This window comes from Ammospiza nelsoni, chromosome 15 (genome assembly GCF_027579445.1).
Source record: "Ammospiza nelsoni isolate bAmmNel1 chromosome 15, bAmmNel1.pri, whole genome shotgun sequence".
Taxonomy (NCBI): Eukaryota; Metazoa; Chordata; class Aves; order Passeriformes; family Passerellidae; genus Ammospiza; species Ammospiza nelsoni.
In genome coordinates this window covers 6942972-7231193 of record NC_080647.1, presented here as the reverse complement: position 1 = coordinate 7231193, position 288222 = coordinate 6942972, and the positions used below count along the sequence as shown (strand labels likewise).

Genomic DNA, 288222 nt, shown 5'->3' with positions numbered 1-288222 from the left:
GAGCAGGGGTTACCTCCTGCTAAAAGTGTACCAGCATCTGTGTACCAGCATCTGCAGGTGAAAAGACGTCCAAGGGAGTGAGCTCAGTCCTGTGAAGGGAATAAAAGAGGAAAAACAAGCCTCAGGAAGGCTCTAGGTTAGCATGGGTCAGAATGAGGTGGAGTTGGTGCTACAACCTCCCCAGGGGACTCCCAACACAAGGATGCTCTGGAAAGGTGGAAAAGCACATCAGGAAATCCTGTGCAAGGGGAGACCCTGACCCACCCCACACCTGTTTGGGGTCACTGCTCTGGTCAGGGACAGCATTGCTGTGTCCCAGCCCTCCTCCATCCTCACTGCTGCAGCTGCAGTGCAGCATCTCCAGGGCCTCACACTGGGCAAGACTGGGAGCTGCCTCCCTGACTGCAAGATTGATGTTGCATGACTTAAGCACAAATTAAGTGTGGAGCACAAAAACCATATGCAGAACCAGCATTTGTGGCCCTGGCTTTGGGCTGGCCTTGGTTGAAATTCAGCAGATCGACAGCATCAGATTGTGTTGGTGTCTGAGACAGAAGCCCCCTGGCATTTTTAGATGACTTTGTGATAGTTATCTTCCCTTTCTACTATTTGCTTTACGCTTGGAAAAAAAAAGTTCTCAGGAGTCCTTTGAACATTAAAATTTATGCCATGCATGCTACTTTCTTCAAATATTGTAAAATATTCCAAGTGCAAGAACCTTGGCACAGTGCCCAGGATCCTGTCTTTTTGGATGAAAGTTTCAGATAACTGACACTTCCAATTACTGTTTCTCCCTGAAGAGGTCATCTCTGCATTGGCTCCAGAGCAGAGCAGTGGAGGTTCCAGAGGTGCCAAATTTCACAAAAGGTTAAAAATCCTGCACGGGTACTAATTAAAGGCAACGCATTCTGTGTCTGACCTAGTTCTGCCTTGCTTTCAGGAGGCTTTACCTGAGTATCTTTCAAACCACTTAAAAATTAAAATGGTTAATAATGCATCAGAGCCAAACGTTACCCAGGGGCTGGCTACATGGGGAGCTCAGTTTGGCATCATTTGTGGGGGTAGGGAGCTCTACAGCCCAATTCCCTGCTTTTACCCCCACCCTGCACATTTTATACTACTTACTGATGTCCCAACCCTTTTCTGGATGATTTCTGTAAATTTTCAGCATCACACTGGCCAAATCAGGAGGTAGAATTGGGCTGAACAGCTCATCTGCTCCCCGATGCATCCATCTGCACAGCCAGGGTCTCCTGCACACTCAGCTTCCCTCTGTGCATCCCTACAGCATCTGTATCACTCTCTCCCCTCCCAAGGTTTAATTTCCTAGGATAAACAGCAGGGCACTGCCGAGCTGAGGAACGCCAGCTTAGAAATTTCCCTTTCTGTTCCTGCACCTCGCGTTGACATTTATCCGGGAAAGTTTCATTTTACCATGTTTTTTACTCGGCTGCCACTTAGTGGCAACGCAAAGTCATAGCTCGGGCAAAGCCACAGCCTGCAAATCCAGGTGGAATTCCAGTGACTCTTCCCAGGGCTGTGGGAATTGCTTGCTCAGTCATTCACTTTTCACCCAACACCCTTTCCACAGGTTATGAGTAATGTGCCAAAATCCCATCCCACTGGAAAAGCATTGAAAATATCACAGCCATCACAGTGGTAGTCCACCTCGCAGTGCTTTAACTCATAAAAGAAGCTTGGTGGTGTCCAGCAGGACCAGGCCAGGCTGGAGGTGCTCACATCTCCATCCCCAGCGAGGCAGACACAGCTCTGCAGGTCTCAGGGTACCCCGAGAAGGAACTGCCTTCTGGGGGGAAATAAACTGCAGGTTCCTGCTGGAAAACTCAACTTGTGCAAAGCAAAGGGAGCTCTTTCACAAACCCCAGCCCTGTGCACATGGGGATTCCCTGCCAGAGGTGAGGACGTGTCCAAGCTCCCTCTTGCCTGCACTGTTGTGGCTGCTCCTCCGGAGCAAAACAGCTGCATTTTCCAGTTTCTGCTGAAATGTCAACATTTCCTATGGAAACAGTGAAAATAAATCATGGCTTTGTGACTTTACAGGGGGCAATAACAGCAACAGGCAATTACCACCCCAGGGCAGAATCTTAAAAAGCCAAGTGAGACTTGCAAAAGAGGAAACTTGCATGTTTTCTGTAGGGGCTCTGTGCTCAAAGTCTGGCATACCTAAGACACACCAACTTTCATTTCCATAAGTTTCATTTCTCTCTCCATAATTGCACTGGAGATATCAAAAAGAACTATTTTTTTTGTATTCTCCGTGGAGGTGAAAGAGAAGGAGCTGAAATTACAGTGTATTGGAGCCTTCACATTGCAAATGCTTGAAGTTTCTCTTTTTTCTTCTCTTTTATAACCTGCATTGATTACTGTCAAGACAAATTTCTTGCTGTGAAATAGAGGTAAGTCCTTGTAACCAGACCCTGAACTCAAAGTGACAGTCACGTTTTCTAATTAAAAAAAAAAAAAAAAAGAAAGAAAAAAAGCCAAGTTGAAATAAAAGGTAATATTCAAACTTCACCTAAGCCCTCAATTTCACCTCTCACTCTAATCACAGTTGCTGCAGAGGTACAGATTGCAAAGTCACCTGAAGGACTCTCCTGCACCTGGAACATCTCCTGTGCAGTAACCCAGCACAGCCCTGGCAGCAGGATAGGCTGGCACTGGCTCCTGCCTTTCCCTCTCACATCCAGCAGACAAAGGAGACCTCAGCTCCATCTCCTTGCAGTACCTGAACTCCTTTGGCTCCCTTGTCACACCAGGATCAGGCTGTAGCTCTGCTTTGCCCTGCATAGCTTAAAATGCCATCCTGGGGAGAGCAGGAGAAGCCCTCCCTGCCCATGCACAGAGATGTTCTGGACTTTTAGGTCTTGCTCTCTGCATGATGAGGGGCTCCTCATGCTGCCCACAGGACCATGGCAGCACCCCACAGCAAGGTCAGAAATAGGTTGGAAAAATTATTTTAAAAAAACATTTCTTGTGCTGTGGATTTCTTTGTTATGCATTTTAATGGCACTTCAGATTAATTCAGCTGTTGACAGCAGTTGGCATCCCATCTGAGTAGCTCGAGCTGCCCTGGCATCACCAGGAAATGTTTCCTTTTCATACCTCTGCACTTTAGGCTGCGCTGCAGGAATCCAGATTTTCAGAGCCAGAGCCTGCCTAGGCACTTAGATCCCTTTTCATCCACTTTATCAATTGGCTCCTTGAGGAAACATTTTGCCACAGTTGAGGATGACTGAAGGCTCGGGAGGACATGCCAAGACACAGCCAGGAGTGCACTGCCATGGGCAAACACAATGGGACCCTGAGCATTGGGTCCCATTTTTTCGTTTCGCTGTTTTCGTTTCTGCTTGAGGGAAATGGCACTGAAGGTGCAGGAGATGCTCACTGTGAGCCATGGGAGCAGCTGTGCTGCTGCTGCTGCCATGGTCAGCTCCTCCTGTCCCTGCCCAGGAGGCAGCATTTTGCCCAGAGCACCTGGAACAGCCCCATTTCATCCTGCACTCACTGCTCCCAGCCATGCCACCAGGCTGCCTGCAGCTCCAACTGCAGCCAAGCTGGCCCTGGAGTGCAATTCCTCCCTGCCTTGTGAAATAACAGCACAGATCAACATCTAGCAGGGCAATCTGCTGATAAACAATGCACAAAAAAAACCCTGCCTATTCACAGCCTCCATGACTTTGCTGGACTAATTTCCAACATATTTTACCCTCTTTGAACCTTGGGGTGTCTTGCCTGGTGCAGCTGGACACAGCCTCACAGCCAGCTATACCTAAGAGGAAGCAGGGAAAATAACAGTTTTTCTAACAATTACATAGAGTTTACCTGGACTAGGAAGAGCCCTCTGACAGGCAGCTGCAGATACAGGTAATACTGAGTTTCCTCCTTAGCATGGAAGAGAGTATAATAACATGGAATCAAGAAATATAAACACAGAGTAAAACCAAATCACCTAAATGGGGCAAAACACCAGAAAATTGTCTGATGGGGCTACTGCATTTAAGACAGAACTTACTGGGAAGGGGGTGCTCTTGATCTAAAGATATTTTGCATTTTTGGGAAGATATTTCAAAACACCCCTGGCCCTGGGGATTTTTCCTTGCCTGGGCACTGAGGGGCAGAACCACTGGGAATGCACTTGCAATGCCTGTTTCATGCTCCCAATGCTTGTTCAAAGTTCAAGGCACTCTGTAGGCTGGAGAGATTCCCCTGGCCAGCACCCCAGAGCAGCCGGCTCGGCAGGACAGCACTTTTCCCTTTGAGATAATATATGAGGGAAAATGGGATAACTGCATTTTTGTCAAAAGAGCAGCGTTAAAATTCTGCCATGCTAGCCTTGCCTTGCCCAGGGCAAGGAATTTTTTTGACAGGTGAATAAAATATCATTAGTTTCTCCACTGTCATCAATCATCAAAGTGAAGGCTGGGCGAGTAACCTCTGCAGACAGTCCTGGGGCTGCATGAGCCCCTGGTTTCTAAAGAAGCAGAGAGGGGCCAAGCCAGGAGGCTCCCTTTATATCTAAATGCATGGCAGGCAGGCAGCTAAAACCTCTCCCCAACTTTGACGTTTTTCCCCTCAGTGTTAGAAGCTGACAACAGCATAGAAATGGAGATTTCACGTTGTCACTCCAGCCTTGCCCAGCTATTTGTGGCCAGGTAGCCCAAGCTGGGCTGGATATTGTGTCCAGACATTGCTGAGAGCACAGCATAAGTTAAGGAGAGAGAATGACAAATCTGAGGCTTTTGTCTAAAGGTCACACACTTGAAGCTTCTTTCGCATTTGTGCGAGTTAATTTACTTCTTAAAAAAAAAGAAAAATCTTCACAACAAAGAAAAATGAACAGAAATCTGTCCCTGAGACTGCCATGGCCGTGAACTTCCAAAGCTATTGTGATTTCAATAGAAGAATAGGAGACATTGCCATCGAAAATGCCATTGATATTGTAACAGATCATTGCCTAAATAGACCATAACAGCCCCCATTTCAATGGTTACTGAGAAACGCGTTAACCCCTTCCCGTCTGAGCGCCGGCACAATCTCTGCGTGACACATCAAAGGGGACACACCAGATAGGCTGAATTTCACACCCTTTTTCTGCCCCTGTCAGCTCCTCTGAGCTTCCCTGTCCCTTTCCTTTTCCACACCGTATCGGAGCCAGCCGCGAGGGAAAATCCTTTTAAGCACAGGCAGAAAACCTGGGGTTAGTGCATTGTCTCATCCCCCGGCCCCACTCCCCAAACCACCCAGGAGAAGGCAAAGCTGTCCCCACAGGGCTGGGGCTCAGGGGCAGTTAAATGCCAACAATTTACAAAAAAAAGATAAATATATTATATATATATATGCATACATACATATATATATATACATGCACATATTAATATCTATGTAAATATGTATCTATATAGATCTACGCATACATATATATATCTATATATATATATACACATATACAGATTTCTATATATCTATCTTTATCTTTTAATTCCCAGTAGACTAAGACCCAAAACCTTCCACATCTGAGAGGGCTTTCAAGGAAAAATTAAAACCAAAAGCAAATAAAACCAAAAAATAACCAAACAACCCCCCACCACCAAAAAAATCCAAACCAACCAGCTAACAACAAAAACCCAATAGTACTTTTTTTTTAAACTTCAATTCTTCTCTTCCAGACCCAGGGAGGCCATTGCAGTAGATGCTTGTTAAGCTCCTGATTGAGATTATTCCTTTACCTTGTTCTTAAGCTCTTTGCCACGTTCTACCACTGGAACCTCCTGAAATATTAGGCTAAACATCTTTCAAAATGTGTCATGCCTCACTCAGCTTGACTTACAGATCCTGGGGAGAAAAAGAATAGAAGTAGGTTTCTTTTGAATAAAAGACTATTTTCATAATGCTCCACATTAATTAAATTCAACAATTTAATTATTTTCTAATTTAATCTGGGGCCATATTTGCCATTGCTTAGCACAGGTCACATGCCAGGCTAACCAGTGCTGGCTTGCAGAGCATCCTCCTGCCTTTCCTGTGCCACACTGCTCTGGGTTTGTGACATTCCCTCATTACTTCTCAGGCACTTACATATAAGTGTTACATACATGTGCATGGATAAATATAAATACAAAATGCAAAACTCCCTAAATTTCTTTTTATTCAGTCATTCATCTTGAGTTTCTCCAGGCCGATTTTTTTTTCTACCAAACACTACCCTGTTATACTCTAGCTGTTCATTGAGTCACTGACTTTAAAAGTTCTTTGCTACAGTCCTGCATTCTCCTCTACAGAGGAACATAGTCCAGAGGCACAAGTGCTCCACATTTCCATGGGGCATGGAAATCAGGTACCAAGATCTGTTTCCCTGCCGGAAGCCACAGCCATGGCTCCAGGTCTCTGCTCAGGAATTTGCCACCCAAAAGCACCATGGAGACACCTCAGACACAGGGACCTTTCCTGGAGCTGCCACCAGACATCTTTGAACTGATAATTGCAAAAGGCAATGACATTTTTTGGTGAGTTCTGCAGGCAGTGGAGGTCCTGGGGAGGACACTGACTGAGGATTCATTAATTCTGATGAAAGGACCAAGGGTTCTTTAATCCCACACCTCTCCCTCAGGGTCTCCGGGGAGCTCCTCAGGATGTGGAGCCTCTGGCAAGACCCTGAGCACGTTCCCCAAAGGGTCTGCAATGGGATCAGAGCTCTCTGCAGCCACAGGCAGCTGGGCTAGCAACTTCTTAGGGAGGTGCCATGGGGTGGTGAGGATGCTCTCAGTGCCTGATAAGGCAAATGCAGGGCAGGGGAGGGAAGGGTGCTCTGGGTGCCTGGCATGGCTGAGCGCAGCCCCCATGATTCATAAGGTCTGAGCAAGGTCAACAGGACACCAACCAGGACATCATTTCTCTCTTACTTCTGGGGAGAGGTGGCTGCATGTTCATTTCAATGCCATTATTCATGATCTTTAATTACTTTTACTTTTTCATAAGATTCAAAGGCAACAAGCCATCTTGCAAACAAAAAGGCAACAGATTCAGAGAGCTGCCACAAAATGACTTCTATAACCCCCTGTCCTGTTTCATGGAGGCCTTGGGAGAACCCAGCACAATGAGAAGTAAAGCTGCACTTTGCAGGGCTTCAGTGGCAATTTCCTCCCCATATGTTTCTCAAGACACTCTGTTAATTTAGGTTGCCTATAATGAATTCTGTCATTATTCCAAACATCCATTCTCATGACCTAGTCTTATAGCATATCACCACCAAGTATCTTTTTTTGGCTATACAATCTCCCTGGGGAACTGAAAATTGTCTCCGTCTGCAGCACAACTATGCTGGGGAGCAGCCTGGAAAACAGATCCGAGATTATTCCTTTCTGTGTCAGTCATTTAAGCCTCTTTGTGTTAAAGTTGACATTTGTCTCGATGCTGTCTCAATAGGCCCTGCTGGCTGGGTTTCATTCAGTGCTCTGAGCCGGGGGGAGAACTTGCCTCTTGTTTTACTTTCAGGCCATTATTGTGCCAAAGCGTGAAGGGAGGGAGCTGAATAACCACAAACAGGTGAGGCAGGGAGAGGCTTTCTGTCTCTGCTCTCAGCTTGCAAGAGCTGAGCTCTTTGGATGCCTTTCAAAGCCAGGAGCAGCCAAAAGCAATAATCCCCACCATGGGAGCAGGCAGGAAGGAAGGGTATCTGGTGTTGGCCAGGGCTGTCCCAGCGCAGGGGAAGCGCATTCCCACGCGGTGACATCGCCCTCAGCAGCCTCAACGGGGCCAGAAACGCAGGATTTGAACCATCTCCAAGCTCCACACCCGCCCTGCTGCAGCAGAGTGGGGCAGCAAGGAAGCTTTTTAAAGCCTGTGCATGTGAAACAGCTGCTGAGAGTAAGGGGTCTCTTCCTCAGCCACTGCTGCCTCTGCCTGCCCCTGTCAGCAATCTGTAGGTGCCACATGTAGGGATTTTGGCAAACCACAGCCATTTTATTTCCCTTCTACCCCCTACCTTTTGCTTTCATTAAGTCAGCTTTGCAAAAAGAGCTGTTATTCCTGCCTGACCTTCACATGGCTGCAGGGCTGGCAGTAGGTGGGTGCCAACAGGAAGAGCAGGGACGATCCTCCAGGCAGGGATGGATGTGGAGCTTTTGCCACTCCTGATGGCAAAAGGAAACAAAATCCTTTTTTGCCTGGTCCTCCCTTCACCGTTAAGTGCTGCCATATTCATATTTTCAGCACCAAGCCAGGGGGTGGCATTTTCCCGAAGCATCCCAAAAGTGCCCTCTCCAAACCATAACCAGAGCCTCTCAGAAGTCCCAAGGACCAGACAAAGCATGTGCATGTTCTTGGGGGCAAACAGGATCAACTGTTATTGATTCCATATTGTTCCCTGCTATTCCACCCACCTTGGGCTCCCAGTGACAGCTCCAGGAGGAAGGTCTGGCCCATCCAGCCCCCCAGGACATGGCAAAGCACACAGCAAAGCATCCCCCCTTTGGGGAACAGCACCCAGGCACCTGTAGGAGCCCTCCAGCAATATCTGCATCCCTGCCCCAGACACTCCCTGGCTCTATCTCAGCCCACGCGCTCCCTCCAGGCTCCACATCCTGGGGAAATGTAAGATGTTACGCCAGCAAGGCCCTGTAAAGGGAGAAAGGAAACAAGGGTGCCTTGTTTGGTAGCACCAGGCTTTAACTCCTGCAATTGTGTGAGTTAATCAGAGGCATTACATGCGTGTCCTTGTGCGACTTCAGATGTCTCACCCCAAAAGCTCCAGTAACAAGGGATTAGGGGAGAGGCTGGGGAAGTCAAAAACTCTTCACTGGAAGTTAGTTTCAAGATGTTTACAGCCTGCTCCTGAAAAGAGGCTGCATTGTCTGTGCTTTACCTCATGAGCCCAAGGCTGTGGGTGCTCAGGATATGCTCTGCCCTGCTCTCACCAAACAGCCCTGCAAAGATGAGAGCAGCTGGCAGAAATGTGGCACCCCAGCTGAACCCCTGCCAGACTGAGGACACAGCACCTCTACACGTCATGCTCCCTCATGGTAAGAGTCCTGCTTTAATTCAGACACTTGCACAGGCAGGCAGGATCCCTCAGCAGCAGCACTCAGAACACCCAGTGTGATGGAAACAAGCCCATTCCCCTTGAAATATCCAGGGGCCACAGTCCTGATGAGGGGCACTGGAGGGCCTGTCCCCATCTAGGCTCAAAGGCATGCACTGGCCCATGCCCCCCAAAATCCAAGTATTGCATGAAGCAGAATGAACATTCAGGGTTTCAGTGAAAAGGTAAATAACATTTGCAAAAAAGGGAAGAAAATATCCACAAAAGCCACTCACATCATGGTGATCCAACTCCCTGTAGGAACTGTTTGGGCAGATAACCCAAGCAGCTCAGCACTGCTGCTGTTGAGTAAGAAACACCACAGACCCACCAGAAGCCTGGTTGGCACAGCACTTCTGCTCTACCTTGCATTCTCCCTTTTTATACACTGCTCGGATACAGCCAGACCAGATTGGTCAATTAGTCAATACATTTCACCTGATTGGCTAATTAACTAAACGCCTTTCTTATAAACAATCTTTGAGAAAAACAAGAAAATAGAGTGTAGGAAAACAACACCTGCAGGTTGTTTATAATAATAAGTGATCAAACTTATCTATTTTCTCACTCTCTGACCAGGCTGTCACATCCACACAGCACCTGTGCTGGCCCATGCTGGCCCAGAGTCTTCACTGCTCACAGATGCAGATGCCAAGCCCTTGAGGATCCTCATTCAGCTCTTTCTCAGCCCCTCTTGCTTTGTCCATTCAGAGGTCTCTGGGACAGAGCACTCCTGGCACCCCAAGCCCTGGCACTCTCTGCTCTGTGCATCTGTTGTATTTGTGGGCTGCCCCATGAAGGCAGGAATGATGCATCTGACTCCATGTTCTCAGAAGGCTAATTTATTATTTTATGATACTATAACATATTAAAGAATACTAAACTAAACTATAGTAAAGAATACAGAAAGGATACTTACAGAAGGCTAAAAAGATGAAAACTTGTGACTCTCTCCAGACTCCTGACACAGCTTGGCACTGATTGGCCAAAGACTCAAAACAACTCACACCAGAATTGAATGAAACAATCACCTGTGGGTAAACAATCTCCAAACAGATTCCACATGAGCACAACAAAGGAGAAGCAAATGAGATAATTATTGTTTCCATTTTTCTCTGAGGCTTCTTAGTTTCCCAGGAGAAAAATCCTGGGCGAGGGGATTTTTCCAGAGAATGTGAATGTGACATGCATCCACCCCATGAGAGGGCTCAGCAGAACACCAGCACCTCCAGCCAGGACCACCTTGTCACAAATGCCTGTGCTGGAAACAGCAATTTCTCCTCTCAGGACCCAATTTGGAGCAATGCAGGAGAGGAAGGGTTTCCCAGCCAACATTAGCTGGCAGAGCTGGTTTGTAATCAGGCAGGACAGATGGGAACACACAATGCCTTGAACCCAATCAAGAAAACATCCCAGGAATGCCTGTTAATGTGAACCTTTGGAGGGGTAAAGTGGTCATTCAAATCAGAGCAGGATGATTGATTCCAACCTAAGAGAAATGCACAAATCAAACTGATTCCTATCCAGGGGAAAAAAATAGGTTTGATCTGAGGTAAGGCTTGACAGAAAATTAATTCAAATTTCTTTTGTCTTCCAAGATAAAATAATATAAATATAAAATAAATATAAAATAAAATAATATAAAATATAATATAAATATAAATCTGAATGCATAGGCACTGGGGAAAGCTGTGTTAGCAAGTTGCTTTTATGTATTTTACAAAACTAACAGAGGAGTTACACTCAAAATGCCATGGGCTTTGCTTTCCCCATAGGAAGCATCCTTTGCTTCCCAGCTTTCCCAGTCAACCTCATTTATCCCTCAGTGTGTCACTGTGGCAGTAAATAAGCATCATCTCTTTGAAGGAGCTTGGGCAGCAGCTCCAGTTTGGGCTCAAACCCTCCTCTTCTTGAAATTTCCCTCCAATACAGAATTATAATCTCATGTGTCAGAATGAATTTTGGTTCATAAAACAGGCATGCAACACATCTAGAAGAAAAATTGCACCTGTCAAATGCCCTGCCCCATGAAATAAACCTGTGCAATTTCACTTTTCACCTAGTAAATACCCAAGCACTCTCCAGAGCAGTCTATTCCAGTATTCAAATCTGTTTCCATTAATATTAGAAGCTAGGAAGGTTTGGGAGAAAAGGAAGGAATTGATTAAAAGCAGATGGTATTCATTATCTTGCTAATCACAATCCTACAAGGATTTTTACAAAGAAAAAAGAGAAAGAAAAAGCAACATCAAGAAAAGGTCATGCTAGTACTTTTCAAATAAAACTTTAGAAAAATAACACTTCCAAGGATTTACTCCCCTCTCATGAGAAAATCAGCTTGTTTCATATCACAGCTCAGGCACGCTGGGAAAATGTCTTTGTGATACAGTCATCATTCTCACATTTTGTGCTGGGACTGCAAACTTTTGCTGAATGTCTGAGAAAAAAACCTGTTGAAAGGACCATTACCACGTGCACCATCCCACAGCCTCCGGTGGCACTGCTGAACTTCCCAGCCTGTTCTTTCTGGTCCCCAAAGGGAAGTCACAAATAAGCAAAGAAAGCAAACAACACAAAATAGAACTAAAAGGAACAGGCAGTTTATTAGCCAGAACCAGTGCAGTGGGAAAACCCAAGGATGGATTCTGTTTGAGCTGACTGGCTGGAGTTCACTCAGAACAATTTTCTTAGGAGGATTTTCGCTCTTGGTATCTGATCCTGCTCCAAAAAAAGTCAGTGGAGATGTAGTTATTAACAACCCACAGCTCTGCAAGAGCGTGAGATGCCTACATCAAAAGTCTTGGCTCTTTTTCACTTTATAAAATCTCAAAATTCGGATGGGTCACACTCAGCCTTGCTTTGGGACAGCAGAGCAGGATGCCAGTCAGCAGGAGGAGGTGGGAATTCCAATATCCAAAATCCCAGTGGTATTTCCAGCTGCAGGAGTATGACTGTTAGCTTGTTCACCACCACACTCTCCTCTGGCTTTTCAAAACCCACCAACCTGTCACAAAAACCACCCAGAAAGTGTCTTAAGCCAGCCCTGGAATGCTCCTGCTCACCTCTGGGTACCCAGGGCAGGGGAATCTGCTCTCCACAAGGCATCTTGGGGCGGGTTCAGCAAAGACAGGAAAAATCCAGTCATGATGTGCTCAGCCTCCTGGAATGAGAGGCACTGGGAAACCACCAGCAGTTGTCACTGACAATAGACTTTATTCTTTTCCTATAATACTCTTTTTAAAATAGGAAGTGGTTTCACAACACACAGCCAAAATATTCCACAAGTACACATGGTGCTACACAAGCCAGAAGAGCTATGCACTGGTGAGATTTTGTGGTCTTCAGGCTGAGATTCCTAAGCAGCTATTTATATGATAATTTATTTTTTAAACCACAATGACTCAAGGCCGCCCTGAATGGCAGCAGATTCATTGTTAACAGTCTTTCTGTGCCATCTCACAAGGTACTAAATAGCTCAGAGACAACTGAATCCCAAATATGCCCCAACACCACCCTGTTCCTGTCTGGGAATGTACAGAACATCCATGATGATGGACTTGACCTGAGGTTTTCCTCCAGCTATCTCCAGCTTCTCCTGCTCTCATTTATTTACCCTCAAGTCAGTCCCTTTGCAAGGCAGGGGCTTTGCCTGCAACACATCCCATTTTCAAGACAAGGTGAAAATGTGTGAAATGGAAAGAGGGAAAGATAGATGTAGGTCTGTTTGCAGGCACCCATACAAGAAAAACAAGGAGACCTGTGAACAGTTAAACTTAGGAAACCCAGTTTAGTGCAGCTTTCCCCTGTGGGTTTTCTGAAAACAACTGTAGTCTCATGCTACAGCCTTCTCAGCCAAGGGTCCAGCTTGAGCCCTTCTCCACCATTCTACTGCTTATTTTTATAAAATTTAGAAAAGCTTGATCTCTTTGGGATAACAACCCACATGTCAAGCAGGGCTGGAATCAGGCAGTTGAGCTAAAAGTGTTCCCTTTTTTATCCAAGCACTGTTTTCTTATGAAAACACCAAGTCCCTTCCTTAGACACATGAGGAAGCATCACACTGCACCTTCATGGAGTTATGGCTGATCTCTGGATCCTGTGTGCCTGCAGAGCTGCTGTGTCTACCACTGGCAGAGTGCAGAAGTCTGTCCTTGCTGCAGTGAAGGGCACCAGGGGCTGGGCACCATGCAGGTGTTTGGCCCTCATTGGGAACTGGGGGCTTTGGAGACACCCACACCTTTCCAGACCTGTGACTCACTGCTCACATCAAGGCCCAGTTGTATTTGATGTTAATAAAATGCAGCATTGCATTAAATGCCCATTTTTTCAGGCCTAAGCTCTGAGCACTCCCACCGGAATTAAACCCAGAGCACATCTGGGGCAGCATGAGAATCACTGAGAAGAAATTACACAACAGCCTCTGCTCCAGGAGCTTGGCAATATCAGAGCTGCCTTTTCCAACATCCCTGTGTTCCAAGAATCTGGTCCCCAGATCAGAGGGTTAAACTCTGCACCAGGGCATTGCAGGTGAGAGCTCAGCATTCCCCAAGCTTCACTTTGCCCTTATCCTGCCTGCCAGCCCAATAACCAACCCCACGGTATTGGCAAGAGGGAAGCTGGAAAGCATGTACTTCTGGTTAGCAGTGACTAAATAAAAATATCCCAGATAAAAGAGAGAAGCCCTGCACCAACACTGACACTCTGAAGGATAAACAGCAGCCCTGGAGCCCTCGGGGGCTCTGAGTTTTCTGGTTAAATAAACGGCTCCACCCTGAGAGCAGAGCGGTGCACGGTGACCGCCCGGCGCTGAGCTCAGCCTGACACCCCGCCAGGAGAGACCACCACACCCAGGAGAGGCAAAACCCTGCAGGAAACATGATTCTCCTGCACTCCAGTTTTTGTTTTAATAATTTGATTCTGTTTCCATTTAGCTTCCCTGCCCTGCCAGCAGCGCTGCGGGGTCAATCTTCTGTTTGCCCAAAGCCACCAGCCAAAAGTTCCTCCTTCTCTTCTTCTCTCCTTCCTCCATATCTATGGATTTATTTAAAGAAAGGGGGAAAAACTTACAGCACAAGACATCTTTCATTTTAACTTCATAGTCAGCATCACACAGAGCTATTTTGGAAAAGCACAAGGAAATACCTTGCTCCTCATACTGTTGCCACTGGACCCCACTTTTCCTCGCCCCAGCTGAACATCATGAGCTGTCAGAGTCACACAAAGTGTCATAATCCTTTGTGGATTATGATTTATGGAGCCAAAAAAGGACCTGGGTATGGCAAAACATCACAGCCATGGTCCCAGTCTGGGCTTTCAGGCCAGGGACCAGTGCCCAAGCTCAGCAAGCTCCTTGATGGTCCCAGCTGCACACCTTCCAATGCGTTGGTATTTCTCCCTCATCCAATACTTTTGGCTGGATTTGGACTACAACATTTTGGTTAGAACTAAATATGGCAAAATTTCAGCCCCAGGGTCAGCTTCTCAAAGCAAAGCACACATGCCAGGTGGTCACAGAGGGAGAAGGGACATCTATTCATCACCCACAGCAAGGACTGTGGCAAAATCTAGCCAAAGAGGCTTTCCTGGGCTGGAAAGGAAAAAATGCTGGGTTTTGGCACCAGCCAAAAATAAGTACTCAACATATTCCTTGCAATACTATAAAAATTTTTCTTCTATCTTTTGTAAACATGGTGATTTTGGGGCATGGGGAAGGTTTGCTGGTCAAGGTCCTTGGGAATCCACCCTCATTGCTCCTGCACATGTGGCACAACAAAACCACATTATCTGCACCCAGGAGAGCATCTCTGAGCCTGGAGTGCACAGAGCACAGGAACAGCCCTGGGAACTTCCAGCAGCTCCCTGGGCCTTGGGAGAGCAGCTTCACAGGAAAGGCTCCAGCTGAGCACACAAGATTTTCCTTAAGACAAAATGCCTTTCTTTTTTTTTTTCCCTCCTTCCTCGCTGAGTTGATGGGAAACTGCAAAACTAGAAATATCCCCTATGGAAAAGTCTGCAAGAACTCAAAATGAGTGAAACAGCTGCATTCTTTAAAAGTCACTGGAGTGGAATTTGATGGAAGGCAAGGTCTACACCACAGTGTTTTCTAATGCCTTTAAGAATTTGGTGGCAGAGATCTAATTTTCTGTTAAGTTCCACAAGGAGGTTATGAACAAAATCCTTTGAGATAAAACTGTTCAGTACCATATACTTGAGTTTTTGTTTGGTTTTCTTTTTTCTTCCTAGATAATCAAACCTTCACCTAGATTCTGAACCGCAGAGGTTTAGCTGTAATTCTAAGATAGAGCTCACATACTGAGACAGATCATGTCTTGAGCATATTCTGAAAACACACTTTTAGGTATTAAGTCTTATGAAAGCACTAACATCAACCCCCAAATTCAGATAGAGCTGGCTCTCACAACAGAGTTAATCACACTGATATAGGTGAAAAATCACAAAAAAGGAAAACCTTCTGCAGCATATGGCTTCAGGAACCTCTGCCAGTTTGCAAGCTGGACTTGCAGGTTTGCTCATCACTGGGATAATTTAGGCATTATTACTTCATTTCGGGAGATTGCTTTTAGAAATGAATAGTTTGTGATCAGACCTCTTTTCTCTTTAATTCTAGTGCCAGAAGGGCACAGACCTGCTCAGATCCCATTCAGAAACCCTGCCTGTAGGGGTGGGAGCAAGGGAGGGGGATGTGGTTTAGTAGCAAATGGACACTACCCCTCCATACAAAATCATATCCATAGCAAAGCAGTTTTTATCCTCTGAGAATGATGCAGTTTCATACCCTTACAGAACAGCAGAAATGCAATGGATCACTAAAAATCAGCACAAATAACCCTGTGCTACCAGAACAGTGGTTCTGACTGGGAAAGACCTTACTGGGAATTGCCTGAGTTAAACAGGAGCTCAGGGTCAGACCTTTGGGAAGAGTTCCTAACCTGCTTTTCCAAGTGAAGTCACGTGTGGTCCTGCCAGCTCCAAGGCAAGTCTTGGCCAGGGATTTTCTCAGGCCACTGATGATGAGTAAAGTGCAATGAAAATCCAGCCTGGCAGAGTGAGGGCCAGCTGAACACTCAGGCAATTTTCAGTTATAAATATGAGAATCTCCCTTGTTATTTACCTGGCAGATGAACTCCACTTGGAGGGTCTGCAATAATCAGAATGTTTGGAGACTGGCATTCCCAGTCATGCATGTGCATAACCAGCTTCTTTAATAAAGCTGAAGAATGACACGCTCTCCTACTCTCCTTCCATAACTTATGCTTAGAATAGTCTCTAGGATTGTGTCCATGCACATTCCTCCTAATTCATCCCACTAAGAAGGACATTACAGATGCTGCTGGTTTATTTTCATTGTGTTAAAGATACAGGCTGCCCTGCTGGAGGCCTGGGTTTTGCACAGGGAACACAACTGCTTTGAGATCACATAAATCTAATGAGATTTCTTCCCTATGTGAGCAGTAAAAACACACATTTCCTGTCCACCTCACAGTCACTGGTACAGATGTTCTCTCAATATGTCCCATCACATAGGCCTGCAGGAGTACCAAAAAGTGAGTTGCATTTCAGGTTAGTTTAAAAAGTTGACAACAATAAATTTATATATGATGGCAGAATTTTTGGCAGTGTTTGCCTAAAAGAGAAACAAAACTTAAATTCAGCTCAGTTTTATAATATGAACCACCAAGTTTTTGCTCAGCATCCCAAGCAGGAGATCTGGCACACGAGGGTGGCTCATGTTGACAAGAGAATGGCCACAATCCATCAGAAATGTCAACACGTGGCACTGGTGGGGCCCTCGGCACAGGGCAGTAAATCAGGGGGTTAATGGGAGCACAGAGCCCTGCAGCAGCACCTCCAGCTCACAGCTAGCTCAGTTCTCTGGTTTACCTCTGAGGGGGTAAAAGATAGAGAAGAGACTTGCCAAAGCTCCTACAAAATACCTCATACAAAGCAAGGCATGAAACCAAGAAGTGCTGAGTGACAGTCCTGAGATGGCCCAAACAACACACTGAGGCCAAGTCCTCCTTCCGGGAGGCTCAGCTGAGCACAAATGCTTCATTTTCCAAGAGCAGCTCCACTCCAAGCCTTGCATCTCCAGGCAGCAAAGGCAGCCAGGTCCCTCTCCATGGAAACTTGAATGCCCAAAGTGCTGTGAGCAGCTCTCCCCACAAACAAACTCTGAGTTACATGCATAGAGGAGTGTTCTGAAGGGGAAGTGTTGCATCATGGAGTCTCCCACATCACTGGTTTTTAGCAGGTTCCAGGAGGAACCAGGGGCTGATTTACCCTGAACATTTTTCAGGAGCATTTTCTGCACTGATGACGTGGCTGAGCAGCACGGAAAGTCACAGGGATACTTTGAGATGCTAACACAACACAAATAACACTCCTGCTGATCATTAGATCTGTTGGCAGCCGCACACCAGTGCCCTGAAGGACACCCCAGGCAGCTGAGGGGAACTCTGAATGAAAAACAAGCTGTCAGCCTGCCCGAGGACACAAGATGGAGATGGCAGACGTTTCTAGGGGAGCGTGTTCCTCGCTGGCTGCCATCTAGGAAAGCAGGAACTCTGTTGTGCTTGAATGCTGCTCAGGATTCAGCTTTCAAGAGAAACTGCAAGGCAGGGTAGCAAACAATGCCACATTTGTCCTGGTGCAGCCTTGGGGCTGGCACTGGCAGGGCAGGAGGTGCTCCCAGTCCTGGAGCACACGAGGGGCACCGAGCAGCCCTGGCTGCCTGTTCCCACACTGCTCAGCATTCCAGAGTGCACAGATGCCCTGGAGAACCTGCCCTGGGGTGGGCTTCCTGCTTTCAGGGACATGACTCTGCTGCAGAGCCAACACAGGCACTCTTTCTTGATTTTATTGACTTGCTTTGCTCTCTGCAAATGGGTGCTGGGCTATAAAAAAGCCAGCGATATACCTTTGGCCTTTAGAAAGCAGCTCAGAGTTCAAGGAGCAAGTGACAGTTTGGGAAGGCTCTCTGGATTACAATTCTTCCATTTTTGGCATGCTTTCATATTTTTCAGGCATTCAGTGCCAGCTGCTGCAGACAAGGAACCAGGTCACAGCCCCTCAGGTGCACAGCTCTGTTCAGGCTCAGTGTTACTGATCCCAGCCCAGCATGCACAGCCAGGGGAGAAATGGGGACAGGCAGGACAGGGGCAAGGCTCTCTCTGGAGACCACAAAAGAGAATAAACAGCCTGAACAGGGAATCAAGAGGCACTGCTGAACCCTTGATGTCCCTGGTGTTCAGGTTTCTCGTTCTGGCCTGGCCTTTCTCACACTTGTGCCCCTCATTTGTAGCAGTTGTTGGCAGCTGCAAAGTCCATATTTTGCTGTGTGCTCAGCCCCTGCCTAAAGCAGGGTCCCAGGATGGACCTTGGGTGCCCAGGATGGGCACAAGGTGGGCATCAGCCCTGCCTGCAGGGGCAGCAGCTCTGCCCAGGCACCAGGGCTGCCCGTGCCAGGCACGCAGCTCTGCCCTGCTGTCCCTGCTGCACAGAACCTCAGGAGTAAAACATCACAAAGGATCCCCCAGCGGGAGCCAGAGTCCCTGTAGCCAAGTTGGCAATGCCATCTAGTGCATGCAGGCAGAAACAGCACAGAGCCACAGGTGGGCAGGTGTGCACGGCCCAGATGTGCAGCCAGATGTGCCCAGGGCACCCCAGCCCTGCACAGTGCCTGCCCCAGAAAGAGCTTGGCTTGTCCACATATCCCACTTCTCTGGAGAGGGAGGGAGGGGAAATCCTCCCCTTTCCCCAAAGGCTTTCAGCTGAATTTTTCCAGCTCCACGAGCCTGTGGTCATTACTGCCAATACAGCTTCACATTTTGGCTCTCTGGCGTCACTCAAATGTAAAACATCTCCCACACAAACATTTTTTTTGAGCAAGGCAAACACTCTCTCAGTAACTAGAACCATTTCTCTCAAACATGAACAAAGGGTGAGGTTTCTTCAGACAAAGGAGCTGAAGGTTTCCTTTTAATGAGAGCATTCTCTGACGCAGACCAAAATCTGTGGCATTCTCTCTTTTTTTTTCCTGAGTGCCTACTTTTAAAAAAAATTATATCAGGCTGATCATAATCTTATTCTTGTGCAACTTTTCTGTAATTTCACCAGTGATTTAAAACTTTTTTTTTAAGGGGGAATAATTTGGCTTTTAAAAATATTTTTAACCAAAATCCGATACGTCTTTCACTAAAAATGTGTGACCTCTACAAGGAAAATATTTCAACAACTATTGAAAACAGATACTTTGTTAAGAAAATGATGAGTTATGGACTTTGTGTTTTGTTTGAAAATGAGTCCATTTCTAGCTCTGTAAGATACAGCTCATTCTCCAACTGTTATTTTAAGTTGTTCTTCAATCCAATTAAAAGGAAAGAAAGTTTTTCTCAAAGCTTTCTGTATTTTCCATACCTTTAACAAAACATTCAGGAAGATTCTGTTCCTCATTACAAACCCTTTGCCTTCTGAGTGCTTTACACATTTAATAGGCATAAAAAGTCAGAGGAGGTGGTGGGAGCCGGGAAATGGGTCTACCTGGGCTTAATTTAGAAATAGAATTTAATATATAGACCAGGTCCAACCCACTCGCTGCCGCTGGGTGCAAGAGCCAAGACTGGCTCTCACAGTGCTGTGGGGGTAAAGCAGAGGGGATATTCCAGTGCGTACCAGTGTGCTCCAGGGGTTAAATCCAGCCTGGCCATGCAGGGACATGAGGAGCCCCAGCGCAGCTGGAGCTGAAGCTGCTGGGGCTGGATGGAGCAGGAGCCGAGCAGGCCCAGCCCGACTGTGCTGGAGGCAGCAGAGCCACTCTGCAGGCTTGGAGCTAACTCAGAGCCTAAATAGGAACTGGAAGGATAAAAGCTTGTGGGATCAGGCCTTAAACCAACAGCTCCCGACTCAGCACAGCCTCGGAGAGTATCTAAAATAACCAGCGTCGTTACGGGCCCACATGTAAAAATAAATGGAAATCAATAATGTTAATAGGCATTAATTCATGCTAATAGAATCACTGCTCCAAAAGCAGAGTTAATAAGCCCAGTTAGACCACTACCACTGGCTACATATTAAAAAGATCCAAAATATTTAAATATCGACCACATTCCTTTGAAATTAATAGTATTTCCTTCGGATTACGCATTGATCTTGGCTGAGCCATGCTTGACATCTGGAGCAGTTAAAATAGCAACCTGAACAGCCACAGTCTGCCACTAATTTTTAAAAGTAAAAAAACCCCAGTTTTAACTTTTGTGCTCTCATTAAAACCACTCTGCTGTCTCAGTGCAGGGCCCAGCAGAGGAGAGCCATGGATGCCCTGAGCAGGGATGAGCTGAGGCACTGCCAGTGCTGCAGGTCTGTACCACCACAGCCACAGGGCTCCTTACACAGACCCTGGAAATCCCTTCTTCCTGGAGGGAAGGGGCTTTGCACAGAGCCTGGATTCTCACTCTCATGGCAGAGACATCATTTCACTGCTCACTGTCACAGCAGTCTGGGTTCATCACAGCCAGGGCTGTTCTGTGCTCAGCTCCAAGCCATGCTCCTGGGATCTGCAGCCCCAACACAACCTTCACCCCTGGTGGGCTGGAGGGGTTTTGGTGTTGGTGGGCTTTTTTCTCCCTTTAATGTTCTTGAAAGCCAAGGGAGGAAGCCATTGCTTTCACTATTCATTGAGATAGGATAAATATACAGGTTTGGTCATGGTTTTACTCATGTTTTCCAGGCATCTCACAACTGTATGGGTTAAACAACTCCTCACAGCTGGGATTCCTGCTTCTTTAATGCTCCATGTGTGAGCAGCAAGGGCAGGACACAAGGAAGGGAGCAAACCACCCTATGCAGTGCAATTGTAATGGGGGAAGTTTCTCCCTTCCAGAGGCTTCAAATTTATCTTGGATTCCTGTGAACACTTGGAGGATGCAGTTCAAAACCCACATACAAACCTGGCTCCTCTGACTGGCTGCCATCTGCATCTCTCTCCCATCCAGGCTCCATAAAACCGGCTCTGCTCCCACCCTGCAGCAGGATTAAAACACTCTGTGAAAACCCAATGGGGTGGGCATGGCTCTGTTGGGAGCGTGACCAGCAAACACCTCTGCAATGCTGGATTATAAAGGTGGCCAAAAATCTGAGACCCCCACTGTCTTTTGATAGAGAAACCCAGCACAGGAATGTGGGCCTAAAGACGCTGCTGCCAGCCCCTCTCAGGGAAGGAGCAGCTCATACAACACCAGGAGATGCACATAATGCACTTTAAATAACCACAGAGTGAAACAAAGGACAGGAAACAAGGACATGGCAGTGAAACAGCTCAGGTGCTGCCCACAGCGCTCCTGTCTCCCTCTCATTTCCAACCAGCACCTCCCAGGCCAGTCCCACAACTCTGGGAGCTCCTGGATGAGGCCCATGCTGTGCCTGCACCAACATGATGGAGCACACCTTCATGGAGTGGAATTTTTACAGTTTTTAATCACCAGCCTGCAGTTAAACCTGCCCTCCCTCAGTGGCAGGACATCCTTGCATGGGGAAGGAGGGCAGCTCTGCCCAGCCCCATCCCTCTGGTCAGCACAAGGCTTTGAGAGCTTCTCCTGGCTGCTCCTATCTGTGCAAAGAACAGCCCCATCTTCTCCCAGGAACAAAGGACAAGCTGAGGTATCTCTGCATGTACATTAGCCCTTCCCCTAGGAAGCCAAATGTCAGAATTACTTAGCATGGAGCACACTTAATTTATTTGGCTAATTATTTTCAGCTAGCCAGGCTCCAGAAGCCCCCTGTCAAAGACAAGAGCCTCTTTGTACCACTGACTCTCTTGGCCCCTGGCTTGCTGAGAACCCTCACTCACCCACTAAACACTGACCCCCAACTCTTCCTGCTCAAAACTGAAAATCCCACCACTGTTCTGTAGCACAAATTCCTCTTCAATACTCAAGTGGTTTTGAATGCACAACCATCCAAAGAATTTAACAATGCATAAAGAGTGATCATGGGTTTGGGTTTTTTCACCCAAATTTGTATTGGTTTTTTTTATGACAAAGAAGGTTGTGACACACCAGTCAAAGTCTCCACTTGCCCCAAAACATGAAAGGCCCTGGAGCCACTCAGAAGTCACTACTTTGTCTCATTTTGAGAGGCATTTTACCTGAAGCACCCTCCTGGAACACTGCATGGCCTATGTTAGTACACAGGAAATTCAGAGCAAACAACAAAGTCACTTAGGACTGTCCAAGTGAGAGCCACTTACTCTCTTACTCCACTATCCATTGATAAGGGCGCCCAGCTCCTCACCTGCAAATAAGGCAGGGTGGCTGCTCACCCAAAGGTGTGAAGACACATTCCTTGAGAGCTGCCTCCAGAGCCCTGCCACACAGGAAATTATATACAAACACACTCTGTTACGAAGACACAAACAAAGGCAGCCATAAAAAAAACCAAACCAAACCAAAACAACAACAACAAAAAACAAACAAACAAAAAAAAAAAAAAAAAGAAAGAAAAATCTTGGTTTAATCAGAATTGTCTTTCTGCTGCAGGACTCCAGTGGCTATGTGACCTTGCTTTCATTAAAGAGTCCCTGGAAATGCAGATGCACCTCCTGTAAACGTCAGTGAAATTCCTCTTGAGGACTTAACTGTCCTCAGATCTGCATCTTGCCCAAGACAGCGTGTGTGGCAGTGGCATGGGGGAAGTGGCTGAACATGTACAACAATTAGCTTTAAAAATGTACCATTCCGGCTATTGTTTCAGTGGCCTGTCCCTGGGGATCCTCAGCATTGCTGTGTTATTGGTGATGCTAAATGGGGTTTTCAAAAAAGCTGGTCTGAAGGCTTGTGAATGCCAAAACAGCATTTCAACCCATTAAACTTCACAGACGAAACAATTTCTTCTAAAAATAATCATCAGTTCTTCCCACCAGAAAAAATTAAAGTCTGGCCAATTCCTACTGTGCCAAGTTTTCAGGCAGGCCTGATTTTTATGGCTGAGCTTATTAAGCTCTGAAGAAAAGCAGGTTAATAATGGAAACAACCAACAGAGCCAAGTTATAGGTGAAGAGAAGCCACCCTACACAACTGGGCTGCAGGAACTGCTGGCAAACGCATTCCACCTTGCTAATCCTGAATTTTCCTGCTCAGACTAAAAGATGTCTTAGCTCCTGCTAGCATCCTTGCCATTATGTGGATGCAAATCCAGTCACGAGGCAATTACCAGCCCAGCCAAGGGCCAGCCATTGTGGGGCTAACAATAGCTTGTCAGAGGAGAAACAAATACCTTCAAACTTCTCCAAGATTTTAAGTCTCATTAGTATAAATCAGTAACCCAATTAATGAGGGGTTTAGCATATTGATTTGCATGGGATTACACAAATTAATGGTGCCCATAGAGGGAGACAGTGTGGCAGGACAGCTCTGTAGGGAATTGTACTGGTGCAATACATGAATGAGGGGCACAGGCACCCCAGATTTTGTGATGGGGCTGAAGCTGTTCCCCACTCAGCTCCTGTGAAACCATCAGGGAAACAGACATTACCTGGCTGTTGAAATTAATTATAGACTCATTAAGACTGGGAAAGACCTCTAAGAATATTAATCCAACCCTTAACCTAGGAATGCCAGTTCAACCACTAAACCATATCAAAAAGTGGAGCAGATTTGTTGATGCAGGTAAGAGCTGGTTTTAAATTCAAAACTTCTGTTTTAGCAGTTGCAGCAATCTCTGGCTGGTGATGGGTGGAGATGGCTTGCAAAGGAGACCACCAAGGTCCATGGGTGGGATGCATTCCCACTCTGCTCCTGCTGGGACACAGGGAATGCACAAAAGGAACCACCACAAAGAGCAAAGGGCAGCAAGGAACCACGGGGCCAAATTGCAGTGAGCAAGCTAAAAGACAAAAGGATCTCCTTTTGGTCAAGGCAGAGCAGATCCAGGGAGGAAAAACATCTCCAGCAGTTACCCACCCAACAGCACAGGGATAGTAACAGAGGAAGGCAACACCACACCATCAGCATCCCCCAAAACAGTCTGGGTTCAGCAAAAGCCTCTTGGCCACAGCTGCTGCTCCTCCTGCACCCAGCTGGGTGCTCAGCTGTGCCAGGCTGTCCAGCCCCTGGGATCAGGAAGGGACAGTTCTCCCAGAGCAGAGGGACAAAGGGACTGGCCGTGCCCAGGATGCCTCCCCTTCCTCCAGGGCTGGCTCCCCTCCTTGCTCCAACAGTTATAAAAGGGCTCTCAATCCATGTAATCCATTAGATACAAATTACAGCAATTTGAGCACACTTAACCTAGCATTACAGCAAGCCCATAAAGAGCCGTGTCTTCCCAGGCAATTTACACTGCTACAAGCAATCAAATAAACCACAGCAGAGGATTAAGCAACAAGAAAAGCAAACCAAACCCAGAAAATCTGATTCCTGAAACAGCATTATCAAGAAATTACTAGGGTTAGTTTACACTCAGGTGGTCTAAAACCACCACTTTTGCATCATCTCTAACCAACCTGAGCCTTCCAACTATCTTAAACGATTAAATCCCAGCAATTTGAGAGATGCCAAGAAGCACAGAACACTTCACCATTTGGGATCAGGATTGCAGTGTTTCTGCATCAATTTTCACCCCATTCTACACATTTTACATTTATTTTTAAATTACCACCAGTCCCAGAGAACATTCTGAGGAAGAGAAGCAGCAGAGGTCAGGCAATACTCCTACTATAGCCTGGCCACAGCTGCAGTGCTGGCTTATGAACCACTGCAGGCAGGTGTCCCCTGGCCATCACATCTGGCAGAGACACTGCAGTTATCCCAGTTGAGCTTACATAGAAAAAGAAAGCCATCAGCATTAAAAAAACCCCAAAAGCACAAGTTTTCCTCCAATAAACATATGGATTTATCCAGGCTCTGATATCCTGCAGCAGCAATGCCCACCAGCTTACACACACCCCCCAGTCTTTGGCTCTCAGGGTCTCCAGGATGCTCCAGGCTTGTCTGCACTGGCCAGACCTGGGTGTCTGCCCCTCCAGGCTGTGGGGATGTGTCAGTGGCATGGGCTCCCCCAGGGACAGGAGAAAATGCTGTGGTTTTGTGCTGGCAAGTGAGGGGCACAAGAAGCAGCTGCTGATCTGGTTACGTGGGCTGCACACAGGAGGGAGGAGAGTGACATTGTGACAAAGGTGACAAACAGGGCTGGCAACTACTGTAGGACACATGGTAAGTAAAAGCATCCAAACAGATAGAAGGGATTTTTATGTGCCATGCTCTGAGGTTCCCAACACCAGATGCTACGATGAGGAAGGAGCCAGGACCAAACCAGAGGGCTGGCCTGGTCCAGCCAGACATCACAGCAATTACAGGATGGTGATGGGAACAATAGCACCATCTGTCCAAGAAATGACCACTGTTCTGAGAGGTTGCACTCTCCAGAATGAATACCTCACCTTGCCTGTGAGGACAAACCCAGCTTGGCTCAGCCAGGAGAAGAGCAGGACCGTGCCCTGGAGGGTGGAGACTCCTCTTGTTGCTCTGGCCATTTGTCCTGACTTGGGGGGCACCAACACAACACAAAATGAGAAACTCTGATCACAGTCCCATTACATGCTCTCCTTTTCCCCCCCTCCATGTGTCACCTGTGAAGCCATTTCAGGACAGGCACTGAGCTGTTAAAACAGCTCCTATTAAGAGCTGGATCTTTTCATTCCAGTGCTTTGGGAGATGGCACCTCCCACGCTGCCAAGGACACCACCTTTCTGCTTCATTTTGCATTTGAAGTGCACTTCCCGGCTCCATTAACTTTAATAATTAATTCTATACATGGAAATTTTTCTTTAAATCATGCTCATAATGGCACTGATTATATATGGAAAAAAAAAAAAAATCTGCAAGAGGGGAGCACATGCCTTCCCTGAAGTGAGCAGCATGTCTCATCCCTACCCGTATGGTTTAGTTTACAGGCTCATGTCAGAGAGCCAACTTCACACACAAACACAAAATAAAAGCAGGAACACAACTTTTGATCATCCTACATTGATGTTTACTCGTTTCCTGCAGCCCCAGGTGACAAATCTGTCCTTTATATACTGGAAGTCTCTTGTGCTATTAACAAAATCAACTGGACACTTAAAACTGATAGGAGGTCTCTGCATTGGTGGCTTGTACCAAACTAAGGAATAATAATTAGTGAGCAATTAGTTGTAAAATGATAAATATACATTCAGAAGTGTTTTTGTTTTCTGAGCAGAAATGCTCAAAACCAGGAGAATTTACAAGCAACTTTCTTACATATGAACACTTAGGCCAAGAAGGGAGATGCTGGAGCAGGCAGCAGCTCCGAACATAAGGGCTTTTGTTCCACCAATCTCAGAGCTCTGGAGAAGTTTTATTTTTTTTTTTTTTTCTTCATTTAACTCTGCTGGCCTGCCAGCTGGGTATGAGCCAGAAGGGTTATCCAGTCAGACCCTACTGCGATATATTTACAATGGTAGTGCATCTAAGGTTTGTTTATTTCAGGATTAAAATTCAAATGGCTAGAACCATTTAAATAATTAAAGGGCAATCAGAAAATGCCATGAAACCAAACAAATCAGGAAAAGTCATGGAAACCATCAGCAATATTTAATTCAGAAATTCTCTTTGTTAGGGAACTTTGCTGAAAGAAAACAGCTGGATGTAGTTCAACCCTCTAAATTAAAAACAATCTAACAAGGTCTATAGGGATAACTCTTTCAGCTACATATTGGAGACCAGATTCACTTCTACCAAGTAAAAGCAATAGCACTCAAAGCTAGAAAGGAAATTCCTCAGAACTGAGGTAGTTTCTAAGTATCAGCACATTTTCCAATTCCTCGCAAGGCAACTTAGCTATTTACAATCCATTTTTTCCCACACATAAATTTATAATTTTTTCAATTTTATGGTTCCATGATTTATTTTCTAAAGAAAAATAATCTAACCAGCATATCCCTAACTCTACTAACATCATGTTTTAATAAATAACTGGCTACTTCTAGTAAAATTAAGCCTCCAGGATTATTTATACCAGCCAAGAATACTTTGTCTTTATAGCTTTGCAGAAATTTGGTGTGAAAATAAAGTTGAGTATAATGCTGACCCTGAGCTAACAAGTAATTAATGCTTCAATATAAAAATAGAAAATTATCCTTTATGACACAAAGGTGGAATAGAGCAAACCTTTTCTCTCAGAATTGCTTTCCTGCCCAGATCCAGGCATCCAGCCAGACCTAAAGGCTATCCAAAGCAGGAAGAGACGTGCAGAATAACTTTTGAGTCTATCCAAAGACGTTGCTTTTGCTAAACTCTTTTAAAAATTATTTCATCTCTTTTCTTAAAAATATACATTTCTTTTATTCGTGAGTTGCTGTTCACCACAACATTGTTCCAACTCCAACAGCACAAGGAGAGAGAGGAAGGTGTCTCAGGTAGTGCTGAAAAGCCAGAGGTGCTGGGCATCAGATCCCAGGAGACCAAACACACCCAAAATGAGGCATCTTCAGCCCTGCCAGCTCCTGCCTCCATGTACCTGCAACAGTGCCTGCTCCTTCTCTTTTGCCCCCATGACAGAGGAAACAGAACTCTTGCAAAAACAAACCCAACGCCTCCCCACCTGCCCTCCCACACAGGATTCCTTGGAACCAGAACTGAGAGCGTTAAACAATCAATCCAGCATTCAGCTAACAAACGTGCAGACAAGACACATGTTGGCATTTGGAGCTGTGAGACCACAAGCTGTTTCCAACTGAACAAGTTTAATGCCTCATTCCCTCGGGGATGCACGTTGGGAACTGACCCACAGGAGTTACAGCTGATTGCAAGGATCCCGGGGAGCAAAGGACAGCTCTTCTCAGCGTCTGCAGAATGGGAATTCTCTGTAGTCCCTTCCAATTGAACCAAACCTCCTGCAAAGCAAGCACAACCTGCTCCTGGCATGGATGCCCTAAGCAAACGGGGCCCTTGGCACGATGACCAGTTCTGCCTTCACCTTCCGTTTTACCGCATAATAAAGACAAATGACTTCCACTTCTCTCCAGATAAGGCAACTAACATAATGTGGATAAATGGGAAGTTAACTACATGAAACATTTTCTGCTTGTTGGGCAATTATTTTTTCCTCATAAGATAACATGATAAATAAAACCTGCTTCTGTACAGATATTTCTCATTTCAGAAACACATACTTGTTACAGGCCAAGAGAAGACCCTGGGGTTTTTGTTTTCGTAAGAAATACAGTAAAAGAAAAAAAAAAAGTGATAAAGACACAAATGCAGAGCTAACTACAGGCTTGTATATACATTTTTGTTATCCACCTCTAACATGGATTCTTGGTGAACAGGATAGACTGGTACTTCCCATTCCTGTTATTCCCAGGATAGCAAGGGAAAAAAAAATAAATCAGTATCTTAAAACCAGTGGCAACATAGTAAAAACTGTACACTGTTGTCCATTAACTTAAAAAGCAAAGTCTCTAGATGGTATAAAAGTGAAAGCAGGTGCCTTCTACCTTTGATAATAAAAGTCTTTTCCCCTCCCCCTGTGCTGCACAATTATCTCCATTGTCTTTGCATGGCCAAGAACAAAAGGCTAAGGAGCAAGGCTGCTTGTGATAGACCACTTCTGGTGGCAGCAGCAGAAGTGTTCACGGTCTTGTCGCTCTTGTTGGAGCTGCCGGTGACCTCGGTGGCGTTGAACTCGAACTCGGGGGAGCACTGCTGGAGCTCGCAGCCGCTGCCGCTCTCCTCGCCGCTGCTCTCCTCACCTGGGGAAACAAACACACCTGCTGAGCTCTTCTGCTGTGCTGCTGTGCTGCCTGCACAAGGCAGCAGGGGCAAAAGGAAAGTGTGGCAGTTCTGGTGTTCATGAGAGGTAAGTGTGGGTCGCCTGGTTAATGTGATTTTTGTGTGCAGTCATCTAGGCTGGGCAATGGGTGCAGCCTAGAAAGTCAATCACATCCTGGGCTGCACCCAAAGCACTGTGAGCAGCAGGTCAAGGAGGGGATTCACCCCCTTTACTCCACTCATGAGATCCCACATGGAGTTCTGCATCCAGCTCTGGGAACTCCAGCATAGAAAGGGTCTTCCAGAGGAAGACACAGAAATACTTAGAGGCTGGAACACCTTTTCTATGAGGACAGACTTAGAGGGCTGGGATTGTTGCATTAAGACAAGGGGTAATGGTTTTAAACTAAAATAAAGTAGATTTAGATTTGATATAAGGAAGAAATGCTTTTGTGATGAGGGTGGTGAAATGCTGTGGCACAGGCTGCTCAGAGAGGTGGTAGGTTCCCCATCTCTGGAAAGACTCAAGGTCAGGCTGTGGTTGGATGGGGCTCTGAGCAGCCTGATGTAGTAGATGATGTCCCAGCTCATTGCAGGGTGATGCAGTGATGACCTTTAAAGGCCCTTTCTAACCCAAACCACTCTATGGCATTGTGGGAGTACCCCTCCTCACACAGCCTGTCAGTGAGTCCAGTTTCCACCCTCCTCACTAACACGCTTACCCACAGCTGAAGCTTAACCAGCTACCCGTGCTAGCATGAAATCCAATTAAAAGGGAAGGAAGAAAGCAAAAGGCAAACGAGAGCAAACATACTTATGTCAATGAAGTCGACGTCGTTGCCGCTGTAGGCATTCTTCAGCTTGTTGGTCATCACCCGCAGGGCCATGATCTGCCGGCGAATCACCATGTCTGGCTTGGTAATGTCCACCTCAACCTCTGGGTTATTCACCTGACTTGCTAAACCATTTCCAGTCACTGCAAAGTCGTACCTGAAAAGAAAAGAAACCATTCCTGTTGATACCAGAGGTGCAGCATGGCAAGGTCCCGATGACACCATGGGAACTCTGCAGTGCCACCCCCGCTTTCAGTCGGGGTGACATTCTGAGCCCAACAGCATCCTTGCACATGCTACACTTCACACAGCCCTTCTTGCCCCATCTCCCCTCCCTGCAATCTCGGCAGCATGTGGAATGAAGCACTGTTTTCATTTACACTGTGCCACATGGGCAGGGGAATGACAATTTTCTCCCCAACTTGAAAAGGAAAGGAAGATCTGGGATTTATATTAATAATGGCTTTCAACAGCATAAATCAGCTCCCTGCAGGCTGCAGAGCAATACAAGGTGCTGAGATGCCTTGATGCCAGTGAGATGACACTTTTGGGAACACAACCTTAAAGACCATAGTTATCCCACGGAAACCTAGAGTAACTGTTGGAGGTAAGAGTGTCATTCTGACTTTAAGTAATGGACCTTAACCATCAAGCTCGGATATTAAATGTGTACTTTTCACCATGCAGACATGAGATGCAATTTCCCTAATAACCCCAGCAGGAGAAACATCTGTGATGCTGAAGATTAGATCCTGCAGCCCCATTCATCAGAGAAGGGGAGAGCCAAGATGCTCAGGTCCAGAAGGTGTACATGCTCAGGTCTGAACACTTGTACAAACTCCTGGTTTAAAAGAGAGACTGAGCAACAAAACCCAACAGAATGCATTTCCTGACACAGGTATTTGGAGTCTCATCTTATACAGCAGGGATAGGACATTGCCCTTTCCTCCAATTCCCTGACTTGCTAGAAAGATCAGTTCAACAGAAGAAAACATTACTTAGTTGTGATGTTTTCTCTCTCACAAGAGAGAGAAAAGCCTTTAGCACAGTCTACTGATCCTGGACACCAGGATGTTATCATACTCTGAAAAGCATGCTCAAACCCTGTCCTACGTATGGGAGTGACAATGACAATGATAAGTGGTGGTGACAGTTTTGTTATTATTTGTCATCAATATTATATGTTTCAAAGAAGTCTGAGATCAAAGTGTGGAAGACTACCAAACTTCTGCCTTATTGGAGTCAAGGAGAAAATAGTAAAGCAAATTATCTTGCTCAACCCACACAGGATATCCAGCCTGCCCCGTCTCCTTGCCAAGTCCTGCCAAATCTCCATCTCCCCTCAATACTGGTGCCCCTGCACACACTGGGGATATCTGCTATGAAAAGCCCATAGAGGCTGCTGATAAACAAGATTTCAGGAGGCAGAACCACTTCTTGTCACATACACCCAAAACATTGCCCTAGCAAAGTATGGCAGAGTTTTAGGCACACACAAAACAGTGCAAAAGTTATGAGGCCTGGCTTAGTGCTGTGTCCCAAAACTATCAAGGGCAGAACCTGCTTTTACTTAGAAAAACTGCTGGAAAACCCCAGACAACTGCTTTTTTGCCTTTTTTTTAATGGAACATCTTGGATTGTGCTTATTTCCTCAGTAAGCAAACAGAAAAAAAAGAAGAAACTTTTATTTCCAAAATAAAAATTAAACAGTTACATAAACCATATGACAAAAAAACGCTGGCTTACTCATGTGTTGGCAATTTCTTCCTTACAAGCAAAAAAAAAAAAAAAAGAGCTTTGTAACTCTTTTTTCCATAGAAAGTGTGAATGAAACCACTGGCCCCCTTGTGCCACTGACCTCAGCAGTGGAGAAGGTCTCCACCCTCCATCACCCCTGCCCTTGCTCAACAAAGAAACCAGTTCCTGGTGCAAACACCAACTGGGGGCACTGGGGCAACAGCACAGTCAGACAACACAGCACCTCTGCTCTGTGGCTGGGATACAGATTTTGTACAGATCTCCCCAGTTCCATGAACAACTAGTAAGGGGCTTCAGTCCAAGGAGAGATGATCTATTTGGGTATCCACACTCTCCTCTAAAAGAAACCCCCATGTAGAGCTTGTAACTTTGGTGCTACATTCCAACTTTCCCATCTACAAAAACAAAAGGGATAATGGCAGCAGCCTGTCTTGGGCAAGCTGGGATCCCTCCTGTAGGAGAAAAGGGCTCAGGGAGAGGGATCAGGACACAGGGAAAGTCTGGGGTGAGAGGGAAAGGGTTAACCAGGGGCGGCAGCATCACCAAACCTGCTCTTGGCGCTTCCATTCCAGCATTCATTCTCATTGACAGTGCCTACAGACATCTCTTCATCATTGCAAATGTTGCCAGGGAGAGATGACCAAAATTTTTTGGCTTGTTTCAGCTTCTCTTTCACATCAGTAACCTATTAAATAAAATAAAAAAAGGAACACAAGACATAATCCAGAATACCAAACGCTCAGTAAAAGTGAAGTTGAGAAGGTTTTTTTCATCACAACAGACATGTACAGGCCAGATCTTCAGGCTGTGAGTTTTGATGGTTGATTTACTTTTTTAATACAAAATTAAACACTGCTCCTCAAACACATATTATTCATAAGCCAAGCTTTTAACACAGGCACTTCTCTGACATAGAAGCGCTGAGGTAATTAATGTCTAGAGCTATGGGCAGATTACACCCCTCAGAGAGTTTTAAGACAGCCAAGGAATATTAAGAAAGCCTATCAATTAAAAATGGTGAATTACACACTGCAGTACCCGAGAATGGAGCCCCTGTGTGGCACCAGCAGGAGCAGGCACTCACCAGTCGGTCCAGGCTCGTGCCAGCAGCGGTTGTGGGTCGCTCCTCGGGGTTGTAGGGTCGGAAACGAGCAGTGAAACCACCTTCAGAGACAGAGCGAGCAGTCCGGCCTTGGGCAAGTGTCTTTGGCTGGCCACATCCCTGGAAAACCTGTGTGAGAGAAGGAAAGGATTTTATGAACTAAGAGGTCACAAGAGCCTCCCTTTCCCAGGCTCTAAAGCAGCCCCCGCCCAAAATAACACATTAGCTTTATATACACTTGAAAAGGCATCCAAGAAAAAACATATTGACAAGAATAGGGAAATAAAACACATTAAATAAAAAAAATTCCAAGTGTCCTCTTGGCCCATTTACCTTCTGAGACACCTGCATGCTGTTCTCCTGCATGTTCATGATCGCATCTGAAATTTTCACATCAATGGGGTCCATGACAGACTCAATGTTGAAAGGGCCCTCCAGCCTCTCTGCTACCAGCAGCATCGAATCTAACACAGAGAGAGAAAACCAAAGGTTTGTAATGGAGGAGGATCTACCACACAGACAGAAAAACAAAGGTTTTTAATGGAGGAGCTTCAAGAATAAGAGTTAAGAAGGGTAACAGCTGGAGCACATGAACACTGACCACTGCAGTGTCACCTCTGACCAGCGCACATATCCAGGAAACATTCTGCTCAGTTCCCAGAGCCTACACCTTCACCAGGCTCTGAGAGGCTGCCAGCACCAAACCACAGGCTCATGAACATCAAAAGCCATCACAGCCTGCCAACAGCAGCCTATAATCAGCTCCTCCCATCAGAACAAGCATTACTAACACTCTCCTCTCCATGCTGGTTTATTAAAGGTTGCCTTGTGTCATTTGTTTTTCAAGACTTCTTTCAAAGCCATCAGCTTCCTCATGCTGGTCTTGAGCACAAGGCACCAACATGCAAGGGTCCAAGATAATCCTTGATACCATCTTTCCCTTTTGGAGAGCTACAGGCTTTTTCCTGCCTGGGGAAGTCAAGGGATTGCAACTCCTAGCACTACATGGACAATTTGCACAAGGGAGGGAGTCTGTGTGAGCAGGGTGAATGCTGTGCACTCATGATGTATTTGGCACATCTCTAAGCAAGGGGAGATGGAAAGTCTCTGAGCCAACACCAGGTCACTCCTCCTGTGCCGACCTGCACGTCCTCATCAAATGCATCATTAAACACAGCAGTTACTGGACCCTCCACTACTTCCTCTGGGAAATTATTACAGCCATTAAGGCTTTCCCCCTGCACTGCATTTAAGCCCTCTCTCTGGTTCTCCCCTTCAAGGTGTCTCCAGGAGTACACCTGGCACTGAGCTCTTGTCTCTTTTCACCCATCACAACCTTAATTTACTGTTAGCTTTCACTGCAGTCCCTCAAACCCAAAACATTTTCTGGTCTCTTCTCCTGCATCACTTCACGATGCTCTGCCACAAACTCATCTTTTTCCAGTTGCATTAATTCCTCAATTTTTCCTAGCCTGAGTGACAAGGACAGAACAGCCCCTCTGGCCCCAAGGAGCTCCTCCCTGCTCCTAAGATATGCCTGGTTCCTTCCATTAATGAGAAATGGGCGTTCCACACTCAGTCTATTCATCTTGCTCATGACATTCATCCTCCTCCTCAGTGCAGAAGGTACTTTGCACTAACAGAAAACTTCTGTGGGCTCTGGCTATCTGTTAAATCCCTATAAAGAAACTCTACATACTAAACAATTTATTAATAGCTCTGCCTGACTGCCCAAGTCATGTTAAATAAATTACCTTAAAAAAAGATGAAAAATATAAAACAAAGCTATTTGAGTATGTAAAGTTATTATCATTATTATTACAAACTACAACAAAACACAACAATTATAATAATAATAATCCAACACGAGAACACGCAATATGAATTGCAGATGACTTCCTAGCCTGTAAATCCACTTTTTAAAGAAAACACAATATTCCAAAGATTTACTGGGTGTTAGTTAAAGGACTATCATTCAATTAAGCCCCTCTCACTCACACAGCTCCACCAAGGTGTGGGTGTTTAGGGAGTGAGCTCTAGAGGAGCTGGTGGCCCCAGGAAAGGCCCTCACTCTGCAGGCACACACCACCAGCATCAGTGACAGAGCTCTTGCAGGGCATGCCTGGAATTTCACCATCAGGGACTACAAACAGGTCTGAACAAAATGCATTAAAAAAAAAAGAAAGAAAAAAAAAAGAAAATAAAAAGGAAAAAAAAAAGGAAAAAAGAAGGAGACGGTAATAACAAATGAAACAAAGAGTCTTAGACTGTATTGTGGTGGGTTCCAATAAAGTGATGCTTCAAATCTCTGAGTAATGACTGCTAGCATGAATATACCATTGTGCCGGAGGAGAGAAAAATGCTTTTGATGTGCTACCAAATGGAGACTTTTGTAAACAAGTGGAGCACAACTTAAATGTGTTCATCATTGTCAAAGCTTTTGGGGTTTTTCACGCGCCTAAAGAACATCCCAGTGCAGTGTGCAGGAAGCCGCTCATTTCAAATAAAAATATTATGAGTAGACAGATAATAAAACCCACAAAATGCATAGTTTAAAAAAAAAAAAGAAGAAAAAGAAAAATCATTCCATTTTGTAACTACTTAATTCTCTGAGTGGCCAGGAAAGGCCACAGATCAATAAAGTGTTTGTGAAAGACTGAAAGGAAACATAAACCCCAATTCTTCTGGCTGTTTGGCATCTTTGTAAACTTTGAGCCGGGCAGGCCATCCACAAGACCATGGGAATGTAGAGCGAATTGGGCCCTTTGTTAGCAGGGGTGCCATGGCGTTCCATGTATCACAGCCCAGGAATGCAGCCTCTGCTTTGACTGCCCAGAGAGAAAATGCATTCGGCCTCCAGCAGAGCTGCCAAAGCTGGCGAGAAAAGATAAGGAAAGGAGTAATTGGAGTTGGGATTGATACTGGCAAGGAACACTAAACGAAATAAACTTTCATTAGAAAGGGGTGGGGAGGAGCAAGGGCTGAGAGTGGGGGGGCTCTGCCTCATCCACAGTTTTGATTTTGGAGGCATCCTGCAAACTTTTACCTCCCAGCAGGAGCGGGCTGGTGTCCCCAGAGCAGTGGTGGCCAGCAGTGGTTCCCTGTGCAGCCCCCAGTGACGTTGCCAAGGCTGGCTGCGGTTCAGGGCACCGCCAGCACCGCTGCCCGCAGGAGGGGAGCTCCTGCCCCAGCCCCAGGAGCCAACCTTCCGAGCAACCCAGCTCGCAGAAAAAGATTCTCCATTATGGGGAGCAGACAGGGGTTGATTACAAATAACAATTATTTGCCCCAGCTCTCGTGCAAAGTAAATGATATTTATAAGCCACGGTGAGATGGCTCAGCTTTGCTTCACCAAAATCCCCAACTCTGGCAGAGAGAAAAATGTATCCCAGCCGTGTATTACAAACACACAGCACGAAAAAGATTGTCTCTCCTCCCTGTGATGGGAAGATAGAAGTGGATTTAGGTGAAAAAAAAAACCAACCAAGACACACCATCTAGCACCATCCCTTAAAGACCCTTTTCCTCTTGCATACATTTGTCCTTGCTACTGGCATTGAGACAATCCCTGGCAACAAAGCACCTCGCTCTCATGAAGGAAAGCAATTCTTTCTCATTGTGCCACCAATAATCAGAAACCCACATCTTCAGCCTCACTGTCTGACTTGAAGAACAAAAGGCAGTTTTCAGTCTTAACCCCAAGATCTGATTTAAAAGGGGAAGGAAGGAGGGGGAAGACCTTGACCATTCATTAACAACAATCTTTTTTTTTTAGCAGGGTGGGGGAAAAATTCTTTGCACACAAAGTAGTACTCCAGATATGTATATGGAGCCTGAATTCGACATCTTTGAGCAGAGTAAACCTTTGTGGAGAAAAAAAAAATCATGAAAAGGCACTGGAGATTAACACTGTTCATTCAGGAAGGCTCCAACCCCCCAACAGCCTGTTTGAAACAAAGTATACCCCTGTCTAATTGGTGTACAATTGTGTCAGGAATAGAGGGAGAAATAATTTAGATAGTTAAAGGGGAGAAAAGAGTACAATTCGGTCATTATTTCATACTCCTCAGCTTTAAATGGTACTTTGGAGAAATAAGGAATTACAAAGTCTTCTTGTCTCAAAAAACCTACAAACTTTACATCCCAGCTTTACATAATTGACTTACTTATAGACCCACTTGCACACACAAATGAGCATTTCACATTCATATAGACTTGCAGCACTTGCTACAAGTTCTCTGATTTAACTATTTTTAAATTGATAGGTTCAAAATCTGCTTTTGACTCGTAATAAATCATTACCATAACCTGACACTTAAACCCACAAGGCAAAATCTCATTGAGACCATGGAGGTGGGATTTGGGGATTTTGTGACATGGTTTGGGGGAAATTTTTTTGGGTGTTATTTCTTTAATTACTTAAACCTTTAACCACACACAGAAGATATTTGTGGCATATGCCCTGCCCTAAACATCAGATATATTTAATTTAATTGTCTCAAGTGGCAAACTGAGAGAGAAACCAAAGTCTGGAACATAACCAACACCTGCTCATTTATTAACTTGTCTAAAGAAAGTACAGCTTAAGTTTTCTGTATCTGTACTCCACTGCAACCATCAACGAAGAATGCAGGAATCAAGCAAATACTGCCAATAAATGTAACAAAGCTTAACACCACACTTAAGTAATGAGTGGGCAAGAAGCCCTTTGGGGAGGAAGCACTGCAAGAAGCAAGCTTTGCTTCCAACCTGGAATCACATGTATTTATTTTGTCTTGTTTAATAATCTTAATTATTGTATGCAGTCCCTGATCAGTCTCGTGTGACAGGGCTCGCCGGCTTCCCCCGAGGCTCGTTTTTAGCTGCATACCACCTACAGCAATTAGCTGCTTGTGCTTTTGTCTGTTTTCTGGCATTATGCCCTTCCCTTTCATGGGATTCTTCTTTTCTGCTTGGACTAGATGTTTGCAAGTCTCCTGGCTTTGAGCTATTTCAGCAACAATTGTAGTTGAAATACTTAATATTCTCATGAGAAAGACGGCTGAGAGGACTGGGGGGCTGGGGTGTCAGCCTCCCAGAGAATGACTTGGAAACCCAACTTAGTGTCACATTTAGCTCCCTATATGGAATACACACACACAAAAATGCCCTCTGAAAATAACCCTGCACACATTCAGTTGACATGGGCAGCAAAGTGAAAATCCAGTGCACAAAACAGAGGAAAACAAGTTCTAAGACATAAATAAGACATAAATGGAGCCTGAAATGTCAGCTAGCAGCAATTTCCTTTTTTTTTTTTTTTTTTTAATCTTGCAACTTAGTGAAATATTTTCTTTCTAACTTTCTTTTTTTTCCATGAGTGGAATGGAAGAGCACCATAGCCCTTTCAGTAGCAGCAGATACTTTACATGTGCACTTCATCACACATTAACTAGAGGGAAGCGACTGCTCCCAAAGGATGCTCAATCACAGATAAATCAAACCTCCTAGAAAAGCAGCACAAATGAAAACATTTAACATTATCTATTGCCTGTGCCCCAAAATGTGATGCACTGCCAATTCTGACAAGCCTTGACCCAAGGTAGAATTTAACATTTCAGTCTAAATTTTATGTATTGAATGATAGATACTGTGTGTAAGCACAGAAGAGAAATAACAAACAGGATGAAGAGGATGGCAAAAGCACTAGCACAGTTTCATACAAGACCTGCTGACATTGCAAAAGGATGGTGGCCAAGCACCAAATGAGCTGTTTAAAAACAGATTCAGACATGTCCCATTCAATTTTTTAGTGTAAAATCCCGGCCTACAGCTTTTCCCAAAGCTCTTCATGGCTGGCAAGGAGACTCCCAGGCTGCTGAAGGAGAAAACTGACTTCAGGAAGGCCAGCTGTATGGTGACAACAAGGTGTAAGTAGCATAGAAAAACCAGCTTGCACACACATGCTTGATCCAGCAAGAAAAAACATTCTGAGCCTACAAGCCCACGCCACTTCCATCCTCCTAAAGCTTGCTGCAACAAAAGTCACTGGCACGACATTCTCATTTATTTGGAGGTTAATGTGAATGGCAAAAGTTGTGCTGTGCTCAGAAGTCTGGAAGGAAAAGATACTCATCACAGATATCTGAAAAACCTACAGCTCAGCACAGCCACTCACAATGCTATTCAGGTGAGAGACACACTACCAGTGCAGTTTTAACCCATACTGCCTTACCCATAAAGATATTCCACTCGGCATCCAAGTCCCCTTGGTTGGCCAAGCAGCCTCTCATGACATTGAAGCAGTAGTTGTAGCAGGGCTTCACTGACACCAGGCCCCGGCAGTGTGGGCAGTACATCATTTTCAGCAGCGCCCGCGTTCCCTGCGGCGTGGGGTTCACCTTTACCAGAGAAAAAAGATAAAAGAACAAGAAAATTAGGCCTCAGTCACTAAAGCAAAAAAACCCCACACATTTACCCCAAGGTGCATGGGACAGAGCTGCGCAGAAGAGATGCAGTGGGGTCAGGCATCATTGTCTGGTCCCTGCGTATGTGCTCCAGATGAAGGGGTCCGGGTCACCTCCTCGGGTGTATCTGTCACTCCAGGGGACACAGACAGCCCCCATCTCTGCAAAACATTATTTGCACCATGTAGGACACCCTGTAGGATGTGGGACCCCTCCCAGGGCTGCAAGAACAGGCACTCCAAGGGGATAGGCAGCACTCTGGCTCAGGGAAGGCAGCAAAATGCACCCAAGTCAAAAGATGTCACACAAAGCTGCACTCTCTGAGCCCTGCTGCAAATACATGCTGAAGATGATGATGCTGGGATTTTTCAGGAAAAAGTGGGATGTCAAGATGGGATGTCTGACATGATCCCTGCACCAAACCCACCAGGAGCATGCCCTCCTCCTCAGCGGGGCTGTGGCTCTTCCTGGACAATCGCCCAGCAGGGCTCTGCAGCACAGAGACCAGCTCCTTTATATCACATTCAAGTCCCTCAACACAGCATTTACATGACAGATACCAGGTTCATTTACACTCAGCACTCATCACGCTCACTAACACCATTCCCCACACCCCAAGGAGGTGGCAGCTACAACCCTGCAGCTGAGGACAAGCTGGAAGGACCCTCAAAGCCTCGGTGCAGCTGCTGGGCGTGCGAGTGGAGCTGTCTGCAGCAGGCACGTCACCCCTGAGCCCTCAGCAGGGCTGTTTTCCAAAGTGACTCATGATCATTCATGTTTGATTCACCCTCTGGCCCAGCTTCAAAACATTCATTGAAACCATCTCCATCCAGCCAGTCCAAGGAGCATTAGCTCCATCCCAACCACATGGTGGGTCCATCTAAAGTGTTGAACAGAGAAGCTCCCTCAAGAGCAAGTTTAAGTGTTAACTAGCCACAGATGAAAATAGAAAATTAAGATGGAATCAGAGATTCCCTGACAAAGCAGAAGTGGTGTCTGATGTTTTAAACAATGTACCTGAGACTCCTTGTAAGGCATTTAGGGAAGTGCTCTAAAGAGGCTGTGATCCAAGACTGTGCTGGAGGAGACACAACACCCCTGAGAAAAAGCACAGTCCCTCAACACAAACAGCTGGAGATGTGGATGGCCTTCAGGTGCTGGAGGTCTGGAAACTAACTTCACAGCAGAGGACAATAGGACAAAGTGGAGATGAATGCACATGAGGAAGATCTGGTACCACACATATGCTGAGGACCTTACTATTGCCCACCTCAGTGCGAGGACTATGGAGAAACTAAACCTAATCTTCTGGTGCAAAACCTTGTTGACAGCCCATGAAACTAGGAGGCAACAGATTTTAACAAAAACAAACCAGAAAAAAAAAAAAGCATTACATAATGAAGCTAGCTTTGTTAGTAACATCAGCAAAATTTTAAACCCTCTTTTCTTATGGAAAGAGATTACAGATAAAGATCTGCTGTGCTTCTGACAACTCAAACCCATGGTTTCTCTTCAGCAGGCAAGTGAACTGGTTAGAGACAGAAGGACAGTTTTCTGCAGTTGGTGTAGCTCAGCACTGGATTTTGGCTGGCCAGCAATGTTCATCAGACAGCACTGCACCCTTCTTTTGTCCACAAAGAGCCTGGATGGCTGAGGAAAAGGAGAACCCATATAGAAAGCTGTTTGTGGTGGCTGTGGAATCTGATTCAGATGCTCCAGAGCATATACACATTCTTTATTTTATACATATATATATCTATATATATATTTGGAAGGCACAGTGGGAGCAGGAGCCCCAGCAGAAGGCTCCCTATTGGGACAGCATGGCTTTAAAGGAGAGCTGGATCAAATACTAAGAGCTTAAGCAACAGAAACCAGCTAAATCAGATGATTTATAGTTGGAAAACTGGAAACAGACAAATGTAAAGGTATCATCTGCTATCCAGATGGTGCAGTCCTTGCACAACAAAAAAGTGGCAGGGGGAACTAAATAACATCTCGCACCCAGAGACAAGAGCTCTGAAGGACGCTCAAGTTTAGTAGTTTAGTTGTTTCTCTGATAAAAATCCCTTCCTGTGTTACTTAGCAGGGAGTGACAGGACCTCCATGATAAGTCCAGAGGCTTATCAGTTGATCCTGGCCATTCTAGCATTGCTATCCCTCAAAGGAGTGCTCTGCATCCTCCTTGGGAAGAAAAATTAGGAAAATGTTGACAGCACGAGCCAGGTGCTAGAGCAGTTTGAACTGGAATGAGGAGCAGGAGGATGCTCCAACCCTATTGTGGAAAGCTGCAGCTTTATGGAAGGGATTGCATGGCAGCATGCTGCACAAAGCCCCCCACAGAGCCATGACCCAGGAGGCCCCTTCCCAACTTAGGTTCCCACCTCATCCCACATGCTGTGCAGCCCCACAGCATCCCCCCTTTGATATTCCATAGGGGTTGATCTTTATGAATCCCAGCAGATGCAGGGGAAACTGAAGCTGCTTTCCTGCATTCCACAGCAGGCAATATGCATTGGTCACTTGGATCAGGTCCTTTGAGCAAAGATACAGGAAGATTTTAAAGCAAGCGAGGTTTCGCTTCCTTCCCCGCATAGGTTTGAGTCCTGCACGGAGCTGAGCAGAGCGTGATCACAAAGGGGTGATGGAAAAGACAAACCCCAGCCTGCACAGACTGCCAAACTGAGCCCTGCCAGTAATGGATGTAACCCACAGGGAAGCTGTTAGTGTGCAATACAGTTGCAGGCAAAGAGGAAGACAATGGGCAAATTCATCAGTCTAGAATTGGTGTTTTATCATGTCAAAAAGCAACAGGAAGGCACAATCAGAGATCACTCACAGAGAGAGTTGTGGGGAAGCCTATGAGCAATTGCACCTCCTTACAACAGTGATAAATGCTTAACTGCTTGAGTATCACTGCAAGAGAACCTTAACCCCTGGCACGGGGCCTGTACCCAGTGCAGACCAGCTCTGGCTCTGTCAGGGGGGTGTGCCATATGTTGCACTGGCAATTCTTCACAAGCTTTTAATGTTGGCCCTGCCACGCCAGGTGCAAGCTCTTAAAACGCCATTGTATGTAACAGTAAACCCAGATATGCTTTGTTCTGTGCTTGTGTTTATCTTGGAAAGCAACTCAAGTTCATTCAAACTGTACTCTAGAATGACCCTCAAAACCAAGTAATCTCCTTTCTAATAAAGCAGAGTACCAAAGAAAGCTTTATTTGCTGGAGGGGATTTACTCTGGTAGATTTGAGCCCAGGTAGTAGTAGCTGCAGTGCACATACCCTGTAAAAGCTTCTGATAGAAGTAAATGCACTCCGGTCCCTTCCCTTTTATCTTGTAAAATTTATTTCCTTTCCATGGCGTTGCACACCAGTGCAGCAATCCATCACCCTGCGGTTTCATCATGTAAATTACAATTTGTCCATATCTATACGCTTTGTCAAACGTGAAGATTAAAAGCTGCTAACAGATGTGTTTTGGCACTAATCTTCCTATCAAACTTGCTCCTTAAAAATACAGATATGCACACAATTCACAAAAATTAAGTGAAAAGCAAACAACTCAGAGCTTAATGCAAACATTTCATATCACATTTGTTGGGGTAACGTCCCAACTTACATTGACTGGTAAAGGTAAAATCATGTTCCTGTAAAAATGACATGCTCTTGGCATAATAAAATCTGTTTTTTCTTGGTACCTTGTCATACCCGTCCCAGTTCAGAGTTTCACATGAGGGAAACTGTTACACCCTTAGCCTTTTCCAACTTGCTGGCAATTGCAGCTGCATGCATTCCTCTGGTAGAAACATCACCACTAAAGTACACACCTAAGGAGTGCAATGCCTTATTCACAGGCTACCACAAAACCACCAAAACTCAAGATAAACTGATCTGTGCAAGCAGATAAAGTTCAGAGAAGCAACCAGATTCTTTTTCAACTCCTTCCCAAGGCAAAGAATAGCTGAAGAAGGATGACAGAACTCCAACCATGGACAGTCCTGCAGGGAGCTCCCACAGCTGTCAGACAGCCAGGGCTACATTAATTCTCTCATTCTACCCTCAAGTTAACATTAAGAATGTTAATAATAACATTTAAAATCCTGTCAGCTTTAATAACTATTTATAATAACATTGATAACTCAGGCTTTCTTATTTTCCACATTTGCACAACAACAGTTGCCATGCCAGCAGCACAGCTGCCAGAAAACAAAAATCCAAAAATTTGAAAATAAATGTGATGAAATTACTTTTGTTTCATACCGTGTTTATTTGCCAAAAGAAAAAAAAAAAAAGAAAAAATGACAGCAATACTGGCTAAAAGACTGAAATAGTAACTTCCCAGTGACATGGAAAGATGATTTCAAAAGCATACTCTGAAGCTGCCTGCGAGATGCTCTAAGGTGAGCAGTCATCAAGTGAGTTGTCATCAATTTTGAGACCAACACAAGCCTACTTGCATCATTTTTTCCTTCTCTCAGTGTTGTGCAAGAACCCACAAGAACATCATCTTGGCACACACTGGTCCTGACGTTCAGCTCACTGTGAAGCAGAACATCACTTGGGAGGCTTCTGCTTTGCTTCCCCACCCCAAATATTCCAATGAAAGTGTTTTGGAATTAACTACACATTTAACCAATTTTGCTGGCCTGGTGTTAGAACATTAATAATTTAGACAGCATCTGGTTCAACCACAGATTAAGGCCCCTGAGGTCTTGCATAAGGGAATACATTTAGGAGTAATCTTGGGAACTGCATGACTCTGTGTCTCAACACTTGCTACCCATGGCAGCGTCTGCTGCAGCGTTATCTCGTGTGAGGAGAAGTTCAAGAGTACATTTCTGCTCAGTTCCCTGCTCACAGTGTGCTCCCCCCACTCCACAAGTGACAGTGCCAAGAGGAAAAGCAGAGCTCCTGAGAGCCACAGCACCAGGCACTCGAGCTGCTGTTTAACATCCACATGCTTGTCCTCCCCAGCAGCAGCCCCAGCCCATGAGGGGCATGGGGGACCTCAGGGTGCCAGCCAGGTGGATGCCTCTCCCTCTGAACACTTACAGAGGCTCTGCATCTCCTGTTAATGGTGCCCTTGGGACCAAAGGGCCTTTACATCAAGCTTGTTCTCTGCAGGAACAAGCCTCTCCCTGCCTGGATCATGAGGAGTGTTCCGCTTGCTTTAATAACTACAGCAGCAGGGATATTTATCCCAGCATCTACAACCAAAACCATCTCTAATTATCCTTCACATTGTTTTCAAAAATAGCAGCAGAACCACAGTGCAGGGCAAAGAAAGAAAAAGCGAAATCCATGCCAGTGGACTGGAGTACTCCTGCATGACACCATCTACTCCAAATCCAGAGTCCTACCCAGGCACTCCCAGCCCTAAATCTGAGCTGACTGCTGCTCCAGCATGCTTTGAAGGCCTAGCACAGGCCCTCAGATGGCTGGAACTGAGGCAGATGCAGTCACATTCTTGGCAGGTCTTCTCAGGGTCATCTTTGATGTGGAGAAGTGCTTGGTATTGTTTTTTGCATTGATGCTTGCCCCTGGTATGTGGAAGGAAATGTCCTTGTGCAGGGCAGCCCCTTGGTGTGGCCTCAGAGCTTGCAACCTGCTGCCAGGAGAGCACTGCCCCTCTGGAGGTCCCTCTGCTACACAATAAAGGGCTCCTTAGCTCCTCTGGCTGTTTCTTAGTTACCCACACAGCAGAAGTGCTGCCCTCCTGTCCCTTCCCCATGCATGCAAGCAGCATATTCCATTTCTGTCACTTCCCTGGCAAGGCTGGCTCTTGCCTAAGCAAGATATTGCAGCCCTCGGATATAGGAACATGAAATTCCTTCTGAAAGAGGATTACAGCCACATTCCCCTAAAGTCAAACCAAGGGCAAAAACTGCACAGAGGGAAGTCGGATCTCTGACTAAACTTTTAGATCCTCCAATGGTATTTACTAGGGGTACAACTTTTACCAAAACCAGATCTTGGTGCCCTGCTATTTGTGATGACACAGGCCTTAATTCTTATCTATTCATTGTTTGATTATTTTCATCACTGCTTCTCCTAAGCCAATGGCTGGTCCACATTCACCACCCATGCCAAAAATTACACAAGCCATAGTTCAATTTGCTCATGCAGACCAGCAGGTCAACCAACAGCCCAACTCGTGTTCCACAGGGGCCTCGTTCAAGATAAGGGTAAAAAGCCACTGGACTCCCACTCCAGCTCTGGAGTACCTGTGGGAAGGCAATCACCTGTCCCCCTCGGCAATTCTCTTCATTATCAGTTTGAAGAAAATTCCCTCCTTGGCTGCTACCATTACCCTTCATTAGGGCAGAAATGCCAATACAAAGAAAGCTGACCTCCTCCACCCACTGGGACATCTCCAGCAGCCTCCTCCTGGTTGCTAATGTCACCAGAGGAGGAAGTAGGTGCAATCCTCATATGAAACTGCATTATTTCATATGGCTCATAACTGTGCTTCGAAGCTAAACACGGTATCTTGCATAGAACATTCAAGGTGCTGCCTTTCCCAGGGCTCACAAGGATAGGCTGGAAGACCCTGCCCAGCAGCCCAGATGCTTTGGTGGCAGTTTTATCTCACGTGGCTTTCAGCACACAAATGCTTGGTTGAGGAGGTGATTTGAGAGCCTCCTGAGCTCCCAGAAGTTCTGCCTCCAATTACAGGACACAGGAGGGAAAAGTAGTAAAAGAATGCCAAAACAACAGTTTATCAGAATAAATTTCCTGGGGAGCTCCAGAAAACTCTCACCACCACTGCAAGCGCAGAATGTCACATCCACACATTCTGCAGAGAAATGGTGACACAGAGGGGTTCAGTGCTGGATGTCTGCATGCTTCAGCCTTTGTGTGCCTCTGCTGCTGACCTCCAGCCAGACCTGCCCTCCCAGCTCCTCCTGACCCTACAAAATGCTCTCAGGGAGCCTAGCCCTTGATTCCACGTCTTCCCTCCAAACAAGGACCCTCACCCCACACCTGTAGCTGACCTGTACCCTACAAGCCCCAGAGCACTTCACCCTCAAAGGTGTCATGACCCTCGACCAGGCTGTGGGTTTAATGACACGAAATTATGGGAACATCTCAGCAGCCTGAGAAGTGCCCAGTTGCAGGTTCTCATCCTTTTTCAGTCACTCATGGCTCGGCCTTGTATTTGCTCCTTTTCTCCAGCCCTGGCCAGGGCAGGAAATGTCACTGCTGGCAGCAATTTAACCTGGCTGACTTCAGTGCTTGCCCAGGGTGAGTAGCAGGAGGGTGATCAGGGGACAGGCAGATTTCCATCTCCCAAAGGCAGGGGCAGGGAGGTCAGGGAGAAAGCACCCAGCACCAGCACAGGACAGAGGGAAGCACTGGAGGCCCCCAGCCCCTTGCAGCCAACCTCAGAGGCAGGGCACATCTCTAACAGGCAGAAACAGCACCCTGTACCAATCTGCTGTTCACAACAGATCTAGAAAATATTGTACTTTTTGGGTCCAAAGAAGGGAATTTGAGCGGTGAACACTTGAGCAGCAAAACTGTGGGGTTTAAACAGTTTGAAAAAAGTCTGTGCTTTCTCTCTCTTGTGTATTTCAGTGCACTGGTACAGGTTTTGATCCATTCAAGGCTGAATTTAAAGTTCTTTTCTAGCATTCTGGCTCAGAAATCAAGCATACTTGCAGCTTTTCAATATTCTTTCTTCTTTTACCCCTTTATTCCCAAACTCACACAAGAACAATATCCTTCTAAATGCAACTCCCTAGTGAAGATGTAAAAATATCTGTGATCATTAAAAAGCCATCAAGTCCAATGCACTGCAGAGTGCTCTTTGCTGTCCTGATAGAATCCCAGGAAAGTACACAGCTGGGCCTTGCAGTAGTTTGTATTTCTCCTGAAGATTTTCAATTAAACATTTTTAACCTACTTGTCACAAAGCACATTAGAAGTAAAAGTAATTTGCATTCCTTTTTTCATGAAGACGAATGAAGATTTATCCCCCAAGTTAATCCGTGGTATAAGCAGTCATTCCACTACAACTCCTGAGTAAAAATAATAAGGAAGAAAAGTCAATGGAGTCATTACATAAAGCTGAGCAAAGCCAGGCTAATCTATATGTAATGTGGAAAGCCCCAAAACACAACCACAGAGCAGCAGGCATAAAAACATCAGCTTTTAAACTCACATCTAGGATTTCCCATTGTGTCTTGCAGAAACACCATGTTAGATTCCCACTGAACGAGATTAAAACACTACAGGAAATATTATTATTCCTTCTACTGCTAAAGATAGGTATTCAAGAGCAGGGACTTTTGTTACTGCTTGGAAAAGTCAATCTGTGGCAGGATTTCCAGTGCAACTTGTGAAATTGAAATGGAAAGTAGAGCAACTGTGATTGTCCACAGCACATGAGCTATGCTTGCAGCTGCGTGGGACTCTGGGTAGCTTTGCACACTCAAGCAATTAATTCTAGGGTTGAAGGCAACTCTACACTCAAGGATCTTCAAAAGGGAAAGAGAAATCACAATGCCACCTCGGGTTCACAACTGATTCGTAACAGATGCAGGGACCGCAGCCCTTGTGGTTCCGTGTCAAGTCTGGAGACGTTTTGATGAATTCTGAGCAGATGGAGCATAAACACAATCCCTCACCCATGCACGTTTACTGCCCATCAGTAATTGCACTGTACAGGGGCTTAATGGCCAGACCTCCCACCCAAATATTTCATCCACAGTCTACAGCAGTGAAAACCCCATGCCCCGACCACAAGAGCTGCCACACAGCCACAAAACAAGGGCCAACAAATCTGAAACCCCAACCAAGAGTCAGTAGCCTTGGCCAGTGGACTGGCACAGAGACTTCATCTGCCACCACCCCTCCCTCCCACCAGGACAGCATCCCTGAGCCTGAAAGGTTTTGTGATCTCCTAAGAGTGACCCCATGTGTCACACACAGAGCTCCACACATCCAGCCTCAACCAGCAGCACATCAGTCTACCTTAAGAGCAATCTCTGCTAGGTGGGTATCAAGGTGTCCAAGAACCTATACCAGTCACTGCTAACTTGCAACTCACTCCTGGAGTCTGGGTATTTTATTTTAGTTAAGCAATTTCTTCCTTGCTAATATTCTCTGCCCTTTCATACATGTTTTGGCCTATTGCCAGCTGTTTGCCTCATTTCTCTTCAAGGAAAATTAACATGGAAGCCAACTTCTTTTTTCCCCTATCCTCACAGACAGTATTTTAATATTATCCCCATAAGTCAAAGAAATTTGAATGATTATCTCATTTAAGGATGCTGTTTGTGCTGCCTACAGAACTGCATTCTGCTTCTAATAGTATCTGAACAGCTATTCTTTTTTGTTTTTTCTGGCACTTGGGGTGATTCAAACTCCTACCCGCTCTTTCAGCCTCACATTTTATTACTCCATAACCAGGTAGAGAGAAAGTAAATGTCTCTCTGCCCAATTAAATGATTACAATAAATCTTCCACAGCCCACAGGAAATGAGCTGAGTTTGTTAAAAGGAAATCACTAATATTTGTTATCTTACATAATCACTTCAAGGGGATTATTGACTGTTCCCTATACGATACAATCCAGACGAAAATTAAAGACAAATCTCATGTCAAAAAAGCAGTCACCCCACTTAAACAACTCCAAAGTGATTTATATGAAGAGGGAGGTAAACATTTAAGTAACCAATACATCACAGCTCTTTTATTCCCCCAAAAAGTGACTTTACAGAAAAAGTCTGAAGTCTAACTTGTGCTGCATGTGTGGCACCAAGTACAAGTGGCTTCTGCCCTGTGCAGATGACTCAAGCTTACTGTTGTCACAAAAGTGCTGTTTGCTCATGTGAACTGCCTCTCCCCATGTCCTGGAGCGAGGAGAAAATCATCAGCTGCTCCATAACAGATGCCTGTAGCATCTCTGACTCACTGTAATTTAAAGGCAATATTAAGAACAACATATGACCATTACACAAGCAAACATGGTTATTTCCACTGCAGAAGGCATTTAATTTCCTGCTGTTGGTGTTCCCTAGACAGGACGAAAGCATCCACCTGGGGAACAGGGCTGTGGTGCCCTCAGAACGTGACTCTACCACTCAACAGAGATGGAGCTGGGTCCATCCCATGCTCAGCTACCACCACCACCTTTAAGTAGAGGACAACAGGGAGAGATGCTGCCCATCATGGCTCCAAGGGACATGGGTGTAGCAGTTTGTTTAGGGGGGGGGTCTCTGGGGGGCCTCCTAAGCTGTATGTTCCCTGGTAGCAGCAGGCAGGCAAGGAGACTCCACATGGCTTCTGAGGGTGCTGATTAGATGAGGGTTTATTGGGGGTCCCACCCCCGGGGGCAGCATGGTTTCTGAGGGAGAAAGGGGAAGGGAAAGGGAGGGGGAGAGAGGGAGCCTAGGGAGAAAAAGGGCCAAGAGAAAACTCTGTGGTCTCCCCCCACAGCTTAACAGGGAGATTCAAAGTGGGTGCAGAATAAGACTTGGGCCTATGGGACTACAGATCCATGATACTTCAGGGGAGGATCACAGGCTTGGAATAAACTCGAGGGATAAGACAAAGCATACCATTTAACTAAAATGCAACACCACACACGGGGACAAACACTCAGGGCACAGAGCTCACCACGGACACTTTGCTGACGACGTCCCTGGCGACGGCCAGGCCCTGGGCGAAGGTGCGGGCGGCCACGAAGGCACGCGTCACCTGCAGCTTCAGCTTCCTGGGCACGTCCCCGAAGGGCTTCAGCTGCTCCGTGTACTTGCTGACACACTCCAGGTACTCGTCCGTGAAGTGGTACTGGGGGTTCACCAGGCGGAACATGCGCTCCAGCAGGCGCGCCCAGAACTCGTTGAGCATCTCCTCCAGGTTGACGTTGCCGCCCACGTAGTAGCGCTTGAGCTCCACGAAGAGGTCCTTGAAGAGCTCCGAGTTCTGCATGTACAGCCGGCCGTACGTCCGCACAAACATGTCGTTCAGGGACTTCTCTGCGTTCTCCAGCAGCTCTTTGAAGAACTCTAGGAAAGAGGGAGAGGGGATATGGTAAACATGGGCAGAGAAAACCCCATGCGCTGACCACAAGAGCTGCCACACAGCCACAAAACAAGGGCCACCAAATCTGAAACCTCACCAAGAGTCAGCAGGCTTGGCCAGTTGCCTGGCACAGAGGCATCACACTCCATCTGCCACCACCCCTCCCTCCCATCAGCATCCCTGAGCCTGAAAGGTTTTGTGATCTCCTAAGAGTGACCCCATGTGTCACACACAGAGCTCCACACACCCAGCCTCAACTAGCAGCACATCAGTCTACCTTAAGAGTCATCTCTGTTATCTCTATCATCAAGGTGTCCAAGGACCTGCACCTGTTGTGTGTTCACACACTCCTACAACTGCTGCTTAACTGGACGATTAGCACAACGAGACCATCATCAAACTGAAATGGAAAATTAAAGGACTCTCCCAGAAATTTGTCATGTCTACACCTCAAAACCATGTCTATATCTCAAAATTTTTGATTACTCTTCATAAGCCAATCCCCAAAAGTCTCAATAGACTGAAAGACTTTTATGAGTGAAATATCTCCTACTAATATCTCCTACAAGAAGTGAAATATCTCCTGATACAGATATGAATATCATGATTAAGAGTCAGCAAAAAAGACAAAAATATTGCAAAAGTTTCTGATGTTTCCATTTAGGCATCTTAAAAGATGTAATTTCAAAGAACAACATATTGGAAAGAATAAGGTGGTTTTGTGAAACAGATGTTTTGCACAAATGAGTCCTTCTTTCTAGTTCTTGACAATTCATTTTCCAAGATAATTATAAACCAGATTAAAAAAATTTAAAAAAAATTAAAAACAAATTTTAAAAATCTACCTGCAGGTTCTTTCTTCTATCCTGCAAGTTCATCATCTCTCAGGGCAAGGCCTGACCACTTACCCAGTTGGCCCTGATCACAGAAGGGGCTTCAGATATTTGTGGCAGTGAGAAAACCCCCATAAATATACCAGAATTTGCTTAAAATCTGAGGGCTAAATACTTAGCACAATACCAAGAGATTTTTCCAATGACGAAGGACAGATAGGGTCTGTGATCTTTATCATTTTCTAAAAGCAAATCTCCACTTTGGTTCACTCTCTGGGATCCCTGGACAGCCCAGAGTGGCTGCTGCCATGTCCTGGCAGTGCCACATGTGTCCCCAACACTGATAACAGGTTGACCCGATGCTGATACCACTGCAGAAGCAGTTTAAAGAACACATCCTCCAAGAATTCATCACCACAACCTTGACACGTGGGCCTAAGGACAAACTACCCTGTCTCAAAGCCTTTGCCCTGGAGATTTGGCATACATGAGATAATAAAATACAATAAAATACAATAAAATATTTTTTTTAAATTTACATAAAATAAAAATTAAAATATAAAAAATAAAAAATAAAATAAAATAAAATAAAATAAAATAAAATAAAATAAAATAAAATAAAATAAAATAAATAAAATAAAATAAAATAAAGGGGAGGGGTCCAGCAGGCCAAAAGCATTTGGGCCATTTTGGAAGAAAACTCCCTGCTCTATGGCTTTGGGGGCAGCTGAGAGCAAGGTGGGTGCCACAGGACCAAGCCTCCCATGCCTGTTTGCTCCAGCCCCACAGGGAGCACCAGCACCCTGGGGAGCAGGAGCAGCAGGGTGAGGAAGCAGATTGTTTTATGCATGCCACCAGCAATTGAGGATTCTGACCTCTGCTCTTCTGTGACTCATATTCAATAAACAAACCATGCCTCTGTGGTTTTCTAAATCCTCAAAGGAGCAATGCTTAGAGCTAGAAGTTGTTATAAGGGGGAAGGGGGGAATATTTTGGCCCAGTGTGAATTTAAACCTTGTTAAAAGACATTATAAGTATGCTGAAGTTCAGATTTTCGTCTTCAAAGTGCTCCAGTACAAACAAAGCCTAACACAGAAAACATTTTCTGGAAAAACTGAAACATTCCATGAGTTCCTGATGAACAAAGTCATGGGGTTCAATGCCTGACATGGCTGTATATAATGCAGCCTCTTAGGAGCACAAGAGAAATGATCCAGGGAAGAGGAGATTGATTTCAAACACCCAACACGTCCTCTGTCCAATATCAGCAGGAACCTCCACTTTCGTTCCCATGACTGGCATTTCCTCTCCAGGAAGATTTTTTTCTGTTGAGTTTATACTATAGAGATTAGCTTGGTGTATATTAATTTCTAATTCACTTAATCATTTTGAAGGCTCACTTCCTTCCTTGGCTCAGACCTTTTAGTAACACCAAATAAGTTGTTTATTTAAATACTTCTGTACCAGGCACAAAACCTGATAGATGCATCAGCAAACTCTTCAAAAATAATTAGATTTTTAAAATTATATTGATGGCAAATCTACCAGATAGCTCCAATCATCAGTCTAAAGAACGCAAAGCAATGTTTTAAGCCAAGAAAGTTATCTTAAGTAATACATCCATATTACCATAACCAATTTATTCTCCTGACCAAACTAATTTTATTGGTTACACTCCAAAGTGGAAGTTGAATAAACTGTAGCCAGGCTTTAGAGCTCTTCATCTCTTAGCAATTTTTCATGTGGGCTAGAACCAGGTATGTTCATTTAATATCACAAAGAAAACTCTGCAATCTAATTAGCAGCAAATACCTGCACACCTGCAGCCTTCCAGCCAGCAGCTTTTCCCTGCCCAAAAGGAAGGTAAATAAAGGAAACAAAAACTTCTCACCACAACCAGGCACTTCCAAAATCCCAACACAGCACTGCTGAAGGAGGCAGCATGCATGCACAGCGCTGCTGTCTCTGGCTCAAGCTTCAACCACCATTTTCATGGACGGAAAACTCCCCTTCTCAAGTGCCACTTCCCAGAGAAGAAGGGAAGGAGGGCAGAGGAGTTGTGTCTGCAGCCTGGAGCCAGCACATGCCTGTATCCCTGAACGTGCCAGACAGGATGCCCTGGTGACCAGTGCCTGTGGCATGGCCACTGGGTGCCACTGCTGGCACCTCCAGGCTCCTGGGTGGAGGTGGGGTTGGATGGAGGGCAGGGGTGATGTCAAGCATGGCACTGGGGATGAAGGGACACTCAACACAGCAAGCAGGGATGTGCATGGCATCTTCCTCCAAGCAATGCACAGCTCTCGCAACCTGGTCAGCAGGTTACAAGTTTTATTATTATTATTATTATTATTATTATTATTATTATTATTATTATTATTATATAAATAGATAATTATATCTATAGATATAATTAAACTATATCTATAGATGTATTTTAGTGTAGCTATTGGCACACTGTAAATCTGCATCCCCACTTTCTATCTCCACATCAAGAAATCAGCTTGGGCGCCACAAGGAACATTCATCTTTTCTCTGTGCAAACTATGGGCATAGATGCCTGCAAGGAAAAGAAAAAAGGCTGAAAGTCCTTTTTATGAGTTAAATGCTAATCTGACTAGTAACTCGCTATATCTAATTAGATACTAATTCTCCCCTTCACAGAAATGAGCTGATTAGCAAACACCAACATAACCCAGCATTAACCTTGCCAGCACAAGAAGAAAAATGGCAGGTTCCTCTCTTACGTCTCAGCTGTTTGCTGGGTAAAATAAATGACCACCTTTCATTTGTATTAGAAGTTGACTTGTTCTCAAACAAAGCAAACACACAAAGGCCTCGGTTGCTTATTTTACAGCACTGTAAAAGCACGTTTTACAGCTGTGTTGCAAGCAATCTGTACTCATTAAATTATCACTCTGACAGGCTTCCTGTGAAAAGCTGTCAAATGCAAACATTTTTCACAGACGACAAATCATACTTTGCCAGTGCTCCCTCAGCCCCTGCTATCTGGAGGGATGGCAGGCTCTCTCTTCCCTCCAGTTATCTTGTTTAAACTCCCTGGACAAGGGCTGGCCCCTCTTGTCGACAAACAGGCACACACAGGGTTGGGAAGGGTTTCACAAACTGACCTGCCAGAGCAGCACGTGGCTCCAAGGTCCCCTGGCTGTCCTGACTGAGAGCAGAGCCTGCAGAGAGGGCTGGCTGGCACAGAGAGGATGAACAAAGGCAAGGATGTGGGATAAGATGGCACAGCCAGCTCTGGTCCAGCCTGACCAGGGAGCAAGGCAAGGCTTCAACACACCTCAGCCAAGTCCTGCTGATGCAAAGTCACCTTCTCACTCAAGGGGATGCTCAGGAGGACGAGCTCCAGGCTGAGGGAACCAGCACTGTGGGACCAGAGCCACAAAACCTTTCTTAATGTCAAGAAACAATTTTAAAATTTGTCTGTATTGCAAAATGAATCCTGTGCATGCTACAGGCTTTGATGCTCAAAGGAAGATCACATTTCCAATGCAATTAACTTCAAGAGGTAGAAGAGGCAGTAATCTGCACTCAGGCAATCTACAACTCCGGGTTCTGTTTATTCTTTTAACATTTTTTCAATTTCAGAGTAGAATTTCAATGCCCACTACTTGGGGAAAGCCTAGAGATGTCAGGAAATTGTAAGAAAGTCAGGATGTGATATATGTGCCACCTCTCCAATAAAAATCCTGGGGGAAAAAGTGTCTGCTTTGGAACAAATCCTTCTTTAAAAGAGCACATTGAGAAACATAACCATAGTTACTTGGCAATTTCCTTTTTTTCAGAAAATAAGATGTATTACCTCTCTGCAGCTTGAGGGCAGACCAGCCCTGCCAGTAACCCAGTGCAGGAGAGCACTGCATCTCCCCAAGGTGCTTCCACATGACATCAGATTCCACTGCCAGAGTAATTCAAAACAATCTTTCTTCCAAATTGCAGATACATGAGCTAATAGAAGAAACACACTCCACCCACTGTGAGACAGAATAAATCCCACCTCCAGACAACACATCTACTTCTTTTGACTTTCAGACCCAATATATTTTTGATCTTGGATTCATAGGTGTCACCTGAAAATATTTCTTGTTTGTTTTGGTTTTTTTAAAAGTAAGAAGGGATGCAGTGTTTTCCTATTCCTTGTGCTAACATTTTCAGATATTTCAAGAGTGGGATTTTCATACAAGAGGGCTTTTGCTGAGGAGAGTCCAGTGCTGCAGGGCACAGTCCTACCTAAATCAAAGGCAGCTCCTGGAAATGAGATGAACACATCAAAGGGGCACATTCCCCTTCACCCACAGACAGGTTTGGCACTTCCGTACATGCACTGGCAACAAAGGAAACAGCAGAAAAACTGCCTGGTCTGAGCTGCCCCCTGCCACCACCTGCCCTGTGTCAGGACCCCAGCCCTGGTGTCCCCAGGGCTGAATCCAGAGCAGACCACAGCCAGAGTGCAAAGCTGTGCTTTCAATTTCTTTATCTTCAGGAGCAAAACACATTTATTTCAGGGAATTCTTTCACTCAGAGAGGCACAGTGCTCCTCAGCACCACACTTACTGCTCTTGTAGCCACTGCAAAGAGTCAAATCATCAGTGACCCAGGGCTCAGCACCTAAAACCCCCACGTTTTACAGAACAAAGGAAACCTTAACTCCAGTGCAAAAAAAGGTCAAGTCTTATCCAAGAGTTCAGCAAGGCTGCTGAGCACACGTGTTTGCTACATACATCCTTCTGTTTGCCATGTTCAGGTGTGCTGGGGCCCTTCCAAAGGACACCAGGGCTGCCTTTCTGCTCCCAAAAGCCACCAGACCATTTCCCAAGCACCAGTTTCCCTTAGTTAAGAGCTGAGTTTTCAATTGGCCTTGTTCTGTTTGAGGTTTGCAAATCAACTACACAAACAGATCCCAGGTAGATGTGCAATTACTCAACCGCCTTAAAAAACAAATAAAACCAGGTTCAAGCACGCATGTGGAACATGCTGAATTTTTATGGGCACAATTAATTAGTTTCAGATAATTTGCCACCCAGCATTTTGAGCATACTCTTAATATATTGTCCAGATTATGATTAATTAAGGACCGTCTGTCTTACCAAAACCTTTAATTTGCTTGTCTGTATAGACAATTAAGCTTTCTAGTGTGTACAAGAGAACACTGCCACAAAGAGATTAATTATATTTTCTCCTTAAAAGGTTTACTCATAAAATGTCCACAACAGCAAGATGGATTCCCAGACAAATGCTCCTGCCCAAGCCACAGCCCCACGGGCTATGCTGTGAACAGGCTGGCTCTGTCCCTGGGTTTTCCAGAGGTGCAGATGCAAACTCCACCCTGCAGCTGCTCCTACTGTCCAAAGCAAAAGTGAATCCAGACATATAAAAGGAATTTGGGAGAAAAGAGACAAATGTTTCTCAGCTCTCTTCACCTGGAGGCTGAAGCCGTCCACAGCCATGCCACCTAGTCCAAAGGGAGAAAAGCAATTAATTTTTTTCTGAATGTGCTTCATTATTTTTAATATGCCTTCACTTCCTTTATTGCATATACAGCATTTGTAATTTCCACCAGGGAAAAACAAATCCTGGCTTAACAACCTTTTTCCGGAAGTGTTGAGAAACCGATGAACACATAGTGTTAACACATTTATTGAATATGAACTCAGAAGGGCAGGGCAGATCCACAAGCTGTTTATCTGTCCTGTTTTCAAACATGTGTTAGCACTTATTGACATGGGAAGAACTCTTTCATAGGGGTTGAAGAAGTACAGGCTTAAATCTTGCCAGTGTCACAGCAACAGCCACAATATGTGAGTGCTGCAGAGCTGGGAGGAACAACATCTCTTTGCTTGATTAGTGAAAGTCAAGACAACATAAACAACTAGGTCACAGTCTCATAGGTTAAAAAAACTCAAAACCACCGAAAAACAAGATATCTAGAAGCTCTGGTTTCTAGAGCACTGTGGGGCTAGTGGAGCCCAGAAAAGCAGAGCAGAAGACAACACAGAGCACTGGGTAGCACCATCACACTGACACTGAGCTTACTGGAGATTAAGGAGCAATGAAGGAGGAGGACAATGTGGAGATGGCTGTCTGTGATCCAAGAAACAAACAGCAGCACATTGCATCCTGCTGTACATACCAGTCATCCCATGAACTAGGAAAACGGTGAGAAATGCCCTTGGGTCCCTTCTTAGCCCATCCTGCTCTGTCACATCCATGCAGGATGAGCCCAGCCTTTGTAGCCTCCTCGTTCCTGGTTTCAGGGACTGTCACTGCTCACACATCCCATTTTTGCTCAGCTATGCTGAGTTTTCTCCCCGTGCTTGCACGTTGCCTCCTCCCCAAGCAGCAGGTCCATCATTCCCAGCACTTACATTCCCCTCCTTTCAACAACTCTTTCTCAAGGCACCTCCCTGCAGCTGTTTCTTCTTTCTCTATTATTTGCTCTTCCCTCTACTCCCCCCACGCCTAATTTTCACTGCACCCATTCCTCAATCTCTTCAGCCACACCTGTGATGTCTCAGGTGCTTCAGCCTTCGCCCCACATCCATTTGGTACCAATACACCAAGTTCCCAGCCCAAACTCCACCTGCAGGTGAGCTCCTTCAGGCTGCCTCCCACACACTCCCAACGCAAAGGAACTTTCTGGGACACTCACTAAGGTATTTCACAGGTACAGGCTTTCCCAAGCCTCCCTTCTTACTGCTGTCAGAGCGTGAGGAGGGCCTGCACTACTGAACACTGGGGATGTCTTTCTTGTTCCCATTACCTCAGTTACCCTCATCTCATTACACTTGCACAGAGAGCTCTTCCAGCTGGGGCTGCCTCTTATTTGTTCAGGCAGCATCTGAGTGGCTGGACACTAAGACATTACAGTACATTAAACACTAATAAAACAGCCCTGCACCAGTGGGATATGATAACCAAGCCAAACCACCACCACCAAAATGGGTATCCAGGCCAGCAGCTACCAGGGCTATGCACATAGGCTTGGTGGCTCCTTTGTGCAGGAAGGAGGAAGAGAGAGTTAATTTTAAACAGACAAACAATAGCTCATTGACTGGTTGACAGCAATTAGTAACCAGAGAGCACCAGGCACATTTCCTGTAGCCATGTACAAAGCCTGCTGCCTGCATCTTTGCTTTTGGGAAAAAAAGCCAAAAGGATAAGAGCAGTTTACTTGTGACCTCAAGATCAGAACTGATTTGACTTGAGATCATATAAGAGTGTTTCATTGCCCCCAAGCTCGTATACTATATCCTTTTGCCTCTTGCTGAAATTTTTGCTTAGTTGCAAGATCTAGGATTTTTTTTTTCCTCTCCTAACCAAGAGGGCAGGAACCCCCTTCACTTCACCCCATGAGATTTCCTACTTCTGTGGCAACTTGAACTTGACCTTAAGATCTCTCCAATCCTCCCAAAAGAGAGGTCTGGTTCTCAGCACTGTCAGACAAGCACCACCCTTCTCAATGAACAAGACTAAAAATCACAGTGATGTATGTACCTCCTTAAAAACCTCCAGATGGAGAGGAGCCAGTTGAACAAAAACAAAATAAACAAACTTCCATCCAAGGCACAGACAGCAGACAATTTGTTTCATTGCTATTGCACTGAGTGGGAAAGCGCAAACAAAAAGCCCACAAGTGGGATTTTCTAAAGGAAGTGTGTTGGTTGCTCCCTCCAGCTTCTCCTCAGTGACTCCCTCTCTATCCTTGGGAAGCAGCAATCTGAAACCAAGTCCAAAGGATTGCCTCTCCACAACAGCTTCTTTGAGGTAAATCTTCCCAGCATTTTCTGCCCTGGTTGGTGTGAGGTTTGGTGGGAAGGGCAGAACAAGGCTGCACCTTCACCTCACTGTGAATGAGTGCAAAAACCAAACCACAATATCATCTGTGCCTTAATGATGCCGTGGCCATCAGTGCACTCACCCGAAGGTGGGCGGCACTGGGAGGGCTCTTCCCCCCACACAGGTTTGTTCGGAAGCTCAAACTCCATGCAGCTGTGGCACAGCAGAGGGCCAGCACCCAGTGCTCCGGCTGTGCCAACACACCTGGAGTTGCCTCCTGCAGATATGAACGTGCTGCAGCCAGCAGTGACCCCATGGGCCTGGCAGCCACAGACATGGGGGGACCCTGCCAAAGGAGCAGGACAAAGGCCCAGGTCTCTGCTCTCACAGGCAGTTTCCAGTAAAAGAGTTAATGCGAGATGAAGGTCCCCAAAGGGCAGTTATTTTGGTAAGGCAGAGCACCCCGATGGTCTGCCAAATTCTAACTATAGGAGCAGCAGGCTGGGCACCTGTGGGGCTCATCTTTCACTGTTTGCCTCCACACTGCCTGAAGCAGCAGAAAGGAGACCACCAAAAGCTTTCTCTTGTCCCCTCTGTGTCCTTCCAAGTTATTAATACATCCCAGTCATGCATCCCACTGCACCAGCACACCTCCCTGATAACTCCTGGAGATAACAAACTGGAAGCAAAGGGTTATCTGAACAACAAAAACTAAATTCTGAAATTAATTACAGGCTTTTCCCTCCAGTTTCAGCAGAGCTTGGAAGCTATTTGGCCAATGTTCTTCCGACCAGACTCTTGGATTCAGCCACATGCCAGTTATTGGAGGAAATTCATGTACCCAGGAGTAACACAGGGCTCACACTTTGGTCAGGGGCACTCTAGAATGTTTCAAAGATACTCATCATGATCACACTTTGTACCTGTAGCTACCCTTCCCAATACAAACAGGAGCCCACAAACAGGAATCCCTCTGCCCTCTCCCTCTACAGCAGAGGGGTCGTGTGCACCATGGACTTGGGGACCCCTGGCCAGCTCTTTCTTCTTGGATTTGGTTTCTTTCCACTTATTGTCCCTAAAGCGTTTCCTTTTACATTTCTGTATTTGTTTTATCTTAAATGCTAATGGAAAATCCAGAGATCAGATCAGAAATTGAACTCTTGGCATTTAATCATTTCCCAGGTGCTGCCGTGGGCTGTACCATTTGACACAACTCCTTCTGTCATCTGGGCATTGGGAACTGCAAACCTACTGCCAGCCCAGCCCAGAGACAGACCCCTCACACACTTCCCCAGAAGTTTGCTGCCTTGCTTAAGTCTGGAATGCACAAAAGAAAAGGGACACACATTGGTTTAAGTGCGACACCAAAAGTGCTTGTGAAATACAGGGGCAGGAGAAACAAGGAGCTTGTGGGACTCAGCAGCCCCTCTATTTTTTGCCCCCAGAAAAGGGCTTAGCACAACAGTTACATCTTCCAAGAGATTCAGGACATGTCTTTAAAAAGTGAAAAGTAAGAACGTCTTATCTAGGAAGCAGCGGAACAGCGGAAACACTGCAGAAGAGTTATGGGCTATGTCCTGTCCTGGCTCCAATTCCTCAAAACAGCTGAGCAGCTTCCCCAAAGCAATGTTGGCTAGCACAGACCCTGGCATGGAAAACGTCAGCCTCAAAGGGCAAAAGAGGTGAAAGTTCGAATTTAATACATGGAACTGAGCATTTATGCAGTCTTAATGTCACCATTAATTCCAATAATGTTATTAATCCCCAGGAGAGTGAAGGGGAGGGCAGTAAGTTGTGAAGATAAGAAGACAAGGCACAAGAGATTTTATTTAAAAAAATAAGGAGGGGGTGTTTAAATCCCTGACTGCTATAGCTGATTCTATGGCAGAGTTACAGCTTTCCCATTAATGTCATTGTCACAGAGGGAGACACTTACATGGCCAAAAAATTTTACCCACTAATTTCTTAGCGAAGCTCATAAACATATGCAAGATTAACCAGCAAATCTTCACCTCTAAAATAATTTAGCAATGGTGAATCCAACAACTCACAAAGTATTTTTTATTTTAACAAAAAAGCATTTCCCCTGCTGCTGAAAATACATCTCTTACTGCAATGCTGGCATCAGGCTGGTGGTTTAAATTACAACAGGAGAGACCTCCAGGGGCATACATACCTGTACTGTAAGCAAATATTTAGACAGGATATGTAAGATATGGGACTCCTGAGCTCACAAGTTCTCCCAGTGCCTGCAAACCAAATACACACAGGAGGATCTGATGCTGTCACTTTATGCACTGGGAGCTGAAATGACTCCTGGTCAGCCCTTTGGGGGTGGATAATCAGCAGATTGTTCCATGCTCCTGATTAAAGAGCAGATAATCCATTTCTGAACGGCTTTGGTGTCAGATCAGAGCAATTCTGGCAACAGTTCCAACAGCACACAGTGCTCCAGCAACAGCTGAAGCAAACACTCCAGAAGCCACAGGGCATCCCAGCCTCCATCCAAAGGATGTGCCGCCACTTGGACTGTCCTTCTGCAGCAGCAACTGCTGCAAAGGTCAAGCACATAACGGAGGCAGGGCAGGTTTGCCTCTCCTCCCAGACCTGAATGTCAGGGCTGGGAGATCAGCAGCCAGAGAACCCACAACAAAGATTTCCAAAGGGCTGGAGGACACGGTTTGCTGTCTGGGCTGCACCCTGGAGTGGCCAATGGCAGTCTGGGGATGTGTCACCCTCAAGAGAAGTGTCCAGTCCACTTGAAGTGAATTTGGTCTCTAATAACTCACCCTGCCTACTCAGTCACTCTTCACAGCTGTAGCACAGAGGATTTCATGTAAACTAAGGAAGGTGTACAGCTCATTTTTGCCAGTTTTATTTCCATTTGAATGGATTTCCCTACAAATGATAAAGAAGCCCTGAAGAGCTGCAAATAGTAAAATCAGAGCTTGGGTCCATGCAGAAGAGCAGCTCTGGAAGGGATGATGTCCTTTTCCAGTCTCATCCCTAAGGATCAGGACAAATATACAGGTCTTGATTGCCTCTCCTCCCTGTAGTTTGGGTACATTAGATCAAAAAGTGTGGGATAAATCATGCTGGGCAAGAGGAACTCAAATGTGCAAGACACAACCGACCACAGCTGATCTGATGACCAAGCACCAAGACCGAAGGAAGGAAAAGCCATCCAACAAGCAGCCAAACATTCAACAGCAGGCTCTTAAACAAAACACAGCAGTCTAGGGCATGGAACTCCAACATTTTTACATGAGCCTGAGGATCTCAGTGAGGAGACTCCTCAACCTGCTCCAGCAACCAGGATGAAGGTGTGCCTTCAGCCTCCAGGTGACTGGGCTGGAGGGAGAGAGGCAGTCATGATTAAAAGCCTCCCAAGAGGTAAATGATGGAGGGTGGTAATCAGTTCATCTCTACTTCCACCCCAGGTAAGATTAAAAAAAATCCCTAAATCAGCTTTGTCTGCAGCAAATGAAGATTTAGTTCTGATATTAGCACTCAAAGACAGAGTCATTAGGCTTTGGGACAGGCCGAGGAGGTTGCCAATTCTCCTTCATTAGTTTCAGATGAGGCAGAGACACACCCTTGAGGGACAGGCCAGGCACACTAAACCCAGCTTTCAGGAACAGCTGAACAACACCATCCCCTTCCAGACCTGCCAGTCAAGGACTTCCCAGGCTGAAGTGAGAGTGAGACCAGCACAGAATATGCTCTGAGGGACTGACAGGAGAACCACAGAGCAGACAAAAAAGCTTGTGCAGGCTCCCTTCCAAAGTTCAACTATTTTGAAGACTTGTGCTCTGACAATCATCCATCTCAGCTTGGCTTAATGTCCCCCTGCAGCCATCCCTCCCCCCCCCACAGAGGGGCAGATGCACCTCTCAGGATGTCTGCTCCAGTCAGGGATGCTAATGCAGTGACCTGTGCATGCTCTTTGTTCCCAATGCAGCATTTCAAAAAGCCTCGTCGTTCATTTAAGGTGAAGCAGATGCTGCTCCTCTGGTCTCTTTGAACAGGCTTATCTATGGGCTGGATTTCATTAAGTGTCTTGTTCTGCATTTAATAAGCTTGCAAGTCTAGACACTTTGGTTCTCCCTCTATCACCCCTTTGGTGTACCAGCAGGTAGAGACAACAGAGGTTAAGAGGGAAATATTTAGCCAGCAGATTTAGATGCTATCAAGATGATTGCATAATTCTACTTTGACTCACTGCAATTTCATACCCGGGGATTTTTTTTCTCTCACCCTAGTGCCAACCCTTTTGAAAGCAAGAGGCTGCTACCTGCTGTAGTAGTGCAGAGGAGGTTGCTATGAGGTTCAAGGCACAGACTTTGGGATATTCATAGAAAACTCACATTGAAGCAATGACCAAACAAGGGAACAAATGTCTAGAGGAGCTGCATAGGGGAACTGTCCTTTACCACAGAGTGTGATGGTGATGTAGAAGCAGAACAATGTGAGCAACCCAGTCCACTTGAGTTGTCAGATACTTCCATAGGCAGCTGGCTGTCACCTCACTCCCTCAGCCAACAAGGACAACCCAAGCAGCAGCCTGACATCCTGCTCCCCCTCTCCAGATGCCCAGGCAATGGGGCTGCACTGTAGGAGAGGGCTCCTTTGTAGGAGCACTGAGGCACCTACAAAGCCCCACAGGAACAAACCAAGAGCTCAGAAGCAAACCAAGAAATGCCCTGGGACCTCAGCCAAGTGCTGTGCCCAGTGTCCAGGCATTGACTTTGGCTGTTTGCAGAGGTGCTCTCAAAGGAAAAGCACCTGGCTACAAGGTGGGCAGTGGTGGCTGTGCTACCTCCAAAGGGAGCTTCTTCCTGCAGCTCCCATGAGCCAGGCATGCCTATGGGGAGCCAGTCTGACAGGACACATGTGAACCCAAGGGCAATACCAAGACCAGTCATTTGCTTATCTGTCAGCAGTTAGCATCACTGCAGCGATGGGAACTCAGCCGAGACTTGTTCATTATGGTTCTGACCCCACATCACACTTGAACCCTGGGCCTCCACACAAAACCACTGTGTTTATCTGCTGCTCTGCTTAGCCCCAAAGGCTAAAAGTGACATGGATACAAATCCTGTGGGCTCACAATGTGCTGGGAAAGAGCAGCATTGTTGTGGATCGGGGCTGCAAGACATGCACGTTACAATTACGCGCGCTCAGGGACGTACCAACAAAACCAACTGCAATCTTACATTAGAGCAAAATGGCTTTTCAAAAGATTAATCAGAAAGAAAGATCTCTCTCTTTGGGAAACAAGCAGCCATAATCAGCAAATACTTCTCTCTCACAGGATTGCAAAACAAGGCAAGCTCTGCCCTCTGAGCAGAGTCATGAACTTTCCCAGCAAAGGGGGAGACAGAGCAGAAAAACTGCACAGAAACAACAGGATGGAGATTTTTCACATTTTTATCCCAAGGAGAGCAAGTCCAAGGTCTCTGCACTTACCATCAAACTTCTTGTACCGGGAACTAAACATGTTTTGTAGGTGATTGCTAAGCTCTACGACGGCGTTTCTGAAGTCGTGTTTACTCTGCTGACTGTACTTCTCCTCCATTTCTTGGGAGCAGCATGTGTAGCCTTGAGAGCAGACTTTCAAGTGGTCACCTGAAAAGCAGAGAAGAAAATATCCCAAGTTAAAAGGACTCTCTGTGCCAGAGAAAAGAGGTCTCATGAGGCAGGGTGTGTGAAGATTTGCAGCACCATTTACTTCATAGGAGATTCCTCTGCTGCGAGCACGGGGCCAAGCACATAAAAACCTGATTACTTAGAGAAACTTTATAGCAACACTTGTAAAAACCTTGCTTTTCTGAGAGAACATTAAAAAGTGTCCTCTTACTTATTCAGCTAATAAACAGAATAAAGAAATACTCATTCTGTACAGTATAATTTGAGGAATCAGAAAATTGACCTGTATATGGATATATTGTGTGTGGTAACTTGCATGAAGTTTTTGCTGAGTATTTTAAATACTTCCACAGTTCATTCAGTTAGTACACAACATCAGTGGCAATGGCCCTTTTTGTCCAGACAAGTGCTTTTTTCTTCACCCCTCCCCAGTCAAATTATCAGAGGAGAAGCAGTCTCTCTCAGAAGCACAGTTGTCACTGACACTAAATTATACTTGCTTTATGCAATGGCTCATGGAAATGCTTCATCTTTCCTGGCTCCTAATTCTGCAGTTTTCTGTCATCATCCTGGAGGAAATAGGGGGTTTGTTTTTGGAGACTTCAAACAGATTTTTTTTTCCTTAAGATAATTCTTTCCTAAGAGTCATCTGGTCATCACTCATCTGGCTGACTTGGTCAGAGGGATCCTCACCAAGTGTTTCAGTATCTGCAACAGCTCCATTTCAAAATCTCTCAGACAATCTGGACATAGGGTCTGGACCCATGTAATTTGCTTTTTGGTGCCTTGCAGCAGGGTGGGATGAAGCTGTCCCCTTCCAGCACCACCCATAAAATCTCATTATCAACTTTTGTGGGCCAAGATAAACCCTTGGCACAGCAGTCCTCAGCTCCAGCCCTCTGACAGGCCCCACAACACTGCACCAACACAAAGCAGGTGGGCTGATGCTGAAATGGTTCAAACTTGGGCAAATTGTGCAAATCTTTGTCAACACAGAAGATAGGATCAAAACAAGCAGTCAGGATGAGAAACTCATGTTTCCAAGTAAGATTTTAAAAGCCACAGCCAACATGTGCTGCTGCCTTCTCTCCCATTTCACACCCTGCTGCCAGACCTTATCCTTCATTCTGAGCAAACAGATGGAGAAGGGAAAGCTCTTCCCTGCCTGCTCCCACCCTGGGAGTCACCAAGGACCTCCAACCACCGTGGAGGTTGTCAGAGCTGCAAAGGACTTGTCAGCCCCCATGCAGAAAATAACATCTTCCTGACAGGCAGTGCACCACACATTTACGGAAGAGCCACCCATCCTACCTGCCAGAGCATCAAAACTGGGTTTAGAGAAACAAAAGCAGGTTTTGGACAGTTCAGAGCCTGCCCATGGTTCACACAACAGGCTGATGCTCTGCCTGCCTTTTGCAAGATTTCTCAACAATGCCTTTTGCCCAGGCAGTGAACCTTTGTGCATGACTTCCCAGCCAGAAAGGTCAGTGTCTCTCCTTACAGACACTTCAAGGCCATCTTAAAAAGCGACACAAATATTTTTATCTCTCTCTATATATATACAGTTCCTAAGAACCTCTCCTCCTAAAATCTATTTCCCTATTGCACTACAGGGTTTGTTTGTTTTTTGTGGCATTTCAGGTAGACCTTGACCAGCAGATAATTCTGACACAGCTAATTTATTGCACAAGACTATCCACTGCTCTTCAATTACGGAAAGCTCAAAATCTGCTATGGGAAGCAGTGCTGCTCAAGCACAGCTTTCGGAAAACACAGGAAAATGCCACTGACTCCTTACAGATCTATCTTTTTTCCCCAGACTATTCTGTCTCAGAGAAGTACCTCCAGCAGCTCCAAGAGAGGCATCTCCAGGTAGCTTCATAAGTCATTTAAAACAGAGGAAGGGGTGCACCCAGATTTTCAGATCCTGCCCACTAAATCCATTCTAGAACATGCCTGGGAACTCCTCTCTGAGCCCACCTTACCAGCAAGCATCAAAATAAGAAAGTGCCCAAGCACCACTGCTTTATTTCATCTTGAATCTCTGCTCCAATTCCAATACAGGACTAAGGACTCTGACACAACATAAACCATGAATAGCAGCAAAGCTAATTCAGACCTACTGATAGTGGGATTTCTTTCCCTAGTCATACTTCACGGACACTTCTGAAGCTGTCCACAGATGCCCTGTGATCCCTAACACAGTGGTTTTAACAACTTCTCCAATTTATTTATTATTAAAAAAGGCCCAGTATTTCACAAATACAGGTATTAATTTCAAATCTATTAACATTATTGAAGTACAGTTACCATCTAACCTAATGTTACAAAGCAAAATAATTTCCTCTAATCCCCTTTGTCCCAGATTTGACAGTGTCTCCCCAGGACACACGTGCAAAGCCAAGCAAGAGCACTACTGACAGTAAATCAAGCTTGCACAGATCCCATTTGGTTGATCATTAAGAAATAATGCTCCAAAATGTAACTCAGACATTCAAAAATGAATGACCAAGCAATCTAATTATGGAAGATATTTCTCAGTCATGTCAGCACTATGTGGTCTTGGCTCATGATCAAGAATTAGCTCTGTCTGGAGCTGAAGAGCTCTGGCTACTCAGTGGTAATCATAGGAGGATGCACTCTGCTACCCAGCATTTAAAACCAGAAAGTTTAGGTCTGTGGGCTGCTTTTCTTGCAGTTTTCTTATGCCACAGTGGGAGATGCCCCTGGAAAGTCACTGGGGGCCCCAGTTTTCCCACACAGAGGTTTGTCCTTAGCACAACCGCATCCCTAAAGAACACATCCAAACAACACTGGCACACAGTGTGTGAGAAATCTCATGTCTGGCCTTTTAAATCTGCTAGCAGAGCTGATCCATTCAGGATCCATCCACGGGACTCATCCCATGCAGACAGACCCTGATACAAGACATCACCAAACAGCTTTCAAACACCACAGTGCTACAGCCAGGGGAATGGAAGGGATGAAGGCTGGAGAGCTCCATGTGAGCACAGACCAGTTATGAACACATAAACACCAACCTGGAGCCAAGATCAAAGCCAACACCCTTTGTCAATCTGGCAGTGAACTCCTCTAAGGAAAATGAGTGAAAAGTATGTGTATTTAGGCATGCTTAGCAGAGATCTCATGTTTATGTATATTATGTAGAGAACGCCCATGGTGTGCACTCACTGTCAAGGACACATTCAGCAATAATTATTTCCCAAGTTAAAACTCATCAAATAATGCCCATACAAGGCAACTCTTCATCTACTGTTGAGTGTAAAAACCTCGGCAGCGTTTGTAATTAATCACCATGTGAGCACAGCAAAAACATAACTCTGCCACAGGCTCCTTTCAAGTTAGGTTTTTATTGAATTGTTTGGCAGGGTGTGCAATCACCACATCAGGGGCTGCATGGCAAAAAGAGCTCAAGTAGCAGACTGAGTCCAAATATCTACTGCATATGCACACCATCACCACAGCTTGACATGGATTTGCAGCAGATCTTTCTCATGGCCTGTTGCAGCAAGACTTATCCTTATTTTTCCTTATGATACATATGAGCAGAGAGAGAGAAATGAGGGACTAACAATTATGGAAGATACTTGCTCCTTGGCTGGTTAACAGCACACCTCTGGGGAATGGAGGTCGTTGTTTAAAGACAAATGTGATGGTACATGACATTACCATCTGTACATCCAAGCAAATGCACTCAGAAATGTAATCTTGCAAACTTATGATATAAGCCATTACAGAAACACTGCATTTAGCAGACTCCAGGCACACAGAGTTTCTTCCAAATCAAGTAACTATTTGCAATGTGTTGAAAAACAAGTTTTCATCAAATGAGTAAGTAAGCAGTGCAAACTCAGGGGCTACATGATATTTATAAGCAGCTCTCTTTACCAAACAATTTTTGAGACCTTTTCAAAATGCTGTTTCTGGGTGTCTAGCATGCTTTCCCAGCCTGCTTCTCCTCACCTCAACCAAGTTCATACTTAAGCTAACTGCAAAACTAGCTAAAGTTTCAGGAGCAGTTTACTGGGAGGTGAGGAGTGGATATTTCTTTAAAAGGCTCCCCATACAGCCCAGCCCCTCACTGGAGCTCAGCAAACAAGCCAGAGGTGGTTTATGGTCTGAGACGTTACTGCTGGACTTTGCTCCCATGTGAGAAATCAGGCTGGGGTAAGGTTGGGTGGTGAAGGAGCAGGAGGCAAACACTGCTGAGGAGCTGAGAGCTGGGCCAGCATTTCAGCCTTGTGCTCTGCCCCTCCCCTCTAGCACACATGGGCCTGTGTCATCTTTAAAGGAGTTTTATGACTTCCTCTGAACCAGCTACCAAAGGAATCCCGGACTGTAATGCCGGACCCTAATCCAATTTCACACTAGACTTGCCTTCTAATTATCACAGAATATTAGGCCTCCACCCATCAGATATAATTGACATGCTACCGAGGCTTTACAAAACCCCCAACAAAGATGACAAGAAACACTAGCATCACCCCTGAGCACAGCTCCACTGCTCCAGCCACATACTAGCAAGGGGCAAGAAGAAGAAAGAAAAGCATGAGCTTGTGATTGACTCTGGTGGAGTCATTGAGACAGACACAGCTACTGAACTGTCCACTCAATCCAATCACCTTCAACTTACCCAAAATACCAAAAATGCCCAGCTTTCCTGGCTACAAAATGATCTGGGGATGCTCAGCACCTCTGGGAATGCACCATGAACTCCTGTCCATCTTCACTGGCACTGCCATAATCCCTACAGGATACCAGCACAGCCCCAGCATAATCGCTGCTCACACTGTTGTTAGATACCTGCTAATGAAGAGCACCATCAAAATACAGTCTTGGCATTTAAATATTTCCAAGTGAAATTACACTCAGCTGTGTGTTTCTCCTTGGTGCTGTGCAGCATTCACATTCTCTGGAAAAATCTCTTTGCCCAGGATTTTTCTCCTGGGAAGCTGAGAAGCCTCAGAGAAAAGGAAAACAATTATTATCTCATTTGCTTCTCCTGTTTTGCTCATGTGGAATCTGTTTAGAGATTGTTTACCCACAGGTGATTGTTTCATTGGATTCTGGTGTGAGTTGTTTTGATTCTTTAGCCAATTAGGGCCAAGCTGTGTTGAGACTCTGAAAAGAGTAACGAATTTTCATTATTATCTTTTTAGCATTGAGGAAGTATTCTGTATTCTTTAGTATAGTATAGTATAGTGTTCTTTAATATAATATAGTATCATAAAATAAAAAATTAGCCTTGTGAGAACATGAAGTCAGATGCATCATTCCTGCCTTCATTGGAACTCCAGCAAATACAATAGAGCAGAGCTCGGGCTCATTTTGCTCCCTCCTTGAGTGGGACCCCTGGGCTCAGTGGGTGCTTTGGTGTGGGTGGCTGGTGGCATGCAGGGCACCAGGAGGAAGGAGATAAGGAGCTGGTGCTCTGTGGTGGCATGCAGGGCACCAGGAGGAAGGAGATAAGGAGCTGGTGCTCTGTGGTGGCATGCAGGGCACCAGGAGGAAGGAGATAAGGAGTTGGTGCTCTGTGGTGGCATGCAGGGCACCAGGAGGAAGGAGATAAGGAGTTGGTGCTCTGCTCCAAAGTCCAGGCTGCCTGTGTTGTAGGGGAGAGGTCCCTGCCATTGGCAGCTGTGTGGGACAAGGAACTCCCATGGCTTTTGCTACCAAAGCAAGGGGAGTAAAAGCAGTCCTCCTGTTCATGCCACTTTGGACTTTTGGGTGGCCCTGGCTGGTCCTGGCTCTTTGCTGAGCCCCTGCATCCAGCTTACTCTTCTCCCTGCCCAAAACTACTCAAGGCAGGGTGAAGGAGCATGTCCTTACAAGTGGAAAACATCGCTCTGCTGCTTCCCAGATACTTGTGTATTTATTCATACACTGCCCTTTAATATAGCTGTTTGCAGTTGGTCTTGTGTTTTTGTTTGGGTTTGTTTGTTTCTTTCTTGTTTTCTTTTTCCCCCTTCTCTTCTGTGTAAAGTTGGGCTCAGAATTGCAGCAGGTTCCACAGTGCCTATTTTTGGATCCTGCAATAGGGAATTAATCTCTCTGGAAGTTAATTAACATGTCTCTTGTGTTCCAATTTATAGATTATGTTATTGTTTGTATAAAGCCTGGGATATTTTTTTTAAATTTTATTTTAAGTCGAAAACAGGAAATTGTGGCTGAATTCCACGAGCTTTGTTTCTTATTTGAGGAATTAAAAACATCTTTAGGTTTTGGGGTTTTTCAAAAAAACTTTTGGTTGGGTCACAGCTGCCAGTTCACATGCCTTTAGTGCTCTTACTGCTGAGGAACTCATGGAAATGGAAGCTCTGCTTTGTGTCCTGGTTTTGCTTGTGCAAGCAGGAAAGATTCACTTCTGTTGAGCCCTGAATAGCTGATAACATTGGAAAGGGCGATGGATGGATGGATGGATGGATGGATGGATGGATGGATGGATGGATGGATGGATGGATGGATGGATGGATGTTCAGCCACACAGCCACAGTCCCAGTGCCTTGGGACAGTGCTGCTTGCCTTGAAATGTGCCACCAGCAGCTCTTGGCAGAGGAGATCTGTCTCACCAAGTGCCTCCACAAAACCATGGATGTCTTACATCCCTCTGAGTTGCTTTTGTAATTTTTAGGGGTATTTTTCCACATAAAAGATGATCCTCAGAATCACCAGGGTCATCCACTGTCAGATCTGGGACTTGCCAGTGGGCTGGCACAAACAGGTGAGCCTGGGTGCATCTCACAAGAGCCTACTGTGTGGCTCTGAAATGTCGTTTTGTGCACTGACACTGGAATCAGCTGTGTTTGAAAAGGAAAAAATGACTGGAAAAGTGGTTGCCAGTGGCATATTCCTGCTTTTTTCCTGCCTGCCCACGTGTGGTGCCACCCAGCACTGGTGTGAACATCCCTGGAGGTGCTTGGTGGAGGGTCTGGGGCATGCAGAGGGAGAGGGGCCAAAAGTAGAGGGAGAAAATGTTTAGAAGGAAAACGATTCCAATTTAAATGACATTGCTTGTGATGGAATCAGTTTTGGTAAGAGGCTGGTTTTTTTGGGGTTTTTTTTGCAAATACCTGAAAGCTTCAGGGGAAAAATAAATACAAACAAGCAGGTTTTTGGCTTTGTTTTGCCTTCTTGGTGGGGGATTTGAGAAAAAAAAAGTCTCACAAGGAAAGTGACTGTCTCCCAGCCAGATCTCTTCTATTTGCTATTCCTTGTGCCTCAGACTTCAGTAATTCTGTGTACTTGCTGTTCCAAATAGATTCTCTTCTCCTCCACCCCTCTTCCCCCCTCTAATTGCATGACATTATACTTGGTGAGGTTTTTTGGATTACCCCAGTATAATCTGCTGACCAATCTCTGTTGAATTTTGAAGTCTGCTGGCTGTATGCAACTTCTTTTTCCTGTGACTTTTACCCTTAGGAAAAGCTAAGAGTTACTGACTGCAGGTATTGGGCTTTTTACATGTTCTTTGGCAACTGCTAAAGGGGCTCAGTCATCCTCAAGGTGGGTTGATCTATTATCTGTATCCAATCTCCCCACCACAGAAGTGAGAAAGAAAGAACAATAATTTTCACCATACCTTGTCCCTCATATAACACCACTCACTTAGTGTGTGTAGGCAGATATGTTATGAGAACTATTTCATGCCTAAAGAATTTAGTGATAATAAAGAGAATTTGCATTTCCTAAGTTCTCTCTCAGAGATACCATGGAGGGTTTCTTGGTATTGTTTTTTTTAATTAAGTAACAACTCTTGGTTTCCATTGAAGGTTTCTGTCTTAGCTAGAGCCAGGGAGAATCCTCCAGTTAGCCAGAGTTATTTCCTTTTCAGATTTGCTTAAATAATAAGTTTAATTATGTAATATTTTAATATTCTTTTTCTCCCCCTCGCCTTATTTTATATTCAGGTCTTTGTGTGGTTTCTCTCCCTTTTGATGTTTGCAGAAATGTATTATCTTCATCTGTCTGGTTAGTGTTTGGTATGCCACTAATTGACTCAATATCCTGTTTGTTGGAATGAAAGCAGGCTCTATCATGGCATATTTTTCCAGGGTGTAAAACCTTGCAGTATTGGGCCACCCTGTCGGGTAGGAAATTGTTGGCTGTGCTGTGGAAACGAAGCAGTGATGGTATTTTTCCTCAGGTGAGCTGGGTTTTAGCTTCTAATGAACTCTTTAAACCTCACTGAAGGCAAGATCCTGCATCCTCCTTGCTCAGACATCACCTGCAAAGGGCAGAGTCCCCAGCCCAGGGATGCTGTAGAGTTTTTGGGTTTGGTCCTTGGGGTCTTCCAGCTGAACCTCTCCCATGGCCCCAGCCTCAATTTGAGAGCTGGGCAGGAGGGGATCTCAGTTGACCAATGATGCTTCTCTGGGCTGCTGTGGAGAGCAGAGACAGATCTTTGTCCTTTGTCTGGGGCTGAAGAGCTGGGTTAGGAGTGTGGGAACGGCTCTCCTGGTCTATCCCTGCCCAGGAGGGATGTTCCAAAATCACTCTGGTTGACCTCAGCAGACACCATTTACCCAGGCTTGGTCTTTCAGGGACTGCCTCTGTCATCAGGTCCAGGATGAGCTTTGCAGTGGTTATTTGGACTTGGGTGGGTGGATGCAAGAGCCCTCTTTGTGTCCTAAGTTGCTCTTTCCAGTAGAAAATTAAGTTTCTTAATGTGCATTTGGCTTAATGTACACACATGGATATAAATCTCTCTTGTTCTCTGCACTCCCTGACCCTCTTGGCAGTAAATTTGGGAACCCAAAGCTGTCAACAAAGCAAAATGGAAAAATAGAAGCCAGACAGACCTCGGTTGTATACGATATTTTAAGTAACTGTAGGTACGCGCTATGGAAATAATTAGGATTATTTGTTGTGTTGAAGGGAGGTATGTCACTGAGGTATTGTGTGCACTGCCATTCCTGTGCCTGCAAGATGGATTAGCAGCTGAGTTAACAGATGCAGTAAAGCTCAACTGAAAATAGTTCACTGTTGTTAAGCGTAGGTGAAAGGGCTTTGGTTTGGGTATCAAAGAGTGTATTTTGACTGCTTGACAAGTTTGTAAAAAAAAAAATCATTTCACTATTATAAGCTGTCTCTGTGAGTCTGGGGAATTTTTTTGTGCCATTAGAGTAATCAGCAAAAAACTGAAATGCACATTGATTAATAACCTAAGTAGAAGTGCAGGGGAAACAAGTGGCTTTAACATTTAAAAGGCAAATAAACCATTGATATAAAACGGTTGCTAATTGGGTGGGATGTTAAATATGGTGCATGCTGGCACATGGTGCTAAACTGTGGTACTTCCATAACCTACCAGTCAGATTTGGGAGCTGACTACATGAAGACATCTCCTTGCCTAAAAAGTCCTGTGTGGTTGGGTAAAAGGTTCAGGTGGGGATGAGAATCCATGATGGTGGAATCCGGGACCAAGATCTCCTGTGACTCTGAAAGGGATGGAGCCCCATGCCTGAATGGAGAGTGGTGCTGGCTGTTGACCTTCATGGTGAGGAGCTGAGTTAGGGAACATGGGGTGTGCTCACTCTTTTGGTGCTTTTCAGGTGTGAGATCCCAGCAGAGTTACTAATGCTCTGAGGAGGGAACAAAGGAAAGCTGACCCTGGTTACATGAGCCTTTAGAATGGGAAATAATTCACAATGGAAAATGGGGTATGTTATTTTGTATCTGGTGACAGATGTGGGGAGGCTGCTGCACAGAGTGCTCCTCCTGGAAGTGTGTAATTGAATCAAGGATTTGGGATGGTTCTAACACCATGCACTCAGGAGCACTGGGGGAAGTACAGCCCCAGATGCACCAGCCTGGTTTGCCCTGCTCTGATCAGAGGGTGCCAGCAGCTCTGCATCATTTTCAGGATGTGAGCACAGGATTCTAACTCTGCTGCCCGTGGTGGATGTGTCACCATTGTTAGCAGGATCTCAATGCTGTTTTATATCCCTTCCTTCCTGGCACGCGACCATCTCCACAGGAGTATTCTCCCCAGTAAAATAAACACAAGGCCGACAGCAGCACAGCTTTAAAGCAAGCAGAGAACACTGACCACCCAGTGAAAAAGGAGAGCTCTGATAAGAGGCATCAAATAAAAATTCAAGTTTGCTGCTTCTGCCAGGAAGAAGGCATATCTTGAAGCAGCATGTGTGTGTGACAGCCGAGGAGGAGGTGGCAGGGCTGCTTTGAGGGTAGCAGTGTACCCCAGAGACAGATATTTTTTCTCCCTTTGGAGGGAAAACCTATTTTCTCCATTTGCAAGAGTATTGCCTACTTGGGGCTTTTGGAGTCAGGACTTAGGGCTTGTAGTAACTGGAAGCATAAACAAAAAGATGACAAGGTTTAAGGGTTCAGGTGTGGCAAAGTCCAGCTGTAATCTAACAGTTGGGAAATCAGGCACCTCCCCTGTCTCTGCACACCCCCAGCGTCACCAAAGGCACCTCTGTACAGGACAGAACACTGAACTTTGGACTCCTTCAATCAGGAACAGTTAAAACCCCAGGCAGAATGAGTTTGCTTGGGCAACTTGTCCAACCACACCTGCTGAGAATCACAGGCCCCTGGTGCCCCCAGACCCCACTCTGATCCCCTCCCTTGGCACAAGGCAGATAAACAGGGGTTTGCCCAGAGGGTCCTGCAGCATTGAAGGGCATCATCTCTCCATCCTCTGGCTGGGACACATGCAAACTTCACTTTCTTCCAGGCAGGGACAGATCTTCCCTAAAGCACAGAAATACAATGTGAATAACTCCTTTTGGTCTGGCTGCCCTCTAGTACCACTTGATGATGGACGGTTGGCTCCAGACAGCATTTCACACGCTGTGGCTTGCTCAGGACCAAGCCTGAGGGCTTTTGCTTCTTAAATCCCCCCTTATTCAAGCTCGGAGATACCCGTGGCCTTTCTGCAAGACCGGATAACCAGCCTGACCTAGGAGGGGAGGCAGGGTCCTCTAAACACCTTCAACAGCATTCAAAACAAACCCATAGCACACAGAGTCCTTCAGCAGTAGCGTCCTGCCAGCCCCCGGGGGACACTTGGGGGACATCAGCTCCTTGCACAGAGCAAGAGCTGAGCAAAGCCTGCAAAAACAGCGAGGATGCTTCTCACCAACTGCAGAAATACTTTCTCCAACAGCCTTGAAATCTTTAAGGGCAAACTCAACTTTTGTATTTTGCAATTCCTCCACGCAGCAACTTAAACCAACCACAACCCTACCTGAGCCCTCGTAACTCCCAGCCTTCCCCCTCACAGAACAGAGCCGCTCCCCGCACGGCCACATCCTGCCGCCCCTCGCAGGACAATTAGCCTTAATCCTCGTTAGTTCTGTACGTTTCCTTTAAATCCTGTTACCGCATTCCTCCGTGCACTGGAGCGCGGCCCGGGCGGCCTCCCCCGGCCTCCTCCGCGGCGGTGCCGGTGACCCCGCGGTGCCTCCCGGCTCCTGACCCGCCGGGGCTCGGCGGCTCCCGAGGGCCGCTCCGCTCCGGACTAATCTATCTTCGCTGATTAGTTCTTAATCAGGAAGGCAGACGTGAACAAAGGGTGCGGATGAAAAGAGAAGCGGGCATGGAGGGGGTTTAAATAGGAGAAAAAACCAAAGATTTTCTTCAAGGAAAGGTTCCCCTTTGCTGCTTTAGGAAGCAGCTCTGAAAACCCGGTCCAAAAGCGGCGTTTGAAGTCGAGCTACTTTCATATTTATAACGTTTGAGTCACTCCAGAAAAGCTATGCCAAAGCAGACCGAGTTGGACTACTACAGTCATTTATTTTGGAAGTTTATCCAAGCCTTGGTTAAAGATAAGAAATGTGCCTGGATGTGGAAGAACATCAGAGCCAGGCTACCAGAGCAGCGGGGAGCTTCCACCCCTTTTGATAGCACCAAGGCACGAGATGGTATCAGTACAACCCAAAATGTACTTATTCCTTCCTGGAGAGGCAGGGGAAGGCCTGGCAAGTTCTTGTTTGTCCTTGGAAGGCATTCCTGCCATGCTAATGTTATGCAAAGATCCAGCTTAGAAATCTCAGGCACAATCAAGGCATTTAGACCTGACTCATTAATGGCCAACAGTTAATAGGCTGGAGCTGTAATTCCTCTGTCTGGGGACTTGAGGGTGTTTAAGCCAAATCCATTATATATATATATATATATATATATATATATATATATATATATATATATATATATATATATATATATATGTATTACAGCTACACTGTTGATCTGTTACTGAAGATAGGACGCACCTCTCTGTCCAAAACACTCTGAAAAACAAAAGTAAACCCAGACTTTTCCAGGTCTTTATTGCTTTCCGAAGCCACTAAGTGCATCAGTCTTCCTAAATCTGGGAAATCAGCAGCATATCTTACCACTAAGTGCCCAAGCAAAATTCTCCATGAAGCATAAGTTCAACAGAATGTAATTACCTCAAAAGCAGCACCTGAATGTCACAATTACAAATCAGTCTTTGGAGCTTGCAACCCTCCTTTCAATTCAAAGTTTAAGGCAACACCAACAGACCAAAAACCAGGGTCTTGTGAAAAACTGATCTGCAAACACATGGTCAACATATTGCCAAATTGGAGAGACACCTCAAAAGAGTGACAACGCGAACTTTTGGGACTTCAAATAAACAAATTTGAACTAATCAATCTGGAAAGTCTGTTTTCTATTTGTGGCTTTGGGTTTGCTGTTTCATGTTTCTTTCTTTGTCTTAGCTGTTTGTTTGCTTTCAATTACACAGGCCCCCCCTTATCCTAACCTCTGAATCTCCCTGTGCCGTGCCAGCCGGGAGGCAAGCAGCAAGGCACCGTGGAATATCAAATCCTGGAATATCAAATGCGAGCTAGAGGATGAGCCAGAAGAGGCTCCTTCTTCAAAGGCTGGTGGTTTTGCTCTCAAATCAGCTTTTTTTGGTGCATCCCCTCCACATAAAGGTATGGCACCAGTAGTTTGGCGACTGTTCCTCTGCAGTATTTGCTGTTTCACAGGTCATCAGGAGGTAGCGAGCAAAGCTTACCAGATGTGGCTTTTATCACCTCAAGTGGATCTATTTTCTTTATGGGAACCCTGGTTTCTAAGGTTTTATCAGATCACTGCGATTAGAAAAGCCTCACTTACACGCTCAAAAGCTCCTATAAAACCTGTAGTTCAAGGTTTATTTGGTCTAGGTGGTTTTCAACTTGGAGGAATGACTTGCAGACACAAGTAATTTGTCCTATAAGCTTTGACTGACCAGTTGCAAAGTACGCTCAAACTGCGCCTGCCTCCTGAGCAAAATTCCATCAACTCACTGACCAAAAGATGTTCTTTTAAGAATATTTTCAAAAAAGAGGGAAAAGAAGGGGGGAAAAGGGCTTGCATTAAAAAGGAAGTTTCAATTACTTTGTGAAATCAAGCAGAAAAATTAAGATCCAAGCAAACTTTATTAGCTCTGACAAGCAAATGCCGATGCCTTTGTTTCCTATGTGTGCAAAAGTTTTACTAAGGAGGGGTGTGTGTGGTTTTGGGTTTGATTTTGCTTCTTTTTAAGCCACAGAAATATGCCTTTTTTTTTTTTTTTTTTTTTTTTACATGCTTTGCTACAACTGGGTTTCCTAAGTACATTCGAACGAGGGAACTGGCACAGAGCTATCACAAAGCAGCTGATCCTTCTCCACACATCCACCAACATTTCCATGTGTCAATAGTCCTTCATGGCCACATTTATCTATGTAAAAACCCATATTAATAAGCCCTTCTCCTGCAGGCAGAGCATGCCAAGGAGAGTAACAGTGCAGATAATATAAGAACTTAGAGCAGGTTAAGAGACTCCAGAAAGAAAATACACAAAAGGCCAGATTTTTCGAATTAATTTTGCATCCACACATTTTTCAAGGCAGTTTGGCTCCTATTAAGTATTTCATATTCAGTTTGTAGGCTGCAGTCTGGGGGCGACCAGAGGGGTCTGTGGGAGCACAGCAGGACTCTGAAGGCTGCAATATGGGGAGCTGTGGTCCCCTGAAAACCAAGTTTTGGGCTTATAAAGTTTGAGAGAGCTGCGCTGCCTACTGCCCCACTCAGGCCCTGCACTGCTCCTGCTGAACAAACCATCTCCTCTGCCAAACCCCCCCTGGCTCCCAGGCCCAGAGGCAGGGTGGGCTGCAAGTTGGTGGAGCAGTTATTTCCACCGCCTCGAGGACCAGAAAGTCTCATTTGCTTAGAAAATAAAACTCAGTCCAAGAGCAGGTCCTGGGCAGACATAAATGAGACTTCAGTTCTAAGTGGAAAGTTTTCCACAAGACTTTTTCATAGCAACACGGAGACTGTTTTGGCACCAGAGGGAAGGCAGAGCTGCTCCACAATTCCAGCTCCCTGGTTTCTCCCCAGTTTAGCTCAGCACAGGATGACCTTCTCAGCCCAGACATGGGCAATGTCCCTTCCACAATGAGCAGTTTGGGGCCAAATATTCCAGCTGAGCAGCTCCACTGCAGAGCAGCTTTCCAGGAGTCTGGAATAAGCACTGCCATCACCCCAGAAATGCCTCTCCAGAGCATCAGAGACACAACTCAATTCTGAGGAACCCTGGCTACATCTCAGAACACAGCTGCACACTATGCACACCCAGAAAAGCAGCAAGCTTCTGGAATGCTGCATTTTCCAGCCTTGCCCACAAAGCCACACAAAGGCCTTTCTTGCTTCATCAGTGACCCCAGGGATTGCTGTCAACCCCTTGATCCAGCCTGCCTTCCTGGGAAGAAAGGTGATGCTGCTCTGCCCCAGGTCTTCACTCTGCTGCTCATGACTGTACGAACAGCTGGACCAGAAAGAGCCACCAACTAAAGGGGTTTCAGAAATAATTAGCTGGCATCAATCTGATGCAAAGCAGGGTTGGGAAAACAAGCTCAGATGAAGGGCTCTGGGAGGGATAGCCAGCAGAACTTGATCTTGCAGCAGCTCTTGCACTGCAGATGCAGGACCAAGGCACAGATCTGTGCCTCCCAGCTCATCCCTTCCCTCAGTCAGAGCTCCCAGGGGCCAACTGGGACATGCAGTAGGCTCTCTGTGGCTATCAGACTATCTTGGCTTGCCAGGCCATCAGAAGAAAGGCATGGGAAATTAATAAGCAATCTGTGAATCTCATATTGCATTGGCCAAAAAAAAAAAAATTTAAAAAAAATCATACACTGCTGCCTAGAGCAGGACACCACAATTTAATAGGACTTTCCAATTTAAAGGTTAAAAACCTCACACCACGTGTTACTGCAGAAGGCAGGAAAGAACACGTAGCTCAAAGGGGATGCCAGCACTGAAAACGAGGAGGTGGGTCAGGTTTAAATCTAAACAGGCCCACCACACATCCATCCTAGGGCCACTGTTTATAATCAGAGAAAGGCAACTTTATACACAAAGATCACACACTAGTGGTTCCTGGCTGTTCCCAGGGAAAAAAAAGCTGCTTTTCAGCTGAACTTTCCAAGAACTGTTCATGTCAATAAGACAAACCTCCAGAAATGCACATGGTCAAGGCTAAAGCAACACATGGAGAAAGGCAAATAAGCAGCACAACAGGGGGCAGGGGACATCCAGTGCCAAAAACCAAAGGTGCAACTTGCCCAGGACCTTTGGAACTCCCTAAAACTGGGCCACCAGACAGACAGAGGGTGTCAGTGAAAATCCTTCCTCCAGCTGGAGGCACAGCTCCAGATTCAATCCCCCTGAAGGAAAAAAGAAAGGGATGGTGCCTGGAGAGGCAAGAGGCACCAACCCAAGCACAGGGCAGGACATTCGCCCAGAGATCCCAATAGTGGGGTCACTGCCTCCTCCCCAGGGAGCAGCAGCACTGGGACAGGAGCACAGCCTGTGCCCCAGTGATGTCCAGAACCATCTCCTGCATCTCCCACCTCCCTATTTATCTCCCCTCGGACAAAACACCTCAGAGCTAAGACCACAGCACGGTTTGTAAATGAGATTTTCTAACCTGCAAAACGTGCTTTTAAGCCCTTGACTGCTGCTCCACCAAGTGTTACTTTTCCAAGAGCCAGGTATCCGTTGCAGAAGCCACCCAGCTCACACAAGCACTGCACTGTGTTCTGCTGGCACAACACGACCTACGTCCAAAAACCCATCCCGCTGCTGAAACAGACTCCCAATGTATTCCCGGGCTGGAGGCAGCAGCCTGCCAGTGTTTGTGGAAAAGGCGAGGCTCAGCAGTTTAACCCACCCCGGCGAGGCGGCAAGGGGGGAGGAAGAGAGGGGAGAAAGGATTAAGATAAGGATATCACAAAATTAGGAATTCCTCCTTCTCCCCCTCTCCACAATGCCCTATCTTGCCTGCTCTCCTTGGGGCAGCTGTGAACACCAGCCTTATCTGCCACAGCTTCATACGGGCACTCCTCCTCCTCACCACAGCACACAGAAATCCCAACATCCCTGCAACAATTCCCAAGCCAATTTCTGTGCTGCCACCTTTGTTTGAGCAAATCCCTCCCAGGAGGGACAGCAGCATCTCAAATGACAACAGGAGAATGCAGGAGGCCACTTCAACCTTTGAAAATTAAAGCTTTTTGAACTCCCTACCCTCCTCCCAAACACATTTCACAGTGTAAACATGTGCCTTCTCATTGCTGCTCCACATGAGACATGGCACAGAGTCACATTTTCTTAGGTAATTTGGAAGAATCAAGTCTGGGGGACAGCTCAGCCCTGGTGTTGCACAGACTGTTCACCTGCAGACCCCAGCTTTGATCTCCTCTCTTGAACAGCAGCTTTGGTGGGATGGGAAAACACACTGAGCTGACAGCACCCAATTGCACCAGGGGACAATTGCACTGAGGTTTTGCTGGCAGGCAGTGAAGGGGTTTCTTCTGTCTCCTTAAGCACAGCCCTGAGCAAGCTGGGGGGAGCAGGGAGTGCAAACAGGACCTTTGCCATCCACCTCCCAGGTGGGACCATTGACAGCCACCAGCAGGAAGGTAAACAGCCCTGGCTCTGGGAGCCCCAGGGAGGGATGGCTGATTAGAAGGATGGGATGGATTTACCAGTTGTGTTAGTTTTTACCCTTTTCTGAATCAGGAAGAGGAGCTCCCCTCCCTCCCCACAGCCACTGCTGTGCCCTGGCTCCCTCCATGAGCAGAAATACTCTGAAATAAAGTTTGCAGCTAAAAAAAGCCTGGAGGAGCCATGGGCAGCCCCTGCAATGGGGAGGCTCTGAGCAACCCGCCAGCTACACGGGGAGATCCTGGCAGGGCTGAGACAAGGCTTTGGAATGAGGATTGGCGGCAAATCTGTGGCAAATCCACGTGGGCTGGGTGTCTCCAGTGGGTGACACTGTGCTGTGACCAGAGCAGCTTCCTGGGGATGCACCCAGACCAAGCAGCACCAGCCAGGGGCCTGCAGCAAAGCTCTGCTGGCCATGCTCGTTCAAAGCCATGTGCCTGGGGCTCAGCCAAGGAGATAAATGCAGGGAGCACAAAGGACACAGAGGGCAGAAAACCAGGAGCCAGAAACTGTCCCATGAGAGACCAAGTGCTGGCCACCACTCCGTCAGTGTTTCTGTCCAAAAGCCAAGACTTACTTTTCTTTCTAAATACTACCCCTCCTGCTTAAAATAGAAAATAAAAAACAATAAAAATAAAGTTCCCTGTCCTCACACCACCAAAGGAAGAGGCAGGAATGGGAAAAGTGTAGCCCTCCAGCCTGGACACCCTTGGACAAAAGTCCAAGCTAACACTTAAGCCTTGAAGCTTCACTTGAGCCCCCCGTAAGAAGAAGATTTCCAAGGCTGCCACAGGCTCAGGGACAGCTCCCCTCCTGCTCCTGTGCTATTTTCAAACAATGACATTTCTTCCAAAACAAAGTGTTTTGCAATCCTTGAGCAATTCTTTCCTTTTCCAATAAAAAGTGAAATTCTCTTCATTCTCAGCCAGTTGGGACTCTCAACCACAGGCACTGCCACCAGCTCCAAATCCATCCACCCTGCAGATGGCTACGTCAGAACTCCAGCCCAGGCTCCTGCACTGCACTGGCTCCAGGCAGGTCTTGCTGCACCACTGCTCACAGAATACTGGGAGAGGTTAAATTTTAACTTGGAACTCCTTCCCTGAACTGCCTGACTTGTCTTCTGAACCTCCCTCCTGTAATTGAGGGATTTCACTTAATCTATTTAACTTCCAAGTGTGCTCCTTCTGCCATAACTTGTTTCCCCAAAAAGAAATTGCTTAATGTCTTGCAATATTAATATATATATATATATAACTGAAAATCCATGGAGTTGAATATGACCTATTTCTCATAGCAATATAAGTATTTCCAGGTCCTAGCAAAGGCACAGTAAAAAGTAGCTCTACAGCAAAATGAGACTGAAGCCAATAAAGAGATTTGCTTTGAAAGAAATTAATATGAATCAAATCCAAGGCAGCAGATTTCATGGCACAATCTGCCTATGTTAACTGCCCAGTAGTCTCCCAAACTGCCTGTCCAAAGGCAACACACAGTAAAATTTACATTCTGTGGTCACTCAGACAGACATCTGGTGCAAAGGCTTGCACTTTAAAATAAAAACCCATTGAAAGCTCTTCTTAAAGAGCTTTGCAGCTTAAAAACAACACCTAGGAACTATGTGGGACTGAGCAATTTAATCCCAAAAGAAACATGGGCAGTACCAGTGCTCATCCCTGGACCCAGCTGGGAGAACACAAGGGGTTAAACATGTGGTGGGCTCTTGCAGCAGGAGCATGAAGGGCCTATTTAAAAAGAAGAACCAGAAATAAGGAATTCTGCCAGTTTTTACCCCTGATAAATCCACATTCCAGTCTGTCAGCTATCTTGTTATCCCCAGAGCTGCTGAAGTGTCTTTGGCTGTAACTATGCATGACTCCAGCTTTGAGTAATGGAAATAAAGTATGTGCATTGCGACTGCAGCGTTCCTTCCCCAACCCCAGAAAAAGAAAGGCAGAGCAGGAGGAGATCCTAGAGAAGCTCAGGAATTTTGTGCAGAGAAGTTGGAAAGCTGTTCACACCCTACATCAGCTGCCCACTGCACCAAACCCGCCTGGGGAGAGATGCCTACAACTTGTAGAGGAGATGCCAAGTTTTAGCCTAACACAGCAGCTCTTACTGTCTGCAATAACAAACAAATACTCTTCCAGATTCACAAGTCCAGTTTAGCTGGCAATTCATAGTCAGTAAACATTTGGAAGCAGTATTGCAAAATTAAACAAAGCTATCATTTACAGGAAACCCTGCCTCGAGTACAAATTATAGAGTTGTTAAGTTTATCTGGGAATGCCTTGCCCCTGAGTGCTGTATAATTATTCCTAAATCTTTCAGGAAAGAATGCAAATATTTTGAAGCCGTAATTCATTGACAAGGAGGAAGTCTCATTTAACCTTTTGTGCATATTTTGATACCTAGAAATTAACCCTTACTTCCCACAACTATTTTCCAGGATCCTACTGAGCCAGTTGGGCAGCAAGTGGACCCACAGCCCTTGTTTTGGCCAGGCTGGACAGGAGCACCAGGCTCACCCGGCATCCTTGCCCGCTCCCAAACTGCCTCTACAGCAGCTTCAGGGCTGGTTTGGAGCAGCCCTGTGCCAGCCAGGCTGCTCCACTCACAGAGCCTTCCCCAGAAGGAAGGCTGCTGAAAAGACTGGCTGTTCTTACAGGAGTTACAGCAGGGAGAGGTATAAAGGAGCCTTTAGTAATGCAGAGGGCTGAGTTATGTGGAGTTTTCACCAGCAAGGCGCCTGCACCACGATCCCCTTGGTGGGCTGGATTCACCAGGGCTGAGCCTCATCTCTTCCAGCCTCCTCTACCCACCAAGCCACAGCTCCTCAACCAGCCCCAATTAACTCATGTTGATTAGCAGAAGCCACATGGCCAAAAGCAGTCACACCTTTCCCTGTCCCCATAAAAGTGTTTTGTTTTGGAAAGAAGAAGGAGGCAAACTCATCCTCTGCTCAGGACCCTCCAGCATCCAGACCCTAATCTACCAGTGGCAACAAACTGAGATATATATCTAAAGAAACAGTCACTTACAGCCAAAGAGGAGAGGACATGCATCCCCCAGGACATCTGCAGCGTCATACACACAGAGCCCACACTCCCCATGCACCCCTGGGTGAGCACCCAGTGCTCCATGGGGACCCATTCTGCTCCAGCCCAATGCTGTGCCAGGCTCAGCCACATCTTCCAGCTCTGAGACCCTCCTGCACCCACTACTGTGTTACAAAGGAAAAAAACCCACCCAACCAAACAACAGCCAGCCTTACCTTTCCAAAGGCAGCACTCACGCTATTGTGTTTTCCTCCGAGTGACATTATTAATTCAGAAGAGCTCAGCAGTGGGTGTTATCCCCTGGTACTCACAGCAGCTCCTGGGCACAACAGCTGGGCTGGAGCACCCATTTCCCAGCTGGGCGCTGCAGGAGGCAGGAACCTGCAGCTGGGGGCATCGCCACTGTTCTCAGTTACTCAGACATGGAATGCTAACAAGGTTAGGCTGCAGCAGTGACAGACCAACATCCATGATGCACATCCACTGTCACAGATCAGGGCTTCTGACATGGTGGAACTGGGAGACAAAAAGACCTGGCTTCTTCCTCTGGGTGGAAGCAGGTCACTGAATTCCCTCCCTTGCAAGCAGGTAAGCCCAAGAGTTTTCAGAACGAAGATGAGAGAACCTCACGCAAAATGGATTTAAACCCAACTCTGTTAAGATGCCGGGATGCTCCAAACCACTGTGATGATGCTCCAAACCACCACCTGGGTCCCAGCAGTACAAAACGTCTTCAGCTCCTCTCCTTTCCCGTGAGCAGCTGTGAGCTTTCTTCCATGCCTGGAGCCGGGGAAGGGAGGCCAGGCAGGTACAGAGCCCTTGCACTCCCTCCTCATCCCACTGCCATGCTCGGGGAGCATGTAAAACCAAACCAGCGAGCATTGCACTGGAAGAAAGCAATCTCATTATGAGAGCTAATGAAAGCGAACCACAATTATTATGTAAACAGCGCTGAATCATTAGCAGACGCTATTAAAGCCATTTTTCCCCCCACCGAGAAGAAAAGCATATTGCCCTATGGCACCCTCAGTTCTGTCTCTAAACTGAGCCAAAACTCAGGGGGAAGCCTGTTTGTTTTCCTCCAGTCCAAACTAAACCAGCAGCACCACTCTGACCCCTGATCTGCACGCCGGGTGTTTGCCAGCTGCTCCCAGTGCCTCTGCCCAGGCAAAGGGGCACTGCTGCCTCTCTGCCTTGGCTCACCAGGCATCCTGTGCTCCCCCAGGACTGCTGGCCACCACACTTTAGAAACCCCAAGGTTGGCAGGTACACAAAAAAAAAAAAAAAAAATCCAGCCCACACTATTCAGAGCAAAGGCAAAGCCTGCCTGGGTGCCCATAGCTGGCAAGGGATTGATTTTCCATCAGGCTTGTAACTGTGCCCGTTCCTTTGATCACATAAATGCTCTGTCCCTCCCATGGGAATGGGCCAAGGAGAGTCAAGGATGGTGCAGGAGGTTATTTATCCCCCTTACTCCATGGCTCTCCTTATCACTAATTTCTTTCCAATAGCAGCACTCACCACAACTGGGTGAAGCTGCTTGCCCTTTAATCTTCCATGGGGCAAAGTTACCTTTAAAACAAACAAACAACCCAGCTCCCTTACACAGAGGACACTGCCAGCCAGTTGGCTATAAAGACACTCAAACAAGATCCTCATGTTTGTAGGAGAAGTAAAAAACTGCATTTCAGCCCAGTAAAAATCCTGTCTCCATCTTTATATTCCAAGAATGCTGAATCAAAACAGGCTCAAGTCTTTAAAAAGAGGAGAGTACAAAGAAGCAAAAAGTTTGTATTAAAACCCATGTAATCTTTTTTAAACACCATTATTAGAACCTGTAGTACCAGCCAAGAGTGATTTATCACCCCGTCATCACAGCCTGCAACACAGAGCTTTTTATACCAAACTGTCAATGCTACAAAGCTAAAGCCCCAGCTCATAATTTCTTAAATCTGGTCCTGTGCTGCCAGCAAATCCCCTAAACCCTGGGATTTGGGGGTCCAGGGCACTGCTGCTCCTCCATCAGTGCCATGCAGAGCGATGTGACCCAACTCAGAGCATCCAGCACAGGTTCTGCACTGTGCTCCCGAGCAGGAGGATGTTGTAAGTCAGTGTAGGTAAACAAATTACCCAGGGCTATTTCAGCTTCTTTCAAAAGGAAAGTCAACGGGCCATAAAGGCTTTAACTGCATTTTCCGATGGACCTTGAGGTGCCTGGTTTTCACAAGGCAAGCGGTCAGAGCTCTCTGAAAACCAGACACCCTGACATTTGGGGTTTTCCTGTGAAGTTGTTACTCTAACACACCCCAAATCACCAGTAATTTCTAGAATAGCAATACAAACCACAAGAGGTTAAACTGACTGCACATTACTTAAACTAACCTAAGGGTGACCCCTGGAAAGGAACAGCTATTGGATGTTGTGGTTCTGTAGAAACTCAATTACCAAAGCCAATTTCCTATGAGCATTTTTAAAAAAGGAAAAAGAAGGGGAAAAAAAAGGCAGCAACAATGCTGACAATGTGTAAGGGCCACATATTTTCACCTCCTGAAAGCTGCAGCCTCGCCTGTATAAGAACTGCTCCTATTCCCACAAAAATGTTCAAACATATTTTAAACATTTCATCATTGTTTGCTCCCATCTGAATTTGCTTAAAATCCAGACAATTCTCAGCTTCTAAATTGGAAACATTAAGAGAAATACTCCTTTAAAATCCTTTGCTCAGGGTAGCCCCTCTCCACCATCCACATACCTTTCCAAAACCAAAGCTTGCAGAGAGAGAAGTGCCTCACAGGGAACTCCCACAAATCCAAGGCCATCAGCCACTGGCTGTGTAAGCCACAGAAAATATGAGTAGAAAGACAGGAAACTAACAGATTTTATTTCTCTGCTTAGAAGATGGACAACAAAAAAAGTATTTCTAAGAATGTTTTCTGGGAGGTGGGGAATCTGGCAATGCTTTACATTGGGAAAGAGGTTACTATAGTTCTAATTTCACATTAAAATCAACACTGAGTAGCCCTTAATTGAAATTGATCCCACCAGGTGGTATCCCCACACACACTTCTTGAGCACCATCTCCATCCTTTCAAGCACTTTGCCAGTGAGGTGATGCACTGCTGCGCTTGAGGAACATCACCCCATCCCACCTCCCTCCTCTGCCAGGACCCACAGACACATGAGAGGTGACAGACAGCAAGGCACAAACTAGCAGGGAAGGTGATTGTGCCAACCATGGCCATTTTCAAACAGAAAACACCAGCCTAAGGAAACTACTACAGCTACTACATCCACACGGGGCAAGCCTGCCAACAGCCCACACGGCTGCCACCAGCTCTGCACACAAAGCCTCCAGCACTTTCTCACCAGGTTCCCTCTTCCCAACATGCTATTTTTATCTGAGCACCTTTCCCGGACCAGAAGGATGTAAACAAGAAGAAAATTCTCTGGCACAAACATGGTGCTTTGGCCACAGCCTCTGCAGACTGCACGGGCAAAGAAAAACACAAAAATCTCTCCCAGAAAAGCAAAATAGTTTCATGAAACACTTCTTCAACAAACCAGGAAGCAGGTAAGATGGGCTACAACAAAGCAGTAATCGCTTTTAATTTAAAAACTTGGCAATTAAAAAAAAGAATATACACAGCAGCTTTCTTCCTGAGATGCACCAACCCCAGTGAAGAGCACAAACTGCACCTTTCAGGGCACCAGAGGGGTTTGCCATGGGGCATCCTGGAGCACACAAGGTAATTTAGGGAACAAGAGGGAAACTTACTGGGTCCTCACATTGCTTAGCAATGGGAGAAGGAAGTTATCTTCATAATCTCAAAAGAAAGAGAAAGCAGGAGGAATGTGAGGAATGCAAGGAGGTTATTGCCTGGGAGACTGGGACTGGCAGCTCATTCTCAGCCTGGCCGCCGGCGAGGAGGCACATCCTGACCTCTGTGGCTAGCAAGAATGTCCATCCCCCACAAAAAAAAAAAAAAAAAAAAAAAAAAAAAAAAAAAAAAAAAAAAAGGCAGAACAAAAGCAAGTAGTAAAGAATTTTGCAGAAGACTGAATAATCCTGATGCTCTATCCTGGCGCTGCCCAAACCTGCGGGAGATGTCAGGGACTGAGCCTCTGCAACTCAACACACATGCACATCCACAGAAGTCCCTGGTGAGTCCATGGGAATGGCCATGTGTGAAGGGGACAGGAGATGAGAACCACACATCTGACATCTCTTGAGGAGACTGACAGTCTTTCCCAGCCATGCAGCTTCCAGGGTAGGCAACAAATTGCACAGAGCCAGGACAGTGGGGTCTGCACAAGCCACCATCCAACACCAAGAGCACGCTAAGGCATCGCAGACCTCACCACAGACATCACCACCTCAAGGAACTGGGACCTTTCCAGCCTGCTGACAGAGGTCCCAGCCCTACTGCACCTCCAAGACAGAAAATGCTCATCTGGAACCTTCTTCCATCAGAGCCAAACAGAAGTGATGCTCCATCCTGAACTTCCTTGGCTCCACAGGTACCAAGGAAATACTGTGGCAGAGGGGAGATGCAGAGACCCAAAACAGCGCCTTGCTGTCGTGTTGGCCGTGCTCTGCTGCTGTTTCAGTATGAATAAAAAGCCTGTTGACATACGAAAGCCACAGAAAATCTCCCTGAAACTACAAAACAGCACTGAAAACATTGTGCAGCTCAGGCCTTCTGCACAATGTACACACGCCTATTCAGCCTCTTAAAAAACAGCTACATGTCTAAGGAAACATCTGATAATTAAGGCAATTTTAACAATAGATAATAATTTGACTATGAATTGTATGGAATGTAATGACTGCTTATTCTGGCAGAAAAAACAGAACTTTCTATGAAGTGCCTGCCAAGGAAAACGATACTCCCACTCAGCCCGGACCACTGCGAGCAGTTGCTGCTAACCACATGCTTCGCGCTGCCGGCTGCTAGGACACGGAGCGCCGCTGCAGCCGAACAAAACCCCGAGCTGCACATTCGCAGGGAGAGAGAGAGAAAAAGAGAGAGAGGGGAGGAAAGCGCGTCCCGGCGAGCGGCGGCCGGAGCCGGGCTCAGAGCCGTGACTCAGCCGGGAGCCGCCGCCAGGCCCGGCCAGGCCCGGCCGCGCCGCCAGCGCTCCTCGGTGGCCTGCGGGCAACTCGCACGCTGCCAGCTCCCCCCTCCCTCCCGCCGCTTCCAGTTGCTAAATGACATTAGAAGCGGCTAAAAATACTTCAAGCGGTTCTCTCGGTTAGTTTTCTGTGCCAGCCAACTTGTGAAGGCCGAGGGCATGTTCTCTCCAGTGGTCATTTTCAGGTAATCAGGAGAAAATCCTCCCCACCAAGGACCACTGCCTTCACTGGACAGGAATCACGGCAAGTAGGTGCAGCTGGAGGCCAGGTCACTGCACACCTTCAAACAGAGCTCAAGGATGACCAGGTGTTATCTGGTACTTCTCACAGCACAGCAAGTCCAGAGCTGCCTCTGCAAACCGACTGCAACAGTGCCAGACAGGCGAGAAACACCGGCCTGGAGGGGATCCAGAAAGCCTTTCTCAGCTGGAAGAGGCCACATGGAAGAGAAGCATGTGAAAAACTAAAGAAGCATTTGCTGAACTTGACATGTAAAACAATGGGCTGGTTTTGGCTGGAGTAGAGTTAATTTTCTTCGCAGTGGTTAGTATGGGACTGTGTTCTGGATTTGTGCTGAGCATAGGGTTGATAATACGGAAAAGTTTTTGTTATTGTTGAGCTGGGATTACACACAGCCAAAGCATTTTCTGCTGCTTGTACTGATATGCTGGCGACAAAGTTCGAGGAAGAGACACAGCTGGGACAGGTGACCCCAAGTGACCAAAGAGAGATTCCAGACCATATGACATCATGGCCGTATACAAAGTGGCGGAAGAAGGAGAAAGGGGAGGACATTTGGAGTGATGGTGTTTGTCTTCCCAAGTCACTGTTACATGTGATGGGGCCCTGCTTTCCTGGGATGGCTGAACACCTGCCTGCCCAGGGAAACACTGAATTCCTGGCTTTGCTTGCATGCTCAGCTTTTGCTTTCCCTGTTGAACTGGATTCTTCTCAACCCACAAGCTTCCTACCATTTACCCTTTTGGTCCTCTCTCTAATCCTTTTGGTAGGGTAGGGAAGTGAACGAGTGCCTGTGTGAGGCTTGGTTGCTGGCTGGGGTTAAACCCCAACAAACAGCAATGCAAACAAATTCTCACCGACCAAGGGCAGGACACAAGGACACAGTACCTACTGACAGCCATAAATACACTGGGGACAAGTGAGCAGCAGGACATCAGTGCACACCCACACACAGTTACTCTGGGCAAAGTCCAAAAATCAAGGGTCAACCGATTTCCTCTGCCATGGAGAAAGAACTGCTCTCACAAATAAATGCAGCTATTCAATTAATTTGGTTTAAATAGAGATTAATTACACTGAACACTTCACTAAGGCTGAACAGAGTGCTGCTTGCACCCAGCTCCCTGCAAAATCAGACTGCTTCAGGTTTGATCTGTGCTCTCCACCACTGCCAGGAGAGCAGGGATGACACTGCTGAAGGAATTTTGCCAGTTAACTGGCTACATTTTCCACCCAACAGGCAAGACGGTTTGGGGTTTTTTTCTCCTTTTCAATCCAGGAAAAGAAACATCTAGTTCTTCCAATTAGCAGGAAAAGGGAAGGAATTTCCGTCTGTTTAACGCCTGAGGGCAAGAAGCAGCCTTTCGAAAGAAAGGTTGGGTGGGAGTTTTTTTGTTTTTTAAATCACAGCCACCTACTGTGGGTCTCCAGATGCCACCACACCAGCTCACTTTGCATTTCATTCTGCAGCCCCTCCATACCAACCAAGGTAAGCAGCCCCTTCAGATGGTCGTTTCGGGGTGTTTTGCCCTATCAGGACAGCTTGGAGACATCTGGAATCCATAAGGAACATTCTAGGTAGAGTTTGAACAAAGTCAGTGGCTCCAGGACCCAGAACTTCCCAAGATGTGACGTGTCCTTGGAGAACTGTCAAAGTCATCTTAAAAGCAGTCAGAGCCTGGTGCTCTGCCCACATCACCTACTACCTACAGGCTATCAAGAGTCAGGTTTCACAAACCAACCATGTAGACATCAGGTCTAGAGAGCACTGACCTCTCCAGCAAGAGCAAGATTGCATCTCAGCACTGCCAGGAGCTTTGCCACACACACACACCACAGGGCTGGAGGGGCAGCAGCCACTGAGGAACACTCAGGTACAAAGCAGCACCAAAGGGCCATGGGTTATGAAAAGCTTCCACACAGATTTACAGCAGCAGTCAGTGTTTATACCTCTAACACCAAAGAGACATAAAAGGAAACAAGTTCTCTATGTCCCACACCACAAATAACCCATTTTACACCTCTTATCAAGGAAGCAGTGAGTTGACCAGCTGTGCACTTCTTTCAGAAATGCCTAGGTACTTCAGCAAGATATACCCTGCTATTTATGCATACTCTAATTAGGTCCTAAACTTCGTCTAAATAAGTATTAAAGTGAACTCCTGGGTAATTATGGTGAAGGAGCAGCCTTTTAATGCCACTGAAATAGCAATGATACAGATAAAACACCTGCTGGAATGGGCATTCCCTTGAAAGAAAAATTTTTGCATATGTGCTGCTCCAGAAGAAAATAATGTGGCCAAAAAATCCATGTGAGATGCTATAAAACCCCAAATGACTCCCATGGCCTTCCAGTGAGGATGAGTTTCACTTGATGTCACATAGCCCAGTGCAGGGACACATTTGCCCGCACAGCTGCTTCACTTTACAATCCAAGGCCAACATTTTGTAGGATCAGTAATCCCCAACAGCAAAGAAATCACTACACTTACAGAAACAAATCTGCCACAGCTTTTAGGACACCTTTTCACAAAGATGCTAGGAAGTTTCTGTCAGCACTGTGATCTAAACTTGCTAAGAGAATGTGAGAATAAAGCATAATCTACCAAATCAGTACAGAAATCTAACAAAGAAGTTTATGCACTTCAGACATGAACAGCCACACACCATTACATCAGTGTTCATGTGTCCACACGTGATGCCATGCAGCCCACTGAGGTCTCCCCAAGCTGTCCTCCACCAGTTTAGTGAGCAGAGAGGTGCCACCAAGCAGAAATCACCAGTTTCCACCATCACCCCGGTGGGATAGTTGGCCAAGCACATGGCTCATTCCCTCACACACATTTATCTTGTTCCCACCGATAGCCAGGCGCCCAGGTAACGGCCTGTCCAAACCACTCACTCTCCCGATGGAAAACACGCCACTTATCACCTGAAACACCATCTGGAATCAAAGCCTTGGCAAGTGCCCTGCTCTGGAGACACAATACACACCACAGACCTCTCACCCTGGTGCCAGACCTCAGCCTCCAGCTTTATCACCCAGCCTGTGGGACTGCAGAGCCCTGTGCTGATGCCACAGGTGAAGTTCCCCACTCTGAGAGCACTCAACACCAGCAGTGGGACTGGACTGGTGGTTCCATCTGCCTGCACCAGCTGAGCAGCAAGGGGGGAGATCTGCAGCCTCCAAACACAACCCACGCCAAAACCACATGAATTCACAGGGGGAACGTGAAACTGCAGCAGGTGTAGCACCCCACTCCATGTTTAATTTTAAATTCAGCCACACTTAAGGTACACCACACTTTAAAGCTGTACACAGCATGCCTCCTTTAAAGACTTCCACCACCCTCTCTGAAATACCCTGCACAGCAGGATTACATTTAAAACACAACTTTGCAGGACCTGTTGCTTTCCAAGCAAGGCCAGACACAGACTCCCTGTGCCCCTGGAACAGCAACATAACCCAGGCAATACTTTCAGCGTGTCACTGCAGAAAGCCCTTCTTTTGTCAAATAATCTTACCTTGCTCATCACTTTTCTCAAACAGACAACAGCTTTGGAGCTTCAAATGGAAGCCCTGTCAGCAGGATCTACTCCTGACATTCTCCAAAGCTCACCAAGTCATCTTAAACAATAACATATAAAATAAGGATTCGGTCAAACCTTCCCAATACTGGACTTAAGGGGAAGTCTGCTCACGTTCTGATCCTGCACTGATGAGGGCTGGACTCAAATGCAAGACTATTTATTAGAGACCATTTTACAAAGCAGGCAGAGTGAAGGGGCGAGAGTATTTTAACTGCAACCAGTCAGACGTTTCTCATTAAAATATTTCTTGGAGAAGTAAACGGGCCTGCAATTTTATTCAAACAGATGTAGGCTAAATGCATATCATTAGTCTGACAATACAAAAGCACAAGCGACTGAAATTATTTTAATTTTGTCAGTGAAAAGGATAATGTATGCATATCTGGAGGGCACACCAATGGTAAAGATTACCCCCAGCTTCTATCTGAGCCGTCTAAAGGTATTTACTTGGGGTCTGTCTGTGTTGTGACAGTGTCCCAGACCGAAATGAATGCCTCCAACACTCCACATTTTTGAGCCATTCAGTCATGCATTTTTGTTATTGTTGAAAGTAGTGCGAAATTGCAGTGCATGAGCTGGAGTCCTTGGTGGTCTCCGAGGATTCCAGCTAAAAAGGCACTTCCTTTGTTCCGCGGAGAATGCGGTCCAGTAGGTCATTCAGAAGGGGAAATAAAAGCAGCGGCCCTGGGAGGGAGATGAAGGATGAAACAAAAAGAATAAAATGTTTTGGGTGTGAGCACATTAGCTACCATTTCCTACTGCTGCCGGCTGCGAGCACTCCTGTCCCCGGGATGCGCAAGTACCTCGGGACGAAGGTTGAGGGAAGGAAGAAAGAAAGAAAAAGGAAGGGGAAAAAAAAAAAAAAAAAAGAAAAGAAAAAAATAGGAGCCGTGTCTCAGTCCCTCCGCTAGCAGCCGCCGGGCACCGGGGCGGAACGGGCCCCCCGCTCCCCGCCGGGGCGAGCGGCGACCCAAGGGCAGGAGCGCCCGCGCCGCCGCCGCCGAGCCGGGAGCGGGGCCGGCAACAGGCGCGGTCCCGCCCGGCCCGGCACGGCACGGGGGGCGCGCAGCTGGGACTGCACCGGGACCCTCCGCGCGGGATGGGCGCCGAGCTCCGCGGGGCCGAACCGAGCCGCGCCGAGCCGGGCAGCGCGCCCCGAGCCGAGCCCGGGGGGAGCCGGGCGCGCACCCCGCGCTCCGCGGGGCCGGGCCGAGCGCGCACAAAGGCGGCGGCGACGATCGCGACTCACCGCTGATCTCGTGGCTGGGCGCCTCGCTCTGGCTGAAGCCCTTGGCGGCGTAGAGCCTCCGCACTTCGGAGCAACTTTTGGCGCGGGGCTCGGCGGCCAGCAGCAGCGGCAGGCTGAGGGCGGCCAGCGCGCACAGGAGGGGCGGCAGGCAGCAGCCCCGCCGCGGCATGGTGCGGGCGGGCAGGGGCCGCCGCGGCCGGGCGAGCGCGCCCCGAGGCTGGAGCCGGCGCTCCGCCGAGCCTGCCCCGCCGCGCCCCGCGGCAGCCGCGCCCGCTGCCCTGCGCCCCGCTCCGCTGCGGCTCCGCTCCGCTGGCCCGGCGTGCGGCGGCGCTCCGCGAACTTGGCCCGGCAGGAAGCACATGGGGTGGTGGTGGAGGAGGAGGAGGAGGTGGAGGGAGGCGGGGAGGGCGGCAGCCAAGCAGGATCGCGCAGGGCCGGGACAAGCCTCTGCAGCCCCCGGGAAAATCAGGAGCTGGGATCCGCCCGCCCAGCGAGGCGGAGCGGAGCCCGGGGCTGGCCGGCCCCGCGCGGGCGCTCCCTCCCGCGGAGAGCCCCGGCCCTGCCCCGCACGGGCACCCCCGGCACGGGAACCCCGGCACGGGCACCGCGGCACGGGCACCCCCGGCCCCAGAGATCCCACCTGGCACCCCCGCTCCCGCCCAGGCCAGCTCCGAAGTGCTCCCCGAGGAAAAGGGAGAGATTCCCTCTGCGCTGTGCTCTGCCTCCTGAACTGGAGCTGTAGATGGTGCAGCTCTGCCCCAGGTTTAATAGGTTCACTAGGCTGATGAATTTTGACATCGCTGTGACAGGTCTGAACTATGTGCATGAAAGGCTTGTCAAAACCGACATTTTTCCACCAATCTTCTGTTTCCAAGAGTTTAGCGGGGCAAAGGCCTCAGGAGCACTGGCATCAAGGTGCTCCAGTCACTCTCCTTCATAGCCCAGCCCAGCACACAGACACACGCACAGATGTAAAGAAGCCCTGCTGAACCCTTGGACCAGAGTCCAACAGTTGCTCCTTGCTTCAGTTTACTGAAAAATCACAGAAACAGTATTGCAAGAATGACAGGCATTGTCATCATTTCCCAAGGCTGCAATGTCCCTTAAAGGGTCTGCTCAACCCTTGCTCCCTGTCATGGTGAGGTCTCCATGTCCTTGTCCCCTGGGTGTGGGGGCTGCATGGGGAGCTCTGTCCTGCTGCACTGTCTGTGCTCAGTGCTGTGTCTCAGCACAGATCCGTTTGCCCCAGGACAGTGTAATGGCCTGGTGATAGCATCATTTAATAAAAATAGATGTGCAGCATTAACAATAGTGCTGCTCTGTGAGCTTCATTTCTCTCATTGCCACAGTGGGGAAGGAAAGGCTGAAACAACAACAAAGGAAGTTGCCAGCTTCACCCTCTTGCTCCCAAGCTTTTGCTACCAAAAGTCCGGGTGGATCAGGGGGAAAAGTTCCTGTCTTTATTTCCCCTGTGAGAGCAAAGCACAGCCATGCTGTCCTGCCAGGCACTTCTCCTAGGAACGAGATGCTCATCCAGCTCTGAGCTTTCCAGCGGCGTCGCTGGCAGCTCACCACAGCCTTGGGGCAGCACAGGCTGCTGCAGTCACAAATCACACCAAAAGCAGGGGAAAACCACATTACCACAGCCCAGCCTGCACCAGCCACAATGGAGAGCCTTGTGCTGCAGCAGGGCTTCCCTCTGTCTGGGTGCAGGCAGTGTCCCCTGGCTCCACAGAAAATGGGCCCCACCATCCCCAGGGCAAATTTAAAAAAGGAATTTGCTTTATCATGGTTTAAAAAGTCTCCACCAGCCATCCTGATGGAAGGGGGTGCAGGGATCTCAGTCATCCTGCCATGCACTGGGGCCACTCTCACTAAGCTAGTGAGACAAGCCAGGCCAGAAGTTCTCATGAAGTTATAAAGTGTCCTGAGAGAGAATAATCCTCTAGGATCTGGCCCTGCAATGTATGACTGAGTTCTGGTTTTCAAAGCACTACCTCACCCTCCCAGCCTTTATTTGAAGAGACAATGTGAATTTTAAAGAGAACTCAGCAGGGAGCACTGCATTTTTTATTCCAAAGTGAGAGAGAAAACGAGAGTGAGAAAGTCTGTGGGGTTAGAGACAGCTTGCCATTTGTTGTTTCTCATAATCCCATACCTCGGTGGGATTTAAGAAACCTCCTGAAAAACACGGAGGGTTTTGTCAAATACTTGCTCAAGTAGTTAAATCAAAGGCTGAAGCAAAACAATGGAACTGCCTGAAAATTTTCATGAAAAACTCTTTTTCCTTTTTAAGGAATGGAAAAGTAGCCTCTCTCAAAAGAAATTTTTTTCTCTGAGTTTTTTGCTTTCTCCAGCATTTTTGCACATCTGGCAGACCTTCCCCAGCCCCCTCACCCCAAACTGCTCGAGCAATTTCCCTTTCCCAGGAGAAAAAAGATGGAGAAAAGCAGAGGAAAAAACTTGTGGTTTAATTTTAAAAAGACTGAAAACTCCTGACTTTGTACATCCCCCAAAACTGTTTTCTCTCCATTGGGATTCCTGTCCCCAGACTCTGTGTTTCTTTTCCAGCCCTATCTCAAGGCTTAGATGAAGGATGCTCCTCCATCCTGGGTTCACGTCCCCATCTCCCCTACCTGGCAGAGTGCTGCCTGCTAAACTTCCAAAGCTGTTTCATCTCCACCTGCTCACATTCAGGTGCAAATCTCCTCTTATTTGGGGGATCCCAAAAATTGCAGCCCTGCCAGCTTTTCAGAGAGAAGGAAGGGCAGGGAAGGAAAGCCAGAGAAGTTATGTTTCTTCACAGTTTCTTTTTACCTTCCTCCCACGTGCTGCCTCTCCTGCCCAGCTCAGACCTCCAGCCACACTGCTCCTGCCCAAGCCTTCATCCACACAGCAAAGTTAGGTAGGTTTAATTAAAGGAACTCTAAAGGAATCAGCACAAACCCTCTATGGGGGTGTGGTTAAATCACAATAAATCTTATTGGTATCAGCTGAGCCCACTGGCTTACACTAAAAACTGGTACAAATAATTGCCAACTGCACAGGATTCCCAGGATCAGTTGTAACTTCAGTTTGGCAGGAGTGGAGCAGTTCTCTAGCACTGGCAAATCTTGGCAGCAGAGAGGAACACCAAGCCTGGCTACAGCACCAGTTACATTCAAAAATCCCTCTGGAGTTATATGAGGGCTTAAGCTTTTGGTCTGATTTAATTCTGGTCCTGGCCATAGGTCTGCCACAACCCTGCAGTGTTCCCAGTCATTTGTCAGGGAATTTACTGGGATAAAGATTTCAGATGTAGCTGTTTAGGAAAACCTGGCTGAATGCTATCCTTGGCCTGGCTATCATTAAGGATGATTAAATCTTACACTCTGGAAAGTCTGGGCCACAAGGAGGTCAGAAAGTGTTGAAAGGGAACTGGACAAACATGTCCTCCCAGCTCCAGCTCATCAGCAGGAGATGGCTCGGGGTAAACCCGAACCAGGCGAGCTCCTGGGGCAGAGCAGCCAGGCTGGAATGAGGGATGCTCAAGTGGAAACATTCTCCTTTGATAAAACCCCAAATACCACAAATTTAGGGGTGTTTAATCCAGGGCATCTGTCATGAGGATAGGGGATCCTGCTAGTTGCAAAATGATGGTCTGAATCTGGTTTCTGAATGTCAACAGCCTGGTATTTTAGGGCAAGCAGATCTGGTGTTTTGTCATGGGCTGATGTCTCTATTTATTTGTATCACTTATTTTTATCCAAGGGCCACTTCATCCCATAGAGAAGAGCAGAAACCTCCTGCAGTAGCTGCTCCACTCTGGGGCGAGGGCTGGCTTGGTGGGTTTGCTCCTTGCTGCCTTCTGTAGGTGGGCTGATGCCAGCTGGGTGTGAGGGGCTGTGCACACTGAATAAAGATGGGAAGATGCTGAAAGGACAGGGGGATCAGGCTGGCTGTGCATGAGTTAGTGTCACTCAGCTCCCCATGCCTGAAACAGCTTGCAGGGCACCAGGCTTCCTCTGCAGAGCTCAGGACCATCTCCATTTTAGGGAATGCAAGAGTTTGTCTCTTTCCCCAGAAGGACAAGAAGTCATCCCAGCTCTGTCCCCAGGCACCACAGGGAGGAGACCTGGGGACACCCAGCTTTGAAGGGCACAGGAATGCACTCACTTTCACAGATTTTCATGCCTGCACTCCCTAGCTCTCCCGAAAGTGACTGTGTGGCAGATGGCTCTGACGTGTAGCACACTCACACCCAGAGGATAAAAATATTCCCCAACAGATTCCTGGCAAGTGAACATCAGTCACCATTGCTCCAGAGCTGGTCATGGCCTCCTCTCCTCCTCAATCCCCCCATCTGGGGGTGCAGAGAGGGTCCCCAGGCTGCATGTCCCCAGTGGCATCACACAGATTGGTGCTGGCAGCTGGGCTGGCATCCCAGATCCATGGACTCACCTGCACATCTTCCACAGCACAGCACTCCTGGGGACATGTCCCATTCCTCCCTGCCCCAGGTGGCCTCAACCTGGCTGCCACTGAGGAGGGGTGAGAGGTGAGATGGGACCCTGTGCCTGCCTCACCCAGGCCCTTCTCAGTGCGATGACAGCCACGGTGTTTAATTCTCCATCCACACTCACATAATCTTCCTATGGCCATGAAGTGAGGCTGGAATGGGGATTGCTCGAGGCAGGGGGATTGAGAGGAAGCAGTGGTTGCAGGGCGAAGAAGATGGGTGGCACAATTCAAGGATGACAGAGGAAACAAGCCCCCAACTCATTCTTGCATTTCCATCCCTTCCCAGCAGCAATCCCCTGCTCAGCCCTCCCTTGGACATCCTGAGCTATATTTACAGCAGGTATTGCTGGCTGGACTGGTTTATTTTGCCTTTACTGCACTCCTAGGAGTTGGTTCAATGCTGGTGCCAGCCTGGGACAGGCACTGGCAGGGTAGGGGCAGAGTGGGGTTTGTGGGTGCTGTGAGCAGTGGCACTGCCAGCCCACACACTCCAGAACGTGCAGCCTCCTGGCCCACAGATAAGCTCATCACCCATCTGGAGGGGTCACAAAACTCTGGAGCTGCAGAGATTAGGACTGGAAAAAGCATCAGACACCTGATGCCTTCCTCCCTGGCCCAGAAAAAGCGACCTCAAGCTGTCCTCGCCCTGTCTGCTCTCAAAATCCCTCCTCAGTCAAGACTGTGCAGTCTGTCCCAGTTACTGACTTGGTATTTCATTGCACAAAAGCATTTCTTAATGGCTAACCTAAACCTCCCTGGCCACAGTTCAAGCTGGCTATCTTTTTCCTCCTATCTCCTGTACATGGAGAAAACATACCCTGCTATCAGCAGAGCCCAAAGCTCTTGGCACATGTGGCTGGAATGGCCCCTGTTGCTGTTGGTGGTCCCACCAGCTCTGGGACTTGGCCCCTGCAGACCTGGGGCACAGGAAACAACCCCAAGCACTATTCAGAGCAGCAGGAAATACTCTTCAGCATGGAAAGGGGAGACAGAGAGGGAGAGGCATGTTCAGAGCAGCAGATAACCCAGCCAGCTGGCACTACTTAAAAATGAGTAATAGCTGCATATCACCTGAACTGCCTGGTGCCAGCTAAACACTGTGGAGCAGAGCCAGGACAAGAGGGAGCCTGTTGCCCCACAGTTGTCAGCAAGGCCATCCCAGTCCCCTCTGATGCTGGGCATCACCTCTCATGGCATTTTCTACCTGTGGGCAGGCAGCTGGTTCCCACAGCAGCGCTGGTTTCTGTGCTCCAGCCCATGGAGCTGCTCTGTGATGGGCAGCACAGAGGCCAGAGCTGGTTTTTGACAACTTGGGAAAGATCAGTGTGAGCTTACCAGGGGGAGCTCCAGAGGTCTTAATTACTGCAACCAGCACTTCATCTGGGGCCTTTCATTGCCCTCAAAGCACTTCCACCTGGGCACCAGTCCAGCAGGCATTTGGTTTGTAGACATCTGCCTCGTCCCAGCAGGGATGCGCGGCACTGCCTTTGAGGATTCTGTCAGCAGAGGGGAGCACAAGCGGCCAACTCCTTTAATATCACCTGAGATGCAGAAAGCAAAACAGGTCAAAGGAGAGCAGAGGGAGCACCAGCTCTGAGCAGGAATGACCCAGTTCTGTTCTGTACCAGGCTTTGGTATCAATAAAATAATTATATATAAAAAAAATAATGATGAGACTTTTTGTTTTACCCTCAGGCACTCTTTTAATTCTGATTATAGGCTATTTCAAAAGAATTTGTAAACACAGAGTGGAAAATGTTTGTGCTGCACAGGTGGAAGTAAACAAAACCCGCTTAAAACACCCACTGCTGCAGGCAGAAGGTCCTGGCAGCACACACTGGACAGGCTGATGTGGCTCCTCTTCCCAACACTGCACTGCTGGAAATCCATGAAGGAGCAAGCTGGGAGAATGGGATGCAGGATGAGTGTTGGCTTAAGCCCTGCTGCTTGAGAGGACTCACCAGACTTTGCCTTGGACCAAAGTGATCACAGCTCCTGTCCCCTCCCAGGTTCAATGCCCATCAGAGGATATAATGTGGGTCCCAGAGGGTTCAACCCTCCTCACCATCCCAGCCCCTGAATGGATTAAGCACCATCCATTCCACAGCAGGGATGTACATCCCTTGCCTTTAGCTCCATTCCCCTTGTCCAGCAGGGCTGGGGAAGCACAGTGGCTGCTGGACACTCATGGCTATATCATTGCTGCTTGAAATCCTTTTTTTATTTTAATCTTCTTTTTTCATTCTCCTCCATTCTTGCCCCTCACCCCCCATGGTTTAAAGTTTTCAAATGAAAATATGCAAGTTGTGACTTGCGGGCAGTGAGTCGGGGCTTGCAAGGAAAGCGGGAGGGAGGAGAGAGGAAAAGAAAGAGTGATCGGCTCAGAATGCCAGCAATTGTTTTTATCCTTTCCAGATGAAGGAAAAAGATCATGTTATTTGTTCAGCATACAGTTCCAGATTTTCAGGAATGAAATCTGAGAGCAACATGTCAACGGTCTGCCCTAAGAGCTGGGGTGGATGGCGGCCTTTGTGCTCCCAAACACCAGCAGGGCCAGCACGCTCAGCTGAGGAAAAAAAAAGGCTCCATTCTCACACTCTGAAGTGGTGGCATTAGATATCAGCAAGATAATGGGCCCAAGGCCTAGCCCTGTTTCTTCTCCCAACCCAAAGGCCCCAAGCTGCTGGCTTTGATGTACTCATTTATTTGCCTTTTCCTCTCACAGATGATATTTTTAACCGATATTGCGGTTTGGGCATGGACTGGGGAGAAAGGAGGGGGGAAAAAATGAAAGTCATTTTATTTCAACAGCTGATCAGGAGAGAAGAAAGGAAAAAAAAAAGATAAAAAAAAACCCCCAGCCATTGGTTAGCCTGCAGGTCGATGTTTCCTGCTGTAAATCAGGCAGGACACGGTGGTCTCGCAGCTGGAGGGAGATCCCGCATCAGCCCAGCACACATCAGGGCTGAGGCCGGTGCAGGACAGCCCAGGCCCAGGGCATTTGCACTTGAATCCCCAGGGAGCAGCAGGGAGATGGTGGGGTCAGCGAGGTGGCCAGTGGCGAGATTGAGCCGGGGCTGATTGATGTGCGGGGCCGGGTGGGTGGTCCTGCCCGGGATGGGGACAGCGGGAGCGCCACTGTCCCCCTGATGTGTCTGTCCAAGGGTTAGGAACTCCAGCAGGCAGGCTGGGAGCACCCATGGCCTTCAGACATATCTAGGCAGGGTGGGTGAAGAATTAATAGAGGGAGAAAGCAAAAAATAAAAGACTTTTCTTGATACCTTATGTGACTTCCCACAGCCTGTGTGGGAGCAATGCTCAGCATCCCCAGGCTGGGAACCTCCCAGGGTGACCAGTGCAGGGCTGGGCACAGCCCCACATCTCCTTCCTCTGGAAAAAGTGTTGTGGAGGAGAAGACTGCAAAACACCCTCTGCAGAGCCCATCACTGGAGGACCTGGCATCCTGTTGGCTGTTGTGTCCACAATTTCCACTCCTGGTTCCATCTTGGTCTAAAAGAGCAGCTCCAGGGATGTCCCCTCTGTGCCGTGCTCAAACCTCATTTCCAACACTGCCTCTGCGCAAAATCACCATCTCTCCTCCTTGCAGCACCCTCCCCTGCCTGCCCCAAAACACCCAGCTCTCGTGGATCCCATGGTGCAGATGCTCACCATGGATTCTTGTACAAGAGGGAAAAAAACACCCAGCACTTTTTGCTATTAATGGGCAAAAAAATGTTCCCTGGGGAGAATTTCCTTGCGACTCACATCTCTGTGTTGGTTCAGAAGGCAAAGCATCAGGTAGCTGTGTGCCTGCTCTTCTCCTGTGACACTGGCCTTTACTTTCTGCCTGAAAGTAACCATGAGCAGTGCTGAGATCCTGCAATTTAGGTTTCACAATACTTCATGTAAGTGCCCACTTGAAATTGTTGTCTCAGCTCTTTAAAGAAGTTTTTTTTTTTCCCCAAGTCCCACAGCTGCAGTGGGAAAACTGAAAACTCACACCCAAATCATGCAAAAAAACAGATAGCAGGAACAGACATCCTAATTCATTAATTTCTTAATTTAAAAATTCGTTAAAATTTAATTTTTTTTCTAAGGCTCCGCCAGCCAGCTCTGCCACTGCTGGGATAATACTGTGACATTTACAGTGACACCAGCTCCTATGGGTGTTTTTTTCCCAGAGCCTGTTAACTGGCACTCATGTCCCAGAGACACAGATTTGCTCCTAAGTCACCTAAGCCACATCTCAGCTGCAGGACCTGGTGCAGAAGGGGGTCCTCCTTTGCTGGGACATGGTGCAGCCTCAGACTGTGTCTTGCCAGAGGTGAGTTGTGCAGAAAGCTGTGCCCCTGTGACAGCAGTGCTGGGGTAGGGGATGCTCTCAGCCCCCAGCAGAGCTATGCTTCAAAAGCAGGAGCATCTGGCCCCTCTCTGAGGGACACTTTCAAGTGGAATAAATATAAAAACAAAGGGTTTCATTAACCTGGACATCACCATTGATATGTACCTGCCCAGGATCCCATGGAAGAGAGGAGGCTGAGGGGAAAACCAGCATGGGAACATGACAGGAGCTGAAGCATCAGCACCTTCCTTCCCACTTTGTGATAATCTCAGGGCTCATCACACTCAGCAACACTGAGCCAATTATGTTTTAACACTTTGTCTAACCATGACTATTTTGGGATGGAGCACCACAAACTGCAGGTACAGGGACAAGTAACATCAGTGGAGACCCCTTAAAAGAGGCAGAGCAGGTTTGGCTGGGCTGACATGCAGAGCATTCCCTCGTCCCTCCTGCACGCTCCAGACACCCTCTGGAAACCTCTCTGGCCATGGCTTGCTCTGACCTTCCCCTGCACCTCCGGCAGCAGAGATTTCACTGCCCTGCTCCTGCAGCCAGCTCCTCCCTTGGGCTTCCCAGTGATAACAGCACAAACAGGGAAATCCCTGTGCAGCAGCACAGAGCCCGTCCAGGCACTCCACAGCCCTGCAAACCATCCACACCCCATCCCATGCTGTCAGCAACCAGATCAAGAGCAGAACCTTAACCAAAATGCCATGTGAGGCTGTGTAAAAGAGGTGGTAAAAGGGGAATCCACTTATCCCACAGTCAGCAGACAGGAACATCAGGATCTTGAGTTATTCCTTTAGAGATTGGATTAGCAGGTCAAGACCACAATAACCAGGAGCTTCTGCCAGACAGTCACCAGGGATGGAGTCTGGCAGCCCATCAGGCAGTGGGATCAATCAGTCTCCTTAGAAATAATTAAATGATCTGTCTATATCATGCTTAAAATGATCACTCTTCAAAGGCCGTAAAAACAGATTTCAGGCAAGAAGCACGGAAGCTGCACAGAGGTTTGAGTGAGTGTGCAGGATGAGCCTGACCTGACCCTCTCTGCAATTAACCAGGCCAATTAGTGGTCAAGACAGCATCTCCCTGCCCCACCCTGCCAGCCTGGCCCTCTGAGTCCCAGCATGTGCTGGCAACCCTGGCAGGGGCTCCCAGGGCCACTCAGGTGGCAGTGCCCAGCCTGGGCTGCAGAACCAGCAAGGTGGTGAGTACATCCTTTGCAGGGGCTTCCACACCACCAAGGCTGGTGACACCAATGGAAAAAATCCCCTTCCCTGCCCTCCTGCTCTGTCATCCTTGTCATGAGCAGAACAGTCATGAATCTGGAGCAAGGGCCCTGCTAGAATGATTCAAGAAAGCAAGATGTTGGTACTTTGGTGGGCTGGAAATGGTATTCCCTTCCTCTGACAGGAGGTCACAGGAGGCTGAGCACAGCAAAGCCAGCCCTGATGGCTCTGTGGCAGTGCCATGGCCAAGTGTCCATGTTGGTTACCACTTTCAGGAGATGTTTATTCAGGAAATGTTTATCCCACACACAGTGTCAGGCAATAGCAGGAGCTTACACCACGGGTCTGGGACCCTGGGCCAAATCCTGGATTGTTCCACAAGTTTCAGCTCAACATCATGAGTCACAAATGCCACCAATTCTCCCTTTACTTTTTTTTTTTTTTTTTTCCCATAAAACTTTGTTTTCCCATCAAATGGGAACAAATACACCCAATACCCGGAATTTTGCTAGATGGAGTCCAGATGACAAGTTCTCAGAAAATGCTGTCAGCTGCTGAGATTCATATTCAAGAGACATCATCCAATGTTAACCATAAACAACAGGGGCAACAAAATGTCTGGCAGATCTTGAAATGACACGAGATGCCTGCACTCCACAACAAACCCGTTTCACACCACAGGAAAGGTCACCACTCTAATCCACTTCTGGGTGGAATGTACACAAACGTCATTCTTCTTCACATTTGTAATTAAACAGCCTCTTGCTTTGCTATCCAGCTCATGTTTATTTTCCCATTTGCTAACATGGTGGATGGTAATATAATATGACACTGAAGGGACACAGGCTGCTACAGGCAGGCTTTCCACTTCTTTCTAGTGATTAGCCTACAGAGAGCTGGAGCTGATGCTTGTGCTGCTTGGATCCAGCAGTGATTTCCTTTCTGGACGTGCAGCATCTTTGCACATTGAAATAATAACAGCAGAGACGGCAGTGAAAGCAAACAAAAACAAATGGCAGAGATCCCTAAATGTGTTGACTCGTTGCAAGAAGTTGCTGAGGTCTCTGAAGGGCTCCTACAAGGGAGAAGACAGCGAGTAAACTGGGAGGTTGAGGCTAAATCTGTACTTCTGCTATGAAAAATCTGGTTTTCAACACGGGTAATGGGCTGGATCACTTGGGAGAAGTGTTCCATCTCCCTGGAGCATTTGAAACAATGCTGGATAATCTCTAGTGGGGCCCTTCCTTCCTCACAAAGTGCTCTTGGGTACCCACCACACCACACAGCACCCAGGAGGAAAAGCCCCACACCAGCAGGAAGGATTTTCCCTCTCCAAACCTTCTGGGCTGCAGGGCTGGCACATGGCTCATGGTTCAGGAGCTGGACACGAGGGCTTTGCAGGGAGTGGTTTTGTCTGTCAGGAGGGACTGTGGGATGCATCACTCTGCAGCCCCAAGCGTGGCCGTGCGCTTCGGACCCTGCACGCTCTCAGCAAAACAACACCAAGATGTTTATTTTCAAAAGGATACAATGTTTGACAAAATAAATGATATTTGATTAACACCCACTGCTTTTCTGGGGTTTCTTTTTGAAGGCAGTAAATTTGCTGACTGTATAAACATGCCACAGTGCTTCATCTTCCTATGCCAAAATTTCAGTTACCTCATCTCCAGGGAATGCCCTTAGTAACATTTTGACAAGACTATTTAGGGGGTTGTTTGTGGGTTTGGGTTGCTCTTTCCCCCCACTTTTACTTCTTAGGGAGGTTTCCTATGAGTAAGCCAAGCAAGGCTGGAGCTGAACAAAATCCACCTTTTCTCTTCATATAGGGACCTTCACCACATCCCTAAGAAAAAACCCAAATTCCAACACTAAGGACCAGCAAACATCCTCCAATGTCATAGTTTTTCATCCCATTCCCTTCTGGCTGCTGATTTCATTCCCCCAGTACCTGCAAACCTAACTACTTATAACATACTGGGAGAATTTGTGATTTTCCTGGTGCCCAGCTGAGTCACCCCCCAGCCGTGGAGCTCAAACTATAAAATCTCTGGGTTTCCGGGAATGGCCACCTGCTTCCAGGGGGTGTGGTGTGTGATCTGGTAAAGCTTTAGCAGCACTTGTCAATCATTAAGCTGCAGTGCTGCTGGAAAGGTCAAGGAAATTCCCACCAAGGCGCCCAAGTGTTTGGGAACCAAAGGATATTCCTGGGCTGCTTTAGCCTAGGGCAGCTGGAGAGGCTGCAGGGCAGGACAGGTCTGGTGGGCTTGGCCAGTCCCACCCCTGAGCTGTGTGCTCCAGCATGGCAAGGAGATGTCTCAGCAGCACACCTGGCTGTTTGGAGCACTCTGAGTGTTTGGGTGGTTTCATTTATTTCACTTTAGAGACTTCTGCACCATCCCCTGCTGCAGCCTGCTTGTCTCCCTGCTCCCTTGGTGCCTCTTGCCCACCATCACCACCTCCCACCCACCTCACCATGGACCAGCAGCTGCCAACAAGGCAGGACAGTCCCCTTGTCCCTCCCAGCACAGCAGTGCCCAGCCTGCCACTCCAGCAGGACCCTGAGCTGTGCCCAGCACCCTCCAGGGCTGGAAAATGCCCTTCTGGTTGGTGGCACCTCCCTTGCTGTGCCCATAGCTCAGCAGTTTGAACTGAAAAGCAAATCAAAGTACCTGAGAGCACAGGACTGCATGTGCAAATCAAATACCTGAGAGCACAGGATTGCAGGTGCAAATCAAATACCTGAGAGCACAGGATCCCATGTGTCCCCCTCCTGCAGACCCACAGGAACATGTCCAGCTGCCAGGTCTCTGATGGGGCTCTCTGCATCTTCCGTGCAAAGGGCATTTTCTTTCACTTGGAAGCTCCAGTGAATCCAGCCCTGGATCCTTGTTGGGCCCATGCTCCAGAGGGTTTGAGGGCTTTGCTCATGGAGACGAATGAGGAATTCTGAAAATCTCCCTGAAAAACGAAACTGAGACACTTTAGATTTCACTTTCCCAAACAGCATGAGCCGTGAGCACCAGCTGTTTCCAGCAGCTGTTCAGTGTGTTAGATTTTACCATTCCAGCACTAAACTATTAGTCAATTGATTAATGAACTGGAACTTCCCATCCAACAAAAATATTTTGGTTTTAAATTATAATTTGATGCGTGGTTAGCGCAGAAATACATTCCACATGCTAAGCACATGTTTGCATCTCATCACCACCCTCAGACACAGGGAAAGGTGTTGGCTTCATCACCTTTTTAAGGCTGCTTGCAAACCCCTCCAGGGATGCAGTTTTAGCTCTAGTGCAGTTTTTTATTTTGCAGAGTGCACGAGGGGTGATGCTGCTCACATGGGATGGGGCCAGCAGGCTCCTGGCACCCCACTGCTGTGAGTGGAGCTCAAAGGAGCTGCAGAAGTGGCCACAAAGCACTAAGGTTAACTGGCAGGAGTGAGGGCTCAGCGAGAGAGACTGGAAACATTCCCAAGGCTGCTGGGCCTTTATCAGGTGCCAGCACAAGGTCCCAAGCCCACGAGGCAGCACTGGGACACTGCTGGCAGCTGCACCAAGGAGCCACAGCCCTGCACAGGGAGACCTGGGGACTGCAGTCAGTGACAGATCAGCACTGGCCCTGGGTTTCATCACAAAGCTAAAAATTATCTGAAAGGAGTTGTTCCATTGTTTGTTTTTCCATCTCAGAAGCACCTTCATGCCATGAACTCCTCTATTCAGCTAAAACCCCAGGTATTTACCCTGGTGACACTTTGCAGGTCAGAAGTGGCCACCACTGGTGCTGAATTGACATCACTGTGTTATCATGGTGCTACGTGCACAGCTGAGCTCCAGCCTTGGCACCTGCCAGCAGCTCGAGCCCTCCTCCACCCTGACACAAATAAACATGATAAATATGAGGTATGTATACTCATTAATAATATATAATACTATCAATAATGATAAAAATTGAAATAACCGTGTATTAACTGTTAAACCTGCCTGCCCTGGGACAAGGTTTGGAGCTGCAGGTACACATGCAGAGGGGAGGTGACAGTGCCCATCTCCTGATGGAGGGGCCCCATCCCATGGCAAGGCAGGGCAGAGTACACAGAAATGGTGTAGGGAAACAAACAGGGAAAATCTATTCCTTATTTCTCATGATGGGAATGAAACACTGCCCAAAATTGAACACCAACCAGCTCTATTCCACCTTGGTGGCCAGGGCATTCCTTGCAAACCCCCTGTTAAAACATGTGCACAAACCAGGGCAGGGAAAACTCAACAGCTGCTTTCTCAGGCTATAATCTGTTATTATATAAACTTGGCAGGTAGTGGGCTCAAAGGCTGCTTTTGTGATCTCTGATCATAACAAAGTCTCCAGCAAGCACAGCTTTGCTAAACAGCAGAGGGAAACCAGGCTCAGCATGCCTCAGAGGGGTCTTCTGCTGAGAAGCACCAGCATCACACGGTGGTGATGCACGTGGGAGAGCCCACCAGGCTTTGTGAGACACAGCAAGGCACAGCCCACACCAGCTCCTCAGAGGGAAAACACACTGGACTTGTACTCAAAAACTGCTGCCCCCCTCCCATCCTGCTGCTCATCTAAGGAGGCAGCAGCACACAGAATATTCCTGCCTAATATTGGAGGAGATGATGTCCCTGCACTGGTAGCAGCGATACCTGGCGAGGCAGAGGCAGCACATTATCTGTGAACAAACCCAGCAGCCCACTCCCACCCCCAGCACTCCCAGGGGATGAAAGGAAAATGATCAGAAGGGAAGAAGTGATTCAAATTCAAGTGGCGCTAATAAAATATTCCCTTTGGTGGAGCAGAGGCTCAGGGGCTCAGCCAGCTGCAGCACAGAGAGCTGGGATGGTGTGAGGAGCTGAGCAGCAGGAAGGTGAAGAAAAGCCTCTGCCAGCACCACCACTGGCTCCCCCTTGCACCGCCCCATGCACCAGGACCCCTCTGAGCAGGGGTCAAAGCACAGTCCCAAGAGACAGAGAGGATCGCAGTTTGGTTTGTGAACATGGAAAACAGAAAATACAAAAACATGTAAAATACAAAACCACATCACCGTGCATGGATGCAAAAAATCAGCCCTTACAGGAATACTACATGTCACCAGCACTGCCCAAACACCCCCAGCACTCACCCTGGTGTGGATGGGACATGAGATTCTGAAACCCCGGGGACAGCTCTCCAACAATTAACCATCAGGTCATGCCATGGGTTAGCCCAGATCTGCTCCTTTGCATCAGGAGTGATGAACAGTGAGTTAACAATTTTTGCTGTTATTTTTTTACAATCATCTCTCCTTCTGCCACAGACCCAAAGCACTTCACACAATCCCAAGGCTGCAAATCAGAGTCAGACAGGTCAGCCCCACCACTCAGACTGGGTAAAGTTTCCACTCTCCATCTGACTGCATGGTTTAGAATTATCTACTCTTTCCTAAACATAAAGCTGCTGTAAAAGAGGCCTGATGCACACAAATATTCGAAGCATGCCACGTGTGTGTGAGGGGGTGCATGCACAGTACGTGCACACGCTGCAGCTTAAGATACTACAGACAGAAACACTCTAGTAAAGGCAGATCTTAAACAGAAATATGCAACCATCTTGGCCAGAAACCAAACCAAGCCCAGCCCATTCACTGAATCAGACCAAGCCAAGTCCTGGTGTCCCTGAGCTGGGCACAGTTGGTGTCCCCAGGCTGCCCACTCTGGTACAACACAGGCTGCTGTCTCACACACTATGGGAGGCCACTGCCAGGGCACCACTTAGAGAGCAACCAATCTTTATTTTAGAGATAGCTTACGTAAAGGAACATGCAAAGAAACACATGAGTAAGAGTCTCATCTGCCTCAGGCTCCTGTAAAAGGCTGTAAATCCTTTTCTTTTCCCCTTTCACAGCAGGTTGGCCAGTCATTGTTCACCCTCAGAGCACAGAGTGTACATCCCTCCTTTGGCTGGGGCTGTGCTCACAGGTTTCCCGTGGGAAAGGAGGTGCTTCACTGCTGAAGAATGAAGCCAGGCTGTTGCATGTGCCACAAGGATGCTGGTGGGGATCAGCCAGTTGCACTGAAGGGCTTCAGGACCTGGCTGGGGGCTGAGCAGCAAAATCACCTCCAACCTGCCATGGTGCAGGTGGGCTTTGTGCCCAGAGGAGCAGATCTTCACCACAGTCCCAGGGCAGGACAGCTCCTCTTCCACAGCATCTTTCCTGCTCCCAAGTGTCTGATCTTCTCTCTCCCCTGTCTTCACATGCTCTCTGTTATGTCCTGACCAGATTCCCAGGGGTGAGACTTGAATTTGGAGTAAGTACAAAAACCAGTTGAACTACAGAAAAAATCTGTATTAAGTCAACTTAGGAATCAGGGGTATGATATGTGCTGAGAGTATTTCATGAACCACAGGTGTTCTGTACCCCATGCATGTTTGAACAACTCAAAATGAAACATGGTCTTCAGCAAGAGAGACCTCAGTGTTCAAAAACTGTGAAGAATACAATTTAATATGAACCTGCTTATATTTAACAGGATTATCTTTAAAAAGCACTGTTAGATATTTACTAGTTTGCCATGAACCAACACTTTTTTAAATCTGGGTTTTTTTTCTCTGAAGAGTCTTGAAAAACTGACTCAGGGCATTTGTCCTGTTTTTGGAAATGTGCATATATTTCAGAAGAGGTTCCAAATATCTTCCTCACTGAAAGAAGGCATGGAGAGACACGGAGTGATGCCAGCAGCAGTGCTCATGGCTGGTGGCACAGCAGCAGCAGGAGGAGCAGGCCAATGCCAGCAGCAGGACTGGGGTGGGTGGCTGCACTCCCTGGGTCGCTGCTGGGGACTGCAGCTCCATCCTTGCTTTGCTGATTCAGGAGCTGTTTATTTGCAGAGATGTCATCCATGTCCAGGTCATAGGCCAGCTCTGAAAGCAGAAGGAGAGAGGTGTCAGTAACTCATGGTGTGTGTCAGCATTCTGTCACACAGCACATCCAGCCCCCACAAAAACCGGGGCTCTGGGGCAGCCCTGCCACAGCTGAGGGCACCTGGGGCTGGGTGCAGCCAAAGGCATCACAGATGGGCCAGAAGAGCTTAGCAAACATCTTGTCATCCTGCACCCACCAGTCTCAGCACCCTACACCAAATCTTATTCTTAGGGAGACCAAAAAATCCCAACTGTGAGGTGCTCCAGTAAGAAAACAAAAGAGATAAGGGATGTGCCTCACTGGAGAGAAAACTAAAGAAATAAGGGATGTGCCTTACTGGAGAGCTACTCCCAAGGAAAACCAGCTGAGCTTGGAGGGGGTGTTTAGCAATGCAAATTGTGTCTGCTCCCCAGGCACAACAAGGATGCGTGCAGGAGTGAGGAAATCCTGGCGAGCACCAACACTTCCCAAACCCAGAGTCAGCAGCAGGCCTTGCTCACCAAAGCCTCCTGGCTCCTGCAGGACCTGGGGAGCTCTGCATTCCTGCAATCTTACATAAGAGTGTGCAAAATATGCTCCTTATAGCACTGAGAACACATCCCATCCCTGGTCCACCTCATCAAAGGAAGGAATGTGAATGGATCAGGCACTCTGGGCATGCTGGTGTTGCAACAGGGAGACTTTGAGATGAAGCACATGTGGGTTCCAATCCAAGAAAGCATCCAGTGTAAAAGTTTCGATAGCACTGGCAGAGGAGCATGACATGAACAGAGGGGAAAGCTTGTGGGAACATCACTGGCTGCAAGGGACCTGCTGGGCAGTAACTCACAGCTGCCCTTCTCTTGCTGGGTCAGGGAAGAATAAAGAATTCCAAATTGGCAATGTGCAAAGGCAAGACACCAGAAAATCTCAGGGCCAAGAAAAAAAGATGCCATTAGCCAGATCTACCTGAGTGGGTGCACTCATGCATGTTCTCAAGGCAGTGGGGCCCTTGCTTGTGCTGCTGTCATCTCCTTTGGGATCCCAAATGGGAATCAGGTAAGCCTGGTTTGTCTCATCCTCAGAGCCTGGCCTTTGGGGTTGGAGGAAACTGGTGGTTTCCATCAGAAGAGACCCTTTTTCCAAGACTTTTACAAGCCTCCTGGATCACTAGCATGTTGGAAATGTTTGGATCGTCCCACCCCACCCCTGAGAAAGAATCCAAGAGACTGAATAAGCCCTCTATCTAAAAAAATGCCACATCAATCCAATGAACACCACTGCCAAGGCAAACAGGCAGTATTTCTTAATCAAAAAATACCCAAACATTGCAAAACAAAAGCAGAAGGATGTTAGCATGACAAGTGAGTCAGCCCAGGCCATCAAAGGAGGTCAGAAAGGGCTCAAAGGGAGCAGTTATCCAAGCACAGAGAGGGCCAGGTGCAAGCAGAACCCGCCTGGTAAACAGAATTCTCTAGTAGATCCCCACAAACACTGCAATTCCTCTTTTCCACAGCTTTCCTGCTTTTCCTCTAAGCAGCACAGATATGCTGCTGTCCTCTGGCACTGCACGCCCACGGGAAGAACAGGGAGAAAGGTGCCACCTTGAAAGGGATGTGCTGGGACACTTTCCAAGCACAGAGTGAACAAATCCCTCTGGCACAAGGCATGCTCAGGCTTCAGGGCACTTTGGGAACAGCCTGCCTGCACCACCTTCTTTTCCCAAGCTCATTTCTGGAGAATAAGTGGAGGGATTTGGAGTTAATACAATCAGAGCAGATTATTTCACAGTTGGTTGTTTGACACAAGACTCCTCAGCTGGCACAGTGTTGGATCATAACCTGCCCTAGTGTGTTTTGGAAGGTATTTCCACACATTACAAAGGCTCCTGAAACCTAAAAGATGCTCCATGGGGTCACAGCACTGTCAGGCACCCACAGGCTCCCAGACCTGTGACCATAAGAGCTTTTGGGGCAGGATATTCTCTTACTGGACATCCTAGCAAACCTAAAAAACTCTCCAGGAACTGAGTAACTACTCTTGCCTTCCCTTTAGAAAAGAAATTTGAAACAAAAGAGTGTTTCAGCAAGGTCCTTAACAGCACAAAGGGTTTTGACGGCCCCATTTACAGTCTTGTTCTGGGATGTAATTTATGAGATTCGAGTTCCTGCACGGGTCTCAATGCAGCAGCTGAATCCCGTTGTAAATGTTCAGCCAGTACCAAAATGAGTGTTCCAAACATATTCTCTGCGTGGGAAATTTTCCAATTCTGGGATTTCACCTCAACTTGAGTAAGGGTGAGTTTTTAAATCACAGCATTTCACCCAAATGGGGATGGTGATTCTCTCACTATTCCCTTCTGGCCAAATTAAAGAGAAGGGAACAGAAACCCTCTTGTCATCAGAGATTAGAATGCTATTTTCCTCCCCTTAACTGCTTCAGAAGTTTAGTGCTTGGGTGTGCCATTTGTTTTCACTGTTCCTTCCATTGTATCCTATTCCTTATTTGTGCCCAACTGTATTTTTAGGCGTGATGGATTTAGCCAATCATCTTTTATTTTGTATTAATAATGGATCTGTAACCCTTGCAAATCCCTTTCACTTAACTCCTAATGACCTTTGCTACATCAGAGGAAAGGAAAATAAAAGGTATGAGCCCCTAACAAACCTCAGGCAGCCAATCCAGGCAATAACAGCATTAAAAACACACATCACAGAATCACAGAGTTGGTAAGGTTGGAAGGGATCACAGTGACTCATCTGGTCCAAGCTCCCTCTCAAGCCCAAAGCACAGGGTTGAGTCTATCTCCAGTGAGGGACACTCCACACCCCTTCTGGGCAACCTGCTCCAGTGCTCAGTCACTGCACAGTAAAAAAGTTCTTCCTCATATTCAGATGGAGCCTCCTGTGCATCAGTTTCTGCCCACTGCCTCTGATCTTACTGCTTATATTATTGATAATAAACTTATTTCAAATCCAGGAACACAAATTAGCAAATGCTCCTAACCAGGTAGTTCTTGAGAGGGCTCCATCATAATTTCCAGCCTTTTTTAGGATCCCTGGTTAGACCTGGTCACCCCCACATCCCTGCCTCCCACAGCCTCTAGGAGTGAAAGAGCCTCAGCATCAGGGATAGAGCTGCAGGATGGCTGCTGGGGTAACTGAAACGAACATTCCACATACTCCATTTTGGCCACGTCCACCAAAACTTTGCCTTTATGCTGCAAAATAACCTGAAAGAAGGTGTTTCTCTGCCTCCCCTCTACCCAGCATTAAACATCTCCACTCCCCCAGCTCTGATCACCCAATTCACTGACATCAGCTTCCCAGTACAAAGTGGCCCTTTGGCCTGCAAAGCCTTTCGGGGGGAGGGCGGGAAACCAGAAAAATCTGTTTCTGTTTATAATCAGAGTCCAGGGGGTATTACCAACAATCTGCACCAATTACAAATTCAATCTTCACTCATTCTGGTCCCTCTTGTCCTCTGGGCTGCAGATTAGATAATCCCTTTAAAATAATAGTCCATCATTAGCTGTGCTTTTCCCTGCCCCTCCTCACGCAAGCGAGCCGGGCGCTTTCCCGGCATCCTCCCACAGCTGCTGAAAGGTCTCCAGCCGCACACAAGCCGGACCCTCCGGAAACTTCCTTTGTCACCAAAGCCCCTCTAACACAAAGCTGCTGTGCTGTGCTCCCAGGACAGCCTCAGCTTCAATGGCCTCGCAGCGTGGAGGACAAAACGCGGCGCCAGCCCCGCAGCCCGCGCTCTCCACAGCCATGAAATAAAGCACAGGCGTTTTCCCATGGATTCGGGGAAATGCCTCCTGACTCTGCCACACTGACTCTGCACAAGCTTGTTGGGCAGGGATCATTAGAAAGCTGTTCTTGCTGAACCACGCCAGCTTTGGAGGTGGCTATAAAATAGGGCTGGACTGGGAGGAAGTTGGGTTGGAGTTGGGATGGAATGTCCCATGGCAGCTGGCACAGCAGGAATGAGGAGGAGGAGTACTGGCACACAGGCTTTGCTCTGCCAAATCCAACACTGCCTACCAAAACACCCCTTTTCACCCCCAAAATGGACAACACAGGCTTGAGCAAAGAGCTGCTAGCAAATGTCTGGCCAATGACCTCCAAGAGCCCTGCTGCTGCAGGCTGGCTCGGCGGCTGCCCAGAGCCAGAGCCAGGGAATGTCATCCCCAGCCAGGCATCTGGGCTGCCTGCCTGCCAAGCCTGCCCCAGCAGATGGTTCCAGCCATGGACCCAATATAGCAACAGAGCCAGAATGGATGGCCAGGCATGAAATCTGCCTCCCCTGTCACTGGACAGCTCTGCCAGTGCCTCGTGCAGCCGTGACGGGATCCCGACACAGGTGAAACCACGAAGCCTAACACAGCATGTTCAGCCAACAGGGCTGCTGTGGTGATGGCCCTGGTTTGCACATGGTGGAAACACTGCAGTGTGAAGGGAATGGATTGTGTTTCCAGTGAATGCAAAACACATCAAGTAGAAATGTCACGGACAGGAAGGGCATCTGCCAGCATCTGCCTGCATCTTTCCTTCAGGACTGTTTTTTCCCAGGAAAGCATCTGCTACCATTGCCACTGAAAATGACAAACTCCAGAGTGCGTTGCTTTGTGTAATTTTTTAAAGCAGCGAGCATCTCCAGTGTGAGGAAGAAGACGCCAATAGATGCAGCAGACTGGCTGTCTCCAAAACAGGACAGGATTTCTTAAAGGCAGAGATGCTTGAGTCAAGCCCAAACTGTTGACTCATTAAAAAGTGAAGCATAAGAGCCTGTGATTCCACACACCAGTCTGCCTCACCTTGGCTCCCAAATCTCTCCTTCTCTACAGCACCAACCATTTTACTCTCACAGGTGTTTGCACCTGAAATGTAGAAGAACAGTCCAATTTCATCCCAAACACTTCCTGGAACAGCAAAAGCTCTGCTGGCTTCAGCCTGCAGTTATCTGTTTTATTCATGCAAACAGCTCCTATTACAAACACACCCCTGCCTCCCCAAAGGCAACACCTGAAACCATCCATGGGGTTACATGGCACAAACAGCCACAACTGCACGGACACAGCCGAGATTCCCAACATGCTGCTTCTCCAAAACACCTTAAACTCTTCCAAACACCTAGCCAAGCATGGTTTCATCTCATCAGGGAGGTTTTGCCCTCTGGCTTATTACCATTAAAATCCTGGAGCACCAACAGGTTTGCCAGTTGTCTTCTTGCACAACGAGCTGCAACAGCCCAGCCGTAGGTGCGGCCGTGCCGCTGTGTAATTAAAGCATGAGCCAGGGCTGGCTGTGGTGCTTGTGTTGGCACAGATCACTGAGATGGATGTGCAGCATGTGCATGGTCTTGTGCCTCTCCTTTTCCACCTCCGCCACAGCAATTTAGGAGGTGCGGCTCTTGGCAATATGGATTTGGAAAAAAAAAAGAAGAAAAACTCCATCTCAACATCACCCTGCTGCCATCGGCAACATGGCCCAGAGAGCCTGGCACGGCTCAGCAGCAAGGGGTAAAACCAACTTCCTGGGCACAGACCCAAAGGAATCAGGTTTGGGATTGCTGGTTTGCAAACTAAGACTTTTCCCCCGCCTGCCTGTTTGCCACCTCTGGGCTGCTGGTGTGCCACGGATAGCCTGTGGCCTGCAGCACGTGTTCACCATCAGCCCAGACACCACAGGTACCACAGATACCACCACAAACCCAGCTCCAACGGGGGAGGAAGCTCCCCAGGATCAATGCTCTCTGGAAGGCAGCAGTAAATTGATTTGGTGGGACCCTGATGTGAGGAAGGCCCATCTCAGTCCCAGCCATGGGTGTAACCAGGTGCTGTTTGGGGTACACGAGGCACTGAGGCAGCCAGTATGCACACCCTGGCTCCCCAGCCTCCAGTACTACCAGAAAAGTCTCTCCACACACATCCACAAGCTTTTGAAAGGACAAAACACCCTGAAAACCCAAGACAGTGTACAGGCAGAGGGGCTGCACCATGACCCCAATTCCATCAACTGCTCCTTCCCCCCACCTTGGCCAGAGGCTGGTGGCAAGGAAGGGCCATCATTTATGACCTGGACCTATGTTTACTTTGAGAATGTACTCGTTACGTTCTTTGCTCCTTGGTTTGTTCTAGATCTACCCTGAAGAGAATCTGGCATCTGCAATTGCATTCCTCGCTTTCCCCTTGGCAGAGCGTGAAAGAGTTTCTGAACTGCACTCGCGGAGCGGAGCCACAAAAACGTGTTTAGCAAAATGCACTCATGTAATCTGTTAAAAATTAACAAATCTCATTAGCATTATTAATTGGAAGGGCTGGAGTCCTTGTACTTTGCTGATGAAGCAACATTACCCTGGTCTGATATCCAGATGTAGAGTCCAGAACAAGAGCTGCTACCTAAAAGAGCTTAGAAGAAAAGCACTGAAGAAGAGGGAGCTAAACACATACAGCCAAAAACATCTGCAAAGACAGGAGTCAAGAAATAAAAAGAGGAATAGCTGTAAACAGGAGCTGTATACAGCTGTATAGCTGTAAACAGACTGGGTCAAGCAATGATCCTGCAGATCCCTCAGTATCTCAGCCCACCCAGATGTAATTTCTTCCTGCTTGGAGACCTTCAAGATCTAAATCACAAAGAGATCCTTTCTGACCACTCTGCTTTCACCTGAGACATTTCCGTACATTCTTGATTTTGGGAAGTAAGGTTCTCAATGATAGCAGAGCAAAATTAAATGCTTCATATTCCCTCTAATGACTGAAAATAACATACTCCCAATCTAAGTGAATTTTTTTCCTTCGTGTTTTCTTCCCCAAAAGCTCCTGGATATGACCAGGAGAGGAAGCTCTTTCTTGCTATGTGCTGGCCTTCAACTCTCTAAGCTCAGGACATTCAGTGACATTCAGGTATTAGCGGGAGCTGACAAAATGCAGTCCTAAGGGGAATGCAATGGTCGCTGCCTTCCAGATGTTAGCCACTAAAAGCAGCCCTCAAGGCAGAAGGATGTTTCTCAATGCTTGATTGGAAAGCTCATGGTGGTGTTATGGCACCCAGGAACATGTGAACCTCCCTTTGTGACTCACTGTGTGAGGAAACCAGCCCTGGAAGTGCCCAGGCCACAGACACCAGGGGTTTGTGCATTCCTGCTTCAAGTAGGCAACCAGGAATGTGCCTATTCAGTCAGAGGGGACAAGGACTTTGTGCAATGTCTACACTCAGTGAAAAATCCCTGCACATCCACCAGGCTACAACTCACAATACCAAGGGAAATATCTCGAGTGAGATTTCAGGTCAAAACCCAAGAGTTTGGGTTGTGCTTGGACACCCCAGCTCAGCCCACAGCAGAACTGGCAGGCAGGCTCAGGCATGGTGATGCTCCACGCTCCTCTGCTCAGCCTGCCTCTGCTCCTGGAGAAACTTCCTGAGGTTTGGTGCTCTGGCACTGCCCAGGGTCCCCAGCATGGAGGGACAGCCAGCTCCCCCTTCCATGCCAGGGGAATGTTTTGCATGGAGCAGGAGCTGAGGTGAGAGAGCTGCCAAGGCAAGGGAGCCACGTGGCAACAGCATCACCTGGCTTTTCTCATTGTGTTAACCTGCATAATTAAACCAATTTTTAAAAATCCTGGACCTGCATTAAAACAACATTAAAGTGACTGTAAAAATGGAGTAATGCAGAAGGTCCTGGGAAACATCACCACACCCAACTTTTCCACTTCATATAGAAGAAGGTTTGGGTTCATAGGCTGAATGTTTTAACAGCTTCAGGAATCTTCCCTGCACTGGAAGCAGCCCCAGGAACAGCCTCTGTAGTCTGACACCAGGACCTGGCTTTGCACTGCATGGCAGTGAAGAAAGACCCAAATTAAGCCCAGCTGCTCACTGGGTGCCTGTAACCTCTGACACAAACCCTGGCTGATTTCTGCTCCCTGCCCCTCCCAGGCCACAGCAAACCCTGACCCCAAAGCACTGGAATGAGGGTGCTAAAAGCTGGATTGAATAGTGGTGGCAGCTCCAATGGGAATCCCAGTGTCATCCCTGCTGAGCACCAGGACAGTGTGGCTGCAGTGCTTGGGCTGTGCTGGACCTCTGCCATCACACTGGCACCTTCCTGGGGTCCAAGGGCATCCCTGTCATGCTTGGGACTATGCTGGAGCTCAAGGAGATCACCTGGACTGCTCCCAGTGCAGAGAGAGGGAGCAAGGGATGGAGGGGACTGGCCCTGAGCTCCTGCTGGCATCTCCCCAGGACAGCTGGTACTGCCACAGGAAGGTGCCAGGGATGAGGACACACCGGTCATGTGGGAGAATCCAAATTGTTCTGGGGACGCCTCCACTGACCCAGCAAGGAGGTGACAACTCAATAGGGCTCCAAGGCCCAAGCCCACAGATGCCTCCTTCTCCATCCTATCTGAAGCACTCATGGCTCTCTCTCAGGGACATCACAATCACAGTGGAAAATCAAAATAAAAAGGCTATGTAATCCAGTTTGTAAATCCCTTCAAAATCACAAAATCCTCTCTAAAATGGATTACAGAGATTAGAGATAAGAGTTTCCTGGAAATCAAGAATTGCATTTCTGCCTCCCCCATCTCTTCACTGCCTCAGAAAAAGAGCCTTGCTTGTGCCCCCCATCCCACCTCACTCCTTCCCACCATCATCCCAGCCTTGGAGAGCAAAAGCAGCACCCTAAAAACAGCAGAACTGTTTCTACCTGACTTTGCCATAAGCAGTATTTGGGGGCACAATCTGCTGCATGTACCTGAGCCTGTGGACAAGGTGGGATGACTGCCAGGTTCTGCAAGCATCCATCCCTACTCCAAACAGGCTCCACATGGTTGTGCAATGTGCTGCCATGGTTTGTGAGCTGCAGGACTTGCACCCAAATCCTGGGGGTGCCCAGCAGAAAAACATCCTCTTAAATCAGGAAAATCACCAATGTGCCAGTGGTGACAGTGCTACCAAGAAGAGAAAGGTCAAACACCCATGTGGGGATGATATAAAATTATTTAGCAGCCATGCCATTATTAGTCTGATAGATTAAAATCATCATTTTGTTTAATATTATTGACACAAGTATCCACAGTTGATGCTGGTAGGACAATTTTCTGTTGGGAAGTTTTATTTCGTGAGAGTTTTTGCCCTTTCCTTCTTATTGGGAACAACAATAACAACAACAAGAGATTGCAATATTAGCATTCCTGGCAGAGCACACATTCAAGTTCCTGACCTGTTATTGCTCAAGGACTTCTGCAGCTGCAGATGCCTGTTTGGAGCCACAGTTAGGTCACTTTGAATGATGCTCACAGAATAAGGATCAAAACACTCACAGCTTGATCAAAAGGACATTTTATGAACATTGCAGCCCGAGTTAAGTGCTGATGTGAATACTTAGGTTTGCGCTTATATTACCTCAGCTCGGCTCTAATAAAATTAACACCCTTTTAAATAATGCACTCAATTTTATTTGTTTCATGTTTTTGTGCCTTATGGCTTTGAAAACACATTCTCAAAACCCTCCCATCACACTGGGAATGTTTAGCTGTGTTGGGATCTGCAAATCAACATCTTTGTACAGAGGAATAATAAGGGTTGCACCTTTGTATCATTGTTGCACCTGCTCTAACCTGGATTTATCCACCAAAGGTTGGGGTTTTTTTTTCTGCCCACAAAAGAGGGTAACCAGTCACACTCTTTCTTTTCCCAGGAAGAATTACCACCTGTAAATAAACAACTAAAAACTGAACTACAAGCACCAGCAGCATGAATTCTCCTTTGTAAAGAGACAACAGAAAAAACAAAGCAGGGGAAAATCCAGTCTCTCCCCTGCATTTCTCTTGCACATTAAAGGCAAAATGAACTTACCAGTCCAGGACAGGGGATGTCTTATTGGTGCAATACAGCTGCTTAACTGTTCTTTACAGATATTCATCTCAAAAGCCAGAACAGAAAGAGCATTTTCCCCCTTTTTATTTATTTATCTTTTTTTTTTGTGCCAACTCACCTTAGCTGAAAAGCACATTGAGATTGTAATTATGGGAAGGCCTCATCTAGTAGATTTGTAAACTCAGCTATCGGCTTGAATTACTGGAATTAGCAAGGCTAATTTAATGTCACTGTTCAAAATAGCTCAGATTTGGAATTTCTTAATGGCCTTAGGAAAAGGAGTCTTTATGCATACTGCAATCTAGGCTTCATTCTTAGACTAAATTCCTTCTCATAGATTTTGTGAATGCCCTGTTTTGTAGCCAACACAAACTCTGTCCAGTAAAATAATGTAAGGACTCAGAATGAAAAGAGATTAGCTGTTCCCTGCTCCTGTTATTTTAAAGCAGAAATAACTTTGGCTTCTACTGATTCATAGACAAAGCTTGAAATGCAAAGCATGCTCAACTCCAGAGTCAGCATGAAAAGGACCTTAAAATATTCCCGAGTGCAAGTAATGGACTTATTAGAGGGATGAAAAGAGGCACTTTTCACAGAATCCCAAGCTCTTTAGTCCTGTCATATCAATAATCTTGCTTAAGAATTTCATTCCATTTACATTTCTTTCCCTTCCAAATATCCTGTCTGACTCCTATGAAATACAACACTTAAGCTTTTAAAGTGTTAATTTATTTCTGTTAATGCTTGGTGGTGTAAAATGTCTGTGGATCACCCAGAGTGTGAGTGATGGTGCCACGAGGGGGTGGGACAGGGAACAATTCTGTGCACTTATACACCTGAAAATTGATAACTGAGGAGGGAATTTTAAAGACTTGGTTAAAAGCATCTTCTTTAAATAATGGCAGTTGATTGTGCTGGAACTCAACATACCTGCAATCTGTTGCATTCTCCTTTATGTTCATGTTTAACACTCACAAAAACAATACTGACAGCAAGAAAAAAAAAAAGCTTTGTAGATATCAGGAAGGAAATTTGCCTAAGCTCTCCTAAGCTTCCAAAATATATCAGTTTTTAACCCTGTTTGCCTCGACTTTGAAAGATAGTTTACTCTAATGCCAGCACAAAGCAACTGGTGACAATTTTCCCTTTTGAAGAAATTGCTGAAAAACAAAGGGAATTCAGGAACAAATCACCAAGATTTGTGTGGCATAGCAGGGAAGGAGACAGAGATGCCCCCTTTTTAAGGAATTAGGGGACTTTTTTTTTTTTCATTTGGCTCCAGAGGACGATTTGCACTGGTTGGGGACTGTCAGCATGGAGAGGAAAGATGTTTTGGGCTACATCTGCCCATGGCCTCCACAAGACAGCACCAGCAGAGAGCAGGAGACCCCAAACCCTGTGACAGGATGAGTGGCCACGCTGAGATGCCCATGCCTGGTGTGTGGGGCTGGCCAGAGATGATTTTCATAGACCAAAGCAGATTTCACACTGCCCAAGAGACTCCAGGATCTCAAAGTACACCCCAGGCATTAATTACACCCTTCACTTTGAAGAAATTAAGCACTGAAACCTTCTGGTCCCTGAGAGCCAAGCACAAGCCTCCATTCACTGATGGCTAAAACTGAGCTGGGCTGGGGCAAGGGTTCAGGAACACTGAAACAACCGGAGAGCTGAAAAAAGCACCTCTGAGTGCCCTGAAGCAGCAGAATCCTCCCCCCAGGATACTTCTAATTCCTCTGGACACGTCCCAGCAGGTCCCCATGGGAAGGCAGCACTCCAGGTCTGGCTGTGGATCACTCCCCATGGCAAGGCAGGGAAAGCTGACACACCAGGGGCAGTCCCATCCCACAGCCACCCTCCAGGGCATCCACCCAGCCCTGCTTCTCCTCAAGAGCCCCTGACATGAGCAGTCATTTTTCCTAATGACAAACTGGACATCCCTGATGAGACACCCACGAGAAGTAACAGGAGCTGCTCACACCATCCTGGTGGTTTCCTTGTGTGCCCCTGGCTGCTCTGTGACCATTCCTGGGTGAGACACCCTCCAGCCCATCCTCCAGCTTCTCCAGCTGCAAGAGGCACCCCCACAGTCCCATGGGAAGCAGAACAATGGGCAGGCACCCCAAGATGCTGCAGGAACCACCCTCACTGGAGCATTTGCTGAGCTGGCTCTGCACTGGAACAAATCCACACAGTGACACGGCCTCGGTCACTCTCCTGCAGTGCTCTAGGAAAGAAACAAAACCCTCTCTGCTCCTGATTCTCCTGTTCTGCTCCATTCAGGCTTGCTGGATGCCTCCCCATCTTTCCATCTGCCTGCATGACTTTGTGTCCTCTCAGAAGCTGGACCAGCCATTTGCCCAGGACACTCACAATGGATTGAGAGGAGCAGCCTGCCAACCCACAAACATCTGCTGGCCCTGCTTCTTTTGCAATAAATGCCTGGATAAAATAGGTGACAAGTGCATTAAAAACATATGCTACCTGTGCTGCAGAGAGCTGGAAGGCAAAGGGGATTGCCAGCCCCTGCAGCTAACAGAGAGTGGTGGCTGTGCTGGAGCTGCAGCCTGGGAAACCCATTAGGGCCACATGGGGTGTCAGAGTGAAACAGGAGCGCTGGGCTTGCAGGGCAGGAGTGCTGGGCTTGCTGGAACAGCAGGAGCTTCTCAGGGCATGCCTGCATTACTCTCCCAAAAGCTGGAGGAGCAGTGAGCAGGCACACCTGAGCTGCAGGTGAGGCAGAGGCACAGAACCCCCTGAGCATCCCCTCCTGCTGTGGGGAGATGATGCCCAGGGAGGGGTTCCTCAGAGCAGGGCTTGCTCCAGGGGCTGTTCCTGTTAGCTCTGCTTTAGGGTTAGTGCCATCCTGCAGCCATCCAGTCCCCCAGTGCAGGTTTCAGTGGGATGGAGGGGATTTAGGAGCCCCCAGGCAATCCCATATAGTTACCCTCTATCCTACATAACAGAAGCTGGTTAAGTATTTTTACAAACAGGTTTCTGCTCCTGAGTGTGTGCAACTGGTCAGGGTGAACCTTAGTTATCAGCAAGCAAAGTCATGCTCTAACCTCTTGCTTCCCAACCCAAGCACAGCAGTAACTTTTGTTCAGTGTGAAGCAATACTGCCCTGCTATGTCCTTATTTTGGGATTTTTTTGGGTACACAGAACTGTTTTTCTTTTTTCCACATTTTCTAATGAGTTCTGGCGGTAGGAAGTTGTTTGTAAATCACACAAGTATTTGTTTTACTGGAAACATCTGCTTTAACACATTTGTCTTTTTAAAAAGGCAAATTTTTTTTAAACAAAGGTATTAAGCTGCAATGTAAATTGGGCACATCTGTTTATGAGTCACTGCAATAGCACTGCCTCTAGTGCACAGATCACATGGATCTCCAGGGGCCTGATCCAGACAATTACAAACTCAAGCTTGCTCTGCTCCCTATTCCAGCTCTCCTCTTCCCACAGCACTTCTGCCTGATTTAATAAATTAAGGCCACTAAATAAGAGAGACCTATTTAGTGTCTGCTAATAACATTAGGTGTCTGGCCCAGCAGACCAGAGAGTATCAACAAGAGCCTGAGGCTGGTGCTGCAGCCCAGAGGCACCTGAGGGCCAAGTTCAGAGGAATTATTTATAGAGGGAACCCCAGGCTGCACCAGAGCCACTCTGCCCATGGTGCTGCACCACCTCTGCTGCTCAGGGCTGCCACAAAAAACATCTGGAGAAGCCAAAGAGAGGGAAAGACATCAGCTGAACCTCCAAGATCCAAACCTGACCCACCAGCTGGTATTTATCCACTGCAAACAAGGTCAGCAGGGCTGGGGGACTGGTCTGAGGCCCAGGAAAACCATTCAGCTCTGGTACTGCAGTGCTGGGGAGCATCCCTGATGGTTCTGGGGTAAATAAAGCAATGAGGGGTGGGAAGGGAAATCCAAGCCAGCAATCCAAACCTGCCTGGAGAGGGCAGATTCAGGATCTCTATCCCCACAAGAGCTGCCAGACTCCAGGGCAAAGCTTTCTGACTGGCACCAAAGCCCAAATAAAGCTACAGGAGTCAGGAAGGGACACAGGAGGGAATGGTGCTCAGATGCTCCCTGAGAACAGGCACTGGAGCACAAGTGGAAGTTTGCTTCCACAGGGAGGGGGAGAGGGGAACGGTTTGGGTATAAATGCATTCCTTCACATTCCCTGCACATGCTTTAGCAGTGATTTATGTGGACAAGGGAAGAGATACTGCAGGCTGTGTTCTGTGATGACTTTGGGGAGCACACAACATTTTTTTTTATTTACTTTTTACTGGAATGATCTACAGAGAAGCAGAAGAGGACAAGCAAACATACCAAAGCTGCAGAGCAGCCGGCAGAGAGATATCAAGGAGACAGAGGATATTACTCAGATTCTGATAATAACCACTGGCTCCCACCTGACAACTGCAGGCTGTCTGACACAAAAAACTCCAAAAACAGGCTGGAGCAGATGTCTGCCTCCCTGTGCAGGAAGTGTCTCCAGTATCCATGAGACACAAGCAAAATAGCTTAGAGTCCAGCAATTTTTCAGACTCGAGATACTGAATTCAAACAGGAAGGAGGGAGGAAAAAAACAGCAAAGCAAAAGGATGTGTCTCGCATTGCAGTTGTAATTTACATTTTAAAAATCCTGCTGGGACTCCTGCACTGGACTGAGGCAGTGACAGATGCCCTGGCAATCTGTCCAGCTGCCAAACCTGATGCTCAGCAGCCACTGCAAACCATCCATCCCTGCACATCACAGAACCTCCAAGGGATGCAGCAGCAGCACCGTGGGCACTCAGTGCTGCACAGGGCCCCTCTCACCCAGCAAAGAGCCAGCCCAAGGCAACAGCTCCCACCTGCCTGGAGATGGGACGCACAGAAACAGGGATTCACCTTCCAAGAAGGAAGGTGTGGGAAGGGAAGGGAAGGTGCTGCTGGGTTTGCATTCCAGCTCCGTGCTGGGCACAGCCCCAGCTCCTGCAGGAGGGGAGGGCAGAGCATCCCCCCAGGTCCCACGGGAAGCAAAGAGCAAATGAAAAGCAGGGACAGACAGCAAGATGTCACTGAGAGCCCCAAATACCATTGAAGATGCTTTCTGAAACAACAGAAGCTGGTCAACATGCCAGATTTCCATTCCCATAAAAGAGGGGGAATGTGCTACTGCTCCAAAGCAGAACAAAAGCAAAACGTGTCCAAATTTTTTGTTGTTTAAATTTACAAAATTTTAAAAAGGCCAACTGACATACCATTCCAACAAAGTCCAATCAATTCATTTGGTTTTGGGGTTTTTCCCCCCTATGGTATAATAAAAATGTAATTTCAAGCAGACTTTGAGACAAGAAGCTGCTGTGGAGTGAAAGCAGACAGCATTACCTTGTGCTTCAGGCTGCTGCTGCTTCACTTCCCTGCTGCAAGGGCACAGAAAGATGTTTCAGTTCATTCCAGAACAAGAAAATCCCATCCAAAGCTCCAGCAAGCTTCACTGCCTCCCAGTTCCAGCAGAGGCAGTTTGCAACACAAAGTCTCCCATCAGAAAGTTTCTGGCTTGCCCTAAAAGCAACATGAGGGGAGGTTAAATTGTGAAGCCAGGGCACTTCTGGCCTAAGGGAGATGCCCCAGAGAAGCTGGCACAGCCAGCAGACTCCAGCACCACTTGTTTGCCTGGAATTTGTTCCTGGGGCAGAAACCCAGGTGGGCCCTGCTGGAGCTGTGAGAGCCCCAGGGCAGGATGCAGGGGAAGGCAGAGCACAGGGGGTGGCAGGTCCTGGGAAGGGGGACACCCCTCCTGCAGCTCACAGCTCATCCATCCCAGCACCGGGGGTCAGGATCTGCTGCACGTCCACCTGGGAACCAGGGGAGCCCTGCTCAGGCAAACGCACCTGGTTCAGTTCATGTTACTGCTGGTGTCAGCCCCACAGATGTGTGTGCACAGCTCAGGATAATGCACACCAGCCCGGGAGAGCTCCTGCCTGACACATGATGGATCCCCTGCTCCTGGAGCACACGGAGCAGTGTTGACTCAGTAATTGATCCTGTCCTGCTAATGCACCCACTGATGAGTGATTTGCAGGCCAGACCCAAATTCATGCTATTTTCACTTGCAAAGCCAGGGGTGAGAAGAGAGACAGAAATGAGGACTCAAAGTCCAGTATCCTAGGAGGTTTCTCTGGAGAAGCATCCTTCTTCCCCTTCCCCATACCTTTTTGGCAAGGACTAAAAAAGAGGCTGCCTTCTGGGCAGGTCTGTGTGTGTTTCTTCTGGGGAACAACAGCAACCAGCAACAGGCTCTGTGGCCAGGTCTGTGCACAAGTCCAGCATGGGCTGTCCACTGATTTAATTTTAAAAACCTCATCTCAAGCAATGCCTCTTGCTCCATCCAGGTTCCATCCAGATCCCAACATCTTCCAGATACTGAACTCAGAGCTTCATTTAATCAGGCCTGATTATTTCACAGACACATACATTTTTATTTATGGAAAGATGTAAAAACTAATTTTCAAAGTTCAGTGCTGCTGCCTGCAGCATGCAGGGACCTGTTGGATGCAGGCAGGGAGATGCTGCCATGCAGACTCTCACCCAACCACATCTAAGCCAAGCCCAGCTCCCCAGAGCTTCTGGCTGCTGCCACAATGCTGCAACCCACACTGCCAGGTCATGGCCACAATACCACCTGCACAAAAACAAACACATTTGTTCCAATTTGAAGGGGGGAACCAAGAGGTCAGGCTTTTTAAGGCAGCCTGGACAATTTGAGCATTCCCCATCTTGTTCTACATAGGGCTCAAAAACTGCTCTGAAAGTTGTACCCAAAACGTTTCCAGTGAAGGTTTCCATGATCCACCTGACACAGCATCTGCTCTCCTGGACATCTTCAGAGCAAGAGGATGGACAGCAGAGCAGCAGCCACAGCTGAGAGACCAGGCCCTCCTCCTGTGCACTTTCAGTGAGACAGGGACACCAGGCCCAACATTCATGGACACAGCTGAATTTGCCCATGACACTTTCTGGGCAGACCTGTTTTATGGTCCTTGATGGACCTTGGTTCTATGAACTTGTTTTCTTTTGTCATTGAAAGGGACCTTAAGGATGATCTAGTTCCACCACACTTGCCATGGACAGTGATCTCCCACTGCAGCAGGCTGCTCAGACCCCATCCAGGCTGGCCTTGAGCACATTTTCTGGGAACAGGAGCTGCAGCACAGGGATGGCCCAGCCCTGGACATCCTGTGATGTCTGACAGCTGAGGGCTGGCACACTGACACGAGTGCTGGGCACACACATCAGCCAGGCCCAGAGCCTCTCCCACAGCACTCAGCAGGGCTGTGCCCAGCAGCCTCATTTATTACATCCCATAATCTCTCTTATCAGCTTACCTGCAGTGAGGCATTAGCAAAAGCCAAGCCACTCATGAAAGGGACACCCTCTTCTATGTGAAAAGTCAATCAACATGTTATATTGTTATCAGGCTCACAGACAAACCTCTCTTTGTACAACAAAATGTGCAGATCCAGTGCCCTGACTATCAGTGTAAGGTTATCTTGTTGAGCCTTTAGCAAGCAGCACCTGATCTGCTTCTGTCTGAAATATACCTTCATTGTTGTCCCTTAAAAAGAAAACCAGCTAAATTATTTTGCCTATCCACAAGGAAAAACAGCAAAAAGGAAAAAAAAAGCCCAAAACCACCAAACCAAAAAGCAAGGCTGTATCCAAGTCAGGAATTGTGTTTCTCAACTTCATCAGAATTCATATCTTTTTCAGCCACAAAAAACAGATTCATCACCCTTTAAGGATAAATATGGCCATCACTATTGCAACTGGGCACATTTTTGCATACTTGAAATTGTTTTGAGGTGTTCAGTCATGTAAGATGCTGCACTCAGTAACAATTTAAAGAAACATTAGCTCCCAAATTACACTGTTGAAAAGCATCTCCTCAGACACCCTGGCACAGTACAAGCTGTTATTCAGACTTGCAGCCTAACTAGAGGGTGAGCCCTTTGCCAGCAGACTGGCATTACAAACATCTGGGAGTGATGAGCAGTCCCAGACTCCCAGAGACCTTGGCACATTTTTGTGTTATAGCAGAGGCACCATCTCATCTGACCTTTAGTGAGTTTCCAGCCCTTCAGCCTCACCCAGCCAGCCCACACTGAGCCCACAGAGCTTCCCAAAGAAGGATTCAGACCAGCTCACACTGGGAATGTGATGCATCATGTGATTTATGAATATCCCCTCCTCTGATTCAGCTCTTTAAAACATGGTGCATCATTCTTTGCTTTGGTTCAGAATGGACCAAGGCAGAGAAGTCCTAAAAATACCAGATACAAATTGCTCAGATGGACTTGGGTCTGTAAGCACAACACTGAAAAACTTAAAAAACATTTAAAAAATGGGGTGAAATTGAAACAAACAAAAAAGATAGACCCATGGGATAATATGCCCAGGGGATTTACTTGCTGCTTCCATGGATGGCTTTTGCATATATGTAGCTTTTCTCAAAGCACAAATCCTGATAATGACTTTCTACTTCTTCAGTCATGGAATCAGTGTTTCTTTGGAGGAAATCCGGGCACAGAGGTCACAAGAACCCTTCCAAATGCACACACAGTGTACAGTGTGAGGCCTGCAAGAGTCACAGCAGCACAGCCAGCTGAAGGATGCTATGAACAAGTCCTCCTCCAAACTCCACCAATAATTTTCTCAGTCTGTCAATAAAAAAAAAAATCATTTTTTGCTGGCGTCAGAGGTAAATTAATGAACTTGCCACTCAATTAGAGGGTCAGTCAACTGCTGCATGTGACTCCCTCTCCATCTTTTAGGTTTTATTTAGACAATGATGATGAATTCTTGACTTTCAACCAGACCTTCATTAAAAGAAAAGCTCAATAAACACAAACATTTGAAATAGAACAATAATCAGACTATTGCACTGTTTCAGTCTGTACAATTCCAGCTCTTCCATCAGGATAATCTAGCTGACATTTGGCCTTGTCATTTTTTCACCCTGGGACAGGATGAATGCCTTGTAAAACAGCATGTTTCTGCTATCCTTGCTTCAGTCAAGCATTCAACAGCACTCTCTTTGGAGAGAAAAAAAAAAAGTAAAAAAAAAGTAATTTTCTGCTACTAAAATGGTAGTTAGAAGCCCTAAAGCTTTTAGCAGATAGAAATGCCCATGGGAAGGATGCTGTGTCAATCCACCCCATCTCAGGCAGTGCCTGAGCCAAGGCCAGGCCAGCCCTGCTGAGGCACAGTAAATATTGGTCCTGCACACAGGATATTTGTCAGCAGGGCCAGCCAAGGCTGCAGGCTGTTCATCAGCATGGGACAAGAGCCACGTGGCCCTGCACTGTCAGCAACAGCCACAGAGATGGGGATGTCTCCCACCTGTGGCAGGAGCATTTCAGAAGCCATTTGGGGGTTGGAGAATGCCTGGCTCAGCAGAGGGATGAACAGCCAATGGAGCAGAGCAGCAGCCACAGGTGCTGGGATAGAGGCACCCTGGAGGCTCTGCCAGAGCAGGGATCACTGCTCTTTATTCCCATAAAGGATGGGAATGCATCAGCTTGTAAATATTTTAACTGGTGTTCATCTGTCTCCCAGCACACACATGGCGTGAGCCTGGGTAGACTCTGATTGCTGTTCCCAGGTTGGGAGCATCCCTTTTCCAGCACAAATGCTCATTCCTAAGGAACCTTTCCCACAGAAATGAGCAGCAGAAACCAGGAGGGCAGCACCCAAAGTGACCCTGTCTGTCTGGCCTCCCCCTCTGCCATTCACAGCCTCCACCTGGACAGGGAAATCCCCTGGTACAGGTGTGACCCCAAAATGAGGGAGGGAGCCTGGATGGATGGCACCCTCCTGAAATCAAAAGGGGGAGCTTGGATTGGTGTCACCTTCCTGAAATAAACCCAGGAGAGGACAGGGGGAAGGGAGGAAGGTCACCAAAGGCTGAGCTGTAGGAGCATCTCAGCACTGAGACCTCTCAGACATGGAATGCTTTCCTGAGCATTGGGAGCTGTTTGAGAGCAGAACATGATGGAAGTTGCAGCTCACAGGGTTTCAGAGCAGCTCCAGAAACGTGGTGCAAGACAGAAACACAGGGGTCCCACCCTGTGCCACACAGGGCACACCCAGAGACCTCCTCTGCCCTGTGATGTGCATCCCAAATTCCCATTTGGAAGCAACTCCACCTTTGTAACATGGAAAAAAGGACCAACAAACAGCCTTTCCACCTGGGAACACACCCCACCTGGCCAGCTCAGAGGCAATATTCAAATCTGCAATTTGATGATGAGAGCACTCAGAAAAAAGAGCCCTGCCAAGAGGACAAATCAGTGGCAAAGCAAGCTAGGAGTCACCGAAGAGTTACAGATCTGGGTAGGTCAAGGGGGAGCCTGTGCTGATTCTTCAGAAAGCACCTTGGTATGGCATGAAGTGCTGGAAACCACAAAGGGTCTGGCAGCAAATGGGCAGGGCACAGGAAAACTGGGGGCTTCCTTGGGGGCTCAGAAATGGCCAAGGGACAGCTGAGAGCAAAACTCAATAACTGCAGGTCATTGCAGCAGGAGCAGCCAGGCAGGGGAGCTGTTTTACACACACAAACTTCCAGAGCCATCTTTATATATTTTTATTGCACACATCTATCCTTACATATCTCATGGGATGAGGCCAACTTCCCTTCCCAGGACAAACTATTTCTACTTCATTCTGCCAAATCCATCTGTTCCCAAGACAACTTTTGTTGCTGCCTAACACAGATATTTTGGAAGAGTAAATCTTCCCCTCAGACTCCCAACCCCTTCCCCAAGTTGCTGGATTGTTCAGAACGTTCTCTGGGTGCTTCAGCTACTAAAACAGATATTTTCCTCCCAGCAAAGCTTGTGAGAAGCCCAGGATACAGCTGAGCTGGACCAAACCACCTTTGCAAAGCCCCTGGAACGCCTGCACCTCCTCTTCCCCAGCATTTAATAAAGTCCACACCTGGCACAGGAGCCTGTCCAGCATCCATATTTTAATTTCAGGCTCACTGGGGACAGCCTCTTTGGTTCCAAGTGGCATCTGGAGTGAGCACAGCCCAGGTGAGCTCATTAGTGGCTGGCTGGAGCATCAGCAAAGCCCCAACCACCCTGGGCTCCTTTTCCTTTGGGTGCCTGTTGGTGCAGGATGGCTGAAACCAGCAGGCTGGGAGCACATGTCTGCATCTCACAGCCTGGAAGACATTTGCACTGACTCATAATTTGGGGGGAAATGCTATAATTCATTTGCAGACATGCCTTGCCATTGGAGTGGCATAAATATAAGTACAGAGCTCTATTTTTAGAGCTGCATGGCCAGGGTGCTGGCTCCATGGGTACTCCACTGACAAACAGGATGCACTCCTTCTCTGAGCTGGGAAGTTTTCAGCCCTCCCCCTTATTGTAAACATCATCTGCCTTCAAAACCCTTAATGTGTTGCAGATGTGACAAACAATAAAAGACCTATCATGAAAAAAAGCCTGCCATCTCCGTGTTTCCCACTGGGGCAACATAATAATGAATTTATTAGCATATAGGGCTCACCAACATATGTTTATAGTCACTCACAAACTTCTGACTTGACAGTTTACAAGTATGTTTAAATCATTAAAGTTTAGGTTGACTGTCCAGTTACTGCAGGCTCATTATAAATAGGAAACAAAGGTTACATTTTATACAACAGGCGATAAATCAAAACTAGTCTGTATTTTAGAATGACATTTTTTTTTCCCCCTCTTTTTTTATCTCTTTATTTTCAAGACCTTCTGAGGGGACATCTTGGTGAGGCCAGTGCCTAGCAGATGTTTGCAGTTCGCTGGCAGGAGCCACAGTGGGGAGCAGGAGAAAATCCCATGAGAGATGCAAAACCTCAGAGGTGGCAGAATCTGCCAAAGTTTTCACCCATCCAACAGCCAAAATCGGTGCCAGTTCAGGACATTCACCTCTCCTCCTCCTCAAGGCATCACCAAGTCCATCTGCAAGGCTTGGGAAACCCTTTGAAGGGAGGAGTTCTCCACTGTTCTCCAATTTGCTCAAGCAGAACAAAGCACCTGAGGAAAGGAGGGGAAAGCCCCAAACCTGGAGGGCCAGCAGGAGGACTCAAACCTGCTCAGAGGGGTTTGGTTTGAGCACTGCAGCACAGCCTGCCATCCATGTCCCTGCCCTGACACTGCAGAGCATCCTGATGAAACCCCTGCTCAGCAACACAACCCAGCCACTCCCATCCCTCTGCCTCTATTACAGGGTAACCACCTTGGGAAGGAGAGAGATAAAGCCACATTAAATGTAAAAGTTCATTTTGTAAACGTTTCCAGATTTCAAAGCCTGGCATCGTTTCAAATGGGCATGCTACCCTAAAATTTAGAATTTGTGGAAGTTTGTGGGGGGAATGTGGAATGGTTTCTGGTCCCTTTTATTTCTTGCTATGTACATGTGATACGATGGGAAAAAAATTAATTGAAAAATACCCTTTCAAAGTAAAAAGAAATATAATTCTCAAAAATGTTGAAAATGAGTATTTCCACACCATCAGCAACTTTTCCTGGACTGGTTTCCAACATAAAACTTGAACAGAGTCACAGTTTATATCCAATACCAAGCAAATAGGATTCTGTCACTGTCATATCAGCTTCACCTCTCTGCTCTAAAGCAAAACACAAAAAGAGAGCACATGGCAGGGGCCAGCAAGGAGAAAGCCTCCCTGACAGCACAGCTCACACTCTCCTCAAAGCCCTGCTGGACAAACCTCACACTCTCAGCACCTGAAAGATTTTACCTGCCAGGAGCCCCATGCCCCAGAGACACAACTGCTTTAGAGTTAATATTTACCCATCCCACAGCACAGGCAGCACAAACAGGACAAGTCCTCCTCTCCTGCTGCATGTTCTGTGCCACAGTGACAAGAGGGGCAAGTTACAGGGAGATCAATGCAGGGATTAAACCAGAGAGGCAGAAAGGATCACATACCCAACTTCAGAGATCACTGATGATAGTGTGGGGAAGGCTTTAAGAGGAAATTAGAAACACATTAAAAATAACATCAAGGTGTGACACAAAGATCATGGAAAATGAAACACGTATCTCTGCTCTCAGCACAGGACACTGTGAATCACCTGTGTTTCCTTAACATAAACTTTGTTATTTAGTTCTTGGATGAAATTAAGTTGTTTTAGCCCTCTCAAAATTCTGTGTTTCTTTTTCAGACTTGGAGTGGAGGACTTTAAAAGTCTTTTCTTTCCCTTACTTAATATCTGAATATATGTATTTTATGCATTTTACATAACGTGTCAATAATCTTTGATATGAGACTGGCATTTAATATTTCAGCTCTCACTTCATTAAGGATATTTTAATTATCCCAGACCAATGGGAGGGAATTTATAAACATCTGTGCTTCGTTTAGGAGCCCAAATTTGCCTTTTAAACTTCAAAGCTGCAGAGCTGATTTTATCCAGGTTCAGTTGTCTGGTCTCTCAAAGAGCACCGTGCAGCACTGGAACCAGCACCAAGTGGGCCAAGCCTCCAGCAGCACCCAGCACTGCTCATCCCTGCTGGACACAGCCTCCAGCAGCCTGGGCTTGCTCACAGGAACAAGCCAGGAGATGCTGCTGAGCCCCACAGAGTGCTCATGGGCCTGGGAGAGGGCTCACACCAGCAGCACAAGTGAGTGCCCTAACCACAACTGGTCCTTTGCTTTCTCCTCCCCATGGGTGACCAGGGGCTGCCTCATTAATAACCCCAGCAGGGCCTCAGGGCTGTTTTCAGAGGAACCAAGGACATGACTCACACTGGCGAGCAAAGCAATTTTTAGGCTTCCAAGTACCTAAATCACTTCTGCAAAATGAGCCTGAGGTATGTGCAAAAAGTTATTGGGGGTTTCTAAATGCTACATCGTAAATAACCATCATTTGCTGCAGTCAAACAAACCTTCCTGACTCTCTGGTGCCCTCCAGGAAGATGAGCAGCTCATCTCCAATCTCAGGATTGCAGAAGTGAAGAGGGTGACCCTGGGACCTGGATCAGATTTTCACCTTGCCTCAAATCCTCTCCAATGGGTTGCACTCAATGCCCCCCTACAGAACCAGCCTGGAAAAGCAGAGGCATTTCTTCTCCAGCTGCTGCCTGGACCAGCACCACGGCCAACCAGGACAATTCGGGGTGTCTGCAGCTCTGGGCTGGGGCACTGGGGGTGCCTGCAGTGAGTCCACCTGAGCAGGCCTCAGGGGCAGCTCCCCACATCATCACCAAAACCTCCGCCCCACAGAGGGACAGTGCCACATCCCCATCACTGCACCCCACAGAGGGACAGTGCCACATCCCCATCACTGCACCCCACAGAGCTGCAGTGCCACATCCCCATCACTGCACCCCACAGAGGGACAGTGCCACATCCCCATCACTGCACCCCACAGAGGGACAGTGCCACATCCCCATCACTGCACCCCACAGAGGGACAGTGCCACATCCCCATCACTGCACCCCACAGAGGGACAGTGCCACATCCCCATCACTGCACCCCACAGAGCTGCAGTGCCACATCCCCATCACTGCACCCCACAGAGGGACAGTGCCACATCCCCATCACTGCACCCCACAGAGGGACAGTGCCACATCCCCATCACTGCACCCCACAGAGGGGCAGTGCCACATCCCCATCACCTGCTAGGAAGCGGAGCTGGTTCCTCACTCTCAGATCTCCATCCCCAGAGCCTCTGCCACACTCATCTTCATCGTCGCAGTCCCCGCTCTCCTCCTCCTCCTCTGCGGCTTTTCCCGGAGCTTTTCGGCGGGGCAAAGTCATCCCTCTGAGCAGCTGGAAGACAAGAGGGGCACAGTCAGTCACTGCTTCTCCCACCCTCCTGCTCCCTCATCCTCACCTGCTGGGGGAGCAGGTGACACAGGGGGACAGGATTCAGTGGAGCCAGGACAGTGGGACAGGACCCCAACACTCCATGTGCCAAAGCACTGAGGAGCTCAGGCTCATTCATGGACAAATCTGCACAAAAAAACTGCAGTGCAAGAAACAAAAGGAGGAGGCAAAACCACCTTGAGTCATTCTGGGCTTCTGCCCAGCGACAATCACAAGAGCCCTGCCAGACCCCAATGTCACCAAAGCTCTGGGGTCAGCTACAAAACACATGCCCAAAGCTAGGCCAGACAGGCAATAAAACAGTAGCAAGAGGAGCCTCTGTTCAGGGAATCTCACTGCTTTCGGGAATTGTCTCTCCCATTTTAGATGTAACACATGAAAGGAAATGACAGATCTCTCAGGTCTGTGTGGACCCCACAAACATAACCTAAAAATCTCATTTCTCACTCTTGAAGCACAGAGGATGCTACTGAAAGTTTTTGGGGTAGCCAAGCGACACAATGAAAGCATGTTTTAAAGGATGTTTTAAAGCTGGGTCCTGAGTAACAGTGAGAGTTTGCAGAACCCTGAGACAGGACTTGAATGCCTCCCCTGAGCACGGGGTCAGGACCATTTTCCAAACATGGGTGGGAGCTCCCCACACTCCCATCACAGCACACACAGGGATTAGACACATTATAAACTATCAGCTTCCTCTCTTCGCTGACTTCCCTGATTCTGCTGTTGCTGAAAGCAGCCAGCTACTCCATCATAAACCCAGATCCCCTTTGAAAAAGTGTGAGTCAGCTAGTTAATATATGCTGAAAATTTCTATCACTGCCACTCTGCTGTTAAAAGCTTCTTGAATTTAATCTCAGTGCTAAGGAAAAAAAAGGGAAAAGGATAAAGTAACAGAGAAGATATTGCAAAATGGGAGCTTTCCACATGCTTCAGGGGTTTGGTTAGTTCCATCTCTTGCAGCAATATGCATGCCTTGCAAGGCATTTTTTAATATCTGGAATCTAGGTTATATTTTTAAACTATTATGCTAGCCTTAGAAAACAGTTTCTAAAATATTTATCTCCTGAAGTTTATACAGCCTTGGAGGAATGCCTTTGGCATCTGGCTCACCCTGTCCACAGCAATGTCCACATACCTCAGTGTTTATATTAGAGGAGCATAACGTAATGAAAAACAAATGGCTCCATGTGAGACCCCTCTGGGTTCCCCAGCTGAGGCAAGGCTCTCCTGCCATGTGCCTGCTGTGAGAACCATGCTGGCCACATCCATGGCAGGCAGCAAAATGCTGCTCATCTCCTCAAAACTCAGGGGATGTGCTCTCATGGCCTCCAACAGGCATTGGCCGAGGCTGGTTAAGTTCACTTTTCAGGAATTTGACTTTGTTTAGACATTTACAAGCTTCTCCCGGAATATGGTGCAACCACAAAAAATAACAAACAAAAAAGGCAAGTGCAATGCTGGGGGTAGCACAGGGAGGATCTCACCCAGGCACCAAACATGCCAACCAGCCAAGCCTTGACACCATCACTTGCACTTTGCTCCTCCAAACAAAGCCCCCAGCAACAGCAGTCCTCAGCTGAGCTGGAATGAGGATCTGTCATGCACAGCAGCTAATTAATTAATTAATTAGCACACACACCAGTTCAAACCCAGTACACCACTGTCAAAATCCAAGTGCATTGTGCTAGAAGGGGCCACAACTGCTCAGCAGCAGGATCCTCATTCCCCTGTGGGATCTTCATTCCCCTGTGGGATCCTCACTCCCCTACATCCCAGGAACAGAACAAGCCAGACAGAACCCCACTAAGCAGCCCAACTTTCATGCCTTACCCAAAAGAGCAGAGGAACTTTCTGGCAGAGAGAATTAAGCTTTGGGATATTTTCAGATTTAATAAGCTCAGTGGGGGGCAAGGCAAAAAATCAGGATTTTTCAATTGTGTGTTTTCAAACATGAAAATAACTGAGCATTTCTCGTAGTACTACTTTTTTCCTTGGCATGCCATGAATTAGCAGCTTAATTTCTATGCCTTTGTAGCCACAATAAAACAGGAACTTTCTGAGAAACATCACGTGGGCCCCAACTTTGGATCAAGTGAACGTGACATCCCTTTGCCACACTGCTCTTTCCTTTGCCAGGAGAAAAGTTCCATCCTCAGGCACACCCTCCCCAGCTGCTGATAACTATAGAGAGGTTCAATTAAATTTTGCTGCTGCCTGTGGGAGAAATGGAGCCCATGACACAAAACCTATTGGAGGAGTTAGCAGGAGACCAGGCATGGGGTGGAAGTCCCACTCCACTCCAATGGTATATCCAGACACAGGAATGCTCTTGGATGTCTCATCTTCATCAGAGCAGCAGCCCTAGGCCCACTCATCAACCACTCCACAAGCTCCCTGATGGTTTGCATGCTTTATGTAATTATATTTGGTGTACTGAACATAGATTCCCCATCCTTAAAAAGCAAGCAGAGCAGACTGCACCCTAACATTACAGTTTATTCATGTCCTGTGGTTTAAAGCCCATGGTAAGAGGCAGGAAAATATAGAGTCTGGTGATCACTAAAGTGGTATGTAACAGTGAGATAGCTTTAACTTAAACACAACTCACCCAGCTGTAAGAGTTTACTGTCATATCTGCTCCTCTCTGTTAAACCATGATGGCAAAAATACACTGTAATGTAACTGATGGAAAGGGAGCACTCTGTGGGAGGCCAGGCACACATCCCCACACCTCCGAGGGGGCTGTGGGCCTTTCCCCGCCCATCCACACAGCCACCATGGCAACAAACTGCCCCTGCTCCTCACTACCGGTCCTAATGGATCAGGTGTCCACCAGTTTTACTTCCAACCTCATCCCTTTCACAGAACCACAGAATGACCAGGTTGGGAGAGACCTTCAAGATCAGAGAGTCCAACCCAGCCCAAACACCTCACCCAAACCCTGGCACCCAGTGCCACATCCAGGCTTTGTTAAACACACTCAGGGATGAGGACTCCACCACCTCCCCAGGCAGCCATTCCAGAACTTTATCACCCTTTGAGTGAAAAACTTTTTCCTGCTATCCAACCTGTATTTCCCTTGATGCAGCTTGAGACTGTGACCTCTGGTTGTGTCAGTGCTGCTGGAGAAAGAGCCCAGCCCCAGCTGAGCACAGGCACCCTTCAGGGAGCTGTAGAGTGATGAGGGCACCCCTGAGTCTCCTTTTCTCCAGGCTGAGCACCCCCAGCTCCCTCAGTTGTTCCTCACAGGGTTTGTGTTCCCAGCCCCTCTCCAGCCTCGCTGCCCCCTCTGGACCTGCTCCAGCCCCTCAACATCCTCCCCAAACTGAGGGCCCAGACCTGGACACAGCTCAAACCATCACCCTCTGGGTGGGTAGGATGAGCAGGAGGGACTCCAGGGACACTGGGCAGTCCCATCTGTTTCCAAGGCCATCTTGGCTCTTTGGCTTGTCTTGTGGTCTCCCTGCAGCTTAAAACACGAGACAGATGGGAACGGTGTGCTGAGCCTGCCTGCTAAGAAAGCTCCCCAGGGCATCCCACGTGATTTACACAATTATTCATAACTGCACAGTGACCAGACAAAAACAGATGCAGTGATGTGGGGTAATGACTCAGCTTGTCTTGGACAGGCCACTGTATGCTGAAATCTTTTTAACTCCTCATTCTTTACAACCACTTTACTCAGGGCTCCCCATCCCACCAGCCCACTGAGGCCACCTGGTCCTATTTTTCCAATTTTAACATAAACAGTTGGAGCTGCAACATACTTTTTTATCATTAATCTCCCATCTCTGAAAAGAGCTCAGCATCGTGTTTCTTGGACTGCAGTTTAATAGCTGTTTTCTCCTTTTGGAAATAAGCCCGCAGTATTGCAAATATCAATTTGAGCAATACCCAAAATTGTGCCCACAAATTCAGATTAAATACTGTCAGCAAGCTACAAGCACTGTGCTCCTTTAGGGCAGAAATCATCCCTTTCAACACACTTCAAAAATATGTAAAGTAAAGAGAACAGCCAAAGAGATTATTAAGGGGAATAGAAGACTTTTAGAAAAACATTTAATTCCTTCATGAGTTTATGGGAGAAGTCTGATTGATATTTGTAATCTTTTGGTGGACAGAGCTGTCATTTAATTTAGCTTGCATGACTGAAAGAATTTAACAAAAAGTGTTCCAGAGAGTTTCGCTGAAATTCTTTGCATGTTTTTAGTAAGCCTCTGGAATATGATCAAACCTAAAAAGCTGGAGAGGATGGAGACTAAACTTACAGCTAAAATAATATTCAGAATTGTAATATATGCTTAATAATCAAGTATTCACATCCATCAGAAAAAGTGCCTCAGTGCAGAAATTACTCTGGAGCCCCAGCCATGTGTCTGTGTGCTGCTTGGCATCAGGAAGGGAACCCTGGGAACTCATCCTAGCAGGGAAAACCAGCTCTGGCTCTGTTAGAAACCTCTCAAAACTCAGTGAATTTCACCAGCTCACAACTGCTTGCAAAGCTCAGGATGCCTTCTTTCAGGAGCCTCGTAAGGAGGAGTTTTGGAGGAGCAAAAATGTTATTTTCCCTTTCATCACTCCCACTCCAGCCACACACTTTCAAGCACCTGACACAGGTACCAAGGCACTTCTCACAACTCCCGAGATTCCAAACAGATCAGCTTTTTCCATTTTAAATTCCAGCCTGCTAAAAACATTGTTTTTTGGGGATGAAAAACTAGATCTTATGTGGCCAATCCTGACCTTGAAATCTACAATACCAAGTAATTTATGTGTGGCTTTTGAATCAGGGCAGCATCATGGGAAACGTGCAGATTTTCACACGATACTGTTCCCTGTTAACAGCTCATTACAATGTACAGAAGTATATTCCCATTATAAAATACAGCTGGGCTTGTTTTGCTTACCAAGGTCATTATCTGATCACAGGCAGGAATCAGGGAAAGGAACCCATTTTATAAGGCTGAAGTTGTGGACTTTTTCAAAACTCATGTGTTTTGAATTTGGTGGCCTGATCATGCACAAGCATGCAACAGCAGAATCTATTCTCTCCACTTCCTCTGCTTATTAGCCCTGGAAATAGCATGGAAAAAATTTTCTTTTATTAGCAAATTCTTTATTATTTAACCAACCCTCATGAGATTGCTGGTGCCCTCCACACCACATTTCTATTTCCCAGCTCCCTTAGGTTTATCCACTCTGTGGAGAGGCACAGGAGCGTGCACCAACACAAACTCAGTGCAACATCAACAGCATCATTCTTTTCATTGCTTCTTTCCAAGCTCCAGAGAGCCTTTCCCCTCTTGGGCAGCAGCAAAATGCAACACATATTACAGAAAAACTCAATGCTCCCTGGTGCCAAGCACCAGACTCTATTTCAAAATAAGGATATTTAAAATTTTTAAAATATCTGCAAAAACCAAGATCCATACTTCTGTCTAGTAAGAGTGAACACATAAGTGTGTGCACACCAGCAGGCTCTTCTGATCACAGTGCTGGCCCAGAAGACAGAAGAACCCATTTTGGGAGGAGAACATCTGAATTGTGGTTTCCTTATGATCCTTCCAGTTGGCTGCACCTTGGCAGCACAGACAGGGCAGAGAAGAAACCTGTTCCTCATTCAACTCCTACTTCAGGCTCAGAAGAACAAAGAATGATCACTAATCAAAAGTTAATAAAGTGAAAGCAGAGTTTGAAGATGGAAAAGTCATTTTCAGTACTTGGAAAAATGGTGAGTTGGGCATGGCCATTTTCTCAGCGGCTCTAAAGGCCAATCCTGCACTTCCCTGTGCTGCCTCCTTTGAGAGATCACAGGGTTTGTGCTACTGGAGCTGAACTCAGCAGAACAAGCCCCAGACAGCACCTCCTGCCTGCTCTGAGCAGCATGAGCAAGGGATGGCCCTGAATTCCCTCCCCACACACTGATCTTGAGTCACTCCTGCTCTGTGGCTCTGTACCAGCCCATGGTGGTGGCTGACTAAAGTTGTGAACCATAGCTCTGAGTTTATATTGTGGCTCCTTAGCCATAAAAATGTTTTAGTCTTTAATTCTAGCACTCAAAATACCTGGAACAGGAAAAATCCCTTCCATGCATCACTCAGGGTTTACCAGCACAGCAGGACCCACTTTACTGTCTCCACAGCTCCAGAGGAGATGCTCTGGGCTGCCAGTAAATCAGCTTTCCTGGTCACTCTCCTGATAGCACAAAGAAGCTGGTGACAGCAGTGAATTATTGACCAAAGGGTGGCCCTGCTTTATGGATCATCAGCTTAATTCCAGATTAGCTATCCAAACTGCCAACATCCCTATGGGGAAAGGAAGACAGATAAAGACTCCTAAGTGCTGGCAGTAATTAACACGAGTCTGCACTGGACAGTAAATCTCTTCTGGAAGCAGAAGGGCTTCCAGGGCATTAAGGATTGCTCTGGTTTGGTGAGGGCAGGCTGATGCCCAGCACTGGATGCTCCTGTGGAGGTCAAGCCCTGGCTGGCACGGTGGCAGGCACAGGGACCAGCTCCTGTCTGCAGTCCCCAGGCAGGGGAGGTGTCATTTCCCTGGCCTGAACAACTGCTCATTCATCACCGGGCACATGTGAAAAAGAGATTACTCAGGCTTTACAATCAGCTCACCTTATATCCAGTTCCTTCCCCTTCCACCCCAGCTATTTACAGCTTGTTTTTGTGCAGCTGTAGGAAGGAACAGGACAGTGTGGGTGCCGAGCAGGGCAGAGGGGTGCAGCCCAGCCTGGTGGGGTCCTGGGCAGTCCCTGTCTGCTTCTGCCTCATCCCCTGAGCCTACATCAATGCCAGTGCTGGAGAAATGCTGCTTTCCTCTTTGGGCTACTACAGCCCCTTCTCCTGTTTTGCCTTTCCAAGCCTTAACTATTGCTGGCCCTTCAGGATCCCTTCCTACATCTGAGTCACTAGAAATGAGCAATTTCTCCACCTCTCAAGCAGCCACCCCTCAGGGCATTGGCAGCTGAGTGAAGGAGGGGTGTGAGAGCCTACATGGGCCAGGACCCATCACTGCCATTACCCATATTTTCCATATTTTGTTTAGTTTTGTTGGAGCAGAACCCTGCTCTTCTATCCAAACACCACTCAGGAAGGCCCAAAGTGCACGTCACCAGAAGATGAAACATGAGACAACAAGCAAAGCAGGAACACAAGAAACAAGACAAAATAGGCAGAGGTGGAACCATCAACCACCTCCTTCAGATTTCTGAGCAGGGATGGCCTGGGTGGAAGGTGCCCTGGATGCAAGAGCACCTGGAAGGACATGCAGGTCTCACATCACCTTTAACAGCCCCATGGCTCTGCAGAGGGGATCAGGGTCTGTACAGGTGACCCAGGCAGGGGGTGCAGCAGCCAGGGGTTCCCACAGCCTCCTCCTGCCCAGGCCAGCTGTTGGAGCAGCTGGGAGGTTCCTCTTGGCTCAGGCTCTGGCACGCTGGCGGCTCTCTGGCCATTGGCGATGTCCACAGGGCAGCCTGTGAGACAAACATCTCATCCTTGGCACCAGGTAGGAAACAGCAATTGAGAGCTGGGCAAGAAGGGTTTTTTAAATTCCTCTTCTCCTCCTGCAACACAAACCCCTGTCCCAGCCTCTTTCATTTTCCCCTAAAAGCTCCCAGTGGATAGGCACTCCTCAAATCGTGTATTTTTGTGCAGTGTTGTGCTGCACAGAGGTTTCTGCCAGAATATCAGCTTGAGTCACCCTGGCTGCATCCTGCCCACCTGGGCAGCTCTCTCCAAGTTTCACTTTTGCATTCACTTCCCTTCAAGGCTTTGGAAGCCCAAAAAGCAACTACAAGCAGTTCTGATAGATGTGCCCTGGTCCACAGAGCTTTCCAGGGAACTGAACAGCTGCCTTATAATCCAGTTATCTCCCAGCAGACAAGACAACCCCAACGTGGGGTTAATTATCAAGCTGTTGATTTCAGCAGAGACTTAAATCAGGCAGGGGGAGAAGGACTCCATGGCAAACACCCCCAAACCTGTTGGCTGGGCAGGATGAGGCAGCTGTCTCTAATTAACAGCTGATGGCTGCACTGCTCCTGGGTGAGCTCTCAGCTCTCCTCTGCGTTCAGAGCACAGATGCTGCTTGCAAAAACAAAAAAAAAAACTCCAGGGACTCAACTTGTCCAGTGTCAATACTGGCACCTAGGATGGATCTACCAACAGGATAGAGAAACAACCATCCCAACAGGATAAGGACACAACCATCCAGGCTCCAGCATGGGCACTGCTGACACACTGGGTGCAACTCATCACTGATGCTGAATGTTCCCAGAGCAAGGCTCAGGCCTCTGGAGCTGCAGGCAGGGGCAGCCCTGCCTGGTGTGGCTCTCCCACACACAGATGCAGACACCAAGTGAACAGCTGAAGCAACTCAGGATTTAAATTAAGGTCAAAGCTGGTGACTTTATACCCTCCCTCAGTGAGACACAACACTCCCAAAGGAAGCCCTGAAATGCACCTCTGTGATTCTCACCCTCAGCTTTTAGATTATGTGCTGCAGGAAAAGGTCAGTAAACTGCTTTCCCACCCATAGGCAGGAGGTATTCAAGGGGTCCTGCCAAAAATAAAAGGTAACTTCCTGCCCTTCAGGGTGTTTGCTGATGGCTCAAACACCCACCTGCTGCCAGCTGCTGCCACTTCCTCACTGACCCTGCTGCATCAGCAGCATCCCCTTACACATGTCCCCAGCCAGCCAAGCACATTTCCTTCTCTTAAATATCACTCCTGGCAATACAGCTGAGCAACAGGCAACAACAAACCTTGCTGCAACCCAAACTTCTCTCTTTGCCCACAGTTTGAAGGGCTGCAAGGGCAATCTCTCATTGCATGGGTCTGGCAGCACCAGCATGAAAATACAACCCAGTCTCTGCAGCCAGTCACAGGTCAAAGCCAAGCTAAGAAGTTTAATGAGGAACAGCTTGATGTTAAGTCAAATTTTGGAGAAAACCATGAGAAAACTACCTAACATCACACTAACACCGGAGATCTGTGTCCTTTGTTACTGGGCCCATCAGGGAGGACACCTCCACTGATTAAATTACAGCCTGAGTCACAGTACAGGGTGACGCTTGATACAATTAACCAGGCCCAGAATGACTGTAATTAACTGTTAATCTGCTATCAATAGCTCCACTTCGCTGTACAAGGATTCCTGCAGGTTTGTTTCCTCCACAACAGGATAAACTTCTGCTCTGGTGCAGGATATCTGGTGTTTGTTTTAAGGCACCACTGGGCATCAGCTGCATGCTCTGGACACAAAAGCAAATTCATCTCCTTTAAAGGTGTGGATCTGTTTTTTAGCACAGCTGATTTCCACAGCATTGTTGGAGGATGGTCCCTGCAGGACACACCTGAAGCACCTGTGTCCCTGCTGGAGCTGAAGTTGAAACCCTTCACACATATAAGGCACTCCAGGATACACCTCTGTTTGAAAACAGGCATCAAACACCAGGAACAAACAACCCCTGGCTGTTTAAAAAGCCTCAGTGTGGGTGACCTGTGGGTACAGCATCCCCCCAACAATCCCAATACACCTGGGGGTTTGCCAGAGGGTCCAGGCAGGTGCTGCTCCTCCTGAAGAGGGAAAGAAAGGATTTGGGTTTGAAAAGTCAGCTGACAGTCAGATACCTTCAGATTTAATTACATTCTCTTTACCAAGGGTCACACTTCCCCTGATTTAACTGCCCTGGCAAAATCCTGTCAGTACCAGCCCCATACAGAGTGGGAGAGCATTTACCCAGCATTAATGGGAGCCAAGGCACAGCTAAAAGGACAATGGAATTAGTACTTAAATACCAGGCCTAGACTCGGTGGAGCTATAGATCATTTTGTGTACTAAAGAAGAATTAACTGATCCATTCTAAAATGCATTTATTATTAAAATAAAAATCTTCTGTGATTTTATTTAATAGCCTTAGTAAGAAATAATTGCAATGTCTGGTTGCTTTTCAACAACATGTGGTTTTAATATTTTAATTGTTACAAACTGTTTAATAATGATGAACAAAAGGCATGTCCAAGTAATTATTGTATTTATTAACATTTCTTCTGAGGACTTGATAGATTATATTGCATATATACAGCACTTCAGACACTGTACTACTAACTTATTAAAGGTGGAAAATGAGTCAAAAGTGACTTGCTTTGGTGCAATTTAAATATTGTATTTTCAAGTGATTAGTGTTGTTCCTTGCATTATTTAACAATCTGGCACTCTGCACATTTTTCTAATTATTATGCAGCTTCATCTGATCAGGGAATTAAAATACAGTGGGAATAATAAACCTCAGAGAGCCTAGCAGGCACAGGGAAAACTTTCACCAAATCCATCAAAAGTAATGGATTTTTCTGAAGGGGAGATATATTCCTGCAAAGTGCCCAGCTCCCAAAGCTCTCCCATAATAAACTCTGAATTTCCCTGTGTGCCCTGAGCGGGGTCTGGGTCCCTTTGCCACCCTGAGGTCAGACCCTCCTCACTGGTCCCAGTGCTCCACACTCTGTATTTGCAGCCAGGAGGTTGCAGGGGCTCAGGCACAAGGGCATCACACCATTCCCAGGCCTATTTTGTTTACATTTGATTCAATCAAGTTGTGGCCTTTTGGCCTCCTTCCAAATTAACTTCTGGGTGACCTCCACCATGCCCTCTCCCAGCAGCCAGGCCTGGAAACAGCCCATTAAACCTACAAACAAATATGGGACATATTGGTTGATCAAACCAGCTTCAAACACGGCCCTGGAAATGCCAGGACGTGCTTTTTTTGTGAACTTCAGCTCTGCGCTTTTTTTGTGAACTTCAGCTCTATTTTGTCTCTGGTCATTCACACCTCTGGGCCCCCAGGCTTTTTTATTTTTTTTCCCCCCTTTCCAGGTATAGCTGTGTGTTTTACTGCCTCGTAAAACTTCTAAATTTTGTTCTCATCCTCCTGCAAACCCCTCCAGAGCAACGTGAGGCTCTTCCACATAGGGCTCACTGCAGGACTGGGGCTTTACACTGAGCATATGAAGAAAGGCTTGGGGGAACAGCTGTAATGCTCCAAGAAATTGTGTCTTCCCCTTATTTGCAAGGAAATAAATCAAAGGGAGTTTCTCAGGGTCTGTGAAAGCACATTGCCTGGATTCCCATCCCCAAAGGGTTTATTTTTTCAAGAGGTTATATGGTAGTTAGATTTCTGGCTAGAAAATATGCAATATGATAAAAACACAGCCCCTATATGGGGCAATAAATTACAGATTGTTTGATGTGGAAACCAAAGAACTGTCAAACTCCAGTATATCTGAAATATTCTAAATGAGCCCTTAACTCAAGTGTCTGGAAATGTACAATATGTTTCCAGGCCATTCAATTTTGTAAAGACACATCTTCCCCAGCTAAGTTTCCTTTTATGGATTTCACTATTAATTTTTGGTGTGTTTTTTTCCCCTCCTTTTCTTAAAAAATTATGCTCTTCCTCCTTGAGACAGTACTATGATAAACACCAGGATTTACCTAAACATAAAAAAAGAGATTGCAACTGGGCACAACCTTAAAGAGGTAATGGCATTAAGGATGAGGTAAAGCATCTGCTGCAACACTGTCAGAGCCCCATGGGCACTGCAAAGGACATAAAAATTATTTCAGGACAGGAGGGAGGACCAGGAGTGGCACATCAGTTTGGTACCACAGGTCCCTGCTGCATCCTTTCACCAGCATCACTCAGGGCCTCTCTCCAGAGCCTTTGTGGAGGAGGATGACCAAGAGGAAATCACCAGGGCTGCCAGGACAGGGACAGGTGACACCACAGCTCCCACCTCCATGCAGGCTGTTAGAACCTGGAGCTCACCCCATGTGTCAGCCACTCAAACGTGGAGGAAAATGGAGTGCCCAGAGGAAAAGGCTCACCCTGCACACAGCTTTCTGCCTGGGGACGTCACCCAGGCACAGAAAATCTGAGCCAGACCCTGTGCTGACACTGAATAACCTTTCAGTTTCTATATAGCTTCACTCAAGGGATGAGTGAAACCCTTCCAGCTAGAAACAGACCCCGTCCACTCTGGGAAATAAAAGTTAGGAACCAATTCTAACTCATTTTCCTGAAGGTGACCCTTAGCCTCCCAGCTGAGATAACAATGCTAATATTTATGGATGGGCTGTTCATGCCTCTGGGCACACAACAAAAATAACTCAAATCAAAACTCAGCAGACATCTAACAGAACTGGGGGGGGGGGGGGGGGGGGAAATTCCAATATGGCAATAATAAAGCATCTCACCCACCAATGCACAAAAAATAGCATCGGCCACAATCACACATTTGGGTGAAACAAAAATGGTCTGAGGTGATGAATAGGCAGCACTGAGGGGGACTCATCCAGAAAGGGCTGCCTTGAGACAGCACACAGCTCAGGCACTGTGTTTAATTCATTTATTTATTTAAAAATAAATAAATGCTCAAAGGTGCTCAAAGCACAAAAATATAGTCTGGGGCACTTCCCCTTTTCTCTGGGTTAGGTTTTCTCTGCTTCTTTCAATCCCCATGTGTTTAATGCACAAACCTCATTTTCATTTCAAACTGCAAAGGTTTCATGAGAATTTCTCATGTGAATGTGTGTACATTTACCTGAATAAGGTTTGAGAAGACATGAACTAAGGAGCAAGCACAATTTGTACACACAACACTGAAAAAACAGACACTTCCAGCAGCAGGAGCATCCTGCAATAAAGGTGAAGCCATCAGCAAATTACAGTTATTTAGCAAAACTCTCCAAGTAAAAATAAAAGCTGTGGACCTCTATGAAAGCTGAACCAAACAGCATGGTTCCTGAGTCTGCCCACAGCCACAAAATCCAGGCTATATCTCCAACACAACACACTGGGAGGAAGCCACATCGTTGTACAAGATTTGTAATTTAAAGGTAGCCACATGGGAATCCAGTTTACAGCTCTGAGCACCACAAAGATGGTCCTTTCTCCAAAAGATCCTGCATGTCTGAAAATCCTTAAAAGCCACTGTTGCCTTGAGCTTGGTGGATGAGGAGATTTTCAACCCTCTGCAGCTCAGGAGTTCCCACTGCTTCCCAAATCTGAAGCCAACACCTGAGAGACAGAACTGTAATTCATCCAGAGCTGCTGCTCCTTCCACATTTAATACTCTTTGGCAATCAAGATGCATTCCAGATGTGAAAGAGAGCTCAAAGCTTCCTTCAGCCAAGAAAATAAGTGTGATGGTAAGCTCTGACACCCCAAATCCCAAATTTAAGTAACCTCCACAGTTGCTTTCCTAGTGTATAAGCTACTGACCATTGACTAGAGACCCTCCACAGGAACAGAATCATTTAATAGATTTACAGACTGGTTTGGGTGGGAAGGGATCTTACAGATCATGCAGTTCCAATCCCCTGCCATGGGCAGGGACACCTTCCTTAGCCCAGTTTCCTCCAGCCCCATCCAGCCTGGCCATGAGCACTTGCAGGAATGGGGCAGCTGCAGCTTCTCTGAGCAAACTTTGTAATTAATTTGTACAAATCACTTCCCATTTTCTCCTGGTTTTATTCTCCTCTTTCTCAGACACAGCTTTACAAGAGAGTTTGACATTTTTCAGGCTCTTACATTTATGCTGCTCAAACCAAAACAGCTTACTTACCCCCCATAACACATTCCAACCTGAATTCCAACCTGACACTGCAAGCCAGTGGGGGAAGCACTGTAAGAGATTGTGACTGAGCTGAGCATATTCACCAAATTCACCCCTCACCACAATTCTTCTCTGGGCAGCAGCTGACAGAGATTGCTGCGAACAGCTGAGCTGAGCACAGCAGTGTTTACCCAGGGTCTCCCACCCCACAGACCTCCACTCCTCAGAAGCCCAAGCTGTTCAGCAAAGACCTAACTTGACCCAGTCTGGCAGCCAGCATTTCACAACCACTTTATGTCAGCAGTTTCAAGTACATAATAACCATGTTTTGTTCACTGCAACTTTCTCACTGTGAACGGCAAAATATCATTATCACCTGCAGGTTGAAGCCTGCCCTCTACCCCATTTAATAGGGAGCTGATTATGCTATTCCCCCCGCTTTTCCCCTTCTAATAATGATGGGCTGTTGGCAGATGGCACAGGGATTGTGTGGGAAGGCAGAGCAGGCTGTAGGGCCACTGCCCATGGCAGCTCCTGCTTTGTGGGGTGCTCCCGGGACCCCGAATCCCCTGCTGCATCCTGCTCCCAGACAGCACCTAATGAGGCATGCCTGCCTTGGAGGTTAAACAGGAATGGCTGTGAAAACAGTCCCTGGCAGTCCCCTGGCAGGAAAGCAGAGCTTAGCAGAAAAGTTGCACAGCCAGCAGCTCCAAAGAGAGCCGCCCTCACAGCCCACCCGGCTGGGCAGCAAAGCTGGGCTTAACCCCAGGAACCCACTCAGAGCTTCGTGGGCAAGGTCCCCTCTGGGGAGAGCTCCCTCAGGAGAGCTGGGTCAGCTCAGCTGTGGTAACAGCATTAGCACCCGAGGATTTGCCCTGTGAGGTGCCAGTGCTGTGTCCTGGCAAAGCAGCAGGCCCAGCCTGTCCCTGTCAGCCTGTGCGAAACACCCCTGAGCTCCTGTGACATCCACACTCAGTGACACACAGACTAGAGCAGAGCCTGTGAGAAACACCCCTGAGCTCCTGTGACATCCACACTCAGTGACACACAGACTAGAGCAGAGCCTGTGAGAAACACCCCTGAGCTCCTGTGACATCCACACTCAGTGACACACAGAGCCAGACCCCAGCCCTGCTGGCCTAAGGCACTGCCGGGGAGGCTCAGCCACAGGCTGAACACTCTGCAGAGCTGCCACCTAATCCTGCTGCCACCTATACCCCTGGCAGAGCTGCCACCTCATCCTGCTGCCACCCAATGCCCTGGCAGCAGCAGGACTGGTTCACAGGCCTAACCTGGCGTGGCATAATGGGCAGAGACAAGACACTGCTTGTCCCAGGAAGGATGCCAGGTCTGAGGCAGTGGCAAGGAAGCTTCCTCCCCAGCAGAAAGGATCTCATCCAGCTCTGCCATTTCCCCGTTACTGACTGGGAGAGAATGCCCAGGGAGACACAGCAAAGTGACCCTTCTTGCCAGCCGTGGGCAATGCCAAAAGGAACTCCTCCAACCAGAGGGGACATCAGGTATGTCCCCCATGGCCCCCAGCCAGCACATCATGCTCAAGGGCACCCCATCAGCTCCATCTTTCCTGGACCTGCACTGCCAAGGGCATGGATGATGCCCAGCAGAAGCATTCTTGTACTGAGCCATGCACCCAGACATGAGGCAGGCACAGGCTGAGTCCTGGGAGGCTGCACCATGCACAACCACAGCAGCAGCATCCAACAGGACAGGACTGGCCATGTGTGCCCTGAGGGCCTGGTGTGTGCAGGGCTGGGGTGGGACCAGCTCTGCACACAGGGCTGCTGCAGATGCAGACACCCAGGATCTCTGTTTGAGGGGGCAGGGGAGGCTGAGCTGATTTGGACACCGCCCACTGAGACAGCCCTGCTGCCTGCCACAAACCTGGTTGATGTGTTTCAGCTTGTCAATAATCTGGCTGATCACTGGCTCCAGACCTTTCACCTTCACCTCATGGTTGCCAGCCTGGGCTTTTGCTCCATTCCTTGTGATCTGGGGATTGTACCTGTGGGAATGAGAACACAGAAGATCACTGTGTGATGGGCTAATAGAGAAGAGAGCTTTAAAGTTCAGTACAAACTAAGAAATCCCAAGACAGGCACCAGCCCATTCCAAAACAGAGAGCACAAGACAGTTAATAATGACAAAGAAAGGACAGAAGATTCCCATAAACATTTTTGCTCTGACTTTGCAAGATGATGTAGTTGTATCACTTGAGGACAATGAAGTCCTTTCCGGTCCATTAGTAACCAAGGAAGATGTTAAACAGTATACAATAGAGATAAATATTTTCACATAACTTGCACCCAAGAGTCCTACAAAAGCTGGCTCAGAAATTCTGGCTTGCTCATGTTTGTTTAAAATAAATCTTGGCAGACCACAGAGACTCCAGTACAAGAGCAGTAGTGTTGTGCCCACAGCCAAAAAAATGAGTGGGATGACCCAGTTAACTGCAAGCTGATTAGCATAACATCAACCCCCTTGCAAAATAATGACTATCACTGATGTGTGATTTCAGTAATAAAGAATTAAAGCATCAGAATATAATTAATGCTGTCAACATTGCTAATGGAAAATAGGTGTTGTCAAACAATCCTGATTTCAGCCTTTGATGAGATCCAGCCTTAGGGATCAAAGTAACTGCTCAGACAGAACGTACCCTGACTTTGGTACAGAGCTGGGCTCTGCACCACAGGCTATCCTGATTTACACAGGTACCAGGAGAGCCCCCACAGACCAGATTAAACTGCCAGGGCAGCTCTGCAGAGGAGAGCAGCCAAGCTGCACTCAGCTTTTTCATCAGCACTTAGGAAAGAAATATGCATTCACTTGCTGCAAGATTTATGAAATGACAAAGTTTACCAGAGTGATTAAAGGGATGGGATGAGGTACAGAACTGCTGCACACTTGTCTTTGGAATTACACATCCCTGCACTCAGGACCTGGGTAACAGCTGATGATGCTCCAGCACAAGACAAGCACCAAACTCAAACTCAGGTTTGGGCCAGAGCCATTGGCTGCCCCCACGGCCTGCAGGCAGCCCCAGCAGGGGCACAGAGCACACCAGGGCCTCCTGGAGCTCTGCTGCCATTCATCAGAGCCCAGAGATGGGCTGTGCTGCTCTGCAGGCACTGAACAACTCCTCATCTCCCAGAGCTGCCAGCACAGGCACTACCAAAGCCAGGCACAGCCTCCAAAGTGAGATCACTGAGATAACACCAGCACCACTCTGCTTCACTGTACATCTGCTTTTCCAGTGCCATGGGTAAACAGCATCAATTTTCCTTCCTGCATTCATCATGTTTTCACCCAGCTCCCAGCACCAGCCCCAGTGGCTGCCTCCCTGTCTGTCAGCTCCCTGCTCCCTGCCCAGCTCATCTTCCATCCTCAGCTGCCAGGCAAGCTCAGGCAATCACAGCCAGCCCATTTCAGAAGGGTTTGGGGAGAAAGTGGGACTTTAGCAGGCTTTTAAAGGAGGGGAGGGAGACAGGAGGGATGGTGGGGCCAGCTCAGGGAGGATGCTTTGCTAGGGTGGAAAGCAAGAGGCATGAGGACATTTGACCACAAGAGCTATCAGGGCACACTGAGAGACTTGAGGATACCCAGGGACTTGGATTAAACTCTGCTTAAACTCTAGAGGATGAGATCTACTCAGACATGTGAGGATGCAAAGGCAACCCCAGATCTATACTGGTGCAGCAGCAATCTGCCCTGACCTGAAATACATAATTTAATTACAGAACTGAGGCAGATTTTCACTGCAAGGCCATCTCAGAGCAGGAGTTCCATGTACAGGAGCTCTCTGCACGTCCAGCTGGTCCCCAACACCAGGCACTCCCTAATGCATCCCCATTAATGGCTGGAAACCCTGCCAGATGTGGCACTGAAGAGATGGCACAGGAGCAAGGACAGGAACAGGGAGGTGTTTGTGCCTACAGCGCAGGACACATGCCTGTGTAAATTCCTCTTCCAGGCAATAGCAGCATTTCCATGTACAGGCATCACAGATTCATCAGCCTGGCTCTGCCAAGCCCCAGCTGCCTGCAGAGCCATCCCAGCCCTGCACTTCAGCACCAGCACAGCTCCAGCTCTGACCCCACTCCCTGTCCCTGGGGCTCAGGACTCAACATTTTGCAAAAAACACCTTTTTTTAATAGTTACCTTTTCCTGGGAAGCACAAAACACAGCTATACCTGAGAAACACTGGCTCCCAGGGCAGAAAAGCCCTCTCAGTGCAGCTGGAGGGTGGGTGCAGGGTGAGTGATGGGGAGAAGGGGCCAGGCTGGGGCCAGGCTGCAGCTGCCCCTGTGGCACAGCCCTGCAGGCTCCAGCACCATCTCGTGGGAAGAGGCTGCAGGCACAGACCTGCCCGGTGCTGGAACTCGGGCTGAGCTTTTTTACGTTAACCCTGCTGCTCCTTTGTCACACAGCCACTCAATGCCACCGTGCCAGCCTGGCAAATACATCTGGAGACTGGGTGGAAACATCCACAGCACGCCTGAGTGTAAAGATGACAAAGAAATTCCTGTCTTTGGTGTCACTGCAAATTTAATTCAAAACACTCAGAAGTGCATTGCTGAAAGGTCTCCTGTGGTTTCAGAGATTTAATCAGGAAACTCACACAGGTTTTAGCAAGAGCAGAACCAAGCCCCCTTGGTGCATCCCTAAATTAATACAATCTCTCTCCTAAACAGTTTTATACAAACAAACCCAATAGCTTTGGTTTGAGTGGGCGAAATCCCTTCTGAAATCCACGCAGCAGCTGCCAGAGAGGATTTCTGTAGCCTACACAAAGTAGTACAGGAGGGAGGAACACAGTACTACAGCAATACTATACTATAACTCCATGTCCAGAGACTGAACCTGCTCTGCAGAAGGTTCTGCTGGGGTTGTGAGGACCTCAGATCAGCCTTCTCAGGGGAAAAAGTCTGCTAGAGACAGAAGCAAACCTGAAAGCATTAGCAGAGGGAATTCTCCCTAAAACACTGATGTTGGAGAAATGGAATGTCAGTGTCACCTCCTGGTGCTTCCCACCCGGCCACATACAAGAGAATGTACCCAACCCAAAATAAACAATTTTCAGCATTACACACAACATTTGGAGCAGCAAGGCAATGGGCCCAGAGCTGCACATTTTTGAGCATGAACTGCAAAAAAGGAGATGCATGGGGACCTGCTACATCCCACCAGGCAGAGCCATGGTCTGTGTGACTGGGGTGCTTTGGGGGACACTTTGTCCAAGCTGAGACCTCCTGGTGTGCTCAGGCACAGGGGGGACACCAGATCCCCTCAGCTGTGCCACTCTCTGCCCAGCGCCAGCCTGGAGTGGCCACATTCAGTGGGATGCAGCCAACCAAAGGGTTAAAAGCTTTGAGATGCAGCTTCAGTGAGAGACCTGCATTCCTGAAATGCCAGAGAAGCTGGAAAAGGCAGCTGGCACCCCTCCCTGCAGGCCAGGCCCAGCAGCCTGGCCTTAATATGGCAGAGAGATGCCTTTGCAGACCCCAGCAAGCTGGGGGTCCCAGGACAGCACCCTCACAGGCTCCTCTGCATCCCCCCCAAGCTGGAGGGTTGATGGGCTCAGAGACAAAAAAGCCAAGGCACCCCCTTCCTCCCATGTTCTCCAATCAGTGCAGAAAAAGAGAAATCTCTCAGCCGTCTGGAGCTGTTTGCAGCTCATGCCAATAAACCAGCCCCTTCTTAGGGACACTTGTGCCACTCCGTGAAACCCATCTGGTGCCTCTGCCACGGGGATTGATACCAGCATGGAACAGCAAATATGCACAGAGGATACAGCCCCCACCCCAGTCCCTGGGGGTCTGTGCTGAAGGGGTATCAGTGTTGCAACATGAGCATGGTCTGGCTCACACTTCATAGGCAAAGCCCAAAATACTTTTCTCTTTGACGTGTCTCAACATCAGCCAGCAGCATCTCCTTTCCTGGGCTCCCTGGGCATGGGCTGCTGCTGGGTATGTGGTATTTTCCAAACACAAATGCCACATTGTTAAATGTGCTGATAAGCAGCCCTCATTAAAAATTACTTTAAAGACAACTAGCTTATGAAAACACCAATAATCTGAAGTTTTCTGTGGGGAGAGTACAACTGCAGACCCTTCCTGCTTCTTCTCACACACCAGACATACATGCCCAAGTATGCTGTCAAATTGAGGGATTTCCCTCTCCTTTCCTCTCCACCATCCACAAAGGTCTCCTGTGAATGTTTGGCCTTTCCAGCCCAAATGCATCTCATTCCAAGCTTTCATTTCAGAGCAAAGAAGCCAAGATGACAAATGTTATTTAAATACATGGCAATGAGTGTAAGATGTGTGTTCATCCTACTGAGCCCTGCTAGGCTTTGAGGTGAGTTACTGCAATGCCTGACAAGTGATTTAAAGAAAGTAATCCTGAAAGTCAAACATAAAGAATTACACCTTTTAGAAAAAGGAAAGGAAAGTATGTCATTCAAATAACAATTAATTCATGCCTGCCTTCCAGCTGCAAATTATTTATTCAAATGTATCTCCAGTTTAAATAGTACAGTATCCCTCCCAGGCTCTCCCTCTACTATCTGTGTTCACTGAATTACACGTGTCAGAGAGAGAGGGTGGGGGACAAACACAACACAGACACGACACAACACAACACAGAGGTTTCAGTGCACAAGAATTAATAACTGAGTTTGAGAGAGCAACATTCCCCCAGACCCCCAAAGCTGCTCTGCATTTCAAGGTGTGACTTACTACAGATCATGTGGACTGCTGACATCGAGTCCTTACCACAGAGGAGGCAAAAGAAAAATGGAGAAAGGGAAGAAAAGTTCTGTCACTCACCCCCCCTTTTTACATGAACCCAGCCCTTACCTCTGGCTCGTTTTCATGGGTCAGTAAAGGTGGTACAAGTGGTGAAGCCACTGAACATTTTACTCTCTGACCCTGCTAATTTCTGTTTTAGTGAGACAACCTCAGTGCCACATCAGCAGTGGGGGCCAAAAGATTTGAAAATCTGTTTCCAACCCACTCATGCTGCCCTGCAGTGAGGGTGCAACTCCCGGATGTGCCCACAAGCCTCCAAGAAGAGGTGACAATTCTTTCCCTGACAGTTTTCTCTGTAATAACAGATGGTCCAGAGACATCTGGTCAGTCCCACCCCATCCCAGACACGGCTGGTGTGGGGTGCAGGTCCCCCCCAGCTCTTCTCTCCCATATGGGCTGTGTGTCCCCTCTATCCCATGGCCATATACAGGCCATATCTGTTTCATGAGAGTGCAAGAAGAGGGGAGAGGTGGGTGTATGGCTTCCAGGTGCCTTCCTGGCTTTGTTTGCTGCTTGCAAAGAGTCCAGGCAGTCCCTGCAGAGCTCTAAATGCCGCAGCCAATTTACACCAGCAGCAGCTCCAAACAAGCTGCTTCAAAAGCAGCCAGGAGGATCCAACACTCTCAGTGGGGAGTGTTCTCACCTAACTAAAAAGGAACCATTTTCTGCTGGATTTCCAAATATCAACACCTGGAAGGCTCAGAAAGCCCCCTCAGATCCTGCTGTGTCAGTTCCCTGCCCAGAGAAGGGCTGCTCCTTCCCAGCTGCCCACAAAAAGCTCTGCAGCAGTGAGGGTGCTGCAGAGGATGCCTTGGTCATAAACCTGAGGTCTCAGGTAATCACCTGGTTCTGGAGATGGGACTTCAGAAGGAGCAGCAAAAACTGTAATGTTCATAACAAAACAATGGGAATTGATAGCCTGAAGTCTCCCTCTATTCTTATTTCAGTTCAAGACAAATAGATTATGGAAAAACGGGCTAAACCTGAGACCAAGCAGCAGGATAGAGAAGATTCATTATCTTCTTTTCTGAAATACTCTGGAAACTATCATGGCCACTCAATAACCCACTGAATTTGCCTACTATCCCTTCATTATAGCTTATACTTGCTACAAAGCTGTGTTTTATGGGCTTGAAAAGTTACACAACCCTCTCTTTGGGGATTCCATTGGATCAGATATTTTGCAGCACTGCCAGAAATAACCAAACCCTTCATGAACTAAAGGGTTATTGCTGGCATGGAATTTCCTTTGTTCCAATTACAGAATCTCATTTTTCTGTCTTGCTTCCAATTGTGCTTTCATTGTTTATGATTTGTATGATTAAAACAAACCACAGCACGCTGGCAACAGCAGGGAAATATGAGACTTCTAGCTTGAAGAAGAGAATCTGGCAAGGTGCTAAAAATATATTAATTTTGAATTGGTACAAAGAAAACAAGAGTTATGCTGGTGATTTAGATTAATGTACATGTTTGTCTTGAGAAATTTGGAAATGGCATATCTAACAGCAAGGCTCAATGTGCTTACAAGTTTTGCAGTGGGCAGATGTTTCTGTCAGTCTATTCAGAACAGCTTCAAAAGAATATACTCATGTAAGCAGATTACTAAACTCTGAGAATCTAGATTTAATAGGCTTTTAGTATTAAATGCTGCAAAACCCTGATACTATATATAAAGTTCGAATCACCTTTCAGATTCCAGCGCTGAGCTCCCATAGAAACTGAGGTGAGTTTGGTATCTCAACACCTACTTGACTTAAGCTGAAGGCTTTAAATGAGCTAATTACTCAGTCACGACTTGGTGATAAGAATCAACCTCTGTTTTTTTCCTGCTTGGGATGGAGATAAGGATAAGGGAGGTGGGACAACATTTCACCACTAACAGCACCAGCAGCAAGTCTGTGAGAGGATGGGGATGAAGACAGAGGAAAGGAAGAGCATCACAGGGTTAAGCTGTTGCAAACCCACCATGCCTACATGTCTGTCTCAGGAAATGCCTGGAACTGAGCCCAGGAAAGCTGCAAAGAGGTGCACAGGGATGCACAGAGAGAGATCCAGCAGGTCTGGTCTCCAGCTACCACAAACACCAAGCACTGTGACCCTCAACAAGCTCTTTGCAAGTGGTGAAATGTGCCACTTGTGGTTTTTGCTATAAACCTTTGTGGTGTCCCATAAAAGCACAGTGTGTTTTTACACACTCTGAAAAGTGTGAAAAGCAGGAATGTGTTGCCTTTTATTTTTTCTTCCCACTTTGGCTTATGTTCTTCAACCATGGAAAAGCACAGCAAAAGGCACAAGGCACTGTTCTGCATTACAGAAAAATCAACCTTTCCTGTGTGGTTACCACTGTTTGCAAGCAGTCATTTTAAGGCACCATGTTCCTAAATCCAAAATAGGGATGGCAATAAAACTATCAGCCCACAGATCAAACCTTGGGAAGGAGATGAATTCTTGCCATTAGATGGTCCAATGGAGAGAAGCAAATGATCACAAAGTAAGATTCAGTTTAAAAAAACCAAGGGATTAAAAGCAGGATAAAATACTCCAGCCTGCTGCATTGCACTGGAGCCCCAAACTGACAGAGGCTTAAGGGCAAGGAGGAAACAGAGGATGGTTCAAGGCTCAGACTGGGAAGTGAGACCCAGTGGAAATACACTGAGCACATCCAATCCATGAGGAGGAGAGAAACTCTCATTGCCTGTGGGTAACAAAGCACTGGGATAAACAGGACAGAGTAAATACCAAGTCAAAAAACCACAGGAGGAGGAGGACTGCAGAGTGCAGAAGGGACTGGTTCCATCAAATAACAGGACACACATTGCTGTATTATCCTGTCCTTGGGTGCACTGGCAAGGACTGTGAAGTTGCTGTTCCAGGCTTGATTTAACATGTTATAGGAAAAGGGCTTAGAATAACTAACAGATTTTGTCATGAGAGGGAGGTCTAGAAATGGATAATTCAGTAGGGCTCTATTCTAACTTAATGAACACTCAGGTACCACATTAAAAATGCAAGAGGTAAATAGCCACAATCCCTACAAGAACACAATCAAATCCTGGACATGCTCATACAGATGCTCATACTGACCTTACAGACCCAACAATGGTCAAACAGCTTTATCCACTGCCCACACAGCACCAGACATGGAAACACATGGAAGCACAGGATCCAGCCAACCACTGCTCTGCCCTGGTCTCCATCTGAGCAGCAGTTTCAGCAGGAGCTTTCTAGTTTATCCAGGAACCCAGGGATTGCTCATGCCCTGCTGTGCTGTCCCTCCAACAGAGACCAAGGCTGAATCTCTCATGAGGGCCAGGGCTTGTGAAGGTGAGGCTGCTCCTGTCTGTCTGTAAAGGGTCTCATCCACCCAGTCTGCCAGGTGGGGTGGCCTGAAGCAGAGCTGGACTATAACATCACCTGTCTCTGCCCTCCCTTTAATCCTGACCCCAAAGCCCTTGGTCAGCTCCTCATCCACCCCCAGGTGGAACCCCAGGCACTCCAGCTGGACATGGACACCCCATCCTTGGCTCCCCTGAGCTGGTCACTGACATAAACACCCCATCCTTGGCTCCCCTGAGCTGGTCACTGACATAAACACCCCATCCTTGGCTCCCCTGAGCTGGTCACTGACATAAACACCCCATCCTTGGCTCCCCTGAGCTGGTCACTGACATAAACACCCCATCCTTGGCTCTCCTGCATGTCCTTTCACAGAGCCTGTGCCCCTCCATGCCAACACTCCAGCCACAGGAACAGGAACCATCCCTCCATGGCTCCTCCATCCTTCCTCCTGGCAGCCACCACACACGTCAGACAAGCACCAGGACAGCACCCTGGAATTAATACCAGGTATTGAAACCACACCAAACTTCTTGCAAAAAGTGGCAAGATGGAGTCTGATCAGCAACAGACACACACCAGTCCAGCAGGAGAAGAGAATTCCTCCAGTACATAAAACACATTCTCAGAATAGCTCGAGTAAGAGCTGCTACACCACGAACAGATGCTTGGCTCCCTCTTGGGGAAAACACTGAAATAAAGGAACTGGCAGCTTGGGGTACTCCAGCACTGTTACCTCACATGCTCCTGATTTTCAGGAATCCTCCCAGACACTCTGAGAGAGATGCCAAGCTGGGAAATCAAAGCACACAAAGCAGCCAGCAGAGATCATTTTAACTACATTTTAACTACATCTTTCTATTTGAAACATTCTGCAAGTGGCTCCTGGGAGAAGAGCACCCTTGACCATTATCTTAGCTCAGCTTTATTTAGCTGAAGTCTCCCTGCTCACAGCAAAAATCTCTAATATCTGTAAGAGAACTGTTTCTAGTATTTCATAGGAGCTAGCAGAGGTGGTGATATCTGTGCTACAGATCAGAGGGGGCAAGCAGAGGAGTGGAAAGGCACAGTAGAGGATTTATTCCTTAACTCAGCAGCCAGGGGCTGAAATCTTGGTGCCCCCTCCATGCACACAGACTTGATCCTCTCCCTGCCTTGCCCCCTGCCTGCCATGGCTCCTACAGGATGTGCCATGCTGTACCCAGGATGGTCCCCTGGTATTCTCAGCAGAAAGCTGAAGGCCATCTGTCACCTGAAGTCAGGCTGGATCAGCAAATAGCTCTGAACTTACATTTGCAGGAGGATCTGGACTCAACACCCTTCCACTGCCACCACCTCCCCCAGCTGTGACATCAGCAGCATCCAGACCACAGGATCCACACCAAGGCTGTGACCCCAGGGAATTGTTGTTAGCCAAGGCCTCACCCCAGCTCCCCCTCTCCAGAGCTGCAGTGTTTACAGCCCTGCTTTAGAAGTTTTAATTAACAATCAGTGAGATAATACTGAAATAATCTTTCTCTTTCTAATTGAATGTCTCAGGCATGGAAACACAAGATTTTCCAGAAATAAGTACCAATAGAGGACACATTTCTCCTTAAGCAACCTAAGTACATTTTACTAAGCCTGTGATCTTAGATGTTGAGTCTTTTTTTTTTTTTTAATAGCGTTTGATGCTATTTTGGTCTATTCAGTGTTTCAGGTCAGTATTGCAAGTACAGGCTAATTACCACCTGAAGCTACTGATCAAGAAGTCATAATTAATATCTCAACATTTCACCACTTCCTGATCTTATTTCTATTTCTTCCCTTATGCAAACTACTTAATAGCAAAGGATGCTTTGCAAAGTAGACTGATTAGAGGAGATTTATGTATAATTATAAAAAAACATTTCCAAGTCCTATTTCCACATTATTTAACATTCCCAAGGGGCATTTTTTATGAGAAAAATCTCCATTTCTATTAACACTTCCTTCCTCTTTATGGTATGAATCCTGCATGCCTGCCCCTGTTAACCTCAATTATCATCAGTATGAAATGGTGAGTGGGGCAGGGCCAAGCAGCCACAAGCTAGACCTTGGTGGGAATGGCTCCATGCAGAGAGGGCAGCCAGGACTCGGTGGTGGGAAGATGGTCACAGGGCAGCAGTGGCACCACCAGAGCTCAGTGGTTCTCACCTCCTCCAGCTGAGAGCCACAGCAAGGAGAAATCCAACAAGGGAGCCTTCCTTAGCCCTCCCTAGGTGGGGCAGGGGATGCCAACCACACTGTCCTGCTATCAGGGCACCAAGCCTGGCTGGAGACATGCCCAGCCCCTGCAGTGCATGGGGACAATGCCCTTGCTGCTGCTCCAGAGCAGTGTGGGGCACTCTCCCATGGGAGCAGGGTCCAACTGCTGCTGCTGCTCTCCTGCTCTGGCTCACCCTGACCAAATCCCACCATGGATGCAGAATTTTCACTATGCAGAAATTTCAGTGGAGGGCAGCACACAACCACTTGTGTCTGTGCAGACCTCACACATCCCTGTGAGCTGCAGCACTGCTGGACTCTTGCTCTGCACAAGGACCCTGAGGGAGCAAATCATGCCCTGTTCAGACTGCTCCTGTGCCTGGTTAACACAAAATGAGCAGGATGGAGGAGAAGGAGGGCAAGGGAGATGAGATTCACCTCTCCACGACTTCTTGTCCGTTCCAGCAAAGGGTGTCATTGTGAACAGCAGAGCTGTGGCTGCAGATGTACTCTGGCAAGCTGCTGTAAAAACTGCTGTGGGACTTCAGCTTTGCAATCAGCTCCCTGGAAGAAAGGGACAGAAAAGGGTGCTCAGTTAAAAGAAGAAAAGAGTAGGTTGGTGCATTTAAACCAGTGAAGGTACCCACACAAACACAAACATTAAAGCAGCTAGGTGCAAACAAACCACAAAGCATCAGTAGCTCTTTCTGGTTTTCTTTGATGTTTTCTTTGATGTTATTCAATCAAAGGCTGAACCCATGTTTCCCAGCCAAAACTGCTGGCGATGGGGAGGGATATGGGGGCAGCACAAGCTCAGGCCAACTTTGCACCAGGCAAAAGTCGGGCACAGTCTCTGCACTCTCACAGCACCCAAGGAAAGGTGCCACTGGCTCAGGCCACACATCCATGGGGTACCTCTGAGCAGCAAGGGCTCAGTGTCCCCTCTGCTTTGGAGAAGACAACAGAAGCCCTTCAGGGGCTTTTTCTGGCTGACATTGGCCATCCAGCACTGCTGCAAGGGCAGGTGGCATTTTTGGTGGCAGACCAGAGCTGACATTCTCAGCACAGACCTGCACACATGGCTAGGGCTGTGTTTCATGCTGCACCATCAAAGGGACACAATTTCAAGGGATGCACTGGGTTGGCCGAGGGGTCACAGTCTGCATTCAAAGGGGCAGGTTACACCATCAAAATGGCTCTGCTGCAGGAAGGCAGCAGGAGCTGCAGGAGCAGAGCTTGCACCAACAGAGGGGATGTGAATCAGGCTGCATCCCAAGCCTTCCCAGCAACAAGGATCTCCAGCTGGTCACCTGCAGTGGGCCAGAGTACCACAGACTGACCATGGGATCCCTGATGTTTCCAGAGAGGTGATAGAGGCTCTGGAGTGGGATATGACATCCCCCCGGCCCAGGTCTGATCCCTCAGGAACGCTCAGCAGCTGTCACCAGGGAATAGTAGCACATTTAATTAGATAAATAGCACCAAAAGTAAGATAACATGCATAGCAGGGACTGGAGGCAGTAAGGCTTGACCTCACAGTCATCTTGTTTGGTTTCAGACATTTCCCCCTTTGGCAAGGGGTTTTGCTCACCTCCTTGCTCGCTGGGAGGAATGATGAGGAATTAGCACCTGGAGCAGGGAGCACTCTGGGGCATCCCCTGGGTGCTGTCCAGGGGTTATCCCTGCCCTGCCAGCTGTGGGGAGCTGCCCTGCAGCCTTGGGCACTGTGGTGTGCAGGGGGTGTCCAGCTCCCTCATCCCTCCTTGCTTGGGATGCCGTGGGGTTCCCTCTCCAGGCACAGCCCGCGACAGCCAGCTGGGGGCAGGCGACACCAGCACAAGGAAGGCTCTGGGCTGTGCTCTGCGCTGCTTTTCCCTGCCTCGGAGCCCGTTGCTGCCGTGAGGGGCTGGCACAGCCCGCAGGGACAGCCGGGCAGCAAGGGGGTCCCTGCCTCTGACCACCCACCATCCCGTCTGTCACTGCCCAGGCTAATGAACAGGTCTGTCTGATGAGCCAAAGCCCCTGCACAGGGTGGCAATTCAGCCCACAAGCCCCTGCACAATCCAAGGGATGCTTCAGGCAGTCACCTCCTACCTCCATCTCCTGCACTAACAGCGGGGGGAGATCCAACCAACACTTGGAAAGCCAAAATGAGGTGAGACCTGGATCATCAGCTGTGGCAAACCCCAAGCAGAAGCCTCACTGCCCTTGGCACTGAGCTCTCACATCCCAGGCCCTGCCTTGTGCCACAAAGCCCAGCAGAGCTGGAGAGCAGCAGAAGGAAATGTTCCTGGGGAGCAGAGCTCCTGCAGGGCAGGGAGGAACCCTCCATATCTGCAGCTATGAACCCATGTCATTCATCTCAGCAGATTTCATGAGCCTTCAGAGCCTTCAAAGGACATCTCTGTCAGAGCCTGGGCTGTGTAACCTCGACGTGTTGAGACAAGGGAGGAATGCAAGCCCTGGTGCTGTATCTCATGGGAACAGTGTCAAGAATGTGGCCCTGTTAATCTTCAGAGAGAAATCCACCCAAATTAGTCTATTGCCAGCTTCAAAAATTGCCCAGCTTGCTTGTTTCACTTCCACAGGGATTTTTCTTTTATTCAAGACAGAAGTAAAGGCACTGTGTATCCCTGGGTGTGTTTTCAGATCCAGAGGGGAGATGCTGCTCCCTGACACATCACTGTGAGCCCACTTAATTACAGCTTTTACTTACACAGGGAAGGAAGCACAAGGTGCAGTGCCAGCAGTGGAGGCACCTGCTTCCTTTGAAAATATTCAGTGAAAGGCTGTTAACATCTCTGAACTACCACAAAACACTACACAAAAAGCATGAAACAGATTCCCCCTACCTACACATGGTGTAACATAACAATTCAATCTGGAGTGACCATTTCTATCTGTAACTACACCTGTGAGTATTTCAGACACTATAACAGAGCCCAAGAAACCCAAACAAGGCATTTGGTGTATTAACCTGGGTGCAGTAGGTGAGAAAACCCATGTGGACACCCCATTGCACTTCAGAGCCTGTCACACAGCAGCTCTGATGCTCAGAGCCAGATTTATGGGTAGGGGAAATAAGGAGCTTTTCCATCTGCTTCCACAGGGCCATTCCATCTGGTGGCTGCTCCTGCAGCCCATGCAGCAGGCACCAGCTCAGCCTCAGCATTCTCACCTCCTCCTGCTCGACAAGGTTTCTTCTTGCTCCACGTGAGTCACTCTCAGGACTTTCCTGTCAATGAAAAGGTCCTCTGGATAAGGAGCTGATCGAGTCTGCCTCTGCTGGGCATGGCCACACATCCGGCTGATCTGGAAGCACAAACACAGCAGTGAGAGAAGTGCTGGGACTGCAGGCAAACAGCTGAGATGCACACTGGCACCAGCACATGAGCTGTTGTCCTCCTGTCATCCCCATCTTGCTCAGAGCTCAGCAAGCACCTGAAAGCAAAATTCTGTCCTAAGGTTACAACCTGGCTGTTGTATAAAAGGGGAAGGAATGCAGCAAAGTTCAGGTAAAATGTCACTGAACTGTTCCTGTGGCTACCAAAATCCCCAAGCTGCAGGTGGGACAGGCAAATCTTCCTGTGTCAAGTTAAACTTAGGCTGGCAGGGGGAGGCTTGAGATGTTCCCTGCTCCTTCCTTCCTGAGCACCACAGCATCTCAGGACTCTGCACTCTCTATTCAGACTTTTAGGAAACATCTCACCTCTGAAGGAAAATCCCTGGTTCTGCACCTTGAGGTAGCTCAGCATCTGCACAGACTGCACTGCAGGTGCCCAGGGATGAGCCCCATACACATCACTACTAAATTAAAAACCCAGGCCCTAAAATACAGCAAGCACTGGGGCCACAGCCCAGCCATGTTGTGGGAGGCCCTGATTAACAGGGCTCTGCTAATGGCACAAATTAGCTCATTAGCATACAGATTATTTGGGAACTGCCTGCAGCATCAAGGGAAGGAATCCAAAGTGCCACATTCAAGCTCCCTTGCATGGCCACTGTCCCGAGACTCACCCAGCAGTACCCACTGCTGCAGACCCTGCTGTGGGTGGGTTTGCCACCATTTCCTTCTCTGGGACACTGCCAGGGCACATCTGTCCCCCTGTGCCACCACTGCCACTGTCAAAGTCTCCTTTTGATCCACCCTGTGCTGCTCTTGCAGGACTCACCCATGCTGGCCTGTGAAAGGAGCTTGGCTGATGGCTGGGACCATGAAAACACCACAGCCAACACCACCCTCTCTTCCTCTGAGCCTCCTCCCACCACCCACATCAGGCTTGGGACCAGCCACCCACCCATGAAATGCCCATTCCTTGCAGCACCTCATTTATCTCCACACCACATTGAATCAAGGCAATCCCAGGGAGCTGCACACCAGAGGTTAAAAGCATGCCTGGCACCCAAAGCTACAAGCATCTGATGTGTAAAGAGAGGAGATTAATTCTGTTCTATTACATCCTACATTTGGGTGGGCAAATAAATTAGTAATGTCACCTCTTTCATTATCAAGAGCAGCAGAGTTTGTTTGCTCAGGCTGCCGTACAACAAAGAGTAAAACAGAAACCTCCTGGGAGCTGGGCTCTGCAGTTTCTTTTCTCATCATGGTGGGAAGAGATGCTGCCACCAGTCCCTCTGCACCTGCAGTTTCCTCTGCCAAAGCAGTTGCTCCTGCAGCTGCCAGGGGGGCAGTTTCTGCAGCATCTTACCTGGCTTTTCCTCTTGTGCCCTCCCTTGGCTGTGCCTCCTCTCTGCCTTGCCAAAACCAAGTTTTGCATAAGAAGGTATCAGCCCTACTGCCCTTCCTAAATCACTTGGCAGGCTTCATAAACAGAAGGAGGAAGGCATTCAGAAAATGGATCACATTTTGGGCTATTTTCTTTGCCTTTTGGGCTTTCTGTTAGCACTCATAACATTTACAGGTAGTCCCCTGATGCAAGCAGACAGGAATAGGAGGAAATCACAGGACAACAGGAGAGCTGGAGAAGGGCATTTGGGATCTGAGACCCCCCACACTGTGGAATGGGGGATGTGCCTGCCCTTTCCATCCTGGCTGGTGCCAAGTCCCTGCAAAGGGCAGAGCAGCAGGAGAGTGCCAGGATGCTCAGGGGTCTCTGTGGGCTTTTCCTCTGCCCAAGGCAGAGATGAGACCTGCCATGAAACCTCCTCCAGGGAAACACAAGATACACAAAAGCTCCAGGACAGGGGGTACAGAGGAAGCAGTGCCACAAAGCAGCATCACTGCACCCAGGCTCTGAATGGACACATGAAGTGGAGGAGAAGGAAAAGGTTGGACACTTGAAGCTGCCATTTGTGATGACTCCCTTTGATTCTCCCCAGCTCTGTGAAAATTCCAATCCATTTCCAAAGCCCAGTTTTCAGCTGGCAAAACCTCCCAAACTCTGAGAGAAGAGCAAGTCCAGGATCAAGGCTTTTTCCCAAGGATGCAGAGAGTCACTGAATGGGAGGGGAGGGTCAGCGACAGTGTGAACAATGGCAGCACCTGAGAGCCTGCTTCAAACAGCAAGGAGACCCAGCAAGGTGGGGATGGGGGACCCAGCAAAGTGGGGATGCTTCATCTGCCACCAGCACTGCAGGGAGCTCAGCCCCTCTGCTCCCAAGTCCTGCTCAGGAGCTGCAGCTCAGCTGCATCCTCACAACCCCACACAGCACCTGGGTACCAAAGCTCCAAGATTCATTGAGTAAGGCAGGAAAAGACCTCTACAATCATCAAGTTCAATGGTTGATCATCAAGTCAAATCACTGATCACCCAGTCCAGCCATCCCTCCTATGAGATGAAACCACAAACAGGATTGTATTAGCTGTGACACGGGACAGCAGATGAAATCTTTGCAGATAGAAGGATGCACTGCTCAAACTTTCCACCAAGTTTTTACTTATTCATCTATTCAAGCACTAACTAACTTTCTCAGGAAAAAACCCCAACCCTGGAGCCCATCTTGTGAAGCCACAGTGAAATAGTTGTCACCCTTTAGTCAAACAAAAACCCGGCTGAGATTTGAACTTTAAAATAAAGTGAGTGAAAGTAGAAGTAACAGATTGCCTGCTCATTTGCAGGGGCAGCATCGTGTGTGCTTTTTGGGGGAGGGAAGGATTTCACAAACCATCTGCCAAAGTCTACTGGGCCACAAGCAGTCCGAGGACGACAGCTCAGAAATGCTGTTTCAATCTTACCCTGTTTTTGTGTCCACACTGCAGGCTCAGGAACACATGAACACAGCTCCCCCATCTCTTCCTAACCATTGCCATTTTAAAGCAGGCTCCAAAAAGAAAAGAAAAATGCAGTCAGAGAAGGGATAGATACAAGCTCAGACCTTGAGGAGAAACAAGTGTGATGATTCAGCTCTCCAAGTATTGGAGAGCAAGGACAGTCAGCTCCTCAGCACTGTGGTGTGTCTGCAAGAGGGAGAGCAAAAGGAAGGGAGCATCTCTAATCCAATTGCCACACTTGTATCAAGCAAGAGCGTTTAACAAGTGGTTTCCTTCCAACACAGAAATATAAATGTGAAATTCAAAGCAAGTTGACAGAACAGAACCGCTGGCTCTTCTCCTCCCCACGCTACCAGGGGGATGGTAAATATACACCAGCCCTTATCTAAAGTACAGTCAGTGCAAGAGCTCTGCCTTAGTGCAGAATAGGCTGAAGTTTGACACATTAAGCCACAAAAAAATGACTAAGTAAATCAAATGCCAGAGTGTTTTTTTAGACAACAGGAGTTGGACTTTATCTGCCAAGGACACCAGGCAAGAAAAACCTTCCCAAAGCCCGGAGCTTTTACAAACCCCCAAAGCCACCAACACTTTAACAGCCCAAGCAAAACTATCCTGCCCCAGCTCATTAACAAACTCACTAATTACCTGATTTAATTAGCCTCCTCCATGAGGAGTGTGACCCAGGCCACGAGGGGAACACTTTGCCTTCTGAGGAGACCACAACCCCTGCTCCAGCTCTTTACTGCAGCCCCAGGAGGTGCCAGAGCCAGGCTGGGCAGTGCCCGGGGGCAGCAGCTGCTCCCAACACCCGGGGCTGCAGCTGTGATGGCTCAGCTTTAGGGGGAACATTGGCTCAGCTTTAGGGGGAACACTGATCTGAGGGGAGCACAGGGGCAAGGCTAATGGAGCAGCACCAGCAGCAGCCCACTGTAAGGCTTCCCCATTAATTTAAGATAAGAGGTGTCTGAGGACTGCAGGGATCAGATTTGCTACAGCTGAGCTGATGGATGGGTGTAAAGCACAGTGCTGATCTCTGTGGGTACCTGCCAGCCCAGGAAACTGGGATGATTTGGGTTAATTATCAAAGAAAGACTGACCACAGCAGCAGGTTCTGTGCAAAGCATCACAGCCCCTGTGCAGCTGATGGAGGGCAGCTCCAGCCTGGCTATGGCAGGATGGCATCCCTGACACCACTGAGACTCCTGATGAACCTGCTCTGCTGGTGGAACCCAGGATATTCTCCTGACTGCCCTGGAGGACTCAAGACCCTGGCAGGGGCTCAGAGACCTTGGCACAGAGTCAACGACACCTGTGCCTTCAATTTTAACCCATGGTAACAATCACCAACTTTGTGTGAAGCGTTACAAGCCACAAGGGTTTGAATAGAATGATGGTGAATTTACCACAGTGTGGAAAAGTAGAATTTTGGGGTTTTTAGAACGGGGGTTCAAGAGGCAAGATGGAGGAATCTGGGCATGTGCTGTCTTTCTCCTTCTCCTTCCTGTCCTGTCACATCTTCTGCTGTGATGGTGACACTTCTGGATTGGTTTAGAGTAGAGACAGACTGTCTAACATTGGTGATAGGTATTGGAAAATTATTGTAAATAAACTACATATAGTTTTTAGTATAAAAAGGTCACACCACCCCAAGGGCAGGGACTGTGCCATAGCCCAACCTGCTGGACAGATCTCATTGGGTCAGAAAGACAATGTATTGGATAAGAGCAAATAAACAACCTTGAAAAACAGAGCCGAGGAATCTCAACTACTTCTTCGAGTGTGGGGCTGGGAAAAAGAGACTTTTTAATACCTCAGGAGCCATTCCAACAACTCAGAACCCAAGATTCTGCTGCCAAGGCACGAGGCAGCGTGGCCACATGGGGCAAAAACATCTTATCCTGCACATCAGCAGGAAATTCAGGGGTGAAAGGATTGGAAAGCAGCACACTGGGATCCTCAGTGCCAATCTGAGCTCTGCTTTTAAAAGTAAGAACATTTTAAAGGTAATTTTTTAGATGATTTAGAAGAGGAAAAAAAACAACCAAAAAAAAGTAGCTAATCAGCTTCTCCTTGGAGAAAAAGGGATTGCATTAGACACTGCTGGATACCTGCTGCTGCCACTTCTCATTCAGCCCAGGAGCTCCACTCTGCTCTAAAGGAGAGTTTGCTGTGTTCGACCTTTGCTTAAACTTTACATGGAGTTTCCATTTGCCTTTTCTATGAATTCTTCTGCTTATAGATTCATTCTCTAGGAAGACACAGTATTTTTTTCCCCTCAAGGGGATGCCCTCATTTTTGAAGATTTCCTCCCACAATCTCTTTTGCTCTCTGGAGTTCACATAAGTCATTTTATACTTACTCGTGGGTTTCCTTTGGGAGAAGCCACACATCAAACTGAACAGAGATTAACTATTATAATTGATTTGAACACAGCTTCTGAAAGGGTGATTTGCTGCAGAATGCACAGAACATCAAGAGACCACAGATTTGCTGTCTTTGGAGGAACCAAGTGATGCCAACTAAACCCTGAGCATCCTTCAGTGATGGAGCCCAGTTTGACCAGTGAGGCTGAAAGCCACAGGAAGACAGCAGCTTGAATTGGTGCCTCTTCCCCAATTCTTTTTAACAACCTGCTCCACTACACATCACAAGTCTTATTAGCATTATAAAGATCGCATCTGTGCCCCGTTTATCTTCAAAGTCACCATAAAAGTGAACCTGAAGTCTATTACTCAAGTGCTGCTACAGAATTCCGCTTAATTAAATTCTAAAGGGCTTAAACCAAAAATATACATTGCGATGATGTGGGATAGAACATAAACTTTTTAATAGTAGTAACCAAGCACATTTACCATTTCTACAGGTGTAATAAAAATGCTAATATATGTTAATGTTTAGTCTGTGGTTAATGTTTTGTCTTGTTAATTTCCCCAGGGCTTTTATTACAGATTTAAATCTGCCACACTGCCCCAGTGATTGCATCGCCTTCCACAAACGGCGCCACGCTCTCAAACCAAGGCTGATTAACAGGAGTGCAGAAACATTTGGCTAGGACAAACACTCTTATTATATGCTTCTAATCATTAGATACATTTTGTCAGGAAGATAGGAAAGAGACAATTCCCAGCTCCCCCACTCTTCTCACAGCAGAAAAATGTGATTATGGGCATAAAAATGAATTTACAAGCCTTTACCTTAGGAAGCACATCATTATTAACTAAGTAATGATTGTTCTTCTGGTTCCAGGCACTCAAGCAGAAAGAACAAACTGAGTATGGTAACACAGATGTCTTCAATGAACACTCCAACAAAATTCCTCATTAATGAAGTACTAAATGTTATTAATCAGCTCTATAGTATTACGAACGCCATTATTCAGACTGCAAGGATTACATAAGAGACAGCATCCTAACTCACTCATGCAGAGACAGGAATCAGAGGAAGTGACCTACTCTCCGTGCTGAGGAGAACGTTTAATAATGCATCACCCTTAAATAATGCAACGCTATAATGTGTAAAATGCACACAAACACTAATGCTTAAAATAACAGAGTGCCTGTCACACCAGTGCCCACGGTGACACCCAACACATGCTGCAGACATGGGCTACAAACACCCAGGGACCCTGCAGCCACCAGACCAGGTTGTGCTGAAGGCCATCACCACCTGGCTTGAAGACCAGCTCCTTCAAGCTGCTACAGAACCACAAAATGCCTCCTTAATGCCATACAGAGGCATTAAGGAGGCATTTTTCAAAGTAAATATAACTTGATTTTTCCTAGAATGGCTTGGGTTGGAAGGGACCTTAAAGATCATCTAGTTCTAAATCCCAACTGCCATCCTGCACATAGAGGATCACAAAATGCTTTGCAGAAGGTCATTGTCACAGCAGAAACACAAGGCCCTAGAGGAGTGGTGGGACTGGTTCTCAGGGCAAGGAGCAGGATGGGCACCACACACAGCCACCTGTGTCAGCGTGACAGAGGTGACACAGCAGCTGGCAGGTCTGACACACAGCATGGTCACACCATCACTCTGCCCCAGAGACTGCACAAGGGTGAGGGTGCACCAGCCCAGCACAGCAGTGGGGAGCACAAGAGACTTTTTATGGGTTCAGTCCTTGCTGCCAACTGCTGAAGCTGCAGGATTTCCACCTGCACATCCCCGTGCTGCATCTGAGTTCACATGCCTTAAATTGGAAAGAAACAACCACTGCAGCTCCAGTTGGTGCTGCTGGTGGGCCACCAGCCTGTCCCCAGGAGGATGTGATGGCCAATGCACCACACAAGGCACGTCCACAGTGTCCCACCACATCCCAACCCTTGGACTGCCCCAGCTTCCCCCAGCACAGGATGCCCTTTCTCTCAAAGGAACTGTGACCTCAGCTTGAGTCGAGCCCTTTCAAACCTACATAAAATAATGCAAACAAGATGTTTCTTCTCTCTGGCGTCCCCAGCATGGAGTGTTTAATCCACCAAAGAAAGCAGCTTTGTGTTTCAGCAAAAGCCTGTTTATTGTTATTTATAGGTGGAGAGGAAGTAGGACTAAATGATCACAGTTGTTCCTTCTGTCTTTATAATCCATGACGTATAATTAAGGCACAACTTCTCAAGTCAGTCTTTCTCTCCAGCATTTTGTTAATTCCATATTTAACACAGAATTTGGTATTTCAGTTTGGATGGCTGGACCTCAGCAGCAAACCACAGGGCAGGCAGCTGTAGCACCAGCCAGGGCTCAGACCCAACGCAGCCAACCAACTGGGAGAGTCAAGAAAAAAGCATTTGCTTAATTTTTGGCACACATTTAAGCAGTTTTCCTATGTGCAGACATTTCCTGGAACAGGGCCCTGCAGCATACTAATGCACCACTATGGTTTTAACTTAGATCTGCACAATCTGATATTTCTTAGGCAACCAAACTAAGACTTTATTCTTGGAAGGAGAAGCCAGCCTTGCCTGGAGGGTTACAGCAGAGCAAAAGGGAAAACGGAGCAAAATCCAGAGAAACCCAGAACACGTTAGACTGGCTAAAGCCAGGTTCAGGAGCAGAAGGTGGCAGTAGCCAGAGTCCATCTCTTGGTGGAACCCCAAGTCCCCAAGGTGCTCCATGGCTGAGGAGGCAGCACAGAAAAGGGGGGGACCCTCTGAGAGCTGCTCCTGACCCCAGGCTGCTGCTCTGCCCCTGGGACTGACTCCCCAAGGAAGCTGAAGATGCTCCAAATTCAAACAGCTGATTTCAGCATTAGCACTGACTCATCTCACCTGACAGAAAATCAGGACTAGAGGCAGCAGAGCCCACTTCTGCTAAGGATGCTAAATACAGTTTAATTATACAACTGCACTCCATGCATGCTCTAACACACAATTGCTGCTATGGGTCCCTAGAAGACCCTCCTATTGCAGGCAATTAAATCTACCCCATCACAACAGGCTGGGAAATAAGGAATGGGCTTGAGGGATCACCAGTTTTTACCAAGATCTTATAAAAAACCCTCACTAGGCAAAGCCAGGCAGCAGGACAGCTCCAGGCAATCACCACGTGCTTGTTATTTTCCTTCCATGGGTTAATCGGTTTCCTTGGCAGATTTCTGTGGGTTTTAATGTTGCACTGTGTTTGTGCCTACGGCACTACAGAAAGGAACAATCCCAGAGAAATAAATTCCTAGCAGCCTAATTTAGAGAGGAAAAACAGATACCTGCCATCAGTCTGGAACACAAGCCAGAGTCAGAGCCTGTAACAGGGTATTTAACAGCAGCCGTGTCAGCTGGGTTGCAAATGTGGTCAATACCTACCAGCCTCTCTTCCCCCCTGCAGCCATGAGCCCAGATTCAATTATTCTTTGAGAAATACTTTGTTAAATAATTAAAAAGTTACTGCATTACTTTTCCCTTTTTTTTTCCCTTAAACCAGACCAATTCAATTTTGAAAGTATAAAGCCATTATAATGTGTCAGCTAGCAATTAGCTACTGTACACTGTTTATTCTTTAATATAATCTTTGAGTAGAAGGGCAATATTCTCAGAAACGCAGCATTAACTTGTTCCTGAATGACTTTAATATGGCTCTTTTCAAATTACTGCTCATAAAATCTCAGGGAAGAAAAATTTACAGATGATATCCCATCTCCTTAATTAGTTCTCTCTCTCTCTCTCGGCAATCCAATAGGAAGTGTAATATTTATTTAAAATAGAACACACGGGGCTTACCACTAAATCTGCTGTAACTGGTGATCTCAAAACAAGCAGGTAAAAGGCAATGCTTGTTTTGCAGCCTGCACAGACCACACTCACAGGTACACACAGCTTTTCAGATTTATATTTCAATAAATGCTCTTACTGAAACCATCCCAAAGGTTTTTTACACCTCTAAGTACTTTTTGCTATAAAATGCCCTTCTCCCTTCCTATGGTGCATGGAAATCCCTCCTACCCCAAAGGGTTAGGGACTCCCCATTCCTCCCCACTCACCATCCCTCTACTTATTTTAACCTTCAGATAGAAATAATCCTCCCAGCAGCAACTATTTTCTCCCTCCATCCACCTTTCTCTTTCCAAACACCAGTCTCTGCTAAGACAAGGTTGGAGCCACCAAAACTCTCCAAATAATTTCAACAGTGAAGTTGCTGAATCTCTTCAGCAGAAAAATTACAGGCATTTGTTTTCCAGCAAAGCTCAGAACACCCTCACACTTTATGCAGCTCCTGGCAATGGGGCATGAGGCTTTCCCCATGGCCATGCCACGGACCTCTCCAGTGAAAGTCTAAAAGAGAAACATAATAATTATCATTAAGGGAAAATAGTAAAAATAGCTCCATGCAGCAGAGATTAGCTGCTGGTAAAATTAATCCATTCAAGGCCAACAAAAGGAGAGGGCCCTGTTTTCTTTTTTCTTTCTTCTTTTCTAACTTCATCTGTAGATTTTTTTCTTAGTTTTGAAGCTACCAGATCCACAGCAATTTTTTCTCCCTGACAGTCAGGCCTAACCTAATCCAATTACAGGTCAGCACCAAGATAATATACCCAAAACATGGCAAACAAGGTAAAAAGGCTCCCATTAGATTTTTGCTCGATAAAGGAATTAGGTTTTTTCCTAAAGACAAATAAGGCTTATTGAAAATGTAAATCATTCCTTTCTATAAAGATATAAATATCTGCAGGGCCTTTTTGAGACTTTATTGGAAGACATCTTGTTTTTACATGTACTGTGGTTAGAACAATTGAATTACAAAATGACTTACAACATTAGATTAGTTTCTGCCTGATTGAGAATATCTTTATAATGGAAATCGGTGTGCACTTTTAACCTTGTTACAATGCTGTATGTCTGATTAATGTATTAAAGGGACTCATTCAACAATAGCCTTTTGCAGACAGAAATTAAATTAATCCAACTTTATCACAACACCTTTATTAACAGCATCAAACAGAGGACTAGTATTTGACTATCAGAAGTGAATTCCAATACACTGATACACAACAATTCCAAAATTAGGTAGGAGAATCATTAGATGGGGGAAAAAAATTGACTAAACACTTGTAATGCATTTTTGTTTATCGTCATTACTTTCCACTCACCTTGCAAGTTGCAAGCTGGGAATTTCCCCAACTGATGGAAAAAATAAACATTTTGCACCAAAATCTACAGGTGAAGAGTTACTACATTTCCTTCTGGCTCCAAACAAAGGGAACTGCATGAAGCAAAGCTCAGAGCTGACCTTCCTAGGTGTTTTTTTAGCCTCTGCTGGGCAAACCCTTTTGGGCCCATCTGCACTGAGCTCATGGTGACATTTTGCCCATCAGAGCCACTCCAGCATCACCTCCCACAGCCCCACTGCCCTCTGCTCCATGGCTTTTGGGCCATCCCTCAGGGAGCACACAGAGAATGGATGACTGAGGTGTCAGCACAGGCACAGGAATGCCTGCACTCTGCTCTCTGGAGAGCAGCAGCACAAGGTTTATTTTACAGTGATACAGATCAATATGTGCAATCCAGGAGTTAATAAGCTTCAGAAAGACATAACTTAGAGCACATCAGTCACCCCCAAGTTTTCCTCAGTAACCACCCAGCTCTCCAGCTGGTTCTCTCCAGGTCACTGCCTCAGAGCATCATCTCAACCTTTGCCACTAGCACGGAAGAGAATTGGGTGTGAAAATTGATTAGGTTACAAAGATACACCTGCATAAAGAAATGCAAAATTTGCCAACAGCTGCCTTGCTTTTTATTTTCTTTTTATTTTTAAACAGAAATAGCTCTGCCCAAGTAGCTGTAGGCTATCAGCACAGCTTTCTGCAGCCAGCCTGCTCTTGCTTAAACAAATCTTTGCAAGAATAATGCAGTTAGCAGCAAACTTCACCTACTGAAAGCAGGCTCGGTGCCCTCGGGGGCTCATTAGAGGGGTAAGACAACAGGTAGGGATGTAAAAGGCCACCAGTTCTTTTTGCAGTGGCCTGACAGGGCAGTGAGGATCCAGCAATGAGGGGTGCGCTGCTGCAGCAGATGGATGAAAAATCTGCGGCAATTGTTTGTTGAAATTTTTTTTCCCTAGCAAAATGTATTTAGCATCTTTCATGCTTGGTACCTCAAAGCCACTTTACAATAAGATGCAAAAATGATACAATTCACAGCACCACACACAGGCAGAGAATTCAAAATGAACCAAAACCACTCATTGCAACCCAGCCCCTCATCCTCTGCAGCGCAAAACAAAACACTGCCGCTCCGCCCGGGCAGCTCTGGGCACCACTCCTGCTTTGCAGAGGGTCCCTTTTAACTTTCTGGTTTGTTCTTGGCTCATTCATCAGCATTGCTAATGGCAGAGATAGCTCTGGTTTGAAGGCAGCAGCACTCACGGGGGTTTCTGTCACTGGAAGTAAACTCAGGCCGTTCAGATGAAGGATGCCCGGTGGATGACCCCGGGCGGAGGCCTGAGTGCAAACGGCAGCCACGGATAATGAGGCCAAAAGAGGGTTTAGCGTAAAAAGCACAGCGAGATGGATATTGGTGAGCACAACTCTGGGCTGGCAAAGCTGCGGCTCTAAGCAAGGACAGAAATCTTCAGGAAAGGAAATGGGCCAGAATATATTTTGCTAATAAAGCATCTCTGTTAATAGGGGTTGCAGGAGGCTGCAGCAAGCAGGGAGCCATGTCTGCAGGGCTGATGCTCAGGGGTTTGATCTCTCTGGTAAAAGAAAGATGTGTGGGCAGTTTGAACAGAGAATTCCACAGTAAATGCACAGGGCAAAGGCATGTCTGGAGGGACTGAGTCAAGGATAAAGGCAGGTCATGCCATGGGTATCACTCCTCTGCAGTCCCCTCAGGATCAGCCCACACTAACAGTCTCCTGCTTCTGTCATGCACCAGCTTGCAGCATCCCTCAGGTAAACCAAATCTCAATCTCAGCAAGGACCCAGAGCATGAGGCTGGTTTAACTCTGAAGGAATTTCAGCTGCAAAGCTCATTTGCAAACACAGCCCCAGTGAAAGGGCTGTGCCCCAACCCTCCCCTTTCAGAGGGGCAGCTCCTCCCTGGCCAGAACCTCTCCCACAGTTTCTGATGCAGACAAAGCCTCAAATCACATGGAGGGAAGTTTCTGATGCTGTGATCTTTGGCTCAGAATGAAACTCGGTTTTTTCCTGCTTAAATCCAATCTATTTAGAGACCTCCCATTATGTTCTTGACCATTACAAATTATTTTAAAAAATCAGACAGCCTGAAATTTCAAAGCTTGAAGGCACCCCATATATCCCCTCCCTCGTGACCAGCAGCTCCCTCCTCTCCTACATCCAAAGCATCCCAGGTCCAGCTTCCAACCCAGCTGTGATGGGAGCCAGGAAAAAGAAGAGATAAGAAAAAAAAGAAGCTGTTCTGTGCAGTGCAGAAATCTGCAAAACATTGCAAAGCTGTGTACCCTCATTTCCAGCTGTTAAGACTGCATCCTGCCCCACTAACTCTGGGAGCTCTTTGTACTGATGCCAGGGCATCTCAGAACCAAATATCTTTTTAAACACTCGGGAGCCAGTTGCAAAACAACAAATTAGCTCCTCCACTCAAACAAGGAACACGCCAAGGCACAGTGCATGCAGACAGCTACACATAACCAGTAATTAAACTGCATGAGGTCTTGAGGCTTGTTCTGACTTCAGCTTGGAAAAGATGCAAGACAACCCATTACACACAAACCTGTGTGCATCTCACTTGCAATGCAGCCAACATGATCTGAAGGGAGACCAGCCAGGCTCAGTGGGTTCTCTATGATATTCCCATCCATAAAATGCAGCAGCCTTAAAAAGCTCTTTTTGAGCTGCAGAGTAGTAGGGACGAAGTTGCCACCAGCCAAGTGATCTGTCTCAAGACTGAAGTCAACAAACAGATTCCTGTGGTCGTCAGTGCAAAGTTGGGTTGGACATCAAACACTCTGTCAAAGGATGCTCCACGTGCTGCTGTGTGAGGAAGGGGCACTGTCAGCAGGTGCCTTCTACTTTTTATTTAAAATAAAGGCCTCACTGCAAATCCCTTCAAATGGCACATCTCAGAGGCCAGAACACATCCAGTTAAAAGGACAAAAGGAGAACAAAAAAGAGTATAATATAACAATTTCCAAATAGAAGCAAAATCAAATGCTATTTTTAAATTAAACCTCTGCTGATAGGTTTGAGCATCACTGGCCACTGCTTGCACCCAGCAGCTCTGCAGAGCCCCACACACTCAGTTTGCTTCATGCAGATCCAGTTCAGTGACAAACTGACTCAAAGCCTTGCCATGCCACCAGGGCAAGCAGGAGGGCACACCAGCGTGCCACTCTCCCACACTGGAAAAGGACAACCCTGACCAAAGGCCACCTGCATCCTCACAGGCAAAATTCTTGCTACAAGTGAATTAATTAATTAATTGTGACAGCAATGTCTCCCTCCCCAGGCCAGACAAGAGGAAAAGCTTTCACTAGTTTGAGAATAACCTGAGTCTCACTCCCCTGGAGAGGCAAGTGATGGTCAAGAGCATTCATGCCAAAGTCCCTTCCAAGAATGAGATGGAGGCTCCTAATTTGCTACTGCATATTTGCATACCAAACCAGAGATTCCAGTCCTGCAGCAGTGTGCCAAAATAGCTGGATCAAAATTGTTGATACTGGGTTACAAAAGTGCAGGCATTAATAACTTTTGCCCTTATTCTCTGAGCACCAACCAGCCAAGCCACCAAGCTGGAGCTTTCTAGCTCAAAATCAACACCTTGCAATTCAGTGCTTTGCCATATGCTACCCCAAGTGTCAGAAAATCTTTACTACCTGAAACCTCTTCAGACAACTAATCATAGTACTCCCAAGGTGTTTTCACAGGAATGGGAATGCTGCTGATACTGGCCTCCAAATAAGCTTTATTTTCATCCTGCAGGGGGAACAGATGCTTGCTTTAACACGCTTATCAGGCACCTTACACTGCCTATCACAAAATGGATAACAAAATACACAATTCACACACCTTGGGATAGTTCTGAGGGGGTCTGAGATCACTGCAAACCAAAACTTCTCCTGTATTTCCAGCTCTAAGTGAAAAATGGAGCTAGCTACCAGAGAGTATTAGAGAATAGCCTGAGGATTAAAGTTTGCCAATAAAGAACTTGAAAATACAGAGTCTGTACATCCAGCTGACTCTCCCAGGAGAGATGCCAACAAAAAGCAACCCACATTAAAAGTACAAAGAAACCGATCTCGGCGTCTCAGAGGGAAGGACTTCGCAAACAGCGCCATAATTTCAAAGCTTTCCCCACAAAGCTCTTGCCAGCTCTAGTACAGACAGAAAAATCCATTTGCAGATGGGAAAACTCACCAGAGCTCCCTGCCAGTGCAACCTGCTGAGCAAAGCAGCTCCCAGCAAGGCACCAGGTGAGACGGCCCCAAAAGCTGCTCCTCGGCAGTATTTGGGGGAAAGCAGCCTGGCATCACTGTGCTGACAAATGAACTAAACCTGTGTATGCCAATGGGTGATATTTTCATTCCTGGGTGCCAAAAGTCCCTTTACTTGCATATTCTTGATTTTCAGCCCTGTGTATCTGCTGGAACTGCTGTTTTGAGCACACACTGCAGCAATGTTACCGTGGTGCTACAATCAACCAAAGCACGTCGTTATCTTTACAACATACTCAGGAACTCCCTGCCAGGATTCCCTAAAATCTAGGGAAGCAAGGGGCCAGTTTTCCTGCCTCTGAGGCTTCCCAAGGCCATCAGAGCTGGGTTCACACCAAGCACTCCCCCTGAGCCAGGTGAGATGAGCACTTCAGCTTTGGGATAACACCAAACCCAGCCTGCACAATGGCATCACCACAACAGCACCCCAGCAGCACAGCTGTATAACCTAGTTAACCCAGACCTAAACAGTCTTTTAAAGGTGTTTGCAGGAGGGTAAAGCAGCAGGGATCTGCTCACAGGACAAGCACACTGGGAATTGCATGCTGTTCCCATACAGCACTGGCACCTTTCTGCTTCCCTCCTTCTGATGAGTACAAGTGGTTGAACAAAGCTCTGGTTAATTTTGCAATTTATTAGGATTTTCTAAAACAGTATTCAGTTCTGAGTGGAAAAAAAAAAAAAGACTTTGCTGAGCTCCCTGCTGTTCCCTTTCTAGGCAATGCTCTGCAGGTGGAGCTGCACAAACAACTGCAAGGGGAGCAGCAGGGGCTGGACAGCTGGGGTGCATCAAAAATGGGGCAGGCAGCAGGGGGAGGGAGGGGATTCTGTCCCTCCACTCCAGCGAGACCCCACCTGGATCATCTCCAGCTCCAAGGGCCCCAAGATAAGAAGGACATGGACCTGTTGGAGCAAGGGTGACAAAGCTGACTGGAGAATCTCTGCTATGGGGACAGGCTGAGAGAGGCAGGGCTGCTCAGCCTGGAGAGGAGAAAGCTGCCAGGAGACCTCACTGCACCTTCCAGGGCCTGATGGGGCTCCAGGAGAGCTGGACTGGGACTTACTACAAAGGCATGGAGGGATAGGACAAGGAGGAAGGGCTTTCACTGACAGGTTCAGACTGGATATTAGCAAGAAGTTCTCAACTGTGGTGGTGGTGGCGAGGCACAGGCACAGAGAAGCTGTGGCTGCCCCATCCCTGGTAATGTCCAAGGCCAGGTTGGACAGGGCTTGGAGCCACCTGGGATAGTGGAAGGGGGGCTCAGGACTGATGATCTTCAAGGTCCCTTCCAAACGAAACCATTCCATCATTCTAACCTCAGAGGAGATCAACTTTTACCCAAGTAAGATCCCCCAACTGTCTCCCTTGTAATTCCATAACAGAGAAAGCATTAACTTTTGGAGGTGCTGGGTTGAATATTTTATTAAGCTTATTTGTACTGCATCTCTCCCAGTTGTCTTGGTTTGTGGTAAAATGCACAAAGAGACTGACTAAAATCATTCTTCCCTACATTCATGATTAAGATGTCTATCAGAGGTGGACATACTAGGCAGATTTTCAACCAGGGAAAAGGTAGGAGATTAGAAAATTAATACAGATATTGGCCTAGCCAGCAATTTTTTTTCCCAGTGTGCCCTGAGAGTCAGCCTCCTTGATAAAGTATTTTAATAGCAGGTTTTAGGGGTGAAGTTTTTAAGCAGACAAATTGTAGAAATAATAAAGCCCTAACACACACCACGGCTGACAAATTAGCTACTAAAGCAAGGCTTGGGATGGGAACTGTTTACTGCCACATTACTGAATTCACTGTTCTGCACTGCTGTTTACAGACCTGCAACAACACACAGGCTCCCATTTAAATGCATGCCTGGAGACACCAAAAGCAGATTTACAGCAGCATGACTTGCTGTCCTGGGGACTGCAGAGCTCCTCAGAAACCCACCTGGAGGCTCTGTAGCACCTCTGGAGCTCAAACTCAGGAGCCCTTGGGGTCCAGGTCTGTGTGGGAATGCCCACACCCAGCCTGGGGGTGGCAAAGGGGAAAAAGGAACAACCACATGGAGAAAGATGCTCAGCCAGGTAACAGGCCTGAGGATCTGAAATACCAGGAGGGAAAACCACTGCTGCAGAAATGTCACCAATGCTGGGAAAAAGAAAAGAAGCCCAAAGGACAGGCAAGGGCCGTAGTGGTTTTATTCATATATAATCACTATGGGCATGGAAGATAAGTTTTCCATAATTCCAGAGGATTTTAATGACAATTAAATAACCTGTCATTATTCTTAATACCATGCAGGTGAACTGGACTTTGCCTACAGAACCAGTGGTGGCCAAGGTCAGTAATAAAGGAGGTCAATATGAGAAGCCAGGGTGAGTGTAAAAACCACATTTTGAAAGAAAACCCCTGAGGCATTTCATACTTTGGTATGGCTACAGTGTCTAAAAACAATCATATTTACAAAATTACAGTAAATATAACTGTTGGCTTCCAGGTATATTCTTTGAAACTCAATATGTGCTGATAAGTTTAACAGAGAAACTTTCATCATAGCACAGCTAAATAAAAAAGTTGTATTCTATCATTTACAAGGTGATATCTTACAAAGAGATTTACCCCAGATTACCCCAGGTCCTGATGCAGCTCAGCTTTTAGACCCTCTGCAATACTGTATGCTTCCATTATTGCCTTATTTCTCCACTGAACAGCTCATATCCTCACTTGTAAAAAGTAAGTTGCTCTGGGCTCAGGTCTGACATAAAACCCTTAGCTGAGTAACATCAGTGATTTAAAAACAAACTTCAAAAACCCAGTGGCTATTCTTTTTTGGCGACAATTGCCAGGCAACTGGCTTGTTTGGCTTGGATTTTTTTCTCCTTCACTCCAGTAGTGCAGAAATGTCTCTAGAGCAAAGAAACTAATCACTGAAGTATTAAATAATCAAGAGGAGTTATGGTTAAGTAAGTACCTAGCTACATATGGCACTAATGAATTCCAACAGCTTCACCAAGTACAAAAGCACTGAATGGTTTTGCAATGCCCAGTAATTTTTACTGTAAAGGAAGTTAATTTATTAACTTAAAGGAAGTTAAGTTCTGGTCTAGCAGAGGATGGGCAGATTGTAGCTCTCCTGCTTTGTGTTGATGACTTTAGTGGTGCTCCAGCTGCTTGTCCTGCCACAAACTCACTCTCTGTAGACAGATCAAGGTGTCAATATTCAGTAATATAAGGGACAGTCATGTTTGCTCACTGCATACATGGACATCTCCAAGAAAAAGTGCATTTTTGTTGTTGTGTCAATAAAAGAAAGACATGGGAGAACAAACACTGATCCTTTCAGAGCCTACAGCAGTGCTCAGGTCTGTGCTCACAAAACCTGGCACACAGCCCACAAGGACAGTGCTTCTGCTCTGCCTTAGCCCCCACACACATGGGGGCTTACTGATGGAAAACATGCTGGATGCTTTTGCTCACAGCTGAATATGTCAATAAATCTTTTGAGAGGCTCACTCTACATACAGAAGTAAATTTTGTTTCTTCCTACCCTGGAAATGCCAACTGGGCTCAAAGCTGAGCTGGGTTTTCTCTCATTGTCAACTGCAACATGAATTCTCCACCTCACCTGAACTCAAGGTAGACCTACAGTTACATCTCTGCTCCTTTGCTGCTCCAGAGAGGGCTGACTGATGGTTCTGGCTGATGGGAGAACTTCCCCTGGCTCTGTAGCAGCAGAGCTGCTGCTCCTGACTCTCAGCTGGAGCCTCCCTGCCCAAGCAGTGATTCCAGACTGCTGTAAAACAGTGTCACTGTAAAACAGTGATTTTCTGCAGAAAGGGACTCAGGCAGGTTAAAACCAATGTCCTGCACTGTGCCCTGGAGCTTAACATGCTGCCCACAAGTCCTGCTTAGGGCCAGCTGCCCAACACCCAGCCCAGCCACAGCCTCCTCCTGGTCACCACAACCCAACAGCAATCCAACCCTGTGTAATTTGGCCCCTAAACCCCTTCCAAGCAGTGGGGAAAGCTTGCTCCATGTGAGCCAAACTTCCTGGGCTGGGAAACCACCCTGAGTGCCACCACGATGTTCCACAGCCTGCACAAGTGTGGTGGCAGGGCAAAGCCAGCAAAAGAACAGCACGGAGTGCTCTGGCTCAGTGCCACACAGCTCAAAGCCCATAAGCTGATCCATTTCCATGGTACCCCCAAAAAAGATAAGAGTTACTTACAGTGCAAGTAGTACAGCGACCTACATAAACACAGCTCTTTTGTAAACAGGAGTCAAGAATGGCAGGAACAAGCAGATAACAGGGGAACAGTGTCAGATTTTAATCATCTTTGGTTTTAAGCAAACTATTACAACACTCCTACACCTTTGCCCCATCTCTAACTCTTCCCTACCTACACAGAGTAGCTCAGTTGTGTCTCAAGAAAAATCTCTGCAGAACAAGCACCACAGTATCACAGTACATTTGTCCTTGGTGTTCAAATGGAGCAGCAGGATTTTCAGTGCAAGACAGCCTCAGCTTCTCAGCAGGCTGAGAAATTCCTGAAATGTGTTTTTAAAGAGTCAAGTAAAAATAAGAAGTAATCTCATTAAATGCAGCCCAAAACTGGAATGAGTTACTAAAAGATGGAGAATCAGCTCTTCTTTGGTAAATCAGGGGATGCTACAGCACATGCCTCTGCCTGGCGTCTATTTGGAGGAACATTTTTGTGATGTTAAAGGAGGCAGAGGACACTTGCAGAGCAGGACCAGCCTTTCAGAGCTACCCAGGGCAAGCACAGCACTCAGGGAAAACGGAGGATGCTGGGACATCTCAGCTCCCAATCTCACACCCTAGGCTAAGTCCAGACCCTTCTGCTCTGACAAACCTGAAAAGAGGCAAAGCCCTGATGCAAACCCAGGCCATGCAAACACCAGCTTCAAACGCTACCAAAAGTTTTTCTGGAAGATCAGAAGGGGGTGGGAAGGGGTTGGTAATTGGAGCCACTTGGGGTTTGCTGGCAGGAGGAAAGGAACAGCTTGGTTTCAACACAGTTTGTGTACAAGAGAGCCTGGGGACCTGCAGAGAGCTACTCACAGCTGTCGAGAGCTTCCCTTCGTTCTTCTGCGCGTGGACGACGGCGTCGCGCACCACGGAGAACAGGCTCAGCAGGACGTGCTCCATGTCATAGATGCCATGCATGCCTCTGGTCAGCCCCTCCAGAGCCTGGATGTACTCCTTCCAGAGGTTCTGGATCTCCAGCACACCTGCCAGGCATCCCTGCATCACGGCCCCGCAGTAGCCGGCACAGGGCTTGGCCAGGAGCAGCCCCTGGCAGTGGGAGCAGTACCACATCCTCAGCAGCGCCCGCCCGCACTCCTTGCTGAACTTGAGGTGGTCAGTGGTGTTTATCACCTCGATGCCCAGGTTCAGAGCCTGCAGAAAGACTCGTGTGGCCTGCAGGGACTTGGACACCTGCGTCATCATCGTCTTGGGGTGGTTCCCAAAGACTTTGAGGTCTCTCCTGGCCGCCCGCAGACACTCGGTCATTTCCTCAGAGGGATCGGGGAAGTCGGGGTTAATCAAGTGAGAGTAAACCAAAGGGAACAAACTGTCAAAAAATTCATTTATCATGTCATTGACACTGATGTCAGAGCCCAGTATGTACAGCGAGATGTCAGTAAAAAGTTCTCCAACAAATTTAAGAGCCCTGGGCCCCATGCTCTGGTAGTAGGTCCTGAACATGCTGTTGGTGAAGTTTCTTGCATGGCGCACTACAATTTCGAAGGCTTCTGCAAAACAGAACAACAACAAAAAAATGTTACTAAGAGATGGTGAGCCCACAAACAGGGAGGATAATGTTCCACCACATCACTGCTGCCAGGGCTGGCCCCATCCTGCCTGCCTTGGGTCAAACACCTGCTGGCAGCCGTGCCTGCTGCAAAACACCAGCATCAGCAACTTCCAGGGGAAATGCATAAATTCTTTAAGCAGAAACTACATTTCAAAATGGCAAAAAAACCCCTATGATCTAGTTAACATTTCAGCTTTTAAAGAAAATATTGATTCAAGAAAAAGGCTAGACTGCAATTTCTTTCTCTCCCCCCTTTCATATTGATTTGAAATTAACAGGAATTCTATCTCCAGACTTAATTTAAGGCAGAGATAAATGTTTGACAAACTGTACAGTGCTTAAAATTAGGAAACAGTAAATGCTGACATTCCATTATGAAAAGGAAAATATTTATACGAGTTTAATCACAGACAATATCCTGACTCTACCCCCAGCAGGTACCCTGCACCAAGTGTCCTCAAAGCAACTGGAAAAGCCCCCACAGTGCTGCAGTTTTCCCAAATGCACCAGGCTCACTTCAGCTGCAGATCCAATGTTTCATCTGCCCTGGATGGGAGCTGCTCCATTGACCAAAGGATGATGAGAGCCAGTGGTGCCACATCCACCTGTGGCTGCCCAGCCAGGAGCACTCTCATACACATCAGACTGTCCCATGAAATTCAACTTTTAGACAGACACCATCATTTTGCTAGGAAAACCGCAACGCATTTTCTCATCTCTACCTTCAAAAACTTTAGGACTTTCAGTCCACATCTCCTCAACAAGGTGAACAGGGAAGGCCCCACAGTTATTCCTTTAATTATAGCCCTCATCATCAGGAGGCTTCCCACATATCCATACCCCACTAAATAAGGACTACATACCTACACACACACATCAGTTTGCATCTTAAAGCATCAGAAGGCGAGGCTATCAGTGCAAACAAAAGCCTTTTCCTTTGGCCAGCTTGCTCCACCAGCCCATGTCCCACCCTCCAGGGTGCTATTCATAAAATGCTAAAATTAATGAACAGCCTTTCAGTTCACAGGTCACTGACACCCCACCATGTAACTGCTCTCAACTCTGTCATTCTGGAAACACACATCCTGGCTCTATTTGCATGAAAATTATTCATGCTCAATAATTAAAGGGAATGTTTAATTTTTAAAGCCATAAGAGTTCTCTCCCCCATTTGTTAAGGCCGGAACGCAGCTGAGCATGGCCTGACACATCTCCTCAGGGGTTCAGTATCAGCACTGGCACAAGCAATGCTGGGCCTTGCTGCTCACCCTGCATAACCTCTGGCTTACCCAAGAGCTTTCAAGACCATCACATCTCCAGAACTTCGAGCTCTTTCCTCCTGGGTGCACCCTATTCAGGGATACCTGGAAGGACAGGGTGCTGCTGCTACACCCCAGCATGCAGAAAGCTCTGGTGTGAGCAGTGATCAGAGCAGAAATTACCGATATACTTCTGCAAACAGTGTCTCCACCCATGTGGTGCCTGCACACCTCCCAGGCATGGTGCTGAAGCATTTTGTCCACAGCTCCAGACACTCACACCAGGACTGTCCCAGCAAGCCAAGATCTGTGCTCCCAGGGGACAGCAATCCTTCCTTCCTCACAGCAGAGATTTGTCCCTGCACAGTGGTGCAGGGACACAGGGCCCCTCTCTCCCTGCCATGACAGCCAGCATCCTGCTCCTGAACCACAGACAGAGGATGGCAAAGCTCTCCAGGCAACACAGCAGCAGTGTGACACAGACTGCTCGCACTATTGCGCTATATGAAATGCTGGTTGTACTATTAAAAGTTTTTAAACAACAAAAAAAAAAAGTTTCTTTAAAGAGGACATGTGGATTACAAAACTTTTCCCCTCCCTCTTTATTCTCAAGGACACCAGAATAGCTTTTGCCTCAAAAAGCACAAAGAACATTTTGGACCAGTGTGGTTTTTTTTGACAACAGTGGAGACAGTGCCAGGATTTTCATGCTGTGCCTCACCATTCGCCTTTACCCTCTTCTCTGTTAGTTCCCTTTAGAAAAAGTCACCACTTTTCCATTTTCTCGCTCCTCTGTGCTTTGCCAGTTATCATCAGAGCAAAAAGACTCTTCACTGATTAGAAAAATATTCCAAGCTCCTATGCAAACCTCCTAGGGCGAGAAGGGCTTCAGAAAGGAATGGAGAACAGTGGTGCATCAGAAGAGCATGCACACACAGTCCCAGTGCTTTAAAGGTCATGACATGCACATAATTTTTATCGTAATAACTGGCTGAGAGTGTCTGTTTTATGCGCCTGGGAGCTTTTGCATATATCCATTAGAAAGCGCAACAGGGACTATAAAGGCATATGGAGACTCCTGCTGCCCTATTAATAGATGCAAGAAATAATAAAACTTTGTAAAAAAGAAGTCTTACACATCCAAAATCTCTCCCACCCAACTCCCACAGTAGTTGCTTATTCTGAAATATTCCTCAGAAAGCGCTGGCTGCAGGAATTCTAAATCCCCAGCTGCCAGCAGCTGCAGTGACCCTCAGCCAGGCTCTGAGCACTTCAAACGGGAGGAAACTTTGAGGGTCAGTCCCCTGTGCTCCCACAAGGGAACCTCACAGGGACACAGGGGGGGACACTGCATTATAGATGTGACACAGGCGTCTGATCCCCCATAAAAATCCCACAGCCTGCATTTGCTGCTGGTAAAATCCGCCCCACTCACAACACGGCATTATTGAAACTCATTGCTGGAGCATAGTTCAATCTTTTCTCTCTTCTATTTTTTTTTTTTTCAAGGATATTTTCAAAAGCTGCCATTTAAGGCAGCTGTTTTGCAGGTCTGGCTGAAGCAGTGTGAATACAAAGCAAAGCATCAGACTTGCCCCCAACTTCAGCAGGCAAAAGCACTGCACAGCTGAGCAGGGCTCACATTTTACAGTCTCCATCCCTGTGTAGAGTACACACACTGATGCACACACAGCAGAGTATAAGACATGTTCCTTTAAACACATTAGCCATAAAAGAAAGGCTCAGAATAATTTCCATCCTTTAGTGGATGCAGGGAGAAACACAGGGACAAAGGATGAGGAAAAGGCAGATGTATTTAACACCTTCTGGGCCTCAGTCTTTAGTAAAACCAGTTCTTCTCCAGGTACCCAGCACCCTGAGCTGGAAGGCAGTGATGGGGAGTAGAACAAAGTCCCCATAATCCATGAGAAAATGGTCAGGGCTCTGCTACACCACTTAGATACCCACAAACAGGGCTGGATGTGATCCACCCAAGGGTACTGAGGGAGCAGGCAGAAGAACTCACAAGGTCGTTTTCTATTATTTACCAGCAGTCCTGGATACCCAGGGAGGTCTCAAGTGACTGGAGGCTGGCAAATGTGACAGGACCTGGGAGGGTGAGATCACCTTGAGTGCCATTACATGGCATGTACAAGACAGCCAGGGCATCAGGCCCAGCCCACATGGGGCCATGGTCCTGCTTGACCAACCTCATCTCCTTCAGTAATAAGGTGAGCAGCTTGGTGGATCAAAGGCTGGGGATGTTGTCTACCTGGACTTTAGGAAAGACTTTGGCACAGTTTCCCACAGAACTTCTCTTGGAGAAACTGTCTGCTTGTGGCTTAGACACCAGGAAAGAGAAACCAAGGGAGCACTTACAGAATGGGAGCCAGAGCATCATCACCAGCCCAGCACTGGTGCCCTGGTGCTGCACATCCTGACTGCCTCAGTCAAGGGCAGTTCATCAGGACTCCCAAAGGATGAATGAAACAGCTGAACCTACTCTAGACCACACATATCAGTCACTAGATGAAAAGCACAGGTTATTACTTATTTTTCAAGCTGGACTCTTGCTGAAATACCTGATTCCAGCAGCCAGAAGGAAGGACTAAGCTCCTTTCAAAGTGCAAAAATTCCCCAGAACACAGCCCAGGGAGAGCTGCGTGGCCACTGCAAACCGGCAATTAGAGAAAATAAATTGTAAAAGAGCATAACAGTGCCCTGAGTGGGGATTACTGGCAGGAGAAGGAAATCACTGTGTTCTCAGCCCAGATAATAAGAGTCTGCTGCTTAGTAAAAATGCCAGCTTGCCTGAGAAAGCACGTTGGCTCTTAAGCTGCAGCAAACTTCAAAGGGGTCGGCGGCGGGGCCGGAGGAGCTCTGGATTAACCTGCTGGCTGCCCCAGGCTGCAGGAGCTCAGCCCAGCCTGCCACTTGATGGGTTTATTTAGGAGATTACGTGATGCAGTCGTCTGAGCCACAAGGAGCTGGTACAGGTGACCCCAGCAAGCCATTCCCACCCAGCATCCCACTGGAGAGGGGAGAGCCAAAACCTGATGGCAGCTGCAGAGCTGGGGCAGCTACAGCAAAGCACCTCCAATCCCAAGCTCAGCAAGTGCTGCTTCACAAGCGGCTGAAGGTGTTTAGAAAGGCGAGACAAGGTCTGTCCTCCTTCTGACTCCCATGCCAGCTCACCAAAGAGCAGCAGAGCCACCTCCTCACAGCACTGTGACCTCTGGGAGGAGGGACAGCAGGGTCCACCATGACACCAGGACATGCCACAGGCTTCATGCTGCCCCTCCAGTGATGTCCTGCTCTGGTTCTGCTGTAAAGACAAGCTTCCAACAGGGACAGCTGTCCTTCTCTGGGTGTCACTCAGCACAGCAATCAAGTCCTCTTTGGCAAAGGCTCAGCAGAGGTGAAGGGGCTGCACAGCAAAACCTGCTGCACCAGCAGCTCATCGTCCATGGGCAGCAGGGAAGGGAGCAAAGGTGGAGTACAGGACTCTGTGACCCATGCACCCCACAGCACAGCACATGAGTACCAAGGCATTAGAACTGCACCTACAACACTGATTTTCCTGTTCCTTGACACACAAATCCTGCAATCATGAACTCTCTCTCTCCTGCTGGCCCAAGGTTCCCAAACCTCTAAACACCCCTTACCTCTAAAAGCCAAAACTGCTCAGCTCCTCAAAACCACTACCAACCTCCATGGACTGGAATTCAAATGTTCATCAAGGAAATGCTAAAAGTTTGGGTGTTTGTAAGCTGAACCAAGTATTTTCTGACTTGGCTCTTGCTGTGACACTGCTCAGAAGTGGCAAAAGAAGCCAGAGGAATCCTCATGTGAGTGAGCTCTAAAAAGAGGAAATGCTTTTTAATATCTCCAATGAATCAGACAACTTCAGCCCCATCACAACAGCCTGTGTTCCCAAAACACAGCAGAGCTCACCAAGAGAGGAACAACTGTTTGCAATAATGGTCTGGCAGCCACAGGCACTACTGGTGAGATGAACCCCAAGTCATTTTTCAAACAGCAGGTAATATTTATTTACCAACTTGGAAAAGGTTTGCAATATATCGAGCAGAAAGGAAACAAAATCTAAGAGAATTTCCCCTGGCAGCAATAAGAGCAGCCTCCAGATTTGTTCTGTTATGATTTACACTACACTGCAAGTTTTTAACAACATTATCTGGAGACAAAAGCTCTTCTAAGCAGTATAATTACTTTTGTCTATGGCATTACAGAACCCTTCAGATGGTGCCACTGCTGCTCTTACAGGGTTTGTTTCACTGAGCACATTTGGGTATAAAGCTTAGGAAATGCTTTTTTTTCCAACTATGACGCAGCTTTTTTGATTACTTTTACAATATTGTCACCATAAAAATTATGGTCTCGAGCTCCCAAGCTTATGAGATTAGCTTCAAAGCATTAGTAATAAAAAATAGAACAATCCTGTTATTCTGTCCTAATTTTAAGCCATCAAGGTTTGCACTTTCTACCTTTGCTCCATCACCACCAGCCCAAGAGAGCAAAGGTCCCATCTTTAAATAAGACAGAGCTTTTTCCATCTCCATGCCCACTGCCTTCACTACCACAGAAGCCAAAGTTTCCAAGCCAGTGTTGCTCACCAGCCAATGCTAAATCCTCATGCTTTTATCAGAAAAGCATCTTCTCCTAATTATCTGTTTCTATCAAAACACCAAGCTCCAAAGCCATTTATGTTTAATTGTTCAGCTTATATAGTGCCCCGGCAGTTTGAAATACACTCCCTGAAGTTTCTAATAAAAATACTGTATGATCCATCTCATTATACCCTCTCAAACTGCCCTGAAAACGCTCCTGTTCCAGTCCAGGTAACAGTCCAGCTGTTACACAATTAGTCACACTGTGCTTCTCCCATTTAATATTTATATCCTGCACACAAAAACTTTGTTAATGCAAACTGCAGAGCTCACCAACACAAGCTGCTACCAGCCCAGAGGCAAGGAAATGAGAAATTCTGGTGCCCACAGCTCCTCATTTCCAGCCAGCCCCTCACCTGGACCAGACTCTGCCTGGAGAAGCTCTGTACCCCACTGTGCCATCCACAAACGCATGACAGCACGGTCAGGGTACTGGAATGGAACCACAGACAAGCAATATTTTATTGAGGGGCACCAGGATGCCTTGGGAGATCCCTTGGGAGTACCCAAGTCAACACAGGGAACCCACATTCTGACTGAAAGTTTAAAAAACCCCCAAAAAATCTCACAGCAAACACCTCACAGGAATGACTTGGCAGTAAAATCTTTTCTGGGGCATCACGTTTGCTGGTGTTTTTCATTAAATATTGGTTGCACATCCATTGTGTAATTTGTTTTCCCCAGCATCAAGAAAGATAACACTTCGTGCCGTGACAGATGTGTGAATGCTTAACAGATTCCTGAAAATTTAATACAGACAAAGTTAAAAATGCAAACAGTCGAGGCTGGTGCAAGCGGTGGGTGAACATGATTCTTTATCAAAATCAAAGGGCAAGAGGAATAAGCAGGAGAAGCAGGCTTAAATCAAGCCCTGGGAGCACAAGCTGGAAAATTTGAGGGAGAGGATGCAAGAGGCTTCTGCAGCTGAAAGGTCGCTGTGGTGGAGGTAAAGGTTGTGCTGTAACCTGGCAGATGAGAGAAAGATAAACTTCTCTCCATGCCCCCATCCTGATGCTGAAACCAACAGAAGGCTCAGGGTTCAAGTTCACCTTCCCAGGTTTTTTAATTCCAAATACTTCATTTCTTTGCTCCTAGTCTCTCTTACCTCTCCAATTTGCTGCAGAGACAACAGACTCCATCTACAACACTTATTTCAAGCCAGGTGCTCAGCCAGGGAGCACAGCCTAGTGCAGCAGGAATAGCTACAAAAACCTTGGGAAAAAGACCTCTCTTCCCTGGGTAACTGAGCAGGTATCACAAACCCAAGCATTTTACCACAGCAAAATCACATCTAGGATTGTTTTGGTTTTATTTTTAAACACAAAGCACATTCCCTCCCCCCAAAACCAAAATAAAAACACACAAAACCAAACAAAAATACCCCAACAAAACAAACCAAACAAAACAACAGCAACCACAAAAAGACCAATAAAACCCCATCACTTGGTCACCCACACAGCCTTATTTTACTAATTGGAGGCTGCAACATCCACCTAATGGGGTTATCAGGATATTAAAAAAGCAGCACACCTCTTCAAAGATGAATGACAAGCCACACATATCAAGTAGAGGGCAAATGATTTCATGCACTCCCACCCAAATTTATAAGCCAAGCATTTCTAAAGACCAGGACACCAGTTTGCACAGTTTTTCTACTTATTTTAAACTAAAAGTTATAAGCAACTTCTGAAAAAAAAATGCAAGCCTAGCAAATTCCTTTATTCATCAGAATAAATGAAGATAAAGGAAGCCACCGGCTCAAACTGAGCTTGTACTCAAAAAGTCAAAAAAAAGTCTTTGGAAGTGCATTGGTCTCAGTAACTTTAGAGCAAGGCAGATCTGAGACTGGCTTTCCAGGTTCCCTTTCATTCCAGAGGGCTTTTATCAGCCTGTTAAGTCTCCAACAATGGAGAGCAGACTATTTATTTAAGCAGCAAATTCCTTCCTTAATAATCTCTCCTGGCCAAATTCTCTTTAAAGTTATCTCAACAGTGTGAGGAAAAGCAAATGGCAGAAGATCAGTTCTTGATCCCTACAGTCACACGTAGGACTTGCACTTATATCAGGGCACCTGTTGACCATTCTTTAGTCACTCCAGCCCCTTTATTTCTGTTATCAGTTTCCCACCTGTGCTGGCAGATCTTGGGAAAGCCATTTACCCAGTAACATACAGCAACCAACATTGGTTTAACTCTTCCCCCTAAGGAGTTTTCAAGACACAGAACAATGTCCAGGTTCTGAAAAGCAATTCAGTGATTTCCAAGCTAGTTTTGTCTCAAGACATCTCAGAGAAAGACAGGTTTCCATCATGGTCATAAGACTGTGGATCACCTCAGGAGCACAGGCACAACCAGGCACTCCAATGCTCCCTGGTAGCACCTGACCCACTGAGCAAATGCAGAATATTTTAGCAGCATCTGTTCGAGAGGGAGCAGGGTACCCACCCCTCCCCTCCTGTCTGAAACACCACAGGGGCTGACACAGGACACCACAGCCACAGCAGCACCCCAGTAACAGGACCCAGGGCATGCCAGGCACACAAACCCCAGGCACCATTTCCATCCTTTAAAAAACAAAAAAAAAAAAAAGGGAGACCTCACGACGGCCCCAGGTTCCAGCTTTAGCACTTTCCAAACACCAGACTCACTTCTTCTCTTCCTTCCTCTTTGGTACCTTGAGTGAAGCCCCCCAAATCACTGGTGGTTTTGCTGGGGGGAGGTTGTTTTGATGAAAACTGTTTTGTGTGTTTGATGGTTTTTTGGGTTGGGTTTTTGTGGGTTGCCTTTGTTTGTTTGAGCAGGGCTTGTTTGTTTGGCTCTTTCAGGGGGTTGTTGGTTTGGGGTGGTTTTTTTGTGTGTTCTCTTTGTTTGATTGGTTTTGATTTTGTTTCCTAAGCTGGTGCATGGGCAGGTCCCAGCCCAGGGAGGAAGCAGAGAAGGGACATCACATCCTGGTGGCACCAGCTGAGCCCATGGCTGGTCCACACCCAGCATCCCACGTGGCTCCTGCATCCTGCTAGTCCTGGCTCAAAGCCCTGGTTTGATTAACACTCATTTTACAAGGGAGATGTTTTATCATCTCCTTATTCCCCCTTGTGAGAGCAAGGCAACCATTGTAACAGGAGCACGAGATGATAATTTGGCTCTCCAGAGCAAGACTCACAACCACAGCTGCCAGGAATCGATCGGAGGCTCCACTGCCTGCTCCAGAGAGGCTTTTCTTCAAGAACATGAATAATCCCCTGCAAAGTAATGGCACTATTCATCTCTGGAAAGTTCCTCACAGGCTTAAATCCCTTGCCCCACGGGGGCCACGTGTTCAGCTGTGTTCCCAGTAAATTAAAATTCAGCTTGCTCTTTTTCTGCAGAGGAACATGGAGAGTATCAATCGATAAATTTACCAAAAGTTTTATGGCAGCTGCTTTTCTCAGTAATAGAGCAACCACTGCTCAGACATGGTTTAACACATAATCTCCAGATCAATACAACTTCTGATTTATAAATGATGATAACAAAAGGAGCAAGGACAAATAAGCCTGGGAAAAGAATAAACAGCTTCTCCAAAGGATACTTTCATCGTAGTCCTCTCAAAATAAGATCAGGTATTTCAAAGGCTGCATGTGGAAACCAGCACAGAATATAATGCCTCCAAAGCTGAAGGTTCATCTTCATCACTACACTGTTCTGACTTGTCTGTTCTGCAACTCTTGGCACATGGGGTCCTCTTGGTGGCATTTGTTAAGCATCACCTGCTCATTATTCCAAAATCCCCCTTTTCCCAAGGAGAAGTTACCACACAGAGAGACTTCCTTGTGAACACTTCCACACAAGGTCTATGTCCATACTCCAAATGTTATGTCTATTATGGAGTCTTTCCTAGGTATGATAAACACAGGTCAGAAAAGACTGTAAATCCTGACAATTTTTTCAATTACCATGAGTGTTAAAATGATGCCACCACAAATAGGTTGCAAGAGACGGGCTGGAAGAACTATGAACTCACTGTAAATCTATTTAAGTTGGGAATTCATGCCTTGCAGAATTTTACCATTAGTCCTGAAAATTAGTTTATTGCTGGACAGGGAAGGCAGAGCCCATGAGGGTCATTTCAAAGACATACTGCAGCATGGCCTGCCTGAAATGACCCCTCTGCAGGTGTTTAATGTGTTAGGGAGCCTTTGAGTAACTGCTTGCACACTTCCCTCTACAGATATCCTCCACTGAATAAGAAAAGGCTTATTCCTTTTTCTAAACCTTCACATTGCTTCCCCTCTCATCCATAATCTCCTCTTCCAGTGGAAGCACTGACCTATTTGAGAGGTTACAACAATTTAGGTACAATTACTGAGTTGCTTTGGGAATCAACACCTGGGAGTTTTTTAATATCCATGGAGAAAAACCAAGGGGGAGAAGAGCTCAGGTTCAAATACAGAGAATTCTGATCCAAAGACAACCACCTTCTCCTACCCCAAGCCTACCATTGTTCCTGCCAGAAGAACACTTCCCTTTGAAAAGCCATTTTCTCTTTCACTTCTTGTCAAGAACCAAGAATTTAATTTCCTGTGATGTTTGCACTTAACTGACTGGCTCAGGCATGTCAGAGATGGATCCTTTTGATAACAAAACAGTGGGAGTTTTAACAACCTCTAGAAATGAAAAAGCAGAGCAAACCCATTTTCCACTCTCTGAATTGAGCATTTGCTGCTTGTGGGAAGTGGTGGAGCCATCATCCCTGAAGTGTTCAAAAGATGCATGGACATTTCACCTGGGACATGGCTTAGTGATGGACACAGAGGTGTTGGCTTCACAGCTGAACTCAATGATCCTCAAGTCTTTTCAGACCTAAATGATTCTGTGATCTGAGTGCAAATCTCCCTTGCCCAAGATAAGCTGAGCTCCAGCACCATGCAGCACCATGGAATGGAAAAGATCCTTGGGAAAAGAGCAGGGGAGTCCTGTATGCTTGTCTCTGGCATCAGGAAAGAAATGTACTTCTCAACATGGGCAAAGAAGGGTGAACATCCTCTTTGCAGACAGTATCCAGCATTTATATAATTTTCCTGTTTGAAGTAAATGGCATTCTACAAACATTCTTGTACTTCTCCAAGGTTTTTAGCTTTTCACCAAAGACCTGGGAAGGTCCCTTAGGACAGCTTTACCCTGAGCCAGGACAAAAAGAGCAAAGCCCAGGGCAGTTTGGCCACAGCTGATGGGCAGCCACACTTCCATCCAAGAATACCCTGAGCCCTCAACAGAGGGACCTTTGGAGGCAGGGAAGGAGCTGGAGGCAGCAGAAGGGCAACAGCTCCCTACAGCATCCCCGCATCCCCAAAAGCATTTCTGGAAAAACCTTAACCACAGTCACGTTGCAACACTGTGGATACCCTCCCCATGTGCTTTTCCATTGCAAACACTTCACAGATTCCCTGGAACTCCAAGGCAGCTGAGAGCAGGTGAACAGAGCTGAGACAGGCTCTCAGCAGGCTCAGTCCATGGCTCAGTGAAAAGCTGCCTGCGATCAGATGGGACAGACTCGCTCCACTGCTGACACTTCTCTTGAAACTCAGTCCATTCACTGTGACAGATTTTGGAAAAGCTCCTCCTGATGTCCAGGAGCAGCAGCTCAGAGCAGACACGGACCAGCCTTTCTCTAAAGGCTCCAGAGAGGGGCAGGAAACACTCCTTTGATTTCCCTGCTATTGCTGAGCCCGAGGCTGAACTGCAAACCTCCCTCCTCCTCCTCCTCCTGGTACCAATTTGACAGCATTTTACATGCTCAAGAAACCCAGAGTGCAATGAAACCACAGTGGCAAAGCTCAAACTGGCAATGGAAAAAGCAGCTCCTGCCCAGGGTGGCTGTGTAGGGAGTGTGTTAAAAACCTTTAAAATCTGCAAACATGCAGCTCTCTGCTGAAGTGCCCCAGACACCAACCCCCAATCTCTGCCCAGACAAAGAGCCCATGGACGCCAGGGCTGCAGAATCCCCCCATAAACACTTTCATTTTAAGCCTGTTTAACTGGGAAAAGGTCAACACCAGTAACAGCACAACATGTGTTATCAGTTAAACAAAGTTAGCAGCTATCAGTTAAACAAAGACCACTTAGACAAGCCAAAGCAAAGATCCTCTGTATTCCAGGCACCCAGATGAATCTCTAATACCCTGCTAAGCCTCTGTGCTTTATGTGCAGTCTCCATGAAGTCTGCATTGGGTGTTTTTAATTGCACATGGATGAATTAACCACCATTAACTATGAATTAAACAGGATACAACTTTTTTTAAAAAAAGTAACAATATAAAATGCTGGAAGTGTCATCTACCCCTCTGGTGAACTCCTGATTTGCCATCAAGCACTACCTAAATTATCATCCAATTTGTATATGCAGTCAATAGTGTATTTTTCTTCCCCCAAAGGCTCAAATAGAGATAGCTATTAAGCCAACCTTTAATAAGAACAACTGCTTTTTGCAAGGTGAATATTTTCATACCTTATCACTTAACGGATATAAACACCGTGTGGGTTTCAACTGGCACACTCCCCACTTCAAATAAGTGACATTTGTAGAAAGTTTCACTTTTGACAAAGGCTGACTCTATTCCCAACAACTGGAATTGCTCTCAGAGCTTGCACAATCTGTTGTTTTCTGCCAGCCCCAGCTTTGGACAGAGCAGATTAAATAAAGACCTCAGTTTACAATTAAAAATGAAAACAATCCAGCCCTTGCTGTTATGGGAAAAGCTTGAAACTGTGACCTGTAGTGCTGGCAGACAAGAAAAAGAAATTAAGGAAAACCTCACAGTGTATCATTTTTCAAACTTACCAATTTTAATGCCGATCACATTGTTCTGAGGGCTTTAATCATGATTTGGTAAAGCCTTGAGGTTATGGGAACTGAAAACCACATGCTTCCACTCAAGTGAGACAGCAAAACATTTTGCAAATTCATCTTTCCTATGAAGATGCTCATGTTCCATCCTCATCTTTACTTCCCTGCTAATACAAAATATACCCAAATCTCCCAAAGACTGACTGGCTTAAGATACAGTGCCATAAAACCCCTGAGCATTTTTACTCTTTCTTTACAAAGCATCAGTGCAACCCTACCCTGACTTCAGGGAGTTACAGCCTTTACCTTTATATATTAAGAAAGCCAACCAGTTTTAAAGCACGGGCATCTTACCCTTCCCCATTTCCCAGGCTGACATGCCATTTATCCCCAGACCTAATGAGCAGAATATAAGCACAAGATGCCATTCCAAACAGCCACAAACCACAAATGATTCCTCCCAGATGCAGCCCTGGAAATTCAGACGTGTTTTCCCTGCAGGCTGAGTGGCACCAGAGCCAGGACCCTGCAGGGCTGGGGCTCCCACCCTCGCCAGCACCGGGATGTGATGGCACCCCCAGAGCCAAACACATTCCAGAGTTTGCCTCCAGAGCTGGGAAAGGAAAATTAGGGAGAAAATTCTAATTTCCTTTGCTCCTGAATGAATTATTAGCTACAGTTCCTGTCCTACAACAAAGCATTTCTGTTGGCTTAAGCAGCATGAAAGCAACACAAACTGAACAGAGGAAAACAAAGAGTTTGCAAGTGGCAGGTTTGTGTTTAGCAATGCCAGTACATCGACCCTCACACAGGAGAGGAAAAAAAAAGAAGAAAAAGTATTTAACAGGAAATGTTGAGGGTTTGTCTCTGAGCTTTGCCACCCTCACTTAAAAAACAGAACATTTTGATTCCTCACTGGTTTTTGTGAAAGGGGACTGGGAATACCCATAGCTGGTTTCTCAGCACACACATGTCAAAGTTTTTCCCTCTATCAAGAAAGTGAAGTAGACAGCAATATCAACTAGATGGTAAGAAAAAAAAGTAAAGAAGCAGAAGCTGAATTGCTTCTTGTCCTTTGTGCTCCTGTGCAAGCTCATTCCTGCATCAGTCCTTTCAGCCCAGGCCTGAAAGCCTTAAACTCTGCTTCCAGCCCAGGTCTGAAGTCTTTAAACCCTGTCTGCAGAGAGAATTAGGCTGGATTTATTGCAAACACCTCATCTGGACACTTGTAAAGCAATCTGAGAGTACCTAATGGATTTAGGATTTAGCTAAATTGGTGAAACACAATAAAGAGATTAAGAACACAGTCCATCACAAGCAATTGAATTAGCACATCCTTTAAAAGCTACAGCATCAGCAAGGTCCAGGAGAAACCACCAAGCAGGGGAAAAGTGGAGCAGAAATGCAGGGCAGGGAATGGGGTTTCCTGCAGCAGATTGTGGGGAAAGTCTGAAGGAGCTGCCCAGGGCAGCCAGCCCTGCAGGGACACAGAGCTCCCATCTCTAACACAGCAAACCCCTGGAACCAGGCAGCAGCTGGTCCAAGCTCATCGGTAGAAATGAAAGCTCACATTACTACTGGCCATTTAACTTGGGAAAATGCATCCAAAAAGAATGAACAAGTTTAAAATAGCACATTGCTGGATGCAGACCCATTCCCATGGGTGACCATCTACATGGATACCCTAAGGATCCAGCCAAGATCATCTCACAGCCTCATCTGGTCTCACTACATCTCACCAAATGGGGTCACAAAAAAAACCTACTACATGAGGCTGTGTCCAAGAGGTTTCACGTGCAAGGTCTTTCTGGAAAGGCACATTTTTTTCTTAGATTTCACTATATGTTTCCATGTGTTTCCCTGAACCCTCTTCCCCTCCACCTCCACTCCAGCACGCTGTAGTGGGGGGATGCAGGGGAGCAGATTGCAGCCTCTCTCCCTGCTGGAGCTTCTTCTCCAGCTGGGCTGAGACAGGGCACAGGGAGGTCTTTGGGCAGCAGAAATTGAATCAACTCAGCGAAGTCACAGCAGCAACTCCATCAGCTCTCATATGGCTCGGGACCACCTTGCACTGCCTGCAGCACCTTCCAGCCCAACTCCCAAGAAAAGGTTCCTGAACAGATTTATCATAAACCAGTGTTCTCTGCAGTCCAGAAAAATAAAACATGAACCATATTCTGGCTTCATGTTCACAGAGACTCCACACAGGAGCAGAGCTGGTTTCTTCTTACCATCCTATCAATCACATTCCTTCCTGCAAGATTTGTTTCCAAGCAAACAGAAACACTGATAACCTTCCTGCTAATGACCTGACCCTGCTCATCTTCACTTCAAACAAGTCCTACACTATTTCTCTTAGCCCTCACCAACATACCTTCATTTCAGAAGAAGCCATCCATATTCCCCAGTCTCAGAATAACTCTCCTTCAAACAAGTTTCAATAAAAGGTTTCCTCCCAGCTCCACTATCATGTGAGAACACAAGTATCCAAATATTTTGGCTGTTGGAATTATATAATGATAGCCTAGCTCATTGCTTCATCTTGTATCAAACTTAGTGAGGCTTCCAGGCATTTACATCGCCAGCAGAACTTCCTTTACTGTAAAATCCTTTTTATTGACAATTCAATCATGTCGGGTTTGGAACAGCAGACGCACTGATTTGATCAGCTATCATTGGATTTACAATATATAAATGACAGCATCATATCTGCCCCACGTTGCAAGCAGCTGCCTTTTATCGATTTATATTCTACTAGCAAGGAAGAAAAATTGCAGCACAATGTAGTGGTATAGTCTCAGATCAATACCAATTTTTTTCTTAATGACACGAAGGCCAAGATAAGGACAGCATAAGTCAAAGGCAGACAGATCAAATTTGCCCGATATCCCTTTCAATTACTGTGGAAGACAGGCAGGGATGTGTAACATTAAAGCTGAGGGGAACATTATCAAAACGTTTTAAAATTACAAGAGCCTTACAAGGCTGCCTGAAGTCCCCACAGTCCCTGGGAACCACGATGGAGAACCTTGGGCTGCCCAGCTCCATCAGCCCCACGTGGAGCCTGAAGGCTGAGGCTTCTCTGGAGAATGAGAGCAGCTCTGGCTCTGCAAGGAAAGGAACTCTGCTCTGGTACTGAGAGTCAGTAACAGTTGTGGTTCCTGATATCTGCTCCATGGGCACAGCTCTGGCAGTGCCCAGAGCACCAGGGTGCTGCCATGGGGGCCCTGGTGTGCTGGGTGCCACTAACACATCACCAAAGAACAGGGCGAAAAAGGCAGAAAATGGCATTGGTGTACTCTCCTGGCCCCTCTCCTCTGGGTATCCCAGTGATGGTCCTCAGTGCCACCTCCCCACCCCTCAGCAAGTGCTGCCCCTGGCATCACTCCCGGGTGACTGAGGAGGAGGGAGTGCAGGATTAGATCCCGTCCCACACTCTGTCCCAGCCAGCCTGGTCCCACCACCCCTGCTGGGTCACAGCCTGGCAGCAGCAGGACCCAGCTGAGCATGTGCTCCTCTTCCCAGCACCCAGCACAGCCCAGGCAGGCTCCACGTGGTCCAGGCACACTTCCAGCTGCTGCTGGAGCACCAGCACAGGCTTCAGGGTTGGCGCTCTTTGAGATAATGCATCCTTCTCTAAGAGTCCAACTCATCAATAATAGAAAGCTCCTAATTATTCTTCTAGTGCCAGTATTTCATAAATCCAGTTGTTGCTTAATGAGAAGTTATGAGCAAGCACTTTCTTCATTAACTCTTCTTCAAGACACAGAAACTTCCCAACCTAAACCCTCCACGCTCAGGCAGCTTAAATTCCCATTTTTAATTGGCAGCTGGAAAGCAGCGCTGTCATGATTTATACCTCTTCTGTACTCCAAGTTTTAATAATTACAAGTTCTGCATGGCTTGTGATTAATGTATTTACACTGTATGAATTACAAACCCAAACACGTTTGGAAATGAAAATTCATGTGCTGGCTCAAACACAGGCAATGTGACAGTGACGAAGTCAAATGGGCCCAAGGCTGTGGCTGAAACAGCAGAGCCCAGGATCAGCCCTGACAACTAGTTTGGGAGATTTTTAAAGGAAAAAAAAAAGGCAGTTAAAAGTTTTTTCCCTCCTCACCTCCTTTCTGGAGGCAGAAAAGGGCAGAAGCACTTAGATAATTATTAATTTATATGACCTTGCTGTGTGTGCATTCCTCAGCTCTTTAAAATGCATTTAGAGCAGTCGGTGTAAGAAGCCATTGAGCCAAGGCACAGGCACACTGTTTGAGAGGTGACACAAATGTAAAAGGTGGGAGGAAATCAAACTCTTCCCTCTGATTATCCCCACAAAATGAAACCACCCTCACCCAAGTACAGCATTTTTTGGTCACAGTGACCTCACACACAGGGCTGACTATTGATGCCCGATGGGTGGGAAGAATGATGCCCACAACTCCATGATATCAGAAGGCTAATTAATTATTTTATTATACTATAACTATATTACACTAACAAGAACTATCACTAACTAACTAGAAAAACCTGTGACTCTGCCGGAGAGTCCCAACAAACACACGTGGATCCAACTGGTCAATGAATCCAAAACACCATCACCAGAACCCAATCAAGAAATCACCTCAGGTAAACAATCTCCAGAACACATTCCACATGGGAAACAAACACAGAAGCAGCAAATGAGATAAGAATTGTTATGATCATTCTCTTCTCTGCTTCTCTCACAGCCTTTCTCAGGAGAGAGCTGAATCTCTCTCTGTTCACAGGCCATGTGAATACCTCAGCTGACCAGTCCAGGAAGGCAGCACCAGCTGCTGGCCACAGTGACCACCTGGGTGACATGGCCAGGATGCCCTGAGGGGTCAGGGCCACTCAAGCAGCAGAGTCCCCTCGGGCACAAAGGATCTGGTGTTCCCACCACACCAAATCCCCACCAAGCACAGCAGCTCAGAGCCAGCATTTCACAGCTCAGCGTGGTGATCACTGCTCTCTGCCCCTTGTGCTGTCTCAATGCCACTGCCTGCACCACCAAGGCTTCCAAAGACACACAGGAAACAGGCTCAGGAGGCACCAACATTCCTCCCCAAAATCCCAGAATCAGGTCCCTAAGTTCTTGTGGCAGGTGTACCTAAGCCACTCAAGTAGTGACCAACTGTACTCGAGATATTAAATATGTATTCACATCTTTTTCAGAGCTTTAATCTGCTTATCTGGTCTATAAAATAAGGCTCATTGGAATATATTATTTGTCTCAATTTAATAAATCTCCACGGCCATTTCACACCTTGAGTAGATGTGACCCAGCCTCAGCACTCACCATCTGCCCACCTGGAGACCACAGAGCCCCATTTCCAACTTCTTTTTCAGACAACAATTTCACATTTGGGAGTTTTCACTCATTCTGGGAGGTTTTTCCTCCCCTGCATTTCAAGATCATTTCAATCCATCCTATAAATCAGCCTGTCCTTTTAGTGCAGTTATTCTGAAAAAAATGTCATGTAGCTGTGAAACTTTTCACTCAACAGTGGCCATGCTCCAAAAGCAACCGAAAAAATGTTACTTCCACTCTGAAAAACAAACATTGATTTTTAATTGCCTAAAAGGATGAGACAATTTCCAATTCTGTTGAGAGATTACTTCTTTGGAATAAATATTTATTGATACCTACATCTCACCTACTTAGTCATTTACTTTCTTAAAAATATGCACATTTTAAAATGGGTTTACTTTTTCTGCCATCATAAAAAATGCAGGCTGCATTTCTCATTCATGAGGGTTTCATTTTTAATCTGCCACCTCAGACAGGTTCAGGCTGCATTTGTGGCGAGGACAGGCATGAGAAAAATAAAATTTTACTTTTAGAAGAAAGAACTGAAAAAAGCTGAAATAAACTCTCAATCTCCCCACTGTGTTTGCCTCAGAGAATCCCACAAGTCCTTGTGGCAGCAGATGCAATTTGATGCTCATACAGGGTCCTTGAGTCACATTGTTCCCAGAGCACATTAACTTGACATTTAGAGATACTGGTTTTTAGAGCCATTTGAACATTAAGTTCCTGACTATTTCTGGTCTTCAGGGCAGTAAGAGTAGCAAGGGTGGTAATTAATTTCTCCCCCATTAGAGGCAAAAAAAAAAAAAAAATCAACCTCAAATAAAAGCTTTCCTGGAAAATGACAAAACACGTCCCACATCAGCAGTGGAGACACAGAGCAAGGGCCACCACAGTGCCAGCTGCATCAAACAGGCTGGAGGGAGCCTGCCCCAGGTTTTTGGGGGCACCTTTCATGCAGAGCATACTGGTTTGGGCTCCACTGCTTGCAAACTCAATGCAGCTTGTGGTTAAAGCTCTGCTGAGCAGCACAAGAACCAGAAACACAACACCAGGCATCTCATCAGGGCTCTGTCATCACTGCCTGGACAAGGAAGGAACCAGTCCAGCACCATGGAAGGCTTTAGTGACATGCTTGAGCCCATTATTCTTAAAGGATTTGTCCATTTTCCAGAACTGCTGTCCCCTAACACCAAGAAAACAAGTTCTGCCCCATTTACTACACTCAAGAGGGCAGTCAAGCATGTGCTGTGCCAGCTGAGGGCAAAGTGATGCCGCCCATGGAAGGCTGGGAGAGAATTCACTCGTGCACAGAGCAGTTAATTCCCACAGGACTGCACTGCAGGAAGGGCTGATGCCTTATTAAAAGCTTTCACAGGATTTCTGGATTCTTGCTTTCCTCCCCAGGCACCCCATACCAAAGCATTACAGATTAAAGTTACAGCTAAAAGAATTTATTAAAGAATAAAATAGCATTAAAACAACTAAGAGCATATTGCAAGAGTGCTGGCTGCCTGATGGTGATATAAAAATCCCTTGGTGTGGAAGGCACAAAGTGCAGGTTGGGACAGCTGCCTAGGGCTGAGCCAAGTCTCAGACACATCCTCAATATCACTGCCAGAGTTCAGCCCATTAAACCCAGAGCTGAGTTCCAACCCAGGCAGCCACCACGTCCATCACAGGGCACCTGTGACTGCCAGCAAGCATCAGCCCAGGAGAGGCCACAAATCCTCCTCACTGACTCATGCAGGAAGATCTGCTTGGTGCTGCCCAGCTGCATCCTCATCCTCTCCACATCCTGCTACCCCCATGCTGGTAAAACAAAGTCCACCTGCCCAAGATCACCCACCTTTCTGCCCATCTCTGTTTCTGTACCTCTCACAAAAGCTCAATTCCGAAGCAATGCAGAAGACTCTGCCATGAGGAATAAGAAGAGTGTCTTTTATGCTCTAGCAAAAAAAAAAAAAAGAGGAAAAGAAGTCTGGCTCCTGTGTGGACACACGTTTCAGGCAGCACTTGTCCAGTTGGTTTTCACTGCTTCAGTGTCAGGACTCTGAACAGGACAGTGACCCCACAGTACAGGTGGCAATTGCAGATCTATTGCATTGGAAAATAAATGTTTTGCAGTCTTGCAGGAGAGATGCCAGGGTGATTTTATCCAAGAGTGCTCAGGGCTAATGAGCTGCTAAGAGGAATGCTGGAAACCTGCCTCGGTAAGAATCTCTTCCTGAGCTCTCCACAAGGAGTTCATGGATCAGAGGGATCCTCAGTGTTGCTGTACCAAGAGGTCTTTAATGCCCTTCTGGCTGCAAAAGGGACCTTCAAGCAGATAAGGCAACACCTCACATCCAGCATTTAACTGCTGTGGGGATGTGTCAGCCATCCCAGCTGTGTCCCAAACCCTCCATCCTGCAGCTGGTAAGAGCAAGAGAAATGGGGCACAGCATCAGAGCAGCCCCCACAAGGGATTGAACAGACAGACGTAAAGCCACAGGCCAGCAATTACTAGCCAGTTCTTTCTAACACTGAGACAATTCAAAAAAGTATTTTAATTTCTGAACTGTTGTGCTGTAGAGCACATCTGTTCCTCTGCAGTACCCACATTCTGTCCCCTGGGACCCCCTCAGGCTAGCAAAGCACCAGAACAAGAACCACCAAGGTGCCTTCAACAAAGAGGTGAGGACAAGAGAAGAGCAAGAGAGCAATGGGTGGGTACAGGGCAGAGGAGAGCAAGGGGAAGGACCAGCAGCAGGAACTCTGACCAGTGACTGCAACTCATAATTCTTTCCTCTGCTTTGAGAAAGACCTGTACTTTTAAAGAGAAACCTTTACATGAGGGTTACTAATTTCTGGCTTGTAGTCCCAACTGACAACAGAGCCCAAAAACCCAACACAGCAACAGGCACATGCTCTAATGAGTCACCTGGCCCTGCATGGGGAGAGGAAATGTCCTCCCTTTGCATCCTTTGCAGAATGAGGTATGAGCAGCCTTCGCTCCTATCTGCACACACCACTCTGCTCACAGCTAATTTAATAGCACAATTCCTAATTCAGCAACACACATGAAGAGTGAAACAGATCCTGTGTGCAGAAAAGTGGTATTTACTGATGGAGATCATTTTTGCAGCTGATGGACTAGAACTGTTCCCACTGTGTGCTCTAATGCTGTACTACTGACAGAGCAGGCATTTTCCTGCTTTTCCTGTATTTCCTCTAAATCCCAAGCAGATGGGTTTGTTGGACAGTTAGTCACCCAAATCTGCCACACTGGAAGCAACAAGAATTTCAATCCAACCCAGCAATCCACCTTGTCCTTTACAAGGCTCCTTTCAACAGACCCCCAGGATCCACCCCTAACGCTGACAGGAGAGGAAGGCAAGACAGAAGAGCTGTCATAGCTATCCATGGGGAAGAGTTATGCAGAAAGACAACATGCCTTCTTCACTTAAAAAAAAAAAAAAAAAATGCACAAACCAGCAGTAAGCTCATTCACTCCAATAAACCCCACGTGCTGAGTTTTCATCAGTACCTGTGAGTTCCCATGGACAGGAAAATACCTCTCCAAGGTATTTTCACACTTCAGATTTGTTTTCCTTTTAGGAAACAAGTGATTTAGGGCTAAAGCAGACATTTGGCTGCCAGCACTGCTTCTGTGTTCTCCTTTATCAGATTCAGACACGTTTTTTTCTCGCTGAGCTAAACGATAAACAGAATATCTGTGATTGCCAATACCCCATCAACTGGTACAAACACCCAGCAGCACCTTCCAAAGGAATATGCTAATATCTGTCACTCAGCTGAGAAGGAAAAGGATCTAAAATGTTATTAAGGAAGAAGAGCCCTGGCTCTTTGGAGGGGGGCTGAAGCTGATGACTGACAAACAGCCGGCCACAGAAACACGTCCAACTTATCAAGACTAAATGTGTAATTGCACACACATGATGCCACATATGGGGCATCCCAGCACAGCAAGCCATCTGCAGGAAGGGAATATTTTAAAGTCACTCAGGAAAGAAAAAAAAAGCAGGGAGAAGCATTTTATAATTTCCTCTCTCTAATTTTGGTCTCTTGCATCAATTTTTACCAATGGTCCCAAGAGGGATGACATGTGCTCTCTGGTTTGAAAAGCTTTAAAGCTTTCTTCATCTTATCTTACTGAAATAAGGGGTTTGGTTTTTTTAAATGGGAACTGTGATTTTGGACCAACACAGCCTCATAGCCACTGAGCAGCACAGGGCACAAGACAGAAGATGCCAAGCAAAGTATAAGCAACAACTTTGAGACAAATATTCTATTTTAAGCTCATGATTAGTGGGTCAAGTTCTCCCTTCTCAATAGCTATTATTCAAACAAGTCCCATACACATAATTCTGTAATGCAAAAAAAAAAAAGGGGAGGAAGAGGATGCTGCTGATTTAGCTGGCATCTGGCTTCATCTGGTTCAGTGTGCTGCCTGGTCTGTGAATAGCTGCAGCCCAAATTACAGGCTACACTCTGCTGTCTTACACCAGCCACATGAACATCAGCATAAGTGGTATTTTGGGTATAAAACCAGGCAAAGCTCGATGCAAGATTCTCAAGAATACCACTTTAAAGTAACTTTCCCTTCTTACTCTTTCTGCTCTGACCAATCTCAATGCTCCAGAGAGATCCAATTCCATTTCATACCCGCTAGTCAAAAAAAAAAATTTCAAACAGACTTGAGCTAAACCACTGTAATTAAGGAGCCTGCTCAGGAAGCACGAATTCAGCAGCAGAAGCAGCAAAGCGAGTGCCTGCAGACCCTGTTAAAATTAGAAATGGCTATCCAGAGAGAAAATGCTGCCCAGAACTGCTGATTCCTTCCCCCACCTCACCAGCCCCACCAACCCTGGCAGGCTGTGCTATTGGGATTTGCCTATTATTTTTTACTTTTTTTTTTATGTGATACCTCAGTCAAAATGTAACTACAGTGAGTCCATTCAGCCTGTGAAGTGCAAACATCTGTCAAAGTGACAGCAGAAGCAGCACAATCCTCTTCAGCCTGGATAAACCGAGTTAGAAAGCACGTGGCTCCCTGGCTCTGCTGAGGCAGAGCTCCTGCACAGCAAGGCTGGAGCCAGAGGGCAGGAGGAGAGGCTGCAGTGTCCCCAGGAGCTGCCACAGCACTGGGAAGGGCACACAGTGACACACATCGCGCCATCCCTCCGCTCTCCAGGTGCCATCACATCCCATGCACACAGGGGAATTTGGCAGCAGGCTCAGGAAGCTGCAAGGGAGAGTCTGGGGTCCTCCTCAGAGCCCCCCACCGGCACTCCTGGAGCCCCTGGCCAGCAGCACACACTGGGGATGATGCTCCTCCAGGCAGGCTGGAATCCTGCTCAGCAGGGATGAGATGAAGGTCAATGGAGCAGCAGGGAAAGCAGAGCCAGGTTTGGGACAGGCACACTGCTCTGCAGCAGAGGGTTTGCGGTCACCAAAGCCTGTGCTCACTCTGGGCCCACCCAAAGCAATAAAAAGAAGTCATTAGGCTAAAAATCGAGGGCATTTAATACAAACTAGGCAGATTCATTTAATTTATCTCCTGACAGACTCTAAAGCAAGACCAGGCTGGGTTTTCAAGCCTCTTCCTGCAGTTACCCAGGCTCAGCTTTGTTTGGGGGGAAAAAAATTTAAAAAGCAAACTCTCATCCTTGGCTAATTGTATAAAACCAGGAGCAGCAAACTTTCCCTTAACAGCATAATAAGTGCTGTAGGAAAGCTATCACTCCTGTTAACCAATAAACTCTTAAGTGTCCAAATGGAATTAAACAATCTCTCCAAAAACTAAATTCACAACAGCATGTGACTTCATGAATGGTTCACTAATTTCAGGAGAAATGCTCAAATTTCTGTGCAACTGCAGGTGGAAAGAGCTCCTGCACTGTTAGGAGGCCTTTGGGACTTGGTGTGCAATCTGCATTTTAAGGCATGGGAATGACAAGCTTTGTTAAACCCTGACCTTGACAGCCGTTGTGTGTTCATAGGGGATTTTATCTCAAATGTCATTTAATGCTCTGTAATTACCACAGCATTCAACAGCACCTAACTACTTGGTGTGTTTATTTGCAGCCTTTGTGTTAGAGATCATAAATTTTTGGGGTCTTAATCCTTCAATATGGATAAAGAACAACCAGACCTTCATCTACCTGCAAACCAAGATAAAAGAGGCGGGGACAGAAATACCAGCAACCAAACTCTCAGACCACTAAGAATAGGCATTACATTATTAATAGAATTTCATTCATATACTGGTCTATATCCCTTAACTTAATGCTTTTCTTTTCATTGCAGGAAATAATAATGAAAACTCACAACGGTGTGTAACCAACTCACTGGAGTGCCAAACTGCCCCTGAACACACAGTGCCTGGATCTGTGGGTGGGGATGATAAATGTTACCTTCCTGTGCCTCCAGGAATTCTGTCCAGCTCCTCCTCTCCCCACACCAACACTCAGGAACGTGGATGGATGTGCTGATGGCAGCTGCAATGGAGACACTGAACACACAGATTCTGGGAGCTGGGAGCCAGGGCCCCGGGCAGCCTCGCCTGCCTCCACCCAGCAGCAGCAATTGTTTCCCAGAATTGGGTTTCAGGGATATTTATGGGTGGAGTCACCTCCCCAGCCCACTGGAGGCTGTGGGACAGCCTTGGGGACAATGGGATCACACAGGGCTGGGTGCCAGCTTTGCTGCTCCATGCTGGGGCAGCACATGGACAGGTGTGGGACACCTGCCTGAGCAAGAGGACAGAATCACAGTGTAATTTTAGTTGGAAAATAACTTTAGGTTGAGTTTATCTGCTAACCCAACAAAAGAGACATCTCTTAACATAAATCCTGCAGCACAACTGAAAGAGACAAATGGAGTTGGTGTTGACTGCTATGTCAGTTTTCCCCAGCAAAGCACAGCTATGCATGAAATACATGAAATACAATTCATTACACGGATTCTGAGCTATGCCAGGAGGCAAGCACGAGTCCAGGTTTTACTCCTGGCTGTCACTGAATTCCCTACAGTGACAAGCCAAGCCAGAGCCACAGTCCTGACACAGCAGCAGCCTTGGGCTGGGAGCAGACAGGATCTCAGACCAAGCCTGAGACCAAGACAAGCACTGGGAGGCTCAGGGGTTTTGTCACTGTTATGTATCCTGGGCTAAAAAGGGAGACAAATATGAACACCAATATATTTTCATCATGAATTAAACAGAGGAGATGTGTGCTCTTCAGAAGGGAGTGCTACAGGAAAGTAAATAATGAGGCATGGAGCCAGAAACAGGCTCAGATCAAAGAGAGGTTTATAGACAAAGCAGACAGGTCTGTGCAGATAAGTGCAGAGTAATGACGACTTTGATGAGTCTTTATCACACAGGCCTCTGTGTCAATGACTGCAAGGAGCAACAAACACGAGAAGAAGGCTCTGCTGACACTTGTGTACATCATTCATGAAGAATGAGGAACTGAAAACACAAACATCCCAGTGCTGAGAACAAACACAAGGAGGCTGGGTTTGAGGGAACTCCAGGCAGTCCTGAGGTAGAAGACACACTCCACAAAGCAGACAACATTCAAAATGTTCACACCTCACCTCAAATATCAAACACTTCTGCATTAGAACCATGCCTGTTGGAGGCATTGCTCACTGGAGGATGGTGTCAGAGACAGAGATTCATCATATTTAACGATGCCAGGACCGAGCTTAATATTTCACAGTTATGTGCAGGTGGACATTACTATACCCCATGAGCTCTGTGAGGCCTAAATAATTTTTGTTAACTCGTGTATTCTGCATGTGCCATCAGGTGATCATTTCAAGCTGGTTCTATTGGTTTAACTGGTGCCCCCTGTAAACTTAGTGACCCAAGCTAATTCAATATGCTGAAGAGAAAAATACATGCCCATGAACAGCACCAGGTAAATCAACAGCAAATCACCTCTTCATATCAACCCTGCAACTCCTGTGTGTGAATCAGAATTTAGGGACAAGGCATCTTTGAAAACAGCAACACACCAAGGCAGAGAAACAGCAGGACTAATAAACAGAGAGACCATGAGCAGGGAAAGGGAGCCAAATGCAGGCAAAGCTCACTGGGCTGGGAGATGGCAGCCCCTGGGCTGGGGCAGTGCCCCGAGCTGCAGAGGAACTTAGAAACTGCAACCCCTGCCCAGATGAGCTCCAGACATCCTTAACAGCTTAAATTATTCAGGGAACAGACTGCAGAGGTCAGGCCTAGCCAGCAGGTTCCCAATGGGCAGATTTTTTTTCCTTCTACACCTCTGTTAAAAGCCCAGCGAGGCCCAGAGCACTCAGTAACTCTGTACTCCTGCAGCGACTCAGCAAACTGAATTTCTTGCACTGAGTCCCACATTTGACATTGTATATTCACCACATGAACGTTTCAGTCTCTCCCACCACTGACTCATAAAGCCCAGTCCGAGTTGGGCCACTTTGAATCACAGGTTTCATTTGTATGTGCAAACATGAAAGAGAGGCCTGCCAAGGCACAGTCACCCCTGAGACCAAGCACAGCCCTTCCCAGCATCCCACAGCATTCCCTTTTCTTCACACTAAAAATCCCAAAAAATAACACACACACAGCACCTGGGCAGCAAATCTATGCCAAGTGACAATGCAGTGGTTTTAGTTTCACAGCTCCTTCAGAAGCACACCCAGGATGGGGGCTGCATATTAAAATGGCTTTAGACAGAACAAACCCAGGGACATTTCTGCAGCCTGGCCATTATTTACAGATAAACAGAGGCAGCAAGGCTGACCCATTCCCATGGGAGGGGACCCCAGAGCAGGGTCTGGTGAAGGACACAGGGCTGGCACAGCATCCCCAGTGCCACTGGGCTGGCAGGGATGGGGGACAGCACAAAAGCTGAGGGTCACTACCCTCTGCATTGAAAAGGCCATCCTTAGTTAACAGCATTAAAGGAAGGAAAGAAAGCAGACTGGGCATAAATCAGGGTTTTTGCAAATCATCTTTCTGGTCCTATTGCTTAATGCATAACAGACACCCAAACTATGTGTGGTTTTAAGGGACACTCTACTTTGGGGAGGGGCACAGCACCCCAGGCTGGCTGGGAGCACGCCTGCTGCCCTTTGAAGGAAAAGGGAATTCTTAATAGGACCCCATTGCAGAGGAGATTAAAAAAAATCCAACCAAAAAAAACCCCTCAAATTTCTGGGGAACAAGACTACAGTTCAACATCTTCTGATAAACTGGGGAGATGATTCAGTCAGCTCAACCAAGAGCCCAGAGATGTCCACCACCAGGAGCACATGGACAAACACTGGCATGGGCAGGAGTACAGCAGTAGAAGCAGCCAAGGCTGCTCAAGTGGCAAGAACAGGAAGGCAGGAGGGGTGATGCCAAGTGCCATATATAAAACAGGAGAAATTTCTGCTGTGTCATCAAATGGTGAAATATTAACTGGATGTCAAATCCACTCTGCTGGGCCAGATGTTAAGAAAGATGCAAGACAACTACAAGAAGTCCAGAGGAAAGCAACAATAATAGGGGCTGGTGTTGGAAGAAAACTCCTCATCCTAGATTTCAGTTTGACTAAAGCAAAGGTAGTTTGAACTCTATTGATAGGGTTCATCCTATCCTTTGCATGGCTTTTCACTGAGATGCAGTTCTAAACAAGGTTAAATAGATGCCTCTTTACCCCAGATCAGCAAAACATCTCTAAAACAAACTTCTCCAACCAACTCACCTGGAGCAGCCTTGTTTTTAATAGTCATTAGGGAGGGAAAAAATGAAAAACATAAGGGGTGAGGAATACAGAGCCTAAAAACTCCAAAATATCCCTTCTGAGACCAGACTATCCCATCAGTCAAAAAAAATTCCAAAAATAGACCAGCCTATGAACAAGTCATCCACGAGTAGAGACCTACAAGAAATAATTCTGCCACGTAGCTTACACCACACAAGATGCAAAGGCAAAAGATGATTTAAGTGAAAAAGGTGATTCGTGCATCTCTTCATTCCTCTCCTCACTGGATGATCATAGCAAGGAGCAGGTTGAAGCACACAGATTTCCATCTCCTGGGACTGCCAGCACAATGCCCAAGTGCTGTGTTTGCTGAGCAGAGTGGCAGTGAGGGACTCCTGGGATGAGATGCTCATCTGTCAGCCCAGCTGCTGCCTGGCAGCCCCCAGGGAACACATCACTCAGGGCAGGGAAGTCCCTGGAGCATCCTGCTGTGTGCCTGCATATCATTGTGCTCTTGCAAAACAAAGCAGAAAGGTCAGGATGTGAAACCCACCCCAACACAGCCAATACCTTGGGGTCTGAGAAATAAAAACTTATCAGAAAGCTGTCATGTGAGCCATGAGAACTCAATGTTTGCACTGCCTTTACACACTGATTGTTGCTCCCGGGCAGAACAAAACAACAACCACCACACTTTGGAGCTGAGCTCTACAGAGCCTCTCCGAACACTGTGGTGCTCCCACCCTGCTGGGGGATCTGAGCCACAGCACCAGCCCTGGAGCTTGTGCTGAGTGTTATTAATAGAATTTCATCCATATACTGGTCTGCATACTGGTGCAGAGTGGCTGACAAACCCCTGACCAAGAGCCACCCCTGCTCCAGGAACTCTGACCCACCCCACCCCTGGAACAAATGAAGGCACTGCAAAAGCAATACAGGCAGGAGTTAAAAAATAAAGTATCAGCATAGGAGCCCCCAGAGCTGCACCCAGAGTTTCACAGGATGGTAACCCACAGAAGAGCACTACAGGGCACAGCCAAAAGCCCTAACTCAGCTACAGAGCTCACATTTAGACATATTAGGCCATTTATGACATTGCAACAACTCTCCCATAGCCACAAGGAGGAGGCCAGGCAGGCTCTGCCTCATTGGTTTTACTGTCTTCATGTGGAAAATGTTGTTACAATAAAATCTGGGGGTGGTTTTGAGTGCAGTGCCAGTAGTTGTCCAAAGTAATTGTTACTTGTCACACAAATTTCCCCTGGGCAGCAGCAGAGTGGCATTAACAGCAGCAGACACCCCTGGAGATGCACACACAGGTACAGCCAAGGGGATCTGGATCTGAGCTGCTTTGGGCTCTCACTTTTACAACATTAACGTCTTGGAAACAACTAATTTATCTTCCTTACTGCCCAGCTATACTGGACTAACAGAAAAGAGACTTCATGTTATGCTAATGCAATCAATACTTCATGCAAGGCAGATAAAAGTTTAGATGGTCCGTCCAAATGCAAATTTGAAATAAAAAGCAAAGTTCCCCTTGGAGCCTGGCATTAGAGAGCCATTTCAAAAGGAAGGGAATTTTCAGTAAATTGCACATTTAATTTCCATGTTATGGGAAGTGGCTTCCCTTAGCTCTTCCAACAGTCACCTCCTGCTATTAATGACCACAAGCAAAGCAGTGACCCTTATAACATCTGATTTCACAGCAAATATTTTAATTTCCAGAGGTGAAATGTGAGACGTACTCTCCTATAACACTTATCTTTATGGCTCTCTTAATTCTTTAGGATTTATCGTCTCCACTAAAAGCACACAGAACATAATTGAAATAGATTTTCCAAGATATATCTGAAGTATTTTAACCTACCCGTTAGCCTTTTATATAATCTTATTCTAACACAGGGGAAAAAAAAAAAGTATTTTCACACTATGAGCTCACCAGAAGGTTTTAAACTTTAAAAACAAGAATCTTTTTTAAAAAAAACACATTGGTCCTGACAGCAAAGATTTTCAGAAACCAGAACTCAAGGGAAGGCTTTACTCTCCTATTTCATACAAATGGATGAAATAAAGGCATTAACACTACTTGAAATTATGCCTGAAAACCAAGAGTTCAATTTCAAGGATTCTAGAAAGATATGGAAATGACATCGCAATGAGTCTCCAGCACATGGAGAACAACTGTGGTCTGAGCCATCCCTGAGGATAGGAAAACAGCATTTTCCAGAAATTCTTCCCACTTACAGGAGTCCCACTGAGCTCTGGGAGAGGCTGTCACACCTCCAAGTCTGAGAACATCAAGACCAGCTTTGTAGCCCACGGAACTTCTGTTTTTCATTGTTGTTTCATGTGAGTTTTTTCCTCCAGAAAAACAACACTGAGACAAAAAGCACAGTTTGAAGAATGAATGCCTTTTCCAGTGTTATCACTGCAGCAATAGGCACATATGGGAACTCAAAGCAAGCTCCATTCTGATTTATGTTTGATATTTCATTTAATTGAATTTTTGCAAGAAAACTGGATTCATTATTGAGAAATGGACCTCCCATCATGCAAAGAGGGGGGAATCAAATGCTTAAACTCCGTCTCATTTAGCAGTGACACTTCAGGAATGAACAATAGCTTTGTACATAAATTTGCTTGTTTGGCTGCCACAGATATGAATTGTCAGGGCATTTTAGAACAAAAGAAATGACATGTCAAAGCAAATCCATAGTTTAGCTAATCAAAATGCCATGTTTTAAATATTCAAGCTGTTTTACACCAAAAGGTGGCATTTATCAGAAAGCACATAAATTGACAGGAAACATAAGATGAAAGTGGAATGCAGACAAAATAAGGATTTTCAGATATAGACAAGAAATTTATTTCTCTGTGCACTTTATCAACCAACACCTTCCTCCTCAAAAAAAAAAAAAAAACCAAAAACCTCTAAAACCAGCACATCAAAAAGCATATCTTCTGCCTCTTTTAAGCAATAAAAACATTAAAGCCAGCTAAAGCAATTTAGGTATCAAAGCTGGTTCAGCATTTGGTATTGCTCAGATAGCCCTTGCTGGACCAGGGGCTGAGCTTCTTCACAGAATTTTCACAATGTTTTATATCCAGGCATGTTGGGTACATCTGCAAAGCATCAACTTGTCTTCTGCAGGCAGCCTGGGGAGCAGAGTGAGGGGATGCTCTTGGTGCCTCTCACACGCACACACTCCTCACCTGTAAGCAGGTAAAGGCACGCAGACACCTCTGAGAGTACTGCAGCAACAGCTTACCCGGCTATCAAAAAAACCCTGAAGGAATGAGGCACAAATTGCTCATTTTGTAAGTGCCCTGCAGGACTGTGCTGCTCACAGGCAGCCCCCTGGCACCCCCTCGGCACAGATTTCATCGAGCCTCCCCCTGGATGCCTCTGCTCCTGCCAGCCTGCTCTGAAGTTACAGGAAAACTTGTCAGATCAAAAACCTTATTATGTAGGCACGACAGCTCGCTGTGCTGAGCTGCTCCCAGCACAATGCCCAGTTCTGGAAGCTTAACATTATCTCTTAAAAGTTAAGCCCCGTTCGTTTATCATCTATTGCCAGAACAGTTACTGGGTTGCTAAGAAAACACTCCAAAGGGAGATTTGTACAGCAGTTGGTCTGTTCCCTGCTTCTCTGTTCTCTGCTTGGGAGGTGAAGTCCATTGCCAGAGTTTTGCCTTTGCAACACAAACATGTTCCAGGGAGTGTAAAATCCCCCTAAGCCCACCAAAGGTGTGGGTCCTGTCGTGAATCTCCCCACTGCCCGTGTTCCAGAGCTACAAACCTGCAAATAACCTTCATGGAAAAACACTGGCTCTCTCCTGGTCTGCCACAGCACAGAGCTGCTACGTGCTAGAGGCACACAGTAAAAGCCACAAAAGGTCACATCCAGGCTTGAGAAGAATTTCAGGAGCTGAGCTTTGCAGTCCATTAATGAGCTGGGAGCCCAACAGATTAAGGAGAGTTCAGGGAAACGCAGCTGGGGCCCTTCTCCAGGAGGATGGAGCAGCATTAACTCACTGCAGCACTGCCTGCCATAAGGAGAGCACACCATGCCATCTGAGAGCACCACTCCATCATCAGATAGAATGACAGTGCTCTTCTGCATCTGTCACTTCTAACCCATCCTCCAGCAGGTCCCAAATCATCCCCCCACCAGCTTCAAACTGACTCTTCATCACACATGGAAAAATGTATGAAAATAATTCCATTTACCCAAATCCCTGCATAAGACAGGTTTTGCATACCTGCGTGAGATTTCTGATCCACTGATTCTGGAAGGAGGGATTTGCACAGACCACAGCCCCCAGCCCAGCACATGTACAAGAACAGCAGAATGAAGCTTCAGAAAAGGCAGCACCTGCTACAGAAGGGACACTTTTTTTTTGCCTGGTCTTTTAGCCCAGGGTGTTTTCTACAAGAGGCTTTATTTAGGGTCAGTGCACTCTTGATTCAGCAACAATAATTTATGGCAGCCTGAAGTCACAGACAGCAAAGTGACTTCATCAAAGAAAGGTCTTGCTGAATGTGCAGAAGAGTGCTGTGGAGCAGCCTCACCCTGCTAATGCCAGCTCCAGCAGCAGCACTGAGAGCTCCTGCTCACTTCCTGAGAGGCTGAGCTCCTGAGGCATTTCTAGTATGTGGCTGGACTGGTAAACATTTAAGCTCTACACAAACACCACCCCCTAAAGAAATCCAAAAATATCGCTGTATTTAGTGCTCCTGGGCAATGATGCCAACTGGAGTAGAAAACAAATGGCACCCAGAGCTGTGTGCTCAAGTGTCTAATTTCTCTGACTCCCCAGGAAGCTATCCCTTAGCAATCTGACAAACTTGGCGATTCCAAATGACTAAACACTTGCTGATCCCTTCAAGTGACAGCTAAAAAGCACCATCTAACACTTGGGGGCTTTACTTCAGCTATAGCTGCAAGAAAAGCCATTCATAAAATCTTAAGCTGCAGTTAAGAACCCTTTAAATGTTTCTTCTCACCAATTTGAATAACCAACATTTCCAGAACAAAAGCACCTCTCCAGCAAGGGCTCAGGCAGATGACATCCCTGCTCAGAAGAATATTCTATTTTCTACTTTGAAGAATGGCACAAGACTGACAAAATCTCCATTCCCTGCATGCCCAGGGCTCCACAGCCCTAAAGCCACCCTGCCCAAGCTCCCACCATCCAAACCAGTGCCTCTGCCTGCAGCACCATCCACCCAAACAGAGCAATGAGTGGGGAAACTTCTGTGGTGGTGGTGCAAAACAGAGCTTCAGACATAATGTAAAACCACAGACTTCAAAGATCTGCCATTAATATATTGCCGCATTTCGTTATTTGTACTGGACACATGGCAAGAAGGGCACCACCCCCAGATGCAATTCACTAGGGTTCTTGATCTCCCATTTCAAATTACTAAAAGCCCTCTGTTACTGGTAACTACATCACTTTTTAAACTCTGAACCTGTCCCCCACAGAAGGAGTTTAGTAACAAAGACATTGCTGCAAATCACTGTGAAGCTGAGACACAGTCACACCCCCCAGGCTGGACTGGGGTTTGGACAAAAGATTGCACTCACCTAAAACACTGAAGCCATGCTACATTTAGAAACATTATTAGACTATTTAGCTCTTTATTAGTAAAGCCATTGAGATTTATAGCATACAGAAAAGGGCTGTTCAATCAACAAGGAGCAAGTGAAGTGAAAAAAACATTAATGTTACCACTGAGGCAATTATTGCAACATGATCACAATTCCTATGCATCTTTAATTTTTTTGCCAACACAATAGATTCTCTAATACATGGATCCCTGTTCCCTTAAAACAATATGATTTGTGGCAATAATATGAGGTGGGTGAAACAGAATCCAGTCTCTTAACACTTGAGCATTGCTTTCCCATGGGGAATATCAGTACACAAAACAGGGTTCCAGTAAAGTGCTTGTAACCCCAGAAGCTGGTGCACCTCTTAAACACTTAGCAGGGCTCCAGCAGAAAGACAATCCCAGAGAAAACAGCCCCAACTGAGACAAAAATCCCAGTCCTGGCTCTCAGGAGCAGAATGCTTGTTTAGTTCCATTTGACATCTTATCTCTCTGGAAATCCAAACAGGCAAGAAAAATGTCATCACCCTCCCAGAGCAGAGATTCTCTGATCCCACACAGCTCCAGCAACACAGGTCTGAGCAGGTGACCAGTCTGTCCAATTCCTGGAGCCAGGTCTCCTGCCACATGTCTCCTGCTCAAGGGTGATGCTTTCCTTTGGTAGTCTTGAAATGCAAGGAAATTCCCATCCAAAGGGATGGGAACGCCTTGATACAAGAAACAAATCTAAACTACTGCTTCAAAATTTTGTGGGGTATTTTCCCCCTTCTTTCTGGGGAAAGAGAGGGAAAGACAGAAGCAGGCAACAAGAAAAGACTGTTCTAACTAGAACATGAAAAAAAAGGAAGATGAAGATTTCTACTAAAGGAAAAGTCCATTGCACTGTAATGATCGCTTTACCAAAGGATCAGATCCTATCAGGTTATCTCCATTCATCTCCCAATGCAAGTTTATCTGAGGACTGTGGAAAATCTGGTCATGGACCCTTCTCTCAGCACAGCATAGAGTTCAACACAAACTTTAGAACTCCTAAGATTCTTCATTTAATATTTCACCAGGTTGTAGAAAGGACCCAGTCTTGTCAGGAAGAGATAGAAGAAAGAGAAATGTTTGTGTTGTGTAGAGTCAGAGGTGTGCAAGCCACAGGGCAAGTTTCAGAGCAATGTAAAAGAGAAGAGAATAATGAAGGCCCTTTCAGGGCCAGTGCTGAGCTCTGCATGGAGGCAAAGAGGGGAGAAAGCGTGATTTAAAAAATAGAGAGGAGAAAAAAACTTCAAAATTCAAATTGCTCATTATGGTTTAGAGTGAACATGTCCATTTTTGTGCATCAGGGCAGCTGCTGACCCTGAGCATGCCAACAGACCCCTGGCCGCAGCACCACAACAAATGAACACGCTCCTGCCCATCCCTCTTCAGGTCTCCTCTTTGACAGCCAGATTTTTGCCACATGCACACCTCTGACATGCTGCTGGTCTTGTACAAAGCCACAAACCCCTTTAAAAGTCACACCAGTGTCCTGGCACCTGTTTTTGCCCCCCAAAGGCAACAGCAATCAGAGGGCACCACTGCCTTGCCACTGCCTGTGGAGGGATTTTCCCCTTCACACCCTTCCAAGGGTACCCTGCAATAAAGCAAGAAGGGAAAACAATAAATGTGCACAAGGCTCAGCCATTCCCATGGAAACCCTCCACTGGATACCCTGTGCAAAACTGTTCATGAGTCAGGTACCCATCCCCAGACCTCCTTGGGCCATGGTAGCTGAAAGGCAGCAGCTTGGGCTGATGGAAAATGGAAGCTGTGACATTTGGGGTATTTTCTGAAACCAATGTTTTTACCTAGCAGGCATTTTCCTGTCCAGCTCTCAAATTGATTTTTTTTTCCCTGAATTCTCTACACAGTGCCACTGTTGCTGCATTATGCACTGAAAATATTTACAAAGACATCAAAATTAACTCTGGGTAAGACTTTGGCAAGCAGGGGAGGGAGGTCAAAAGAAAGTAATTCTGTATGTGGAGAAGCTGCTGCTTCATTTCACTGCAAAAGAAACAGAGCAACTGGAAAACCAGCTCTGAAGTCAAATAAGATGAATGGCAACCACAGCAAGGGCCATAAAAACACCAATAAAAAGTGAGTTGCCATAAGGGAAATACCCGGCTCAACACCTCTCCAACAAGGTAAGCATAATAAACTTACTCCTAACATGGACACCAGTTTATTTTTTCAGGTGCAGCCTAAATACAAAACCAGGGAGAGATGCAGCACTTAAATTCCCTCTGCTATGTAAATAGTCTTGCTTGTTGATGGAATGAGTTGCACGATTTAGATCAACATAATCTGACCTTAAACAATGAAATTAACATCCAAAAGCCAATGTTGCTCCTTCCCTGGGGGCTGCAGCAGTTCCTCTGCAAATCCCCTTCTCAGATCCTCAGAGGAGAGATTCCTCCCATGCTTGTTTTGGCACCTGTCAGAGACCATGTTTTATTTTACTTTGCACCAAGGCAAAGAGGTTCTAAACATTCTGGAATTAAAACGATCACAAAACATCAAAGTGCTTATAAGGCATTTCCACATTCTCATCTGGCAAGTGAGTGGCTGATTTACAAGCCAGCTGTCAATACAGAACAATTGCTCACCTCATTTTACAGGAAAGCAAGAAAGTACTTTTAAAAAAATACTTGTAGTGTAGAATACTATAAAAAATTGCTTTTTTCCAGCATGGCAATCAGCAGTGTGTGTTCATCAGTGACTGGTCAAGGAGAGATGCTTGTTTAGCTTTCAGATGAGCCCCAAAAAGCTGGGACCTAGCAAATAAGCAGAGGCCACCCCAAGGTTTCCCTCCCTGCAAAGAGCATCCAGCCCATCCCCAGAGCTGAAGACCAACCTCTCCTCCAACCATCTGCACCTTGTGTCAACACAAAGCAGGATCCCACAGGCTCCACACACCCTAAATCACAGAATCACAGAAATTCTAGGTTGGAAGAGACCTTTAAGATCATCGAGTCCAACCCATGTTCTAACACCTCAACTAGATCATGGCACCAAGTGCCACATCCAGTCTTTTTTTAAACTCTTCGAGGGATGGTGACTCTACCACCTCCCTGGGTAGATGATTCCAGTATTTGACCACTCTTTCTGTAAATAAACCTCAGAGGGAAGACAATCCTCACAGTTATTGTTTATCTAGGCCAGCACAGCTCTCAAAGGAAGACTCCAGCTGGGAAGTGTGAAATGTTGAGGTCTGCAGAGGGTGAGTGGCAAATGCTTTGCTCTCACTGAAATGGAAAAGGAATACAAAAAGCTGCCCCATGCATCCAGTGACACCTCTGCAGTTTTCCTGAAAGAAGGAACCAAATGAAAACAAAAGAAGTGACCTTCCATCTCCCATTTGTATCTGCACAAAACTGATTACGATGCAACAGCAGATGGTATTGCTCTTTCCTTAAAGAAAACATGCATGCTTTAGGGACCTGTGTGCAACATCACTGCTTCAAGAAGGGCAAATCAAGCCTTGTGGGAGACAGAGAGCCGACTTTCAAGTCAGTAGCTTCAAGTTTGAGGCATCTGGCACATTTCTGTACAAGGAGACCTCAGGACTGCCTCCTCACCACTGGTTATGCTGCTACTCACCCCTGGTCCTGGGTGACCTGCAGCCACCTCAGTGCCAGCCTGGCAGTGCCCTAGGGCAGCCACAAATGCCCATGAAATGTCCTGATGCAGTGCCATGCCAGCTGCAGGACATGGATGACCAAGGTTCACCACAGTGCTCACAGAAACAAACCGCTCCAGTTACAGTTCCAGCCCATTCCCCATCCACATCCACATTCACTGCAGGAACCTGTGCAGGGTAGGGAATACCCTTCCAGCTGGCCCATGGGGACAACAGAACAGCCCACGGGGACACCAGAACAGCCCCATCCTCAGCTCTGACCAAGCACCAGCCTCACAGCTGCTCGTGCTGGTACCAAAGTTCCCCTTTTTGGAGACCCCAGTCTCCAGTGAAGTGCTCTGCTCTTTATTTCTGAACTCTGTCTGCAGAAAGAGTCCAACTCAACTCTACACCTCCACCACTTGTTCTTATTAAAATCCTGACATAAAACTCTGTAAGACAGTAACACAGTGCATTAAAACTAGAATTATCTAGTATGGACGAGGCAACTGCATTTTGAAGGAGCAAGTACGACTTTAGCCTAGAATGGCATTCATTACTACCAGGAAAATACACAAACCAAGGACACTTCATTCTATACCATAAAGCATTTCAAAGTGACACCACTGTACTAAGTAACAGACTACTCACTTTCCCATGTAATTTGTTTAATAGGCAGATGAAAATGTTAGGAAGACAAAAGGGAGTTTTTATATTCTGATCATTTACATTTTAGCTACATTAACAATCAAAAGCATCATAAGCAGTGAAGAGACTGTTGTCAGATACCATTTTGATGACATGCATCCTTTTAAGTGTATCCAGTGTTCCTCATATCATTAGAAGCAGGGGGAAAATTAATAGAATACTAATGGCCAAGCAAGCTCTGAGTACAATAACTACTCCTTTTTTCTGTTCATGTTATCAGCCCATATTTTATCTCCATTTCTTCTTGATGACCACTTGAAGAAATAAAATGGAATACTGTCTGACAATTTTTTCTCCCATGCTCCACTACACCTGAAGGGCTACCAGAACCATGGGCAAAGCTACTAATTTCTACACCTTCAGGTTCTTCCTTCCCACCTTTCTTTTGTTTTTGCTGTGATGCCGAGACCACAGATCTCTGCATGCTCATCAATACACACATGTTTATTTACATCCCCTCTTTTGTCCATGCTCAACTCTGTCACCTGTTTGCACCTGGACTGCAAACCCCAGAGAGAAGCAAGACCAGACAGCACCACCACTGTCCCATACAGGGGCTGGGTAGAAACACTTGTGTGTGTATTTACAAGCCAGTGCTACCTCATGGCAATTCATGTGGACAAGCTGTCCCTAATCCCAGATTTCAGCAGGAACTTGAATTATCCTTTCCTTAGTCCTACTGCAAAGCTCCCTGATGATCCCTTCCTTTCAAAGGACAAAAGGAAAACCAACACTGAAAAGGTCACAAAGGATTAACAGCACAGCCCTTTGGTATTTTGCCTCCTCTTGTGCCTTTTTACTGGGTCTCTAACTCTTAAGAAGTGCATGCAAGCACCAAACCCAGCTGGTTTTCCCCATTTTACTCCCACATGCTCCCCAGGGCAGCACACAAGGAGCTGTACATGGTGTAACTCCGCATGGAGGGGTACAGAGACAGAGTATCACAGAAGAGCAGAGAAAGCCATAGTCTGTTAACTGTAATTAGAGAAAAAACAAATTTATGAAGCCAATAAACTTGGATGTGTGTTAGCTCTATACCATAAGTGCACAGAAGGTAATGCCTTCTGAAGAGTTTCCATCACTCCCTGATAATCCATGCTTAATCAGATCTTTGTACCTTAATGCAGATTTCCTCTCCCTGATGTTCCTGCTGTCCTTCCACACCTCACCCTTGCCCCTCATATCTTCTGACAGAAGCCCACCACAACGGGCAAAGAGCCAACATAATTAATTTTTCAGTAAAAGCCAAGTTGTTGTTTTCTCAGAAACGTTTTACACTTCAGAAAACGTCAGAAATGTCAGAGTCCATAAGCAGAAACAAAATCAGAGATCTGCTTCCCTATTAATACTGCATGACCTCCTCAGGCACCTCGCTCTGGGAGGGGAAGGCAGCGGGAGGGGGCCAGGGAGCCAAGCAGTGTCAGCCACTGGCTGCTTAGAAAAGCAAACACAAATTAAATATATGAGCACCAAACCAAACGGCTCTGCCTTGAGAGCAGGCTGAAAAGCTGCATGCTGCTCAGGAGAAGGGGCATGCAAAGCCCAGAGGAGAGCAGAGTGGCAAGGCTTGATCCTCAGGGCTCAATCAGCCTCCAGTTCCTTCTTTGACACTTGTGCATGCAGAGGTGGCAACCCAAAATTACAGCTGTCTGTAGAGAGGGTGAAGGAAAGGGCTGTGTTGACTCTGCTTGTCTCAGAGGGATCCCTGAAGCCTCCCCTCAGTGCCCACCCAAGCCAAGGCAGGGGGTCATCCTCAGAGAAAACACATGGGAGTGCTGATTTCTGTGCCCTGTCACCCCTGAGCTCAGCTGCTGCTGTTTTACTGTGCCCCCAGCTCCAGCCCGAGCACAAACACCCTGCCTGGAGCCTGCACACACATCACAGTGAGTTATGTGCCCTCTCACACCTCTGCAGAAGCACAAAAGGAGATTTTATATATACATATATATATATATCTGCTTCCCCAGAAGAGCCTCTGCAGGAAGGCTGGGACACAATGGGCATTGAAGGTGCAGGACACCAACCCCATTTCCACTGGAGTTTTACAGCCCTAAAGATCCAAGGGCTTAGTCACCACCCAATTTCATCACTTGTTGCAGCTGATGGCAAGAAATACCAAAAATGTGTATAAACAGGGCAGACTGCCTCTTACCCAGAGCAACTCAACATTTTGGTGTTGCTTAAAAATCACAGAACCACAGAACCCTTCAGGCTGGAAAATCCCTCTTAAAATCGAGTCCAACTGCTGAGCCAGCAATGACAAGTCACCACTAAACCATGTCCCAAGTACCAGACCTACATGATTTTTAAATCCCTCATGGGACAGTGATTCAAACACTCCCCTGGGCCACCTGTTCCAAATGAAGCTTTGCTCCAGCCTGCTGGGAGTCCTTACACTTTTTATTGTTCCAAGAACCACAAGCATCAACACTACTGACAGAACTGAGCAGTGCTTTCTCCACAAAAGGGTGACATGAGCCTCAACTTGGGCTACTGCAGCATCTTCTCTGCAGCTCCTCTCACAGATAAAATCACATCTTTTCTTTCTTTTCTTCCTCCGTTTCTCCTCTCCTCTAAGCACACTAAGGGATTTTAAACATTTTCTGGCACATTCATAGTGTTTAGAGTCAAGTCCTTGAACAGGTGATCATTTTTCAGCCCATAAACTAAGTTCCCTTGCTGGGTTAGTCCCCAAAGGGTTTAGAAAATGGCATTGAGTGGAAAAGTACCCACACATGCCTTTATTTGCTTACACTGACTCCAGCAGCATCACAAGCACAAATGAAAAAAGAGGCAGAACCATTTACAAGATTGGGGCAAAATTTTTTTTACAACTGCACCAGCAAATAAGTAATAAACTCAAAGTTATGAAAGGTTTGCTTGTGATCAAGGTTCGTTTTGTTCATCTATTACACATCTGATTATAGGATGAATAAAACAACATCACAGGCACCTGACAGGTCTACATGGCCACAGCAGATCCAGCTGAGAGGAGGTGACATATCCAGAGGATAAAAATCCCTCTCACATTCCACAAGCAAACTCACTTTAACTGCAGCTTTGAGTCCCTTCCAATTCCCTGAATGAATGATCACACTTCAGAGCAGCATAAGAGCTTTCTGCAAGAGACATTTAGATTAGATATCATAACTGATTACAGGAAGAGCTGGTAGCCCTGCTTATTACAGTTACCTGATGCTTCTGATCTTTAGACCCTATTCCTACTTACCTATAATTTTGCCAAACTCCAGCCATCTGGACTGCAACTTCATGTGCCTTTTGTCTGCCTCAGGCAAATTTTAATTTCAGCCAAAACAGTTCAACTGCTTCTAAGAACACGGCAGAGAAGAAAGATTTATCTTTCCTTTTTTGCCTACAGTAAGAAATCCTGCTGACCTTTTCTTTAATTAGCTAAAGCATTTCCCAGACTTTGAAACAGAGCTCAGCTTTTGACAGGATTTTGTTCAAGTCTGTATAAACATGAACTTTTTGGTCACAATTTGGAGGTGTGGTCAAGTTTCGTGTGTTTTTGCTGTACCTTCAGGAACACATCCAGATGCAAATCATTTTTGTCATAAGAGTGGGAAGATAGAATAAGAGTTGAATTTTTTTGGTTTTTGTATTAACAACCTTGAAATCTCCCACTTTTTAAAAGAGAGCCCAGGGCCTGGTGCATTAAAGCTTCTTTTTATTAACTTGAAGACCAAGTGGAAGTACCCAAAACTGGACACTGCCCCTCAGCTCTTTGCCTTGCCAGTTTCAGAGGACCAAAGGACAGTGGTGTAAAAGCCAGCTTTAGCCAAAGAAGCTGAACCCAAGACCTAAAACTTGAATATCTATTGTTACACTGCATGAGCACAAAAGGTCTTCATTAGGGTCCTTCTGAATTCTAGTTTTTCTACCTGTGAAAGAAATGTGCTTCTGCTCAGTGGTGAGCATATGAAGCAGCATGAAAATAAAGTTTTGAAAATTCTGAAGAATTCTATCTTTAAGTATCAGTTAAAAGTATTCAAAAATAGACATCAAACAACAAGGAGAAAGAAAACTACTCATTAAGGGACATTCATCCAGTGCCTTTACAGAAGGGAAGAAGCTTATGGGAAAACACATGAAGCTATAATTAAAGGCTGTATTCCAGTGCACAAGAAACCAAACTGAGGTTGCAGAGATTGCCTGGTTTGTTCATAATCTTTATAAACTTTTCCCCCTCGAGGCCCTGATGCAGTTTTCTGGACACAATTTTGTGATCTAGCTGTTGGTGTGAGATGAATCCAGGAGGATCAACATGCATCTGGAGATGTTACTTGCTTCCAGCTCTGCATCTTCAAGATGCATTTTAGTACCAAATATTTACTTTCTAGTGAGTCTAATTATTTTTTATTGTTATATCACAGTGAAGCATCACAAGCTAGACAAAGAAATGGGTTTGAGCCTCTCTCCAATTCAAACACTGCCTTCTCATTTGATGTGAAGCATTTGCTTTTATTTAACACTGGTAATGCAGTGCACTTTATAGAGCATCTTCAAGGTAAAAATCTATGCAACCTAGTAAAAAAACAGCATTATACTGTCCATTAGTTCAAGAAGCAGATTCTGAATCACATTTCTTAGAAAATGAACCATTTCTTCAAATGTCAAACATTGTTTACTCCTCACTGGTAGCAAAACGTGATGTACAAGGTTACCAATATAATTTCCAGGCCATTCTCTAAACAAACAATCTATGAACAAAGCAAGAAAGGGAAAAAAGTAACTTATCACCTCCAGCTTTACAGCTGCTACAAATACCAACACATGTGCCATCTCTCAACACACACAGAAGAGCTGCTCAGTATGGAAACATACCTTTAGTCCTTCTTCAGAAACCACAAAGCTCATTCCCAAGGACAATGAAGGCTCTGTCAGTGCTTCTCAAGGCAGATCCTTCCCCCTTTTCAAGGCTACCCCTCTGGACGCAGGCACTCCATTTATCCCAGCCCTGCAGCAGCAGTGTGACCCCATGGTCCCTGCTGTGGGTGGCTGTCCCTCTGTGCCAGCAGCACCTCAGCCCCATCCTGGGGGCCACCTCCCGAGGAACCCAGCACAGCTGGGCAGATGTGAGCCCAGAGCAAGCCAGGAGGTGCTGGGCTGTTCCTGCAGAGCCTGCCAGCCTTCAGGCCATGCCCCAGCTGCACACCACCATCCCCCTGTTGGGGAAGATGAAACAAATATGATAAACATATAAACATATAAATATGATTGCCTGGCAAAAGATTTTGAGAATATAAAAACTATAAGTGAGATTGAAATGAAAGCAAGCTTTGAGATCCTTAGTTAATGAACAACTGGAAAACAATGGCACAGCCAGCTGAAGTTAATCCTCTTTTGATGGAACAACACCCTCTGCTTGCAGTCAGGTCCAAGGGTCAGAGCAGACCCTGCCAGCCTGGCAGAAGGGGCCCAAAGAGGAGTTTTTAGGGTTTAAAATGTAACACAGTATGGTAATGTAATGACCAGTGTGGTCGCAGAGGTGGCAATTTCATCCTCCAGTCCATGGTCACTTTGGAATTCTGTAAATATCAAGGTCAGGAAATAAACGTGCCTTTTTTGCCTTGGACACCTCAGCGTGTGAGCGTTGTTCATTTCATGTCATACTGCAACAGTCCAACACCATCCTGCCACCACACACAGCTCTTTGCACAGACAGAAAGGTTACCAACCATCCCCCTGCTCCACAAGAAGCTGAGCAGCACTATCCACTGTCCTGTGTTTCCTCAGCCAAACAAGGTCCAAGTTTTCAATGTGTCTCACTGACATAAGAACAGAGGCCAGCTCCCTGTGACTGAAGTGTTTGCTGGAAGCAGAAATGCTGTGCAAGAGATTCAGCACTCTTCTCGTTTTTCTCTTTAGACAACACTCTGTTTTATTTTTTTTTTAATGCCTTATCTGCACAAGAGGAGGCTCAGCTGCAGAGCCCCCCCAGCTGCTCACCACAGCCCCACTGAGGGGGACAGTGCTGACACAGTCACAGGTGACAATGCCTCCAGGCCACCACCCAGCTCTCAGTGAGCACACCACCATTCCCACAGGTCCCATAGGGAGCTGGATCATGGCTGTGCAGCTGGACACTGCAGACCAAGCACCCCCCTGACAGCATAAAAAACAACCTTAAAAGCCTCATCCAGAGGGAAGCTGTGCACCTAAATCAACCAGCACAGATTTCCACAGGACAAATGGGAGCTCTGACCCTGTCATGATCTGGGCTGGCATTCTCAGCTGAAGGACCAGGGATGCTATTTGCTCCCATTTAAAGAACTACTTTGAATTTACGAGCCAATATTTAAGAACAGTTGATAGCCCACTTACACAGCAGACTCAAGCAGATTGAAATAATTTCATAATTAAAAGGCAGTAAAAGCATGTGTGTCATTTCAATATAATTTCTCAGAAATTCAGTAGCAATCTGATTTTATTTTTTTAATGAGATAGATTAGAGAGCATGCATTGATCTGATCAGTCTTCACATTCTTTCCTCCTTTTAATGTAAACCAATCTCCTTACATGGATTAGTAGGCCTATTTAATTTCCTTTCCCTGGAAAAAGGAACATCATTTTTCACTGTGATCATAATAGGAATTTGACCAATATAAATACACTGCATTACTGCAATCTGTTACTCACCAATATCCTTCAAAAGGAGTGAATGCCAAAGCTGTGAGCTGTAATCCTAGAGACACAGCCTTACTGTTCTCTACTGCTTTTAAAATTGCTTCTTTATGGCACTTCATCATAGATTTTTTTACTTGAAGATGACAAATTTGGGAAGAGCTAATCAGCAAAAGAATTCATTTGCAATTGATCTGCACTGCTCCTTGGTTTGCCTTATCTCAGAGGGTTGGTTTTTTTAATCTTCACTTGCAAACCAACAGGTTTGTGATTTTTTTTTTTTCTCCCAAGAACACATTCAGAGGATTTTTTTCCAATTAAGTTTCGGGGGTTTTTTAAATAGTAGCAGATTAAACATGCAGTGCTTCCCACATTTAATCTGTCATAGAAGATGCATTAATTCCTAAATGCAATACTTCATGGAAATGGCTTCACTTTGACACATCAGAACTTTCCCTCATCTCCTGTGCATCCCTGGCTGCCACACACAAACCCTGATGTGCTTCTCTGAGCAGCCAGTGTGACACAGGACACAATCCAGCACCCATCAAAAACATCTAAATAAGCCCAGGCACTGTGCACACCCCAGCAGTCACAGATTCCATCTAACACTCCTTCTGGAAGTGTTCAAAAACCACGTGGATGTGGCACTTGGGGACAAGGGTTACTGGTGGGCTTGGCAGTGCTGGCTTAAGGGTTGGATTCAATGAGCTTAAAGGTCTTTTCCAATCTAAATGATTCCATGACTCTCTGACAGCTGCACTCTGAGGGCTGCAAGTACACACAGCACCAGGTACTGCATATTCCAGTGTATGTGGATGAAAAGGACTCATGCAGGTATTCTGCTTTCCACAGTCCAGCCTGCACCCTCTTCACAGCTGCAGGAGAAAAACCTAAGCTCAACAAACAAACACAGAAGATCCCACATCCCTCAGCATCTCTCCACCATCCATGCCAGACACATCTGCTTTACTTTCTAGTGAGCAGTAATAAATCTGCCACAAGCACTTATTTGATACCAAAAGCAATGTGGAGAGCTCTGCCTCTTCTGGGCTGAGGGAATAAGCCGATTTCAAACTACTCAATTTCACATGAGTAGTGGCAAGTTTGACCAAGGCACTGCTATGATTTTTTGAACATTTTAAGTATAAAACCTCACGCTTGAAAACTGGATTGTCAGTGCCTCCAGAGTGTCCAAAAGTTACACTTTTGCATGCACCAGATAATCCACGAGGCACTGCCAGGCACACACACACTCCTGAGGAAAGCTGTCATCTGTCCTCACTGACTGAGTGGTGTTTTTCACAGATTAATATACTTTCACAGTAGAATGAAAGATTATAAATTGCTAAAATTGATTTCACATCAGTGGTGAAGTCAGAGTGAGTAACACACCTGAGGTGACCCAGTCTGCTCAGGGAACGTGAAACCACAGTGTATTGACAGTTTAATTGGCTCAGCAAGAGTTCATTTCCCTCAGATGAAATGCACCATTGGCCATTTTATCACTGTATCTTATTGCTGCTTTAAAAGTGAAGCAGATGACAATCTAGCAAAATGTTTTCGTTACAGAGACAGCCCCTGTCTTTATTGCTGGGTGCTGGCATCCTTCCTCCTCTCCTCCCCAGCAAATGCAAACTAGCTCTTGTTTGCATTTTAAGCACTTTGCAGGATGAGAATGCCTCTATATATCCTTTCAGGACAAGTGATGGAAGATGCTGCTGTGCCCATTTCTGTACTGAAACTACAAAGGATAAAACACAAATATTCAACAGCACCAAGCAGTTCTATAAATACCACATTCAAGGGTAACATGACATTTATATCACCTTACTGCAAGCTAAAGAGATGTCTTTTGACTGCTTTATAGCGTTGGGAGGCATTTAAAGAACGTTAGTACTTGAACTATCAAAAGATGATAACTTGGAGCTCAGAAGGTAATTACAGCAAACAGCCACTTGTGGAAGCTGAGATGTGGAGGAACAGGGAGCCCTCACTCCCTGCTGTCTCACAGCTCAGACAGGGAGTGCAGGCAGAGCACTGTGCTCTGCCAGCATGGTTCAGGGATGGGACAGGGGCAGCACCACCACACGGACATGGAGAAGCTGCAGGAGGTGCCAAAGGTACCCCAGCAAGGCTGAGATCTTCCTGCAGGGCCAGACATCCCTGTGGAGCTGCAGCATTAATACCATGAAGCAGGCCCAGGTGCACACAGCCAATTCCTCCCTCACCCCCAGAAGGAAGAAAGCATCATCTCCTTCCATATCCCTTTCACCACCCCCTTCCCCAGCAGAAAAGCAGCAGCAGAGCTGGCAGGGGACAGCCCCCAGCAGCAGGAGCCACAAACATCCAGGAGCTCCTCCACACACCCTGAACTGAGGGTCCTGGGCTCAGACACCAAGTACCATGCTTAAAAATTGCTGAAGCAGCACACAGGCAGTCACAAAAAGCCCCTTATTAACCTCCAAGGCTCATTTCACCCAAGAGGGGAAGGACGTCAGCAGTGTTTAATTGCAGGGCAGAAACAGAGTCTCAACACAGGGAGGGAACCACACACAGCTCCCCACTGCTGCACCCCTCAAGCCATGGAGGCCCCAAAAGCAAGGGCTGGGGGGCCAGGGATGTCTCCTACCACACAATTTGCTGCTCTGTGGACATGCCAGAGGGTTCCTGCAGCAGTCAACAAACACATGCATGGAAATGCAGGTGGGAGCATGGGAGGCCATGGGTGAGGGGATGCAGGGAAACAGCAGCCAAAGCCAACCAGGTCCCTCCTGCAAGGAGACACCCCAGAGACATGCCAAGCTCTCCACAGCAAGGCTGTCCAAGATGCAAATCCCAGGATTTTGGGAAATTATGGGAAATGGGAGCACTGTAGTACTGGCTGAGCCAGGAGGGGAGCCCCACACCTCAGGTCCAGCATCATGAGAGGCTCCTCTGAGGGAGGATCCGTCCAGCACCCCCAGAGCCCCATGAGCTGCATGCCAGTGCTGTGCTGGCAGAGAAACTTCAGCCAATGAGAGGAAGAAACAAAAGCAAAACCAAACATCTTTCAAAATATCCCTTCCCGGTAGCATGCACTGTCATGCAGTTCTTCCAAAGCCATGGTTTATGTGGCTCAGGAGGGTAGTTTCATGCCCTAACTCCTGCATGATGGATTTTACAATTTGTTAAAGAAACTCATCAATCCTCAGCAGTCATTTTTAATGCCCAGAGCCTCCACAAACTCCCGCATTTTGCTGATCCCCCAATTTCAAATCATTTGAAATTGCTGCTACTATTACAGCTCTGCTCCTAAAGCTAAGCATTATGGCACACTCCAGACTTCCAGCATCGTGTGCTGGTGTAATAAACAGATTAACTGTGATTTATGAACAATAAGTTCTGGTTATTTGAAAGGAAACATTACCTCCCTAGACCAATTCTGACAACCAGAGATCTCTCATTATGCAGACATTATTTCCACCTACCCATAATCATTGGGTTAGAGCATCCTTTTCAACCTGGTAAATGTATCACCACAGTTTTCCACTACAAACTTTGGGCATCCAAAGCATCTGCCAGGAAGCCCCACCAAAGGCAGAACACCAGCCTGAATTGACCCAGTGAGACAATTCCTATTTTAAATTCAAATTATTAAAAAGAGATACTATTAAAGCAACAACAAATTAAAAAGCTTTTCCAGAGAAGGGCCACAGTGGAGGCAGGTGCATCACAGAAGGGTCCAGCAATACTCCAGTTAGCAGAGGATTGATAAGATAATACAGAGATCTGTTTCTTGACCTTATTTACTTGTAAAGTCTAATAAGAGTTTTAATATTCTCTTCCATGAATTGGATTAATTCTTTGAGTCCACTCTGAAATGTCAGCTTAGTATTTTACAAGCCCACAAGCAGGAGTTGACATTTTCACATGCACTTCTCACCTGAAGCCACTAAACTAACCACCCCACTCAGGACACTTTCAAGTCCTGCTAAGCATCACTTTATACATTTATTCAGTTAATTGCAATCACTTTCCTCCTTTTTAGAAAAGCTGAGAAGCCCTGCACACTGGCTAGACAGCCAAGCCCATCCTCACAGCACAGCTGTAACCTGCAGGTCCCATCTCCCCTCTGCAGGGCTGGTTCAGCCCCAAAACCTCCCCAGTCCCAGCACCTCTCACCTCCACATCCACAAATAGTTTTTGACTTTCCAAGCCAGAGATTTCTCCCACATGCCCCATATCACTTCCTCCCTCCCCAACACACCACGGGCAACAATGCAGTGCTAAAGTCCACCCAAGGCTCTTCCTACTGCCAACACCTGAAAGACCTCCTTGAATTATCAAAACTTAATTGGCTTAAAGACCCTGGAGTATTAGACTATTCCAAATGATGAGACAAGCTCTGCTGGGCAATGCTGGTATCAATGGTGCTTAATGTGCAAAAGCTCCCACCACACAGCCCAATCTCTTCTCACCTAATTGCTACGTGTATCTTGGACTTACCTGTGCAAGGCATAATTAGTAAAGATAAAATACTTTATATAGTTAAACCTCTTTAATGGAATAAAATAAATCTCAGCTCCCTCACCTTGACTCTAACATAGTAACACAGGCTCTTGAAAAATGAAAAGCCTTGAAGGATCTGGAATAAGAAACTTGGAGAGACAATCGCTAATCTTTTATCTTCCAGACTTCAAGCAGAATCAAGTTCTTCAAAGAAAACCCAATAAAGCCCAGACATTTTCATCATAACAAAATAAATAATTCAGTCATACTTTAGAGGACTCCAACATTACGATTGGCTATTTGATATATTTGTGGCTTAGGTGCCTCTAAACTGATTAAGGATAACCTGATAGAAGCTTGCAATGTCAGAACTGCCTGCATTCCTGACAGATATGAATGGACAGTGTAAATAACTATAAATAACCAAAATGGCTGCATTTATGCCTAATGGAGGATTTACAGCCTTCAGAGCTGCCTGGTAGGACTAAGAGTTACAGCTCTGCCTTTATCCTACCACAGCACACAAGGAGAGATGAATCGACATCCTCCCCACAGCAGCTGCTCTGCCAGAGCCACCAAGGGCCCTATCCAGAGGAGAAAAGGAACAGGATTCTCCCAAGAATAAGAAAATAATCATGTACAGGCAGGTTTGTTGGTGTTGATTTATTATGGCCTTCCTAGAAACCACTGTGAAGCACACATCCCCTCAAATCCCTGTAGCCCCTGCAAGTTTCCCCCAACACAGGTTTTATTATTTTCCAGCTGCTATCTGCAGAAGGGAAGATGCCACTGGCTTTGAGGGAATAGACCAGGACTTCATTTACCCCTCCAGGTCTTCACCAAGGGGGCCTCAACTGCAGCATCCCAGGCAATTTTTCACTTTGGGTTGCCACACTCCTAACCTTCCCACATCCACCACATTCCCAAAGCTCCAGCAGCAGTGCAGCCCCACAGGAGCTCTTTGGGAAGTGGACAGAAGCAAATTCTGCCCCCACACCAGCACTGGGGCAGCTCGGTTCAGGGTCAGGAGCAGCCCCCTTTTGTGTCTCATGATTTACACCACTGCTAGGGGATCACAGAGCCACTGACACACTCCCAGCTCCGTGTTGGCACCACATGGGAAAAGCCCTCCAGCATGAGACTGGCACCAAGAGAAGGAGCTGCAGAGAGGCAGCACCAGATTCTGCTGTTCACTTATTTGAGCAATCACTTAAAATACTGAAAGCAGCTCTCCCCAGGAGCTCTGTGCAGAAGCAGTCCCTCACAGCCAGCTCTCCTGTTCCTGCTCTCCTCACTCGATGGAAGGGGAGATTACCAGGAAAGCTGACACCAAGAATGGGTGCAGATGTTCCCCCTTCTCTCAGAGGTCCTTCTGTGCTTAATTGTGTCACCATCTTTCCCCTTTTTCAAGTACCTTTTCCCTTGAACAGAGAACTGGTAGGAATGTACCACAAAAGCTGCAAGTGAGCAGCTGCTAAAGCTTTAAGTCTGTTATCCACAAAGCAATGTGGCCAATATGCAGGGTAAGAAATTCAGTGACCATTCAAAAGCAAATTCCCAAGCTTGGGAAGCAGGAGGAATCAGGCTGATAAACATGCACACAAGACAACCCCAGGGAACAGCGTTCTTTAGTGAGGGAAGGGGAGATAAAGAAGAGCCACACTGGTATTTTCCTGCTCAAGTTTACCTTTCACAAAGTTGAGCCATTCAGATTTAATGTTTAGGAAATCAACAGAATTCATTGAGGGATTTTTTTGTTATTGTCATTGTTTCAGTAGGAAGAGACTCGATGGTGGTAGGGCCAGAAATTCCCTCAATTCCCTCATTGAAAAAAAGCAAAGATCTAATATCAGAAGAAAAAGAGGGGGAAAGCAAACCAAAGGCAAGGTTGTCACCAGTCCCTCCAGCAGCTGAGTTGCACAAACTACTGCTTAGTTTGGATGAGAACATTTAGCAATACACATAACAAGACATGAGCAGTTCTGAGGTGATGGGGTTCATCCCAGCTTCAGAGCTGAGAAGCCCAACCAGGAGGCACCAGCAGGGATACACCAAGGGAAAGTGAAAAAACTGCCCACAAAAAAAATCCTGGAGTAAGATTTAACTGCAGTCGAGGCAGCCACAATCCATTTTAACACTGTCAAACACAGCAAGTTTCCAAAAGATTAAATCACTACTTAAATCATCTTCATAATTTTAAAAAATGCCTCTGAGATAAGACCAGGAGCTAATTGTACCATTTAAATTTAGTGAAGGGAAGATTTTTTTGCTTGGGATTTTTCCTTCATAACTGCAATAAAGAAAATGCCCAAGGGTCTAAAACTAATAATCTAATAAACTTTGCTAAGTGAACATTGTAACAGATAGGCCTGGATGAGATTTCCTGTAAATGCCAGACAATTTCCCTTGATCTTTATCAGCAGAGATGCTGCTCTACCTTCAGCAGGAAGAAATTAAATTTGGTGCAAAATAATAACATCTGGGTGAGATTCTGCTTGTCAGACTAGCAGTCCCTTTAGATGCCAGGGTAAAAATATTAAAATTAACTCTGAAGGATTTCACATTTGTGTTTTTAATATGAGTGGCTGAGCTGTGTTTCCATACCAACACATTTCCCCTCTCTGGAGAGAGATGCAATTATCCATCCTCTGCACTGGGTCCCCAGACTGGGGGTCTGACCCAAGGACACACTGGGAGCTCTGTTCCCTGCCAGAGCACATCTCAGAGCTGGCACAGCTTCCAGCTCTTCCATCCAGCACTCCCAGCTCCCAAAGCCACAGGGAATCTGTCCCCAGGACCTGCAGGAGATGCTCAGGGGACACTGGGGCTCCTCCTCCCTGCCCACTCCAGCATCCCCCCAATAGTGCCCTGCACAATTCCTACAGCTGGAGCAGCCTCTGGCATTGCAACCATCAAAATAGTCTTCAACAACCAGCAATCAAAAGATCAACCTATTTCAAAAAGTGTTCTTCTACAAACTTCCAGATTAATTGTAAAGATAACAAAAGTAAATGGTGTTCAAAGTCTAATGAATCGTCCTTCCAAGCCCAAAACACTTTATGCAAGATAATTAAAGTGAGCTCCTCAATGGTTCCAGCTAGGAATTCCTCCTTGCAACGGGACTGCAAACGATTTTTAGTCACTTTAGAGCTTTTTTAATAAGCAGAAGTGGTCAGAAACTGTTCCAATTAAATGCTTTTCTTCCCCACCACCAAGAATGGCAATTGCACATACCAGAGCTGCGCAGAAAAACTTCAGCTTCAAAACCCTGCACGGGTCCCTGGGCCAGGGTGGAAATAACAGTTTTGAAAAAAAAATGGGGGGATAATAAAATCAAAGCAAAGGATTCAACTGTCTCCTGAAGTGGCAGAAAGTTCAGAGCCAGAGCACCCAACTGCTGTGCACAACCTGCAGTTCCACAGGTGTCATTCCCACCCACAATAAAAACCAATGCTGCAGCTTCTGTCAAATGGGAAGGAGGGAGGCACACACTTTGTATTCCACCCAGATTATTCACCATTTCTGAAGCTGGTCCACATTTCCAATGCCTAGGAAACCAATCTTTCATTACTTTTACTCCATTCTGGTTATTAATGCATTTGGATCTTAATGCATTAAGAATTACTGGGGGGAAAAAATGTGCTGTTATCTCCTCAGCAGTTCATTTGATCTTACATTGAGAAAAACAACATATTAAACTTCATCAGTCAGTTGTGGCCCACAACAGAGCTCTGACCTGATCTCACAGGCTTCAGCAGGTCTTGGGTCTTGCTATTAGTGAGGCATAAACAAAAATAAATCAATTATTCTGCAAAAATATAATCATGAAGGAAAAAACGCTTGGTTGCCCATGACTTCTTTTTTAAATACAGGCAAAACCACCATTAATACAGAATGATGGAACCTCAATAGGACAGCACTCAACAAATAAGCAATCATTTCACTGCACATTAACCATGAGGCCCTAAAAAAATTATTGCAGATTTAAGTGGCATAAACTAGTGTGTATCAACACTAAAAAAAAATATCTAAAGATACATTTTGCAAAAAAATCCAAGCAAACAAACAACACCATCATATTATCATTTTAAAAAAAGCTGCCCCAGACAGCAGAGCACAGGGCCACCAATACTCAAATACCCCATGGGGCACCAGGGAGCACATCTGGGGACCAGCAGCCTCTGCCACCTTTCCCACAGAAAAAACAACTTTGTTGTGCAGTGAATAACAATAACAATACACACAGCTGAGGCAGAGCTCACCAAGCATTACACTGAGGTGACAACCAGACCACCTCACTGCAGCCCCTATTTTGGGACTGCCAGAGTCAGACCAGACAGTACTTGCATAGAGATTTTAATTCTTAGAAAGGTGCAGTTTTTTAGTTTTTAGTTTTTTGGGGGTTTTTTGGGGTTTGTTTTTTTTTTTGTTTTGTTTTGTTTTTTTTATTTGCAGCTCAAGAAGTTCAGCCTCTAAATTTCCATTCATTCTTACAGCTGCAGGAATATTTAGGCCAAGCCCTGCAGAGCAACCATACAGCAAGCCAGGTATATTCCATCCCTAATCATAAACAAGCATCCATAATATCTTCAAACACATGAAAACAAGCAAACAGAAAGCTTCCAGCCACTTGCACTTCCAATTGCCCAGTGCTGAGGAAGAGGAGCAGAAATGCTGCCTCCTCCTGCAGGGGACTGGAGCACCCCCAGTGCTCACTGTCACACTTTCTGAAGAGTCCCTTTGCCAGGATTTCTTCTCCTGGGAAGCTGAGAAGCCTCAGAGAAAAATGAAAACAATAATTATCTGATTTGCTCCTCCTGTGTTTTGCTGCTTTGGAATGTGGAATGGAGATTGTTTACCAACAGGTGCATGTTTGATTGGTTTCATGTGAATTGTTTTTACTACAGGTGCATGTTTGATTAGTTTCATGGGAATTGCTTTTACTACAGGTGCATGTTTGATTAGTTTCATGGGAATTGCTTTTACTACAGGTGCGTGTTTGATTGCTTTCACATGAATTATTTTTACTCAATGACCAATCACTGTTCAGCTGTGTCAGACTGAGAAGCTGGTCATGAGTTTTTTTATTAATATCTTCTTAAGCCTTCTGATGCATCCTTTCTCTATTCTTTAGTATAGTTTTAGTACAGCATTCTTTAATATTATATAGTAACATATAATAATAAATTAGCCTTCTAAGAACATGGAATCAGATTCATCAATTCCCCCTTCATCCTGGGCACCCCAAAAATATCACAGCTCACCTTGGAAGACAGCAGCATTCTGGATGACCAGGAATTTGAGCTCCATGCTGGCAGACTGCAGCAGCTGCTCCATGTTCAGCCTGGCAGCTGCCTGGTACTTCTCCTCCATCTTCCTCGTGCAGCACGTGGAGCCCTTGGGGACACAGACCTGCAGATCAGTCCCTGGAGAGGCACAGGAGAAGTAAACAATTCACATTAAGAGAGGAAGCCAACTCCAAGCATCACCGTGGCCAGCAATTACTGTTCAGGCAAATTGATGGCATTTCTGGAATTTGTCCTGAGCAAGCAGCTTGGCCAAAGGGAAGGGTGGCTAAGGCAGAGCCCAGATTGCTGAGCAGTGGCTCCTGAGAGCTGTGCCTGCCCCAGCTCCCACACACCCCACTATGCCAGTGCTGAGCAGTGATCCCAGCCTCACCCTGCTGTCCCCTGTCTGCCCACAGCAGTGAGGAGTCAGTGAGGGCAGGAAAGTTGTAAAACAGAGACAGGATTTGAGGCTGTGGATTTACAGGGAATAGAGCAATGGATGGAGTTCCATCAAGGAGGATAGGCTCGTGATTTACATAAAGACTTGAAGTAATTTGGAAGAAACAGTGCTATTTGCCTGCAATTTCTACCCTATTGTATCCCCAGCAACAGCAGTAATAGCAGAAGGACACAACTACAATGATTTACTTGGCTTTTTAGCTGACTTTTAAATTGTACAACCAAATGTCCCCAGTCCATCCTTCCTTTGCAACAGGCAAAGCAGAAATTGCTTCATTTGTGGCTGTCCCAATGCAGAGGGACAGATCCTGAGGGATGCTCTGAGCACTGCACAAGGCAAGAAACTCTTCAGCAGCACCTTCACACATTCACCAGGATGGGACAAGAGCCAGGGGACAAAGGCAGAGGGACACCACTTGCTCTGGCACCTCCAGCACTGCTCAGTGATACTAAACTTCATTTTTGACATTCCCAAAGCATTTATTTATGGAGAAAGTAGACAACTTCAAGAGAAGTGTTGTTAACTATAAATAAAAATCTGGGGAAGAAAATATAAATCTTTCTAGGCTCAGACAAGAGAAGATGAAGCAGAAGAGTTGGAATTAGCAGCAATAAAAGGCCCCATCTTCCATCAACTTTTAAGAGCAAACTGAGGCTCCAAACACACAAGCAGAGCAACAAGCTCGTATCAAAGCAAATAGCTCTCCTTATGCAAAACACATCCAATCTGATGCTGCTCTTAGAAACTCAAACCAGCTCCATTACAAATGGCTGCCCAGGGTCAGAGAACAGCCAGCACCCACATTTTTCTGTCTGCCACCCAAAGCAAAAGCAGTTTCCTGCTAGGTTCAGCTCTGCCAAGAACCTGGATTGGGAAGCAGTCCCAGGCCAGTGACCAACAGCACTGACAGAGGGAAGGCTCCTCACACCTCTCACTCTGCCTTCCTGCTGGTTATAGAGAGTTTTTCCTCAGCAAAAGCTACTTTGGTAATTTACATCTTTGCTCTGGAAGGATTACGCTTCCTTTCAGGTTCCCGTCTTTTCTCCTTCACAAGAATCTTTTACCGCATCCACTCCCTCCCTAATTACTAGAAAGTGTCAAAAGTCACTTTTGCAAGTGTAGTCTAGAAGAACAGGATTAATATTAATGTCAGTTCAATCGTGTGCTTCCTGAAGAAGAGTCGTGCACGGTGCCAAGGGAAAACCAGCTGTCAGGGCTCAGGAGCAGCGACAGCAAAATCCTCCTCCCTCCAGCCCCATCCCTTCCCTGGCACAGCATGGGAAAAGGAACATGAAACACTTCATCTACAACATGCATTGCATGTGGGGAAAGGAGATTTAACTAGTGCAGGCCCTGCTGTTGCTGCAAAAAAACCTTGTACAAAAAGGGTCCACACCTCCATCCTGACTCCATCACTCCCCACTGCCTCAGTTTCCCCTTCTGCAAAGCAGGATGCCCAACAAATCCCTTCCTCAAGCCCTCTGGCACAGAACCAGCACCACCAATGTCTCAAGCTCAAGCCTCAGTGATTTGTGAACTCACCCACTCCAGAGGAGCACAGCGACAGGTATTTCATGCACTGAAAAAATAAAAGGGACCATAAAACCACATAACAGCAAGATACTGCATTAATGAGAGAAGCAGTTGTATAACAGCAAGTTAAAGAGGTTTTTTAAAGTCAAACCCAACTCAATTTACACCACGAAAAGGCTTAGCATGGTCTCTTTAACACTACAGTATGCCCATAAATTTCTTTTTAATACAAAGCTTATTTCCTCCTACATTTATTATATTCGGACACATTTCAAATTATAAAATAAAAATCCTTCCATGATTAATGGAAATACCAATATAGAAAATCTGAGAGTTGGCAATTAAGAGGTCTCTGCAAGTTAAAGCCAAGGATAGGAAGCAGCAAGGTCACCTACTCACATCCCATCCTTCTTTTTAGCAATTAAGCCAACTTCTCCCCTTAAATGGATCTTTATTTTTCTGCAGTAAAAAGACAGACATGCTGTATCAGAGCAATCACAGAGGAGGAGGAAAAAGCCTGGGAATTAACTCAGCTTAAAATGTTTTACAGAGACAGCCAACTAAGAAACGTCATGGTAAACACAACAGGACAACACAGGCAGGGCAGGCTCTTGGAAGGTAGCAGGGAAAAGCTCCTTCTTGGCACAGTGCTGCTACAGAGGGACAGGGACTGGGGGCCTGACTCCCATCTGCCAGCTCTTTTCTGTGTATGGCTCTCCCAGATGGCGAGCTGGCTCCAACACTCCATCCCCAAATCCCCCAGGAGCAGCAGGGACGGGAGGTTTCAATGCCCGTCCCCCAGAAGCCACCAAGCCACCCTGCTGACTCCAGCCCCACAGACACAGATGGAACAGAGACAAAGCTTTTGACCGGCCAATGTATTTGGGGCTTACTCATGCCATTGCTGGAGGAGCCTTTTCTGCAGCCCCCAGGAGCCCCAAGGACTCACAGACCACGCTCTGGAAGCGTGAAGGATGCGCTGAGCCTGGGAACGCTCAGCAAGCCCACGGAGCAGACACCAGCAGTAAATGAATTAGGGTGCCACACGTTTCTGCCTCCAAAAAAATGCACGGGAAAAGGTCCTGTGAGTCATCAAATCCTACCTCAGCCTCCCCATCCACCCCCTCTGAGCATTTTATCTAACACAAACACCTCCAGCCATACTCCGGCTTGTGAGATAGCAAAGCCCATTCCGCTGCCTAATGGCCCTTCACTGTTAAGACCGTTTTTATCTCCCAACCTACACAACCCCTTTTTCTTAAAGTTTCAAGTCATTACACCTTGTAATGCCAGTCTCAGCCCTTGCAAACAACCTTCTCCTTTTGCTATAAATCACTACAAACTCATTTTCAGAAAGAAAGTGTCCCTCACATTACTGCAACCGTTTTATTAAATTGCATTTGGATGCTCACAATACCAATCTTGGCAAGATTAGTGAGATGATGAGATGCCAAGCGCAGCAGCCTGACCCTCTGACACCCAACTCCCACGGCTGAGAAGGCACTGCCTGCAGCCCCTTCCTTCCATGGGTGCAGGAGCACCAGGCTCCATCAGAACTGTGCCATTTATGCCATCTTGGGGAACAGCAGTGTAAATGCTCCAGCAATTTTGCATAGGCTCCCAGCTGACAGAAATAAACTCTAAAGCAGCACTAATTTCAGTAGCACCCTGCCTCTTCCTCCTCCCGACAGGGAATTTTTACTGGCAGTGAATTTAAACCATTACATTTGACTTTGATGTACAATTATTCCTGCAGATAGGTGGTGAGTACAGCAGAAGTGAAAATCATTTCAGTGGATTAAATGTCAAAAATAAAAACCCTCAAGATCATCTAGGGGGAGTTGTGGACTCCTTCACAAGGCTGAAGGATTTTCCTTTGATTTTAAGCATCCCAGGATAGCTTCAACCCTGTCATCAGATACAGGCAGGCAAGCTGTGCACGCTGAGGCACACGAGCCTTCCCACCCAGATCCAATGGCAGCTAAAATCAGATTAACATTCCCCCCAGACTTACCCCAGGCACTGCCAAAATAAGAACCTGTCCCTGCTTCACGCCACATTCCTGCAGCCTCCTCCCCACGTGAGGGGCTCTGCTACTCCGTGCAGTGGCACCTTCACCTTCTGCAGTCTGCAAGTGTCAGAGGAGTTCCTCCCACCCTCCTAACTCACCAATTTGTACTATTACCCACGAGAAATATGCTGTTTTGGGTCAATTTGCCTCCTCCAGTTGTTTTACAACCAGCATCATGCTTTAAATAGATAAAAGCAGTGAGTCAACATTTAAATATAGTGGATTTTCCCCCAGCTTTTTCAATACTTTTTTATTAAGAACCTTTTAAATGATGTGATTAGGGGGTTGTGCATCTGTCAGTGCCTTTTAATGCTCAGCATCTAGGGGGAGGAAAAGGAAATGCAACTGTTTAGAACCCAGATTTAATGCTGATCTTTATAAACCTAATTAAAGAGATATAAATTATAAACCAACTCTTTCAATAGGTGATTTAAGTTGGAACAGTATGCATAGTACATGGGATATTTATTACTGCTTAATTATCCTTTATTTTCTATTCCATCTTGTGTTTCACAAGACCATCTGACTCTGGATTCCTCCCCTGCTCTTACAATGTTGGCCAGATGATTCTCATGCAAATCAAACACCCTATAAAAACACATCTTTTAAAAGAAGACATTACAGTGAAAAATAGGTTTTACAGAGTAAAAGTTTCCTCCTAAGAAATGCACAAACACTGTCATCAATGGAGTTAACTTTGGGCACTCACTCCCCCACACAGATTTGTTACAGTCACATGCACACATCCCACAGCCATTCCAAAGAGCAGGAAGAACACTGTTCAGGATGTTGTTAAAGTTAACCCCTGGGAAAAAAAAATAAAATTAATGATCTCACTATAAAACCACTGCCTGGGGAGGTTACTAAATTTTAGGGTTCTGCTCCTGCTCTCAACTATCAAGAGAGCAACTTGCAGGCCTGAAATAATTAAGAACAGAAAACTCAATTATCTAGTAAACTAAGCTTTTAAACCACCGTGCTAAGCTAAATGGAAAGGCTGCACAGGGAGGAGCATCATTAGTCCCACTCAGGAAAAACAGAATAAAAGAGCAGGAGTACAAAGGGAACCAGCTCATGAGCAAAGGCACGTCGAGTTCAGCAGGAAGAGTTGGGATTTTTAATTTTTAAACTGCACATTGGCACACACCAGCTGCCAAAAATAAAAAATAGAGAAGAAAGCTTGACATGCTCAGCCAGCCACTTGTAAAGCATTACACCTCAACTCCAAAAGGTTAATCTCCTATTTTCTTAGGGTGAATCCATATTTGCTTCCATCAAAGAAAATGAACAAAAAGCTGGAAATAACACTTTGCTGCGGGAGAAGGAAAACAGATCTGCCAACAGATATTTCTGTCAAGATAAATATTCCTCAGTTTTCCACTGTTCCAGAGCAGAGGCACCCATCCCCTGTCCCCATCCTGCCAAGGCACCAGCTCACCCCTTCCCCTCCACCCACAGGAACCAGCCCAATTACCTGTCACCACCAATACAGAGAAACACAAATGGCAGACAGGAGAGAAAAACAGAGCAGCAGAAATGGAAATTCAAGCTGCTGTTTATAGATAGGAGAAATTATGCAGAGAAAAGACAAATGGAGGAAGAAAATCAAGACAGGCAACATAGCAAAAAGAGAATTTAGTTATTACTGAGCATGAAGCCCCAGCACAGAACCACAGGCTGGCATTCAGTCTCATCTTCATCAAAACCCAGAAAAGCACTCTCCCATCACCCTGCCTTCACTCTCCCCAGCACAAGATCTCTGATCCAGGTCCAGTCAAGGTGTTGCCATGAATTACACCCTCCCAGCCCTCAGAACAGCCAGCCACAGCTGACAGCACTTAGGCTTTGCTGTTCCCCACCTCTGAGCCAGCCAAAGCAACTCCAGAGTGACAAAATCCTGGTCCCCACACTGCAGGACCAGAGGAGCCTCTCAGTGCCTGGCGCACGCCTGCAGCTACTCCCAGAACACCAACACTGCTCACGAAACAGCATGGCACTTCCCTCACATTTAACAGAATTGCCTTTTTTAGGGTTTTTGTAAAATTAGAAGTGTGGTCTGTCTATTTCCGAGCTCTCCTACGGAGCTTGCTGTGCCCATGTCCCTCCAGCCCACGCATGCTGATGCGGTAAAATTGAGCTGTGGGACATTTCTCCTGAGTGTGCTGCAACTCAGCAGCATTTCCACTACTTACTCCTTCAGCAGCAACTGCTCATAATGCAAAATAGGCTTCCAGAAACAATTATGTCAAAAAAAAAAATCCACATTTTAAATAAGTTGTTTAACTTCAGTTTCTCCAGGGTGGAGTGATCCACTGGGAAAGGTTCTCAGAATTGATTCCATGGTGATTTGTGGCTGGGAACTCCAAAACTTTTTTTAATTGACAGATGTAGGAAAGGAAAAAAAGTAATAAACAGATGCCTGGAAAATAGTCCTTGAGTGATGTTCCCCTATTACAGAGATTTATGCAGCTGCTAGTAGGAGAAGCAAGTGCTCTGAAGTGTAATTACCACACAGAGTCATGCAAGATGGGCCAGATCCAAGGTATAAGCAAGCAGTCATTGCTTTAATTATGATCAAGTTTATGTACTTAGGCAAATGTAAAATCCACTTTCGATTTGATATGTGGGAACTTTATCATTGTAACAAGCTGGAAGCATTCACTTGAAACACCAGCCCTGTTAGGAGCTATTGATCCAGCTGCCCACAGGCTCTGCAGAGAGCACGGGGCTCCTTTCTCCTCCTGGCTGCCAGGGATGCACCTGGGGCTCACAGGGCAGGGAGAACCCAACTGAGGAACCCCAGCAACCTGAACCCTGCTTTCTGGGGAAGACACCAGGGCAAAAACACCCTCTGCAATCACAGCCAGGCCAGGCTGGGGGATGCTGCTGCTTTCTGGGGAAGGACTGATCCCATTGCAGCCCCTCAATACAATGGGAGCCATTCTCCAGGAACCTGCCCACCCCTCCATCACCTCCCTGGAGTGTGTAAAAACACACTCAGCAAAGTTACCTAGGAATCAAAGCAAGAATCTCACTGGCTTTCAAAGAAACAACTTCCTTCTGACAAACAGAATTTGTCCACTCAGTGGTGATAAGAGCAGCTCTTTCCTGCAACTCTCCATGCAAACATTTCACTGGAAAGCATTCCAGTGCCCCTTCCTTACTGACCAGGAGACTGAGGCTGTGTGGGACAGAGAGAGAAGAGATGCTGCTCCTGCAGCTGGTCTGAAAGGAGCATTAAGTGTTGAAATTTACATGAGAAGAGAATGTAAGGGCAGGTAGGGATAGGAAGGGTACACTCTCACCGGGACTTACAGCTAAACTCCTCTCATATCTCTCACAGCTCTTGATAAACTGAGGCATTGCTACAGTCCAAAAGACTTGGGATTTACAGCAGCCACAGCACCTCACGGTCCCAGCTTCGGACGCCCCGTTCCCCCCTCCCTCTCCTGTGCTGCAGCAGCTCACAGCTGAAGGAACCCCTGTGTTTGTGGCCTGTGCGACACCGAATGCAAGAAACCCAACTCAACACATCGTTATTAAGAGCAGCCACCGCTGGCGATGATCTCATTGCACCTCCCCTGCCTGTCACGTTTGCCCGTTATCTCTTGCTTTTCATACTTTGATCTGAAGCTTTTCAGGGCAGGCGTTCTCGGCTGCGTGTTGAGCCAGGCACAGCAGCACCGAGCTCTCAGGCAGCTCCGAACGCAGCCCTGAACCCGATCCGTCTGTGTGCACACACTGCCAGCACACAGCCACCACCTGCAGCACCGGCACTCCCTAGCCCCCAAAAAGCCTTTAAAAGGCAAAGAATTCAAATATTCCGCTTACATTTTAAAAGAGGAATGAGGCATATATACAGAAAGCAGCCTCGCACTGGGTAGGTGGTGAGGTTTGGTGCGGTACCAGCCCGGCAGCCACCTGTACTGGGAACTGCAGAGCACAATAACACCTATCGCCTCTCCCAGACCCGCCAGGCTCGCACCCCGCACGGTTCCCGCACAGCCCGGGGAGCGCCGGCTGCCTCCTTCCAGCCCCATCCTCCGGAGCTGCGCAGCCCAGGGTTCAGGCTGGGATGAGGCTTGGGATGCTGTCGGAGCAGTCCCACAGGGCGGGATTGCCTCGGACCCCGGCACACCCCGGGCAGAGGGAAGCGGCTCTGGCGGAGCCGGGACCTGCAGAGACGTGACGGGCGCACGGAGCGTCCGCTGCCCGGCGGGGACACCGCGAGCTCCCGGGGACCGCGCACCGGACCCCGACAGCGGCAAGCGAGGACGGGGCGGGCTGGTCCCTCCGGCAGCGCCGGGCTCTGCCCGACAGCCCGAGCTCACCTCGGCCACCCGGGGTGCAAAACCCTCCCGAACAAACCGAGCGCAATAAAGACCCGCTCTCCAGCGGGCTCCCATTGCCGCGACGTAATCACCGGCTCCGTGAGATCCCCACATCCGAGACGCGCCAGCACCGAGCGGCCGTCAGCTCCTGCAGCCGGGGGAGGGCAGCTCCCCGCGGGAGAGCGGGCAGCCCGCACCCGGCTCCGCAGCGTCCCGCAGCCGCACGGCGACCCCGGCCCACGGCCCCGGCTCCAGGCACTGCAGCCGCTTCGCCCCGTACCCGAACGGCCCCGGTGACCCCCGGCGAGACAACGACGGCCGGCCACACACCTTGGGGAGAGCGCTCTCACCTGGCACGGGGCTCTCGGGCACCCACTTGGCTCCGGGCTGCAGCACCTGGAAGGCGGCGCGTACCGGGCGGCAGGCGGCTTCCCCCGCCAGCTGCGCGGCCGCCGGGGCACCGAGCAGCGCGGCCGCCAGCAGCAGCAGCACTCCGCCGGTCCGCGACATCCTCCCGGGCCAGCGGGGCGCTCCTCTAGGCGCTGCCAGCGGGCATGGCCGTCGTGCCGGGACGCGCCGGGACCGGGAGCAGCGCAGCGGAGCTCGGCCCGCGCCTCGCGCGGCGCTCCCGGGGCGCCGGTCCCGGCCCCGCGCGCTGCCCCGCCCCGGCCCTGATTGGCGCCCGCCCCCCGCCCGCGGGAAACTCGCCCCGCGTGGGCACCGCCCCGGCGCTCATTGGGCCCCGCGGGGCGGCCCCGCCCCCCCGCGCCACGCCCGACCCGCCCCGCGCCGCACCTGTGCGCGCCATCCCGCCCGGTACCGGCACCGGCACCCACACCGGCCCTGATCTCGGCACCGACCCCGACACTGATCCTGATCCCGGCACCGACCCCGACACTGATCCCGGCTCCGACACCGACCCTGATCCCGGCACCGACACTGACCCTGATCCCGATACCTGATCCCGGCACCGACCCCGGCACCGGCACCGACCCCGACCCTGGCACGGATACTGATCCCGGCACGGCACCGGCACAGCCGCGGGCTCACCCCGCTCGCAGCGCCGCTCCCGGTGCCGCCTCGCTCAGTGCCCGTGCGGTGCGGACCCTGCGTAGCCCCACGCGCGCACTGCCGTGGGAGGTGGGGTGCGCGGTGCCCGGTTTGCACCTGGGTGCGCGGTGCCCGGTTTGCACGGGTTCACAGGGCTGCACCGAGAGTGAACAGAGCGTCTCTTGAGCCCTTGCCAGCCGGGGCTGCAAGGGAAGGCGAGGTTCCACGCACTGCACTGGACCCTTCCCGTGAGGGTGAGGGACGGAGTGGGACTCACCTGGAAACTCCACCATGAGGGGGGAGTGGTGCTGAGTGTGGGGCTGTGAGCATCACTGAGCACCCCCGGGGCAGCACTGAAATCTGGATAGCTCAGTCTCCACAACGCCCAGGAGAGCCACGGGTCTGTTGGGTGTGCACAGGACAAATCACCAGAGGAGCTACCTGGAAACAGCCAGCTCTACATGAGCAGCTCGTGTTCCTCCATTTCTGCACCAGTTTCCAGATGCAGTCTTTGGGAATGCCTCACTCACTGTGCTGAAGTCCCCCAGGGTCTCACAGTCCTGGTCAGATCCTGTGTCCCCCAGCTGCAAGGACATTCCAGCTCCATCTCACCAGCAAAAGACCCTAAATACCAGCATTGCACCCTCAGCTGGAGGGGGCCCACGCTGCTCATCACTTAGCAAGCAGCTGTACAAAGTGGGAAGCAAGAAGGTGGGGTGAGGAAAGGCTCTATTTAAAACAGCAAGGGTCGTGTATGAAAAACTGCCAAAATAGTGATTGCCCAGGCAGTCTCCTCACTGCTCGCCCCCAGCCTGCACCATGCACAGAAAAACAATGACAGAGCAAGTACAAGCAGAAGAACAGAAGAAAAATCTATTTAAAATTTCCAGCACAAATGTAGGATCAAATTATTGCTAATGGCTCGCTACCAGCTCTTTTTCACTCTGAAATTTTGAACAGGGGTGAAAAATGGAAGTCCAAACTGTGTATTTTTTCTAGGAAAATGCCTGCCAGGGAGAGATTGTTAAAATATATTATGGATATGCGTCTAATAAGCTGGAATGTGCAACTCGTCTCGTTGGGTAATGGATTGTCGGAGCCTGTTGCTGTCCACAGACTGCACTATTTATTATCCCTTTATTGTTTCTTGTAAGCATGACTGACAAAATTCCCATTAACCGGGCAGCAAAAAGTCCTGCTTTGCAGGAATTCAGAGAAATCCAGAAATTTCATTTTGCTCAGAGGTGCAGGTGCTCCTCAATGCAAATTGTGCCTGGTCTCAGCAGAGCAGAGGGCAGGCGTGGGCTCAGTGATACAGGTGAGGAGCATCCTTTTCCCATTTTCATTTCTCCGGTGCCCTCCATGGAACACCAGCACACAGGCTGAGGCTGACGGGAGCCATCACCCCAGAGAGCTGCCACACCTCTTCTGCACCTCCTTCATTGATTTGGTGATGGATTTGTTATGTTTATGCAACACTTTCGGGTACAGCGCTGTGTTAGGTCAGGAATCAATTGGGCTGAATTGCAGAGCACAAAGGCTGGTGTTTGAAGCACTCCTTTATATACAATATTGCGATCTATATTATGTTTATGGCCTGAATTAGAGTTGTCTAAAAGGCATTCAAGCATCTCCTGTGTTCATCTTCAGACGTGCTGTGTGTATTTCATTTAGGTACAGGAGGCTTGTGCTGCTCCAGGTAAGTACACAGATACTGTCAAGCATGGCATTAGAGCAAAGAATTATACCCAGTGCCAAATAGGTGCCATTTAGGTATCTCTGCTCAGATGAGGGAGTGCTTTAGGATTTCAGACAAATTAGAAAACAACATTACTGCTCTTTACTGGATCTAGCTGCACAGTGGGATTTGACATTATCTCGACAATGACTCCCTGTGAAAATAAAGTGTATTTATCAACAAGGAGATGTGTCAAAAGCAAGTTAAAGCTTCCAGAAACATGTAACAAAACCAAGTGGCAACCCTTTCTTTCAGTCATTTTTCTGAGTTGTACCCAAAATCTGCTGGCAGGAAGAAAAAGAACTCACATTTTAACTGGAAACTTTCCCTAATGGAAAACTCATTTTCCCCAGTTTTCACTCTAGCATTACTGACTTTTCTTGGGGTAATAAAGTCTGGGATGCACCTAAATGGAAATAAGGGGTGAACCCCATCCTATCCGTGGACCAACAATAATGTCATGCTCTGTGGCACCTCCAGCCCCAAGCCCAAAGGATGCTCTCCCCCCTGAGTGTCTGCAGAAACATTCCCAAGGTGACAATTTCAGACCCTCTGATTTCCATCAGAACTGCAACATCAGCCCCATGAACATCTGAAGCTATTTTCCTGAGCACAGGCACATCCATATGGCCTGTCCTTTTAATGGGGGGTAGCAAATGCAGGTTTGTCCTGGAGGAGAGAGCAGAAGGCTTGCTCCAAGATCAGAGGCAAAGTCACTGGGTTAGTTGTCTGCCAGCAGATGTAGTAAGAGCCAATTCATTGTCTCATATCCAGGATGATAATTTCCCTTGTTACAACTGCTCACACCGTAAAAAATTCACTTAATCATCTACCTGCCTCAAGCCTGTGAGTAATGAGAGGCAGGATCGTGTGTAGCTGATTTTATCAAATGCTCTTATGAAGTTCTCCACTGGGAAAACCCTGAATCAATTAAAACACCAAGGAGAGATGTAGGAGAGGGATTCATACTCCCCAGTAGATGCTCTCCAGGTTATAAACACATTTCACTTGCTCTGTGGATGGGATGGATGAGCTCCATGGGGACAAGGTCAGCTGAGCCATGCCTGTAACAGAGGAAATCACTGTGGGGCAAGGGAGAAGAGAAAATCCTGCAGCATCTGCTGACACATCTGTGTGGGTTTGGCACATACCTGGCAGTCTACATGGGCATGTTTGGCCTGGGTTTCTCCTCCCTGCTGTGCTCCTGCTGTGCTGTCTGTGGCACAGCTGCATTGCCTGAGATCTCTTAGGTCCTGCTGGAACCAGGAGCTGCAGGCAGTGACGTCTTCTCCCAGCCAAAATGACCCTTCCCATCTTGTTCTGCACCCTGCAGAAGCTGCACTTTCAGGTTTTCATAACTATTTGTGGAGGAGGAGAAGGGAGAAGCTTTTCACTATATAACAGTACTTGCACATAGCCTGATGGAAAAAAGAAAAGTGCATTTGCCATGGGGCACTGGGAGAGATGATGGATTGCCAGGTAGCAGACATCCCTCCCCACTTTGGCAGGATATTGTATTCTGTGTGCCATACAGGAATGCTGATAGATCCATAAAGCATTAGCCTTTTCCTCACCCTCAAAAGCAGTGGCTGATAAATCACTCGCTCTCTGGAGTTTGTTGGGAGCAGATCACACAGCAGAAGCAGTGAAGCCTTCAGAGAGATACATCACTTAAAGACACTGCAGATGCCAATAGGGCTGTACATCAAGAATGCACAGACAAATCACTTTCCCTGTCCAAAGTGAGATACTTCAGACCTAGAACTTTTTTCCAAGTATGTACTGGTTTCAGTCACACATCAGAAATATCTCCCAGAGCCTTGGAAAATCTCTGAGCTCCAGTCCTAGAGATCTCTTTTTTACAGAGGATTTGATAAGTCTTCTCTCCTGTTAAAGGCCAAAAAATTGCAGAATATTTCATAATAATGAATAAAATCCCATTCAGACCCAAACTTTTCCAAATGAGCTCTTAACTGTGGATGAGGCACAAGTTTTGCAGGGGCAGCTGGCTGTATAGCTAACCATGCAGTCACCTGAAGGATTTTGCATCTTTTGTAAAATCAAAAGTGCACAGACACAGCTGGTGTGGCTCAAAAGCTCCTCCACACACCCTCCATCTCTGGAGAACCCAAACTGAGCATAAAAGGACGAGACCCACAGTGTGCTGCAGTTAGGGGCACACTGGGGGTGGGATGCAGCCCTCAGGGAGGAAGGCTCTGATAGCACTCCTCACCAGTGCCCAAGTGAGGGGGGCTGAGCACTGGCAAAGCTCCTGAGTACACGAGGATCACTGAGAGGCAGCTCTGCAGAGGGAATCAAACAGAAGGGATGGGAGAAAACTGCTCACCATGCGCTGCTGCCTCTGCTGGGAGCACAGGGCAGGCATTTCTCAAGCTGATATTTTCATTTATCATCTCCTGGTGATTAATCAACAGAGGAGACATTGCCAGGAGCCAGCCCAGAAGGGACCAGCCCAGAGCATTCACCTATGGAAATAAAGTGCTGCCAACAATGAGCAGCCCAGGGCTGCCCCACTCACGCAGAGAGCTGCAATCACAGAGCTGGGGATCAGCTCCACACAGTGGGAGCAGCCTGGCAGCTTCAGAGCAGGCACAGGGGCACTCTGGATATCACCCCAGGGAGATGCAGCACTCCCTGTCTCCTGCAAGGCTGCACAGCCCAGCACCAGCTCGGGAGCTGCTGGAGCAGAGGTGATGGGTGCACAGAGCAGGGGCAGAGCCACACTGCACCTCTGCAGCCCAGGCAGCCCCAAGTGAGAGCTGTGGGGCTGCAAAACTGACAAAATCCCACTGTACAAAGAGGAGAGCACACAGCTCTGAGATGGGATTTACAGCAGAAGCAAGGGAAGTTATATTGAATATATAAATTGTTCCCACTCCAGAGGAGGCCACGACGCATTCAGGTGCAGTTCCTGGAGTGCTTTTATCCTGCGCAGTGGCACCGTAGTAAAACTTGATTTATGCCTTATTAAATTATTTTAATGTTTAATATTATATGCAAAAACTCTGTGAAGAGACGTAATAGAGGACTATAGCTGCTGGGCTCGTGCAGAAGCTGTCTCCAGTCGCAGGGTAATGAGGCATTCCAAAGGTATCACAAGTGTGGGACTGCTCCTCAAACACCGTTTTGTGGGTAAAAGAGCAAATGGGTGACCAAGTGTCAGCTTTTATACCCAAAAATTCAATAAATTGTAGAGACAGAGAGTTCCACTCGCTCACCAATACAGATCAGGAATCCTTGCTGGAGCCAGAGGATTTGGAGCAACCCCAGCAAGCACCAAGTGCTGACAAGGGAGCAGACCCTGGAACAGAGGAATGTGAAGAGTTTCCATCCCAGGCAGGGTGGCTCTGGGGCTGGAGCAGGCTGCTGAGGGGCTCAGCCACTGTGCAGCAGGACAGGCACCACCTCTGCTGCTGACATTTCCTCCAGAGCATCTTCTTCCTCCCCCTCCCTCCTTCTCAGGCTTCTTCTGTCTCATTAAGGAAAGGTCACTGCACTCCATGGCAAGGAGAAAAAATTGCAAACCAAAGGATTTTCTGTCTTTACAGGCACTTTCTCCAGGTACTCACCAGGCCCCTGGGGTTTTTTGAGCCTCAGCCTGCAAAAGAGAAGTGCCTGATGTTCCCCGGGTGTACGTTCTGCTCACCATGGGGCACAGCCCTGTTCTGCCCCTCTGCTGCAGACACCTCCTGCTCCCAGAGGCTCTCTGGGCCTATTGGGGATTCTCCTGCTCCAGTCTCCCATCACAGATGTGGTGTCTGTGCTGAGCATGGCTGTGTCCCAGAACCCTGCTCTGCCTGGGAGGTGAGGGCTCCCCAAGGCGTGCAGGGCTGTCCCTTCCCATCAGCAGCTCCCTCATCCTTTGTCCCTGCTCCAGCCCATCCCCTGGGAAACCACAGCCTTCCACTGACCCCTCCAGAGGTGATGCCAGCAGCAGCTGCCCCAGAAGCCACCCAAGTACTGCAGGATGGCTCAGGGCTCAGGGCTCAGGGCTCAGCACACCCTGGGCTTTTCAGAACCAGCATCCTCGCCTGCCTCTGTCAGGATGTTCATAGATCTCACAGGGCTGGCTATTAAGATTGCATCCTTCTTGCACAAGGCAAATATTAATAAAAGAACCCAGAAAGATTTAACACTGGTGCATTTGAAGGCATTTCCCAAGGAATAACTAATTATCCTGCTGGATGCTCAGGCAGGTTTCACTGCTCTGTGGAGGAGGACAGTTCATCGACAGAAGGGAAGTTTTGTTTTAAAAGGAGCCTCACTAAACATTCACATTTGTCTCATTTCCAATCAGTTAGAATAATGAACCACCTAACACAGAGAGATTTATTTTGTTTTTAAATGCTAAATCATTCCTGCATACAATGCATAAATGTCAGGCTCTCCAACAGTTCTTGGGGGATTTGGTTTATATTATTACCATTAAACATGAAGCAGAAGTTGAGAAGCAGGTCAGTGTGATGCAGAGGTATTTTCTTCTGACTCCCCCTGTCTTTTAAATAAGACTGTAAAACCCACCTGAACTATGGGTGTCTCAAGTAGAAATTCTCTCCGAACACAGAAATCACTGTGTGAGCATGTCACAGGAACAGGATGAGAACAAGTTACTGGGCTCCATCCACTGCTCCATGTTCTGACTGTGTAGGGCACTTCAGAGGTTTTCCATAAACTCAGGGATTAGTGCAATTAGGTCAAAACTTCTCATTAATGAAGAAGGAACAAAGCAGTTGACAAATGACCCCAGAGAGCTTGGCCAGCAATGGAAAAAGCAAATAGAAACAAGGCCAAGGTTGTTATTTTCAGTGCTTTGGGGTTGTTTAAAGCAGTCTCCTGGTACTGGAGGTGCCTGGGCAGGACTTGGAGCTGACTCTGCCCAACTCAGGACCCAGAGCCATGAAACACAGGTGAGCAGAGCAGGGACCAAGGCCCTGCCTGGGGGCATTTCCAGAGGAACCCGAGTGCAAGTGGCATTTTAGGACATCATTTTAACCTCAGCCTAAGGGCAAGAATTTAAAAATAAAAGTGACCACAATGTATTATTCAATGGTCTGTTTTAGAAGAGAGTGAATAATTTAAACAATACATGCTTGAGCTGAGTGACTTTACCTCCCCTTGCCCCCCTTTCTCTGGCAGCACCTTCCCTGAGGCCAGCAGTAAATGTCCAGCTGATTTTGGCAGTGTGGAGCAAGCAGCATTCAGGCCTTCCCCATGGCCTTCAGGGATTTTTCACCATTAGTGAACTGGGAAAGTGTAAGAAGGAAGATCTTGGGGGAGAAGAGGTCTGGCTCTATGAGAAGCTGCTCTCACAAGTGAGAATTGTGTCAGTCAGCAGTATTTAGTACTCACAAAGTGAGTGTGGGTGGCTTTGGTTTCGCTTCCCCTGGAAAGCCAGACTCTGATTCAGCAGGAAAGTATATTCAGTGTAAGAGCAAAATCCTTCATTTTTGTGTGATACAAAGCAGTGAGCCAATACAAACACACCCTGCCAGTCCAAGCACCTTGAGCATGCATGAAGGGTTCCCTCTGTTCTGCAGAGTGTCTGCCAGGCCAGGCATTGCCCAGGGAACAGAGACCTGTCCCCACTCACAGGACAGGAATCCAGCCACAGAGAGAGCTCCAACACCCTGCACATGGGCCAGCAGCCCCCAGCCCTTTGGGACCCCCAGCCACTCGATGACAACTCCAAACTGCAAAGCAATGCCATTAACAGCAGCCCTGCCTAAAAGCCCTGGCTGAACCCAGCAGATGAAAACTTGAGTGTGAAAGGAGTCACTGATAGTCTGTGCCAGCCTCTTGAGCATCCACAGGAGGGCAGACCAAGCAGAGGTGAGCTTTGAAGTGTTGGGATTTAGAGTGTGGAAGCTCCACTCAGATGCCTCCAGACCAGACAACCCTGGGAGCTCCCTGGCTCCCACAGCTCCCCATTTCCAACAGGGGGTGATGGTTTCCCTCTGCTCTGCTGGGACAGCAAGGAGATAAATCCATGAGTGCTCTGAGGAGGATCAGCAGTGGCCACACTGAGGTCACCCTCACACCTTCCTGGTGACAGCCCAAAGGGACAGGGCTGTCCCTGGGATCAGCATCAATTAAATACCCTGGAGAAACTGCGTCCTTCAGTGTCACAGACATCTTTTATAAAAAATCCTTTCCTTAGGATTTTTCCTCCTGAGAAGCTGGGAGGCCTCAGGAACAACATGTAAACATTGATTATCTGCTGCTGTGGAATGGAACAGGTGCATCTGTGATTGGTCTCATGTTGGTTGTTTCTAATTAATGGCCAATCACAGTGAGCTGGCTCAGACAGAGAGTCCAAGCCACAAACCTTTGTTATCATTCCTTCTTTTTCTATTCTTAGATAGCCTTCTGATGAAATCCTTTCTTCTATTTTTTTAGTAGTTTTAATATAATATATATCATAAAATAATAAATCAACCCTTCTGAAACATGGAGTCAGATCCTCATCTCTTCCCTCATCCTCAGACCCCTGTGAACATCCTCACACTTCAGCAGCTTGTGAGGATCATGAATGTGGTCAGGTTCCTACCCTGGAACAAGGCTCTGGCAAAGCAGCTCATTCCCCCTGGCTCTGCTCAGGCTGCAACTGCAACACCAGAAATCTCCAAGGCTCCAAGATGAAGATGCCATCTTCATTTCCAAATGGATTCCCACATTTATTAGAGATTTCTGATAGAAATGTACAAGTAAGACAGATCCAATTAGTTCATCTAATGGTCTTGCATGATGAGATTGGCCTAACTATCTGAGCACAGGATTTTGCACAAATGAAAGAGCATTCCCATAAAATAGAGAATTTAATTTAGCGATTTAGAAAGAAAATTGACAATCTTTTGAGAAAACTAATAGCTTTTTACTATGTAATATAAGCTCACCTATCTAGTGTGGAAAAAGCATATCGAGCATTAAAAAAACAACCCTACACTAAATGTAATAATAATAAAAACTCCTCAAATAATTTTTATTACCCTTTGTTCATTTTCAGACTATCCAGAAACAGGGACTCTCTGAGCTTCTGGCTGATAACCTCAACAATCCCTCAGAGAGCTGAAAATGGCACACATGCTGCAAGCTGCCACCCAAAAAACACAGGGACATTTAGGTTTTGTCACCTAAAAGGTGGCCCTGAGGCCCAGATCATGGCTGGTGTGAGCTGCAATTTCATGGCACAGTTGGCTGAGACCAGGTGGTTTGTCTCTTTTCTGGAAATACTTGCAATCACCTGAGGCCTTTGTTTGAGGAGACATTAACCCATAATCTATCAGATCAGAAGTATTGGGTGGATTAGCTGCCCTCCTGTCACCACAGTTTCAAAACTGCCTCTTATTGTACCTACCCCTCACCCATTTATGGTGGTCTGGAGGCATCTGGATTCAATCTGAAAATGGTACAAGAGAGAGACCCTGAGGGTTTCTTTCCCTTCCTTTCCTTTTTCCTTTTTCCTTTCCTTCTTCCTTTCCTTTCCTTTCCTTTCCTTTCCTTTCCTTTCCTTTCCTTTCCTTTCCTTTCCTTTCCTTTCCTTTCCTTTCCTTTCCTTTCCTTTCCTTTCCTTTCCTTTCCTTTCCTTTCCTTTCCTTTCCTTTCCTTTCCTTTCCTTTCCTTTCCTTTCCTTTCCTTTCCTTTCCTTTCCTTTCCGTGCCAGGAGCTGAGCAGATCAGGGGCTGCCCAAGGGAATCCTCCTCCATCCCTGCTGTCTCCCCAAATCCCTCAGTGCACTTTCCCCTGAGCCAGGCAGCAGGGCAGGGTGCTCAGACAGCATTGCACAGCTGAGCAAAGCAGAGTTTGCCTCTGATGAGGAGGTTTGGGGCACTCAGCACCAGCAGAGCACGTGGCACCTGTATCGGCTCTGTGGTGCACAGAGATATTTACCTGACCCCTCAAATGAAGGCAAAGTGCTTCAACCGCTGCCAAGGGCACAGAAAGTGCTTCAGAGGCATAGCTAGAGATTTCTCATAAGCAGTGAGAAGTGCAAAATTAAAAGCTGTGCCAGTGTTTCTGGACTGGATTTTGGGTTATGAATTGTTACAAGTTAATCATGTATCTGTCGTGTTTGCAGCATTCACTTCCACCTTCATTCTTGATTGCTGCTTCTGTTTTCCAGGTTGCAACAGCAGCAGAAATCCAAAAGTTGGTCCCACAATGTGCAAAATTACTGATTTCTTCAAAGAAAACCTCCCCCTCCAGCTGCTCTGCTTCTTTAGGTTATAATGTGTGGAAAGGGAATTAATTAACCCAGGCAGCTCTCGGGTACACACGTGAACTCACCACAGCCCATGTAAAACCTGCTTGGAAATGCTGCCTGAGCAGGCAGGCTCTGAATACAGCTGCAGATGGAATCCCTGAGCATTACAGGGGTAGCTCTGAGCAGGAATAACTTGACATTTAATTCTGGAACAATAGTGAAATGTCAACATCTGTTGTGGAAATACAGTATAATTATTAAATTGACACCACTTGCATCTTTTAATGTGATGGTGTTTAAACCACACTGGGATCCACCTGGACAAAGCCACATTGAGCTTTTGTGGTGTAAGTTAAAGAGAGCAACTGTCCAGACTGGAGCAGAGCAGGACCAGGCTCTGCTCTGGGCAGGTGCATTTCAGGATGGAGAGCCACCACTCCAGCCTGCCAGCTCTGAGAGTGCCATATCCTCATCTTGGGGTTGCTCCAGTCCCTAAATGCATCCCCCACAGCCTTAGAGAGAGTCTGTAACCACCATGGAGACCTCAGACCATCCCTTGTGACTTGCAAGAGCCTCTCTGGGGCACAGCAGAACACACCAAGGCTTGCTCAGTATTTAATTACAAATCCCAAGTGTTTTACAAATGTTTATTCAAGGATTTCACCTTTTGCTCCCTGTGATTATGGAGCAGGCTGATGTCCAAGCCTCAGAACTGTCGTGATCTTGGTTTGGTGTCTCCCACATCTCCCCACCTCACAGGGGTGTGATGCTGGAGGCAGTGTGAGACCCCACAGAAGCTGAGAGAGCAGAAAGCAGGAGCCTGCAAGGCTCAGCACACCGCTGGGGATCCCAGCAGGAGCTCTGCCATCGCTGCTTCTCTGCACCCCACAGCAGCCCCAGGCAGAAACAGCCTGGGAAAAAAGCAAATAATGGTGCATTTTGGGCAAAACACCCAAACCCTGTGCATCACTCAGTCCCAGCAGGAGCAGAGCTGGGCAGCTCACCCTGATTGCAGGATTGTGTCCAAAAGGAACCTGTGGCTCCCTGTGCCCCCACAACCCTGAGGGACAGCAGCTCATCCGAGTGGCATTGCAGGAATTTGTCACATCCCTTCTGCCCATTGTGGCTAAAACAGAACCCCAGGGCAAGTGAAGCACCACAGACTTGGCACTGAGTCAGCTTAGGAACTGGCCTGAACACAGGCAAATCCCTAAAAGAAGTACTCAAGGACACCAGAGCCATGGATTGTTGGATCTAAAGGGAATGGTTAAATCTGTGTTTAACCATCATGGGGTGATGTTAAAGATTGGTCACTAAGGGCACTCAGCAATGGGGCAGCATGTCAGCAATCCTGGTCTGTTTGGAAAGCAATAAATACAAAAACTGGCCTTGTTTCCCCTCCCAATGGTCGTGCATCTACAGATTTAAAATAAAAAGAATGCCTAGGTCAAGTGGTTTGTCTCCTTGGACATCTTACACCACTCTGGAGCAGCCTTTTGTTTTCCCAGGGTCAGATCCAGAGAAGTGCTGAGTCTCAAAATGTAATTGTGGGTGTTTTAAGGGTGAGCTGAATGCAGGAGAGCATTGCATGAGCACAGCAGATCCTGGTTCTTGGCATCAGGCTGAGCATCCCGAGCCCACAGCCAGGCTGCTGCCAGAGCCACTGAGAAAAGCCCAGAGAGGTCAGCAGTGACCCCAAGCTGGGAAAATGAAATGCAGGTTGTGGGGTATGGGGTGGGAAATCCAGCTTGGTACCTGTTGGTTACCAGCCAAGGGAAGGGGCTGTGAGCAGGGACAGCCTGTGCCAGAGGGGCTCAAACCCTGCTTGAGCACTCTAGCTCCTCAGAAACCACAGCAGAGCTGAGCAGCAGCAAATCCAGAATGCTGAACTCTGCCAAAACAGAGGTCAGTGCTCAGACTGCAGTGCTGGAAAGGGGGCAATGGAGCTGGGCTCAGCAACAGCACTTTGAGCCTTTAATGCCAACCCAAATCCTGCCCAGCTGAAGTCAGGGGGAATTTTCTCGTTGACTTTCAGCCCCTGGATTTTGCAGAGGGCTGGATTTCCCTGCAGAGCAGCTGGAAAGCTTTCCTTCACTTCTACCAACAGCACACAGCTCTGCAGAGAGATTTGCTCTGGATTTCCTTGGATTTGAGCTTGGCACCAGGTCAGAGACCCTGACACAGGGGCATAAAAGAACTGCAGGAGCTCAGCCCACGGGCCAGTGCCAGGAAATGGTGGAAATGTTGCTGTTATCCCAAAACTCTGGGACCAGCACAACACCAGCTGCAAGCCAGGGGCTAACACCCACAATCCTGGGTTTTGTTTATCCAACTAACTCATTCCTGTGCCTGCTGCTACCTGATTACATATTTAGCAGAGAAGTCTATTCACTGTGAAAATAGTTTTCCAATTCAGTGCTCCATGTTTTCTGGGTGGTGGGGTGTACAGGACTTGGGGACAGAGGGAAAACTTTTCCTCTGAAAAGTTATTTTAACCCATTCTACCATTGGCAGCCAGAAAGGTCAGCAATTTCCCCAGCCAGCTCCATCCTGGCAGCAAACCAGCCACACCATCACACACCCCTGGGCAGGTCCTGCTCCTGCTGAGAGCACCAGGGAACACTCTGGGAGGTGACTGGGATGGAGCCAAGGCTTTATCTCATCAGCTGATAACACCCACGGGGCACTGACTTTTCTTCCCCCCTCATTATAAACAGATTAACAAAACTCATGGAGGGGATAATTCTCCAAATTCAATCCTTAAACTCCACCATGACCTGTTTGCTGTTTACTCCTGTAAATCCACAGGAGAGTGATGGCAGAGGAGAACCAAAGATAAATAACATTTCTGTCCCCACTGGGGCTGAGGGGCTACATCCTGGAGGCAGAAATTTCCCACCTGCCCACTTCCCTCCCCTGATGCTGTTTTGATGCTTTTGAACTGCTGTTGGATGCTGCTTTGAACTTCAACTCATCACACCACAGTGAGGAAAAAAACAACGGACAAAACCACCTCTTTCCACCCTGGAAAAAGCCCAACAGTTCAGCACCAATTATTTATGCCCTTCTCAATGGAAAAAAAAAATCCAATTTTAAAAAATGCAGAAAGAGAGAATAAATTTGTCAGTGGTCAGGGCAAGGGCCCAGCACATGCTCTGGCTCTGGCAGCCCCAAGGCCAGGATTTACTTGCCTTGCCTCAGCAGTCACAGTGCCATGGAAGGGTGAGGATGAGGCAGAGCAGGGCTGCCACAAGTGCAGGTTGTGTTTTCCTGGCCCATTCTCTCCCCAGGATACATCTGTGGCACAGGACAGAGCTGCAGCAGCTCCATCAGATTGAAGACACTAATAAAAACTTTAAATGGATCCAAGGTGTCCTCCCAAACGCTTCACACAGGCGGACATGAAAAATGATTTGAGAGAGCAAGCAAAGCAGAAGCATTTCTAGGAGGAGTTGACTGGAACAATCTACATTGATTTAAACCCACTGGTGCCTGCAGGCACAGCCCTGAGGGCAGGCAGGGCTCGGGCAGAAATCAGGTTTTGAGCAGCAGGAGGGCACAAATTCACTCACAGGGCTCCAAACACCAACATTGGACCCTTCCCCCAGCAGCCACCTCTGGGGTTTGGGGGTTTGCTGCTTTCTTCGCTCCGCTGTGGGGTTTTGGTTTCTGTGTTTCCCAAGTGAAGCTTTGACAAACCTGGAGAGAGCAGCAGAGCAGGGCAGAGCCACACTGAGAGGGTTCCCCAGCACAGCTCCCACCCACACCATTCCCAAGGTAACTGAGAGGGACTCAGGGTGTGTTGCAGTCACTGGGATGTGTCTGACTCCCAGAGACTGATAACATCCAGTGGGATTTTGCTTTTTCCCAGCAGGAATCACATCCTTTCAGCGAGGGGCTTGGGCTTCCTGCCCATCCCAGGCTGTTGTGTCACCTCCAGTGTCCCCTCCAGTGATGTGGTGACAGCAGCTCTGCCAGCAGGACTGGGAGCACCAGGATTCCCTCAGACACAGGAACTGCAGCTGGTGCTGCCAGTGGGGGCACAGCATTTTGTCAGTGCAGGGGAAGAGGGACTGTTCCTTTGGAGAGGAACATCCTTGGAGCCACCTCAGGGCTGCCCCTGTGCCACTGTCACCCCTGTGCTCCTGCCCAGGGCACAAAGCCTTCAGCATCCTCCTCTGACACCCCAAGTGTCCTTGCCCTGCCTTAAACTCCACAGGTCATAAACCCACACTGACAAATTTTATTATTTGCCACAACTGACAAATCCACATTGCTTTGTTCTTCAAGTCATACCTTCCCACTGGGCTGCTACATGTCCATAAAAAAATTTAAAAATCAAGGAGAGGCATAAACTCAAGTCAGAGGCAGCACTAACAGCTACCCAACAAACTCCAGCTAACTCTGAACACTTTTTAAACCTCTTGAAGCTGTGTTAACTTGCACAGCAGCCAGCAGGCAGAAGCAGTAAAGCCAGTGGGGACCATGGTGGTAAATCCCCAGGGAGCTGATGCTGAGAGCATCCCTGCCCTCGGGGGGATGTGGGTACCAGGGCAGGGAAACGCCACAAACCTGCAGCTGCAGGAGCAGCAGCACGATGGGAAAAGACATTTATTATGCAGAGCTAATAATGCCATTAGAGTAAATGGAGTTTTCCCAGAGGAATAACAACGCAGTGAGATGGCTCCAGGAGGGGTCTCCTGGGCGAGGGGGATGATGGAGCTCGGGGGGACTCTGCACATCCAGGCCCTGGGCTCCTCATTCACCTCATCACATCCCCCTTGGCTTTTGGGGAACAAAACCTGGAGGGGCTGCAGCACTCAGCCCTCCCGAGCCTGGAGCTGGAGCATTTATCCACCGAGCTGAAGATTTCTCGCTGTATTTTCCTTAGAAACAGCCTGCCCTCATGTGGTGAATGAAAAACCAGGAGGCTGAAGATTTTGGACTAAAGCTGTCCAGCAATGTGTCAGGGCAGGGGCCAGGAGCCAGGCAAGGAGAAAATCCCTCCCAGCAAAGTCACACACAGCTTTTCCTCAGCCCTTTTTGTGCCTACTCCCCTTCCCATCTGCACAGCACCCACTTCTGCTGGATGGGTGACTCCCAGCACAGCACTGTAGCCTCCATGGGGCTACAGTGAGCAGCTGAAATGAGGAGAAGCCCCATTTGCTGTCAGTTTGGGCAGAACAGTGAGTAGATTTTCTCAAACAGCTCCAGTGACACTTTCCATGAGGGTGCAGCCTTGGCTCAGAAAGGAAATTGCACTCAATTCACATCAGGTGGTTTCTGGGCAGCCTCTTGGGGCAGGCACAGCGTATTGTGACAGGGAATAAAAGCTTTACCCAGAATCAACATTAACCAGAATAAATAAAACCAAGCTGAGTAAGAGCTGAGAAAGCTACATTTTCCCCACCCAATCAACTTTTTTTTTTTTTACATTAGTGATATGCACAGATCTCCCAAACCAGCCCCGATGCAAGACCAGGCTCACCAAGAAGCAGCTGGGACAGTAACTCAGGGGTGATGCTGGGGGCCAAGAGTGCCCAGCTGCCAGCCCCAGTGAGAGCTCTGCTATGGGGCTGCAGCTCATGGCTCACACAGGACATGCAAACAGGACACAGGAACTGCTGCCTGGGGCTTGCAGGATCCCAAAACCAGCAAGAAAACAAGAGAATGGACCTGCACATCACCCTGAGAGCCAGCACACCCACAGTGCAGCCCCAGCCCCTGATGGGACACAGGCACAGCTGAGCGGATTCTCACTGCCAGTGGCTTCTGAACACATGGGAAAAGCAGAACAGAATCTCACAGCAGGAAGGAAGTGGAAGCAAAGCAAATCCTGCCCAACACAGATGCAGTTTCTAAGCCTAGGATCAGGAGAGTCCCCGAGGTCTTGTGCCACCACTCCAGGACATGCTGGGGGACAGTGGGTGCCCAGCTGAACTCCACAAGCTGGTGTGGATCCACAGGGAAGGCATCTTCCCACTTCTTCCAAACTTCATTTAATGCTCCTGCTTGCAAAACTCCTTGGGTGCAGTCCAAGCACCAAGGACCTGTCCTGTCCCCATCTCACCTGTGCAGCTTCAAGGCCTCCCTGAAGGCACTGACTTATGACAGCCAATAGAAAAAAGGGATAAATGCAAGGAAAGGATCAGCCTGGATGGTGGCCATGGATTTTTACAGCCTAGACAAGCAGCAGCTGCAGCTTCACCTCCCCATGCACACTTTCCGTGAGTCTCTCACAGCAGCAGGTCCGACAGGCACCGCTTTGAGGCACCTCGGGCACAGCAGCTGCACAAGGGGCTCTGAACCCACAGGGCAGGGCACTCACACAGATCCACATCCCAGGGGTTCTGAGAGCTGCTAATCCCCGTGCTCTGCCAGCAGGCTCCCAGCAGCTGGAGCGCCAGCACTGCGACACAAACTGCCCAAGAGCGAGGAGCCATGAAAGGCAGCAGTGCAGCCCTGCCCGCAGCAGCACAGGCTCTAATTCCATTTTATCTGCTTGTCAGCACCTCCTAAAACAAGCCAGGCCCGTGTTTTAGTTGGAGAGTGAGGCGTAACTGGGTAAAAGAGATTTTTGGTACATAAAAATAATTCTGAGCAGGTCTGTTTACGACAAGGCTGCCTTGGGAATGGCCTGTGAGCAGAGCCAAGGCGAGGCAGCAATCAGGGTTAACACCAGGGTATTTTGCTGTATTTACTGCCCTAATAGAATTGCACAGGAAGGAGCAATGAATGACAAGCAATGGTCCCTCCATCCCCACTGCTCACACGTGGGATTGGTGGTGGAAGAGCCACACTCTGCTGATGCAGCCCTAATTCTGTTCATTTTAAATTTTTCTTCAAAGCTAACCACTGCTTTTACTACAGATGAAGCACTTACCATGAAGCCTCCCCACAACAGAGGGTGAGCAGCCATCTCATTCTTCTTTCTTATCTCATGATAAAGAGAACTAAAACATTTTTAGCCAGTCAAGCTCTGTCATATGCTACTCTTGGTTGAAGGATAAGGCTTAACATTTTTTGGCTATAGGGTCGATTTATAAGGTTTTCATCATCATCATCACCATTTTGTTTCAGCAGAAATTGGTCCTTTGAGGAAAGAAGTATTTGGAGGTTTGCATAAACTCAGAATGAAAGCAAAGACTAAATTCTTTTCCCATCTTTTTACATCCTTTTTACTCCGTATCAATGAAAATCCGCATTTTTCACCAGTGAAACCAGTACACTTCTGTACACAAGGGAATGTACACAGAGGAGTGGTCTGGCCTTGGAGGAAGGAAGGGGGCTGTGGGTTCAGGGCAGGAAGATCTTAATTTTCTTTTCATTGCTGCAATGACTCTCTGGACAGGCAGGCAGGCTGACAAAGAGTGGCCTTTGAAGTCCCAAGAGATTTGTTCTTTGAAGCTTTCTATCTGTCCTGCCAGCCATTTGCTGTTGTTGCAGGGTACCTACCCAGGAAACAACCTGGGTGCTTCCTCCAGCAGAGAACAGCACAAGGATGGTACTTAGCACCAAAGAAACCATTTCCTTTAAAAAAACAACAAAAAAAAAGTTTAAAAAAAATCACCTCAGCTCTGTATCACCAGAATAACAAAATGGTATTTTCCAATTTCCTCTTCTGTATCATTTTATATACGTATATATATAAGTGTAAAAAAGCATTGATGGTTTCCCCTTTGATTCAGTAGAGCAATTCTCTACATTTTATAAAATCCTTTGGCAAGTGAAACTTAACCTTTACAAAGCAACACTTTGAGTGGGAAAGGTAATTAACCACAGAACTGGTGACTTAAGACCTGGCTGCAGCCAGCACAGCAACTGCAGAGGTATAGCAACTCAAATCCCTGGGTAGGTGTAAAAAGGCAAAAAGAATGAGGAATGTTATTGTGGTGCATTATCACAGGGATTGGATACAAAAGGCAGGTGCAGCACACAATCACTTCCTCAGCCAGCAGGTCCTGGTCAAGAGCTGGTTTGGATCTGGTCAATGGTTGGTCCAGTGACCAATATCAGCAAATCAGAAACACTTACTCCTCTCTGTCAGCTATGATTTAAACCTAATTAACATGTGGAAAAAAAATTTGAAAATACTCAAATATTTTGGACATGACTGTGATTACTTTGAAAAAAAAGTAACTTGGGAGCAACCAAAGATGATGGACAGTGAGTACACAGACCATGTGAAAAACTCAAAAACTCACCAGTTAGAAATGCTTACCTGGCTGTACTGCACTGATTTAGATATGAACATGCTATTTAAAAACCACTCTGAAGACCATCAACAGCAGAAGATACTTTTTTAAAAACAAGATAATTCAGAAGTATTAAGAATTATCTTAACAAGCTCCCCTTAAGAGAAAAACAAAGCACCCACGGGGTGCTCGGCAGGATAACCACTGATTACAGCTGGGAATAACCACACACAGATTAAACAACAAAGTGTTGTGTGACAGGAAGGAGACTGAAATAATATGAAATATTCCCACTCTACAAAAATAGCCCAGGCACTGTGATGTTAGAAGCCCTCTGGAGTTTCCAGAACAAGAGTTGTCTCTTTCCACGACCAGCCCTCACGTCCCAGTGTACCTATTTATATATTTGCAGTGAAAAATCACCAGTGCTGACTCCTGACATCCCAGGGACAGCCCCAGCCCTCAGCATCAATGTCCAACAACTTCTCATGGGTTAAACTCCTTGTTTAAGAAGCAGAACAGCCATCCCTGCCGTGGCACAGCAGCACTGCACACACAGCCAGGGGGATTCCATCCTTTCCCTCCTCTGCTGGAGCACTGCACCCCCCAGTGCTTCCCATGGGAGAAGGGGCTGCACAGAGCATCCCAAAGCAGATGGGAGAACCCCTGGCTTCAGCTTTCCCAAAGGCAGGGTCAGGGCAAACCAAAAGGTACACCAGAAAAGCCCAAGATGCTGTGGATTCCCTCCTGGCAGGGAGCTGGAGATAAAACTCCACAGCTCCAAAAACAGAGTGGATGCCCCCACACTGCACAGCTCTGCACATCCCTCAGAGTTCAGACATCCAAAATACCCAAACCCACCATTCTCAGGCCACTTTGCTGTAGAGTAGAGCTTGTTTGTGGGGTTTTTCTGAGCTTTTTCTGCCCTTCTGGGGTTCCACTGATCATTCAGAGCACCCAAACCCTCAGAATCAAGGACATCTCCTGAAAAAGCCCCCAGAGCAATGCTCTGGGCTTAAGACAAGGCAATTCTGCTCAGTGCTGCTAGTATAAAAACGGGTCATTTGTTGCTTCATGACAGCAGCTTCAGCATTTTTAAACCTTTGGAAACCTGTTTTGACCCTGGGGCAGTGTAAAACGGGCTGTGGGCTGGGCACAGCTGTGAGCAAGGCTGGGAGACCTCAGAAAGGGGCTCTGCAAAGTGTGAAAGCCAATAGTTTATCCTTAGGTAAGAGTTCATCCTCAGCAAGAGGAAAGGACACAGGAGCTCACAGATATCACAGCTGCCTCCATGGGATTGCAATGATGAGTTAATTCAGAACCAGACTCTGCTATCACATGGAGCTTCTTTTCACACCATTTCACTCCTCATCAGCCTTAGAGATTTGCTCAGGTGCTAATAAGGAGCATTTTTGACTTCCAAATGCTGCAATTCCCATACCCTGTGGGTTAACCCCTCCTCACCATTCCACCCTCAGCCCTGGAGAGGCTCCACCTACCCTGCTGTGCTCTCAAGGACCAGACCTGACAATAAAATCAACTTACTACCAAGCATAAGCACACACAGGGCACAAGTTTGCAGAAGCTGCTCCCAGGGAGCAGATCTCACTCCCCCCAGTGCCTGAGCTGGTTTACAACTGCAGGAACACTCAGCTGCCTTCCATATTTCAGCACTCTGAGCAGAGTCAGTGAAATCCACGCAAAGCGCCCAAAGTGCACAGCAGGCTTGTCACCCAGAACAGATTGTGGAGACACTCAGCAGCACAGCACCACACCTACGCTGCTGATGGAGCTCTCGCTCACAGGGACACGCAGCAACCCCTCCCTCAGCAGCTCCAGCACCACCCTGCTCCCTGCTGAAGCCATGGGGGATCTGCCCACAGCTCAGCCTGCCCGGGGGGGCTTCAGGTGCCCTCTGAGACTCTGGCCCACACACACTGTACACAGGGCTCAAAGCCCTGACCAGGGACACAGCCTGGGATGGCCCCACCAGCCCCTCACACTGAACACTGGCTGTGCTGAGTGCTGGTGGCACAGAATTCCCTCCAGCACCACCCCACCAACACAGGCCTGCATCACCCCAAAACCACCAGTGAGACCCCATAAAGAGCTGGGTGCAGCTCAGTTTTAACTCTACAAAGCCAGGCTTGGGGCATCTCCCAAGAGTGCACTAACACCACAGCAAACTTGAGCCTCATTCCCAGCACAGACACATGCCAGTGCCTTCCTGGTACACTGCAGTAAATCACAATTATCATACATTCCAACCCATTGTTCCTCACTGTCACTACGTGGGGCAGCCAGAAGGGCTCTGTACTCAGGGAACATCTTTTCCTCCTGTTTGCAGAGGGATTTGAAGCCCAGATTACAGCTTTCCAGGCACAAGGAAGATTACAACTCAGGCTCAGATTAAATGCTGGGGTAGAAAATCATCCAGAGCCACCAGCTGCAGGGACACCCTCAATAAGAGTTTCAAACAATTAAGTATTGCTGTGATTGGCATGTTGCCTTCCCTGCTGCTCCCAGCCAGCCCCAGACCACATCTGGGCACGGGACACTGGGGACAGGCTTCCAGCAGGGACCCACAGTGCTATCAGCCCAGCTGGCCACAGTAAGCCAGACCAGCACTAAGAGTCTTTTGGATCCCACAGTGTTTTAGCTGAGGAAAAAAAAGGGCATTGAAAACTCGCTGGTGCTGCCCACCCACTTCACAGACCACATCTGCTTGTGCCAAGGCAACTGCAGCAGCCCCACGCTGCAGTGCTGGGGCACATCCACAAATTTGGCTACACAATGCACATGTAACCAGTTTTATGGGGGCAGGCTAGAAAAAACACCCAGAAATTCAAGAATACAACCAACCCCCTCAAGAGGTTGCTCATAATAAACAAACCACTCAAAAAAGGCCAAAGCCCAACATTTAGCACAGGACAGCAATGCAGGAGCAGTCTCAACACCACCATGTCCATCAACCCTTGCACACCCACAGTTCAGCCCCCTCCCTTTCCAAAGCCCCCAGGTCCCATCACTCAATCAGCATAGAGGCTCTCTCAGCTCTTATAATCAGCTTCTACAGCAGCTTCAGCTCCAGCCCCACAGTTCTGCCAGTCACAAACCACAGGGTCCCCACTCCCAAGGCAGCAATTCCAGATAGTATGCAGCTCCACTCCCAACTTCAAGGCTGAGAGAGTCAAAGAGCTAATAAAAAAATGAGCGTGACCATGGCTTAACGGTGAGCACAGAGTGGACATCCTTCTGGCCTGGAGAGCAACATCCCCTTCCTAGCAAAGATTCTCCCTGAATTAGCAGCAGCAAGATGCATCTTCTTTAAAATCAAAGTAGAAGAGGTTGTGATCCACAATCAGCAAAAAACTCCTGTAATTCTTACTTGTCTACTGCAACCACACTTAATGAAATCCATTAAACACGAGTTTTATTTTTAAATCTTTTTATTGGTAAGTCCACCATAGTCACTGACACATTACAGGAACAAACCCCCAAAATGTGCTTCCCTGGACCACCACAAGTGTTCATGGAGTTTCCCTGCCACGTCGTATTTTGGGCTTTTTTGGTCTTTTTAAATGGTGGACAAACCTTAGTGTGGAAGTTTTCTTTCTTGGTGTCCCTTGAAGCTGTGGAGCCAGCACAGGACTGTGAGAGCTCACAGTCCTGTGAGCAGGAGCAGTGACACAAGGCACGCTGTCAGCGATGAAGGTCTTGCGGTTTACAGATGGATACCGTGCAATTTTTCTCCTACTAAACTAATCAAAATTGCATCGTGATCCACCCGACAACAGCAAAACAAAGAGCTTGACTAACCTGGCAAACCTGGGGCAGCTCAGCCTGATGACAAGTCCTCCTTTCCTCCACAGGCCGGGACAAGTGCAATACTCTACACACAGCTACAAGTAATGCAACAAATCCCCACCCATGGAGAAATCAGTGCAAGGCATCTTCACATCTTCCATTTGAAATTAAAAAAAAAAAAGGAGGGGCAGGGAGGTGAGGGCAGAAGAAAAATAAAAAAGCTTGAAAACCCATTATTCACCACAGATGCACCACCACCACAGTCAGTTTTGCATGGATTTGCACAGCAATTTTAGTAAGCTGGGATGCAAACCTGCAAAACTGACTGTAATCAGCACCATCTTCTCCAGCAATTGGCACTGGCTAGGATGCACTTTATCTAGCAGTACTGTAAGTGCCCACATTACAGTAGGTCCAATTCCAAGCTACCTGCACTATGAGCACTTTGATACTGCTAGGACAAAACTACTTCCTGAGCAATTGCCTTCAATGGAAAAAAAAAAAAAAAAACAACCTTTAACTAAACAGTAATTGCTGAGCCAAAGGCAGATGGATGCAGTTTCTCTGGATGTGCAGGCAGCAGCTTGTGCCAGAAGGAGCATTTAGGGCAGTAGATTCTACGCTACATCACTAACTGCACTAGATGCACCTTAACACAAGGACCATTTGCAGCGTGGCTCTAACACAGCACAACAATCCTGGTTCCATCCGTGCCCTGCCACCATCATGGAATTGCCACAGTGATGCCAGAAGTGCTTAAACTGCAGTAGATCCTAAACTCTACCTGCACTGTAAGCACTTTTGCACAACTCGAGGCCCATCACCAGACACAAACTCTTCAATTTCAAGGTCTTGTTTCAGCACAGCTAAAGCATCACAGTAGCATCTTGACTGAAGCACAATACCTGCCAAGAGAGAAGACCAATATTAATGTTGCATAACACAGATATGGATTTGCTTCTCAATTTAGAAGAGATTTTTCTTATTAAAGCATAGAGAAGAAATAGGTCCAAGAGTTTTCAGAAGGCAATTAACTGAGGGCACACCACATGAAGAAAGGTTTGCATCTTGTTTTGCCATGAATTAAGGTAAAAATGGCTTCTTCCAGATTTTAGTGGCAGTTAAAATGCAAAGTATCAAAACATGCCAGTTTCCTGCTCTCATGTGTTACTGCAGCACGAGAGACATTTTAGTTGACCTTTCTCCTAGAGCTTTACCGAGGGTCTTGCATCACCAATCACCAAACATTACCCCCCCAGTAGTGCAGGATAAGTTCTGACACATGATCCGAACCTCCGCATCGGATAATGGAGTATCTGTCCCGCAGTTGATGCGAGAGCTGCGGTGCGGCACAAAAGCGACGGACCCACCGCAAAGGAGGGGGGAAAGTTTCCTTATAATAAATTTCCATTTCCCTCCGGAGCCGCGCTGTCAGGACCCGGCCTTACAAACCTGCGGGGGTGGGAAGGCTCCGGTCGGGGATGCCCCGGGGCAGCGGGGCCGCCCGCCGAGGGGCTCTCCCCGAAGCGGAGCCGCTCCGGGTGCCGGTGGCCGTGCCCGGGAGGGCCCCCAGCCCCGCGGGGCTTTATCTGCCCCGGGGCGCCGTTATCTCCCAGCACGGACCATCTGCTCGGGGGGGCGGGCACCGGCACTGCTCGGCCCTGCTCGCCACGTGCACGGCGTCCCCCTCGCCCGCTGCCACCGAGCATCCCCGGGGGGTGCCACTCGGCGCTGGCACCAGCACTTGCAGACGGGAGCGGCGGCCCCGTCCCGGGAGGGGTCCCGGGGCGCCCCGCCACGTGCTGCCCGCCCCGTCCGGGGCCGCGCGCGGCGGCGCGGCGGAACAAAGCACGGTGGGAAATGCAGTCCTCCATTCAAAGCCCCAAAAACGCGCCAAGCCGCCCGCCCGCCCCCCCCTCCGTGCCCGCCGCCACCGCCAGGGACCCCAACCCGCCCCGCGGCCCCGGGACACCGGGGAGCCGCGAGCGCAGCGCCGAGTTGCACCGAGGGCGGCTCCGCAAGGCAGCGGGCGGCCCCTTTGTCCCGGCCCGACGGGGCAGCGCGGCCGCCTCCCGCCGCCGTGCCCGCTCCGGCTCCCCGCGGCCCCCGCCCCGCCCGGTGCCGCCGTCCCGGCCCCCGCCCGGTCCTGCCTGCGCGGGGCCGCCGTGGGAGCGCGCGCGGGGATCTCGCGGAGCCCCGACGGCGGCAGCGGCGGCTCCGCCGAGCGCGTGGTGCGGCTCGCGCCCGACCGCCCCCTCCGCGCGCGCGCGCCGCCGGCCCGCCCCCCCCGCACTACAACCCCCAGCGCGCCCCGCGCTCGCAGCGCATGCGCACCGCCGATCCACCACCCCCCCCCCCCCCGCCGCCGCCATGTGCTCGCCGCGCGCGCGCCCCCTCCCCCCCGCCCCACGCGCACCAGCCACGCGGGGGCGGCGCGAGACACCCTCACCCCCCCACAACACAGACACACATACCCCTCACGGCCCGGGGAAACACCCGGGGACCCCCAAAAAACAGCCCCGAGCCCCCCAGCCCCGGACCCACCACCCCGCACCGCCCCGAGTTTCGGCCTCTCCCGCCGCCGCCTCCCCGGTCCATTGTTGGTGCCGCGGAAGGCGCCGGCCGTGGACGGGGCGGGCGCGGGGGGCCCCGCGGTGCGGAGGAGCCGCGGGCCCGCGCGGGGCGCGGGGCGAGCCCGGCGCACTCCTACAGGTGGGTGGCGGCCGCCCGAGCCCCGCACAGCGCTGCCGCCCCCGCGCTCCCCGCACCGAGCCCCGGCTCAGGGGTGCCCGTCCCGGTGCCCGTCCCCCAGCCCCGGGCAGCCCGCGCCGGCCGGCACTGATTGCGGCGGGGCTAGGAAGGGTGCGGGGCAGAGAGAAAAAGAGAGAGGGAAAAAAAAGAGAAAAGCGATAAAATAAATAAAATAATAGAAGAGGCGCAAAGCGGGGAGTACCCTTGGGCTCGCGCCGGTTTTGGGAAGGCGAAACAAAAAAAGGAGCGCGAAGGAGAGAGCAGGGAAGGGGGAAGATAAACACGGTACCTTAGAGCCGAGCTGAGCCCTGGAATAAAAAGGGTTTTACGAAAGTGGCGCGAAGACAATATCATGTGATCGGGCCAGGGCGGCTCCTCCCGCCCGGCCAGCCAAAAACGGGGAGAGGGATCGGGGGGAAGCGAGCACATCCGCTCCCCGCGCCATTAGCATAATTAATTGTGTCCTGCAGCTGCGGCCGCCGCTGCCCGGCCAATGGCAGCCGCCGCCCCCGGCCGCCCCTTCCTCCCGCGGGGGGACGGCGATGGAGGAGACCCCGGGCAGGGCCGGCACGGGGCGGGCCGGCCGCGGGGTTCGGCGGGGATGGGAGTGAGGGATCGGGAGCGAGGGATTTTGAGACCTTGGGGTGTGGGGGCTGCGCCCGTCCCTCGTGGAACCAGAGCCACCGCAGCCGCCACGGCCACGCGTGGCCGCAGTCGCTCAGGGCCATCAGCGCAGCGATGGGAGGAAACCTGGGCCGTTTTGGGGTGAAAAGCCCCGAAATGACGTGGTGGGTCCTGTCCCGGCCGAGCTGGGCTCTCACGGTGCTGCTGGCGGCTCTCGCCGTCCAGCCGCCATGGCCTCCCAGCACCTGAGCAGCCCAGAGGTGCATCCCGAGGGGTCCTGCGGCACCTGGAGCCCCCCGAGGGGTCTCCCCGCTCCCGGGCTGCTTGGGGACCCCAGCGCGGGGTGTTTGTCCTGCCCTGGCGGGCGGCCCTCGCAGGAATGCTAAAAATGTGCTAATTGTGCCCAGCCAGCGGCCACGGTTCCTCAGGGATTAGGAGTAATCATCTTTTTAAAAAGAATAAATTACCTAAAATCGATTGATAACAAATAGTGTTGCCCCACTTCCCCGGGCAGCTCTGCTCGGTTCGGCCAAAGAGCCCCAAAAGTGCCTCAGCTCACCCCGATCATCGGGATCTGAAGTCAGAACAAAATATCCCCATGGAAACCGGGCAGTATCTATCGGGACTGCGTTCGCACACAACGAGAAAAGAGCTTTTGTGTCGTCGTCGTTCCCCCGCCGTATTTATTAGTGTTTAATTTCTTTATTCGGGCTCCGCGGCCCCGTTCCCGCAGGTCCGAGGGCGAGGCCGGCGAGGTGCAGCGCGTGTGAGGCCTCAGACAAAGCGGCCGAGCCCGGGCGCGGCCGGGGCAGGACGGGCGGGCTCCGCGCAGGCACTGCCGGCCACGGGCTCCTGCTGCTTTTCTTCCAGAAACTGCAATTTGTTTCTAAATCATCAGGGGAAAACCTCAGCCGGGTTGCTCTCTGCAAACTTTGGTGTTGTAGTGCCCGGGATTGATACGGAATTTACTGGTTGGGAGCTGCAGGGAGATCACGTGTAATGGAGGACGCAGTCAAATTCGAAATTTGAATTTTCTGCGGATTAGGCAAAGTGCCTTTCTGAGGTCCCGACCCACAAATGCTAAAAGAGAGCAAAATGCTCAACACTGAAGTCAGCAATTTAGCATGAGTGTGTGAATTTGTTATCAACACCCCTGGAGAAACAGAATAGTGAATTGACACAGCAATGGAAAATGCAAGTGTCCCAGTAACTCATATGTGCGTAACAGGGAAAACATTCTCAAAGAAAAGATACTTCATGTCTAACTCTGTAAAGCAAAACTTTTTTAAACTGGCAGCAAATAAACATGACACAGTACTAGAAATCTTTATATAAAAAATGTTTTGTATGCTGTGCATTGATTTTTAATTCTTTAATATAAAAGTTTGTATCATAAGCATATTCAAATCTTATATATGAACAAAGTTACATGTAAGGGTAGGAGCTTTTACTCAATTCATGCTGCAAATTGATTATCTCTTTTTGTCAGTTCAGAAATAAATTAGTCTTTCAACAAAGAGAGCCTGAAAATGGTGAAATAAGTCTACATGAAGTGTTGCACAGATAAGATTAAATGGTATTTTTACATCCTCCTGCTGACCTTTGACTTGTGTTTTTGTGTATCTTGGAAGGGAGTCCTGGGGTCTGCAAATACATCAGTTGCTAAAAAAAGGAATAGCCAAAGAAAAAAGTGCCAGAAGTTTTCTTAATATTTTCAAGGGTATTGTGTAGTGAAAGCAGTTCTCTGCCATGTCAGCTGGGCAGAGAGTTTTTTACAGCCTTTTCAAGCACACAGTGATTTATAGGTTGCAAGGTGGTGCTTGTAAAACACGTTGCTGTGGGAAGGGCTTGGAGGTCTGTTAGCAAAACTAGGTGAGGTGCAATCCATACACAGAGACAGGAGGAAAAAAATTGTAAAAATTACTGAAAATCACTTTCAGAGTTTATTCTGAAAAATTTATACCTCACCCTTACAACAAATACACAGAATTTTTTTTTCTTTTATTGTAATGGATCCACATGTATGCATGTGTGCTGAGAAGATATTTCTGTTTCCTTCACTGCACTTTTCACTTTTTTTCTGCTGCAGATAATTCTGTTCTCTCTCTTCTTGGTTACTGATTCATTCATACTCTAACAATTATGATCAAGGCTTGCCTTGGACTCTGTGCTCTGCTTCTGCTCCCCTACCAAAATCAGAATTATTATCTGAACTTTTTCATACTGGAAAAGGCACAGTGAATTGTGCTGAACTATCCAAATGCATAAAAGAAATCAAAAACAACTAGGAGGGATGAATCTTCATGAAACAACAAATTTATTTTCAAAACAAACTATCCAGAGATTAATTTCTGTATGGAAAGATTTCTGACAGATTAATAAAATTAACTTATTTCTCAAAACTTTGGGAATAGTTGAAAGCCTGAAGATCTTCTAAACTTGCAGAACACCAGTATAAAATCAGTGTCCAAACCCCTATTTTATAGCCAGGTCTGGAGTCTTTCAGACACCATACTTTGTACTTTTGGCAGAAAATGTGTGGAGAGATCAGGTCATCTTAAAAAGAAACAAAAACTCAAAGGAATATTTAAGAGAATCCACTTTAATCATTAGCTACAGAGTTATTCTTCTGATAAGAAGGAGGCTGCAAACTTTTCCTGTGAATTCTCACACAGTCACAACTCTGGTAAATCTTTGCAGCAGTGAAATTCTTTAAAGGTTGTCTTCATTTGTCTTCTGTACACTTTGGGTTTTTTGTGTAACTGTGGATTACCTGTCATGTGCTGCTGAACTGTCTATTTTAAAGCATTCAGCTGAAAAAGATGTAGAATGAAGTTTTTCCTCTTGTGAGGACAGACTAAAAAAAGATACCTTGAGAATTTCCTCAATGTCAATGAAAAATTTAATTCAGTATTAGTTTTCTGAGTTGTTTCTATGTGCTTGCACTTGTCATGAAAAATTACTGATAATAGAGGTTTTATTAAAAAATATTTCACACTTTTGTCATTGTATTCATAAGACATTGGAAACTGGCATTCACCTTTTAATTTCTGTTTGCTTCATTTGTAAAACTATTTAAAAGGGAAAATGGGCTACAAATAAGCTGTGTTACCTTGCATTTTAGCTAAGTGAAATATACTTAAAAACACTAAGCCCTGTCCCAAATAAGACAAATCTACATATAAAATAAGAAACAAGAGTACAGTAATGCCATAGACTTCATGTCTAATTTAATTTTTTTAACTGTATTGATTGCTCTAATAAATAATGTAACATTTGCTGTATCTCTGACATGCTGTAAAGGACTGCTGCATACTAATGTCTCAAACCTGTCCTTTTAGGAGCTCTTTGACAATTTATTATAAACATGTTTATTATAACAAAATTTAAATGTATAGAGTGAACTCTGCCTCATTTATCTTCACAATTTGGTAGCTAAGTATATTAAAGTCTGCATTTAGCTTTCTAATCCTTTTCATTTAGTATGTATTACTTTGTTGCAGGCTGAAATTACATTTCTGTAAAGCTCTTTCATGCAATTTCTCAGGGGTTTGATTCTGTGAGTTGCCTCCACCTTCATAACATCATGGGAAGTTAAATGAACTCATCCTTTCACTCAGTTCTTCATCTATTTCCTTCCCATTTCAGGTGGGTTACATCCTGAAAACTGGTTATAAGTTGTCAAATTGAAAGGCAGCTACTTGCATAACTAAATGAGTCTTTATGTGGTGCAGGATAGGGCCATGTGTAATGCTGAAATTAGAAATGTTTCCCACATTAACTTGCTGAGGAACAGAGTTTATTTTTTTTTCGTGTCAAAATCAATTCTTGAAGGCAGAGTTTTGAATGCTGGCCATCTATTCCCTGGTTCACATTCTCTGGATAATCTGTCTTGTTAAACACCTTTTCAGTCACCCCACACATCCTCCTGCCCTTTTGATAATCATGGATTTTACCTGCCCACAGCACTGCATTAAAGCCTCTGTGGTTTGAGATTTGCCTTTCTCATCAGAAGGTTTTTGTTGTGTAACAACTTCCCTGCTTCATCTCACGCCAGATGGGTGAATTCCTCTCATGCACAGGTTTCCAGTTTTGACAAATATTGCTGGTATTTTGATGAGTTTTCTAATTTGTGTATGTAACACAGCATTTTAATTCATGCATATGTCCCTGCATATTAATTGTGAAGTATAGTTTCTATTTTGTAACAGTGCACAACTTCCCCTATTGTAAAATTGCTGAATAGATTTTATTTCTCCACAGCTGGCAATCTGAATATGTTGTGAACTCTCTAGATTTTGTGTAAATCTTAATATTTGGATTATGTGGCTCAATCTTAAAATTGAGCCGCATAATCCAAATATGTGCTTAAGCCCTTAAAACTGTGTAAATAGCTTAAATGAGGAGTATGTAAATTTGCAAACCATGAAAGCTGTGTCTTGAGGAGGGATGTTCTTTCCATCAAAACAAGCTACAAAGGCAGGCTGCACCATGAATCTGCTCCTGCACATTTTATACACACGGTGGGCAATTTGGACATGAATGCTCCTGCTTCAGCCCATCCATGGGTTCAGCACAGGAAGAATTTGCCCCACTCACTTCTGTGCACTCTCTGAACTCCTCCTTCAGGGCAGGGGAACTAAACAGGACTGGTTTAACCTTTTTTTTTTTTCTATGCCTAAACTTAAAAATATACTCAAGTCATTTCTAGATGAGACATCTCCTTCCAAAATATACTTCCCTTACCCCATGTGGCATTTTAGAAATGAGTCAGTATATTACTGTTTGACTCCAGGTTACACATAAGACTATTATTTTGTTGGGCTCATTAACTGTTACTGCAGGATGATGTACAGCATTGCCTGCATTTTTCTCTGAAATCCAAATACATTACCAATATTTGATGTAAGGACCGGATGAGAAGACCTAGGGACCAGACCTTGTCTTCATGTTTCCATTGTGTCCTGTGGTTTGTGTGTTGATCCCAGAGAAGACGTGTACCTCTCCCCTGTTGAGCAGCTTGTGTGCACTCAGGGGAGTCAAGCAGGTATTAGATTTTGGGAGCTCTTTCTGTCAGGCAGCCTCTAAGAAGAGGCAGATGTTTGGGTATTGTACATGTAGGAAATGTGGGAGTTTACACACACACCTGATCTTTGTGCATAGCAAAAAATCAGCTGGAACTTTATTCCACTCTTAATTCCAACAGTTACATGCAGTAGGAAATGCAAGGATTCCTCTGTTTTTTCAGCAGAAACTTGAGCAGGTTACAGACAGTTAAATGTACAGAACCTGAGCAGGTGCAGGGCAGGCTCTGTAAACCACCTGCAAGTGGCAGGATGCTCGTCCTTCAGCCAGCATCCAGAGCATCCCTCAGGCCCTTTTCTCTGTGCAACATCAGATTGTGCTTCAAGAGTACTGACAGAAATCTCTGTCTGTGTTCATTAAATTCAAAATCCTGCCAGAGAGGATGAGCTCCTTGGAGCAGGACAGTGTGAAGTAGTTTTTACATCCGTTTGGGGGAGGTATTTCATTATGCAGCTTGTCAAAGTTCCCCTCCAGTGGTTTCCCTTCCCAGCACTTGTGCAGGAGCTGGGCACTGGAAGGTGCATTTTAGAGATTGTTGCCTCTCACAGGAGCATTTTGTAAATTCAAGGAACAGCTGAATTCACAGGTTAGTTAAAATACATTGAGATTCAGGCTGACTAAGCACTAGGATGTCTACCCCAGCCTGCAGAGCAGCTCAGGATTAGAAGGGCAGAAAACCATCTTAAACTTGCTATATACTCCCACTTCTTTGGCTACAGGCATAACACAGGAGGATCTCACCTCTCATCCCAAGGCAACGCTTTTCTCCAGTGCCTGTGTCGTGCTCCAGATCCCTACTAAGAAGATAAAATACATTAACAGTAGTTTAACACATTTTGGGATGTGCATACTAAAAGGATGATCCTGTTATCCCGAGCTCGAAATGTTCTGTGGGAAAAGAACAGCATGACAGGAGGTAAACAAACCTTACCACGAGGAAAAATGTGTAATTGACCTCAGCGTAGTGGGAAAATGAGCTTGCTCGGAGAAATAAAGTCCACAGATCCAGCCCAGACGGGAAATGAGGCTGAGGATGGGTACAGGCTGGAGCTCACATAAAAACATGTAAAGATGGAGTTAAAAAAAAAAAAAAAAAAAAAGTCATTTTAGGAGGGAAGCTCCTCTCTGCCTCAGAATGAGGTGACTGAATGTCTGTCAGAGGGAAGGAGGTGTTATCTATCCCCCATCCCTGTCCCAGCTCCACAACCCTCCGGGAGGCGGCATCTCCCGGCTGCCGGCACAGCCGGTGTGGCTCTGCCCCCAGGCTGCAAACAGGCTGAAGTACAGTCCTGGGAGAGAAAAGTGTTCCAAAGACGGAAAAAGATCCGCTGGCTGTAATAGCAGGGAGGGACAGGGACATGTGGGGCGCAGCAGAGGCAGCACCGCTGCAGCCGGGACGCGCAGCAGCATCTCTGCTCCGGGGGCAGCCGGGGGTGCGACGGCATCCAGGATGTGATGGAGCCCCGGATCCGATGGCAGCCCAGGACCCGGCACCGCGGCAAAAGCTGCTCTGCACAGCTGAGAGCTTGGCTGGCAGCCGCGAGGATCTGCAGCGGACACACAGCCTTCCCTCTGTCCGTCCGTCCGTCCGTCCGTCCGTCCTGCCGCTGCCGCCCTCCAGCCCGGAGACACCTCCTGCCTCCAATGATGCGCAAAAATCGCCCGTGCTGGCACAGCCTTTCCCTAGAAATTAGGGCTGTGAGGTCGGGAACGACATCCCTCTCCCTTTTTGCATAAATTTACTCCTGCTCTGTAGCCTATTACGAAACAACTTCTGTGCTGTGATTTCATGAACCCACAAAGAACACAAAACTGATGTGGACAAAAGGTATTTCTCCATGTAAATCATGCTTCTCAAGACACCAGGTCCTGTCAGTGTTTAAGAACTGTTTACTGTGCAGCTCCTTACATGGAATTATTTTCTGGTTAAACATGAGCCATATGCAACCAGCTATGGCAGATTTGCAGTTTACATCACAGAGTTGTCAGCTTTGCAAAAATTGGTGAAAACACACAGATTATTGTTATTCAGCCCTTGAAATTCACCATATTCTACCTTTAAGAATGCTCCCCACAAGTTTTTTTTTAGGAATAAAAAGTTAAAATTAAAGCCAAAGTGTAGAAATTCTGGGAGGCAGTAACACTTACTTGTATTATTTTTTTTTATTAAACTGATTTGTATTAAATTGATTTGTATTAAACTGAGTGAATAAATAAATCATCTAGTTCTCACATCCTCCCATTATAGATGCCCTTTTATTAACTCTTTGAGAAAAATCAGACATGGTTTTATTTAGATTTTTATGGAAATTATGGGTCAATTCTGCAAACACCTAAACATGCAAGTAATTTTGTATATGTGAGCAGATTTACTGAAGTATCTAAATATTTGCAGAATGAGCCTTTCAAAAGTATAAATCAACTAAAAATATTGATATGAATAACTTCGCTTGTTCAATTAATTCTTGCTAGTGCTGACTAGCAAAACCATGGCATTCGATAGCAAAAATGCCTTTGAACAGCAAAAAATGATGAAAGATTTGTTGGCTTCTGCCTCCTTCAGGATTTGGGTAGAATTAAATTAGTTTAGTGCTACAGGCAGGACTCAACCTAAAGCCAGATGTTCTGCGAACGACTTTGTCACCATAGCCACACTCATTTGTCACAAAATATTGCATTCTGAGATTTGAATCTATCACAAATATTTTATTCTCTCATGAAATCATTAACAGAAACTGAAAATAATCAAATCAAAAAAAAAAAGTAATTGAAAGTTTAAGAGTCTTAATACCAAATTATAAAGCAAAATGCAAAAATGTATAGCAAATTTAATTTACTATTGATTATTTTAAGTCTCCAAATGGATTTATTGAAAAATTTGGGGATTATACCCCAAAAATGCACAAAATTTAAGGGCAGAAAACAAGAAAGCAACTAACGTGCTGGGGTTTCTTTCAGATCAGTGTGTGTTCACATGGAAACTGAAATCCTTAAAAGATAACAACAGCAATCCTTGTTAACCCTGAAATTACACCTATGAGCAAGGAGACAGCTGTAGGAGTTTATGAGCTCTGCAAGGAGTGAAACTCTGACTGAAATATATGTTATGCAAAACAAATTCCCTGCAATTGCAGCTCAGAAATGCTTTTGAGGTACCTTGTGACGAGGCACTGGGTCATGACCCAGGGCTGGAGAAGCCTGAGTTAGGAGATGTTAGTTTTCCTTGGGGCTTTGTTTACCATGGACTTAGACATTTTGTATTATTAAGAATCTGTGGCTTATGAGGACATTCTATTTATCTTACCAGTCTTTTTTGATGGAAATGCCTGAATTTTCTTGGAAACAGGGATTTTATTGTGGATTCCTGGTGCCCCTTGGAGAGGCTTATTTTTCTGGACAATAGTTTTCCTTAGTGTCACTACCCTTTTGATTTCCCAATGGTCACAGGCTCTCAAGGTCGTGCAGAGTGCATCCTTTTGTTATAATGGATCCAGAATTTTGTATTAAAAGGCAGAAAAAAATAAATCTGTTTAATGATTTAAAGTATATTTTCTGCCACGTACCTCTGTGTTAGATTTTGGGTGTTCTGCTTTAAAAAACTCTGTGCAATTTGTTAAGAACATAGAAGATTGTAAGGCAAAATACAAGAGTACACTCAGTATATATAATTTTTTTAAATTTATATGTAAAACCAAAATGCAGATTCTGCAGCAGGATTTTCCACATGGACCTTTGTACAATTTAAGCATTCAGTGCATCAGAGATTTTGTACCTTACACAGATTGTAATGTAAAGTATTAAGAAAATACGCCTTTCTGTTTTGTTTATTTTGATTTAGCTTGACTTTTCCTTTCTACATTACTCATTTAGACAGATCCTCTTCTCTTAAATTCCTCCTGATGAGTGTTGCATTTAAAAATGCTGATGACTGCCATGGCTTGTGGCATCACTGTAGTTTGTGACAGTACTTTGCTTTGCCCAGAAGGGAAATAGTTCCTCTTTTTACTAACCAGAAAGCACAAAACTTTATGAAGACTGAAAATCCAGTGAGAATAATATGAATTCTAACACATGAGAGATTTGCCTGTTTGCAATCTCTTTCCAACCTTTGTAACAGCAAGTTTTGATTGAATGTGAAAAAACCACATCAACCTTTTAAGAGAGATTAAATTCTTTATTTTCTGTGACACGATTGCACAGGATTCCAGGTAAATTTGTTCTTTTCAGGGCAGGAGATGTGGCAGCTCGGTTCCCAAAGCTCTGCGGAGTGCAGTTTGTGGAGGTGCCCCAGGGCTGCAGAGGTCACTGCAGCCTTTGGGCTCCTCGGGGCTTTGTCCCGCGGCTCCTCCCGCCCTGAGCTCAGCCAGTTCCAGCAGGATCCCGTCCCCTGCTCTCCGGCCAAACCCACACCCCAAAATCGTTGTTAAAAACCCGTTAGCAGCTTAAAAGTTACTGCCTTCAACGCCGTTTGTCTTTTCCAAAAGTGATTTCTTTTATATTTCTTTAGAGATGGCCAGCAGCTGCAACATAAAATGTGTCTGTTTTTAGCATCACTCCCCATTAATGAATTCCCACAATCGGTTTAATTGTAAAAATATACAATTTTAAAACAATCCTTCTTTAAAAAAAACCTTCTTCACTTTCCTGATATAAAAGCAAACTGTTAAAGCTGCAGCTTTTAAAACTGTGGTTTTGTTTGTTTGTCTTTTTCTCCAAATCTGCAGTTGCTTACTTTTTTGGAAAGTCTCTAAGGAGAAATGAGAAAAATCTCATTTCATTTTTGCTTACAAGTAGTATCTGACCATTTTCATTGCTTAAACTTGTTCCACTCACACAGCTTTCACTTTGCTCTGCAAATACCCCAGTAACATTTAACTCCCCCCCCCAAAAAAAAAGTGTAGTAACTGCAAATTTTACACATTTTTATTGAACATTTTTATGAGAAGAAAATTTAATTATAATGTTCTGAATAAATTACCAGGCAGTTCCCTGACAAAGCTTACAAAAGTCAATGGAATTTTTTCTCTTCACTGATTTCAAGTTGAATTAGAAAAAGTCTTTGAATAAGACTTAAACAACAAAAACTTTAAAAAAAATTTTCTGACAAAACATGACATGATAAATTACTTTCAGAGAGTGTAACATGAGATTCACACATTTTTCTATATTTTTTATTTGCTGTTTTTCTATATTTTTCAGCCTTCTGGGGGAAAGAAAAAGCTACGAAGTTAAATTGCAGCTTTGCTTAATTAAGAATTTAAGACCAGTCCTTTTTTTATTTTTTTCTTTTGCGTTTTTACTTGAAATGTTTTCAGGTCGAAGTAGAGCTCATTCTCTGATTAAGCTCTTGCATGCTGCTACATTCTACATTCTAGCCAAAATAAGGCAACAAATTCACTAAATCCTCCAGTTCTGACAAATCAGGTTATTTTCCCATCTGCTTCTACTTGCTGGAATCACTTTTTAAATTTTCCTCTCCAATTCCCACAGAGAGGACAGGAGGATTTCCATTACCTCAGACTTACATATTTTATTTGTAAAGAAATTATGAATTCTTAAAAGATTTTTTTTCACAAAGTTTTTGGGTTTTTTTTAAAGAACATAGATTTTTCTTAGAAACCTGAATTCCTTTTTAGTTTAGATCTTTTCTTGAGCTCTGGATGATGCAAGCCATAGGCATAAACAGCTACACAAAGGAAACTGGGATTTTATTGTGCATTCCTGGTGCCCCTTGAAGAGCTTATTTTTGTGGACAATAGTTTTCCTTCGTGTCACCACCCTTTTGATTTCCCAGTGGTCACAGGGTTCCAGGGTCGTGAAAAGTGCATCCTTTTGTTCCTCCTAGCCTAAAATTCTGCATAAAAAGGCTGCTAAAGGACCTTAAATTTGGTCAAGACATAGAGGATATTTCATGTAGCAGAACTCTAGTTGAAGGATTTGTTAAGTTGTAGTTAAGATTGCAGTTTAAGAGAAAAGGTTTCATCAAACTCAGAGTTCAATAGCCAAACTTTTATAAATATCTATTCATAAAGTCACATAATTAATCCTGGAGTAGTTTTTAGCATTCAAATAATGATTGCCAAGCAGCACAACTTTAATATCTAGAGGTAATTAAATTGGTTAATTAATTTTGTACTGTCTTTTTAAAAGGACTTCACTATTTGTGACTTCATTGTGAAGCACTAACGAATTATTTTCTTTATTATCTAAATATTTTCTTATTATTTCTTCCAGTTAAATCATGGTCCTTAAGGACCCCTTATGCTTTTTAAAACACTAATGAAAACTAAATTTCAGACAGGAAATTTACAGCTCACCTTTGAAATAAGCACATTTCTTAAACATGTATATTTCATCCTTAAAGTAAGATTAATCATACTAAATAAATGTTGTTATTTGTGATAGTGCATCTCTTTTAACATCCTCACAGCACACCCCATCCTTGTTTCAGCTTTTGTGTTTCTGATACAAGGTGGCTCTTTAAGGGGAGGCGCAGTTTCCATTTAATTCCATTTAATTGTTGGAATTTGGTGCCCTGGGTGAGGTCAGCTCTGAAGGAGAAGAGCCCTGGTGGTCACTCCCCTCCTTTGGGCACATCCACGTCCCCTGGAGCAGCTCCCAACATCCAGCAAGAGCAGCACAGGAAAAGCAGAGAAAAGGCAGAAAAGCTGGGTAAGGGCTGGGAAAGGGCTGCAGGGGATGGGGAATGGCCAAACACGGGGGTGGGTCCTGGGGAGAGAGGGGCTGGGAGAGAGGAGAATCATCCCCTGCTACTGGGGCTGGGATATTGATTCATTGACTCCCGATTTATTCACTGACTCCAAGTGCTGGAGCCTGCGGTGCCGTGCCAGGCTCCTCTGTGCTTCAGCACTCAGGCTGATCCCATCCCTTAAAGATGGAAAATGTGAGTTATTTCCCAAGGTAAAGTGTTCCATGGGAAGTGTGTTACCTCTGAGCAAGGGTTGGTCTGTTTAGTTTCCTAATAAATAAATAAATTGGTTTAAAAAAAAAAAAAAAAGTTTGCAAAACCTGAAACAGTTAATTCTGAAAAATTTCATGGCACTTGTCTGTGGATTGCCGCATGTTCCCATCTTCCCTTTTCGGCCAGGCAGAAGCTTCTGTGATCCATTCACTTTTTTCTTTCTTTCTTTTTTTTTCAGAAAGTAATCCATCATGATAAGGACGTTTTGTTTTGCTCACAGAAGAGCAGGATGCATTTCCCAACATAAACACTGCAGTTTGTAAATTAATGGGTTTGTTACTGAAATGTATACCAAAGCTTTCCAAATCTTCCCTGAAAAACAAGATAAGAGAATCTATTTAAAGCTATTTTCTGGATCCCCTGTAGTCTCTCCTCTTGCTGGTAGTCTCAAGGTACAATGCTGATTTTCCTAAGAGCAGATAGAGTGCACCTGGAAATTGGAGGAAAAGACCAAGTACCCACATCCAGAAGACTTTCTCTTTTGTGTTGTTCAGATCCCTTGTTTCTTTGGAAATTGAAAGTATTTCTAATTCACCAGAATTACATAACACCAGTTTGTCTGTCAGCCACTGGAATGCTCAAATATTGGCTCTATCTAATCCAGACTGCAGAGTCACTTCCAGATTAGCAGCCTTGAATCGCTGATATTTAACACTGGATATTTTGTCTGGTTGAATGTATAGATCACACTCATCTGTGCCATAGGAAGGTGATTTTCCTGGCAACTGGTGGCTCTGACATTTACTGAGTGAAGGTTTAACTTCT

The 288222-nt window shown here is 46.9% G+C and overlaps 3 protein-coding genes across 3 annotated transcripts; 1 reads left to right on the top strand and 2 right to left on the bottom strand.

Moving 5' to 3' along the window:
- Positions 1-26117: 26117 nt before the first annotated feature.
- GPC4 (glypican 4) lies at positions 26118-94815 on the bottom strand. Its single transcript, XM_059482710.1, has 9 exons — positions 94616-94815; positions 64171-64329; positions 49664-50055; positions 38807-38972; positions 32926-33056; positions 32575-32721; positions 32039-32175; positions 29714-29889; positions 26118-28880 (listed from the first exon to the last, which is right to left on the bottom strand). Exons 1-9 carry the CDS (start codon positions 94782-94784, stop codon positions 28669-28671), a joined length of 1689 nt encoding a protein of 562 aa, XP_059338693.1. The 5' UTR covers positions 94785-94815; the 3' UTR covers positions 26118-28668.
- Positions 94816-110495: 15680 nt separating this feature from the next.
- GPC3 (glypican 3) lies at positions 110496-249514 on the bottom strand. The gene is made up of 8 exons (XM_059483018.1): positions 249355-249514; positions 240586-240747; positions 185611-186305; positions 165577-165710; positions 162837-162962; positions 151906-152026; positions 136165-136318; positions 110496-111613 (listed from the first exon to the last, which is right to left on the bottom strand). Exons 1-8 carry the CDS (start codon positions 249512-249514, stop codon positions 111438-111440), a joined length of 1728 nt encoding a protein of 575 aa, XP_059339001.1. The 3' UTR covers positions 110496-111437.
- Positions 249515-249558: 44 nt separating this feature from the next.
- LOC132080180 (uncharacterized) lies at positions 249559-249966 on the top strand. Its single transcript, XM_059483208.1, has one exon. The coding sequence runs from the start codon at positions 249559-249561 to the stop codon at positions 249964-249966; it is 408 nt and encodes a 135-aa protein (XP_059339191.1).
- The last annotated feature ends 38256 nt before the right edge of the window (positions 249967-288222 follow it).

Excerpts from the sequence above, each read along its gene's own strand:
- GPC4 (XM_059482710.1), bottom strand. The coding sequence starts at position 94,784 with ATGCCGCGGCGGGGCTGCTGCCTGCCGCCCCTCCTGTGCGCGCTGGCC. Across the intron at positions 32,176-32,574 it reads GCACGAGCCTGGACCGACTG|GTTACTGATGTGAAAGAGAA; the intron begins GTGAGTGCCTGC and ends TTTATTTAATAG. Across the intron at positions 28,881-29,713 it reads CGTCGACTTCATTGACATAA|GTGAGGAGAGCAGCGGCGAG; the intron begins GTATGTTTGCTC and ends TTGTTTCCCCAG.
- GPC3 (XM_059483018.1), bottom strand. The coding sequence starts at position 249,514 with ATGTCGCGGACCGGCGGAGTGCTGCTGCTGCTGGCGGCCGCGCTGCTC. Across the intron at positions 240,748-249,354 it reads GCCCGAGAGCCCCGTGCCAG|GGACTGATCTGCAGGTCTGT; the intron begins GTGAGAGCGCTC and ends GTGCCTCTCCAG. Across the intron at positions 152,027-162,836 it reads GGACAAGAAGTCGTGGAGAG|GTACAATCCCCAGATCACAA; the intron begins GTGAATCTCATC and ends TCATTCCCACAG.
- LOC132080180 (XM_059483208.1), top strand. The coding sequence starts at position 249,559 with ATGGCCGTCGTGCCGGGACGCGCCGGGACCGGGAGCAGCGCAGCGGAG.